Source organism: Candoia aspera, chromosome 1 (assembly GCF_035149785.1).
Source record: "Candoia aspera isolate rCanAsp1 chromosome 1, rCanAsp1.hap2, whole genome shotgun sequence".
Classification (NCBI taxonomy): Eukaryota; Metazoa; Chordata; class Lepidosauria; order Squamata; family Boidae; genus Candoia; species Candoia aspera.
In genome coordinates, this window is record NC_086153.1 from 195,900,552 (window position 1) to 196,164,252 (window position 263,701).

The window sequence follows — 263,701 nt, forward strand, 5'->3', positions numbered from 1 at the left end:
AGCAGGGTTGCCTATTTATGTGGGTTTTAATTGCTTTTAGTTTTTTTTTTAATTTATAAGCTACCCAAAGTCTTGTGGAGTGGGCAGCCATAACAAATCTAATAAATTAAGTGAACTAAGATAATTTTTCACTTGGCTTACTTAAATAGGCCACTTCTTTCTTCTTCCAAAATAGCTATATAGTTACTGTATATGATCAAAGGTTAAATTTGAGCCTAGCTCTCAAAAGATTATTGAATAATAATCATCATCATTTGAAAGAGAATTGTTCAACATTTAGGATTGCAAAGGTTTTGGGTTAACTACTTAATATTTTATAGATTAAAAATGCCCACTCAATAATGTGTGTGTGTGTGCATCTAGAAAAATTGCAGATCTATTTATTTATATTTCAAATTTTGTCACTAACCATCTCACTCAAAGAGCAGCTCTAGGCGGTATCAGATGTCAGGCACTGTCTTAGAAAAGGTATTCCATCTACTTTCTCACATAGGAGTGGATGTCTCTCAGATGCCTTTCCTCCCATGACACATGCAGAAGCTTTCTAAAAATAACCACATGTTTTTTGACTGGAAACTCCTGTTTTACTTCTGTGCAGAACTGGTGAATTATACAATCGTTGAATACTCATTAGTTGATTAAAGTTTTTTTCAATCAGGTGATGGCCTTTCCTATACTCCTTCCACTTTCAGATAAGAGAAGCTTGTCACCTTAGCTCAGGAGAAATCCTAAATTAATGGTTCATGCTATGCTTGGAAATGGGGTTAATGTGTGTGACTTAGTACAGTTCCACAATTTATTCTGGTTAGAGTGGCATGGATTTTACATGCAGGATCTAGATCTGTTGGTGCAGAATACATTTAGCCCTCAGATACATTTGTTTCTTCTGATTCATCTTTTTTGTACTCAGACAGGGGAAGTCATGTGTCTGAAGCTGAAAAAAACTAATTGTAGAGAGATATTCTTCTTTTATATTTGATGCTGCTTATAACCACTGTATAATTTTTACTAACTGATTATTATATGGTATGAAACACTTCTGTACTAACAAGATGTACTATGAACATTGTAATTGGTTTAAAATATAAATTTATAAAACTTTTTACAAAAGCATATTTTCTATTACTTTTAAATCACTTTGATTTATCAGCTTGCAGTTGATATGGATTACTTACTTATTTATTTAAACCGGCATTTTATAAGACAACATTTAAACACACAGGCGGGGTGGGGGTGGGGCGGAGTGGCAGCAATCAGGTTGCTGTTACAAACACGTTTTTGTTTCTGTACCTAGCAGTCTCAGTTAGAAAAGGTGAACAAATCTGAATGGGAAAGAATTGCATACGTATGGAGACAGTGTGTGATTTGCCAGTGAAAGGAGTGAGCTTCGACTCGATTTAATGAATGATTTGCTTTCTTCTCATACTACTTGCACTGACATTTGGGTCGTAAAATCCACTGACTACTACATCTCTTGCAGTATTCGTCTTGATCTGTACTGCATTAGATACGCCGTAACTATAACTTGGTATCCAGACTCTGATTGTGTGTCCTCTTTCTGTAAGAACAAAGTAGCAAAATGAAAACCAACGTATCTGGGCATCTTTGTTTTGTCTGTTTCTTACAGAGGGAAGAAGTAAACCTATTCTTTTACTTTGGCTATTGACTAGTAATACATACTGATGAATTGCATGTAGAAGAATATTTTAACATAAATAATTATAAACTACATTACTAACAAGCCAAAAGAATAAAGCTAATAGTTTTTATCATACAGATTGATTCATTTTGTGCTTCTTTTAGTTTAAAATGTTGTGTACATTTGTTTTTTGGGGGGAGGGTGTGTTAAATAATGAAACACACCAAAATAAGATCCAGTTGGTTACCAGGGCCCAGCTACATCAGTACATTCCAAAGATTCACATTTCTTAAGCAGCAGCAGGATATAAATCTTTTTTTTTTTTGGTTGCCATGAGTGACAGCAATTTGTGCTCTTCTTTGCCAACAGCTGATCTTTTCTCCTTCTGTCTGCCTCTTGCAGACTTCCCAGAGGTACTGGAACACAGGAAGCTGGCTTATAGAGTGTCAGGCCATTCATCACCTAGGCCAGTAATGTTGGCATGCAGAGCAGTCCAGGTTTTCAGTAGGGGTTATTTTCAGATGGCAAGGATTGGGCCTGGACTTCTGAAGGCAGCAGCACTGTGAGAACATAGAATACTGGACTTGATAGAGCATTGGTACGGTCTAACTTAACTTCTTATGATCATCCCAGTTCCATTCCTGCCCCATAGTTATTTCTCTTCTTTCATGTTCTCTTGACTTGAGTCTCCAAAGAAGACTGTGGCCCCTCTAGCCCTATCATTTGTTTCTCAGGCTCCAGAGAATAACAGGAAAAGGCAAGACTCAAGGATACATCCCTTTCTAAAGTGTGTGTTGTACACTTGCCTTAGTTTCCAAGCTCTTAGTTGTTCACTTCAATCTGCCAGTTGCTTTAGTAAACCAGAAATTAGGCTTTTTAGGTCATGGTTTATGGCTTGGCATGCTGTGTAAACACAACTAATTGTGGTTTATTCAGTGCACATATGAAACCCAGCCTTTGGAAAGCTATGCTTGCTGGAGTATCTGAAAGCTACAGCATCAACAAGAGCACCAGTGTGAAGAGAAGTGGTATATGCAGAGATAGTTGCTCATCTATACATCCAACTGTGTTCATGGTTTACTATGCCATTGTGACAATTTTCACCTTGCTAGTACAAACCTTTTCACTTGTAATGTCTGTATCAGTATGGAACAAATAATTCCAACTTCTCAAACTAGCACATAGAAACCATCTTAATCCAGAGACTAAGCTAAATTTTTAAAGGCAAAGTAAGATCAAGGCAAGATAATGTAGCAATACCCCAGATCTAGTATTCTTTCTTTAGGGAGGATTGACCAGCCCCCTCTGTGCTTGGTTTCTGGTAAGCAATAAAGACATCCTGATTTTCTTAAGGGGTTGAAGCTTATTTGCCTCCCCCCCCCCCTTTGGAAGGTTTGATTTGGCACATTCCTAATCTTCTAGTGTTTATTTTTCATGTTTGTGTATGCCGTATTTGTGGTCTTGTAGCTCCAAGGTGAACTTTATAAATGCCCTAATATTCCCAGGAAAAGTCAACTCTCATCTTTTTTCTATGAATAGTGTTTTCCTGAATTCAACTATTATCCTACTTTTCCTGATGTTATCAAGGATTTTTACTCTGATCTGGTGCCTGAGGCTTTTTTCTAGATTTTTAGAAAGTTATGATCTCATGTATCACCTCTAGAATCTTTATGTTCAATTAATGTTCTCAATTACTGACTTCAAACCTTTCAAGTAAATTTGCCACCAAAGAATCCATTTAATTGATTTGCCTGCTTTTCCTTTGGATTTGCTTCTAGATGGAACGTTGCTAGATAAATCATAATCCTAAATTTTCTACTTTCCTGTTCACAAATACTGTATGTCCACCTCCTCACTAACCATCCTGTCTGTTCCAATTGTTCTCTTGCTGAGTCTGGTGATCCATTACCCATGCTCTTGGCTAGAGGAAATAAACTGAATCCATGAGATGGAAGCAAAATAAAACCATATACTGTGGGATAAAATTATGAAGCTCGGCATATTTGGACACTGAACAATTATACAGCTCCCACTAACTAAAATGTATCTCAGAAGACAGGAGTGACAAATGTGTCATTCTATCTTTTAATCCAGAAGTCAAGGTGAACATTCTTATGAATGTCACAAATAATGCTGAATGTGATTTTTGGCAAGGTCTTCACTCCAAGATGAAAAATAGAACGTAGCCTTATAACAATCACACAAGTTAATTGTGAGTCATGGAAGGTAATCAATCTGATAGCTATGCTGCCAGCTCATCAAGCTGAAGATCTATTAAAAGGTTTTGTTTTCCTTACTTTTAAGGACAAAATAGTCCTGTGTCCAAGAATCTCCTTCCTTATATTGCTTACCCTTTTCTCGCCTCCTCATCATATGGAACATCATTTCATTCTTTAGGTGTATTCTTCCTTTTTATCTTGACGGTATGGCACTGTTTCACGTAGATCAACATATATTCCTGCTCTTCCAAGGCCCATCCAGAGGATATGGTCTTTTTGTCAGCAATTCTCCAAATGGATAGCGGTAGCCATCAAGTTCCCCTGTGAGCTGGTCAAAGAACTGTGCCCTCTTCCAACCTACAATGACAGCATCACAGCCTTTCACTCAATATTCCCTGACTGTGGTTATGCTAGGCAACTACATGGGCTCAACCTTCCACTATGGATTGGATCTCCATTCTCAAACATTTGAAAGGATCAACCTTATTTCAGTCACGTTACGGTGCCTGGATGCCGCTCCAGATAAGCAACTTTTTACTCACTCATGTGTAAGTCACAGTGTTCACAATGAAGAACTGGTTACTTATTTGTAACTGCTGTTCCTTGAGTTGTCATCTGTAAATTTATACAATCTGCCTTCCTATCTTGCTTGAAGTCATGTGTTCCTTCAGATCCTTTCTGTCAGTCTTAAGAACTGGAGCTTCTTAATCATCCAGTCACATGGTACATGGGAATGATGGGGCTTCTGCCAAGTAATTCTGTTCTAAAACATTCCAAATGGGTCTCTGCCCATATGTGTTCTTTCAAAGATGACCACTTGAAGAATTATAGTTACAGATACTGTAAGTAATCAGTTGTTTTTTTAAAACAAACTTTGCTGTACAAGCCTTAGTACCTGGTTTATGTATAACATTAAATCATAATGGGTTCAGAATCTCACTAAATAAACCACATTATTGTAAGGTTGAACCATAGTTAAACCCAATTTTTCCATTGGATACCCAGTGTGCACCCTATGATAATTTTTATACTGTCCCATATCATGAATCCCTATGGATAAAGCAACCTCTAGGAATGCCATGCCATTTCAACTCATCTAGTCACAAGAAATTGTCAAATGTCAGAGCCAGAACCACTGGGTGTGATAGCAACCCTTACTTTGCTGGTAAAGAAAAGAAGTGTATTCTTTTCTGGAAAAAGCAAGTGGTTGGGACGTTTGGGAGAAACGTTCAGATGCTGCAACTGCATTTCTTGGTACTGGCAGAAACAAACATTCCTTGCCTTGTCTGGTGTTAGCAGAAACATCAGTACTTTTGTAGGACAGAACTCATTGATTTGGCAAAGCAAATCGGGTGAAGTAGTACCTGTTTTCAAAAAGCCCACAATCCTTGCTGCATCTGCACAATACTCCAGATCCATACACTGTGGATTTCAAATCACAATGGCTGGATTCATGTAATGCCAACACCAAGCAAATTGCATTTGGGTTTAGTGTGATGTGGGAAGTGTTGGAATTATCAGGGGTCAACTCAGCATTGTCTCACAAGCATAGTAAGGGGGGGTTTCTCTAGTAAAACATATGTGCTTGTGGGAAGTCACATGGGTCACCTGATTTCCACTTTCTTCTTCTTTGGCTTGGGGATTAACAGTCTCCATTACCTTGCAAGACATGCAAGCAGGGGGGCTGCAGAATGCAGCTCCTTGCCCTTTCTATTCCACATAGAAAGTGACTACCAAGAACCAGTGATGATTAAGTGCTTTCTACTATGAGTCTACTTGTATCCAGATCTACTGAATAAAAGTAAGCTATCTCTATTTTTTCTTCATCTGTGTGAAGACTGAATTTATTAAGCCTAATGTGCAAGTTCCTTTTTTTGGTTCATGCTTCTACTCTTCAAGATTGCTGTTAGCTGCTTGGAGTTCTTTTATTAACCTTTAAACACTCCATCAGGAAGCAGATCAAAATCACCAATATAGCAAGGTCTCAAACATCACCTAATACATGCAAGTGTTCACAGGAGATGTGCATATACAAAAGTACTTCAAAGATATTCAAAACCTTGCAGGCAGGCAGGAGATATCTCAACTATCATGAGAGCAAACAAATGGAAACGTATTTGATAAAAGAGTGAAGATGCTGTGATTATGCTCCAATACTACCCTTAACTCTATGGATCTTTGCCATTATAAACGAACAAAAAAAAACACCTCTTTCATAGAATGAATTTATGCCTAATACCAGAACTATCTGCTAAGGTTCCTATTGAGGCTTCTCTATCAAACAGGTACGTGATCATATTTATGTCCCATTAATCAATTTATGTCCCACACAACATTGTATTCATTCATTTCAGATCATTTGCATTTTCAGTTATCAGTGTGTCATCAGCACAATGCAGGTTACTGATGTTTCTTCTTCCAGTTCTAAAACCATGCTCATCTTCTTCCAATCCAGCTTCCCTCAATATATATTCAACACATTGGTTGAATAAGGAAATATTGTACAGCCTTGTCTCACTCCTTTGCCAACCTGAAGCCAGACTGCTTTGCTATATTCCGTATGGACAGTGCTTCCTGTCCTGTGTATAGGTTTCACATAAGGACAATGAGATGTTCTGGGATTCCCATTTTCCTAAAGACATTCCATAGCTTTACATGGTCAACAACAATCACAAGCCACTGTATCATTCTACAGATTTTGGTTAGAATTTTTCCTGCTTGTTTTTCTGTTGTATGCCATTTTTCTGCAGATATTCCATGAATTCCTGTAGCTTTCCAAGTTGGAAATGACAGGAATGCTGATCTAACTTTTTCTTCTGTCCTAGAGGTTCTTGTAAATAGGAAACTTCTAAGATAACTTGAATGTTGACATCGCTACTGTACAGTGTCTGTATATTCCTTCCATTTTGTTTTATCATATTTGAATCAGTTACTATCTGCCACTTATATCCTTTGCTACAGCAATCTGCAGTTGGAAACTCCTTCAATTCAGAGACCTTTTGGAAGACTTTCCTTATTGTTCTCTGTTTCCATCTTCAGTGTCTTTACAGATGCTATTGTAAGTCTTGCCTCTTTTAACAGCTCTTGAAATTCTTTGTAAAGTTCCTTCCCGAGTTGTCTTTCTTGGCTTTGGCTCTCTTCTCTTCTCAGCAGTTTCCATTGTTAGTTCTGACATCCAGTTTGCTTTCTTGTTTCTTAATCTTTGGCAGTCTCTTTTCCCTTTCATTCTTTATAATTCCTTTGATTTCATCCCATAGTTCCTCTTGTTCCCTAGCAATGAAGTTTAGGACTTCAAAGAGATTCCTGATACTCTTTAAAAATTGTGCGTATATGCTCAAAAATATTATTGTGGAAACTGTTTGGATTTATTCTTGTGCTTCAGCTCGACTTGGAACTTGCATGTGAGCAGTTCATGATCTGTTCCACAGTCAGTCCCTGAATACGTATTTGCTGTTATAACTGAGCTCTTCCATCTCCATGTACCAATAACATAGTCAATTTGATTTCTGGGTACTCCATCTAGTCATGTCTATATGTATAGCATCATTTTGGTTGTTTGAAAACTGTGTAGGCAAAGAACAGATAGGCAGAAACTGGTAAGTCATTCTCCCACTTCATTTCTGTTTCCTAGGCCATACAGTCCAACTACTTTTCCCATTTTGGCTTTCCAATTTCCAATCACAAGCAGCACATCTTGCTTGCATGTTCTGTTGATTTCAGATTGAATTTGACTATAAAACCTGTTAACCTCTTCTTCTGCACCAATGGTTAGAGCATAAACTTGGATGAATGTCATATTAAATGGTTGTCCACCAAGTCTTATATTATTTATTAATAGGCTGCATTGTACCCAAGTTGTCTTAACTGTATCTTTCCTGTGAAAGCAACACTAGTCCTTCTTTTTTTTTGTCCTGAGTAGTAAGCAGTATGATCTTCTGAATGAAAGTGCCCAACTCTAGTCCCCCAAAAGTTCACTGTTGCCTAAGATGTCAAAGTATAGCTGATTCATCTTTCTCTGTGTTGAGGTTTCCCATGTTCATGCTTCTTATGTTCTATGTTCTCATTGTAATTCTGTCTGTCCAGCTTTGAATTTTCTTTTTCTATATGACATCAGCACCTAGATGTCCCAAAGGTTTTATCTAGCTACATCATAAACAGCATTAGTATTCTGAAATACCTTCTGCTCTTTCTCAGTAGCATGTTGAATGGCATCCAACATGAGGAGCCATCATCCTGCATTATGTCACCAATCACTTTATTTCGTTTATCCATGTGATTTTCTGGTAAAATATTGAAGTGGTTTATCATTGACTTCTCCTGTGCAGTATGAACTGATGCCTTTACCATTGTCCCTAAAGTGATCCTCCTCCTCCAGCATCTTCTTACATTGCTCCTGGTCAATACAGGTGCCTGCTTGCTTTAGCTGGGCAGGTGGAATGACCTTCACACCTTGGGTGACCCTGCTGGGAATATATACCCTTGACATACACTCCCAGCATTCCTCACTCATCCCTTCTAGGTACACACATGACATGATGCGGCAGTATAGCAGGACTTGAAGGGGGCATGAATAACTTATATGGATGTATGTGGATAGATAGATAGATAGATAGATAGATAGTTATATTTCATTATATTATCTATATATACTGTACATTGTTTTGTGCGTAATAAAGGTGTGCAGCACTTCAAAGCTGTGAATGTAACTCCTGCAACTCTTCAAACCAGCCACAATTTTTTGCTGGAACTCTGTAGAGGAAAGCCTGTGTAGGTGTGTGTAGCTGTGTATAAAAAATTGGACTCAACCAGCATTGGAAATCTTTTTTCTGTTCAGACATTAGTTTATACTGTTTATACAATCTTAAAAAAAAGTAAATCTAATTGATTTCAAAACATAAGGACAATTCTATGAATGCAAAATGTTTGTTATTATTATTCTGTGCACTTAGCAAGTTTTCTATTTTTAGCCCAGATGCATCATTTATTTGACAATCTACTCTGCAGCTCTGCTAATACAATAAAATTAGTTTCAATTTGCATCAGTCTCTTTTAGTGGTTCAGATATGTTACTTATCCCAGGGTGTCATTAATTTCACCATGCAAGGGGCAAAACTTGCTGTCATCTATCTCCTACTCAACATCCAAGCCTGATTCTTTCCACAGCACGTGGTCTTGAAGGGAATTGCATATAAGAAGACGAGAGGGATGGCTTGCTTTTTCGAAATCGTTGAAAATTTCTTCTTTTGGGGGTTCATTCAAGAACAAAAGAGCGGATTGCATAAAGAGCTTTGTGTTTTATTAGCTGGCATGAAAAGCACGCGTTTTTTCCATGCGTCGATGCAAAAACCGACCGCAATGTGCTAAAATGGCAGCAGTTTGGGAGATTATATGCCAGTGGAGGGAAATGCCAGATAAAAATAGCCAAATACTTCTAAAAGCCAACCACCAAGGACTCAAGCATCTTGGCTGTTGTGTTCTTTCAGGATGACTCATTTGCTTTCACTGGAGAACGCATCCAAAACGAAGTACCTGGCTCTGAAATACATTAGGAAAAATCTCCCTGCAGGAAAGGCTGCAGGCAGGGCAAGAATGCATAATGGCTGGAGACCTCTGCATTATTAACCTCCCTTTCGGGAGGGAGGCGGTGCTGCCTTTCCTTGCTCCCGCCTCAGGACGTTCCTGCGCTTCCCTTTCCTCACCCCGCCTCCACTTCTCTCTTAGAGCCACCGCTTCGGAGGAGGCGAGGCTCGGTACCGCGGCGCACAGTTTCCCTCCCTGGTGGCTGTGGAGGGCGGGGGGGAGGCGGGATGACACTGCAGTGTTACCAAAACCAAGCAATTTACGGCACTCTCCTGTCCCGGGGGGGAGGGGACGGGGACGGGGTGTGTGTGGGAGGTGTGCCAGTTCTCGCGCGGTTCTTGCTGCATGAGCGGGAATTAACCCCAAGAGGGAAAGTCGCCCCCCCCGCGTCTGTGACGAAATCAGAGTCGCAGAAGAATGGGCCCTTTTAGTCAGTCCTTATCAGTTGGAGGCTGCAAGCTTGCTCTCCAGAAATCAAGGAACGTGTGGAAGCTAGCCTTCATTCACAGCCGCTGCGTTATATTTGTAGTTTTGGATACATAGGTGTTCCCCTTTAATAGCTGCCCTGACCTAAAGGTAGGCCATTGCAGTATAAATGGTATAGTATAAATCCTGGGAAAATACATTTTTTAATGAGAGTGGGTAAGCTTGGTGTAGAAAGTTTTGAGCAGCAACCACAGATATTCAAAGCCTACAAACTCAAATCCTGTATCAGTTTACTTTTATTAATGGCTTTCTTAATGTGCCATGATTATTATTTCCCCTCTTCCTTACTGGTAACTCAGGTATACTATAGCAATAAATATTTTACAAGTGCAGAGGTGTTCTGGCTGATCCATGGCTATTTTTGGATTTTTCCAGCCAAGGATTACCTGGCCCTACAGCTGCTACATCTCTAATACATGCTGACTGAGGGTCAAGCCCCACTGAACACAGCAGAACTTGCTTCCAAGTTTTTTTTTTAATTTAAAATAAGTCTGCCTCCTTCTAGGTAAAACTTGGTCAGATAAGAGAGAAGAGACATAAACTTCAATTCTATATATAGAATTAGGCTCTGAAAATACCAAAACATCTATAAGTGTTTTTTAACCCTTTTTTTAAATAGATATTTTAAATATTTTTTCCTTTTTTTGTGGGGGGGATATGAACATACTGATGAAAGATATGATGAAAAGTTCAAATGTGAGAAATAGCTTTAGTTTTTATAGCATATGTATGTATGTACCTGTATATCCTCACCCTCTCAGTGTGGCCCAGAACCCAGTTTCTGGCAGCAAAAGGGTAGTCTTCCAACTGGTTCAGTGTGCATATTGTACTAAATCATGATTTATTTTAATTATGTTTGTTGAATAATTACAGTGTCTGGGCTCACACAGTTTTAAAATATCTTTCCTTAACAATTACTGCTTTTTTAACCAATACATCAGACTGGAGTTGGAGTCTAGATTCTAATACCAGTGTGTGATATTTGTGCAAACCATGGTTAGGAGGCAATGGTAAACTATAGCTTGCTGTCAGACAGGAACTGGTCTGAACTGGTCCACAGAAAAATGTGCAAAAAATATCCACAAATATCTCTTTGAAATGATTCACATTAAAAAAAAATGCTTTAATAAAAATCTGTTCAAGGAAAATGAGGTAGCACCATTCTAACTCTGAGGGCTGAACATGGCAGTGGGTGAGGGGGGCTTGATGGTTACATAACAGAAGAGACTCATATGAGTGCGTATAACATGAGCACCATGCATAAAACTTCCAGCTAGCTATCTTCATCTAGCTGAGATGGTGAAGAGCAAAGATTAATTTTCTCCTCATCTGTGCTTTCTCCAATTGGCAGTGTCTTATCTACTGTTTTTCATGAAGGGTGTTGCTACAAGACCCACTAGAAGAACCAGAAACTCAAGAGTATCCTCACCATTCTCTGCTGAGCACCAGAGAGGAAGCTGAAATCAGAGGCTGAACTCAGTAAGAGTTGAGTTGGGCTCCTGTTCTGCACTAAGCCCAGTTGTAGCTTGTTTGGTTTGGGTCTTGTTTGTTGCCTGAACCTTTGTAAACTGAAACTCATGTCTTTGCATGTGGTGTGAACCCAGCCATTTGAGTTTTATTCACTTAACCATGGCTAAGCACAATGTGGGAAGCCAGCTGCAGAGCTAGGCCCTCTGGCTTTTGTACCAGGTCCTTGAAGAAAAAGGTCCTCCTAGAAAATTGGTAGGGGCTGCAATATCAGTAAATCAAGAAGAGACAGGCAGTAGAGATGGCCTAGGAAAAGGTTGGTGGGATCCTGAAGAAGGTGACATCATATCTATCCAGTAAAAGATTTTAAACTCCTGTTAAGATAGCTAAGTTGCTGAATTTCTGAAAGCAGACTGCTATATTTGGATTTGTGGATATGTACCACAAATATGTACAAATATGTACCACAACGCGGTGGCACTGCGGGTTAAACCGCTGAGCTGTCGATCGGAAGGTCGGCGGTTCGAAACCGCGCGGCAGGGTGAGCTCCCGTTGTTAATCCCAGCTCCTGCTCACCTAGCAGTTCGAAAACATGCAAATGTGAGTAGATCAATAGGTACCGCTTTGGCGGGAAGGTAACGGCGTTCCGAGTCATGCTGGCCACATGACCCGGAAGTGTCTATGACAACGCTGGCTCCAAGGCTTAGAAACGGAGATGAGCACCGCCCCCTAGAGTCGGATTCGACTGGACTTTACGTCAAGGGAAACCTTTACCTTTACCTTACCAAGCTATCCAAAGATGCAAAGGGCCTTATGTTAAAATTCACATTGATACTTCCTGCTTAGGGCCCCAACTTGGTGCAATGTTGTAACGTACCATGAGAAAACTGGATATTGTAATGAAAAATTAAGGGCCCATCATTTGGACTATAGGACATGGAGGAAGGAGGCTTACTCTTTTCCACCTTACCCTCTCCCTAGGAAAATCAGCCTTCCCAGCGGGCCATACGCTTAAGTGAAAAACAAAGTACTAGTTCCTTTTGCCACCAAAGACCATCTAGGAAGAAAACTTTCCAATAGAATTGTGGCTGGAAAAGAATCACCTGCCTATGATTAAGTACATAAAATATCTGTGTAGTTACACATTTAGCATCACGGGTTGCTTGGTCTAAAAAGAGCTTACCTACAAATGTAGGGGCTTTCACCAGGAATAGGGTGAAATCAATGGTCTTGATGGTTAAGATGTTACCTTATTAATCTATAAAGTGTTTTCTTCCAGTTTAAGGATTAAAACAATCACTACCTACTTGCTAAAGTAGGCAAAGAGATTCTCCATTACCAGTTGGATCTTTGCCCTGTTTCCTGTAAATGCCAGATAAATTGGAGTGCTTATTGTCACCTCCCTTTCCAATAAATGATGGCAAAATTAAAGCAACAATTCAGGGAGATACCAAAAAAAGGAAGCTGATGCAGTTTAGAAATTCCTGTTGGTTCATTTGCTTTTAACATAAACTGAAAGAGAGACTGCCCAACACAGCAGAACAAGTGTCACATTGCACATTAAAGGAGCTCAATTTTTGTGAAGTAGTACAAAATGATATATAATTACCTGTAATCTTCGGGTCAACTAATTCAGTATCAACAGTGGGGAGCATATGTTTTTCCCCTTTATCTTGGTATGCAGTTCTTTGGAGTATTTTCTTTTTCAAAGGGGGGGCATATTAAATGTTCTAGAAGAGAGGAGTTTGGGAACTCATTATTTGGTATTTGCTACTAAAGATCTGATCAGCTTCTATACATTTCAGATGCAACATATTATTAGAGGTTGGGTATTGGATAAAATGACCCCTTGGGATCCTCCCCAAATTGACTCTAACACTGAGTTATAATGCAAAGCCGAACTTTTTAAACATGGTTTACTGAGTAAGACACAATTGGTTCAACTCAAATGACAATACTGTAAATCATAAACAATGGTTTCTTTTTATGACAAACCATAAATAATCCATCATCATAGATGGTTGGCATAATATACAATACAGTGCAGTTTATTCAATGAACCAAGTTTAAACAAAATATGGCTAATGCTGGTGGTTGAGATCTCCCATAATATGAAGCCATAAACTATGATTTATAAGCTATAGCTGATTGGTCCATACAACATGCTAAAATGAAACCAACCAAATTTTGACAAAGGGGCTTCAAATTTTACTTGAAATTCTTTAACATATAACTCCATGATCAATAACTGTATAAATAAACATTTCAGATTTATTGGACTTAAGTGTCTGTAATACCCAGCCTTCAGGGCAAAAGCCATGTTACCTAACATTATGGGAAGCAAAGTCTAACCTACATGGAGGAAGTTGAAGAAGAATAAAATAGGCATTTCTCTAATAATGTCCCTGAAATCTGAGAGTTTTCTTCTGCTACTTGAACAAAGCTTGCAACAACATCACAAAGACACTTGTGGTGACTCATATTTTCATCTGCTGCCTCTTTCTCTGAGACAGAAAATAGATTAGAAGCACTTCTGATGCCAGTATAGAAATTTAAGAGAGAGAAGAGTGATAGGCTTTCCATAGCAATTATGGACAGCTTTACAGTCTGAATTTCTAAAGAAGGTGGAGGCTTCTTGGTAGCAGAATTCTGCAACCTGATTGTAAATCAGAAACAATTGATGCAAATTCTCTATCAGAACCAAGAGGGGATGGAAATAATTATGAACCTACCATACAGCTTGTGTAGGGAGGATAAAGTGCTCCTAGTAATAAGGATAGGCATAATTAAGGATGCTTTAGGTCATTTGCAGCTGAATGATTGCAAGCTTGTACCAGGTTGGCATCCTCCCAATATATAAAGTTAGGATTGTAATGTAATTCTAAAAATATTTGGCCAGATTGATGCCAGCGTAATTCCTTTATTATGCCTCCATAATTTTTTATATTAATTGAAACGCTAACAATAAAGAAACTTTAAAATATCCTGACCAATAATTGTCAATCAAAATGTTTTAATCCCTCAAGGTAGTAATCAATTGAATCAAATTATTTAATTTTGCATAGTAGTTCTATTATAGTCCTTTTCTTTATTCCTTTCTGACTATTTGCCAGGAGGAGGGAATAGTATCTTCTTAAAATAAAGTTCATATTGGAAAGGCAAAGCCATACATTCCCCTATTTCGAAGATTAAACATTATGGGAGTCCCAACAGATGAAAGATGCTGTATATATTAGCTGTAACACAACATCAAATATGAAATACTGTGCCCACCAGCTATCAAATAATCTCAGTATTGAATACTGCCAGTACTTGATAAGCAGTATAAATACTGCCAATACTGTAATAATCAAAAACTAAATTTATAAAACTCTATCAGCATCACTGCAAATCAGGCAGAATTTCTTAGACTCTCCACTTTCAGCAGCCATGTACAGTACAAGAGAGAGAAAATAATTGTTTCACTTATTTGAGTTTTATCTCAGCCACATTTGTTCAAGTACAGATTGTTAGGTGGTGTGTATTAGTGGAATAACTGGCCTGTGCAGCCCTGCAACCCCATTTTGTAGCCTTCAGCCCCCAACCTGATTGTGCAGAAGAAAAGCTGATGGCACAGTTTAGTTAAATAAGGTGCAAGATTGATGAGTTAATGGACCTCCTGTAATGGTATGTGGGAATGATCTTGGGAGGCAGGAGGAAGAGCCACAGACTAGACAATGATCAGACAAGCGGCAGCTGAGTCTGCGGAAGGAATGGGGGTGTGGCAAATGTCTCAGAAGGGACCCTCCCTAGTTTCTTGGACTGTAAAGGTGAGGGGGGAGAGATGCACTTTCAGACTTACAAGATTCTCTTAATGTAACCTTACAATAAAGTTAGAGCTAGTATTTCTGGGTGTACTTCTTCTCTGGACTACCTGATACCAATCTTGCAAGTCTGAAAGTGCATCTCTCCCCCCTCACCTTTACAGTCCAAGAAACGAGGGAGGGTCCCTTCTGAGACGTTTGCCACGCCCCCATTCCTTCTGCAGACTCAGCTGCCGCTTGTCTGATCATTGTCTAGTCTGTGGCTCTTCCTCCTGTCTCCCAAGGTCATTCCCATGTGCTATTACATTTCCAGGTTCAATGCATCTTTTTGATCAAATTCCCCAACCAACAACAAGTCCTGAAACTGTCCTCAGCACTTACACCGCTGCATCATTGCCACTCCTCTCTCCATATGGTCCTTGGAGGCTGAAAAAAAAAAGAGAAAAATGCAACCTCAACTACAGAAAGGTTGCCCTCCCTTGAAAGAGAACCCATTTCTCCTGTTGCCATATAAGTCCTGGAGCACCTCCTCTCCTGGACTGTGCCAGCACTTTAAATTGTTTCTGGCAACCCTTCCCTCCATGCAGAGTCGTTCATGTGCAGAAGCTTGACACATAGTTCAGGATATTTTGAGTGAAAGAGTTCTGGTATCTCATCAACTTGGGCAAATGATTCTGGAGGAGATAAAGCCTAACTGCACTTTTCAAAGTGGAGTCCAGAGTTGTTCATTGTAATGATTTGAGATTATTCAACATCATTAAATATACATGAAGCTAAGTGCTAGGAAGTTGCAAATTACTGCATGACACAATGGCTGAAACATTTCCAGGGACACCTCACATTAAAAAAAAAAAATCAAAGTGCAAGCAGACTGAACTTATCTGCAGTACTATATTTTGATTTTCTGTTTTGCTGACTGTTAAATGACATTGGCTCAGGCTTTGGCTTGTTTTTTATCTGTTAGAACTTCCCACAAATGAATGCTTTCACACCCTCTGTTACTCTGCATCCAATAAAAGATATCTCCTGAAGTCTCACTGTATTTGTAGGACCTTGGTATACAGGATGTTTCTAAGCAGTGTTTAGCACAGGGAACTGTGATCAGTATACAAGCCAAGTTCAGAAGTCCTTTCACACAAAAATGGGCCCCTGATTTCTCCCAGCTTTCTTTTTCAGCAACCCAGTTTATGGGATGAGAAAGCTTTTTAATTGTTGCCATTGCTAGACATGGTTATCAAAAGGTGCAATTTTCTTTTTGTCCCTTTGAGGCAGTCTTGACTCCAGACTACTGCCTGGACAAGTCACTGCAAGATTTCAGAAGTGGTTTGCCCTTGCCTCCTTCCTAGGGCTGAGAGGGAGTGACTGGCCCAAGGTCACCCAGCTGGCTTTGTGCTTCAGGCGGGACTAGAACTCCAGGTCTCCCAGGTTCTAGCCTGGTGCCTTAACCACTACACCAAGCTGGCTCTCTGCATCTTAATTTACCTTCTGTGTATTCCTTGTGTACAAGCCCCAGTACAAGGGGCCACAGCTGAAAAGTCCTTTCCAGCTCCAGAATTTTGCTTCTAAAAAGGAGGGTATGTATTACATATTCATTTGCTCAACCTTGCGCAGCCTTTCTGTTTCTATTACTGCAGCAGGGAAAGAAATCATTATTTTGCTATTTAGCTTCTTTCCATTCTTGCCTGTATGGAAAAGAGAGAATGGGGAAATGCATTATTCCATTTGATTAACAGCACTGAAAGATGTTGTCAGGATGAAAGGCACTTCTCACTGCCTCTGCAACAAGGTGAACAGATGAGCAGGGAAATGAATCTGGCTTCCCCAGCTATTTAGCCCTGCATCTGCCCTGTCTGCCTTGATTATGTTGTTATAATGATACTATTGTTTAATATAAAACCAATTGTAGGCATGTAGTTTTTAGCCACTTCACATCAGATGACCACCAGATCTACTACTGTGGACAAGAGGACCACAGAAGAAATGGAGTAGCCTTCATAATTAATAGTCAAGTGACTAAAGCAGTGCTTTGGATACAATCCAAAAAATGATAGAATAATCTCAATTCGAATTCAGGGTAAGTCATTTAAGATTGTTGTTGTTTATTCGTTTAGTCGCTTCCGACTCTTCATGACTTCATGGACCAGCCCACGCCAGAGCTTCCTGTCGGTAGTCAACACCCCAGCTCCCCCAGGGACAAATCCATCACCTCTAGAATATCATCTATCCATCTTGCCCATGGTTGGCCCCTCTTCCTTTTGCCTTCCACTCTCCCTAGCATCAGCATCTTCTCCAGGGTGTCCTGTCTTCTCATTATGTGGCCAAAGTATTTCAGTTTTGCCTTTAATATCAACCCCTCAAGTGAGCAGTCTGGCTTGATTTCCTGGAGGATGGACTGGTTTGATCTTCTTGCAGTCCAAGGCACTCTCAGAATTTTCCTCCAACACCACAGTTCCAAAGCATCTATCTTCCTTCTCTCAGCCTTCCTTATGGTCCAGCTCTCGCAGCCATATGTTACTACGGGGAACACCATTGCTTTAACTATGCGGACCGTTGTTGTCAGTGTGATGTCTCTGCTCTTAACTATTTTATCGAGATTGGTCATTGCTCTTCTCCCAAGGATTAAGCGTCTTCTGATTTCCTGACTGCAGTCAGCATCTGCAGTAATCTTTGCACCTAGAAATACAAAGTCTTTCACTGCTTCTACATTTTCTCCCTCTATTTGCCAGTTATCAATCAAGCTGGTTGCCATAATCTTGGTTTTTTTGAGGTTTAGCTGCAAGCCAGCTTTTGCACTTTCCTCTTTCACCTTCATCATAAGGCTCCTCAGTTCCTCTTCGCTTTCAGCCATCAAAGTGGTATCATCTGCATATCTGAGATCGTTAATGTTTCTTCCAGCGATTTTAACTCCAGCCTTGGATTCCTCAAGCCCAGCTTGTCGCATGATGTGTTCTGCGTACAAGTTGAATAGGTAGGGTGAGAGTATAGAGCCCTGCCGTACTCCTTTCCCAATCTTACACCAGTCCGTTGTTCCATGGTCTGTTCTTAGTGTTGCTACTTGGTCGTTATACAGATTATATGCCCAAACCACAGATGCTGAAGAAGCTGAAATAGATCAGTTCTTTGAGGATCTGCAGCACCTACTGGACAACACGCCTAAAAGAGATGTTATTTTCATCACAGGAGACTGGAATGCTAAGGTGGGCAGTCAAATGACACCTGGAATTACAGGTAAGCATGGCCTGGGAGAACAAAATGAAGCGAGACATAGGCTGATAGAATTTTGCCAAGACAACTCACTCTGCACAACAAACACTTTCTTCCAACAACCTAAGAGACGGCTTTATACATGGACTTCACCAGATGGACAACACCGAAATCAGATTGACTACATCCTTTGCAGCCAAAGGTGGCGGACATCTGTACAGTTGGCAAAAACAAGACCCGGAGCTGACTGTAGTTCAGATCACAGACTTCTTATTGCACAATTTAGGATCAGACTAAAGAGATTAGGGAAGACCCACAGATCAGCTAGATATGATCTCACTAATATTCCTAAGGAATATGCAGTGGAGGTGAAGAATAGATTTAAGGGACTATATTTAGTAGATAGGGTCCCGGAAGAACTATGGACAGAAGTTTGCAACATTGTTCAGGAGGTGGCAACAAAAGACATCCCAAAGAAAGAGAAAACCAAGAAGGCAAAAGGTTGCCAAGGTTGAGAAGAACTGATATGGAGTGATATCCCTTGGATTTCAGGGAGTCCAAACTCCTTCAAGATCCAAACAAATCAGGTTATTTATTACCAGATCAACTTGGTGTTTTCTGATGCAAGTATCACAATTAAAATCTTTGAACTAGTTAAATTAAACTAAAACCATTTAGTTTCCAGTGTTCACAACAGGTATTAAATATATATATCATAACTCTTATGGAGACATGACAGCAGTCTTCAAGAATAAGAAGGGCTGTCATGTAGAAGATGAGGTAGACTGGTTCAGAGTTGTTCCAGAAGACAGGACAAGAAACAAGAATTTAAATTACAAGAAACTAGATTTTGATTGGATATCAGGAAAGAATTCCTAATGGTAAGAGTTGTTCAACGTAGACTGCCTTGGAAGGTGATGGACTTTCCTTCCCTGATAGTGTAGAAACAGGCTGGATAGGGATGCTGTAGTAATGGATACCTGCACTGGGGAAGAGGTTGTACTAGATGACCCTGCTCTGTGAGTTGAATTAGATGATCTTCAAGTTCCCTTTCAATCCCAACACTCTATGATGCTATGATTCTCCTAATGCAGTCTTCTCCACCTGAGTGCTCTCAGATGTTCTGAGACTAAAACTCCTTGAACTCATGCTCTTTCTACTGAGGCCTTGCCTCAGTTGTGCTACATATTGACTTTGTTTAGTTTCTAAACATACGCAAGTCTAAAGAGAGAGACTTCTGCCACTGAATGCTGGATTTCTTCTGGGGGAAGGTTTCTGAGGGCACTCATCGACTTGCTTCCTCATGTTGACTTTTGATCTAAAAGTTGGTAAAGATGTTCCTGTCCTCTGCTAGGCCTCAAAACACAAGGTAAATATTGGCAGCAGTATCCATTTTCTTATATATGTAAAGGGTACTAACAACAACAACAAAAGCACTGGAGCATATATTGCATTTCTCCCTGTTTTTCTTTTTCCATTGCTTCAGCATTTTCAGCCCTTCTATATTGTAATGGTACAATTTTATTCCCTCTCCATCAAGGAGAACCCCAGATTGGGAACTTCTGACTCAATGAGTGTGCCCTGAGGAACATACTCATTCTCATTGAGAACCTCTGACTTAATGTGTGTGCCCTGAGGAACATACCTAATGTAGCACAACTTGAGATGATCATGTAAGACAGCATACGCTATTCATGTAAAAAAGCCAGTGATACTTCTCTTGTCTCAAGTACTCTGCAGAAAAGCAGAACTGGTTCTATCTGCCAAAATTAGCACGTACACAAAAAATGCACTGGTTTAAAGGCTGATGGAAGAATTAGATCTTTATTGAGATCATGGGGCCTTGGGAGGTGCTAGAAACCCATTGTCTTACATGGGTTGACACTGCCACAGGAGGAAAAGGCCAGAGGCCTGCAGGGGGCCTATGAAATAGATGGCTGCCTTCAGAAAGGCAGGTGGACTATAGATTACCTTCCCCACCACTCATTGGCCTTCTTGGTCCAATGGGAGGCAATGAAGCCCTTGGAGAGCTTCCCTCCTCTTCATCCACAACATGTACAGTGTCTGACAGCTGTTTAGTACAATCAGAGCCCAGGGCAGCATTTCAGAAAAATTCTAATTGAGATTAAATTATTCAAGATTAAATTGAAAGGAGAAGAGGAGGGAGGATCACTGCATATGGCTTTCAATATGGAATGCAATCCTATCTGATTAAGAAATACAACTGCTAAAGTAATTGAAAAGTAAAAAAAAAGGAATCTCCCTCCTCCTCTTTTTGCAGTTTAGTCTTGAATGTGGGACAATATAGCAAAACCAAAAAGCTCTACATAAATGGTAGCTATAGTCATAAGCAGTGCTAACTTAAAATATGCAAAATACACTGTGACACAAACCAGTCATTCCCTTTGTTCAATCAATCAATCAATCAATCAATTTTATTTCGGCCATAGACCAGCATACAACTAGTAACATAACAATTACGCTAAAATAGAAATAAAAAGTCATATTGATAGCATAAAATAAGGTAAAGATGAAATTATTAAGGTAAAATTACAGAGTACAGGTATTAAAAAGCAGAAGAATCCTATAAAATCAATTAATTTTACAATGAATAATCTAAATACTATAAACAACTAGGGCAAATAACAAAGGACATAAGTAATACTAGAATTTAGGTGAGTAATACTAGAATATAATAACACTAATTAAGTAATACTAGGTAATAAGTATAGTACTAGAATGTAAAGCTATGCTAGCTTATATTATCAAATCAAATCCATTTTTATTTGGTCATAGACCAGCAAATAAAACAATATTTGAAGCCATTAGTGGACAGCTAGGACCACTGAATGGAGCAGAGCTTAATACCACAGAAGACGTGCACAGAAAAAGAATATTATTTAAAATAGCATTAATGAGCACATTAGATCAATATAGGTTATTGATCTTACACACCCCACCCAAGCATAAAGAATTACACACTTAGACAAAGTAGGTTTAAAAGTAAGTAGAAAGAGTCTTACTGATTTATTTGGTCCAGTTACATCCATTCAGAAGAAAAATGGTGATTCTCGTTCTTCTTTCTTTTCCCTAAACTGAACTGACCCTCAGCCCTCATTGCTGCTGAAGGCTGCATGGAGAAAGGGAGAACCTCCTGAATCAAGGCCCATTGCATGGCCCAAAATGGAAGGAGCAGCAAAGCATGCTTGAAGGAGGAAGGTAGTGAGATAAGGAATGTGGGAGGGGCAACAAACAGCTACCTCCAGAAGCACATAGAGAATTTGCATCCTAGAATGAACTCATCCACATGCTAACGAGGCATGCTGATTTGCTGGGACCTCCAACAATATTCACATCTGACTAGAATAAAAGGAAAAAAAATTCTAAAAAAACCTAAGAAAAATTAGAAGAGATATTGTGGTGTGCTGTATAAATTATACAGCAATATTTAGCTGTGGTCAGTGAAGTAAAATCAGATTGGTCTGATAGAAACAGCTTAAGATAATAAGAATCTGAACGACCTGGATGTTTAGTAAAAAACAGAGATAATAATTCCTGGTGAGCATCTGCATAGAGAGGACAATATAAAATGGCATGTTCCATCATTTCAATTACTCCTCTGCCACATGGGCACAGTCTTTGAAAGGAATATTTCAATATCTCCGTTCAATAACAGCTGTTGGAAGGGCATTGAATCTAGCCAAAGATAAGGCCCTTCTAAATTTTGGAATCATTATGCAGCTAAGATATTTGGCTGGTTGGAGAAGATATGCAGAATGGCCCCCCCAAAAATGTTTTTAGGTATAACTGATAAATCTGATTGTAGCTCTAAATCGATGGCCCATTGTTTGAGATCAGCTAGTGCATGTTCATAGCCCAACAAGATGATGGCTGCCCCTGAAAAGCCATATAATTGCAGTTTGACGTGTACTGTATTGCCTCGCACCAAGAAGATTGAAAGCTATGGGTCACAATCAAAGGGGCCAAGCCAACTGGGAAAAAAGAAAGCTTAAGCCAGTAAGAAAAAGTGTAAATCCAAGCAGAAGTTTCTGTTTTTAGTAGGCCAGCTTCACAGTGAAGCACCACGTTGGGAACTCGGCGAGGTACTTGAAAGATAGATCTTAGAAACTTGAATTGGACTCTTTCAAGAGAAAGGAATGACCTGTAGGGGCCCAACTGAGCTCCAAAAAGGAGCTGAGCTCAGTTCTTAGCTGAAAAAACTTTAATCGCTGCTGGTATATATCAAGCTCCTTTGGAGAAATAAAAAGATTGTAGTGCTGACTCTGTTTTCCGTGCATTCAGGCTGGCATAGTTGGCGTGGAATTTGCGGTTACCCGTGGCATGAAGAACAATCCCCAAATATTTAAAGGTCTTAACTTGCTCTATTAAGTGATTGTTTAGCTGCCACACATGTGCCTTAGGGCGCTTGGCAAAAGCCATAACCTTGGTTTTTGAGTAGTTTATTTCCAACCATTCTTCTCGGCAGTGCTCAGCAAGCATATAGAGCACCCGCTTCAGGCCAATCTGTGTCTGAGAAAGCAACACAGCATCATCTGCATATAAAAGAACAGAGATGTGTCTGTTTGCCAGTTTTGGGGGATGAAGAGATGGGCTACTCAGTTTGTCTATGAGAGAGTTAATATATAGATTTAAAAGAAGGGGAGCTAGAATACACTGTTGTCTCACTCCTCTTGACTGGGATTTCCTTGGTGCAATGTCCATATATATTACATCACACCTTCATCCAGGAATTTTCATAAAGCTTATATGTAAGAACAAGTAATCTTCTATCAATTGAGGAAGAGTTCAATTTCTCCCATAGTTTGGCTCTAGCGATGAAATAAAAAGCACATCTAAGATCAATAAACACTGCATAGAGTGTTGAGCGAGCTCCGGAGGAATATTTCTCAACTCAATGTTGAAGAGTTACCCTTTGTTTGTTTTTCTATCTGCCAATCAAAGGATGTGTGGCTTGTTATGTAGTACTAAACTGATCTATTTTATTATTTACAACAGCTGCTTGACATCTTGATATCTTAGATTGCTCTTGCTATTTCCTTACCTTGTTTTTCAATCAAGAGCAAAGTTCACAAATTGCACTAAGCCCCCATGTGGTTTGTCTGATTGTGATTCACTGTATTGTGTGAATCCAGGCATTATGGGTTACAAACCATGTTTTATTTCTTAAGGCAATGCACAGATTCATCCTCTTACAGTTTATTGAGTAAACAAAGGCTCAAGTAAGTATGACTTAGTGCAACGTATGAGTAAGTCAGCTATCTATACAAGAAGTCTTGATGTGGATGATACAAGGGAGGAAGGCCGAGTTACTTCCTACTCCCACTATTGAACACTTTCTAAACAGAGTCCTGGCAGTTACTATCTGCAGCCTCCTCCTGGTGGTGCATATCTTTGGCTTTGAGATTTAGAACCATTTATGTAGGAAAAGAAAGAATAATCACTTAGCAATGCCTGCAAAGAAAAGATGCTGCACTGATTTTTTGGCTGCTACAGCATGTACCTTTTAAAGGTGGCACAGGATCAATAAGTCTAGGAACAACCTTTTAAAGTAAAGAGTGTGTGTGTGTGTGTGTGCATGTGTACAGTTACTTTAGATCTTGCCAGATAGCCAAGCAGCCAGTGATTTCCAAAGACATTTTTATTATATTCAGTGAAAGAGTGATGGTGTATTTTCCTTATACCAGCATAAAAGAAATACCATACATGAATACAATTAACAATATGGATCTTAACCACCACAAGAGAATTTCCATTCATGGAATGGAAACTAATGCTTTTATCTATAGGCATTGGTTCTTGTGTTTATTTTATTTTAATGATTGACTTCGCTGCTATTTTATTATTATTATTATTATTATTATTCCAGTGAGTACTATTGAGAACTCAGAGAGATAGATATCGCTCATCCCTAGTTTGGGGGCATTAATCACAAATGTTTATCGATGCTTTAAAAAATATACTGAAAAAGGACAAAAACATTTCCTTTGTTAACAGCTGTATAGAGTTTCAAACAAAAAGCAGAAAATTGTTACAGATTTTTTTGGATTGGGTTACAGCCATTAACATTAATGTTTTAGCATTGTGTTCATATGTTCCTGGAGGGCATAGGCACTCTCAGGCTTGCCTCTGCTAGATGCATTACTTCTCAGGTTTTGTCATTCAGTCTCTCTGATAAAGCAGAAATGGCAATACAGAAGCAGTTTGGGAAGGAATCCTGCCTTTACAGCTGAAATTGCACTGCTTACCCTGATCTTAAATCTGTAGAATCTGATTGCAGAACCCACTTCCTTAAATGTTTATGGCTTAGCCCCGACCCAAAGGCCATGGGGGTCATATGCCAGGAATCCTCTGTATAGGACCGTTGCTTAAAGTGAGCAGCACTAATCTAACTGCAGGCATGCCCCCTTCCTCCAGTACTTACTGCACAGACCTCCCCCCACCCATATGATTCATACATTTCAGCCATACAGCCCATTCGCACATACATATAATCCCAATTCACTCATTTTATCTGTGTTACACAATAAACCAGTTTTACCTGCCTTTGGGTTCCTAGCAAGGGGAAATTGCTCCAAGGATTGGTTGACAAGGAGAGGAAAGGAGATCGCCCACATGTGCTCCGGATGGCTGCTCCTTGCAAGAAGACTGCAGGACCGTAGTCCCCTGCAGGTTTGAGTGCCAGGAGACAAAGGGATTTTCAGAGGTAAAAGGAAGGAATATGAAGTTGGTTTATTTGATCAAGGTTAAAATAAGACATGTTTTTACGAAATTCTGGCAATCCTTTACAGACTTTTTGCTGGCACCAGGATTGAAAAGTTGATGTCCTGTGGATTTTGCTTATAAGGGATGGGTTATGGGAAGAAGAGATATCTGCTTGTAACCTTATAGAGGGTGAATGGTTATCAAACTTGTTTATACTTGTGATGAAGATTGGAAGTCACTTCTTTATATATTTCTTTTATTTTTCTTTATTTCACTCTTTTTTCTTCCTTCTACTTTTTCTTTCTTTACACTTTTTACTTTCTCTTTTTATTTCCTTTCTCTCTCTGAGTATAGTTTATATTGTATTAGTTTTTATTACTGTAATTAAAATCTTTAATAAAAACTATATTAAAAGGTATCAAAGTGGCTGGAATTGAACACAGATTGTCACTGTGTGCAGATAATAATTTGGGCCTTATAAATGATTATGAAAGTACTTAATGTCATGATGTTGTACAACAATATTATAAACATTAATATACAGGTAATCCTCAAGTTACGATCATTCGTTCAGCGATTGTTCAAAGTTACAACAGCGCTGAATAAAGGGACTTAAGGTACTTGAAGTTCCGGCTGTTGCAGCACCCCCGTGGTCACATGAACAAAATTCAGAAGCCTGACAACCAACTCGCACTTACGACCAGTTGCAGCATCCCACAGTCAGGTGATCACCATTGCGACTTTCCCTGCTAGCTTCCCACAAGCAAAGTTAATGGGGAAGCTGGCAAGGAAGGTCGCAAGTCGCTTGGATAAGTCTCCCCACCCCCAGCCTTTCTTTGTGCACATATATACTACCCTCCTTCCCCACTTCACTCGCACACACCCCATGCCCTCTTTCCCTGGCCTCCCTGCACTTGCACACAAGCACCAAGCACCCCATCCCCAACTCATGTGCAACCGGTGCTGGGCCTCCCAGGGCCTCTCCACACTCCCACGGCACTCCCACGCTCCTTACCTGGGACTCCCTCCACTTCCTACTTAATGACCCATGCATGTTCGGTTACAACAACAACCAGGACTACCTGGATTGCCATTGCTAAGCGATACAGTCATGTGACATTGCACTTTACAACTGCATTGCGTAGCAATGGCACTCCTGGTCCCAATTGCAGTCATAACTCAAGGACTACCTGTACTATGAATTGGAGCAAATTTAATATTTTCCCAATTTACAATAACATTTCTATGAAAATAATGGGGTTTGAATTTTCTTAAATATCTGTTGATAATTATTCCTAAAAATGTTTTGTTAATAGAATTAATATAGATTAATAATGATACTAATAGATATTTGAAAATACCCATGAATCCTAGGGGTGTAATAAATGTTATGAAAATGAAAATAACTCCACAATTGTGGAATCTTTGGTGCTCTCTGAGCCTGGTACCAACACAAGCAGGGCAAGCCACGGTATGTAAACTGAGAGCAAGGCCCACTCCCTCTTCGCACTGAAGATGTTGCCTAGCCTGGCAATGAAACGTCTGCAAGAAAACAACAAGGCTCAGAGAGCACCAAGGACTCCACAGTTCAACCCTGAGCTACAAATATTTGCTTCGATTGGAACTCCACAATTGTTATATACTTAACAGAGATCTTTATGTTAATTCCTCCTAGATACTGTATAGAAAAATTGATATAAGGTAATGATAATTTTTTTGTGTGGAATGATGAGATGCCAAAGTTCTATCTCTTCAATCTATGAACCTAATATTATCATGGGGGCTTTAATTTTCCAGATTTTCAGTTGTATGATTGGATTTGCATATTACAGACTTACTAAATCTTATGCCATAATAAATGTGTTAGTTTCAATATATCACAAGTTTCTTTGCTATTTTCAACATCTTACATTTGTAACTGACAATAATATTGTGTTATAATAAAGATGAGTAGTTGGTTTCCAGGGCTGTGCATGTACATTTATAAACCTTTTAACATTTGCACAGTCTTCTTCACTCGTTTGCTCAGACTGGGATATACTGAAGCTAAAGGGACAGTTCAGTGGTTTAAGGACTGCCGCCAAAGCTTTGTTCTCTTCTTATAAATGATGTAGCAAGCAAGTATGATTTGGAAAAGACAGCAATATTGTGTGACTCCATCCCCATCCCCTTTCATCAAATAACACTTTGTTCTCTGGAGCACAAGACAGTAAATCTGCCTGTAATAAATCAGTAATATTCCAACCATCCATTCCCAAATGGATTGGGAGGGAAGCCTCCTTCACAAAAGAAGAGTTCAGTTCAGGGACACCTGGGTCCCTATTGCCATCGTGCCTAACCAGTCCTCAAATAGGCTGGCATAGAAGCCGTGTATCAAGGACAAAGACTTCCAAGAAGAACCTGGATATTTATGGTCCTGTCTATTTTGTCTGAAAGTGGTTCTCTGAAGAGACGATTTGCCTGGAGACACCATGAGCTTTATCATACCAAGCACGTGCTGTATAATGCAGCTGCTCCGCAAAACATTCTAATTTTTTGCCCATCTACAGTAGATCAACAGTATCTACTCTGATGGAAAGGTGACTTGCTCGCCACTTGCAACCTGGATTCCTTTTAATTTGGGGGAGCGGTAACTGGACTGTTTTTCCATTCCTGGAGTAACTGTAGGGTGTTTCCCATTGGAGCTTCCCCACTCCATTTTGCTAATCATGAGAAATGAGATGCAGATTCTTAGCTAAGGTGAATGTATCAGTGGTCTGAACTGAACCACCTTTCATTATATGTATGCCACGCTTGAGATAGTTCATTTGTTTGCAAGCATAAATGGATACTTATTGTATTAGAAGATGTCTAGACTTTACTGAATCTTTCTGTAGAGTATCTTTGGGGTCATCATTTTTGTTGTTGCTGCTCCATCAGAACCTTGTATCTAAGAAACTTGCATGACAGATAAAGATAGAAGCTCAGAAAACATTATTGGGTGGACTATAGAATGGTTCTAATATGTTGTGATTTATGGAATAAGTAAGTAAATAAACAGAAGAGAAAAAAATACATCCCATCATTTCATCCCTGTACTAAATTCTGCAGCAAGTTTTGCAAAATTACCTGCCTCGGCTTCTGAAACACAAGCTCTGCTAGAACAAGAATAGACTGTCCTACAAACAAAGAAGTTGGCTTTTCCCCCAACATGGTTTGTCCTTGTTGATTGCAAATGATTAGGCAGTCGTTGGCAAATAACTTGTTGAAAGTGATTGAGGATTCAGTCACAGAAGGTCAGAGCAGAAGTTTGTCTTCAGCAGAAGTAGAACTAAATTAGAAGCAGCAGCAATGGGTAAAGAAAACTTGTCTCCAAGATTCTGAAATACTTTAAAGCTCTTCATTCATTTAGTACCAAATCTGCAAAAGGAGTCATGGGGTATTTGACTGAATGGGTTTACAAGGCTCAGTCAGTCAAAATTTGGGTTTCAAAGGTGGAGTGCTTCATAGGCATGTTCAGCTCTATATGCTTATAAAACTTTCCCAAAGTTTTTCACTGAATTTGCAAAAATTTTTAAAGTTCTTGGCTACCTGGAGACATTTGGAGTGAGATTAATTTGCACACTCATGTTCCCCTTCCTTGTACTGTATAGTGTTTTCCATTTCATAAAACCTCAGCCAAGTCCCCAGCTCACCAACAGGCAATCCTCCTGTCTCTATACTTGGAGATTCACCTGTCGGTGAAAGCACTAAATGAAGTCTGCAGTTTCTATTTGTCCTGCTTTGTGCCCTTTGGTCCTTCTCCTGAAAGAACAACAAAAATTACCCATCAGAAATAGTATGTACAGGAGAAATTGAGTTTTACTAAGAGAGGTGCTTTGCAGGTGTAGGCTGTGAGGTTGCATATACAGATGGATCTGTACTGGGATTTCTCCACTGACATACTTCCATTTTCACCTCTCACCCTGGATCTGTGTTACTGGCTCTTCACAAATGCTACCCTGTAAGCCCACTAAACAGTTTTGTCAGAGAGAGGGACAGAAAACATGGTGCCAGATATGGAAAGCATATCTATTCAGTGCAGTTACAGCTATTGAAGCTTCATTTCAGCAGGACAAAAGAACTTTGTCAAAGTTTTTCAGAAAAACACAAGCCTTAAGGAGGTTTTGAAGGAATGGATGCATCTTGGTACGTATGATTATGAAGGAAATGAATGTGCAGGTGGGATCTAATTGACCCAACTACACAGAGCTTTGGGCCATAATAGGAATACAACTTTAACTGAAATTGTCTGTATGGTATGCTGCAACAGGCAAAGGGGAAATGTGGCACTTGGAGGAAACATTAGGAATAGGACTTGAAGGACACCACCCCACCTGCGCCCCCAGCATTTATGAGGGCTATATAATACTGCACATGGTGCACTCAAAATCAGAATATCATATAATTCTGATTTCTCCATATCAAAATGAATATCCTTAATCCTGCAGAGCATATGTAAAACTCATATATATGAAAGCACTGCAAAAAAAAAAAAGTTAGGAGATGGATGGATAGATGGATAAAACAAAGTCTGAGAATCTTTTTTGGATGTATAGAGAGTGTGAATTCTCTCGGTTTTTCTGCACAAAGTACTATCATGCAAGATCAAACTATCAAAAGAATCAAGTCCTAGGCACCAACTCAAAAAGTGTTTTCTTCTGCAGTGCCTAAATTATATTATGAGATTCCTATTTTCTAGATATTGTGGTAGTTAATACAATAAATGACTTCTGAATGGGTTAAATTCATGATAGAAACATCCATGCATTACAGACACTCGTGGTTAATTGATGGATCCTCCCTCTTAAGAAGTTTACCTATAGTGATAGAATACAAGAAGAACAGGGGAAGCTCTGTTTTAAATTTTCCAGGATAATTCATCTGAATTGTAGATGACTGTTTTCGCTGTCCTATAGTTTGATAGTCTTACCTATGTCACTTGATATACTATAAAGTCATAATCAAGCTATATATTATTTCAATGAAGAATTTTAAAATCTTTTCTCTTTTTCTTTGAGGGTTATTCTTTATTCACCATCATTTCCCAGACAACTGAAAAGTACTTTGGGGGAGGAGAAAGAAATTAAACAATTACACAGTAATCCATAAAAGACTTAGGATTATCTAATAACGGAATAGATCTCAATTCACAATATCCAAAACAAGCATTAGTGTTCGCTTTTGCTCGCATGCGGTATGTTTCTCAGCATAATAACTAACCACCTAAGGAATTCTGAGATCATAATCTATAGAAAATAATTAAGAACAGAAATTCTAGCTAGCCAAAATGATCAGATACTCTAGCAAGTCCAATCTGCGCATATAGTCTGCATTGACATCCAGATCTGTCAAATGCCTTTACCTGAAAATGTGATACATTCTTTGAATAACACAAGCTGACCCAAAGGATTTTCTCTAAGCAGTAACACATTTACCTATGTTCACTGAGCCATTTGCTGAGTTAAGCATCCCTGAGTTAGGAAATTCATTTTTAAAAAATCTGACCTTCAATTCCTCTTCCTCCGCCTTCCACTCACCAGCATGAGACACCCAGGCAAAGCATGCCTCCTTCCTTATTTTGCCTCGCTGTTGCTCACACTAGCTGCTGCTATGCAGTCCTCTAGGCAAGATAGCAGGAACTGTGTTAGGTTCGCTTTTGCTGACTGTTACACTTCCCTAACACTTGTGTCTAGTCTGGCTATTCCGTCCAGGGGAAGAAGGACATCAGCTTTTCAGAGCTAAGCTTGCCTCTTTCCCCAGAGCAGTCCAGGAGGAGAAGAATGAGAGAGGCTCGGTGATCTTCCTACAAACGAGCCCACCTGCTTGCCAGCATTTGCTCTTCCTGCCAGGGATGACATTCCAGATCCAGCTCTGACTCCTCATTATGTAAGGCAGTCTAGGTCAAGTGCAGGAGAGAGACTCTACTGGCCTGAACAAGCTCTGGCTTCAGCCTAAAGCTTCATGGGGGCCTGGAAGTTGGATTATGACCTTTTGCTGCATCTACTTGGGTAATATTTTTAATTGCATGCTTTAATGGTATGCCGAGAGATTCCCCCCTCCCTGTAGCCATGCGGTAGGATGCAGAGAGAGGAAAAAAATTATCAGGAGAGGAAAATCTGTTCTGTTTTCTTGCTTGGATAAACCTAGCATATTTTTGCTAGGTTTTTGATTTTGAAACAGTCTGCAAATGAATCAATAATATATCAGGTATTTGCTTAGCAAACATCTTCCCTGCCTGTGGAAGAATTGCTGTTGATTTGATGGATTAAGCAGTTAAACAAGTCCATTTCCTTCATGGTGTGCTGTGAGCATGGAGCTATATTCTTGAAAAGGGCTATTCACTGTGACGTTTTGCATTGCTTGAGATTTAAACATATAGAAGTAGAGGTGTTCCTTCTTTCACAAGAGTCCTGTTTATCTGTGCATCTGTGTGTGCTTCTGTGTTATTTTAAAAACCACTGAAGAAAAACCTTCGGCTAATAATTGTTGTGATATATATATATATATATATATATATATATATGAATGATACTGCGGACAAAATTCTAGAGTGGCTGCTCTGCAGAGTCCAGACAAAGCGTCTTTGGCGATGGTTGCAGTAAATGATTTGTGCAGGTACAGTGGTTTAAGAAATGTGCTGAACTCTGTTCAAACAGCCTGTGGAGGGGAAAATACTGGTTCCATAATAGGATCTTATTGTTTGAGTTTATTGCAGCATTAACAGGAAGAGAAGGGATTGAGAACTCAGATATGGTCTGCAGCAGAAGAGGCCTCCAGCGGTAGAGAGAATAGATGTGATGCAGCAGACTTGTGAATGGAATTTCAAGCACATGAGCTGGCTTTGTCAGAGAACTGGTGCTTAATGAGGCAGCATGATCCCTTTGAATGTGCCCTGGAGCAGGAGGATTTGTGCAGGACCATGGACAGCAGTGCGGGGCTAGTCTTCAGTGCCACAAAAAGCCCGACTTTTTAAAAGTGTGCACATACATGTGTGTTGGTGTGTGTGTGTGTGAGAGAGAGAGAGAGAGAGAGAGAGAGAGAATTTAAATTAAAAGCTAGCAGGGTGGGGGTGGGGAATGTATTCATTCAGTCAGCTCACTAACTCATTAAATTGCCAGCTGGTTGTTGCATTCTGGAAAGCAGGATTCACACATGCTGCTTTTTTTCCTTAAGCAGTGAAGTATCTCCAGCATATCAGAGACAGGAAGGGCTGTCCTTATTTAACTGCAGGATGTTGCTTGTGCCTGTCATTTCTCTCACTTTGGTCCAAACAAACGGTGAATATTTTCAGCTCTGTTATTCATTCATATCCAAGGGGTAAGTAGTCTGATTCCCATTTTTTTAATTATTATTTGGAGGAACTTTATTTATTGTGGCCTTAAACAGATACTGTATTTGGTGAAAGGTGATAGCTTTTTAACAGCTGCTATTTATATACAGGTTTAATGCATCGGAGATGGGCAATACAGTGAATTCCAGTCTTAGAGTCTTCCCATTTTTGCTTTGAGGAAATTATGTGATATGTGAAGTTTAAAAGATAAATTTCCTGTAATTAGAAATAACACTGAAAAGTTTTTCTTTTAAAAAATGCCATATCTGGAGAGACTAGAGATTTCTGGATAAAAGAGAAGAAGACATTTTGTACTATTATACAGCTATATGTTTTAGTCCTCAGGGTAATAAATTTTACAGTTTAATCCTATGTATATTTAATAGAAATAAGTCCCATTTGTTTCAGGGAACTTTGTATCTGAATATAAGACTGTAGCCTTAAGGATTGTTTAGATCTGCAGCTTCCCCCCCCCCCCCCCCCCATTAAAGGAGGTAGTATATTCTTCTGCATTGGTAACTGAAAGAAATGTGTCTGTATTACAGAAAGTTGTGGGTATTGATTCAGTTCCATTAGCCAGTTAAGCTGACATGTTTCTATTCATCATTATGATGTAAATTCCCAGATCTGTACAGAATGTTCTCCTAAACAAGTAAGCATAGGATAGCAGGTATAAGGCAGAATGACAATGCAATTCTATATATGTGTAGTTGAAACCAGGTCTCATAGAGTTTAGTAGGATAAGTGAGCTAAAACTGCCATCATCCCTGGACAACATGGGGAAGGGAATGATGGGTGTTATAGTATAGAAACCTCTAGAGGGCACCAGGTTGGGTAGACTAGGTTCAGATAATTAATACAACTCCCATTGGACCTTTTTGTTAACACTCCATAAATATCATTAATCCAATGTAATTATGAAATAGGCTTACTGGTTGAGTTCACTCATCATGCTAAGCCAGAATGTCATTTCTTTGGCTTTGACTTGGCATGTTGAATGAGTTTAACCCCTACAGTTAGTTAATTATAGTTTATGGCTTAAGATGATGTCTAAACCAGCCATTCCATATTATTCAGTAAGACACAGTTAAAATAAAGCACAGCTTAGTGTGATATATATTAACCCATGCTATAGCTCAGTGAAGCTTGAATGGTATAAAGAGGTGCTTGAAAAATTTGTGATACTCATTGCAAAATTTAAACAAGGAATTAAAGCCATTTTGGAGCATTATCCATAATTTGATCTGGTCCATACAACATACCACATCACATTTGAAATATGCTTTGTTTTTATTTAGTGCAGAGCGTGACCCAGCTGTTGTGACTTGTGAACTATGTTTGGTGACTTAGCAGATTCTGTGGTCCCAGATAATTGTGTTTTATATAAAAAGTAGGGCTTAGAAGGTCTGAATAAGACTTTCTTATGGAATGGGGTTAGGCTTCTCTCTTGCCATTGCCATTGCTTGTGTTTCATTCATGACCCTCGTATCCTCCTAAGCAAACCAAGTTAAAGAATATAATCTTGGTCATGTGTAGGGTCTGCAAATGGAGTAGGAGGGCAGATGCTTACCAAATGCCCCACAGGAAGTTACAGAAAACCCAGTATTACTAAGGCCTGTATGGATAAGCTTTGTGAAAAGCCTCTGCAGTTTTGAAAAAACAACACTTGACATAACTGTGAGCAAAAGACATTTAATGTCATTGAAGTTATTGTTATAATGTGTAGAAACATATAATGTCCCACGTAACGGGGAAACATAACAAAATACAATATAATCAGATAAACTTCACACTGAGCTCTCAACTGCCATCTCCCTGGTCCCCTTTTTCGTTCCCAGTTCACACTCCTACCACTCTTACATTTGTTTTCTCTTGTGGATCAGTTCCCGACTAAATTAGTTAGGTACTATCCAAATAAGTGGGACCTAAACCAGTCATGGCTAACCTTTCATATTGAATTTAGTGGGATCTAAAGACAGCTAATTGGGGGTTCAAACCTTAATAGCTTTATAAAATCTCATTAAGGGTTCAATAACGGAATTATTCCTAGTGAAATATTGATACTATACCAACTGCAATTACCAGTGTGTCCAAAAACCATGGAGTTATTTCCATTTATTTTTGTACCTTTTAAATGGCTTGCTGGGGCAGTGCACCATAGCATCATCTTGGTCTAGATGCGAAGAAGTTTCCCTGTTACAATACTGCAGCATGAACAAAAATTTACTTGCACAAGAGGCCAAATGTGGAATATGGAATCCATTATCTGGGAAAAGTTGCATTTGACAGTCAAGTTTTCTCTCCCCCCACCCTCAAATGACATACTTAGGATGCAAATGTTAGGGGATGCCAGTCTGTCACTAGCTGTTTGACAACATTTCTAAGGGAAGGCGAAAGTTAGTTGACTCACCAAGTATTTTTTGAGAGGCCCTGAGAGTTTGCTGTCTTTAATTCCGTACTTTATGAAGATACACCCTTCCCCCAGATTCCAAGCTATCCCCACTTGGAAAGGAGTTATGATATTAGCTCATGGGTGAAGAAACCATATTTCCTATAACCCTAGGCAGATTTTCACTTCCATCTGCCATGCTATTTGTTGATTCTTAAATGCTAGTAAAGCTTATAATCAATACAGTTGCTGGTAATCAGAATCCCTACAGCTGGCTAAAAATGGACTGTGTCTATTAGGATAAAGCAGGTTGTTGTAACAATATTTTAATTTTGAATTATTCCACCTCCCAAGGTATTTTATCATAAATGGACCCCTTATATAATATTCCATAGGTGAACTCTATCTAAGCCTACCTAAGTTTGCATTGGGATTTTGAAGCAGTTCTAGGGTATTCATGAGTATTCATGATTTGAGCATTTAATGGCAGTGATCTTATAATAATCATTGAGTTATTGCAAGTTATTCAGTCTGGACATTATGCTGTGCCATAAATGGTTGGTTGGTTTGGGGCTTAACATGCTGCCTGTATCCAGCCACAATGGTTTGTAAACCATAGTTATAACTTGTTATGACATTCCTAGCCAGCCAATGTAAAAGAATTGCTCTTCTTATAACTTTTTCAGAGTATTTGGGGCCCCTTATACAGATGAATGTGTGTTTTTCTTTCCCTTCAGAAATGCTTTGGAGTGGCAACAGCTTGCAGAGGGTGACTGGGGTAGCAGTAAGTTAAAGTTTGGCATCTGTGAAAGGCATACCCCTGGGAGAGGACAAACTTGGTCCTCCTTTTCTATTGCTCCATGTTCACTTGCCCTCTCCATCATACAGGAGAGGAGCAGCCTCCAATTGCTGTGCTCTCTTCTTCTGTACTGTGGGGCAGATCCACCCAAGACAGAGAGCACAAGCAAACAGGCTGGAGTAAGTGGACCTGAAGGAGATGGCACTGAGCTAACCTCCTCTTGAGCTTGTGAGGCTGACTTCTTCACATAGCACCAAACCAATCCATGGAATTCAATTCAAACAGCCATAATTGGAAGCAGGATCCCCATCCTGTGGGGTTCTGATGTAGCCAATTCTGAGGGCTTGCTAGAACTGTGGTTTTTTCCCCCCCAGTTTAGATGTACAGCTTTGACAACTGAAGTGTCCTAAAGACACCAGACTAGAAACCAAGGGTCTGTGAGTTTTAGCCCTGCTGTAGGCATGAACGTAACTTTGGGCCTCCATTGCAGGAGGAGAGCCGTGCTAGTCTATGGTGGCAAAAAATCAGAAGATGTCTGGTAGCCTCTTTTCCAACTAACACATTCTATTAAAAGGCCTCAGCTTTTGTGGGCTGAAGCTCACTTCATCAGAAGCAAGAGTGGCTTGACTGGTGTAGGATTTAAATTGGGGTGAGGTGGGGGGGGAAGGTGATAGGAAAGGAGGGGAAGGCAGGGTGATTATTCAGATGCAGGATATATGTGAGACAGATTACAATGCCTTATCAACTAACATAGCATGTTAGAAACAAATTCTGTTTGTTGAGATCTTATGAGATGGCCTGAAACCTTTTGATGTACATGAGCTACAGCTCATAAAACCTTATGCCATTTAATAGGTTTGGTAGTTGGAAAAGATGCTACCAGAGTCCTTCTGGTTTTTTGGGGCCTCCAGTCACTCTCTCTTAACCTTAGGAAGAAGGCAAGGGCAAACCACTTCTGAAAATGTTGCCAAGAAAACTGCAGGGACTAGTCCAAGCAATTGCTGGGAGTGAAGTCTGACTAGAACACACAGACACACAGACACAGACACAGATGACACAGACACACACACACACAGAGAGAGAGAGAGAGAGAGAGAGAGAGAGAGAGAGAGAGAGAGAGAAGGCTTAGAGGACCCAGGCAACAATTTTATTGTACAAACTGTTAACAAGTGTGGAAGGATAAACTATCCTGAAACAGAAAATGTTACCCACGACTATCAAGGCCATAGTTTTTTTCTCTGCAGTGGTCTGACTGTCAGCTGCCCAGCATAGGCACATAAAATTTTATTGTAAAAACTGTTAACAAGAAGGCAGCCACAGGAAATGCCTGACTTTGACTAGGCATAACCAAGTCCAGTGCCACTTAGTGGCAAAATAATGTAATGATACTATCCAAGCTGTGTGGGACAATCAAGTTCCCACACAAATTATTCTCAGGAGTTAGTGGAGTTCAGTCTGAGTCACAATTCCTGTGTTAAACTTCACAGTTTGATGGGGTGGAGGTCATCTTTAAACTATACATGAAGAATCACAAGTGAACTGTAGTTAAAATAACAGAATTTTCTTCATGAGAACCAACCTCAGTACTAGGCTTCTCTCTGCCTCAGTACACAGGTTATTAAGTAAAATAAATGCCTAAGGAAGAGGTTCCATGTGCTACTTCACAGTGTTCCTCATTTCTTACTGGGGCCAGAGCTGCTCACACTCATTGCCCTACCCACAAAAGGCTTTAGGGGTGCCAAGCCCAGGATTTTTTAGGGAGACTAAACTTTCAGCCGATGGGGATGAAATAATGTGAAAAGGAAGCTGAAAGCATGCAGTGAAACTTAATTTCCTGCCAACAAGGTAGTCTGCAGTGGAACAAAGTATGAATTCCCATTCTGTTGAACATCTTTTTCAGGGAAGCAAGGCATAAAGTATATTAACAGTCTTCAGCAGCAATGAGTATTCTTAATGGGAAGCAAAATTAGTCCCAAGAGGGCAAATGATTTGGCCAAACAGGGCCCTGTGTTCAGATTGTCATCCTATATTGGTTCTGTTTTGTTCACCAAAGAAAGCCTACTACATACATACCTCTAAAACATTAGCTACTTCTTATTCCATCCTTATTCCATCCTCAAAAAGGAAATTTTTGATTTCCAGATTTCCCTAATCAGTCCATTGGCTTTACTCCTTGGTATATATTTAAGTATTTCATTAACAATATTTAATTTCTTTTAAGGCCATGTCACCAGCTATCCCAATTATTATTCTTTTTCATCCATACTTGTGGTCATTAATCTTGTTTTGCAATTACATGTTTGCAATTTCTTATCCTGATCCAGTAACTCATTCGTGGTAAGGTAAGATAGGATTGCTTCCTTGAATTTTCTGGCCAGGCGTCAATGGAAAGTACATTTCTAAATACAGGGCAACTCCTTCCCCTTGAGATCTGGCAGGCCCCCACCCTCTTAACCTTCCAGAAAGTTGTAAAGAGCGGGCTCTTCCCCTGTTGCAAGCCACCCAGAGTTGTGATTCTAAGATACAAGTCTTTTAAATAAAAATAAATAAATATATAAATAAAGGTTGTCAGTACTTCCAGGGTACTGATGAAGCAAGAGTAAGATATAGGTGCTACATGGAACAACATCATCCCATGTCCCTTTAGATACTGCAGTAAAATAGCACAGGTTGGACTATTTAGTATATCTCTGGTTCTACACCATTGCTTAGACTCATTTTTATTTTGATGGTTTCTTTATTTATAAATGGGTAATAAGATAAATGGGCAACTGATAGGCCTTACTCCATAGCAGCTCACATACTTGCCCACTCCATCTCTCCAAATTAAGTCTGTTTCTCAAAGTGCAAATTTTGCCTTCAAATTTCCACCTTATCCAACTGTTGTGATAGTTGTGCTTGGGGAGGGCCACATGCAAGGATGATTTTTCACAGCATATTTGTGCTCCTGCGAGAACCATCAGCCAATCTTCATCAGTATTTCTGAAGTAGAAAATGGAAGTTATGCCTCCCAGTTCTCAGTGATCCTTTTCAATATTTACAAAAATGCAAAACTGTTCAACAGTATTTTCATCATTCACAGAAGGTGTTTTCAGATGTAGACTTCCCCCAGCTATCCAGAAAAAGTGGCATTCTGTAGTCCTGTGCAAATCATTCCATGAACAGCTCTTCTGGATCAGCATTTTGAAGTCCCAAAATAGTCATTGCCTGAAGGCTAAGCCCTTCTAAGGCTTTCTAAGCACATGTGTGCATGGCCAGAAGACATTTCAACCAGTCATTCCAGCTGCTTCATGGCTTCAAAGGCAAGAATCAGGGAGATGTTTTCTCATAAGCCAAGTGCCTCATTGAATGACTTGCACAGACTTGGTTCTTGTAATTCTGCTGCATGCATAAATTTCCTTCAGTACCAAGCCAGGGGCACTGTAGGAAATGATGGAAAGAAAACTATTTTGTGTCTTAATGTGGACGGTGGCGCTGCGGGTTAAACCGCTGAGCTGCCGATCGGAAGGTTGGCGGTTCGAAACCGCGCAGCGGGGTGAGTTCCCGTTGCTTGTCCCAGCTCCTGCTCACCTAGCAGTTTGAAAACATGCAAATGTGAGTAGATCAATAGGTACCGCTTCGGCGGGAAGGTAACGGCGTTCCGTGTCGTCATGCTGGCCACATGACCCGGAAGTGTCCTATGGACAACGCCGGCTCTAAGGCTTAGAAACGGAGATGAGCACCGCCCCCTAGAGTCGGACACGACTGGACTTTACGTCAAGGGAAACCTTTACCTTTACTATTTAGTAGTTTCTAACATCACCAAAAGAATAAATATGAAAATGATCCAGGACAGTGAAAAATTCCTCTTGAAAATGAAGAGGAAAACAGCTGGAAAAGAGAAATGTAAAGGTTCTAAAAATGCTAGTTTGTTACAATCAGAGTTTGGTCACTTCTTCTATGTATCTGAATTCTGGCTTGTTGGCTATTATTTTACTTTTTTTTCCCCTTGCTGAATAGGCTCTCACAAATACATCACTAAATAAATACCTAGCACTTACTGTACAGATGTATTTCTTTTGCCAGTAGATGGAGTTATCCTGATAAAGATGATGCACTCTTTTTTTCCTCCTTTTTAAATTGCCTCCCCCCCCCTTTTTTTTTTCCTTCCTTCCCAAGCTATTGGCTGATTTGTCTTAGGTACCACAGAGTGAGCCTTAGAACAGGAAATTGAAGCTGAAGCAGAAAAGATACTGCAGAGGTCTCTCCGTCTCTCCCTTCCCCCTACCCTACATTGAAAATGCAGCGCTTTTACACACTTCGAAATCTTTCTTTGGAATGGATAATCAGAAGAATTAGGTTAGATATAATTGCATCATAACTATCATTCCTGGATCCCTTTTCCCCTTCTTCTTTTTTCTGGAATAAAATATAAAAATGTTGTTAATGATCTAAGGCAGCCACATCATCTTATGCTGGAGCCTTTTCTGTTTTCCTTTCAAATGTAACCTTGGATGCATACCCTGGACATAGGATAAAAATAGAATGCATGTGGCGATTTGCTAAAATCTGATAGAGATGGAAATGATGCCATTTTTGCATGTTGTGCAAGTGGAGTTCACTTTCCTTACATTGTCTGGGTACAGGACACTTCCACTGGCTATTTGCCTATTGTTTGTTGTTGCTGCTGCTGTTTATTTATTTGAATTTATTAGCCACCCAACTCCAATGGACTCTGGGTTGTCAGAGTCTGCAGGCTTCTAGCTGTCATATAAGGATGCCTTCCTTTTCATATGGTAGTCAGGTGGTTACCTTACTGTGAAAGATACGCTGGAGACTTAAGTTGAAGTTGAGTATCAAGGCAATGCAGGGATGAAGGGCTTTTCCCATTCTATGCCAAAAGAAGCTATGCTTTGTGGACCCAAGTTTTTTTTCAAGGACTATTTACTACTGCCCCCCACTCATTTCTATTTTTTAGTGGGAATAGCCATTCAAGTGGAGTGCACAGTTGATCCTTCGATAATGTAAAGAGTGGAGCATTGTTGGGTCTAAGTATTGCAAACACCAAGGTCCCAAGCTTCAGTATCTGACATTTTCTAAAACTGCAGGGCATGTGGTCAAGTTACCCTTTCAACCTCTTTGCTCAAATGGATTTGTCCACTGTTTCCTACCAGAGGTATGTGCATACAACTCAATCCTATTCATTTGCTTTGCTTGTGCTCCCCCTTCTCCAATGATTTCTATCTTGACAAGAGACTTTTTGCTTTGCATTCTTAGCCTGGATGTTTGATTGGCTAAAGAGCTGGGGGTGGGAAGCCCTTGGGATTCCAGACTTGTCACCAAAGAATCACATTGATGCCATACTTTGGAAGCCTCAGATGTGCTTAATCTCTTCCCTCTGAAAGACAGTGGCTTTCATCTTGTAATCTCAAGCTCCAGATACACCCACTGTGGACACATGCAGAAAACCTAAGCAGAATACTTGTAAAGATTATGGTTATATTTTCAAATCTTGCAGGCTTTTAGGAAAAAAGTGAAGGGCCTTTGTTATAACTGGAGCAAAGATCTTGCACAGGCTGCACTTGTGTCTTTTTACCTAGCCTAAGCACTGTAGTTATCTTTTTGGCTCTCTAACCTATCCAGCCACTGTGTTGCCTGTAGAATTTTTTACAATTCCCAATAAAGAACAGGATACATGACACTTCGTACTCATGGCAGCTGATATCCATGTGATGGAACTTCTTTTCTCACTTAGCATTTGGTCTTGCTTGCCTTGTGAATATGCTAGCTGTACAGCGAATTCAGCCCCCTGTGCTAAATGCTCCTAGGAACACTGATGGCAAAGAAACTCTTTGGATGCTTTCACATCGTATTGTTTCCACTCCCCAATACCTGCAAAATATTTGAAGTCCACTGTGCGGTGGCCTTTGGTCTTGGAAGACCAGTCTTGGAATGCTGAGAATAGGCAAGGACTACTGTGAGCTTAATAGAAAAGTGCAAAAACAGTCATTTAGTCAAGGCCCTGACCTTTAAGGTAGCATAGATCATCTTTATTACAGAAACTGATCAGTGAATTAAACAATCAACTTCATAAAAAGAGTACAAGGACAAAGGAACAAAGCACAGGAAACTATGACATAGGATAGAATGCATAAATATTATCTAAAAAGAACAATAATGATGCCTTAAAATCTAAAACATTTCTAAGACATCAACAGGAATGTATGACACTGACTACAGCAATATGGATAGCAGTATATAAAAAGTAGAACCTAAGTGATAAAAACAAAACGACTAAATTAATTAATACAAATGTTTTTAAGAGTAAAATACTAAAATTCTACCTATTGTATATCAGACTATTAAATGGACACATAGAGACATGATTTTGGGTATAAGTAAATGGGTATAAGTAAAATTGTATATTGTGACAAATAGGAGATGACAGGAGATAAAACCTAGATGCAATATAAGAAACTTAGAAGAACAAAATAAATATGTACGTTAATAAAATCAGAAAATTAAAAAAAAGTTTCCTGCATGGGGCATTGGCAGCTGAGATAAATTTTGCGACTTTCCTGGTGGTGTTAGGTTCTGGTCTGACAGCAAGGAACAAATAAAATTGTTCTCAAGGCAGAAGGGACTTCTGTTGGCAGATGAAAGCATAAGGATGGAGCATAAGTTACTGTAAAAAGGGCATTGAAGAAGTGAATTTGTCCCTGTGCTCTGGAGGAACTTGAGATCCTGGCCGACGTGTTCCTTCCATACCTCTTAAAGTACAGTAGTTTCTGGCATAACAGAAATACCTTGATGTGCACTCCACTCAGAAGGAGAAAAAATAAATTGGTCAACCCCCAACCTGATAGTCAGTACAAGTGGTATGCATTTATACAACTATTTTCCAAAAAACCTGAGCTGTTGGCATGAGTAAAAGCTGTCCGGCCGCTGTGACATCATTCTTGCTGCATATAAATTCCAAGAAAACCTTTTTCCTATCAGCAGCAAAGATTGTAGACCAGCCTTTCTCAACTTTTTGACCCTGGAGGAACCCTTGAAATATTTTTCAGGCCTCGGGGAACCCCTGCCCGTTCAGGCTCAAAGCTGGGCCAGAAGTTACAAAATTATTATATCCATTTCACGTGTAGGCCTGTATTACAGGCATTAACAGTGTTCTTAAACTAAAAATAAAGAATGAAACTTACCTCTTTAATGTGAAATTGCCTGAATTTGAAATAATTTTTAAAATAAATTGTGATCTCCTAGTGACCTCTTGCAGAACCCGTGTGGTAGACTATAGCATTGAACATCTAAGTTTGGGGGAAAGAGAGAGAAGAAGAATTTGCTTGAGCCAAGAGCCAGGGAAGCAGGAAGAGGCAAGTATTTGGTGTACTTAGTTTATATAAGTAAGTAAAATCAAGTCAAGGCAGTGGGAAGTACGGTGTGGCAAGAATTCCTCCAACCTGGAAAATGGCTGACTCCAAAGCTCTACACAGTTCTAACACTGCAATAATGCAGTAAGTTTTGGATTTGAGATGCACTGCATCTTAGCCAAATGAAAATCAACTTGGCTAGCCAAGCAGAACAGTGCTGTGGGAACAGAGTAGTGTGGCCTCATGCCGCTGGATCAGCACCTACACAACAGGAGAACGCCTCTTTCTCTAAACCTGCAATTCAGCTTCATAGCTCACACTAGGCTGTTTGAGCCCAAAGTATGATTTGATAGGTCATATCTAACTTTGAAACAAGATGAAGTTCCCGTATGGAAGTGTTTTGCCCTAGGGTTAAGGTCTCAGGGAGAGAAAATGCAATATTCTTAATCAGAAATTTCATCCCTTGATCCATGAGTGGTAGATACCTTTCTTATTTGAGTTCTTAAGCTAGAGATAGAGCTGTTATCTTGTGTCATACTAGAGGTTCTATAATTTTACCACCCTTTGGGGGGAGTGGGGACAATTTCAGTATATATTTTATGGTTATATACTTTACTGACCACCAGGAGGTAGTGTACTTATTGGCTGTCTGTACCAGGCTGTCTACACTTGATGAGTACCAATAAGAACAAAACAGGTCATGTACTGCCTTCTAGTGTTCAATAATGTGTAACAACTCTCAATCCAGTTTTCTTAAATGGTATCACAAATATCCATTTATCTGGACTTTCTGGGTTATTTCTCACATAAAAATTAGTATATTGTGACTTTTAAAAATCATTTCAAAATAGACTTGGAAAAAGGCAAGCTGTCCATTCTACACTTTAACCAACCTTAAAATGTGTTTTGTGGGAGAAAGAGCCTCTTCAGTCCTGTGGAAATTAAGGTACTTATTCTATAGTTCCATTTTTTGAAGCCTCTAGTATCCATAGCTGGAAATTCTGGTTGATAATAATCTGGTGGTTGGCCAGCTGGATTTCACCCCATTCCTCCTTTTCAGGAGAGTGCCATCTCTCCAGGCTGTCTCCAGGCATTTCATTAAGCATTTGTATAATTACTTACAGTTTTTTCCTTGGTCTTTGAAACTTTCCTCAGTTTCAGAAAGTTTGGTTGTTATCAATTTCCTTACCTCTTGTATCAGCACCATCATAAAGTTAACCAGAGAAAATACTGAAATTTACTTTCAAATCTCTACTAATGTCAGTATCTTTCTTCCCAAAAATAAATCAGACTTTCTTATCCTCACTTCTCTTGCCCAGAAGTTCTATCTCTTCTCATCCTACTAGCTCTGAATGCACCTTGTTCCCAATTACTGTGATGAGGGGGGAAGAGTGTTCAAGTGATGAGCTTCTGAGCAAACTTGAAGTTCTTCTTGGAATGCTCATTTAAGACTGACAGAATGGCACTGCAATTTTATTCGTGATAATTTCCAACTTTTGAAGACATAGGGTTATATCAAAATACTTGCAGCTTTATGGAACTCTCTTGTTACACAGGTAAACTAATGTACTGAAATAATTATTTTCATATAGAAAAGTAATATAGATCAATGTGATGGAAATCAATTTTATTAGAAATACTGCCTTGATGCATTAAGCCAAAGCATTGCTTCTCACCTCCTGTTTCTTCTGCATAATAGTTCGACCCTTTCCTTTAGAGAATGTTGGCTTTTATCCATTTTCAGTCTATGCTAGAAGCTTCTTGGCAAGGCAGATTTGTGTGAGTGAAATTGTCATGAGCACTGATGGTGAGCAGGAGGGGGCCCCTATCCAGGGGGGAAAACGCATGCGTAATAGCGAGGAATTGAGCAGCCATTCAAAGAAGAGACACAGAACAGACCTGCCTTGACTTTTGGGGTTTATCTGTATGGGTTTTCTCACACTTCTTCAGTTTGGTAGGATTTTCTGTCTAATGTAGCAGTAATAAAACACTAGAGACTTATTCCTCGTCTCAGCGTGGTTCCTGCTTGTTAGGACAGAAATGTATCAAACGTAGATGAACCTACTCTGACTTTTTGTATCTCACAAGGCAACAGAATCATGTCATTTAGTTAATATAAAGCTTCCTCTAGTTATTCTTTGCTATTACGTTGAATGAATAGAAGAAGTTATGGTCATGAAAACCTCAAAAAAACGTGTATTTCCCAAAATTCAATATCCATGTATTTGCTCAAAATGTCTTCTCTAGACTTCTACAATAGCTTTTCATTAAAATGAAGCTAGGAAAGAATTTGTTGGATTACCAAAATTTAGTTTCTTCTCCTATTTGTAGTAATTTATAGATACCTATCTTGGGCTAGTCTTTTAAGCAAATAGTTTCAAGGTGAGAAAACAACCAAGGTGCTCCTACTGTGTCCATTTTCCAAGATTAAAGATGCTACAGGGCCTGAGTGTTGCTCATTTTAACAAAACAAGCCTGTGTTTGGTCTGAATTGATTTACTGTACATCCACATAAATGGTTTTCGGATTGCAGCCTTAGTGATCCGATTTACACTTATCTGGAAGTAAGTGACACTAAACTCTGTAAGGTTTCTGAATAAATATATATGATTAAGAGCCAGTTTGGTGCAGTGGTTAAGGCACCAGGCTACAAAGCAGGAGACTGTGAGTTCTAGTCCTGCCTTACCCTGGGCCAGCCTCTCTCTCTCAGCCCTGGGAAAAAGAAGGCAGTGGCAAACCACTTCTGAAAAACCTTGCCAAGAAAACTGCAGGGACTAGTCCAAGCTGTCACCAGGAGTCAACACTGACTCGAAGGCACAAAAAAAAAACCCCTGCCATTAAGCTCAGTGAGGTCTCTGAATGAATATACATAGATTTTGCAGTGTAAAAGGACAATTTAATACCTCTCGTGCCACCAAACCAGAAAGGGGCAATTCTCCTTTCCCCTTGAAGTCCTTGCGTGCTTTTTTCTAAATCTGCCGCAGAGGGACAAACAGGAGGAGAAAAATAAAGGATCCCTTAACATGAGCAGGCTTCCATTTATGTAATATTTCATCAGACCTTCCCTATATATGCATGCACATACAAACACACACACCATTTCCACATTAATTGCAGCAGTAAGAAGAAATGCCCATTGTGATTGAGAAAAAAAAGAGAAAAGGCATTGGCACATTCAAATTGCAAGTGGTAACTCAGAGTCTCACATAAATAATGCAATATCTCCTTGAAGGTATTTAAAAATGTATGGTATCAGTGAATTCCAAGTCTCCCATATGCATCCTTGCATATTTTTAACACTTGATAATAGTCAGCCCACTGTTTAATGGCATTTGCCTCTTTGAATTTTCATTTACTTCTTGCGCAGTCCAGTTTGGCATCATAAACCTACATATGGAGACTTTATTTTGAAGGCAATACTAAAAAACTATGCAAAGATGCTGTGCATATTGTTCTCCTTCTCTACTAATCCTAGAACAGCAAATAGATGTGAATTAATAAATGATACCAATGTCATGGATCCAGAGTGGCTTGATTCAGTAAACAGCAGAAAAGCTGCAGTGTCTCTTATACATTTAAATAAAAACAAAGCTGTAAGACCACTCATATAATTGTCACTGAAATTATATTTGTAAAGTTGTCTAATGTTCAGAACTTTGCTTTTCCTTTTAGCTCTCAACCTACTTTACTATCCTACTCCTATTCTCTTTTTTCCTTTCTCAGATTAAAAATTTCTTACCTCAAGTACCAAGAAGAGATGGTGGCTGGTCTACAGGCATGGCATTTTAGATTACAACTCCCAAAGTCCCATGCCACTGGTCATTCTGATTAGGGCTGATAAAAAATTAAGTTGAAAATATGTGAAAGCTTAATATAATTAACTACACTTAATGGAAGTTTCAGTAAAAATAACAGAAAGTGGCAAACTAACTGAATATTAAGACACAATCATTCTATTTCAAACTGGACATAAATATTTATTGGCTTATTCATGTATTCATTCCAGCAATTTAAAGGCCACTCAGTTCCAAAAAGGTCAGAGGAGCATACAAATAATACAAAAGTAAAATAGAAAGAATAAAATAAAAGTATTATAAAGACGTGATCTCTTAATCCAGTGGCACAATTAATTTTGAAATACATTAGGATGTTTCCTTAAAGAAAGTTTCTGCATTGCATCTCACTGGGTCCATCCACTGATGGAATGGTATTTGCCAGTGTAATGATAGAAAATGTGATTTTCTCTTCTCATATGATGGATATGATATTTTCTCCCTGAATGTGTCAAGACAAAAAACATAAACATTTTGGAAATGGAATACCAGAATTCTGATACAATAATGATTTAAATCATATTGAATAACTTTGCAGAGGGTAGTTTTTAAAACATTGTTATCCCAACCAAATTCTTGAATTTGAATTTTGAAAAGTAATTGGTATTTTCCCAACCTTTTCTGGCCTAGCAAAGCAAGGGACTATAGTTACGATGTTTGTTCCTGTTGTTTGTTCCCCACCGCACCTCGGCAATGACTTTCCTTGCAATAACACTCTGAATGTACAAATTGCACTTTAATCTTCCTTGAGTTTCAAAAGTTGTTTAGAACTGAGCACCAGTGGCTAAAAGGGAATTCAGTTTTTGAGTCCTCACCTTCTGCTTATGTTTTAACATACGCCAGCATATTCACTTTGCAACGGCAGCTCAGAATCTAGAGCTCAAATTATGTGTAGAGAGTGCTACACATGGGACTGACACAGATGCACACTAGCTCAGCTTGAATTTGTACCTGTTTGCTTCTTTGGGGTAGTTGACCCCAGGCAAATGCTGTAAAGGCCTTTTAATGTAGGACACTTCATTTGGGGAGAGATTAAAATATGCTGTACTTTAAATATGGATATGTATGCCAAAAATTATTCAAAAGGTTTAATTTTGAGATAGATGTTTGGTTGTTTTGCTAGTATTTGCTAGTATAAATATTCAGTACAAAACCATATTAAAGTAATTCAGGATCTATATGTATAGAACTTAGCTGTTACAAAGCTGCATCATAAAAGCTAACAAGTTGGTCATGAAACTGTGCAGTGTGTTGGATTATGTACAGTACAACTATTTTAAGTTCTTTTAATCATAATACTCTTATATGCTTAGTTAGTTTCTGCCCTTTCTCCCTCCTCTGGACAAAAGTGTAGCCCCATATTTGCATGAGCTCTAGAAATCTCTAGGCCTTTTAGTGTTATTAGAGTCCAATTTATTTTTTGGGTTTGAGGACTTAGAGCCTTTGTCTCATTTCAGGCTTTTTTGTAACTATTAATCCATCCCTGTTACACCATTTTGTTTTCTTAAGTAAGTGTTCTCACACAGAGGGAAAACATTCTTAAAGGACATGCTGTGTTAACACCAATAGTGACTATTTCCTGCTAGCTTAAGGACCTACTTCAGAGTAAGCCCCTTCATTCATTCATTCATTCATTCATTCATTCATTCCTAGGGAAGCAGACTCTCCAATTTGGTCCTTTTATCTCATCTGCCCAACAGATGCAGGCCATATTTTTAGTTCAGTTCTTTTAACAGACTGACTTATTGGACAATTGAAGCTGCTTTAATAAGGCAAATACAGCATTTCAGTGTACAGATGCTTCCACAGTTCCATCTGAGGCAACAGCTGCTTTGCTTAGCAGCCAAGAGCTGGTTTTATTGCTCCTGAAGAAACAAGGAACGTGGTGGTTTCATCCGTTAACCAGAATTTATGACGGGTGTATCATCTGTTCATTGCTTGGATTACAGTATGTTGATTATTCATTGAAAAAGGTGTGACTTCAACAAGCATCAAAATTCTACCCTGTCCATTGTCAACAGTGAATCCAACAGAAGAAGGGAAAACCTCTTTGGCTTTTGGCTAGGGTGGTTGAAGCTGTGTGTATGTTTTTGTTGTTGCCCAGTTTTGCCATTTTTTGTTCCTTTGTCTTTATTTGTTTGTTTGTTTGTTTGTTTTGTTGTTATTTTTTTCTGTGTTTTTACTTTGTAAACTGCCCAAATTCTCTGGGAGTTGGGCGGTATACAAATTTGATTAATAATAATAAATAATAATAATAAGATTTAGAAGTTGGACTTTTTAAATAATTGCCACATACTATAGTATAGAAAGCTTTACTTAGTACTAAAGTATAATACTACATAGAAAATTTTACTGCCTTACAAACATTGTTTTGGGGGACTTCCAAACTTTTCTTCCCTTTTTATTTTAAATTCAACTTTCCTAAATATTGCATGCTGCTTAATCAATTAAAAAATTAACTCCAGCTATATCAAACAATCTTTATTATAGTCATAAGGCCAGAAGTCAAATTTAAATAAAACGTATGTGTGTACAGTATATGCATACAGTATATCTGTTGTTACTGTATACCATTGTTGGTCTTGAGTATTTTGTTCCCGAGATCTAAGTGGCAATTTCTTGGGGTGAGGAAGAAGTCCATATGCAGTTCATGATTTAGAATTTTTTCAAAATATACATTCTACAGTACTATGTCATTACTACATGTTCATTTAAAATAGAGCTTCTAAAGACCTTCCTGAATGGGATACATGACATGCAGATTTCTAACACAAAACATTTAGTTGACAATAAGCTCACTAGAACTTCAAGAAAATAAATACAATGTATTTGCCTTGCTTATAAAAGCCACCACTAATAGATTCCACCATTATTCAACTGATATCAACCGGATGCTTTTGTTTAAGCCAATGCAGAGCCAGGTCTGTTCCTTCCTCTAGAAACCTGATACTTTTTTAAAAAGGCAGCAACCATAGGATCTGGCAGAAAGAGTCCTTTTCCCTAGTTCCTGAGGTTAACCATTGGATGTTAGAAACCAATTCAGTACTATTTGTTTGCAGAAAGATGTTAAAAAGTTCTGAATCAGCCTTTGGGTATGTAACAAACAGCATTCTGCATATCATTCTATCATGAATTCATCAGCTATAATTAAGCTCCAAACCAATGCAGAAATTATACCAGTAAAGTTTGCTCTATAACTTATTTCTGTGCTGGGAAAATTGAGCTGTTATGTATCTATATAAACTGTATTTGTGGGCTTGTGTGTGTGTGTGTGCGCACAAGCATGCACACCTTCGAGTCAGACATGACTCCTGGCGACTGCCTGGACTAGTCGCTGCAGTTTTCTTGGCAAGGTTTTTCAAAAGCAGTTTGCCCTTGCCTCCTTCCTAGGGCTGGTATCTTCTCTTTTATTTGAGATTTAGCATCAAGGTTAACGTTTAACACCTTTCTCTGAACCTGTGGTATGATGGAAATCCTTCCTCAAACTAAGCCTTGAAATAATAACATTATTTTCTGGAATTCTTTCTCACAAATAGCTACAATCCCTTTAAGTCTGTTAAATGAATAGTAGAGTTGAATCAGAGTTTGTCCTTTGACAATTAGAAACAGGGATAATTAAAGCAAAGCCTGTCAAAACAAGTGCATTATTTCCACCTCTGTTTAACAATTGTGATGAATCACAAACTGCCCTGTCATTGTTACATTCGAAGTGCTGATCCATCCCAGATTCTTAACTCCACTCTTGGATCTTAATCTTTGCTTTCTCTCTTTCTGAGAGACCATGCACACAAGCACACACCCCTCTGCACTAGATAGAATATATATAATATTACAAGTTAGGGATCCTGTTCTTCAAACCTCAGTATCTTTATATGGCTTTCCCTGAATGCAGATGTACTCCTTTAATGGTAGGGGTTGGTATGCATCATCTTCATAATCTGTCCATTATTTAGCCACTGTTGGTTGAGAGTATTCCAATAGCTATGGTTTTCCAAAGGCAAGGAGATAGTACCTCCTGGTGGTGTATATAAGCAAAACACTACACAGAATATGCACTGTGTAAAAATAAATACCCTCCCCCAACACACATCAAAGAGGGGTGGTGGAAGTCTTGTACACAAGGGCATGACAAAATGCAACATCTCTCTTTCTCTCTCTGTCTCTTTCTCTCTCTCTCTTTGAGAGTTGAATGGAAGGTGGATTGTACATACTATTCTGATAGATCCAAAGACAATGAAGTCCCTGATTTGCTTCTTTGAATGTATAAAAAAGCAAGTGTTGCTACCTTAAAAAGCTCCCAAGCACAGCCTCTTTCCACTGCAGTCATTTATTGTAGGAGGAGTATTGCAGAAAAACACAGCAGCATCCATCAGACCTTCCCTGGTAAATTCAACAATTTTGTTGGCATTACAAGATCTTATCCACTGATCATATAATATTCAAAACACCTTTAAATGACAGTACAATGTGTTTCTTCAATAAAACGTGTTGGTCTATTTCTATTTTCTACAGCACTGTGATTAGAAAATGTACGAATGCAACTAATGTTGGAGGGGGAGGCAACGTCTAGCTGTAGATTTTGTATTAATGAAAATTTAGCTACAGAATAATGGTAATGATAATGATAATAAATCTTATGCATCTAATTCATTCTCCTGATATGTGTTGGCAAAGCAAGTGGCAGCACCAATTCCAGCCCCAGAGCAGCAATCTCAATCAGCATGCTTGTACCAACAGATGCCCTCTTCATTTGACTCAGTTCAGCATTTTACATTCCTTTTCTGATAATTTATCAAGAACAGTCCCTAGATTGTTCCTGAAAAATCAATGTTCCTTTTTTTGCCTTTTGCCTAGTGTTATCATTGATAGAGTTATTAGTAGATAGTTGAATAGAAAACAACAATATTTTATCTCCAGCACAAATACATATGATACATATACATAAAGACTAAAACTCCATCTAGCCAGTCATGCACTATTTTAGGAAATGGAGTATATTCTGAACTGTGGTTGCATACAGATAAAGAATTAGGATTTTCTAACATATTTTGAATTTAAATAGCAAATATAGTCTTGGCTTTGAAAACAGTGCCAGCACAGTGCACATCAGGCAAAATATAACTGTTAACTTGGAATAAGAACTGCGTATCACAAGCCTGTCCCTATTTTCATCTATGCAACCTTTGCCTGTAAGTAGTATGCCCTGAATTTGACTGAGATGGGAAAGGCCAGTTTAATTTAATCTCATCCAGCATCCTATTAATGGAAAGATTTTTCCTCTGGTAATAAGATGCAGCTATTTTTGTGCCTTCTTTCCAATATATTTGGAAATTAACTTGGAAGACCTGTATGGTTTATTTGTACATTAAACCATAAGTTATTTAGGCTATTACGGAACTGACAGTGCAGCCCTTCTATCTCAGGTGACTGGGAAAATACGGAAAGAGTGCCAACTCTGTTTTTTTTTAAATCCTACAGTGAAAGGTAGGAAGCTCAGAGAAGTAATTAAGTACTGTAATTTAAATTTTTTTCCTGAGTTTTGAACCAGCAACCTACTATCCACAAGGCAAGAATTACAGCTATTGTGCTATTAGAGACTTATGAAAAAGATACATCTAAAAGACATTAGAAGGAAACAAGTCAGAAGAAAGATTTTTTTTCTTAAAGCTGCTTGTTCTTATGTGAATGTTTAGGCTTTACCTTTGTGTCTATAAATTCTATTTATACAAACTGTGGTGGTGAAGGGTAACCTTCCATACACTTATGAGATGTATTCACTACCAAACCAATGAGATGCTCCCCACATACATGTGGACTGCTCCAAGTGCCCTTGTAGGAAAACACTCACAGCAAGCTGAACTGATCTGGAGTGGTGACAGGGGGAGGAATCAGACAGGGTCCAGTGGCCCAGTAAACCCAATTGTTGATATTTGCTGCCCATACCTCAAAGATAGTATAGCTAGCATGCTGACCTAGGAGGAAAGGAGAAGTAATAAGAAGGTCATCCAGACGGGTTTATCAAAAACATTCCAACCTCAAATTGTAATTTACACTGTGTCTGCCTTACGACTACATACTCGCACATATAGAATTACGTCTTTCCATGATGTCGTACCCCCAGGAAGAAAAGCAATTGGCCACGGCTTTCCTGGAACAGAAAGGTGGGAGGGCCCAGGAGCGGGAAATTCACCAATGGGAGGACAACGTAGCCTGCAGTCCAGACTGAATGCCTTGCAGTCTTTGGCCAGGGTGTCTCTACCCAGATAGTGTTTTCACACCAGTGTGGGGTCAAGCTGGTGTGACCACAGGAGAGGAGCAACTTAAACAGTAAGTGCAGATACATGCCATAGAAACTCCCCCAGTTACCCATAGGAAAAATTCTCCCACGCAGAGGCAGTGCTGGAGGGCCCAAATAGTGATCTGAAAGTTTGTGTGTCAGAGAGAGGGAAGTGAGTCTGAAGACTCAGTCTGGGTAGGGCCTGAAGCTTAGTTTATTTCTGCTTAATGAACAGAAATACCTATCCTTGCCTAACTGAACAATTTGGAGAGGCCTAAAGGCTGCATAATAAAGCTATGCGTAAGTCCAAACTCAGCTGGGAAGTAGAACTAAGCAAATAATTGTTTCCCCCAGTTTAGAAACCAATTCTTTGTTTCTTCTTTCCACTAAGTTCTGGATCAAAAGTCAGGCCTCTAGATTAGTGTATCTCAACCTCGACAACTTTAAGATGTGTAGACTTCAACTCCCAGAATTCCCCAGCCAGTATTCATGCTGCCTGGGGAATTCTGGAAGTTGAAGTCCACATATCTTAAAGTTGCCAAGGTTGAGAAACCCTGATTTAGATTCTCCAAACAATGGAAGATGCAGCTTTGGACAGGCAGTGCTTCCCTTCAGACCACCTTCCTTCCATCATCCTTTCTTTCCCCTTGAATATTGGAAACATGAAAGCCTGCTGCCATTTTGTAAATGCTTATATTAACCAAAAAGGTGTTTTGCCTTAAGAGATATTCTGTGTACTGATTCAGATATTGTTCGTATTGTATTACAGTTGGTTTATGTGCTTTATTGCTTTTTTTTATTACATCTTCATTTTATTTGCATTCAGATTTGTGTGTGTGTGTGTGTGTAATTGTATAAACAAAGTCCATGTCCATGGAGACAAATTTCTTCCTAAGTTTGTTTAGGATGGCAACTTGTATAAAAATAGGATTGCAGTTTGTACAATTTGAAAAAAATGAAACATTATTTATTTATTTTCTATCCCGCCTTTTTTATTTTTATAAATAACTCAAGGCAGCGAACATATCTAATAGTCCTTCCTCCTCCTATTTTCCCCACAACAACAACCCTGTGAGGTGGGTTGGGCTGAGAGAGGGACTGGCCCAAGGTCACCCAGCCGGCATTCAGGTCTCAGGCGGGACTAGAACATTAAACGTATCTGAGCTCATTTAGGCTTCAGAGCAATTTATGTTAGGATTACCATAGACTCTGTAAACATACCATTTCTGCCTATCCACTTCCTACCTAGCCATGGCTGAACTGAAGTAAAAAACTTGGCCATTTCATTGAGTCTGTAGTATATACTAGTGTAAGCCTCATTAAGTGCATGGGGATTTAATTGTGAGTGAACATGCTGATGTGACAAGAAAGTGAGATGAAAAGAGGTAAAGAGCCATGCTCAGTTCCTGAACACATCCATGCAGCATCCATGGCAGTGGAGTGGGAAGGGTTGACCGTTTCATATCAGTGGCATAAATTAAACATTTCTGTAGAAATGTTAATAAATCAACTCTTTCTGTAGTTGATTGTGTTGCAGCCAGAGACCCTAAGTATTCCAAACCCAGCAAGACCCAGAACGCAGGGGACACCTGGGCTAAGACACGTAGTTCTGAGGAACTTATTTCCTTTAATAGTGGGTAATTGTGTGCTGCTTTCTAGTCCCTTATTTTTTTATTTAGTATTGGCCAGAATGTTAAATTAGTGTCAGGGAGCTCTGAGTTCAGGTCAGCCCCAGAAGTTCACTGGGTAACTGTGGTCCAGCTAGTCCTGTCAGCTCAACCTACTTCACAGGGTTGTGGTTGTGTGAAAAAAATAGGAAGATACAGTAGATTGATATGTACATCACCTTAAGCTCTTGTAGGAAAGGCAGGATACTAATCTAACACATAAGTAAATACTATTATTATTATTATTATTATTATATTTTTATCCCACTTTTTAATATATAACTACAGTGACTGTACGTCCTTCATTATAAAGGACAGTCCTTTATTTCAGAAAGCCGTCGTTTGGATTTATTTATTTTTCAAAAACTCAGTTTTGTCCTTTATTTTGGTCCCTTAACTTTTACCATACAACTTAATGCACACTTTCACATTCATGGGAAAATTATGGAAACTGAATTGTCTTTTTAAAAATAAATTTACATATACTGTTTGATTTTAGATATTTTTATTAGAATATGTGTTATTGTAAAGTTTTTCTTGGTTTTGCTCTTGAATTTTCCTTTATAAAGCAAAATTATAAACAATTTTTTTTATCCTTATGAACTTCTTTCAGATTTGCCTGTTCTTCAGGTTTATCCTTTATTTTTTGCAAGAAAATATGATTACTGTATATATAACTCAAGGTGGTGAACATACTCTTGCCTCCTATTTTCCCCACAGCCACCACCCTTGGAGTGAGAGAGAGGGACTGGCCCAAAGTCACCTAGCCGGCTTTCATGCCTAAGGGAGGCCTAGGACTCACCATCTCCTGGTTTCTAGGCCAGCACCTTAACCACTACACCAAACAGATTTTCAGAGTTTGGAGAGGAGAAAGCTTATGAGAAGACGTTGTATGAGAGATTCTTTTAACTCTCTCCATTCTCTGCCCTTGCTACCTTCTTGTGTGAACTTTTCCGCTCTAATGATGCTTCTGCATAGTGTTTCAAGGAGGAGTTTTCCCTAACCTATTAGGACATACCTCTGAATTACAATTCTGTCCAAATTACGTCTTCCCCTGATACTGATGGCTTCATGCAAGAGATCAAGAAAGTTAAAGAACTTGTTTTTCTGAACATTTCTCCTGCTCCAGACTGTCTACCATGTGATGGGCTACAAGGAAGCACAAAAGGAACATGCCCTTTCAGAGACCATTGACTTCTATAAAATGCAATTCTCATTATTGGCAAAATGGGCATCTATATAGTTTTGTACAATTAGTTAAACAAAATGGCAAAACAAAAATCCAAAAAACTAATAAAATTAATTAAGCCAATATAAAAAGGCAAAAGACAAAAAGCTATCATGCTAAAAATGCAGTACAAGCCAACTGATAAAATAATTTTTAAAAGAGAAGCTAAATTAGCCAAGAATTATGACAGACAGACAGACAAAAACTCAAGGCGGTCAACATACCTAATACTCCTGCCACCTATTTTCCCCAAGAGAGCAACCAAACATTGAAGAGCAATTTCAGAGCCTCATTTTTATCTGACTTCGAGCTTTCTTTGCACTTAGAGAAGCCCCATTCAGATATTTGCCTAAGCCGACAGCATCATCATGGCCTTACCGTGCCTATATTTTTCCTTTTAGTTAAGCAGCAGCAGCTTGAGGTCACAACAGCTAGTCCAGTGTAGTGCCTATGCACAGCAGTGTGGCTGTGGCCATCTCCCCAGATGTCTGCTTGGTTCCCTGCCCCACCTCATATTTTAACATTTTAAACTGGGGGGAGGGGGAGGGAGAGGGAAAGAGACTGCTCTTTGTTTCATAGCATGCCAATTTCCCATTTAATGTTTTTAAAAAGAAAACATTATTGCTGTAGAGTAAAGCCTTCAGCACCATCCTTATTTCCAGGAATATCTCAGGTCCACATATAGGACTCAGAGGCATTTTGAGAAAATCAAAATAACAGATGGCACCAGTCCATTGCTCTGGTTGGAAGTTTTTACTACTTAATTTAAACTTACCTAATTACACAGAGAAAACAAATAGGTCTCTTCTGCAAAGGAGTTTCCAGTCTAAAACAGAGGACCAGTTTAAAAATGATGTTCAGTAGCCTTTAATACGACAAGTTTTACAAGCTTTAAAAAAAAATCTTTTATACACTTTTATAGTTTGTTCTTTTTTCTTTAGTTCTGTTCTCTATCTATTCTATATTCTCTTTTTTGTATCTTAACTATATTTTGAAAACAATAAAGTTCTATAAAAAAAGAATTCAAAATAAAATAAAATCCTGGGTGTTGGTTTCATTTTTGAAACCTCCTCTGCCCCTCAGATTTTCTCTGAAGAAAAAAAAATCTAGATGTAATAAAACACCATCAAAAATTGAACTTCAAGACTCATTTGGTGTAAGTCAAGGGGGAAAGCAAAGACTGATAATGAGCCCCACTACTGGAAATGATTCTTATCTCTCTCAGCCCAGCCTATCTCACAGGGGTGTTATTGAGGAGCAAATAAGGAGGGAGCACTAGATATGCCACCTAGAGCTCCTGTCAGAAAAGGGGGATAAATAAATGAACAAAATAAACTTGTAAGCATATACTCCAGGAAAACAAAGGCAAGTTTACTACGTTAACCCTGGGATCATTTATAGGAATGTATAAATATGTATAAGTACAACTAAATACATGTGGATGAAGGACATGCTGGGACCAACCTTTTTTCCTTCAGGTTCAAATTCCCAATCGTTCATGAGACTAAATTCTGTGCAATTTCCTTACCTGGTTCTGCCATGGAAGAAGTGCCAGCTGAGCAACAGCTCCTGCATAGTTTGTTACAATAAGCAGCAAGGCAGAATTGGTGGAGCTGTTTAAGGGGCTTGAATAATCAGTAGCACCTATTAACTTTGGGTATTTAAGAGGATGGAAAAATAATTTCAATCATCCTGTCTTTTTTTGAGAGTTTGGGAGTCCCATAATCCCTAGCCAGAGCTAAGGGTCAATGGGAATTGAAGTCCAACAGATTGGGTGTGTGCCAAGATGGAAGTGGCTGGTTTACAGTAAGCAGGCAAGAATAGGCCCTCTTTCGGTCCTTCAACCTCCAGGGGTTTGAAGGGTGATGGACTCTGTGCTGCTTTGGCCCTTATCCCACAACTTGACAAGGTTACTGTTCTAAGATTTTCAACATCACCATTTCGGTTAGAGCCCACTGCCTTCTGGATATGGGATTGTGGGCAGGTTAGGAAAGGAAAGGAAGGAATAGTGGGTGAGTCTGAAGATAGCTTATCTTGCGGGCGACAGTTTAGCCTCAATGGGGAAAAATCTGGAACAAAGCATCTCAAAGTATTCCAAGAGACTTCACCTTAATTAACTCACTAAAAATGTGGCTGGGGAATTCCTGTTACTGTTTCCAAGATTCTACGTTGACCTCAGACAAGCATTCAAGAGATCTTCTAGACATCTTAGTCTTGCACAGCTGAACATTTCTAAAGGCACTTCCTCACTGCCATGTTAAAAGGACCATTAACCAGGTCCTGAACTGGCAGAAAACTGTATCGCCACAAAATTTGCTGTCCCCATTGCCAGTCCCTATCCTGCAAGTATTGTCTATCATTTGGTTTGCTGCTGAATGTTGACATCTTGATTTTGCTTCATACAGTACATGTTAAGCAAAGCAATTGATAAAATCCTCTGGGTGCTGCCTTCCTGCTCTCTGGATGCTATCAACTGGCAAGAAATTGTCTGGCGATCAGTGCAGTGATGTTGGGATGGGGCTTGGGGTATCTGTGTGTGACAAGTCTTAACAGGTGGCTGGACCACCTCTCCTGCTTTGTTGTATAGGTCAAAGCAGGTCAAACCCAGAATACATAAGGATTGCTTAAACCTGTCTCTCTCATAAGCTGAAAGCACATCATTCAGACACAGCAAAAAAAAAAAAAAAACCGGTTGGCAAGGCATGTTCATACTGTGATTAAAGGCCCTGCTGAGTTTATTTTGGGGCTGTGGTCAGAATCAAGTACTGTATAATATTGCTTTGTAGCAGCTGCCTGCTGCTACAAACTGAATACTTGGAACAAATATCACATTTGTCCAATGAAAGTTCCAAACCAGACTTTCGTAAAACAGCAAGAATTAGGATTTTCAATTACCTGATAATGAACTGGACTCCGATATTATTTAAAATGATAGCAAAAATAATATATTTTAATAATTTAATTTACACTAAGAAATCTGGGTCGACCATTTTAGTGCCATTACCAGTGACTGCTTGCAAAATTAAGAATTAGAGAATTCTTCTACAGAATGCTCCTGCTTAGTTTCTCTGATTTTTAAAACAATATCATAGTTCATAATTCACCCTTTGATGCATCCATAATAGTATGTTCCGTTTTATGCCCTCAGCTGAAACAAATGCAGGCACTATGTATGGATGCTGAAAAAGGATATTAATTAATAACTGTAACTGCATCTACTATGCCACTTACACAGTACCATCAACTGCTATGGTTTCTGTGAGAAAATCGAGGTGATCTTCCAGACCACTCTGATCATATTTCATGCTTATTGATTCTACCTGGTTCATAGTCTTAACATCTGAAAACGTTGAAATTGTGTTTTGAGTGGAATATTCCTCATACACTTTTAAATGTTTATTCAGATGTTAAACCTGAACTATACTGAAATGGATCCACTTAACAGATGCGGTTGAGGGAGACCTTCGAAATCCAGCCTTTATTTATTCTGCCAGTGCATTAAGGATCCATTAGCTGTTTTTGCAGCGTAGGGCTTTTCCCGCTTCCATTAAGGTTTTTTTTTTTGCTTTGTCTCCAAACACTTGCAACTGAGAGATCAAGATCGATAAAATTATCTTACATAATTCTGCAAGTTTTTTACTTTATTTTCCCTTTTCTTTCCTCCTCCTCCTTCTCCACCCCCACCCCTTTCTTCCCTCTCTTGTCACTCTGCTTTGCCTTCTATTTTGCTTTCAGTATCATTTCTCAGCTCTAGTGATTGGTCTCCCTTCTGACCAGGGTTTGATTTTGTGCTTCTCTGCTATTCTTTCCCTTTGTCCAGCTCTGCCCCTAATAATCACATTCCTACTTCAAGGCAGGCTGCCAATGGTGAGACTGCAGACACAGAATTTTAGCCTCTAGAGGTGGGGAGATCTTTGTTTTTCTCCTGCTAGGCCTCTGAAACCTGGGCCTGCAAAACTAAGAAAACCATTCACCAGCATAATGGGTGCAGGGCAAGCAGTCCTTCCCACCACTTGCTGGCTTCCCCATGTTCCTCACTGCTTTGCTGACCTTTGGCCACATGCTGTATGTATGTATGTATGTATGTATTTATTTAATTTTTATCCTGCTTGTATTATTTTTATAAATCACTCAAGGCAGCGAACATAACTAACACTCCTTCCGCCTCCTCTTTTCCCCACAACGACAGCTGTGAGGTGAGTTGGGCTGAGAGAGAGTGACTGAATTATGACAGTATGTTTTATGATAGTATGATAGTATGTTGTGACTGAATTATGATAGTATGTTGTATTCTTCTTAGGCACATTTCCAAAATAGTATATTAGTCCCATTAAAAGAAGTAAAGCCATCTTCTCGCACACTGCTTTTTACAACTGCAATAACCTTGAATACTCAGGAGTACTGGCCTGTAGGAGCCGCATTAAATAGGGTTGTATTGTTGTTAATGAAAATATGTTTTCCCCCACGTATCAACTTGATAATGCTTTTTTATGGCTGTAACAAATAGACAATATAACATCCAATGGGTACTCTGCCCCCTGACCTAATTCTGAAAATCACCGACAAATCCTGCTGAAAGCAAATACAGGGAGAAATTGCTGAATGAAACCCTTTTGTAATTAACAATTGTTGTTTAATTAACTATTCCTTTCCTTTGGGCTTCTATAGTGGAACAACTTTCTCATGTTTTATAATTAATAAAATACTGTTTGCAGTTGAAGTGTGTTTGAATATTGTCAGATAGCACAATCCTTCAGGTTACTTGCAGCTTAAAAATGATCAGCTTTTAGAATGGGCCTTTGATAGAAGTACAGCCAGGAAGCAACGAAGTTCATAACTGCTATTTACTGCTGTTGGGAGATCCACTGGGCTTCTAAAAGAGCCTCATGGTAGAGTTCTGGTATATTTTGACAGCTCCATATGAAACAGATTCAGCAGATGATGTCTTCCCATCCCTGAATCTTCATGCCAGCCAAAAATTTCTCTGATCAATTTTGACTGGTTAGGTCACCATTAAAGCTACAAAAGTTTGCCAGGAAGGGGGGAAAAAAAAACAGCTAACAATCCTATCAGCCCATAAGAATTACTGTCAAAACTAGACAGTCTGAATATTTAAAGTCTTCATTTTGTCAGTCTAAAATATAATTATTTTCTTCCATATTGTATTGTGTTAGATTAATGAAGATGTGATGATTTTTTTGTTGATAAACTCCTTGGTCACCTCTGATTTTTAATCTTCTTTCTTGTTTTTCTCTTTCCTTCAGTACTTCCTTATGCAAGAGAATAACTAGTAATTAAAATGTGCAGGATGACAAGATGGCGCAGCCAGTGCTTGTACCACCAGGTCCGGACAGCTTTCACTATTTCACCAGAGAGTCTCTTGCAGCTATTGAACAACGCATTGCTGCAGAAAAGGCCAAGCAGTCCAAACAAGACCATAAAGAGGATGATGAAAATGGCCCCAAACCAAGTAGTGACTTGGAGGCTGGCAAATCACTGCCATTTATTTATGGTGACATCCCTCCTGGAATGGTCGCTACTCCCTTGGAAGACCTGGATCCATTTTATGTTAATACAAAAGTGAGTGTTTCACATTGTCCTTTGCATCACCACTTTCTCTCCTATTGAGTGTCTGCTGTGATAGTCTCTCTTTTCCTCGGGTCAATTTTTCTGCAGTCAGTATATAATCTGCAGGTTGTACAAGGTTCCTTTTGAGATCTCTACAACTGGTGATATACATCTATATGTTTGGATATGAAGAATTGTTATACTGCATAACTTTATTTATGCTGTATGGGAAAGTGATCCTAGCAAATCACTGAAAATGTGTATTTCAAAGATGTCTAAGAAAGCTACCCAACAAAATAAAAAGAGAGATCACAATGAGTGAGTAATGTTAGAAGACATCCATAAATGAGTCTAAAAACTATAACCTTATATTAGATTATTTGTAAGTGAAGTTGGACCTTTCTTCAAGATGGAGATTGTGCTGTTCTGAGATTGGCACAGAGGCCCAGGCCTCTGAAGGCCACCAGAGTAACAACTTGGCATTCAGTAGCAGCTTGTAATAAGTCCTCCTTCATCTGTGATTTAATCATGGATGAGAGGACTGATTTGGTGTGTATACTGAGAACTGGCTGGGCATGTGGGGAGGGGGGTTCCTCTCTCTGAAATGTGCTCCACCCTCAGGGCAGAGGTGGTGGAGAAGCTACGGTCATCTGGTGGCTTTCAAAGGTGCTGCCCTGCAGATAAGTAGATACAAGATCCTGTTTGTTAAGTTGGACTACAGGGATCAGTTGGGATTGTTGCTCTTGTACCAGCCTCCCTGCTGTGTTGCAACCTCCCTGCCTGAACTCTTTGACTCTGTGGCTGGGCTGGTGATGGTGTTCCCCAGGCTTATGATCTAGGGGAACTTCAACTTGCCTTCTCTGGGGGCAGAGTCTGAGGTAGCTGGGGAGTTCATAGTCATTATGACAGCCATGGACCTGACCTAGGTCACTGAGGGCCCAATGATGGTCACTTGCCAGATCTGGTTTTGTGTCGGAACAGTGGTAGTGTGATATGGAATTGGAGGAGATCACCATCGCTCCCGTTATGGTCAGATCACTTTCTGATTGCCCTGGAGCACCTTGGTGTGCTCCCCTATTTGATTGGTCCACCCCAGGCAACTAATGGAACCTACTGGGTTTCAGAGAAGCTTGGGTTTGTTCCTGAAGGTCTGGGGCACAGTCCGGCTGTGCCTTATTGCTGCTTGGAATGAGAGGGCTGCTGGGCTTTGGATGAGATCTCCCTCCTCTCATGGACCCTTGGTTTACTGAGAGATGAAGTGTGAGAAGAGATGCCTAGAGCACTGGAGGACAAGGAGTGAACCCAACCAAGCATGAATTAGATCCACTATTCAGGCCAACCTCATGGCACCAAGGGTGGCAAAACATCAATATTTTTCCACCCTTATTGTGTCCACAGCTGCCCATCATCCCTGTTTATAGTGACTGAAGATGCAAGGCATCTGTCAGATAAAGTCAGATTCGCTCCAGGTTGGACTTCAGCCTTGAGGGGGATCCTGTGGAGCTGACTGAGGCCCAGTCTTACTGGTTATTGGGGATGAATTTGATCCTATTAGTCTGATGGTCAGGGTCAGGGTTCTTGGAACTGTTAGTGTGGCCACTTATGTGCTGAACCCATGTCCCTCCTGGTTAGTTAAGGCTTCCAAGGAGACAACTTGCAGTTGGATACTAGTCATGGTGAATTCTTCCTTGGGAGAGGGGGTGGTCCTGCTGTTACTTAAAGAGGGAGTGGTTTATCCCCTCCTCAAGTTACTATTACTAGATCCAACCATTTTGGATAACTTTTGTTCTATCTGGATTATCTGGACCCTTTCCAGTCTGGTTTCAGACCTGGGTAGGGACTGAAATGGCATCACTCACGCTTGGGATGACCTCTGGCAGGAGTGGGATGGGAGCAGTGCATCCATCCTTACTCTCCTTGAACTCTCAGCCCCTTTTGATACCATCAATCATGGTATATGTCTGGACTGACTTCAGGGTTTAAGAATGGGAGGCACAGTTATATGCTGGTTCTCTTCGTTCCTCCAGGACCAGTTCCAGTTGGTTTATGGGGAGTGGGGGAGAGATCTATCCCACAGCCCCTTCTCTGTGGGGTAACATAGGACTTGGTGTGCTCCCCACTCCTGTTTAACCTCTACATGAAGCCACTGGGTGAGGTCATCCGACAACATCTACATCTCTGCTGCAGGCCAACCAAATGATGCTGTGGAGGTTCTGTCTCAGTGTCTGGAGGATGTGCGGGTCTGGTTGGAGAAGAACAGGCTTCAGCTCACCCCTGGCAAGGCTGAGGGGCATTAGGGTCCCCTGGATCTAGTATTTTTTCATATTTTGTTCTGGATGGGGTTGCATTACCCCAAGCAGAACTGGTGCTCAGTCTGGAGGTTCTCCTGGATTCACAGCTCCTGTTTGCTCTTCTTGAAGACCAGGTGGCAGCCATGGCCAGGGGTGGGGGTGCTTTTGCACAACTTCATTTTGTGGACCAATTGTGGTCCAGGGAGCTCACAGCCACTCACATCTTAGTCACCTCCTGACTGGATTACTGCAATGCACTCTAACTGGGGCTGTCCTTGAAGACTAACTGGAAGCTGCAACTCGTCCAGAATGTAGTGTCAGTTATGGGTGCACTTTAGTAGACTCATGTTACACCTCTGTAACTGCACTGACTCCCAGTGTAGTTGGGATTAGAATTCAAGGTGCTTGTTATCATTATAAAGCCCTCCATAGCATGGGGCTGATTATTTGTGGGACCACCTCACCCTGGTTGTTTCTATCCATCCCACCAAGTCTGACGGAAGGAACACACTCCAGGTTCCCTCAGTTAAAAAATCCATCTAACAGGGAGCCTTTTCGGTCTCAGCATCTAGACTCTGGCACACTATACAACCTGAACTTAGAATGGCCCCAACTCTGCTGTTTTTTTGCAAAGTGTTGAAGATCTGGATGTGCTCCAGAGCACAGTGGTTGAAAGGTTAGATGGCCTGTGAGATGTTATTGTTGAGTGTTTATTGGCTTTGTTTCCAGTGACGCACTTTGTAGTCATCCTCTTTCCCCCTCCTAGGCCTTAGTAATGACAGTGAGGAGCAGCACTGCCACTTCCTCCATTTCGTGACTGATCAGGGGGTTCTTTTTTTTTTTTACCCAATGCCCCATAATGAAACAAGAAGAGAAAAAGGAAGTAGGAACTAAGTGGTTGATTGTTTTTGGGCTCCCAGTCAGAAGGAGAGTTCATTGGCTCAAGGACAGCAAGGAGAGGACACTTGCTGAGCAGCACAAAAATGGTTGTAGGGGCAGTCAGTGGCTATATGGAAAAGGATAGACTGACTGGAAGCTCATCTGACCTAGAATTTTCTAATATTAACGTATTAGATCCCATGGTGGCCTTTGTATAAGTGCTAATTATTTGGAGCTGAGTTTGTCATAAATCTGGACTGTTGAGCTGGGATGTAATGTGCAGCAGTATCACATACATTGCATTGCCCCTTAACTTCCCCCATACTCTTACAGTACATGTGGGTTGGGGCCCTCTCTTGATGGGACTTTCACTTGACCCATCTGCTATTGGATTTTATATGTTGCTCCTAACACAGATCTATATTATTTTGCTCTTTTAACTTCCCAGAATAACAGAAGATACACGAATCACTGCCTGGGAGTTGAGAATTTGATTCTATATATATGGTAATTGACAGTGATGTACTTTTAGCCTGTGTAACTTTTCATACACCTGTAGAGGGGCAAAGCTCTTTTCCATAGACCAAATAATGCCATCAACTTTTCTTTCAATTTCTCTATCAAAATGTCCATATTTTTCTAATTCTTTTGATCACTTAGCTGAATTATTTATTGATAATAGTTATTCTGTGTAAAGAACAAGCCTTTCATATGGTTTGGTTCTTGACTCTGGAAGTTCACATTGAGTTTATTGTTTAGACACAAACTTTTAGCTCCAGAGATGCATGGCTTAGTTTACAGAAAACCAACTTCCTGTATAGACAGAGCAACATTTTTTCCTTCAGCTACCATTGTCGCTTCTGTGTAGTTCTCTGCTCCATCAGATAGTCATTCTTCTCCTCCACCCCTGACTTCATGCATCAGGAGTACAAATCTGGAATTATGATAGTTAATTCTTGAGTTGGGTGTGCCCCATGGATTAATCCACTATTTTAAAATCATTCCCTATGAGACAACATTAGCACACTGCTTTTTTACATTTTGAGTAATACAGCCGGCAAAGCTTTGGAAAGTAAAATCTTCACACTAAATCAATACCTAAGATGATGAAGCTATTTATATAAAGGTGAAGTTTATGTAGTTGTTTACATTTATACCTCACTAAAAGGGTCTAATAGCTGTTAAACATAAATTTAAAATATACAAAAACATTTTATCCAGATATGACTTACTTTCCACAAAGACCAAATAAAAACAAGAGCCTGCTAAAATTAAACAAAGAACAATTGATAATCAATGCAAGAGGCCTAAATGTCTGTCTGAAAAAAGTGGGTTTTGCCTGCTGACCGAAGGCCATCAAAGAAGGAACTAGAGAAGCTCACTCAAAAGTGAGTTTGGAACTTTGTGTAGGAGTCAATAAAAAAGCAACATAACTACAAACCAGTTAGTTTAATGTCTGCATCAGGCAAGATAATAGATTGTCATGCCATAGTCTGCAGACACTCAGAAACAAATACTACTATTACCAAGTGCCAGTATGGATCTGTCAAAAGTTGTCAGGTCAGTATCTCTACTCAGATAGAGTGACTAGTTTGGTAAACGAAAGGAAAACTATACATTTTACATTACTTAAAGTGATATTCATGATGTTCTTGTGGATAAGATGAATAAACATGATCTAGAGGTTATTGCAGTCCAGTGAATTTTCAATTAGCTGAACAACCATACTGAAATGGTTGTTGTAAAAGTTCTGCATTGACCTGAAAAGAAGGATTACGTGGGATCTTCCAGACTTCCATTTTGGCTTTGTGCTATTCAACAATTTTATAAATGATTTTGAGGATGAGATGGAAGGGAATGCTGATGACAAATATAGGGGGAATACTAAACACCAAGAGGAGAACATCATAATTCAAAATAAACTTGGCAAGCTTGAGCATTGGATTAGATCCAACTCTATGATATTCAACTGTGACAAATAAGGTCCTATATCTGGGTAGGAAAACTCAAATGCATAGGTATAGGATTGGGAAGACTGTGTTTTGTGGCAGTACACTAAGAAGGATTTTAGAATGCTAGTGAACCACTCCATAGTGAATATGAACAAGCAGCATGAGCTAAACATGCCAATGGGCTGCGTTGGCAGAAGTATTACATCAAAATCATGAGAGGTCATAGTTCCATTGACCTCTGCATTGTAGAGGGCAATTGAGTACTGTGTTCAGTTCTGGGCACCAGACTTGTAAAAATAACCATATATTCTACGGTTATTCTATATTGAAAGTTAGGCCACGACAACGGGTTGGAATTAAGTGAATGAAGACTGGGGCTGAGTATTAGAACTTTTTGACAGTAATGACTGTTAAGCAATAGTCTACCTAAAACTTTGCAAATAGAGGCAGCAGGGTTAGACTAGATAACGGATAAGTTTCTTTCCAGCTGATAACACTCTTTGATGTTGTTTCCATGCCATGGCAAATGCTATATTGCTTATATGGTAAATAATAACAAGTCTCTTTACTAGAAAGGTCGGTTAAAGGATGTCTAGATTTTCCTCATTGGAAAAAGCAAACACAGAAAAATTAATATAACATTGCATATGTTTATATTGCTTTCACTTTTTCTTTTTTTCTTCCAGACTTTTATAGTATTGAATAAAGGGAAGGCAATTTTCCGATTCAGTGCCACCCCTGCCCTATACATTTTAACTCCTTTCAACCCTCTTAGAAAAATAGCTATTAAGATTTTGGTACATTCATATCCTTTTCAAGTGGTTGTTTTCAAATAGTTTTCTAGTTTTCTCAAGGTAGCAATTTATAACTATATCTTGTTATTTCATTCCTTATTTCTATATTGTTAGGCTGAAGAGGAAGTTGTTCCAAACTATTCAACTGTATAATTAAGATCTAAAATTCATGGAAATGCAGAGGCCAAATGTCCATAGAATACTCAAATAAGCAAATGGTCTCAAGAGCCAGGTGCATTCTGGGAATGAGGACTGGTGGCCCCACAATGGAAAGATGTACCTGTTTTCAGTTCTCTTTGTGCAATATCCTCCTATGAAGTACTGGCCTGCAGTGTGAAAACATTTTCAAAATTGGGTGTACTCTTATGCCAGGATACTTCAAGGACACTGATTTTGCTATTCTCTTTAAGCTCCCAATTCTCTAGTGGACTGCAAGCACAGTCAAGACTGTTTGAAAAGTTCTCAGCATTTTGTGTTACTACAGTAGTTTAAAAGAGTTGTCTTGTACAGGTATACTTTGTAGTAAGTTTAATGGATTCCAAAGATATCCTAGGTAAATGATTACAGAATCACAATCTAAATTATCTAAATATATTCAGGTCTTAGATCCTAAAGTTTATCTACTATAATTTATCTATGGTAAACTGGAAAAGTTTGCATTAAACAATTGTCCTATATATGTGTTTTTTACCTTTTCACTAAGCATTGGTTGGATGGTACTATAAAGCAATTTCTGGGGATTTTTCCTAGAAATTGGATGTTAGACAATTTCTAAAGACTTCTTTACAGGATGGCAGTTTGGAAAGGAAATTACTGAACATGATACTTAAATATTCTAGTTCTTTGCAGATGATATATAATAAGGAATTCCAGCATTTTCTGTACTATACATTTAAATTTCAGTTTTCAATGTCTGAATGGTATTAGCCAGAAACAGATACTTTGCAGGTTTGTTGGACAGATTTGTCATACGTTCTGTATGTATGTATGACAAGTATCAGTGTTTCTCTGCTATTTGATAAAGTAATGGAATATCATTAGGCAAAACATATTTTATAGAACTGAGTGCAAAGAGTATTTTTTGCATAATAAAATGCACTAAAGGCTCATCTACATGTCCTGCTTAACTCTAGGGCCAAAACATCCTACAACCATTTACTGAGGACATGCAAAACCAACCTGGCTCACCACAAGGGCAACCTCTGCCCATCTTTCCTGTTGAGTCAAAAGTGATGTTTTCCACCTTCTGCTGGCACACACAGTGCAATGAGATCTCTCTCTGGCACTTAACTTTCGCTGTAGGCAATGGAACTAGGGTACATGGGCATTCAGAAGACTGGTAGACTTATCCTCAGAAATAGCTTAGTTATAGATTACCAGTGCAGAGCAGCTCTACATCTCCAACCTGTCATTCATTCAACTTGGAAGCCGGCTAAATCTTTTATCCTAGACCCCCACTCACGCTCTCCCAAGCTCTCACCTCCATACACACCCAAGCCTGCCCCAACAAGGAGGTCTTCTACTGCCAGTAACTGGCATCAAGGGAGGCATTCTCTATCTATCCTCTCCCCCTTTGTTGCTTCTTATGTGGGCAGAATCCCTATTCTGCTTTTTTGCTAAGACAAAATAGGGATTGGAAATGCAATTAGGACTTCTTCCATACTGGATATCAGCACTTCAGTGCAAATCCAAAGGTTTTGATGCTACGATTTAACCAGGATAATGCAGTATAAATGCATTATGTTTTAATATTAATTACATTGGAATATTTTGGCTTAAACCAGAAATAACTAAATATCAGCACTTCTTTTTTTTCTGAAGGACATATACGTTCCTCCCTAGTTGTAAACGTAAGTATCCAGATGCTAAGGCTGCAAATAATGCATAGCATAGTAGATATGTGTGTACCATAGCTCTTCCTTCAAAATGCAGTGCTATTAAGATATTTTGTTGAAAATTAATTATTAATTATCAGTGTGATGTCCACTTTTAGCAGCCACATAGAACTTCTCCAGGATGATCTCTCCCCAACCTGATCCTCCAGAGTTCCCAGCAATGCACCCATCACTGATGTAATTGAGTCCATCTACCTTGCTGCTGATCATCTTCTTCCTTTCTTTTCTTCCACCTTTTGCAGTATTATGGACTTCTGAAGGGATCTGAATCTTCCCCTAATGTGTCCAAAAAATGATAATTTGAACCTGGCCATTTGTGTCTTGAGTGAGAACTCTAGGTGATTTGTTCAATGGTCATTTGTTTGTTTTCTTGGCTATCCATGTATTCTCAGGAGTCTTTTCCATCATCAAACTTCAAAAGCATCAGTAGTCTTTCTATCCTGCTTCTTCAGAGTCCAACCTTCACTTCCATAAAGTGTCACAGGGAAAAATACTGCCTGCACAATACTGATCTTTGTAGGTATAGACATGGCACAGCATCAGGGTATTTTTCCAAAGCCTTCATTGCTTTCCTATAAAATGCTAATCTGTAGCATATTTCTTGACTGTTGGTTCTTTTATTGTTGATAGATAAATTGTTCTAGGATTCCCATTTTCCTAAGCATATTCCACAGTTTGACACAGTCAACATGACTGAAGGCCTCTCTATAATCAATGAAACACACAGTGACTTCTTTCTGGTATTCTTTGGCTTTCTCAATTATCCAGCATGCATCAGCAATAATGTCTCTTGTTCCTCAGCCTTTTCTAAAACCAGCTTGAACATCTGACATCTCCTTTCCATATAGGGCTCTAATATATGATGATCTTAAGCATTATTTTCTTAGTATGTGAAGTTAAGGATATTATGCAATGGTTTGCACTGTTTCTTTGGTATTGGTATGTAGGCTGACATTGACCTCTTCCATTCTGTTGGCCATTGTGTTGTTTTCCAGATTTACTTGCAAAACTATCTTGAATATTACCTTGCATTTATTTCAGAAAGCATGATTAGATACCCTTTATATATTATGGTGTGTTTCTGTATCCAGTCTAGCTACTGATTTTTATTCCATCTGCAACAGTTTTTTAATTATACCTTTTGCCTGTTTCCAAAAATGATATCAAAACAAATATTCAGAGGTTTGTTGTGGAACGAAATGGAACTTTCATTCATCTGAATTGTTTTTATTTTACTTATATATAATATAGTCCTGGATCTTTAGAAATTTATATACATTGTCCCATAACTGTATTTACATATATATGTAATAAAAGCAGAACACTCTATTAACATTTATTTATTTATTTATAATTGTAAAAAACATGACTATATTTCCTTAATAATATAACCCACATTATTCAGCATGCTCATTATGTGCACTATTTTGACCAACTGCGTATTTATGACCCTAAGTAAGCCCCCTGATTGGACAAAGAATGTAGAGTAAGTTCAACCTTATTCTTAATTGCATGTTTGAATGTGTTTTTGTGGGATGTAGAAGAGGTAATAGAATTAGCTCATATGCATGCTCATGTACAATGTACATACAGCATGGCTGTGATCTAGTGAACTTCCATGAGCAAAGATCTGCATGCATCCAATTGATTTATCTCTTTCCATTCCAAAAATCAACCTTCCCATTCCACTTCACAAACTCTTCCCACAATGTACTCTTACCTTTGGCCCCACAAGATGGTGTAGGGTAGACAGCTCAGAAAATAGGATAGGCTGATTGATAGAGGATTAGCCCGCCAGCAGTATTTTCATGTTCAAAAACAGTATGCTTCTGAGCCTCAATGAAGAAAATGTTATCACCTTTATACCATGGTTGTGATAACTCTGGTGACTTCTAGCTTTTCACTTAAAATTTGAGCAGAGCCAAGCCTCTTCTTAGAAGTCTCTGCATGCAGGAGGATACAGCAAGGCCTCTTGTGTTCTTGCGATTGCATGCAGTGTATAGGACCATCTCCTGGTAGCATATAATATGGTTCCTTCCCATAAATGTGTTGCCTTAATGTCTGAGAAACAGAGAGTAAAGCATGGGCTTTTTTTCTATTGGTGCTTTCCATTTCTTCAATAACATGGGAAGGAGTCCCCATACCATCCCTAAAGGGGGGCTTGGTAAAACCCAGGATGGCAGTTCTGACATATTTGAGTTTTTAAAAATCGTTTGCATTAATTAATATATTGTTTGTTTTTACCAGATATACGTTCACAGGAATATATACCTTTGAATCCCTTATAAAAATAATTGCAAGGGGCTTTTGTATAGATGGTTTCACCTTCCTCCGAGATCCCTGGAACTGGCTTGATTTCACTGTCATTACATTTGCGTAAGTTTTCCATTCTTTTCTCTCCCATCCTCTTTTTATTGACATACATTAATGTATATCAATGTGAGTACTCTAATATAAAATACAGGAACATGGAGCCTATTGTTATTAAAATCTGCTTTAATCAATCAAAGATAGAGATGATTTTATGACCTATACATTTTCAACAGTATATACCTCATCATGTATTAGAAAATCCAACTCTTGAACTAATTTATTTCTGCTGGAGAAAATAAAGCAGAGCAAACAAGATATTCTTTTGTCATCACTGGTATTTGTAATAATATACCCAATAGATTAAGATTGTCAGTTTTTATGAAGAAATAGCCTCATTTGCTATGTTTTCCTTGCTTGCCTAATTTGATGACAATAATCGTATTCTTCTTTTCTTTGCGAATCCATATGAGTGCACTCATATAGTAAAGTATCTGGTACAGTAACTAGTAGTGTAGAATGTCCAAGGAGTTCTTTCAGACACTGTATACTTCCCCTTTCTAACAGGAAAGAAACCATTTTTTCAAACACCCAAAATTTCAAATTAAGTTTCTTGATGTAAGAATGGTTAGATCATTTTTTCTCCTCTTCTCTGCCAAGGGGCACAAGCCTTTGAGCTTCAATGGTAGTAAAAAAACAGATTGAAGACTGATGTCTTTGTGTTTTCAGAGCTGTGGGGAGCAACAATTCACTTCGTCTTAAAATGTTAGTTAAAACCTGATAGGTTCACTTAACTCTGATATATTCATGCAGTCCGCAGATGTCATTTTAAGACTAAATCTAAGCACTAGAATATATGGCTGTAATGTCTGACCTAATATTGGATGATGATGATGATGATGATGATGATGATGATGACGACGACGACAACGACAACCACCACCACCATTGTCATCATCCTTCCCCATTCATTTTTTTTAATACCTGATATGATGAAGAACGTTGGAGAATATGATAGCTTGTGCATTTGTTGTGTCATTTGGGTTGATCTTAATTAAGTCATTGGCCCATTGTGGCTTCTGGATTTTTTTTTCTGATGGATCAAAATAGCCTCTGTTGCTTTGTATTTCTCTATATAAGTTACCTTGGTTAGACCCATAAAAGTTCACACTAAGGTCCCTGGGTACATGTTGTCCTACTGTATAAACTGATCACTGTTAAAAGTTTTAAGAAGATGTTGCTATTTATTTTTCCACTAAAGTTACCCAAGGGGTCTTGATGAAGTCCCCAAGTAAGTACCCTGAAGTCTGCCTCAACTCTGAATAACTGTGGTTTAATTCTACAGGTATGTAACAGAATTTGTAAACCTAGGCAATGTTTCAGCTCTTCGAACTTTCAGAGTACTGAGAGCTTTGAAAACTATTTCTGTAATCCCAGGTAAGACGTAAGTGGTGTAAGGTGTTAGGTCCCTTGTACCTCTCCAACTGTTCCTTTTTATCCTGTCATTGTGTTTGTGTGTGAACTCCCCTATTACAGATATGTGACAGAGTTTGTGGACCTGGGCAATGTCTCAGCGTTGAGAACATTCAGAGTTCTCCGGGCATTGAAAACAATATCAGTCATCCCAGGTGAGAGCTAGGTTAAACCCAGAGGCTGACTCTTGGATTCCATGGGAATTGAAACCACATTTTTTTCACCATAAGCCTCGTTGCTTGCTCATTCATTTAAAAGGACAAATAAGAAAAAAGCAGGAATCATATGTTGAAAGAAATTAATCTTGTGATCCTTTGCTTTTTGCCATTTGCTTGTTCATTTTTGAAATCAGCCTTTGCGTTTAACACATTGTTGCATGACATGCTGCAGAACACGGCCTGTGTGATTTGCATCACAGAATGTCAAGCTTTGAGGTCAAGCTGTGACAAAAGCATAACCATGTGATCTTGGTGTAGCCATGTGTTTTTTACCTGCAAAATGGAAAATGAAGTTTGTCCTTAGTACTTTAATGGAGATGAATGTCTGAATTGCTATTGGGCTTCTTGAAATATCTGAAATTTGTCAAATACAAAAGAGTAAGATATGTAAGAGAGGAGAAAGAGAGAGAGTGTGTGTGCATAGGAGACTATTATTGTTCCAATTTCAGTTTCTTCTAGTATCTTAATTAAATCAAGGGAAGAATAAGGTGTTGTAAACCTGATGGTTTGGGTCAAGAGAAGTTGGCAGTTAAAAAAAAAAGTCATTAATCCACTCCAATCCATACGCCTAAACGTGTTTATGCTGGAGTAAGCTGCATTGATAGCCGCAGTCCTTCCTTTGGTGCAACATGCTTAGGCTTAGTGTGATTGGAAGATTTCCTCTGTGGGGGAAAAGCATGGTAGCATAATCACTTGTTTTATCATTAAAACAAGTTATCCTTTGTTTAATGAAGCACAATACATTTTCATCCACAATTTCAAGGAGCATAAACTTCTGGGCCTCATCCTCACAAAATACATTGTCACAAGTGACAGAACCATTCAAAATGTTAGTTCACAAACCAACAGTGCCATTGATTTGAGCTTCTGCATGAGGCTTTCTTTAACATTATTGGGGTCACCATTTTGTTCTGTTTTTTCATCTGTCTTTGCAATTGTTCTGATGGTGTTCTTCTGCTTCCAGGTCTGAAGACAATTGTGGGGGCCCTCATTCAGTCCGTGAAGAAGCTGTCCGATGTGATGATTCTGACAGTGTTTTGTCTGAGTGTCTTTGCTCTCATAGGACTCCAGCTATTCATGGGCAACTTGAGGCATAAATGTTTGTTTTGGAATCCACCAAATTCTACAGATTCCAATGATACTGATCTATTTAATATTACATTTGGAGAAAACAGTACATTAAATATTACCCCATTTGACTGGGATGCATACATACAAGATGAAAGTAAGAATATAATTTTATCCCTTTTTTCCCTAATGGCATTCCTTGATATTGTACAGTTATGGTTCAGATTTATTGGCAGTGTTATGAAACGATGAGATGGAAGCTGCTATACCCTGCCAAATTATGGAATTCCTCCCACCCCCATCCTCCCAGGCTACTTGGTTTGATTTAGCTAAGCCATGTTCTCTACTGTCTAAAATTTGCCATTATGAAAATCAGTAGGGGATGTCTCTTTGAACATTATATATTTTATTTTTGAAAGACATGTCAGTGCTCCTGTCATAAACATTTATGCTAGGGTAGTTTGCAATGCCATTTAAAATCAGAATAAAAATAAATATGCAATAAAGTAAATTTAAATACAGGTAGTCCTTCCTTAACTATCATAATTGGGACCGGAATTTAGGTCATTAAACAATGTGGTTGTTAAGTGAATGTGGACCCGAATTTATGACCATTTTTGCAGCAGTTGTTAAGTGAATCACATAGTTATTAAGCAAACCACCTTATGCCAAGATTCCATAATTCTGTACCTTCTCACCCAGGTTAATTTGAATTGACCTTAGCAAGGATTACATTAGAAATAAGAGAAGGAAGAAATTTTAGGAAACCTACATATGTTTGCATGTCAGCTACCCTAACTGATCCCACTGCTTCTGGAGATAAGATGCCTATGCATACCTCCCCATAGTTCACAGGTTCTCTCTTTCCATTTCTGCTTACTTCACTGAAGTTTCCCCAGTGGATGGCCCATTAACTCCTTGTTCAATGGGTACTATTTAAGGAAAACAGTAGTACTGTGGAGGGAAGAAGAGCTTTAATTGACTGCCAAATATAAACAACAGTGACTTTCTTAGAGTTCTTGGCATTAGTGATTTCTCTCTGGACTCAGCTAATCTGAGTGGTGCCTGTCTTGATTGTCCCACTTAAGCCCCCATGGTCTATTCCCTCATGTTTTTGACAGCTGGCACTTCCTGTCTTTAAATCTAGCCCAAACCTAGCTGCTGCCTGCATGAATGGGTTAGGAAGAAAAGTTCTTTAAAGAATTATTAGCTCTTTGATTCTTGGGGCTTTTCACCTGGTTTTGTTTTGCCTCACTATATTTGGATGAAAAATGTCTAACAAAGTTGGAAATAAAAATGAAGAATGGTGGGAGGAGATCGGCCTAATTGTTTATAATTAAATTGTTCTTCGGTGTTTTTCACAACTGTGGAGTTAAGCATTTGGAGGATGCTACTGGGATTGAGAGGTTGGGAAAAATTGACCTTTCAGTCAAAAATCAAGCTCATTTGCCACTCAAGAGCAGTTGCAGCTCCTACATGGGTTTATATTACATTATATTACTAAGAGGATCAAATCTACGAAGTTTGAAAAGTTTTCTTCTACCTCTTAAATGTCACTGCATTTAATTCTTAGGCAATAATGAGTTGAAAATATTTGCCTTGTCTGATCTCTGCATGCTTTTGCCTGGGTTGGAGAACAGTTAGACTAAAAGTAAGCTTGACCTCTTGTTGCTGTGAAATTAGGCTTGCAAGGCCTCTATTGAACAGAACATATGCAGGTGGAGTCCCTTGTAGGCAATAATATTTCTAATGGTTCCTGTGAGTTAATTTTACATCATACCCTCATTTTAACCATTCAGTCATGCCTGATCTTTATCTGAGTTCCTTGTTCAGTACAGTCCTTCTGCACAGGCAACTATCACAATTAGGTATTGTTACTTCACTGCTTTTTACATAGGAATTGCTAGTAGAATTATTGCAGGAGCAAAGGAGATATAGATTGGGTTTAGATTGCTAACTCTTTTTTAATTTTTTTTTTCACACAGGAAATTTTTATTTTTTGGAAGGACAAAATGATGCTTTGCTTTGTGGTAATAGTACTGATGCAGGGTAAGACCTATCATTAAGCTTCTAAAATAGCTGCAACAGCTTTTGATATTGGCCTGTACATTATAACTGATTTATTTAACATATGTTCTGCTTTACACATTGGGACCTATTTGCTCAGATATAAGTTTAATTTTTACTAGTATAAGCTCTGTCATTATTTAAATATGTTGAGTTGGAAATAAATGATTGATTGGTTGGTTGGTTGATTGATTGAGTGCCATCAAGTCATTTTCGACTCCTAGCAACCACATAGATAGATTTTCTCCATGAACAAACAAACAAACAAATAGTAAAGAGATGAAAAAGAATGTAGTGGTGTCATCATAAATTCAAAATTCCAGTCTATTTCTGAAGAAGCTATTTCCCACCCAAAATTGCCTCAGCAATGATAAACAAGCCACAAACATGGAAGGGGAGAAAGTTGCTTAGCATTTGAATATGAACTTATCTAATTTTACATTTTTAATTAATTTATGAACAGAAAGTCAGTTATTTTTTTCTGAATTTTAGAATGCAGTTGGCCAGAAAAAATAATGTTTATTGATTAAAACTCTGCACAAATAAGCAATTCATGAAAATAATAAGGCAATGCATTATTTGAATTACTTGTAAAAAATGTGTGCGTTAAAATTGAAAACCAAAATGAATAGATTTATTTATTTATATTTCAAATTTAATCACTGCCCACCTCCCTCAAAGAGGGACTCTGGGCAGTTTACAATAAAACTAAAAATAAATACAGATTAAAATACAATAAAAACTACCTCTTAAATAAAAATATAAAATCCAAGATGGAGATATTAAAAGTTCTTAATTTAAATTCATGAATACATGGGGCCTCTTTAGGGCACTAACCACCCCCAGGGTTGATTACCCCGCTCCCGCCCCAAGCGAGATGGCAGAGCCAGGTCTTTACCCCTTTCTGGAAAGCAAGGAGGGTGGGGGCCTCCCTCACCTCTGGGGGAAGAGTGTTCCATATGTCGGGGGCCATGGCACCGAAGGCAGGGTCTGTAAATAAAATTAAATAAATAAAATAAAATACAGATTTATACTTGAAAAATAAATATATAAGGCAAACTTTAAAAAAAAATCTCAGACTAATATGGGGATGAAATTAGGAATGGAAAGTTGAGAAACTGGGGGAAACTGAAATGGATAGATTCACCTATCCAGAGGAACATAGAATTAAAGTTTCCAGCTTGTTAAGGGAAAGAGCAGAGAGTGAATAGGAAGATGGGATACAGCCCTCTGGGAAATAAAATTGGGTCTAGCTCTTCCCTTTGCACTCAGTTATAGGCAAGCATGAATTTAATATGTGGTAGGTATTTCACTAGCATTAATGAGTGCACTCCTATTTATTTGTTTATTTCAGTCAATGTCCAGAAGGCTATTTTTGCATAAAAGCTGGAAGGAATCCAAACTATGGTTATACAAGTTTTGATACATTCAGCTGGGCCTTCTTGTCTCTCTTTCGATTGATGACTCAGGACTTCTGGGAAAATCTGTATCAGCTGGTGAGAGAGAATTATTTAGGTAGCAAAATCTTAAGTATGCTAGTTTCAAAAGAAAAGTTATATGAGTGATCCAAGCATAAGTGGCATGATACTGAGTATCACATTTCTATAATCATTTTAAAACATAAACTATTATTTTTCCCAGACTCTGCGTGCTGCAGGCAAAACATACATGATCTTCTTCGTCCTGGTGATTTTCTTGGGCTCTTTCTACCTGATCAACTTGATCCTGGCTGTTGTTGCCATGGCCTATGAAGAGCAGAATCAAGCCACCATGGAAGAAGCTGAGCAGAAAGAGGCCGAGTTCCAGCAGTTGCTGGAACAGCTGAAAAAACAGCAAGAAGCGGCTCAGGTATATTTTTGGTAGGAAATAACTGGCCTTAAAAGTACAATAAATAAGCTTATAGAGGAATATGGCAAATTGATAGAAGCCTAACAGAGAACTGCTACTCTTTAAAGCAGGAATGAAAAACATGACTTTCAAGATGTTGTTGACCGTCAACCACATTCCTCAGCCCAGCCAGCATGACCAGTGCTGATAGTCTATGGCAATTACATTCTAACAACATCTGTAAAGTCAAGCAGCAAAACTGTACAGTTCTCATACTTATCTATAGGGTTAGGGTTATCTGACAATATTTATCCGATGTTATAACTCCAGTTTACTCAGAGAAAAAAAACCCTATGCAAGATAATAATCCACAGGCTAGAATGAAAAGGTCAAATTATGGTGTTGCTTGGCTACAATTATCTCATACTGCCTGGAGTCTCCATAAAAAGAAAGAAATGGGGCATTTCAAATGAGTTCCAAGTTAATATTATAGCCCACAAGAGAGTTAAAAGAAAGGAATATCCTCATGTACAACCTGATACATTCATACAAGACTGAAGTACAGATAGTCCTCTTTTAGCAACCGCAATTAGTTCTGGCAAAATGGTCACTAAGCGAACCATGTGACTGAGAGAGAGATGCTGCAGATTGCTGGTTGCTGCTGTCTCATTTAGATAAAGTTCTCTTGTGCAGCAATGCCAGCTTTACTCTCACTCAGGTGTGCATTGTTGTCAGGCGCTGTGAGGGTGACCTTGAAAGAAGTGGGGAAGAGATGCTGCCTAGGGGACGATCAGATAAAAGAGAAAGGAGCCCGTAACAGAATAACTGCAATAGAAAGAAACTTAGGAAGGGCCCGCCCTAATTATTCAGGTGGTAAATAGGGAGGGTGGGAGATTTGTACTTTCAGACTTGCAAGATTCTAGCCTTACAATAAAGTAGAATTAGTTCATCTTGTTGTGTTTCCTGACTGGTTTACCTGGAAGGGCTGACAGGTGTAGACATTTGAGGCTAAGTGTGTGCATTGGTCAGACAATGATTTTTCAATTACTGTTTACTACCATTTATTACCACTGTATTTGCGAATGGTCCCTATCCGAGGCAGTTGCTAATTGAGGACTGCTCATAAATACTCATAAAGAATATTTGACTTAGGGAGAATCCAGCTATGTAACGGAGGCTGTCTGGGAGATGATACTCTCCACCTATTTTCCAGCCTCAGTCCAGCAATTTCTGCTTGGTTTTAAAAGGATCAAGACTTTTTCTACACCCAGGAAAGAGAGGAGCTGGGGTAAAATGAAACTCTGCATGATCCAAAACATACCTCTCCCTCTCTGGATTTGTGGATTGAGAATGTCTGAAGTCTGCCTAAGATGAGATGTGTATTCTTTCTCTGTTTGCAGCTTGTGCAAGTTGCAGACACAACAATATTTTTTCCTTAAAAGCAAGTCCCCTTTGCTTGGGATGGGATGGGATGGGATGGGAAGAATGGAATGAAGGTAATTGGAGCTTGCTGCAGAGCATCCTAAGGGGATGATTAAGGCACAGGGTTTTTGTTTTTGTTTGATTGTTTTATGGTTATGTTTTATAGTTACTGGTTTTATTGCTGTTGTGAGCCACCCAGAGTAGTTTAAGATGGGTGACCATACAAATCTTTTAAATAAATAAATAAATACTGCTGCTTGTTTACTGTGCCAGGGAGTGGGTGAGTAGGGGATTCCTTAAGATGTCTTTTTAACCTTTTTGCTATGTGTTGCCAATGCCCCTTAGCTGGAATTAGAGAGTAAATTATCATTTTAATTCCTAATTGCCCCATCCAGGCATTTCTGGCTGGAGGTTAAGGAGGCCCTGCGGATTGGTTGGCTTTACTATTGTTTTTTTTCCACTGTAAACTGGAATTGATCTTTGTGACCTCAGGCATTTGTGAAGTGGTTTGTGGTTCTAATTATTGTTGGTTTTAATTCTTGTACTGAGCCATTGTTTTGAGACAGGTGGCCATATAAAGTGATTAAACAAACAGACCTATCAGTGTGGGGGAAGCATGAATGCTGTCATGCTTCCTAGCAGAAACTGTATGATGCTCCTTTTAGTACTGAGCATCTTAAAGGACCTTAGTAGACCTGGTGCAGGCAGCTGCTAAAAATAGGGACCCTCTTTGTCTCTTGGCCTTGAGAAAAGCACCACAAACCTACAGTAGCAAGTAAGGATGCAGCTGCTGTTTGGATCCCAGAGCCATTAATTTAGTATTGCTTCAGAATGGCACAGTATGAGGAATGCTGGTAGGGAGCCTAAAATGAGGATTGTCTTGATTGCTGCATGTAAGGCCATCCATCCTGTGCCAGCTGCTGAGATGGTTCCAGTTGCCTCTTCATGCTGCTGCCATTGGGACAACGGGACACCAGTACGAGTAGGGCCCCAGAACCACCTTGCCCAGGGCCTCACAAATACGGAACCAGCCCTTCTATTACTCCTTTTAAGTGAAAGAAACCTGGTTCTTAGGATGTATCAAAAGGAGATCATCTGAATATGGATCCAGGATGGATATCTGGCTTAGCTAACTAGGTAGAGAAATACACTTGGAACTCTTTGTATCATAAATGTTGTTTACGCTTCCTGTGTTTTGATCAGGTTTAAAAAAGATCCCTTAGCATGCATTTCTTAAATTAGACAAATAAATATAATGGGTAGAGTGATATTTATAAGCATAAGTGCAAGACCACAATAAATATTCGTACTGCTTTTAAAAAATCTAAATGTTATGTTTATTACTCAAGTATTTTTTCCTTGTGGATTTTTCATGTTTAAATTAAGAATGCTGCTCTTTTCACAAGACCAGTAAAATGTAGCTACTAATGCTTCATGACAGGCAGCGGCAATTGCTGCGGCAACCGCATCGGCTGAATCCAAAGATCCCAGCGCAGGAGGGGGAACGGGGGAGCTTTCAGAAAGTTCTTCTGAAACATCAAAATTGAGTTCCAAGAGTGCCAAAGAGAGGAGAAATAGAAGGAAGAAGAGAAAACAGAAAGAACAATCTGGCGGAGAGGAAAAGGAGGAAGATGAGTTTCACAGATCTGAATCTGAAGATAGTATCAGGAGAAAAGGTTGCCGATTCTCCATTGAAGGGAATAGATTAACACTAGAGCGGAAACATTCTTCTCCCCACCAGGTAAACTGCTATCATCATGGAACTCAGTCGTTATTGTCTCTGGCAAAAGTGCAATCATGTTATGCTGTGAGCACGCTGGAGGGGACTGACCTTACACAAAACAAACACTTTTGCCGGTTCGTATCTGCCACTGGGAGGTTGAAATCTTCTGTTTTTAAATCTAGGAAAAATGTTCCAGAGAACTGATTTTTCATGAAATACAAACTATCCCATAGAGTTGTTGAATACATTATTTGAAATGCTAAGAGTTTACACTAACTCCTAATACTTTTGTCGTGTTTCTTATGGTCCAGTCATGAGATATATCAAGCATACTACTGTGATAAATGCAGTGGCAACACGTCGTAATCCTTACTATTGGTATCAGAGAGGTATATTGTATTGCAGGCAAATAACTTTAGATATTGAGAATCAAGATAAGCAAAGGCATGTGTAGAGATATTGGAAGACAATCTTTTAATTATAGCAATGAGCTGGAAATTTCCTCTCCAAAAACTTCGTTTACATTTTGTTTTTAATCCAACAGTCTGTAGTACCTGAGCCTTTTCTACAGACATGTTTGCAAAGTAGATATTCAGCTGCAGTTAGAAGGAAACCACACTGAATTAAATGGGCTTATTCCCAAGTAGGCATGGATAGAATCTGAAGCCCTAGCATAGGTAGTAAACCAGTTTTGTCCTCAGGGATTTGGGGAGGAGAGTTTTAATAAATACTGAATTCTTAGATATTTGAAGATCTCTGTCTCAGGTTTCTCCCTGTTAGTAGCTACAACTCAGTGAAATGCAGAGATAGGAGCTCTAAGAGATAAATCTGCTGTACAAAAGGACTTTCTGAGACTATATTTACATTCTGTATGGGTGTGGAAGAATCCTTTCTTTTTATCGGTGAAGGCAGGACTGAAATGGTGTGCTAACTGTTCTGTCCATTTGACTTTTCTTACAGTCTTTGCTGAGCATGCGTGGCTCACTGTTTTCCCCACGGCGCAACAGCAGAACAAGCCTTTTCAGCTTCAGAGGTAGAGCAAAGGATATAGGATCAGAGAATGACTTTGCTGATGATGAACACAGCACTTTTGAAGATAATGATAGCAGAAGAGATTCTCTTTTTGTGCCGCGCAGACATGGTGAACGGCGCAACAGTAACATTAGTCAGGCCAGTAGGTCATCCAGGATGCTGGCAGTGTTTCCAGTGAATGGGAAGATGCACAGCACTGTGGATTGCAATGGGGTGGTTTCCTTGGTTGGTGGACCATCTGTTCCTACATCGCCTGTTGGACAGCTTCTGCCAGAGGTGATAATAGATAAACCAGCTACTGATGACAATGTAAGGAAGTTTTAAATAGTTCAGGCATGGTGGCCTTTTCTTAATGCACCAGCCAGTGTTTCTACAGAATGGAATCCCTGGGAATGATCCTTGGCTGGTCAAGCTGTGAATGCTCCTGCATCTTGTAATACTTTTTATCTACTAATGAAATCAGTCTTAAACATTAATATTTGCAAAACAAACAATGAAAAAATATCTGGAAAATGTGCAAAATATTTTGCTTTGTGTGTTTTATATTCAGAAAAACCTTGCCAGATCTTATTTATCTGGCTCTGAATTAATTGTGTCTGGCCAGGAACATCCGTAACCAAAAGGAAGTTAAAACTTTTGATGCCATATGGATTCTGACACTCCCTTGGTTGTACATACATTTGATTACATTCTGTCTCATGAACATCATTACAACATACAAACAGTGTGGCTAGAAGTCCTGGTTCCCCAAACATTGGTAAAATCACTCCAAAATTTCACTTTATATGTTGAGCATTTTCATGCATCTTTTAATCTGATGCTTAATCTTTGGCTGACAAAACAAATATATCTAATTGAGATATCGTATTGGTGTACATACATTTCAAGTTACAGTGTGTCAAATAAGTGCTTTCCTATACACTTTTTTATCTCTCTATATACAAATAATAGGACCTTTTGTACCAATTTGGAGAAGCATGACAATGCTGGATTTTTTTTTCATTTCCTTTGATTAAGCTTGAATGAAGAGCTTGCTGTCCATCTTTAATACAGAAAATAAGCAAGTGACATGTCATTATTTTCCCACATCATCCAATGTTTATTGATAACCTGGAATTTATGCTGTAATCCTACGTATGGGAAATACTTACAAGTAAATGATTATAGATTTTTAGCTGATGACTGATCAATTGCAATTCATTTCTTCTCCCACGAACTGTCATCTTTTAAAAAAAGAGTATTAGGATTTCTACAGAAGACAGCATAAATCTCAAATGTAGTATATGTAGCGGGAAACCTATATTTGGCAAAGTTTAATATGTTTTCCAAGGCTACAGTCCTACGCATCTTTACTTGGATGCAAATCTCAATGAAATACAGGTTGAAATGGATAGGTAAGTGGGATTTTACAAAACTAAATAGGATAAATAAGACAGGTTAAGAAACAAAACAAATTTGAAACAATCATGGGAAGTTTCTTGAGGATCATGTGAGAAGTATAACAATGAAGTTGCTGAAATGAGGACTCATTTCTTACACCTATCGAAGAATATACTGAAATACCAGGTTAATAATTAAATAAGTAGCAAAGGTTTGGCATGAAAAACTAAGCATAATTCAAAAGCATGATGCATGTATGTCTTCAAAAAGAGATTCTTCATATGAGTTGTTACGCTGAACTGCCATTTTCAGGATGATCTTACATTACACCCTCTTCTTTTCAGGCCACAACAACAGAAACAGAACTGAAAAAAAGAAGATCAAGTTCTTTTCATATTTCTATGGACTTTTTGGAAGACCCCACTCTAAGAGAAAGAGCCATGAGTGTAGCTAGCATAATCACAAACACCATGGAAGGTACAGACATACTGATGGCAAGGATTTCAACTAGCAAGGGGTTCACTTATTTTTATCTAGGATCAGGATAATCAAACAAATCAGGCAAAAAACTGAATACACATGCAAAAATTATAAGAAATAGCTATTGTTTTTTATAAAGTGAGCTTATGGGGGGTAAGGGGGAATACCACATTCTGTAATAACAATAGTGAGTTTCAATAATATGAGAACAATTCATATGTCTGGTTCCAAGCAGTACCAACCTTTATACAAACCTCCATAGGGACCCACAAAGGAGCTTGCTCTTCATATTTGAATTTCCGTAGTATATGAAATGTTTCATAGGAAGACCTCTTCTGGGCCATACCAAAGATCTGCCTAGTCCAGTATCCTGTGTTCCATAATGTTCATCAGATATCTCTGGAAAGCCCATCACCAAGATTTGATTGCAATAGTTCTTCCCACCATTGTTCCCTGGCAGGCAAATGTGTTGCTTTTGATGTGAATAGCCATCATGGCTAGTACCCATGAATGAGTTTATCTTTTACAAATTTAATTCCCTTTTAAAGCCATCAGAGCTAGTGACCATTGCCATATTTTAGTGGTACCAAATTCTGTAGTTGCTTATCCTGAAGTTCTTTCTAATCAGTTTTCTCTGGTGATCTTGAGCTCTAATATTGAATTATCAGAGAGGAAGAATGTTTATCTACTTCTGCTCCATGATGTATTTAGATAAGTTTGCCTCCTTGCATTTATTCTCCTTATCACTTTTCTAAACTAATCCCTTCCAAAAATTGTAGTGTTTCTCCAAGAAGAAATTACCTTGATCTTCACTTGATCACTTTGGTTCTTCTTTATTGTCCTCTTTCCACTTTTTCAGTTCCCTTTTTAAAATATAGTGATTTGAATTGAAGATATGGCAATGAGACACTGGGCCTGCATCTTTAGCAGAACTTCCTTCAGAGTAGATGTAGAGTAGTAAAACTGTTTATATTTCTCACATACCCAAATTGCTTTTCCAATATCATATATAATTCAATCTTCCATTTTTTTCTTTATTTCTACTTAGAACTTGAGGAAACAAAACCAATAGAAAGATGTCTTTGTTTTGTGTTAGAATGATAAAGTTTTGTTTTGTTTTTAAACAGAGCTTGAAGAGTCACGACAGAAGTGCCCACCTTGCTGGTACAGATTTGCAAACATTTTCTTAATCTGGGACTGTTGCCCATGTTGGCTGAAATTAAAGCATTATGTTAACATCATAGTGATGGATCCATTTGTTGACCTTGCCATTACAATTTGCATTGTTTTAAATACATTGTTCATGGCTATGGAACATTACCCAATGACAAAAAGATTTGCTGAAGTCCTTAATGTTGGAAACTTGGTAAGCTTGGATATTGTACCTTTAAATATTGTTTCTTCCAATGATGTGGTTAATAACAGCACTAAGTGAAAAGTTACATTTTCCTTTAAAAAAGAAATGAGTGGCCTTGAATCTGGATATTGTTAGCAATATATGCTGAAAGTGCTATTTAAAAAAAAAACTATACAGTAATTTTGTGTTCATATGCCTCAAAATAAGATTTTATTTTCTTATTTGATTTCAGCATAATAACAAAGTAAGGTGAACAATATTTTTTTAAAGAATGTGTGAAAATGTAATAAAATATTGGGATTATCAAAAGCAACTCTATTTGATATTTAATATGTTGCTGTATTAAAAGTGTATTTCAGGCACTTTTAAAATAAATAGAAATACATTGATAATGCAACTATCAGAGTGTTATCGTTTGATAACTTTTGAATAAGTAATTTTCTGAATTGACACAATCCTACTAAATTCATTGTCAATCAAGCCTTCTTCCTACCTAATTTGTAGCTAACGAATTATTTCTGGTCCTTACTGCAAACTAAATGTCAAGGTACCGCAGCAAATTCACAGGTGCTAAGCTCCCTTTATGACATTTCAGTTTCTCATTCTTCATAAAGTAACCTGCTCATCATTACTGCAGTCTACCTGAAATTCACTGACCTACTGACTACTACAGCTATTTATATTATCATTATATATTCCAGTATATATAAAATATTTATGTTGAAGTGTTAATGAAAACCCTTGAAATAAGCCTTTGGAACTGCCTACTTTTTTTTCCAGTTTAAGATAAATAATTAAACTTAGAAGTGGAAGTAGCTAACATACGGTGACGTTTGACAAAGCTAGCTTACTTAGCTAGTTTGGTGTAGTGGCTAAGGTGCTGGGCTAGAAACCAGGAGACTGGGAGTTCTAGTCCTGCCTTAGACCTGAAAGCCAACTTGCATGATTCTCAGCCCAAGCCACCTCACACGGCTGTCGCTGTAGGGAAAATAGGCAGGAACACTAGGTAGGTACACTGCCTTGAGTTGACCAGAAATAAAGGTGGGGTAAAAATCAAATAAATAATAAGATTAAAAACTGTTCTCATCTGTTCACTTAAAGCAATTGCATTGAAAAAGTAATGGCTCAGAGCATTACAACTACTCAGGAAATAAAGTATGCACCAAAAAGTTTACAGTATAGATCAGCCTTCCCCAACCCTGATGTCTTCCTAAAGGAGGAAGAGTTAACAATTTGTCTGAGATTGAACTTTGTAGATTCCTATAAATGAAAGAGCTGCAGTGGGCAGGCTAACGATGGGGTTTCCTCCTCCCAGTGTTTTACTGCTGATGATTTTAAATCACAGTTCTTTATTGCATTTAAACTGAGACTGTGCAGTTTAATTTTGCTTTACCAACTGGGATCAGTTCCAAGTTGGTAAGTAAGAAATAAATTCTCATTTGAATGACACAAAGAAGGGCAACTTAAAACGGCCAGAATAAAAATCTTACAGCCAAGTAAGTGGGGGAAGAAGCTAAAAGGCAAAAAGAATGCTGATGCAACTTTTTCTAATGATTATCATTTCCACGTTGTTACAAAGTGTAGAACTGTGTGTTTGTGCACACACATTTAGGGCTGGTCTTTGTCTTGCTGCCCATTATAAGTATCAGAATTACCAGTATGAGCAATGTGTTGCTCTAAGGCAGTCTTTCTCAACCTTTGACCCTGGAGGAACCCGTGAAATATTTTTCAGGCCTTGGGGAACCCCTGCACATTCAGGCTCAAATATAGGCCAGAAGTTACAAAAACATTACATTCGTTTCATGTGTGGGCCTGTCTATATGCATTAACAGTGTTCTTAAACTAAAAATAAAGAATGGAACTTGCCTCTTCAATGTGAATTTGCCTGAATTTGACATATTTTTTTACAGAAATTGTGATCTCCCAGGGAACCCCTAGTGACCTTTCACAGAACCCTGGTTGAGGAACTCTGCTCTAAGGGAAATAAAAGACAGTCCAATCCTAACATTTGTAACTATCTGGAGTTGCTGTGGATAGCTGGATAAATCTTTCTCCTGCTCAAAGTCTCAACAAATTCTTAGTGGAGAAAATGTCATGCAAGTTTCCAGTATGGTGCCTCCAGTTCCAGTGTGCTGTTTTAAAACAGACCAGTAAATGATATTAAAGAATGCAATACATTTGAAGATATAATCAGTAAGAAAATCTGAATAAATCTATCAAATGCAATTTTAAGCTTTTGTAAATTGATAAATGTGCATGTCATATTTTAGGTTTTCACTGGAATCTTCACAGGAGAAATGGTTCTTAAACTCGTAGCCATGGATCCGTATTATTATTTCCAAGAAGGCTGGAATATATTTGATGGTTTTATTGTCACCCTTAGTTTGGTTGAACTTGGCCTAGCAAATGTGGAAGGACTCTCAGTTCTCCGATCATTCAGACTGGTAAATTGCTTCACTTAACAAACACAAGTGTATGTTCATCACCTTTACCCATTTCGGATGCTTAAAATTAATTGATTTTGATGCTGAACCACAATCTCAGAACTGAATACTCTTCTTTCTTGATGCTCAAAGTTCTAAGGCTTGTATCTGATGACAGTCTCTTGGAGTGGAGGCGTTAGTCTGGAAGGCAGCCACTGCAGATTCTTCAGATCTGTTCCAGAAGGGTGGGGATTGTATGGCAAAGGGGGAAATGATACAAGAAACTGCTGAAAAGTGGGAAGGTAGCTAAAGTCAAGTCCTACCATATCCCATTAACAGAAGTCTCTGTTGGAACAAGGATCATTTAGTAAGATCCGTTTATTAATTTTAGTCTTCTAACTTTCTGTTGTTTCCCTCAATGGTGGGACATCACTGGATACATATAATCCTAAGATTTTTAGCTTTTTTTATAGAAGTAACTTGAATGGAGTATATAAGTTATATGGAGCCCTGTTCAATAAAAGTTGGTTGCACTTTGAAACCAATTATTTGGCTGATATCAATAAGACCAACTCATAAAGTTAGTCTTAAACATAAATAGGATTTCAGTTTTATACTATAAATTATGATGAAGTCTGGAAGAAAATGAATTAAATAGCTTTATTTTTAAATAATGGTGGTTGTATTTCAGTGTTGTAATATGTGGACACCAAATTATTTCAGTGTAATTTGGCTCCACCTGTTTTTTTTTACCTAATTTGTCTTGTCACTTACCAAACTCTTTTGGTCACTTGTTTTTCAGCTTCGTGTTTTCAAATTAGCAAAATCCTGGCCAACACTAAATATGCTGATCAAAATTATTGGCAACTCTGTTGGTGCTCTGGGAAATCTGACTTTGGTCCTGGCCATCATTGTCTTCATTTTTGCTGTGGTTGGTATGCAGCTCTTTGGTAAAAGCTACAAGGAATGTGTGTGCAAGATTGCAAAAGATTGTGAACTCCCTCGCTGGCACATGAATGATTTTTTCCACTCTTTCTTGATCGTGTTCCGAGTACTATGTGGAGAATGGATAGAAACCATGTGGGACTGTATGGAGGTTGCAGGTCAAGCCATGTGCCTTACAGTCTTCATGATGGTTATGGTGATTGGAAATTTAGTGGTATGTAATTTTTAAAAAAATATTTATTCTAGACCTTATTAAGAAGTAACATCTCTTTAAATCTCTTAAGACACCCTCTTTTCAAGCAGAATGACTTTTCATGCAATTGTCAAATTTTCAATGAAATGTTAATGTTTTCTACTACAGATTAAGGTTACTATGGTAACTAATCATTCTGGCCGGGTGAAGAGGTTGAATTTAACTGTCCCCTTTTCAGTTGTTAATTTTTGCACCTGGGGGGAAGAACTTGCCTGGACTTGTTTTAGTATCAGTTTCCCTTCTGTATAGGCATGTAGAGAGTTAAGCAGCTCTCACTGAGAGCCTGTAAGAATGCAGAAGCTTTTAAATATGTTTTGCTTTCTGTAAATAAAATTATTTTTATAGAAATGCCTGGTGTGTGACTTTTCTGATCTCTCCTGGGCCAAAGACTTTCCTAGCAATCTGCCAAAAGGTTATGGGCCCAGTAAACAGCCCAGTAAAACCCAGAGAGAATAGAGAGATCAGCTCCACACCTCATGCACAATTTAAAGGCAGGTAGCAAAGACCTGTGAAGATTTTCTCTGGAGCCACCTGGAGATTTTCCAGCAACTGCCGGTCTACAGGACAAAGAAGCCAGCTGAGGTGACTTGCAAAAGAAGGAAGAAGGCTACCTCCCAGCCCTCAGCAATGCCTCTGGAGTGCCTATCAGAGACCAACTATTTGAATTGGGCCCTGAAGATGGAGATGTATCTTCGCAGAGACAATCTTTGGCTGCCAATTGGTGAGCAAACCCCCCAAAATCCCAGTGCTGAATGGCTGAGACAGGATGAGCGGGCTAGAGCCACCATTATCCTGGGAGTTGAGGACAATCAGCTAGTCCACGTGCGAGGTATGCAGTCTGCAAAGCAACTTTGGGACGCTTTAAGAGACTTGTATGTAAAGGCAACAGCAGGGAGTAAAGTTACCCTGACAAAAAAGCTGTACAAAGCCTACCTTGCAGAAGGAGATAGCCTTCCTGAGCACCTGCATTATATTCAGCAGCTGTTTGTTGAGTTGCAGGAGAAAGGAATGGAATTTATACCTCTCACAAAATCCTATATCCTCCTGTCCTCACTGAATGAAATGTGGGACACGCTGATTTGTACCCTGGAAGCTATGCCTGAAGCAGAACTCCCCCCATCGTATGTTATACAGCGCTTACTCGCTGAATGGGAGAAGAGAGAGGAAAGATCCCCCCCATCTCTTCTGGAAAGCTGCAATACCAGAAAACAAGGGAAAAGAAGGAAAAGGAAGCTGAGGCCACAGCGCTAGCCAGCCAGTGATGCTTCACCTGTGGTTCAGCTGGACATTTGCAGAAAGACTGTGCCTTGAGACCCAAGAGTAGAAAGACAGAGAAGAAGAACACAAGGGCAACACAGAAGAAGGCTCTTCAGACAAGCCAAATTGCACAGGTTGCTGAGAAGGGTAATTCTGATGTATGGGTGTTAGATTCTGGGGCCAATTGTCATTTATGTAATTGTAAAAGCTCTTTTGTGTCACTGTCTAAAACTGAAAGACAAAGTGTATTTTTGGCTGATGGGTCTGTGACCAAAATTATGGGACAAGGTGACTTGTATTTATCCTGCTTGGGAGAAACTGTAAAAGGTGTGTTGTATGTGCCAAATTTACAATCAAACCTTTTATCTGTGGCACAATTGGCTGCATTAGGGTATGTCATAACATTTAAGAAAAATGGTTGTGAGATACGTAAACATGGAAAATTGTGTGCTACTGGTATATTAAAAGACTCCTTGTACATTGTGCAAAATGCAAGGAAGCCAAGCTGCAAGGCTGCAGTTGGCAACACTCCATATCATGACCAATGTGTACACCTGATGCACAGGAGATTTGGTCATGCTAATTTCAAGTATATAGCACAAATGCCACAGCTGTGTGCTGACCTAAAGATAAAACCCTGTGATAAATACTTAGACTGTGTAGTTTGCAAAGAATGCAAAACACTAAAAGCTCCTGTGAGTAAGCACAGTGACAGAGTTACAACTAGACCTTTGGAAATTGTACACTCTGACATTATTGGTCCTTTTGCTCCAAGTGTTGGACAAGCAAGGTATGCAATGACCATCATTGATGATTTCTCAAGATACACATTTATCTACATCTTAAAACATAAAGATGAGGCATTTGAGAAATTTAAAAGTTTTGTGACATGGGCAAATGGAAAATTCCCTAGGCCTGTATCTGCACTCCAATGTGATAGAGGAGGAGAATACCTTTCTCACAAATTCAGAAGGTTCCTAGTGGAAAAGGGGATAGAACAAATTCTTTCTAACCCTTACACCCCTCAGCAAAATGGTGTTGCTGAAAGAAAGGGCAGAACCTTGCAAAATGCGATGGAATGCATGATTAAAGATTCACAATTATCTTTTAAGTACTGGGGAGAGGCAATATCAACTGCCTGTTATGTACAAAACAGATTGTATAACTGTGATTCAGGATACTCCATTCCATTTGTTTTATGGTGTGAAACCAAAGGTAAACCATCTTAGAGTGTTTGGTAGCACTGCATCAGTTCATATTCCAAAACAACAGAGAAGGAAAGGAGGCCCCACAACAAAGAAAGCCATCTTTGTTGGCTATGAACAAAGCCAAAGGAGCTACAGGTTCGTAATGGGAGAGAAAATAATTAGCAAAAGCGCTTCTTTTGCTGAACAAAACTGGGGGAGATTAAACTCTAGCTGTCCAGTTGATCTGACCACCACAAGAGAACAGCAAGGACTTGCTGATGGTGATCTTTTGCCTGATGAGGACATTAAACCAGAAAAGCAAACTGAAGATCTGTCTGATGAGACAGATGCTTCTCAGGACAGTGATAGGAGTCAGAATTTAAGCCCTGTATTACCTCGCAGATCTCAGAGAAGTAATAAAGGCATTCCTCCATCACGTTTTCAGGCTGAAACAGTAAAGGCATTTCATGTATTAACAGAACCTGAGTCTTTAGAACAAGTGAATGCTTTACCACCTGAGATTGCACAAAATTGGCATTCTGCCATGCAGCAGTAGTTAGCATCCTTGAAAGAAAATAAAACATGGAAACTGGTAAATCTACCTCCCAATGAACACTGCCTACGTTGCAGGTGGGTTTTCAAACTGAAAAGGGATGCTGATGGCAAAATCCAAAAATATAAAGCAAGGTTAGTTGCAAAAGGGTTCACTCAAAGGAAAGATTTAGACTTTGACAAGACTTTTGCACCAGTTACTAAAGGTGAATCAATTAGATTACTGTTAAAAATTGCTGCACTCAAAGGAATGTCAGTTCACCACTATGACATTCAAACTGCATTTCTCTATGGTGATTTAGACCACAAATTATACATGCAGCAACCCCCTGGCTATGAAAAAGGGGAGAATCTAGTCTGTGAACTGCAGAAGTCAATCTTTGGATTAAAACAAGCTGCTAGATCCTGAAACCAAAAATTAGACGAAAAACTGCAGAATTTTGGTTTTGAAAAAGAAAAAGCAGATCCATGTGTATATATGAAGAAAGACAAACAAGGCTGTATGTATCTGTGCGTTTATGTTGATGATTTGCTGCTGTTCACACCAACAGAAAAACAAAGGCTTGATTTTGAAGCCTGCATGAAAAGCCATTTCACATTAAAAAGCCTTGGAACTATAACAAATAACCTAGGTTTGGAAATACACAGGAAGAAGGATGATAGCTTTCTGTTAAACCAAAGGGGAGATAATGTTAAAGTAATGTGAATGGAAAGACAGAGTTGTCAAAGAAAATTGGTTTGCATCTTATTCTGTAGTATAAAAAGGGGAGTGTTAATGTTTTCTACTACAGATTAAGGTTACTATGTAACTAATCATTTTGGCCGGGTGAAGAGGTTGAATTTAACTGTCCCCTTTTCAGTCGTTAATTTTTGCACCTGGGGGGAAGAACTTGCCTGGACTTGTTTTAGTTTCAGTTTCCCTTCTGTGTAGGCATGTAGAGAGTTAAGCAGCTCTCACTGAGAGCCTGTAAGAATGCAGAAGCTTTTAAATATGTTTTGCTTTCTGTAAATAAAATTATTTTTATAGAAATGCCTGGTGTGTGACTTTTCTGATCTCTCCTGACTTTTCTGATCTCTCCTGGGCCAAAGGCAATCTGCCAAAATGAAATACTAAAAATATTTGCTAAAAGAAACTTATTTGCCAACCTACAAAAATACAGTGGTGCTTCAAAGTTTGTGAACCCTTTTGAATTCATGAAGATTCATGTTCATGAAGTCAATCTTTCCTTCAAGATTCATAAATTAGGAGGAAACCTATAGACTATGCAATGAGAATCCATAAACACTCATCTTCCAAGGCAGGGTTACAGAACTTCCATTGGCTCAAGGGCAGCCCTGAGCTTTCTGTGACTTGGCCAAAGCCAGGTGCCATTTTGGGAGGGGGTTTCAGAGGTGATATAGGTTCTGTAAACATCTGTACCCATTATACCCTAAGGAATGCTTTAGCTGGATGTGTGAGCTCAGGCTGTGTGGCTATGTGTGTGCATGTGTCCTGTTGGCCTTTATCTTTGTTAGCACAGCCTAAAACTCATACATTCCTTGTGTACTTACAATGCTTGATACATGGACTAGGTTGTGAGTCGTTAATATATTTCAAATGAATTATTCCAATGCATAGCATCTTCTGAACAAAACCAAGGATGAATTTTCCTTCTCTCCTTTAGGTGCTGAATCTCTTTTTGGCCTTGCTCCTGAGCTCATTTAGTGCAGATAACCTTGCTGCCTCGGATGATGATAATGAAATGAACAATCTCCAGATTGCGGTGGCGAGAATTGATAAAGGAATGGATTTTATGAAAAGAAAAATCCATGAATTCATCCAGAAATCCTTTGTCAAAAAGCAAAAAGCTCTAGATGAAATCAAGCCGCTTGAGGAGCTCCACAATAAGAACAGCTGCATCTCTAACCACACCATGGAAATTACCAAAGATCTTGATTATTTTAGAGAAGGAAATGGAACCACCACCAGTGGCATAGGCACCGGCAGCAGTGTGGAAAAATACGTGGTAGATGAAAGTGATTACATGTCATTCATTAACAACCCAAGTCTGACTGTGACTGTACCAATTGCTGTTGGGGAATCTGATTTTGAAAATTTAAATACCGAGGAGTTCAGTAGTGAGTCTGATTTGGAAGAAAGCAAAGAAGTAAGCTTTTAAATGCTATTAATGTACATGATTTAGGGCATAAGAAATATTTCTGAAATGGGTGGGGGTATTTTTCAGAGATTAGACAGTGTGAAATACTTTCATGCAAATGGATTAGAATATAAAATCTCCCTCCAATGAATCCTTGGACAATACAGCCTTTCGTCATCAAGCAGCTACCTCATTTTAGCGACCATTTGCAAATACAGGTAGCCTGGAATTTCCATCGCTAAGCCATGCAGTTGTAAAGCGAGATGGCATCGCTTAGCAATGGCAATCCTAACAATTCCCCTTGCCATCATTAAGTGAATTTTACCTGCCGTTAGCCTGAGCACCCACCTCAATCCAAGTTATTCCCAGTTTGGTTCCTCCCAGCCCTGAACACCGCCTTCAACTTCCCCCCGCCTATCTCCCCCCAACCTATCTCCCCACCATCTCTGCCCTTTTGGAAGCCCTGCACCCTGCCTTGTGGGGCGGGAAGCGCCCTGCATGGGTGCACGGCCACCAATAGCAAGTTCCACCTTCCCCAGCCTGCATTCCTTCACCCAGCTGCCTCCTCTCCCAGTTCCCCGCACCTACCTTTTGCCTTTTTCACTTAGCCCTCTCAGGAGAAGCCAAAGCATCTTTTACGCTGAGGCACTGGGAAGGTAGCGTAAGCTGAGAAGATAGCGTTCTGAAGGGAACCATGTGGAAGAAACAATCACCAGAGAAGCTGGGTCCAAAAAGGACTCACAAAGGCAGGCAGATGCTTTGGCTTCAAGCAAGCCATTCTGATTCAAGATAGTTGAAATAGCCCAGATATCTTCTCAGTTTACGTTATCTTCTCAGTTTACGCTATCTTCTCAGAGCCTGAGGCACTGACAGATAGCATAAGCTGAGAAGATATCTGGGCTAATTCAACTATCTTGAATCAGAATGGCTTGCTTGAGTCCAGGAGCTTGGAAGTAGGAACACACATGAGTTTCCCACAAAGGGAGAACAGACAGTCCATAAAACTCCAATACAGTAAACTAGCTAGGCAGACCAACAATGCAGGCTCCACTCTGGAAATCATCTGGTCTGACAGGCCCAGAGCCAATTGTGCCCTGGCACCATGTTGTGTGGATGGTCGTCTGAGTGATATAGGCAACCTATTAAAATCTATGCCAAAGTATTCCATGATTTGTAATGATGGTAGAGATCCATAATAACATGACTACTAAAAAAAAAGGCTACTAAAAAAATGAGTACTGCAATGTGACAGATCAGAGTATTATTATTTTTTAAGTATGGTATACTTCCTAGTAGAAAGCCAAGCAACCAACAGTCCTGTCTTTATAGGGCTTTATAAAAAGTTGTGTGCTTAGATGTTGATTATTTCACAGATCTGATTGCAGCTGTATTTTCCATCTTCTGCTTCCCATTTGATTTGATTCTCTTTTTTTTTGTATCTAATTCCTCATCTTTATAAGAAAGGGGAAAAAAAGAAGCTCTGGATGATTGGACAGAGACAGAAAATGGTTATCTAATCAGCTATCCTTTCTTTTCATTTTCTCTTCTCTCCCACAGGCATTTTTCTTCAGTTCTTTTGGGGTTACCATGACAGTTTTCACCTGTGATCTTCCTCTCTGCTTTTATTTAAACTCCTTAGTTTTTGTTTCCCTCTCACATTCCATCTTTTACTTCTCTAGTCCTTAGTCCTTTCAGTGGAATTAATGCAGTAACCATTCAGTCTACCACCATGCTTTCCAGAAGATCTCTAGTTTGATATGTTTCCTTCTTTCTGTGCTTCCAAATGTTCTATGTGACATTCAGTCATCATCAAATTCAGAATGCATTTAGCCACGTTGTTCTCTTGTTACTACTTCTTTACTAGCTATTGTGTAAAATGCTGTTATTCTCCCCAAGGCACAATGCTATTGTTGTTTGATCATACCTTAGCATCAGGCTTCGATTAACTTTGCCTCAGAAATGAAACTTACAGAAACCATTAAGAGAGCACTAAACATCCACACTGTAGTGCAGACCTACATGTTACTGAGCAGTAAATCCTTCTTTGTCCATTCATGTGCTAATTTGCAATATCTATTTCAGAGTAATGTTCCTATTTCTGGTTAATGTTTATTGTTTTTCCAAAGAGACCATATAGCATTTTAAAAGGACATCTAATGATGGCTGGAGTTTTTTGTGTCTGTATTATTTTAGAATGTATTAACTACATTTCTTTCCTTTAACAGAAACTAAATTCTTCTAGCTCATCTGAAGGAAGCACAGTTGATATTGGGCTCCCTGCTGAAGAACAACCAGAGGCAGAACCTGAGGAAGCTCTTGAACCTGAAGCTTGTTTTACAGAAGGTCAGGGAAGATTAAGTATCCAAGCTTTTTGTTTAGTTTATTGTATTACTGGAAGACATACAATTGAAAGGAATGCAAATCAAATTTTGTGTGATTTTGGTGGTTAAACTGTTGGATTAGGAGTGGGGAGACCCAGGTTCTACTCTACCTGTCCACAGAAGTTCACTAGATGACTCTAGGCCAGTCACTCTTTCTCAGCTCAGCCTACTTCACAGGCTTATTGTGAGTTAAAGTTGAAGAAGAAAGCACTACATAGATCTCCTTAATGAAGGATAGAATATAAATCTACTTAATAAAAAAGAAAAATCATTGTGAAAAGGCTACAGTTCTGTCATTGCCAGACAGTCTTAGATCAAGAAATGTAAAACATTTTTGTTGTTGTTGTTGTTTCTCTTTCATCTTCTTAACACTTAATGCATTTTAGGTTGTGTACAAAGATTCAAGTGTTGTCAAGTCAATGTAGAAGAGGGAAGAGGAAAACAATGGTGGAATCTCAGAAAAACTTGTTTCCGAATAGTTGAACACAATTGGTTTGAAACCTTCATTGTCTTTATGATTCTTCTTAGCAGTGGTGCTTTGGTAAGTGAAAATAATAAATCTTTTTTTAAAAAATGTTGGGGGAGAGGGTTACATTGTAAATGTAAAAATATTTGCACTTTTCAAAACCAAAACCAAATGAAATATATTTCAGAACTGGAAAAGCCTTTGAATGGATAACATCCTTTTTATACTTGGAGGAGGGGAAGGTAAAATTTTGTGGCTAGATTAAAAGAAATATTTTTGCCATTGAGGAGTACACTAATGGGTAGTGCCATGGAGGGGCAATATCAGACAGACCTGCAATTATAGTAGCAGATCTGCTAAGATATTGTGAAAGTTATTTTTTTATAACTTGGACCCAGGTTATTAGGGGCTATTAGTCTTGAAGACTAAATATTACCTCCCCAACTGAGGTTAGCATACCTCCAAATCCAGTTGCATGGGGACATGGTAGGGGAAGAGTGTGTCTCCTTTTTGTGAGCAGGCCAGTCAAATCTGGTTGGTTATTAGAAACAAAACGATGGTGTAAGATGGGCCTTGGCCTGATTCAGCAGGGCTATTCTTGTACTCTTGGGTTATACTAGATACTACTTTGGTGTCTATGATCCTCCTATCCCAGCTTGTTGTGGTCATCTGAGGAGGTTTACCTATTGTTTCTGTGGGCTTAGATCATAGAGACTCATGGTTAAGCCTTCTCTGTAGTCACCCCAAGTCTTTGATTATACTCTCTGCTGATTTCAGAAACTTAGCATTTTTGTTTTCTGAAAAGGCCTTAAAAAAACCCTGTTTGCTTGCTTGCTTGTTTACATAGCTTATATAAATCAAATATGTGTATGTACGTGTGTGTGTGTGTGTGTTTGTGTGTGTGTATTTGATTTATATAGCCCATCTCAAAATAATGACTCTGGGCAGCTTACAATATTTAAAAGGCAATGCAAACAATAAAAAAAGTCGAAGCTTAGACTTCTACTTAATAATAATCTTAATTCATTGTAATATTCTTGATTTTAATTTGGTGTTTTAGTTTTAACTTTTTATTGGTGGTAAATGTAGCAAAGAATCCAGGAAAACTTGGTGGTAAATATAACAAATCATCATAAACATTCATTATAACGATAGATTTGGATTGCCAGAAATAATGCATCCTACTTCTTTGTGGAAGGAAACAGTTTAAGTGATTTAAAGATAATAGCCTGGAATGTACACTCTTTGCCTGTATAGTTTAACTAATTGATCTAAACTCTTTGTACAAAAGTGGAAGAAATATATGGCTTTGTATTATTTTTTTAACTGAATAGAAACTAAAACTTGGGTACCATTTACAGGCATTTGAAGACGTATACATAGAACAGAGGAAAACGATCAAGACCATATTGGAATATGCTGACAAGGTCTTCACTTACATCTTCATTCTTGAAATGCTTCTGAAGTGGGTGGCTTATGGATATCAAACATACTTTACTAATGCCTGGTGTTGGCTGGACTTCCTGATTGTTGATGTAGGTACTCATTGTCTAAGTATTATCTATGTCTCAAGTAGAAACTGCAGTAAAACTTCACAGTATAAAATATTCTCATTTAGGATTTCAGCCAGCTAGCCAGCTATCGCACCATGCCTTTTTCCAAGATAGTCTGCTAAAGTTCTTCTTTCATTTCATCCACTGCCCAGGTTTTCTACTTTCTCTTCCTGAGCTGCTCTTTATTTTATGGTTCCTACCCCAGTCTTGCTATTTGGGATGGTATTGTTTGGACTACATAATGATCCACACTCAGACAGAATATATTTTCTATTACTATGTAGGATATTTTTATTAAGCTCTTTTAAAAAATTGCCACAACTTCTTCCCTTTTAACATTTTACGTTGTTGTTTGCTTTGATCAATACTCCTTTGGAAAACTTGATTTCCATATAGTGCTTGGCACTCTCAGGATAGCAGAGTCAATGATCAGAAAAATGGAAGCCAGTTCATAGACCTCTCTCCAAACAAGTTGTGAGAATAGTCTAAGCCTATGTAACATTTCCCTGGAAGCCCCACTCAAGCATTCTGAATTCACAAGTCCTGCACAGAATCCAGGGTCATTTGGGTGATATTAGCAGGGCCAAGGCTTAACCACATTAGCATTCTAGTTTATATAATACCCAAATTGGGGTATTGAAAGGCTAAGAAATGATTCTGTGATGCTATTTCCTTTTATGTCAGTAAAATAGCATCTGAGTGTTTTAAATACACGATGTCCTAGCATAGTGTTAAGAGTCCCCTCAGATTTGAAGAATTCAGATCAAAGCATTCCACATGACCTTTTCAATTTATGAAGAATAAGTATGGCTTTGTTGACAATAGGGTCTATAACAAGTTAAAAATAATTTAACACCAGGGGTAGAATTCAGTGCTCTTTTTGTGAAAGTTGAAGGAATTGGTTCCCCCTCTCCCATCGTTCCCCTCTTCCTATGATGCCTGCTTTTAAGAGAGATCCTTCAGATCAGACATTGGAAGGGTAAGGTGCTTGAAGGAGGAAATTAAATTAATCATTTCCACTTCATCATCAAGGCCTGTGCTATCAGTAGAAGTAGAATATTGGAATTCTGTTGAATGCCTACTAGTGGTACATATTTTATTGCAAATAAAGGTTTGCCAGATTTTAAATGTACTTACTTACTTGTTAAAAAAGAGTACTTAGCCTGCTTTTCATTAAAGTATTCCCAAATAAAATGTCATTGCCATGCCTGTAGTGTAGCATAAGTATGTTTTTTACTGAGCTTCTGCTAATTGGAGTACACATACTAAACCATAATGTTTGAACTCAACTGCTGTGGATGGCAAACAATGATTAATGACATAATAGCTTATATGAACCCAGTCATGACTTATTTAATAAATCTTAATTTTAAAAATATATAGTTTAGCAGACTGTGCTAGCAACCTGTTCCTCACAGTCCCACATACCCAAGTACAAAGCTGATGCTGAAGGATCTCAAGTTCATGCAAGAACCTGTTTATCTTTGGGATGTCCCCAGTTCTATAGTTCCTCCAGACTGCACATTACTAAAGTTCTATAGTTCCTCCAGACTGCACATTACTAAAAATGCTACAGCTTTAAATACAAAAGGATGATTTTATTTATCATTTTTTCACCCCCACAGGTATCTTTGGTTAGTTTAACAGCAAATGCACTGGGTTATTCAGAACTTGGTGCCATTAAATCCCTTAGGACACTGAGAGCATTGAGGCCTTTAAGAGCCTTGTCAAGATTTGAAGGGATGAGGGTAAGACAAAATGAGAAGAAGCTTGATCATAAATAAAGTGCATGCCTAAGTCTAATGAATGTTCTGTGCATGTCCAGTGGAGAATGATCAATCCATGCAAAAGTGCCGCCCTTTCATACAATTGCATATTTATAGGTAGTAGATAGATTTCATTAGCTAAATATGAGCCTTTTTTAATGCTACCTATTAGCCGGGTGATTTATATTACTTTACTTTCTAGCCAATTTGAGGAGTTTGATCTTAAATATATTTAAGCAGATTTGCTAATAGGAACTTCAAAAGTTAGTCAATTTGGTTTGATTTCTCCTGAATATCTCTTTCATGAACATGGTTTATGCCACGCAACTGTTTAAAACAGTATGCTGTTCTCAAAAAATCTGACCTAAGTATTGAAATTAATAGGAAAAGAACTGTCCTTGTCAAAATTAATGGAAATATACACAGGCTACATTTAGGCTTTCATTTAGCTGGTCACATTTGACTAGCATCAGTTCTCCAAATACGATCATGTCTCAGTCTCTTTACACTGAACTATTTAAATATTAGTAGCATTCAAAAGTATTGATTAATTGTGCTATACAGAGATATTTTTATAATCTTTAAACATAGTGTGATCTCATTAATTGGACTAAACCTGTTAAATGGCTAATTAACCAAACAATTCAATTGATTCTTTTTTTCCCACACTAGCTAATAATTCTCAGTAGAGTTAAAATAATTCCAGCATTATCTACACAAATCATGCATTATTATTCGGTTGCTTTCTGGGTAAGTCAGGATCCTGTCTTAATTCCTATCTCAGAAAATATTCTTATGCTTTATCCCTGTTTTCTTGTCTTTCTTAAAGTTAGTGGTTGTGACTGTACTGAAATCAGTAGTGAAGCTCAAAATATTTCTGTTGAAAATATGAATTTGCCCTCTGCATACAACCTGATTCAAACTGCATGTTGTTCAAACGTTATTTTTAGAGAATGTTTTTGCCACTTCATGGAAACATAAGAGGAAACAGCTTTTGATTAATGATAAAAGAACCTGTCTAGTGAGATGAACAGCTAATAATATGCTGTCTAAATAGTACTTAGATTTAAAAAAAAAACACCAATACATGAAATGAGATTCAGATGATTGGAGCTCATTTCCTCAAATTGTATCCATCAGGTTGCATATCTTTTCTACAAAATTTCTAAAAAGAAATATTGTAAATTGAAACTGACTCGATACATGAATTTCAGGTGCATCTAACCACCCCTTAATTTCAACAAATCCCTTTAAACAAGAAATTCATGAATTGAGAAGTCAGCAGTGGAATAGGGTAAGAGCTGGTCAATTACTGTAGTGTTCACGAACATTCATTCAGTTTTCAACTGACTGTTTGGTTTATCCATGTTCATACTTCTTTTTCTTTACTATTCATGAACATTCTTGCAAATACGTTTTTGTTGACACAATTGTTTGGGAAACTGTTGTGCTTTGTACTCCTTCCTAAATAATCTTCAGGAATGGCAATGATGCTTAATGTTCATGTAATATGTGTACAAGAATATGGCAATATGAAACATTACTTAAATACATATCTGGTTCATAAGATAGGACATAAGAATGCATTTGGTTTCATCTTTACATTCAGAAACAATTTTGCTAGTTAATGCTTTCTAGAAGGAAAGGAGGTGTCACGTGTACACAATGGTATCAGTTATTCACCGTTTTCTATGGGTCTTCCTCACTTAAAAGGTTCCTGTTATTGAGTCAAGGAACAAAAGAAATAAAATTCGATTCTAATGATATCATTGCAGCCAAAACTAAAGAGACATAAATCAAGGATGAAATCTGCAAAGAATTTACGAAGTCCAGAACTCTTGGCCAAAATTTAGAAAGAATGCACATTCACAGAAATCACTGTATCTGTTAATGAATGATTCGTGAACAGGAAAAGAATTCACGTAAACTACTGAAACACTTAACTGACCAGCTCTCTGCGGAGGCACTGATAGCTACTACATACCTTTCCCCAGCAGCTTTATTCTGAAGGGAACAAGGGAAGAACGGGCTGGTGGCGGAGAAATAATTCATGCAAATCATTAATGCCTCTTTGCTCTCTTTAAGGGGAGCAGTGGTTCAGTGACACACATCACAGAATTGGGGTTCGACTATTATCTATGCGGCAGCAGATTGTGGAGTGAGAACATCTTTAGATATTAGGTACTAGCAGTTTTCTGTTTTGGGGGGAACAGGGACTCACAAGTTCTGTTGGTCTTTTTGGCCCTTTATTCCTAGAATGCAACAAAATACAGTATTTTTCTACAATGCAGCATATAGTCTGGTGCTGAATGTGGGCTTGGGGAGCTCTGATGCCATGATAATTCAAGAGCCCCATCAGACTTGAGTTGCACTTACATACTAAGCAAATTAACAGCTTCGATTTCAGATGATGTCTTGTTATTTGGAAGATAAAACACAGCAATGACAATGTTCAGTAACCAAGAAATGTAAGATTCCGAAGGAGCCCTCATAAAGAAGGCTATAAGGAAAAGGCTTGTAGATAGATTTTGAGATAAGCAGCATTCAAATGAAAGTGAGATCTAGCGTCAATATTATTCTATAAATTGTGTTTTTAAAAGTATTTGGTTTCATTTAATTAATTGGCAGGATAGGTCATAAAGAACTTTAAACAGTCTTTTCCATACAAATTAAATTTTTATTTTGAGTTGTTCCCAAGTATCAGGTTCTAGTTTTCACATATTTGCATACTTACATTTAAATGTGGGACTTTAAAATTAACATTATATGATTTCTCTGTTCAAAAACTGGTAAAAATTATTTCTACGCAGAAGACAACCCCAAGGCCTAAGGACAATGTAAGTCTGTGACATATGGCTAAGTTCTTTTAATATTTATAAAATACCTGTTCATAGACAAAAGAAAAAAAACACCAAAATACAATATTTTAAAAATTCATACCTGTTTTGTTATTTTATAATTATTCTAATATATTTAAAAGTAAATTTAAACCACTGTAACTCCACATAGGTGCTGGAAGGCAAAGTAAATAGCTACTTCTATTTGTATTAAATCTGCTATAGATTTAGAGTATTCTAATCTCAGTGCAAAATGAGATTTGAATATGCATATTGCTTTCTATTTATCATTCTTAATATTTACTGTAATATAAAGTTCTTGCTGTAGTTCAAGTATGTTATTGTTCACATAGAAAAATCAATATCAATATCCATTGCTTTGCTAAATTTAGAGGATTGATTTTTTATAGCAATAAAGCATGTGTTTATGTGTAAACTCACTGGAAGAGAGCATGTTATGCCGTGCTTGATACCTTTCTCTTAGACCAGTAAAGCAGAAAAGGTTTTTTAAAAAATTAATCCACCTTGCAGTTTTAGCTTTGCATGTCTTACGCACATTTCTGGCTGATTGCTTTAAAGTTTATCATATTTCAAATTTCCAGTCCAGTTTCTGAGACAGTAATATTAAAAAGAAATTTGTACCCCAAATATTATCTATACAATATTATGTAATTCAGCAGATATATTAAAACACACTTTACATTGATGAAACAATGACTAATTGGCAATTGACAATATCACAAATGTTCAATGTTTACAGGCCCAATTATTAAGTATTTGTTTTTTATGAATGAGGCATACTATTAATTTTTCCCAACAGTTGTTTTTCCATGACTTCTTTCATACTGTATAAAGACAGAAAGAGGAGAAACACAATTAGAATGTTAAACATGAAAGACTGAGGTGCCTTCCACATACAAAAGACATCTTCTGCTCTGATAGGGTTGTTTCATACCTGACATTAGAGTTGTGTAAGAAAAGCAAAAACAGACCTGGTTCACATATCTGACTGAGTTGATGTTTGGTTGTTTGGTTTCAGCTTTATGTAATGTGATCTCAGCCACTGTGGCTTCAAGGTCATGGCCTTGGTGAACCCAGTTCAGTAAACCATAGTAAAGCTATATTATTTATTATTATTTATTGAAATGTATTGGCTGCCCAACTCCAGTGGACTCTGGGCAGCATATAAAACTAAAAAAAAAAAAAGCATTAAAACAGTGAGAAATATTAAATCAACATTAAATCCACAGGTTATAGTTTTGTGTGAAGTGTGGACCTATTTACCATGGTAATGTGTTAGTAGAGATGTGCAGATACATACAGACATAAATCCTTCTGTATTTAGTAGACACAGCAAATGTACACAAAATTGCAGCTCAGTCCAATGTGCCATTTCCTTTGTGTAAAGATTAATCCAAGCAGAAATACAGGAAATGCTGCATATAGGTACCGCTTCGGCGGGAAGGTAACGGCGTTCCATGAGTCATGCTGGCCACATGACCCGGAAGTGTCTATGACAACGCCGGCTCCAAGGCTTAGAAACGGAGATGAGCACCGCCCCCTAGAGTCGGACACGACTGGACTTTACGTCAAGGGAAACCTTTACCTTTACCTAATTTAGTGATAGTACAAAGCACTTTTGCTCTATATCCCTTCTATTTAAAGGCTAGTCTGGGAAATCTTGATAACCTTTATACCTTTTTTATATTTGATTTTCTAGAGACAAATTCCCTCAAAAATTTCATGCAAATAAAAAGTGTTTTTAAAACATGAATGTCTTGCCCTGAAATTGCAGACAGATTATAATTACGGCAACATTAAAAATGATGGGATGTAAGTAATAATTCACAAGCCCCACTGAAATTAATGGAATATAAATATCAGTGGATCTTATTAATCATTACTCAATCAAGTCCCATAAGTTTCAATGGTCTACTGTAAGTGGAGATTCAAACAATGCACTTCTTCAGATGATGAAGTTGCAGTCTTAAACACAGCTTACTAGGAGAAAACCTTGTTGAATTCAGCAGTGCTTACTTTTGAGTAAACATACTTAGAGTATACACTTCATTATATTCTACGTGAATATATACACAATATATAAAACATTAACAACTATTTTTTTCTCTTTTTAGTCATGTTTTGTTAGTTACTTACAAAACAAGCATTTAAACATATGCGAAGGCCAAAGAAATCTCAGATGCAAAAATTAAGATTTAACTAGTTTGATTACAGTATCTCATTTTGAAAATATTGGCTCCTTGTGAGGAAAAGGTGCAGCATCATCAACAAATCACAGTCTTAAAATTCCCGATTACCAAAGATGTTTACATGAAAGTAATTCCCTTAATGTTCCACGGCAATTTACTCAAATCATCGACTGGTTCCATCCTTTTGCAGTAGTCCAACTGTCATACCATTAACTTGCCCCATCTGATTTCTACAGCCATGCAACCTCCAATAATAGTGATTTAATCTTAGTTCTTAGTTCGTTTCTTTGTTTACTAAACTTGTATTTGCCACAATCTAACAACACTCAGTAGTTTATGTTGCTGCCACAGAAAAGCAGCCTTGGCTGTCTCCACTCTCTGAATATGGGGCTGCAAGCAACTGCTCCCTGAAAAAGCTAGTTGGTTGAGCCAATTCTGGTTGGAGGAGGCGGCCTTGCAATTATAAGTATCATGGGATTAATAGGTCAACACCGGCACCTTAAATTGTACCTGGAAACCAATTGGCAGCCAATGCAGGACCCACAAAATAAGTTTATGTGTTCTGAACACCAGGTGCCAGTTAGTGCATGTGGGCTGCTGCATTTTCTCCAGTTTCTGAGTTGTCTTTGAGGGTACCCCAGGTAAAGATCATTGCAGTAGTTGAATCAGGTGGTCATGAGTTATGAGTTACTGTAACTTCCTACATGAGATAGGGTTACAATTGGTGTACCAACTGAAGCTGGGCATAAGCCCCTCTAGCCACAGCCTCCAGAGGGACCCCAAATTGTGAACCTGCTCTTGTGTGTTGTTGTTTATTCATTCAGTCGCTTCTGACTTCGTGACTTCATGGACCAGCCCACGCCAGAGCTTCCTGTCGGTCGTCAACACTCCCAGTTCCCCAAGGGACGAGTCCGTCACCTCTAGAATATCATCCATCCATCTTGCCCTTGGTCGGCCCCTCTTCCTTTTGCCTTCCACTCTCCCTAGCATCAGCATCTTCTCCAGGGTGTCCTGTCTTCTCATTATGTGGCCAAAGTATTTCAGTTTTGCCTTTAATACCATTCCCTCAAGTGAGCAGTCTGGCTTTATTTCCTGGAGGATGGACTGGTTGGATCTTCTTGCAGTCCAAGGCACTCTCAGGATTTTCCTCCAACACCACAGTTCAAAAGCATCGATCTTCCTTCGCTCAGCCTTCCTTATGGTCCAGCTCTCGCAGCCATATGTTACTATAGGAATACCATTGCTTTGACTATGCGGACCTTTGTTGTCAATGTGATGTCTCTGCTCTTGACTATTTTATTGAGATTTGTCATTGCTCTTCTCCCAAGGATTAAGCGTCTTCTGATTTCCTGACTGCAGTCAGCATCTGCAGTAATCTTCGCACCTAGAAATACAAAGTCTTTCACTGCTTCTACATTTTCTCCCTCTATTTGCCAGTTATCAATCAAGCTGGTTGCCATAATCTTGGTTTTTTTGAGGTTTAGCTGCAAGCCAGCTTCAGCAAAGGATCGTTACCTTGTCATGGTGCTGGAGCTTGAGCACCTCAATGATGCCCTGAGCTAAACTGTGAAGGGCCACCCAAGACGGGAAGGTCATGACAGAGAGGTCAGACTAAATGCTCTTGTGTAAATAGCATCTATTATCTAGAGATACTATTGGTGTTGACAGAGAACCCTGATGTACAAACAGTAACTCTGACTTGGGTGCACCTTCAGTATGTTCTCTCCCATCCAGGTCTTTAGAACCTCCGGGCACCAGGAAAGGGCATTATTAGCATCTCCCTTACAGCCTGGATGGTGATGTGAGCATCCTGAATCATCAGATGACTTCACCAGCACCTTCACAGAGCGGTTAAAGAGCAAAAGAAAGAGGAGCAATTCCACCCGCTCATCCACCCATTGAGGAAGGACAGGAACAACTGCAAAACAATGCTTCAAATCCCCAACCTCTGTGGGCAGTCCTGTAAGATATCATGACTGGTGGTATCAAAACCTACCAAGAGGTCCAAAAAGATGAAGAGAGCTGCATTATTCCCACCCAAGTTCTAACACAGGTCATTCAAGAGAGTGACCAGTGCTGTCTCTGTCCCATACCTGGACCTGAATCCTGACTAAAAAGGTCCAAATAATCTGCTGCTTCTAGGAACAACCTTCCCTAAAAAGCGGAGCTGGTCATTCTAAATAAGATCACTGATGACAGCCACCAGTGCAATAAGAGAGTAGAAGTAGGCACCTTTGGCCTCACTTATTGCCCAAATATAAGTGTGTAACTGTGCTCTGTCAGATTCACTTCTTGTCTTCAGACATTGTTTCTGGTGCTTCACTTCCCAGAAGGTCTCAGAAAATGAAGGCAACAATTGAAATTGACCACCAGGAAGAGGTTGTTCAGGGATTATACTTTCCAGCACTCAGTGCACCTCCTGCCACCATTGGGCAACAGTTATTGGGTAAATTTGCCTACCAGGGAAATAGGAAGCTCCCCAAGGCCATTTAGAAACCAGTTGGTCACATTAGGCAGTGGACCATCTGAATGGGTCCCACTGACCTACAGAGGTACCTGGAATTCTCAATCATATCTGGATCAGGGTGTGATCTGACCATGGCAATGGGGTGATAGAAATTGTCTCCCTCTCCAGATCACCAACCATTTGCTCAGAGACAAAAATAAAGTTCAAAGAGGGACTACCCACATGAGTCTATGTAATGGTATGTGGGAATAATCTTGAGGGATGTGGGTAAGAGAAGCTGCCTAGGGAACAATCAGATGAAAAAGGGAGGAGCCTGCAGCAACGTAATGGTCAGAGAAAGAAACTTAGAAAGGATCTGCCCTAATTGATCAGGCTTTAAAAAGAGATGGTGGGAGATTTGTTCTTTCAGACTTGCAAGATTCTGTTAATGTAGCCTTACAATAAAGCAGAATTATTGTAAGACTACAATAAAGTCATGTTTCCTGTTTGGTTACCTAGGAAGGCTGACAGTCTGGCCTGAGAATACTTGAGACAAGCTCACCATGGAGGAGATGAACTCCTAAGCTTTACTGGAGCTGGTCCCCGAGGTAGGTAGGTTCAAGTCCCCCAATACCAAGAGGTGGGGGTTCTCTACCAATACCCCAGAGGCCAGTTTCAGCAGCTCAGAAAGTGATTGGTTGGTACACCAACAGGACTGTAAGCTTGTCTCTAAGCCCAACCTGATACATGGGCACTCACACCGCACTATCTCAAGAACAGTGTCCCTGACCACTGGTAAGGTGTCCTTAAAAGAGGCAGCTTCCCCACACCCCCAGCCCTGATGTCAGGTTTGCTGAAGGACCCATCTCTGACAAGGAAACATTATCCCCTTCACTCAGCCAGGTTTTGGTAATACATGCTGGTTCTGTAATTATTAACTGGGATGTATGCAAGTTAGTTTTAGATAATTGCTACTTCATCTCAACCTGTACTCCCTAATCTTTTGGAGGTGATGGGCATGAAATGGGCATTTTCCCACAATGGCAATCACAGTGGGCCTATTGCACCAGCCCCACCCACACACACACCCCTGTTTATCAGGTAGCAACTTGTTGAGGCTGCTCTTTCCCATCTCCGCCAGCTAGGATGCTCTCTACCACCTCAGCCCACCACAGTTTGGGATGATGCCAGTGAATATTACTGTATACATAAGAGCATTCTTATATTCCCGTTGTTTTCTGTCTGACAGTAATAACTTTTCCTTAGAATTTCTTCAGATGTGAGGACTGTCCTCATATCAATGTTAAAAGGCATTTGCATTACAGAATGGCTTAGGAATTTTGCTAACGTGCACATTTCCAGTCAACTATGAAACCCATTGGGATGCTAGAGTCGAAAATTACCCAGTTTAAAGGCTAGTTGAACATGAGCCTTTCTTTTCCTCTCAAGGGAAAGTGGGCCAGCCTTGAAGGCTAAAAATAGAAGCTCTTTCTGTATTTGTACTAATAGGATCCTGTTAGCCCTGCCCCTTAGGTAATGCAGTCCAGATGGCAATCATTGCTGCTACCTTCACAGTCTCTTAAGATCTGCAAATAGTATCCGTGGACAGAACATGCTGCCTTTTCTATTTTTCAAGGCAGAAAAACAAAAAATATGGTTCATCTGAGAAGGGTTTGGAGTAAGGAAAGACTGTGTGTATCTCTGACTATGTCAAAAAGAATTAGGAAATACTTCCACAGCTCCTTCACGAAATGCTTAGAAATCTAATCTCTCACAATCCGTACCAATGAACTGCATGAGATGGAGGGGCTGCAGGGTTTCCAAACAGTGATACGTCCAATATGATGGTGGCTAAATGAGACCTGCCTGAAGCATTTTGCTTGCTGTAGCCCAATTCCATGAAAAACACCAATTATGCTTGCAGCTGAATTTTGTTTCAACTTTGGGAATAGTTGAAATAGCAAATTATCTCTTTTTAATATTCCTGGAGCACAGTCTAGTTTAGATACCAAATTTCACAACGTTCCAATTTTTTTGTGTTCGGTTGTAATCTTCAAACGGAGTGTTAAAGCCCACACAGTTGATATGACCTTCAAGTACACTGATACAGTACTGTAAATAGGTTTATTTGCAGGGGTTTCAGATAAGGCTTTCTATTTCTTTTACTCTGTCCTCCCTCTGAGCAACCCAAGATAAAGTTTCATAAATAATTTGCTTTAGAGATAATTTGCTTTAGAGATTATACTCCAAAAGGGGGTAAATATGAATTTAAGACTTGAAAGCTCACGTAGACTCTGGCTGTCTCATCCTCACATCCCCCCAGTGGGAATAGGGTAGCATCCTTCACTGCAGCTGAAGGACACAGGGAAGCTTCAGTGTTGCAAAGCAGGTCACTTGGCAAATATGGTCCTATCTCTTCTTCATCCTTTAACATCTGCTGACTGAGGTGGCCAGCAAATCGGTGCTCATGGAGGAATCCAGTTCTTCTAAATCCAGTTCTTCTAAAATTTCTCATATTGTGAGATACTATTTTATTACTGTTTTTAACATGATTCTTCACAAATCATGAATAGAACAGATCAAATGCTTAAAAAACATTATGGATGAATCTATTTTGAAAGATACATTACATAGAAGTCTGCAGTTCTGTTGGTGTTCTAGTGTGCTAATAAGAACAATTTTACAAACAGATCAACTTCTCTGTTAGGAGGAGTTTTAGTTGTAGTACTCTTTATTATGATCACTGACCAGAATTCCTCAAGTTAATAAAATAATTTACACAACTAAACAGTTTTGATATCAAATAAAATAAAAACAATAGAAAATTATAACTAGGTACTGTAGTTGAGGTGATCAGGACATGTCTGGTTTTACAGATGGTATAACAAAATTTAGCCACATTCAAAGAAATGAAATCATAGTAGTCTGATAAAAGTTACTGTACTGTACATAAATACATCAAAATTGTCTGGTTATTTCACCAAATAGGGGGTTATAAATTGGGTCCTTGCATCCTTATAGAAGACCTAGTAAACAGGACATGAATTATGGATTTAATGGTTCCTTCTGAATAAGGTCACAATCTTAGATTGTAAGAATTTTCTTATATTTGCCCTCAGGAGCTACTCTTGAAAGGACACTGAACTGTGCTAATGTTAGTGCTTTTCTGAGTTTAGGGACAGTTATTTGGTTTAAGAAACTTGCCAGCCTCTCCCCTTAACAGCAGCTTGTCTACTCAGCAACATATTCCTATGTAGGGTAAATAGATCCAGTTGGAACCTCAAACTTCTAGCATGTTGCTTGAATGCAGTAAGTGCTCAATCCTAGCCTAGCATCAGAATGGCTTCTCTTGAGAAGCCATAGTGTTGTAGTTTTTTCAGGGATGACCTTTTCCATGTTGTTTCACATTTATCCACAATGAGGAAAGAGCCCAAGTCTTCTGGAGAAAACAATAACTTTAACCAGTGGACAATAGTGCAAATCCACACACCAATTTCTATTTTAGTCAGACCTCCTTCCCTCCTCAGTTCCATATTAGTGTTTCATTTTGCTTGTTTTCAACATAGTTAAAAAGATTGTGTAGTGTAAGGTATGGTTCCCATTAGTTGATTTCTCTCAGTCTAATCCAGGGTATCCCAACCTTGGTGACTTCCAGATGTATGGACTTCAACTCCCAGAATTCCCCAGCCAGCATAGCCAACTATTATGAACTCTGGGAGTTGGCATCCACATATCTGGAAGTTGCTCATGGTGAGAAACACTGGTCTATTCTATATCACAGGGCTGATACATACCAAGTGGGTATACATCAAAGGTACTCCAAATCAAAAACAGAAAAATGTAACATTTAAAAAACATGATTTATTGTATACAAAACTGTACTTTGCTGATTCACCTGCTAGCTTTGCATATGTTAGACCTCATACTGGATATGAAGCACACTTGGGTCTTGCATACACAGTTCTGTTTCTTAGTTCAAAAGCTTGAGTTGTAATAAGTAATAAGTCGTAATAAGTAATAAGTAGTAAGCTGAGTGATTCAGACTCTTTCCCCTTCTCTTCCCCAGGAGTAAGACTTATGGAAAGGGATTCCACAATTAAAGCATTCCTTGTATAGGATGTTTAATATACTATTTAATATAGAAAACTGTTGCATGCTTCAACATTTATGTAATCCTACCCCACCCCACCCCGAATACATCCCTGCAGCAACTTTGGTTGGGGCATAAACTTTAGATTGGATCTCCAAAGGTGCCATGTTTTTCATGAAAGGAGCTTTGATCCACCAGAGGCTCCCACAACAACAAAAGGTCCACTGATTCCCCCTACTCAGGAGAGCTCTTCCATGGGAATAGATTTTCAGGGGATTTGAGAACAAAGAGGCAATCAGCAAAAGTCATTCCCTTTTCCTTAGGGGCCAAATGTACCATAAACCCATATTTCTACTATGATTCTGCTCATGGGGTCTTAATATTCACTTCCTTATGTTTCTTGATAGCATTCCACCCCAATCTTTTTGAATAAACTTGCATAGGTATTATAATTAAGGAATTAGGCTATATCTTTTGCTGTACTTTAGTGTTTCTGGATTCTTTAATCACACCCCTCTATTGATTTATGAATTTTTCATCCCTTTATTTTTTCACAAAATGTTTAATTAAAATAGAATTATTTGCTTAATAAAGACTGGAGCTTGAAATAAACTATGTGATTACTTAAATAAGCACATGTTGCAAACGTGTCTGGCTTTCTTATGCAAAGAAATTAACCTTTGTAATAAAAATGCATGGTTGAGTTCACTCCTTGAAATATATGCTAATTTTGATTTGATTTACTCAATATTCTTGATATTTCTGTTTTTAATTTTGGAGAAAGAACATTCATTTTTCTTTATAATGACTAATTTATTTTCTTGTAGTTTAGTTTTTTGTACTGTTTTATATGAAATTTTAACATCTATTTGTCTTTTATAGATATCAACATTCTTCATATTACTATTAGCATTATTAGTATTTTGTTTTAATCTAGGTGGTTTGGTTTTCTCATCTTTTGTCTTGCTGAAAGTATATGAAAGTTATTTTAAAACATTGTTCTGTTAAACTCAAAATAGTGCTTAGCCTTTTAGAACTTGCTTTAATTTTAAAAGGTAGTAAATTATGCATTCATGCAACAGAATAATTGTATTAATTTTGCACCCGTTCTTACACTGTTTTCTTTTCCTCCCGTATTTCTGTACTAGGTGGTTGTGAATGCCCTTCTTGGAGCAATTCCATCCATCATGAACGTACTTCTTGTTTGTCTTATATTCTGGCTGATTTTCAGCATCATGGGAGTAAACTTGTTTGCTGGCAAGTTCTACCACTGTGTTAATACCACAACTGGCGACATGTTCAGCATTGATGAAGTTGCCAATAAGACTGAGTGTGAGAATCTCATACATGCAAATGAAACTGCCAGATGGAAAAATGTGAAAGTTAACTTTGATAATGTAGGATTTGGGTACCTTTCTTTACTGCAAGTAGTAAGTGAAAATTCTTTAAAGGCTTCTTATTTATTTAATGCATAGTGAAAAGTTAGTTTGATCAAATAAGGCACTTACATTTTGGTCAGATACAATGGTTCTGGGAATATAATGTCCCCTTTGATTATGTTGAAACTTACTTTATGTTCCATGGGAAATCAAGTCATTTTAGTTCATTTGATGGGGCCACGGTGGCTCAGTGGTTAGGGCACTGAGTCAGGACCGTTAAGATCGGCAGCTTGGCAGTTCGAAACCCAAGAGCGCAAGCCACATGACAGAGTGATCTCCCATCAGTTTGTCCCAGCTCCTGCTAACCTAGCAGTTCAAAAGCATGCAAATGCAAATAGATGAATAGGTACCACTTCAATGGGAAAATAACAGGGACATGAAAGGACCCCCCTCGGGCATCCCCCGGGCAACAGTGATGTCACCGGCAAATCCTTGGTAGGTGCTTCTGACACGAAAAAAAAGTTCATTTGATGATCTTCTGCCTCCCCTCTTTAGACGGCCACGTACTTTCCATCCCTGCTTCAAAATGTGATAAGCCAGCACAGCTAAAGTTGGAGGGACTTCTTGCTCATTCAGCTGGGTTGGCTGTGGACTTTTGTCTGCAAAACTAATCCTGTTAATACAGCTGACTGGTATAATATAGCAAGCTTTAATCAATATGCTGGGTTATGTCTACCTGTTAGAGAGGTTGAAAATATATATATTTTGTTGCCCCAACATGGCCGAAATTGATAAATAAGGGCACTTATTTATTAAGATACCTACAAAATCTAACTTTCCCCAAGCTGAGAATAGCATTTTTTAAAGCCAGGCATAACATCTTCCCATCTGCACCACTGCAAGGAAGAGACTCCAAAACCCCATTAGCTGAGCGTACCTGCCCGTGTGGCAACAAGGAGATCAAAGCCATTTCACACTCTAAAAGTTCACACTACGCTGTAAAGGGATATCAGGTCTGCTTATATTCTGCTCCTGATATGTAAATTTCCAGGAAGACCAGACAATTTCTATGTGAATCATCTTCTAGAAGATTTGAAACTGTTTATCACCTGTGCAGTAGCCAAATTCTTTGTAGCGGCAATGAAAATAAGGCATAACTGGTTACAGAAATAATCACTTGCATTTTATTTATCACTCTAGATATAACACATACTAGCTATCTTGTTTTTAGATAATATACTGTATATTTTACTTCATAGTCTGTAATATTTTTAGATTTACACTTGCACAAGTAATTAATGCACCATTATAGTATTATATGCCAAATTTTTATGTGTTATTTTATTTTTGTTATGCGAGTATTTTATCTCATCTATTTGATTTTACTTTGGTGTATTTTTTTTATTTTTGCTGGTCATTGACCGAATAAACTATTATCTATTATTATTATTATTATTATTATTATTTTGTTCAGTTTTATATCTCCTTTTCAGTGTGAGCAATTCTAGGGTCTTAATAAGGGTTCTCTGCTGTGATGATGAAATTAGCAAAAGTAATGGTAAGGGGAGATACTAGTCCATCATAGCATCTTATGATGATCTGGAAAAACAATCATATTATTTATTTGACTAATAGTAGCTGAAGTTTCTCAATTCCGTTATTTTATTTGAACATTTTTCCCAAGCAACTATCATGCCAATGCTAGGTAACTTAGAACACCAGCAGTCTGGCTGTGTCCACAGGAACTTGTCACTTTTATCATTCTAACAAAAGCAACCTTCTACATTACATCACACTGCACACCGAAAAAGGGTGGAATTTGCACTGCAAAGTCACAACATGACTGGCATCATTCTCATCTCCCTTGCTGCCACCCCGCCCCTCCAGAGCCTGCTGAGACAGCCTGCAACTTATTTAGATTCAAACTTTTTATCTGCAACAGAGAGGGTAGTAAGGTCCAGATGTAGGTCACAATTACTGGAATTCTTCAATAATTTGAGCAGATCAGCAAGGATTTCCAGTTTACAGTGTTTGAAAGTGTACTAATTAAGGCTTGCTTTTCTTTTAACTTGTTTACGCTGCAAGATAAGATCTTCAAAGAATCTACTTTAAATTCCTTTGCCTAATAAAATGAGGTTCTCTCCTAGTAATGTCTTTATAATTTTTTCAGTATCAAGAGAAGATTTGAGACAGTTTTGTTCATCCAGATCTTTTAAATAAGGTCTGAAGTCCAAACCTCTTTGTTTAAAAACCTTCATTGCTAATGAGTGTGGTTTCCTTTGCTATATTGTGCTGTGCTTTTAATCCTTGTGGATTGTGAATTGTTCAGAGAACTTAATCTTAGGGGGCTGCATACAAATGTTGTCAGTTAACAAACAGATAAATAATGATTTGGTAAGGTGTCTTATTTCCCCATTTTCAAATATACCATACTTTGTACCTAAGCTTTGTATAATTAGTATACATAAACATTGGGTTTTAAATTTTATTTGATTCTGACTTATTTAAAAGTCCTAAGTCCCTAGCAAGGGGAAGACAATGCAATCATTCTTTTTTTAAAAAAATTGGGACCAAATTCAGTTGAAATGAAGTTCAATGTAATAAACCTAGTTGTAGGCCAGGGAATTCCAGCCATAACCCTGACCTGTGATGATTTCCTTGAAAACTGCAGAGACCAGGGCAGAAATGAGGACATGTTCCTTTCCTCTTCTAGGGGTACAAAAGAAAAAGAAAATTTGTTTTATTTTCTCTGAATTTCTTCATGGGTCAGGAATATGGTTGGAGACTGGGGAATGGGTCTTAGATATGTCCCACTTGGGACTATGTATGGTTAAAATTCTTAGAGCTTAGGGTGGAAGAGGCTAATCCTGCATAACCTGTGACCCCTTGAATCCTATGCGTACTCAACTTTATTGAACCCAGTGAAATTTCCATGAACCTGAATCCAGTCCACAGAAAGCAAAATTTTAAACTCATCTCATTTGATGTGTTAGTATATATAAAATATTTCTATTGGAATATTCTGTTGTTGATACAGATTAAGATGGATACCATTGATTGCCATCACTTATATGTTTAAATATTTTTGGATACAGGCCACATTTAAAGGATGGATGGATATTATGTATGCAGCAGTTGATTCAAGAAAAGTAAGTACTTTGGATTTTTCGGATGTTGTAAAATCACTAGAATTTTGCTTATTTGTTAGCAAACACATGAACAGAAAATCTGGTAATATTAAATAATGCCTTTATGTATATAAATAATGCCCTGATATTATAATATGAGGAATTCCATGACAATTGCAATAAAGATATAGCCCTTGTAAATGTATTTGAAATTAATGCTAACTTGTATGTTTTGAGCAAATAATTTTCTTCTGATTTTGCTCTCATGTTACTTATTTTGTAGGTACTTGAACAGCCTAAGTATGAAGATAACCTTTATATGTATATTTACTTTGTTATCTTTATCATCTTTGGATCATTTTTTACCCTGAATCTATTTATTGGTGTCATTATAGATAACTTCAATCAACAAAAAAAGAAGATAAGTATTTATATCTATCATTCTTAAAGCCAGAGTCATGACCTCTGTGAATTGATAAATCAGGCTTATAAACAACTGGAAAGACCTACAAATATTTACAGTCATTGGAGAGAACACATGCTTTGCAAAACCCTGAGGAGTATGAATAGCAATGTTTGAATTCATCTGTTGAATATTCAGTTTTATCTCCTCCTTTTCTCTCACACTGGAGGCTTTAATATTTACTGTAGTATCTATCAATACTATTCATACTTGAACCTTATCCACACATCTCCCTCCCACCCCATCCCATTTTTAAATCATAGGAATAATTTACACTAAATATTAATTTATTAAATTAAAAATAATTCAACCATGCTCTTTGAATCTGCTTTTTATCAGTGTTAAAATGAGAAGAAACTTTATGATTGGTCTGAGACATAATTTGTTTACAGAAATGGTGCACCAATATCAGAACATCTGTTCTTCTCTTCCTTGGCTTGGATTAGTCAAAGCAGAAACCTGTCACTTGCAAACACAGCAGGGTATCCTTTACTTCCAAAACCATTCCTGCAACCTCTACATATTAAATTAAGATAATGTTTAATGGTTTGAAAACCTTTCACATTTGTGCAGAATGCAGAATTCTTACAAGACATTATTCAAGAATGTAAAATGCTCTCCAAGAATCAGTGTGAGGTTGTCAATTCTGTTGCAAAATTTGGAGCAATGGTTGGTCTATCATGCAATGATGCAACAGGTCTGGAATGGTTGACAATCATGAGCTTAAGAACCCATAATCAAAGTAGTCATCTTGATTGCTGTCTTTGTATATAAGAATCATGTGCTAATGAGATCTGTTGGAATGTATGACAGAAATTCACATACTGGCAAAGTGAGTTCTTCAACCTAATCAACCAAATTGTAACATTTCATCAGTTTGTTCTGGCTGTAGAAATAATAGCTTTTATTTTGGGCTCAAATTTGCAGCTGCTTCTAGCTTAACTGTGTTGTTCATAACTTAAGTATTTAGGAAGAGAAATTCCTCAGCTGCTCAAATTTTGAATAAGACTTTTGTTCAGAAGTCTTGAGGAAACACAACAATCAAGGTTTGCATTAGCGCAGATGTGTAATACTGGATATTTAAGGAACTGCACATTTTTTTCAAATACTAACCTCAGAATACATTTTGTTAGAATTTAGAGTGGCACAAGATCCATGCTGGAACTCATGGCTGAGACAGACTGATGTGATTTGTTTCTCCTAAGGCTGGTAGAAAAGCCACCTTGGAGGGAAAAATCATTTGATACAGCAGTGAGTCTTTGGAAGGTGAAGAGTTGCTGTCTAAAGTGCTGATAAGTTACATAGTAAATAGCAGAGCTGACTTTCCCTCCATTCTGGGTAGGCACTTTCTTTCTCTATCATGTGATAAGGAAAGAGAGGCCATACTCAGAGGAATCTGTGAAAGCTAGAGATTTAAGATTTTTCTGGAGTTTGTATGCAAGATCTAATAACAGATTCTTGAGGTACATCTTCACCTCAGTATGTTTCATGCAGTAACAGAGGCCAGAATTAAACACACCAAGAAGTACAGGATAATCAAAAGCAAAAAAAAGAAAAGACACCCATCTTTCCCCAATCACTCTTATCTAAATGCTAGTACTTTAGCATAGCTAAAACCTGGGCATAGAACCAGCTGATCTTTCAGGCTGCTCAGTCCTGAACAATTACTAAAGTTCTTTCCTCCTGGGCTTCCTCGCTGATCTATACTTGTCCATCTAGAACATGTGCAACTCTTTTTTTTCCCTGTTTGGGACTCTTGTGGGGATTCTCAGAATTGTTATGACTGTGTTTGACCTGGGAGCTTTTCAAAAGTTGTTTGCAACACCCAGCATCATCTTAATAATAATAATAGCAACAACAACAATAACAATATGAATGATAGGAACCCACATGTGCAATTTCACACTGGACTGATAAATTTTCTGATGCTTTAATTCTGTGTAACAATGAGAATGTCAACTTCCTAGAAGACCTGCATTTGGTCTTACATGAGGTCAGTGTTTCTGGTCGTTTATCTCTGTTCCCCCAAAAGAAAAAAATAGCCGTGTAAGAGCAGTAACCACAGCACAAATGGCCATGGAGGCACAGAGCTCAATGGCCAGATGGGAGATGATGGCCCACACCAAACCTACTGAGCTGATTATCACCAACTTCTGAAGGTTCCTTCTGTATGAGCTATAGAAAGTCCTCACGGGTGGTCTTATGTTGTGGTACTACTTCCATGTGACTTAAAGCTGGCCTTGGGCTGCTTCTGGAGACAAGATAAAAGTTGTCTTTAAACATTGAAAGAAAATACTGCCATAAGTTGTGGCTTTTTTCCCCCTTTTCACCTATGAACACTGATTCTCCTTTCCCTTAAATATTTCTTACACGTTAGCCTCTAAATAAAATCTTTAATAATAGCTATTGAAATGAGCCGGCTATTTAAGTAAAATTATTATTCAACAAGTTGTGAAAATAAACTGAAGTTTTAAGATGTGTCACTTTTTTTTAACATGGTTAGAACCATGTAGCATTTTCATTATAAAAATAAATTAGGCCCAATGTTTATTTTTAGCTTGTAATATGCTATGTTGTTGTTGTTAGTTGCTGTCGAATTGTTTATGACTCATGGCGACCCTATGTATAACAGAACGAAATGTTATAAATGAATATGAGAATATGATTATAACCAATTTTCATCTCATGCCATTACTTTGGAGGCCAAGACATCTTTATGACAGAAGAACAGAAAAAGTACTACAATGCAATGAAAAAATTGGGATCTAAAAAGCCTCAAAAACCTATACCTAGGCCAGGGGTAAGTAATATTTAGGAGGGGGGACAGCCATTCATGGGGGTGGTTGGCTCTGTGAGGGTGCCAAGATTAAGAGCTTCCCATCTTGAATTGTATATTTTATATGCTATATTTTATATTTTAGACTTTGTATTTGTATTTTTTACATATTTATATCAAATTGTTTTAGTGACTCTCTATTTTTAGTATTTGTAAGCCACCCAGAGTCGTTGTGTGTGAGATGGATGGCAGAGAAATTTAATAAATAAATAAATCCCAATCAACTCACACCCAAAAAATAATTTTAAATTAAGCTACTGGGTAGAGAAGAGAGGGGAGAGTGGGATATTTAAAGTTTGTTTTCTGAATTTTCATACTTGTATATTTATTAGCTACCTGGTTTAATCAAATTCTAATTAAACAAATGTGCCCACCATAGTCTCCATTAAATCCTGTTTCTTCTTTTATACTTCAGAACAAATATCAAGGCATGGTGTTTGATTTTGTGACCAGACAAGTATTTGACATCAGTATTATGATTCTTATCTGCCTTAATATGATCACCATGATGGTCGAAACAGATGATCAGAGTAAACAAACAGAAGACATTCTCTACCGCATTAATTTGATATTCATTGTTCTTTTCACTGGAGAATGCGTCCTCAAACTAATTTCCCTGCGCTATTATTATTTCACAATTGGATGGAACATTTTTGACTTTGTGGTTGTCATCCTTTCCATTGTAGGTAAGAACTATTATAAACAAATTTAAATCATCTCACATTTAGCTTTTATTCTCATTCAATTTCCAATCAATATATTTTCTACATAATTTATTCTGGTGGAACATAGATGCCTGTTGTTTGAGTGTATTTCATATAATTTGTAGAAAAAGGTTGATCAAGATGCCTAAGGCATTTTCTAGAAGATTAATAGAGGTTAATAAACTAGTTCAGACTACTGAATAAAATAAAATATTAGCAAATCTGAATACTACTTAAAGCTAATTTACTAAATTATAAAACTACCTTGTAAATAAAATATTAACATCTTAACATATTAATTTACTAAACTACTAAATATATATATATATATATATATATATATATCCCCACACACACATACTCAGTAGTTTAATAAATCAATATGTTAGGATATTAGCATTTTATTCCCAATAAAATTATTATATAGATCAATTCATAATGAATATGAATTCATTAACTATCGATGTCATTTAGTATTGTAAAATCATGATTTTACAAAATTAAATAACATAGATAATGAATTCATATTCATTTATTTATGTCTATCTTCCTAGTGCTAACAGAGTTTAACATTTTAGCCACTAATGAAACATTTTAGCTGTACTTAAATTAAGTATGTTATTGCTTTTGTTTTTAGTAATAGGTAATTTATTTAACAGTTTGATTTATTTAATAAATTAATTCTGTGTATCATTGAATTTTAATGCCCTATTTTATTTTTATAAGGCTCCGTTTTTCAAGGTCAAATTCTCTTAAAATTATACTCAGTTTTGGTCACTGAGCAAAATAATAAAATTAACCAACTAAAGGGGGTGTGGTGGCTCAGTGGTTAAGATGCCAGGCTTGTTGACCAGAAGGTTGCAAGTTTGGCGGTTAGAGACCTGAGCACCCCGTGATGGAGAGAGCTCCCGCACTCGCCCCTGCTCCTGCCACCCTAGCAATTTGAAAGCATGCAAATGCGAGTAGATAAATAGGTACCACTTCAGTGGGAAGGTAACAGCCTTCTGTAACTGTCATGCTGGCCACATGACCACGGAAGTGTGTTCAGACAGCACTGGCTTTTCGGCCATGAAACAGAGATGAGCACCACCCCCTAGTGTCGGACACGACTAAACAGGAACCTTTACCTTTACCTTTTAACCAACTGTTTTATGAAAGCCAGATCTAGATTTAGCTTCCTAACCCTGATCCATTCTAAAGCTGAATCTAAGTACCTATTCCGTATGCGGTAGCCTACTTAAGCTTAATATGTATTGAATTTATATAGCTGCCCATCTCAGTTGCATGTGTCTCTGGGCAGCATACCAAATTAAAACAAAAACTAAACAATCGGCATAATTTACATTGATGACTCGATATCCAGGTCTCTAGATGCAATTTCTAGCAATTTCACATATGCATAGATTTTTATTATCTATCTTATTATTTATCTCGATCAAACAAATAAAGATACAAACACACATCAGAAGACAAGCAAATAACAGTAGCACTGTACGTATACATGCATGTCATAGCATACAATGGAATCAGACTAACTGGCAAGGAAGAATGTTCTCTGATCCCCTATATCGAATGTAACATTTATGTAAATAATATCAATGAACAATTATCAAACCGATCCTTGGGTTAACATTTAGGTAGCAGTATAAAACTTAGATATGTTCCAATCTGTCAAGAGTAAACAGGTATAAAATTCATCAGGGGGGCAATGAGTCGGTGTCTTGATAGCAAAAACAAAGCAAGAGAACATGATTTACCATCTGGACATCTCCAATTCCACAAGGACAGAGTTGTTCCTTTGGCAGAATGTAATGAAACCTTCCCTGTTGCATTGCTGAGTGGGGAGACTGTTGAAATGAACCAGTGGGAATGTTCGGTATCAGGGTTTTTCGAACTGTGTAAGGGGGAAAAAAATTCACTCAAACACAGCCTTGCAGTAATTGGGGCAAAGCCTTATTCCTTGATAGCTGTAGATCCAAAATATATTCCTCCAGGGTGGGGAAAAAATGAGGTTAGCCATAAAATGTTTTTGGGAATTAGCTGCAGCAAACTCAGCATGAGCCTTCCAGAAGCCTGTAGCCCAAAAAACAACCTTCTAGATATTTATAGGTTTTTATTTGCTCAAGATTATTTCAACAAGTTTGACATTTGTGAGAGTCAAGCCTTTTGACAAATATAATTTTGGATGTCCTAAAATCAATATTCAGATGCTCTTGGCTGCAATAGGAAGCATAAAACTGAAGATTCTCCTCATGCCTGTGAATGTCTGAATCTACAACAATGCCATCAACAACCACTAGCACTTCTTTTGGTTTCTGGTCGATGGAGAAGGTGGCATTCATTGTGCAACTGACTGTGGTTTTTCTGTTTTATGCATCAGCTCCTGTTTTATCTGTTTGTTTTGTTAGTTTTATTTGTTCTAATATACATTCATATGTACACTGGCAGTACTGAAGAGGAAAAGAAGAAATGTTGGTGTACAGGCCTACACTCTTGATGTTTGCAAAGCAATAAAAACTGATTCTCTCTTTGTGGGCAAAGCAACTGATAAAACAGCAGGCAAAGTGGATGAATTACACTTTTTCCAGTTTATAAATAAATATGATGTCCTAGCATTTTCATGACCTGTAGATGTTAATACTGTAGCATAAAAGACAAGATACAACTTGGTAGTACCCCCACAGGCCAAATCCCATTGGGAGAGCAGAAGTCTGTCAGCATTACTTTTGAGACTGGATTTAGGCTACCCTAGGACAAAGCCTGCCAAACCCCAACCCCAAACTCAAACTAGATAATCCAGAAGAATGCCATGGTCAATTGTCTCAAATATCCTGGAGATGATCCAGGACTAAGGGGCACAATCACTTGTCCATTCTTCCACCAGGGCATTTGTTTGTTTGTTTGTTTGTTTGTCACCATCCATCTCCTCCCACTGGAGGGATTCTGGGCGGTTCGTTATCAAGGAGACCAGGTTTGTTTCTGTCCCCAAACCAAACTAGAATCCAATTTTTTTATAAATTTAAAATCAATTTCTGCAAGGACTCTCTGGTAAGAGGAGGTGCTGACAAACAATTTCCCTGACCCTTTTATTTAACTTTTAACAGGTATGTTTTTGGCAGAGATCATTGAGAAATACTTTGTGTCCCCCACCCTGTTCCGAGTGATCCGACTTGCCAGGATAGGTCGAATCCTGCGTCTAATCAAGGGTGCAAAAGGGATCCGCACCCTGCTTTTTGCCTTGATGATGTCTCTTCCGGCCTTGTTTAACATTGGTCTCCTCCTTTTCCTGGTCATGTTCATCTATGCTATATTTGGAATGTCCAACTTTGCCTACGTGAAGAGAGAAGTTGGCATTGATGACATGTTCAACTTTGAAACTTTTGGCAACAGCATGATCTGCCTTTTTCAAATTACCACCTCTGCTGGCTGGGATGGCTTGCTGGCACCCATCCTGAACAGTGGGCCTCCAGACTGTGACCCTAAAAAAGACCATCCAGGAAGTTCAGTCAAAGGAGACTGCGGCAATCCTTCCGTTGGGATTTTCTTCTTTGTCAGCTACATTATCATCTCATTTTTGGTTGTAGTAAACATGTATATTGCTGTCATTTTGGAGAACTTTGGTGTGGCAACTGAAGAAAGTGCTGAGCCTTTGAGCGAGGATGATTTTGAGATGTTTTATGAGGTCTGGGAAAAGTTTGACCCAGATGCTACTCAGTTTATGGAATTTGAAAAACTTTCAGAGTTTGCAGCTGCTCTGGAGCCTCCTCTTCACTTACCCAAACCAAACAAGGTTCAGCTTATTGCAATGGACCTGCCCATGGTAAGTGGTGACAGAATTCACTGCCTCGATATATTGTTTGCTTTCACCAAACGTGTTCTGGGGGAGAGCGGAGAGATGGACGCTCTCCGCATTCAGATGGAAGACCGCTTTATGCAGTCAAATCCATCCAAAGCCTCCTATGAGCCCATCACAACTACCTTAAAAAGGAAACAAGAGGAGCTATCAGCTATCATTATCCAACGGGCTTTCAGACGTTATCGCCTGAGACAAACAGTAAAGCAAGCTTCATTTTTATATAATAAAAATAAAATCGAAGGAGGGGCTAGCCAACGTATTAAAGATGAATTTCTCGTTGACAAGATGAATGAAAACTCTTACACCGAAAAAACAGACATGACCATGTCGACAGCTATCTGTCCACCATCCTATGATCGTGTAACCAAGCCAGTTGAAGAAAAACATGAAAAAGAAGGCAAAGATGTACAAAAGAAAAAATAAGGATCTATGTGATTGGGTGACCAATTGTTTACAGCCTTTGTGAGTAATGTAGTTGTGTCAACAGAACTCCTCCAGGTGGTCTATGCCAAACAAGACAGTTTTTACAAATATACTGTATTCCTAAGGTCAGTGCCTCTAACCAGACAGCAACCCCTTATCATCAAAATATGACTAAAATGTGGAAAGAATGACAGGAGGTTACTGTTTCCATTACCAGCTGACACTGCTGAAGAGGAGAGAAAAATGGCTAATTAGACTGTGGGGACCAGTAAAAGGAGTTGAGGGGGAAAAACTAACTTTTTTTTTGGTGTGTGTGTGTGTGTTAAGCATACAACTCTTAGTACAGCCAGTGTATCTACTGTTTGCATTTCAACTGCCATATTTGTCATCTTTTTACAAAATCTGGGTTGGCGGATTCACCTTTTTGTTTCTATTCACACATTGTGACTATTTTTGTAAATGGGGTTTATGTTAGGGAAGGGGGTAAGTAGTAAATTACCAGTATGAGGACCAGGTGTTCTATGCTACGACTCTCTTATATGCACACCAAAATGATTTGCATGGAGGCATGCTGCCCTTCTCGATCATGCATGGGGGAAAAGCATTCGGTTAGGAAGAGCAACAAGTTTTCAACAACTCTGTTAACACTGAAGGGACGTTCCATGTTGAGGTGCTTAACCAATGTATTCCTGTTCCATTACATCCAGACAAGGCTTTACATGTCTCTAAACCCCTCTCTAGTCCCAGACAGATGGATTATTTTTGCACATACAATTAAATCTCACCAGAACTGGAGTCAGAAATTACTGGTTTTATGTCTTGGTCATTTGTCTTGCCTTGTGTGGTGTCACTTACATCAGTGTGACCTCCAACCATCCTCTCCCCCACACCGGTCCCAAATGGACCCCAACCCCATTACACGTCTGTTTTGTTTTCTCCCGCAATATTGTTTAGCCATTTTCAGCTCTCAGCAGAGTTGCCAATACGTGTGTCTAATGAAGAGCCCTCTGTTGTGTAAATAGTCCTTTATTTGTGGTGCATGTTTGAGCAAATGAATAATGACCTGAGCACATTATGTATGTACCACAATAAGTTTAGTGTGCAAGCTTTCAGCAGGTAAAATGACGTATTCTGTACCATTATAGGTAGTTTGGATTCTATCAATGCATGTTTATACTGCCTACGCTTCTCTTCTTTAGACTGGCCAGAATCTTAAATACAGGGAGCCGTATGTCAGAGGAAAAGCGAAAAAAAGTGTTCAACAAGACCTCATTCCCTCCTATCATTCAGCAATATTGGAGAGATGTTTTTCTTCTGTTTGACATTTTTACATTTTAAGTAAACAAATCTGATGTATAGCCAAACTGTACAGAGTATACTGCAAATGCCTAAACCTGTTGAAAATAGTGTGGCTAGAATTTTATAAGGAAATATAAATATTGTAAAGATCAAGTTGTGTTATTTTTCAGCATTATGTACATAAAATAAGAAAGAATTTTATCTTCAGGTTGATGCTGCAGCCTTTTAAGTTAGATTCTTTCCATAGCACTTTTTCATGGAAGAACATCAGAAAACAAGAAACAAAGAAGAGACAGGTAATTGTAGCTTTCTGCTTTTTAAATTGTACTTGCAAATATTTTCAAGATGCAATAATTCAGTGATTTGTGAAAGAAATATTCCAATTTTGCTAGCTTCCAAACAGCTATTCTTTGCCATAAGAAAAGGATATAATATTTGGTTTAAATTTTTAGCTGTGCCTGCATCAGAAAATGTAGCACTTTTTTCTCAGAAACACAGTGTTTTTCCTGGAATTATTTAATGCTAACTGTATATTTATTTGACTCCATACTTTAATAGAATCACTGCAAATATATTGGTATTTTTTTCACAGAAAAGAATAGCAAAATTATATAACCAAATACATCCAGAAATTTTATGTTTCTTATATGAGATATGTTAAATATAGATGCTTTCTTTTAATAAATTACAGTATCAACTTACAGTATATTGTATTGTTGAATTGCATGCAGGAAATGCTACTAATATCCTCAGTAATGTTATACATAATTACCAATGCGCAAAAATAATAAAGATTACTTTTTTATTGTAATTTCCTTGGTTATTTTTCATCTCTAAAATATTATGAAATTAATCTGTCATAAATAAGAATGTAACTAAAATGTTGTCAATAAACATACTTAAGTGGAACAAAGTTCCACCGATACTAGAAAGTTGCTGTGAAAGAATCACCTCAGTTCAACAAGCAGAACACAGAAATTGCATGGCAGTATTAGGTATCAGGTATGTGGTTCCCTGAATCCTGCACTAGAGATGATGTATTCGATTTTCACAGATCATGATCCTCATTTCAAGCATGAATCAATCACCGGCCATCACTTACTTGTTCCAAGATGGAAAGCTGTATCATCACCGACCATCCCTATGGTCCTCCACTTGTGCCTGTGGATACCAGCCTATCCAAGAGACCTCTTGGCATCCACCAAACTCTCTGCCCCACCTAACATTTACATTTTAAAAGCTCTTTTAAATGAGAAGCTGATATTGAAAAGATGGCCTTTGAAAATAAAAATGGAAGGTGCTTGCAATTGTGCATGGTTTAGAAGTGATCCTACTTTCTCCCCCAGGACGAGTAAATTTGAGATAAGAATTAAAGCATATGGTGTGGTGAGAAGGGTCACTACTTTATCTTCTGAAAATGTGTGCTCGCGAACATCATGAGCAGTGATTTTGGGCCACCAGCCCCACAAATGGGAAGACCATATCAACTTGACTGTGGATCCTGTGTTGTACTGTTTGGGAATTGGGACTAATGTATCGCAATGTATTAGAACAAATCTATCAGTGCATTACAGCTAAAACTAATGTGTTAGATTAGTAAATGTCTTTCTTCCTAATCATGTATCTTCTACCTATTCCACTGAATTTTTTCTGTTACTGTGCTTGGCCAGGTTTACGTATTATTAGTTAAATACATAACAGGAATTAATGTATCATGCATGTGCAATATAGGGAACTGATTTGCAGAAACATGGTAACTGTGTTCTCTGGTTCCAAAAAACAAGGACTCTTCCTCCTAGCCACAGACTGCTTGAGAGTCTATGTACGCGTTGAAAGCTATTTCACTTCATTTTGCCACAGTATCAACAGCTACTTTAATCGTGGCATGAAGGAAGTGATTCCGTATATTGCTATTACTCAGCATATTAGAACTGTGGAAATCACAAGTAAATGGTTGGGAACTTTAAAAACAATACTCTAAAGAATGGGAAAAAAATTGCAAATTAAATATAATGTAATTTTTGTTTGACCAGATACATCTGAGGAATTGTCCCTTTTTTAAAGTGTTCTTTTTGGCAGTGTTACAAGAACCAAAAATATTTCCATGATTGGGGTGGGTGGGAGAAAGAAAGTACTGCGCTAAGTATGAACTAAAAGAGTTTCATTCCTTGGTGAGGGTTTCTTTTCAGGGTGGAAAATCTGGTTCTGGACTTCAGTAAGCAGAAGTTCGGCTCTGCCCAAAGAAATAAACAAATCCCCCTCAATTGAAGATAAGGTTTTATGAAAAAAAAGTCATTTGGTTTTCTACATGTAGAGTTCTTGTTGTTTTTCTCTGCTAAGGAACATTCATTCGTTCTCATGAGCCAGAATTATGTCTGTCAGTGGAATTAGGCAGGGCTAGTTACAGCATCTATGTTCATATCAAATTGTAATGAGGGTCCATCAACCCTGTTAGGCAAATTTGGAGGATATGTTATGTGCTGCAGAGGGGGGAGGAGGAAGAGGTATCCATTGCAGGAGGAGACATCTGCTCATAACCTGGGCCCTTCCCAGTTCACACCAGCCTCCTCCAACTTGATGCCATCCAGCTGTCTTGGACTGCTGTAATCCCCAGCCAGTGTAGCTGGGAGATAGAGAGAGATAATCTTAAAGTCACTGACCAGCAAATTGAACAGTCAACATCATAAAAAGAATAAAAGAACAAAGTGTGGGAAGCCATGACATAGGAAAGAAAGCATAGACATTTTATGGAAAGAGCAATAAAAATGCCTTAAAAAGTCTTAAATATTTCAAGACATCAACAGATGTGCGTATGACATTTACTACAGTACAGTAAGTATGGAAAGCTGGATAATAAAAGTACAACTTAAGTGATAAGCAATTTCCCACCCTGAAGCCCTCAACTTCCATAAACACTTTTGCTTTCCCATTGTTTGGGGTTCCCCTCTCTTGTAAAGTGGGAACCCAACAATTGTTGAATAAACAGTTGGGCTCTGTTCTTCTGAATTTTATCTGTGCAATTATTGTAGCACATTAATGATGTTTTAATAGAGTTATTACCTTTTTTCCCTCTAAGGAAGTGAAAGTTGGACTTTGCTTTGAAGAAGCAAGATAGAAAGTATTGATACGTATGAACTTTGGTGTTGAAGACTCCTGTGAATACTGTGGACTGCCAAGAGAACACCAATGAATCATCAAACAAATCAACTTAGGCACAAATGGCCAGGGTCAAATTATCCAGTTTTGACACACATTATATGAAGACCTAACTCTCTGGAGAAGGCTCTGATGCTGGGAAAGGCAGAAGGAAAGAGAAGAAGAGGACAACCAGCAGCAAGATGGATGAACTCAGTTACAGTGACAATGAGTGCACCGTTGGAAGACCTGAAAGGTCAGGTTAGGGACAGATCATCATGGAGAAAACCTATCTAGGAATTGACAATGACTTGATGGCACATAATCAATCAACCCCTCCCCCTTTTATTTATTTACTTATTTTTGCAGAAAGGTAGGTTTTAAATCCACTAAAAAATGCAAAACAAAACATCAGTACCACCAGAGAGGACAAATAATGGAAAAAACATTTCTAGGCTGAAGCTTTCCAGAGTGGTCTCTGTTACATAGACATAGAGAAGGCACATTTTCCTTCTTTGCTTTCAGAACCAAATATTGAGAGCTGCTTTGTTTTACTACATGTATTAAACAACAACCATCCAGCTCTACAACCAAACTGATACAGAGGCAAGAATAATTTTACACCACAAATAACTCAAGAAATTATCCTTACCCACCCCCCACTGCCCTAAGAGTCTTGCTTGGAGAATGCAGGATTACTCTCACTCAACAGCCAGGCATGTTCTTTTTAAACCCAATATTATTTAAACCCATAAACATATGAAAGGCAGTGGTTAAAGCTTCAGTCTAGAAACCGGGAGACCATGAGTTCTAGTCCCGCCTTAGTACAAAGCCAGCAGGTGACCTTGGGCCAATCACTCTCTCTCAGCCCTAGGAAGGAGGCAAGGGCAAACCACTTCTGAAATCTTGCCATGAAAACTGCAGGGACTAGTCCAGGCAATCGCCAGGAGTCAAAATCTGACTTAAAGGCACGCACACACATAAACATGCACGTCCAATGCAACAACCTTAGTTTTCTTGAAAAAGCCTCATGGAGAAATTTCCTCTCCCCTCTCCTTGGCTCTTGGCTCCATTCTACTCACAGCTCTTCCTCTCTGGCCTCAATCCAACTCCAGGTTAGCTGCTCATCGGTTCTTCTAGTCACGTCCTGCTCCCCTACAGCTGTTCTACATCAGGTGTGCTCCTTACTCTCTTGACCTCTCTAAATGGATTCCCTTCTTGGGTGGATCTCACCTGCAGATTTACCTCCTTTAAACCCAACAGGCACATCACCAGGCAAAAGAAAGAAAAAGAAAGATTTGTTTGCCCGTTGTCCATTTACTCTTGCTTATCTTTCTGTCATTAGCTCTCCTGGGATGCTTTTCATATCCTTTAGTCTTTTCAAGCCAGAAACCTTTTTCTTACTTTAAAGCTTCACTCCCTTCCTGCCTTAATCTCAAATTGTCAGGGATGCTGCTTGAGAGCTGTACTGACATCTGGCCCTCAGTATTCATTTCTATACCAGGTTATTAGATCTCGGTGGCCCTGGGCTTTGGCTGCTCCTTCTGAATGCCAGGTCAATTGGTAATCAATCTGGCCTCATTCATAATCTGATTGTGGATGCAGTGGCCAATCTGGCATGTGTGTCTGAGACTTGGGTGGGCCCTCTCAGAAGTATGCTCACCTGGGCTTTGGGTTTTGCATCAGCCAAGAGCCCAGGGGAAGGGGCTGGGGGTGAGGTAGCTCTGGTCAGCTGGAAGGTGTTGAAAGCTCTCAGAGGCTCTGCTCTGCAGATAACCAGATATGAGACTCTGTGGATGAGGTTGGGAAAACAGTCGGGATTGCTGCTGTTGCACTGCCCTTCCTGCTACAAAGCATCATTCCTGCCTGAACTGCTGGATTTTGATGCCAGGAGGCTATAGAGGCTTGTAGTCCTTGGGCATTTAATTTGCCAGTGTTGAGTCTGGGGCAGCACAGGAATTCATGGCCTCCTTGGCAACCATGGACCTGTTCTAGGTGATCCAAAACTTAGTGCATACATTCAGACTTGGTCTCTCTTTTGGTCAAGACTTGTTTGGGTCAAGCAGAGTCCCTGAGTCTGCATATGTGTGTTTCTGCATCCACACCTTTCCAAATGGAATGGAATGGAATGAACTTTTATCGTCATTCCACTATACACCAAGGTGCACATTAAAATGAAATTCCTTTGCAATTGGCTCACAAAAAATAATTACTATAATATATAATATATATATTTACCATTCCACTCCCCTAATCATTATCCCTAATAAATATCACGGTCCTACATACAAGGTGTACCACAATGAAATGAGAGGGGATTATTAAGAGTTCAGGAGTCTAACAGCCCAGGGGACAAAGCTATTGCCTAATCTAGCTCTTCTGCATCGAATGCAGTGGAACCTCTTCCCAGAGGGTAACAAGGAGAACAAGCCACAATGCGGGTGGGAGGGGTCACTGACAGTATTTCAGGCTATAGACAAATCTCGTGTATACGCTATATCCTGAATAGGAGGAAGTGAAATCCCGATTATCCTCTCTACTACCCTCACCACCCTCTGTACAGACTTCCTATCCAAGGCACTGCAGCCTCCAAGCCAGATGGAAATACAGTTGGTCAATACACTCCCTATAGTGCCTCTATAGAAAGTAAGGAGGATGGGAGATGGAAGATGTGCTTTCCCCATCTGGCGCAGAAAATGCAAACGCTGCTGTGCCCGTTTTACCAATGATGCACTATTAAGAGACCAAGTCAGACTATTCATTATCTGCACCCCCAGGAACCTAATGCTACTGACTGACTCCACAACCTATCCTTTCCAGACTCTTAGTTTTGCTTCTTCCTCTCCAATCTGTGGGTGGCTGTCCCCTCTCATCAGAAGGTCCCAGCACAGATTTCCTGCCAGATCCCCATGATAAGAACCTCTTTATCTCATCCCATGATGAGGTTACCTATTTCCCCTTGTTTACCTACACAACCCTTCCTCTGTTCTTTCTCCAGCTGGGCACCTGGATTCTAAGCACCTAAGCTGGATTCTAAGCACCTAAGCTGGATTCTAAGCACCTAAGCTGGATTCTAGGCATCTAAGCTGGATTCTAAGCATCTAAGCTGGATTCTAGGCACCTAAGCTGGATTCTAAGCACCTAAGCTGGATTCTAGGCACCTAAGCTGGATTCTAGGCACCTAAACTGGATGCTAAGCACCTAAGCTGGATTCTAAGCACCTAAGCTGGATTCTAGGCACCTAAGCTGGATTCTAGGCACCTAAACTGGATTCTAAGCACCTAAACTGGATTCTAAGCACCTAACTGCTCAGAGTCCCTCTGTGTGGGGAGATGGGTGGTAGTATAAATTTGAGAAAGAAAGAAAGAAAGGAAGGAAGGAAGGAAGGAAGGAAGGAAGGAAGGAAGGAAGAAGAAAGAAAGAAAGAAAGAAAGAAAGAAAGAAAGAAAGAAAGAAAGAAAGAAAGAAAGAAAGAAAGAAAGAAAGAAAGAAAGAAAGAAAGATGTCCTTGCTCCTTATGGCAAACTCCCCACCCGGTTCACTCATTTCCCCAACTTTACAGCACCCCCTGGATCACTACCCTCCTAATGAATGAATGTAACAATGGCAAAGTTCTATCATTTATTTATTACATTTAGAGGCTGCCCAACTCCATAAGACTCCACGCAGCTTACAAACATTAAAATGTAATGCAATAATAAAATAATAGTAAGGGCACAAACATCCTGAAAAGACCAATCATCCGACACAGAATCCTAAATGAGATTAATACCTATCCTCACACAAGACCCAGGGAAACAACTAGGTTTTCAAAGATTTCCTGAATATCAAGGTAGGAGCCATGCAAAGCTCTGCAGGGATGCTATAATAATAATGAACGGGGAAATTATAATTATACATAACAGTGATATGTGGCTATAATTTGCAATTAATCAGAGTAAAACATCATTCAGGAATATAACAACAGCCCCCCCAAAAAAGTTAGGCAGAGAACTGAACTAGGGGTGTGACAAGGGAGAAGTCCATTGGGCGTATGGATGGTCAAAGAGACCATGTTTGGGGCCCCAGCTTCATTCACTTGATTGTCTGAATTTGAACAATTACTTCTGGAAAAGAGATTATAGTGCATGCAAATTTTTTTTTTTTTTTTGGTTTTGCCGCCTCGCCTGGGATGGGAAGGGCAATAGCTCTTCCTGGGGGTGGCTGGTGTAGAGTTCTCCAGACGGAATGGAAATCTCCCACTTGGATTTTATATTTATATTTTTATTATTTTATTATTGGTGATTTTATGATGTCAGGTTTTAAGGTGAATTTTATTGTAAACCGCCCAGAGTCCCCCTTTTAGGGGGAGATGGGCGGTGATAGAAATGTGAATAATAAATAAATAAATAAATAAATGATTAGGCTCAAATTATCCTACTTTGGACAGATTATGGGAAGACTCATCTCTCTGGGAAAGGCTCTAATGCTGGGAAAGGTAGAAAGAAAGAGAAGAAAATGACCAGCAGCAAAGTGGATGAACTCAGTTTTAGTCGCGATGAGTGCACCGTTGAAGAATTGAAGGACCAGGTTACGGAGAGATCGTCATGGAGAAAATCTATCTGTGTAGTCGCTAAGAGTCGATAATGGCACATAATCAATCGACTTGGATGCAGCGCCCCCTCCTAGGCGAGAGAAGGACAGGAAATCCTGTAATTCTTACATCTTTTGGCTTTAAAAACAATACCCTTTAAAATGCCCAAGAAATCAGTCAAGGGCACTAGGCTAGCTCTTTTTTAAAAAAGGTCCTTGTCATCTTTGCGCACAAACACCGAACACCTCGACTGAATAAGCGGACAATAGCAAGCCGCGTTTCGCCCTGCAGAGGAGGCTCCACCAGCCGATCCGAAGGCATCTTGACAGCAGCCCACCGGGCGCATCATTCGAGGGTTAGGATTCGGCGCAGGAGTTCGAGAACCCTGGGAAGGGCTGTTGGGAAGACTCCGCTTCGTTTTGCTTCCCTTCGCATTATCGGGGACGGGGTGGGGGCTGAGCGGATCAGGTTCCTATGGGCTCGGCGGGCTTCTCACAGCTTCGTCCAGAACGAGGCAGCCGATCTCCGTGGAGGAACAGCGCCATCACCCTAAACTTCTGTAGAGCGAGCTCCCCTTTCCTTTCCCTGTCTCACGACCTTTTGCTGCAGGCTGCAAAAAATCTGGGAGGCACAGAACTCTATTCCGCTGGAAGGCATTGTAGCATAGTGGGGGGTTGGGGGGGGGAGTTGCCGCAACTCGCTCGGGCAAAAAACAACAACAACAACCTCTCCTGTGATTGAAAGGCAAAGCGTCACTCCCTGCTTTAAGCTCCACCCTCCACTGACGCTTTGGGCCATCCTGTTGCATTGGCAACGAGTGTTGCTACCGCTTGGTTTCGGCAGCCATGGATTCTTCCTTCCTGCAGGTTTGTCGGAAGCGCTGCGACTTCCTTCCTTCCTTCCTTCCTTCCTTCCCATGCATCGATCACTGGTCCTCACTTTCCCGCCGCTTTGCATCGCCCCGCGCCTCCCTTCTCGGCTCTGGAAATGGCAGCCCCGTTTTCTGCTGCTTCTCCCTCCCCGCGATGGGTTCCTCCTTCTTATGGAAGGACGCTCAGCTCCAGGAAAACAACGCCGGCGGGAGCTGGGCGAGGAAGGCCAGACTCCCCTTCCCCCATCGTTCTGCAAAGCCCTTGTGGATTGGCTTGGAGGAGCGGATCCGCTTCCTGCAGACTTGGCCTCGGGACCCACATCAGACGGCAAACAGAGAACAGCTTTGCTCTTTTTCTCCAGCGCCCTTGAAAGTGCTCCCCACCCCCTTTCGTTTTTCTGCCTTAAAATCCAGAGCAGACGCTTCTTCCTCCTGATCAGCTGTGATTTTTTTAAGAACCTGAGCTTATGTGTAAGTCTAGCCCTCTCGATATGAACACACACATCTTTGAACGCTAGAGCTCTCCGTTCCAGGCTAGTGCCTCTCGGCTACCTTGGGACTACGACTCCCAGAATTCCTGGCCATTCTGTCTGAGAATCTGAAAGTTGTCAGCCCAGTATATCCGAGAAGCGAATCAGTGAGAAAATCTGCCGGGTTCAAGAAGTAGTGGCTGCAATTGTGGTGGATTTGGAGGCAGCTGAGCATGGGAAAAGAAAAAAAAAAACATTGCTTCTGCTTGCGTCTGAACTGTTTTTGAAAACTGATGCTGACATACTTATTGGCCACTTAGTGTGTTCAGCTGTGGGAAAAGTCGTCTTTCCTAGAGCAGTCATAAGGAATAGAATTGTTCGAATGCTCCACTTTTGCGACGTATGTATGTTCAGAACATAAACCGTGATGGGTCAGTATTTGTGGTGGAGATACTGTGAAATGCCAGAGAAACAAATAGCAACCAGTCAAGACTCCCTTCTCCCTTACAGCATCCTTTTGTAAGATACCTTTCAAAGGTATCGAGACTACAACTATCATTCATATGCTGTAGTGGTTAGAGCAGTGTTTCTCAACTTTGGCAATTTTAAGATGTGTGGACTTCAACTCCCAGAATTCCCCAGCCAGCCATCTATGGGGTTGAAATCCACACATCTTAAAATTGCTACTGTTGAGAAACACTAGGTTAGAGGTATTGAACTGGGACTGGAGAGATGCAGGTTCAAATCCCTACCCAAGTTCAATGGTGACATGGGGCTAGTCACTCTTTCTCAGCCAAATTTACTTCATTGGAGGGTTGTGCAAAAAATATGAAAGCCGATTGTGAGAGAAGAAATGTCCCTTACTAGGGTTTGTTTAAACTTCAGACCAAGATGCCATTGACTCTGAAACAAAATTGATTTATTGACAGTTTCAATGCCAGAAGCCCAGACAAAGCCAGAAGTGGGGTGGGGTTACAAGCCTTCTTTATTAACCCATGCACATTGATTCTTCCATTTGATTGGCTATAATTACAGCTACTCATCAACAATATTATTGGTTATTGTCACGATACACTGATTAATTTACCTTTATTAATTGGTTTAGTTAATACAAATTTTAATATTAAAGGGGCAGGATAAAATGTTATTTATTTTGTTATTTATTCATTTAATATCCCGCCTTTATTATTTTTATAAATAACTCAAGGCGACAAACATACCTAATACTCCTCCCTCCTCCTATTTTCCCCACAACAACAACCCTGTGAGGTGAGCTGGGCTGAGAGAGAGGGACTGGCCCAAGGTCACTCAGCCGGCTTTCATGCCTAAGGCGGGACTAGAACTCTCAGTCTCCCAGTTTCTAGCCCGTTGCCTTAACCACTAGGCTGGCTGGGGAATTCTGGGAGTTGAAGTCCACACATCTTAAAGTGGCCAAGGTTGAGAAACACCGCTTTAATACATGGCCGGGGCTAGTTTGCGTTCTTGGGGTTTACACTTTTACTTATCTTGTTAGTGCCTTGTTACTGTATTTTAAGCACAGCTATAGATTCCAGCCTTCTGCTAGAGCTACAAAATGAATCTACAAAATGGCTTGCTAGCTTGCTTTTTACTTTAAAAATGGTTTATTATATATTGATTGGGATTCTCTCTAAAATTGTCCAAAATTGCTGCTTTATGACCCATCTATGCCTCCTTGACTCCTTAGAAGAAAGTCAGAGTGAAAATATAAGAAGTAATATAATTATACTGCTTCTCAGCCAGCAAGCCCAAGATTGTGGTCCCGACACATTGGGAGAAAAGCAGGTTGGAGAACATTGTTTCACTTCAGGCAGTGGTGTCCAGGGGGGAGGATGTGTCAAAAAAGTAAAGATTGCCATTGCAGCAGTGTGATTGACACATTTAATTACACAATTGCTGTAATCTCCAGGCTAGTAAAGTTTGATGTCAGAAGGACCCGGGGACCCAGAGGGCAGTCTTTTGGAAAATAAGTGATATACCAAATCAACAAGCCACACAGAGATATTTCACAAGAATCATTATATAAATGCTTGGATACTGAAGGAGGCCAAAAGACAACCAGGCACCATCTGGATATATTCTTTCTTTGCTTGAGAATTCTGCAGTTGCAGCATTGGTGATCAGCAGTGCACCAGCTTGGGGAAAACTACCTTTGCAAAAGAGAGCTTTTGGTTGTCAGATTTCAGAAGTACAGGTAGTGCTTGACTTACAACAACAGTTGGGACTGGAACTTACATCACTAAGTGAGAAGGCTGTTAAGTGAGTCGTGCCCAATTTTATGACCTTTTTTGCTGTGGCCGTTAAGTGAATTACCATGGCTGTTAAGTTGAATCATGTGGTTTTTAAACGAATCTGGCTTTCTTCATTTACTTTGCTTCTCAGAAGCCGGTTGGGAAGGTTGCAAATGGCGATCATGTGACCCCAGGATGCTACAACCATTGTAAATACATGCCAGTTGCCAAGTGTCTGAATTTTGATCACATAACTGTGGGGACACGGCGACAGTCGTAAGTGTGAGGACTGGTTGTAAATCACTTTTTTCAGCGCCATCGTAACTTTGAACAGCCGTTAAACAAATGTTTGTAAGTCGAGGACTACCTGTAACTCTCCTAAATCCTTTCTCTGTTTTATGAGTGTGCTCCCCTGCTTGCTTGTGTAAATCCAAGTCTTCATTTCCTTTCAGGCTTTAATTAATTACTACTGCCAGGAAGGCTACTTTCATCATGTTCAGACTGTTGCCAGCGAAGGCCTGAAGACATTTGGCAATGACCCGGTGTTTACTTTCTACCGTTCTTATGGCATATTGATGGAAGGTAATTATTTACTTAATATACTTTCAAACCTTCAGATGCTGTTTATTCATCTGGAATCATAACTGCTGGACAGTCTAAAAATAAGCTCCTTTCCATGAAAACTATCATATTCATACTTACTAAGAAGTAAATTCTATTGTATTTAATGGGCCTTGCTTCCGGGAAGGTACACATAGGCTTGCAATCATAAATTGTCTTATTTCCTTCCATGCATTAAAAGCTTCTGTAAGTAAATGTTCCACAGTCAAACAACCATGTCACCATTCTGCCTGGTAAATAGTTTCAGGGACTGGTTCTGGATGCTGGAGAACTTCAGCCCTTGGTAATGCTGGGTGGAGCAAATGTAGGGCTAGCACATTTGGGCAGGAAAATTGGGACCACCAGTAGATGGCAGGAAAGAGACACAGAAAGCTGGAGCAAGCTGTAATCTCTTGTGATTGTTCCAATTTTTGCAGCTCAAGTCTGGTAGCCCTAGGCAGATGAAAGTTGGAATTTAACATCTGAAGTCCCATATGGTCCACCCTGTAATTTTTGTTGCAAGGGAAAATAATTGACTACCCTTGTAGTTTGCTTTTCTTCAGATAAATTCAGAGCATCTTTTAGGGCAGTGTTTTTCGACCTTGTCAAGTTTAAGATGCCTGGACTTCAACTCCCAGAATTCCCCAGCCAGCATGGGTCAAAGTCCAGACATCTTAAAGTTGCCAAGGTTGAGAAACACTGTTTTACGGTAATTTGGGCATCCATAATTTTCTAGGCAACCAAGAGAGTTGTCTAAGGTGTTTGGAGGGCTGAATGTGAGGTGTTTTTTTATCTCCAAACCCAATATTCCAGCCAATTAATTAATTAATTAATTAGTTTGTGTGTGTGTGTATCAGTGATGTAGGGTGGGAAACACTGAGGAAATTTTCCAGTGTTTAATTTTTCCTGTCAAAATAGTACAATGGATGCCAATTGCAAATGCAGTATTAGATAATGTTAATGTTATTCAAGAAATTATCTGACGTTATCTGTAGGATGAGAAAGATGTGTGATCAGATTTTTTTGTTTGTTTTGGCCATCTCCTCTTGACAGAATTATTTTTTATATACGGAAAGCACTGCACGTTTTTCTGTGACTATATTGTCCTTTTGTATCTCCTGACTTTGTACTGTTTTGATACTAAGGGATCATGTTTGTAAATTTTTAAATTGCTTATATAATCAATAATGTAAGCTTAAAAAGGCATTTTGCACACAGAGCCCAACGTGCTCGTGCATTTTCATTGCAGCATGATATTGAAGAAGGCAACAAATGAGTGTACCAAGGAAGTAAAAGTGCTGTTACACAAACAAATGCAACATACCGTACTGATTTTGTTCTCCTAGGGCACATTCAAGAAGCTCTTCTCAGCCTTGAATCCATTAAAAGCAAACAAGAAGTATCCCTTTGCACAATGATGGCAATGATCTATGCCCATAAAAAAAGTCCAAATCCAGGTAGGGTTTCACTTATTTTTACTCTGAAAAGTTGTATACTCGCACATGGTGAATTGTAATAATATTATTTCTCCATTTTAATATGCAGGTACAAATGGGACTTCGCTACCAAATAGTATCAGATGTTCCCACCTCACCATCCAGATAGGAATGTTCCAGCCACCAGCCATGTGTTCTTCTAGCAGGGCATTCCAAGCCTGACCTCTCTCCCACTCCATTAGTTATTTTATAAATAAATAACTTTATTGCAGTCATTCACCAGCACAAGGAAATTGGTATTCAAATATCCAAAATATCCAAAACTAAATTGACAATATCAGGATAATTAGGAAAAGTAAGGTCAAGTGTAGTGTGTTATTTTATCTTTCTCAATTGTCATAAAGTTCCACGGGTGCTGAGCATGCACATTTTGGTTGCATCACCTCTTTCCACTATGATTTTTCACCATTCTTTTATGATCTGTTACAAACAATATTTTCCAATCAACATCTTTGCAACATTGCATCTAGGAACCTGGTGTCTCTTTCTGGCACTGACCTCCAGCAGCTTCCAGATAACTTTGCAGGCTAAGGCAGGACCCTAAAGAAGAATTGATCTTTTCTTTATGAGGCCCAAACTCGCACAGAACAGGAGCAAAGCTTATATTTCAAGCATGGTTCTATTAGAAATCAGCTTTCTATAATCAGCTAATTAGAAATTAGCTTTCTATAAAATTATCAATTATTAGCAGGAACAAAATTCCAAATCCTCCTGGAAGGTGACTTCATTCCAGGTGGTCATAGCATTGATGTTTTGGATGATGATGAATTTCCAATGTCTCAGCCATTGCTTGGCCAGTTTCATGGTGTGTTTAATTAAATTAGCCATCTCTAGATGATGCCTTCTAGATTACATCTCTCATAAATTCCAGGAAATAAACCTTACGTCCATTGATACAAAGCATAGGAGTTGTAGTTTGGGATGTCTGTAGGACACCAAGATAGGTGAAGGCTCAGATTTAATTTCTGTCATGCTTTTCCAAACCCAGTTGTGGTATGTTTCACAGTGGCAGGTCAAAAGTCTTCTTTAGTCTATAGAGGCCCAGTTTTCTCCATGAGTAAACAAGAATTAGTAGCATGATGTGACAGCTAAAAAGGTTACTGGAAGTATGAGCTTTATCAATAGATCTAGCATCATAATCAAAATAGTATCTTGTCATTATGCCTTGGTCAAACCTCCTCTAGAGTTCTGTGTTCAATGCTGGGTAATGTCATTTAAGAATATTGCAAATTGGAATGGTCCAGAGAAGGACAAAAAAGATGGAGTGGGGCCTGATTATTCTTGGGAAAAAAATTATGGAAAGGAACTGTAATAGCCATCTTCAAAAATGGCTAAAATACATTTTTAGCTGTTCAACAGATTATGGTGGACAAATGGCAGGCTTGTCTTCTCTGCTTGTGTTTTCTAAGCAGAGCGTAGATGTTTGTCTGTCAGGGCACCATGGTGGTAAATTTCCTGCACTGGCCAGTGCTGGGTTAGATATCATTTGCCGCTCTTCTGCTATACGGCATATTGATACTTCGTTATTTTTAATGGTAGAGTTTTGTTGCTGTTACATAATATCTTGAATAAATCTCTAATCTGCTGAAATAATCATTTAACGATGGGCTATTTCAGCCTTCAAACTATATGATTATAATACTTTTCTCCCTTGTTTTTAGATCGAGAAGTTATCTTGGAACTCGATGCCAAGTTGAAGGAGCATCGTAAGATGGCAGGACAGGAGGCTTTATATTTTGCAGGGCTGTTCTTGTGGCATCTTGGCCGCTACGAGAAAGCCCGTGAATACATTGACAGGATGATCAAGATCTCAAATGGCAGTAAAGAGGTAACCTATTTCCCATAGTTATATGTTGTATTTGCAAGTCTGCTTGCTATGAAACAAGATTTGATGACTCTCAGGTTTGCCTTCATGAAGCCCTCCATCATCTTGCATATCGCAGCAGATTTTCATTGGCTTCTTTAACACTTGAGAAGTATTTTGGTAGTATCGGTACTGTTACAAAATAGCCTGATAGTTTCTCTTTAATTAAATGTTAGGGAGGTCTGGTTCCTTAAGTGGCATCTCTCACTGGCCAATGCTACAAGACGTTACAGATGCTGCCACTACTTATTTCATACTTAGCTGCAAGTGCCATGTTCCTGAAGATATAGTGGTACATATATGGGTGGTAACTAGTGGTAGCTTTATCTCAGTGGAAAGTCTTCTATTCACACTAGTTGCAGCACCCTGTATATTTGCTGATTTCCTCTCTTTTTTAGAAAACTTTATTAAAGCATTTTCAAAATATACATAAAAACTAAAAAGATTGAAACGAAGCCTACAAAGAAGAAGAAAATAACTAAAAAGGAGTGAAAAAACACAAAACAAACTGCTACAAAGTGACTTCTGACTTTCTATAACAAAGATATACCTAAATCAATGTCAATCTCTTACTCCAATTCATATTATAGTAAACGTTATTTCTATAAAGCATTTATAGAATGCTTTATAGATAGAATACATTCCCTTCTAAAACAAAATTACTCTCCCAGTTAAAGGAAAACATATAGAACCCTTCGAACATAATTTGGAACCTAATAGAGTAACGAACACTACCCTTCTTCACTATAATTTGCTCCGATCTGCCAACTAAACTAACATTAACCAAAAATATAAAAATTATCCAAACGGCATAAGCTTTTATCTAAACCCTTAAAAAACCCTCCTGATAACCACATTTAAACAATAACCTAGGGGTTTACCAACAAGGTAAGAATTTTCAAAACGGCATAACCATTTATCCAAACCTTTAAGAATCCATCCTGATAAACACATTTAGACAGTTGTCCCACTTCAAAGTAAACCAAGGCATTTACATGTCTCAGTATTACCTACAGAGCTTTCTTCTTGTCAATTTCAGATTCTGCAACCTGCTTTAAAAAAACCAAATATTTGTCCAAAATCTTCCAACCTCTAGAGTTTAATTCTCTTTCTTGATCATGGTGTGGTGGCAACACTGTCTTGTTATCTTCAACTTTTGACAACTCAATTTTCTTTTGACTATTTAAATGTAAGTCACCAATTCTCATCTTTTTCTTTGGAGAAACCACTTTACTTTTAAGGTAGTTTTCAGCCTCATCAGTTTCTCTCGATTCTTGTGACAGTTTGGACTCCATAAATTCTGAGAAATGCTCCAAGACTTGAATAACAGCATTGTAGAGATCTTTAAATATCAAATTAATTTCCTCCATATTTCTTAACAGTAAGATAGATTATGGCACCCTCTAGTGCCTCAGGAAGGTAAAGTCATTAATGCTGTAACTGAACACTCTCTCCAGCCTTTTTATCTCTGGTGTGGCCAATCAGGAAAATAAAAAGTAATAACAAACAGCATTCCCATGGGAAAGTGAAAGCAAATAGATCAGAACTCCAATCCGCAGATTCAACAAAGAAGAGAAAGTTTTATATTCCACAAAAATCACTTTAATAAAAAAACAATAAAAAACAAAATTCTTTAAATCTCAATTTAACAAATTATATATGAAAAGCCAAATTCCCAAGTTAATAATTTTCAAAAATAATGAGAGTCACCAAGAGATTCCGCATTTCTTTGTTGTAGAAAGCCTCTTTTTGGTAAAATTCAAACAAAAAAACCCTAGTGGTGTAGAAATGGGGTGGGCAGCTTTAAAGTCCATTTTGGCTTCAGAGCAGCTTGGAAAGAAGATGATGGCCCCGCCTCCCAGCTGATTGCTTACCAGTCAATAGCGAAATGCCATTTTGCAGTCTTCTGGCTGTGACCAGCCATCTGGAGAACACATGGGGTGATTCCTGGGGTTCTCCTTAATCCGGAGAACGCTTCTGGGCTCCAAGGAAGCCTGCCTGAGCCCAAGAAAAAAAGCCCCTCTGACAGGTCAGTCTGCAGATGGTGGAAAAAACCAGCTCAAGCTGCCATTGTCCCCACTGGAAGTCATATTTGCTGATTTTCCCAAGTTTCTTTGTCTCTCTCCGTCATAACTTACTCCATTCTTTAGGATCTTCAAATCCGCAGAAATAGATCTGGGATCACTTGGGGGCTGCAGTGATTACATAGAATTGAGGAAAAACAGGTCCCATGTTTGTGTAAATGGATTTTTTCTTTATTACCTGTCATGCGCTGCCTACCTCTGAATAACACTCAGACACTGGTTCGCGGATCAGGCTCTGGTTTATTTGCAGGGCAGGTACAGCGTTGGTAGAAAAAAGCTGAGAGTGACAGGAGCGCGCCGGTGCGGGGTTTAAATACCCCGCGCCGGTCAGCGCCCCCTCGCTCACGGTCACGTCACCCCCCTTTGTCCAATACGTTGCCCTGCCGGTGGGTGAGGGTTTCCGGGATCGCCCATCATCAGGTTTCCCATTCCTCTGCTGATTGCTTTCAGCTGGGCGATCCCCGTTGTATTGCCGCTGATGGCTTGGGTGTGCTCCGTGATCCGTTTAGCTATTGTTTGTTGGCCGTTAGTCGTTGTGGGTTGATGGCTACTTATCTTGTACCCCTTCACCTATTTCCTTGCCATTGTCATGTGTGCCATTGCGCTGATGACTTTAGCTCAACGGCACTCATGACATACTGCCCCCTTTTCGAATAGTGTTCCCCCCCGGTTTCCTGGGTTTTCCCCGTGGAGCTGTCAAAACGCCACATTTTTTTTTTTTTTCCAAAGTTCCCGCCGGAGTAGTTGTCGCCCCTCCCTTTGCTCCTCCCTCACCCACGTGCCTTCCCAGGGTGTGTCCATGGTGCGCATGCTCGGGTCCTGACCTGGCGTGCGCATGCTCCAACCACACCCTGTTTGTTTGGCTCAGTTCGGCGAGGAGAGAGGCGTGGCTGGTCGGGTGCTTCTCCGCTCCAGGTAGGGCCCTTCTTTTTTCTTATTTAAAGTGCGTCGCCTTTGTTGAGTCTCCTGGGCGTTGCCCCCAGGTTGCCCTGTTGACTTGCTTGCCACTCCCCCGCGGCCGGGGGGCGGGGGGAGGGTGCTGGCGAACGTTTGTCACCACCCCGTGGGCCCGGGGCGGGGGGAGTGAGTCCCGGGGGGGGGAGGTCCACCCAAGTCGCGGGCTTGGGGGGGCCCTTTCCCTTGGGGCACGGGAGGCGGGGGGGGCCTGCGGGGGGGGGTTTGGTTTTGCTGACCTTGGTTGCGGTTTGTCGGGGTATGCCCGGTGAAATGCTCTGGTCAGGTCAGGCGCGTTAACGTTGTGCGCCGCCACCCATTCCGGGTGGGGGAAGTGTTTCCACCTGACCAGATAGTGTAGAGTTCCTCGTTGCTTGCGGGAGTCGAGAATGTCCCTTATCTCGAAGTGGTGTTGCCCGTCGATCATCACCGGTGCGGGCTGTGGCGTGCTTGGGTGCCATCGGGAGGTGGTTGCCGGTTTCAGGAGGCTGGTGTGGAACACCGGGTGGAGTCTCCGGAGGTTGTGTGGCAGGTCCAAGCGTATTGCTACCGGGTTCACTATTTGCGTGACTCGGAACGGCCCGATGTACTTAGGCCCCAGTTTTTTCGAGGGTTGGGTTGACTTTAGGAACTTGGTGGATAGATAGGCCATATCCCCCGCCTGGAACGTCGGTTGTTGGCGCCGGTGCTTGTCGGCCTGCTCTTTGTAGGCAGCCTGTGCATCCTTCAGCGCCGCCGTGATTACTGGCCATGCTTCCGCGATCTTCCGTCCCCAGTCGCTAGCGTCCACCTGGGGTTCCGGGGGTTGAGGTAGCTTCGGTATGGGGACGAAGTCACGCCCCGAGACTACTTCGAACGGAGTTTTCCCCGTGCTCGTGTGGACTGCGTTGTTGTATGCGACTTCGGCGAACGGGAGCAGTTCAGCCCAGTCGTCTTGGTGGTAGTTAGTATATGATCGTATGAATTGCTCTAAGGTGGCATTAAGAACCTCTGTGGCTCCGTCCGTCTGAGGGTGCCAAGCCGTAGATAGGGCCTGTTGGGTCCCCGTCAGCTTCAGGAAGGCCCGCCAGAATTTGGAGGTGAACTGTGTGCCCCTGTCGGTCACCACACGTGCGGGACATCCGTGTAGCCTGTACACGTGGATGAGGAAGAGTTTGGCTAGCTGTTGTGAGGATGGGACCGACGTGCAGGGGATGAAGTGGGCCTGCTTTGAGAAGTAGTCCTTCACCACCCAAATGGCCGTTTTCTTCTGGCTGGGTGGGAGGTCCACTATAAAATCCATAGAGATTTCCTCCCATGGGCGGGAGGGTTCTGCCACCCGTTGCAATAGCCCCGCGGGTTTGCCTGGTGCCCGTTTGGCCCTAGCGCACGTTGGGCAGGACGCCACGTAGGTTTTTACGTCTCGCCTGAGCGCGGGCCACCAGAATTGACGCCGTGTTAGGTGTAGGGTCTTGAGGAACCCAAAGTGTCCCGCTTGCTTGGCGTCGTGTGACCTATGCAAGATCGCCTGGCGTTGCGAGTCCGGGACGTAGATTCTGCCTTCCCCCCATGCCAGGTCTTGTGCCATCGTTACCTTGTCGGGGTTTGCCAGGAACCAGGGGTCGGTTTTGAGGGCGGCGGCGAGGTCCGTGCGCATTCCCCCTGGTAGTTGCGGTTGGCTTCTTTCAGTCGCCGGTTGTCCCGCCGTCGGCTGCGCCGTAGAGTCGAGCTGCCTCCGTGCGCCGCTTCGGGTGGTCACGGCCATCCCCAGTTGCGAGGCGGATAGGACCGTCCCAATGGTGTCTGGGGCGGGCTCTTCGTCTTGGGGCAGTCGGGAGAGGGCGTCGGCCAGGAAGTTCTTCTTGCCCGGCATGAACTTCAGCTGGAAATCAAAGCGGCTGAAGAATTGGGCCCATCGGACCTGTTTTGGGCTAAGGCGTCTAGGCGTTCGTAGGGCCTCGAGGTTCCGGTGGTCAGTCCAGACCTCGAATGGTTGGGTGGCTCCCTCGAGTAGGTGTCGCCATGTCTCTAGTGCCGATTTCACCGCGAAGGCTTCTTTCTCCCAGACGTGCCATCGCCTCTCTGTCTCGGAGAACTTCCTTGACAGGTAGGCGCATGGTTTCAGGAGTCCCGTGGGGTCTTTCTGTAGCAGGATGGCTCCCAGGGAGAAGTCTGAGGCGTCGGCTTGGACCACGAACGGCCGTTCTGGGTCCGGGTGCGCGAGGATTGGCTCCGTAGTGAACAGCGCTTTCAGCTTGTTGAATGCGGTCTGGCACGCGGGAGTCCAATTCAGCACTGTGCCTGGGTTCTTGGCGCGTCGGGTGTCCCCCACCCCTTTGGTTTTGAGGAGGTCCGTTAAGGGGAGGGCTATCTCAGCGAACCCCCGGGCGAATGACCTGTAGAAATTCGCGAATCCGAGGAAGCTCTGTAGTTGCCGTCTGTTGCGGGGCCGCTCCCAGTTTAGCACCGCTTCGACTTTTGCGGGGTCCATTTCGATGCCGTCCCCGGAGATTCGGTACCCCAGATAGTCTAGGCGCTCTTTGTGAAACTCGCACTTCGTAGGCTTTGCATAGAGCTGCGCCCTTCTGAGCTTGTCGAGGACTTGCCTGACTAGGGTTACATGTTCCTCGTGCGTTTTTGTGTAAATAAGGACGTCGTCGATGTAGACCAGGACCCCTTTGAACAGATGTTCATGCAGTACCTCATTGATGAGCTGCATGAACACCCCAGGGGCCCCCGCGAGTCCGAAGGGCAGTACCTTGTACTGGAAAGCGCCTAGGGGGCAGTTAAACGCCGTCTTCCATTCATCCCCCTCCCTGATTCGGATGCGATAGTACGCCTCGCGAAGGTCCAATTTGGAAAAGACTTTGCCCGTGGACAGGTGGGCGAGCATGTCCTTCACCAGGGGTAAGGGGTATTTGTTGGACAGGGAAGCCGCGTTTAGGCCCCGGTAGTCGGTGCAGAGCCGTAGGGTCCCGTCTTTCTTCTCCCAGAATAAGACGGGGGCTCCGACCGGTGAGCATGCTGGCTCTATGAATCCCCTGTCTAGGTTTTTATCGATGAACTCCCGGAGGGTTGCCATCTCCTTCGGGGTCATCGAATAGATCTTTGGTCTAGGTAAGGGGACGTCGGGCAGTAGGTCGATCCGGCAATCCGTCTTGCGGTGGGGGGGTAGTTGGTCAGCTTCTGCCTCTCCGAAGACCTCGGAGAAGTCGGCGTATTGTTCTGGTAGGTCTGCTGTGGTAGCGGCGTTGTCCTGTGTGGTCGCCTCCGCTCGTCCTACCGTGGGGTTGGTTCTGCCCGCTGGAACTGGTGCTCGATACTCGCCGTCGCCGAATGTGAAGGTGCGGGTCTCCCAATTGATCCGCGGGTTGTTTGTCGCGAGCCATGGCATCCCCAGGACTGCAATGGGCCGTCCGATGTGCGTGACTACGAACGATGTGCGCTCGGTGTGAGTGCCCATTTGCAGGGTGACCGGCTCGGTTTGTAGCGTGGCTGGTTTCCCTCCCGCTGTAGAGCCGTCCAGCTGGTGGAATGCCAGCGGCGTGGGGAGGGGGAAGCAGCAGAGGTCGAGTTTGGCGACTAGGTCGGGGTGGATGAGGTTTTTTGAGCACCCAGAGTCCACTAGTGCCGCGGCCGTGGTGGCTCCGTTGCCGGCAGAAAGTTTAATTGCTGCCAATATTACGGGGCTTTCGTCGTTTCGTTGAGGTGGTCCGCGTTGCTGTCCCACCGCCTGCCTCGCCACGCGTTTCAGGGCAAGCGGGGAGCATTTCCCGCCGGCTGGTCGGGGTCTGCATTGTCCTCTTCCCCCCAGTAAGCGTCCCAGCCCTCTTCTGGTGTCGCTGTGGCCACAGTCATTCGGCGGTGAGGGGGCGGCCCCGGGTTGGGTGGTTTGGGGCTAATTTTCGGAGTGGGTTTGGGCGCGCTGGTCGGCGGTCGGTTGGCGAAGCAATCCACCGTCTTGTGCCCTAATTTGCCACACCTCCCGCAGGGCTCCCGGTTGAACCTCTTTTTTGGGTATATGGGGCCGGCCATCCCCCCGTGTGGTGCGGGTACCTTTTTCCCGGCATAGTTTGTGTCTTCCGTGGTTGTCATGAGGAAGGTGCGGTGCGCATGTTCGGCTTTCCCCGCGAGGTGGATCCACCCGTGTAACGTTTCTGGGTCGTCGCGGTAGAGGGCCCATTGGAGAACGTCGCGGTTGAGCCCCCTTTTGAACATTTCCAGCAGGGTGGTCTCGGACCAGTCGCTGACCTTCCCCGCGAGGGCTTTGAACTCCAGGGCGTAGTCAGGGACCGTGCGTGTGCCCTGTTTAAGTCTTTGGAGTGCGCTTTTCGCCCTTACTTTGGCTAGGGGGTCTTCGAAGTAGTTTTTCATCTCATTGATGAAAGCAGGGAAGGTGGCGAGGGCGGGGGAGCTGGACTCGTACAGTTGGACGTACCAGTCCGCCGCCCTGTCTTGGAGTTTGATCGCCACGGCGGCGATCTTGTCGGCCTCGGAGTCATAGGAGTGTCCGTGCCTCCCCATGAACTCCCTAGCGTTGGTCACGAAAAACGAGAGTTTTGTGGGGGTCCCATCGAAGAAGATGGGGAAGTCCTTTGGGGCCCGGGCGTTTTGTGCGGCCCCGCCTCTCGCTTCCCGGGGTGTGGTGTCGGCCGCCTGTGCCGTCTGCTGACCCTCCGCTGGCCCGTGTGGGTTCGGTGCTTCGCTCGGGGTGTGGGCCTGTGCGGGGACGTCGTTGGGTGGCGCGGGGGGCATAAGCGACTGGAGCATGGTCCGGAGTTCCGTCAGTTGAGCCCGCATGGCCGCGAGTTCAGCTCGTGCCTCCTCGTCCACAGCCCGCGCCGCCGCTGGGGCCGGTTCCGTTGGCGCGTCCTCGGGGGTGGGTTGCCGGCGGGGTTCATCGTCCCTCTGCCGCGGGTCCGCTTCCTCCGCCGTCTGATGGGTGTCTCCGTCGTCCTCCTCCGTGTTGACCGCCGTGGGGCTGTCGCTCCACGCCCGTTGCTGGGGTGCGATGTGGGGCGCGGGGTCCTCCGCTGGTTTCGGAAGTCGTGCTGCTCCCTCCCGCGGTCGGGTTGCCTCCGTCGCCATCTCCCCTTGGGGTTGGAGCTGAGGCTCGGGTCGGGTGGGGTGGGCGTCCATGGCTCCGGGAGTCCGCGGTGCCTCTGGCCTTGGTCGGTCCTCCTCTGTCTCTTGCCGCGCGGCTCGCCCTCCTTGCCCGCGCCGCTCCGGCCTCATCTTGCTGGTCTTCTCGCCGTCTACTCCTCCCGCGGCTCGTTGTCGTCCGGTGGGGCTCGGCGAGGCTGAGTTTATGACTCTCAGCTTTATGTCATGCGCTGCCTACCTCTGAATAACACTCAGACACTGGTTCGCGGATCAGGCTCTGGTTTATTTGCAGGGCAGGTACAGCGTTGGTAGAAAAAAGCTGAGAGTGACAGGAGCGCGCCGGTGCGGGGTTTAAATACCCCGCGCCGGTCAGCGCCCCCTCGCTCACGGTCACGTCACCCCCCTTTGTCCAATACGTTGCCCTGCCGGTGGGTGAGGGTTTCCGGGATCGCCCATCATCAGGTTTCCCATTCCTCTGCTGATTGCTTTCAGCTGGGCGATCCCCGTTGTATTGCCGCTGATGGCTTGGGTGTGCTCCGTGATCCGTTTAGCTATTGTTTGTTGGCCGTTAGTCGTTGTGGGTTGATGGCTACTTATCTTGTACCCCTTCACCTATTTCCTTGCCATTGTCATGTGTGCCATTGCGCTGATGACTTTAGCTCAACAGCACTCATGACATTACCCATCCATTTTAAATGGAAGAATCCTGATTTCCTGAAACCCTAAATGCTTTCTCACCAACTAGATTTCTAGGTTCCTAACTTCAGTTATGCTAATATAGTCTAATATTCCATATGCATTTGAAAAGATGCCAGGCTTCACGCAGACTGTGACTTGAACCCCAAGGCTGAGATTCAAGGATTCAGCTGTTTGATAAGCTAGTTGTTTTTTTTTACAGATACTAAGAAAGCCATAATTAGAATAGAAAATTCGCCAGTGCCAATTATAAGACTTCAAGCCTTACATTTATTTATATCCATCTTGAGGCTCAAACCTTACATCTCTTCTTCCTGCCTGTGAGTCCGAATGGGCTGAGGGTGGGTTGTTTCTTAGTAGAAGGAGCAGTTAACATCTGTGGGTTGTCATTGTAACAGATCTGTCTGGTCTGAGGCTCTTATTTTGATCCTTCTAGCTTTCACAGTAGCTTCTAGAGCAGTTCATCCAGAGTGCCAGTGCTGTGGAATGCTATGAGTTGTGTTTCCACCTATCAGGTGTGGGTCTATTAGTGGGGGTGGGTAAATAGGGAGCATCATAATGTTTTAAATAATAAATCCATCCCATAACAGCAAGTATGAACAACACGGAACATATACCAGACTTCTGCATTAAATAAATACTGCATTTATGTTAAAGACAGGGTATCAGAATTGGTGGAAACTCATTAACAACCTGCGATATGCAGATGATACAACTTTGCTTGCTGGAAGTGAAGAAATCTTGAAGTACTTACTGATGAAGATCAAAGATTGTAGTCAGCAATACGGACTACACCTGAATGTGAAGAAGACAAAGATTCTCACAAATGGACCAATAAACAATGTCACAATAAATGGAGAAGAAATTGAAGTCGTCAACAATTTCATTCTACTCGGATCAACGATCAATGCCAAGGGAAGTAGTACTCAAGAAATCAAATGGCGTATTGCGCTGGGAAAATCTGCCATCAAAGTCCTATCTAAAGGAGGACTTTACTTTTCAGAAGTAAAGACATCAGTTTAAAAACAAAGGTGCGTCTGACTCACGCCATGGTCTTCTCAATTGCCACATATGCCTGTGAAAGTTGGACATTAAAAAAGGAAGATAGAAGGATTGATGCATTCAAATTGTGATGTTGGCGAAGATTGTTGAAAATACCACGGACTGCCAGAAGAACAAACAAATCAGTTTTAGAAGAAATACAACCAGAATGTATTCTAGAGGCGAAGATAACTAGGCTTAGACTTTCATACATTCCTGACATTGTCAGGAAAGACCGATGGCTTGAAAAGGACATCATGTTTGGTAAAGTCAAGGGCCAGGGGAAAAGAGGAAGACCTTCAATGCAAAGGATTGATACAGTTACCGCAACAACGGATGCAAACATTGGAACAGCCAGGCATATGGCGCAAGACTGAACAGCATTTCGTTCTGTTATACACAGGGTCGCCATGAGTCATAAACCACTCAATGGCAACTAACAACAACAACAAGTGTCAAGTAGTATTTTATATGAATTTTTTTTTCTCTGTATCCAGTTAACAACAACATACTGTTGCATCATTTGATGTTTTGCTTTGTTCTTACAGGGATGGATTCTAAAAGGATGGCTTGATGTGACCAGTGGGAAAGAAACAAGTATCAAAAAAGCTGGAAAATATTTTGACGAAGGGCTTCAAAGTGGGGCTGATATTTTTGGCCTGATGGGTAAAGTAAGTCTGTAAAAAACTTTTAAACACATCTAATTAGTAACAAACATTGCAGCTCATGGAGACTGATCCAGCACAAATTAATGCAATTGCTATCCAGGGTAAGACTGGGGGAATGAATGGGAAAGCAGATCAAAGCAATCTTATTTTATATTCAGAATACTACAGTATCTATTCTCTCTCTCCTCTCATTTTTGTATTTTGTGTGACGTGAATATGGGCTCTAAGAATCTGACTGAAGTCAATATTTGTTCTTTGATTAACAGGATTAAGTCCTTTAGCTATCATATCACCAATTATTTTTATTTGCTTTGGAGTCAATTCTACGCTTATTGGAATGACTGAGGCAATTGAAGAGCAATGCAGATAAAGTGCTGGGGTCATACTGACTTTATAAATGGTTTTACCCTTTGCAACTGTAGAGAAAAACATACTTCTTTTCATTTCTTCTGAAAAAGAAGCTTTGTAGCTCTTTTTAAATATTTATGTTTGCAAAAATGCATTCTGTTTTCAAAATCTTGCTGTAAATTGCATTTTGAATCAGTAGGTTTACAATCACTTTGCTGCGATTTTTTAAAAATGTCCACTTAGAAACTTGCATGTCGCTATGTTTACTGCTTTGAATGATTCTGCTTTCCAAGTCCTTTTAATTCTGGTTGTGAAACTCACTGGTTCAGGCACTGTACGAAGGCATGAGTTGGTTAACCATAGTTTATTGAATAAACAGCAATTGGCCAGATTCACATAAGACACTAAATGCAGATCAGAGAAACCACATTATACTTAGCATGTTGTAGGAATACTGCTACTCTGTCACAAAGCTTTTGTTTTATACAAAAGCATTAAAATTGGTGATCTTCAGTGGAAGATGTCCTGTAAGTACATATATGCCCTCCAAATCCATATATAAGGGGAAAGAAGGATGTGTTCATGCTGATCATAGTTGAAGACAGATGTTGTACAGGTTCTGGATAAACAATCACAACAGACTGCTTTTCCACCAGTGTGCACTAGCCAGGAAATTGGCTAAGAAAAACTTCTTTCTGGTTGGAAAGTTTTTAAAAAGGCAAGACACAAATGACCAAGTGATTGTTTCATTTTTCATTAGGCCCTGTATTTTGAAATGCGTCAGAATTATTCAGGAGCTTTGGAAACTGTGAATCAAATCATTGCCAATTTCCCACACTTCCTTCCGGCATTTACAAAAAAGATGAAGCTACAGCTGGCTTTGCAGGATTGGGAGCAGGCAGCTGAGACTGCCCAGAGGTGGAGTAAACTTCATTATTCTTGTTTGAATCAATTAAAAATGCTGTAACATCTCAGCTGCAGTGCTTTTGCAGAAGGCAAATGATCAAAAGTGATTTCTCCACCGGTGACTTAGAGCATCTTCTGGAGTCCCCCACCCATTGCTGTGCCAAAATGACAGTAAGATAAACTTTATACCCCATCAGCAATGACTAGGTGATGCTATGACAGCATCCTAAGGTCCAGTGGGGAAATGTCTAAGAAAGTGTAATACAGTTTTTCACTTACATATTTCCCAATCTTGGTCTAGCTAGTCAGTAGCTATGATGCTTTATGAAACTCATTTTTTTCAGTCATTGGTTCAGAATTGTTGGAAAGTACTTGATCTATGGTGGGTAACCAAAGGTGTGAAGGCCCATAACCTTTTCTGTTCTGGCTGAAGTATCTTCTGTGCACACACACACAGTGGAGGTAAATGATGCCTGCATCAACTCTTCCCACTGATCTTGTTCTTTGAAATTTCATATAATGAGGGTAGAGAGTGATAGTATGAGAACCAAAGAGGGATGGACAGTTTACTGCTCTAGTCAAGTATGGTAGCTTTGCGTGCCCATCCTTATGCTGGGGCCACGCCAGTCTTCTCTGTATTGTTCCAGTTTTAGTCAATGTGCTGCCAAAGTGAGAACGGTAGCTTTGCATCCATTTCTCTAAGTTGTTTTGAAAGTTGGAGATGAGTGAGACATAGAGATGCCCAGCAATGCATTACATTTTCAAGAGGGTTTACAAAGCTCATAAAATTCCAAATTAATTTGAAGTTGGTCCACAGAAGCAATTAAACATCAGTATCATCACAAAGACACAACTTCCCTAAAGTAAATAATTGTTTGCCCTAAAACAGAATGGGATGCGGTGGCGCTGCGGGTTAAACCGCTGAGCTGCCGATCAGAAGGTCGGCAGTTCGAAACCGCGCGGCGGGGTGAGCTCCCGTTGCTAGTCCCAGCTCCTGCTCACCTAGCAGTTCGAAAACATGCAAATGTGAGTAGATCAATAGGTACCGCTTTGGCGGGAAGGTAACGGCGTTCCGAGTTGTCATGCTGGCCACATGACCCGGAAGTGTCTATGACAACGCCGGCTCTAAGGCTTAGAAACGGAGATGAGCACCGCCCCCTAGAGTTGGACACGACTGGACTTTACGTCGAGGGAAACCTTTACCTTTACCTTTAAAACAGAAACTGAAAGTCCTCCAAATGATGCTCAGCTATTACCCAGTCTGTATGTAGCTGCCGTGTCTTGTAGTTCATCAAGTTTCCTTGAAAACACCCAACAAAATAAAGTGTTTCGGTGCTGTTTTATTTTGCTTTAGGTTGTTGCAGAAAGATGCTCTCAACCTAGATGCTTTAAAAATGGAGGCTGTTCACCAGTTATGCAGGGAAGGGAATATACCAGAGGTGAGTTTTCAGTTTTTAATTCCACATTGTTGGATGCATTTTATATAGAGATATTGGAAACAATTATTCAGGCTTTTCCTCCATGTAAAATAATGTCTTTGTCTTCTAATGACCCTCTAGATGGTGATGATGATGATGATGGTGGTGGTAGTTTTAGTAACATTGCAATCTTGTTCATGAGAGCCAGTTTGGTCTTGTGGTTAAGGCAACGGGCTAGAAACCAGGAGGCTGTGAGTTCTAGTTCTGCCTTAGGCCTGAAAGCTGGCTGGGTGTCCCTCTCTCTCAGCCCAACTCACCTCACAGGGTGGTTGTTGTGGGGAAAAGAGGAGGAGGAAGGAATATTAGGTTTGTTCGCAGCCTTGAGTTATTTATAAAAATAATAAAGGCAGGATAGACAAGGCAGACAGACAGACAGACAGAATTAAGTTCCATTGGATTTATTTCCAAGGTCAGAGGATGGAAAATTTCAGGTGTAAATTTCTTTTGAGAATTACAGTCCTGACACTAGAACTCACAGTCTCCTGGTTTCTAGCCTGGAACCTTAACCACAAGGCCAAACTGGCTCTCTTTTGAGTGTTTTGAGTGAATCAGCTTTGTTTATGATATGAAACTTGAGCAATTCATACTTATGCATGTTACAAAGCATTTCTATAATTTCCATAAGTTTTCAACCAAAATATGGATGGTTAGGAATGGGGAAGCTGTAATATTGGAAATGGGATTCTTAATTATAAATCTAGTATTTTTCAATGAGTTTTTTATTGCATTATAAAAATGTAGGGAAGAATAAACTCGAGGAAAAATAGTTTGTAGTAATAAATGCATTGCAATGTTTGAATGGTCAGAATCTACCAAATAAAATGAATTATTGCAAGAGTTAACTACAAAAATTAGTCATAAACACTGATTGGTCCCTTAAGCTGTTGTTACTGTTTGAATAACTGTTTGAATAACACCTATTTAGACAAGTACAAAAGATAATGAGATAATTTAAGAAATGAAATACAGTTGTGCTTAAAAGTTTGTGAACCCTATTTCTGCATTAATATGACCTAAAATGTGATTTGTTCTCCATACAAGTCCTAGGGCTTCACCAGTTACTGAACGCAAAGGTTCCCAGACTTTTGCCATACACAAATATGTAGCTTTGGAACATTTTCTTGACTCATTTGTTTAATTGGCTACTCTTCATCTGGTTTTATCTAGACTTGTGTGGAGAACCACCCTGTGTGTGTGTGTGTGTGTGTGTGTGCGCACGCGCATGTATAACCATTATACAGCAGCACTGTATATTTAATTTTCACTTGAGGAAAATCATTTTAAAACTGTTAATCGACTATGACTTCTTTCAGTACATTATATTCTTGAGGGTATAACAATGTCTGACAATATGGTTGCATCAGAAAAGGATTGCTTTGATTCTGGTAGTTGATACGTTGATAGTGTTAAGCAGAAATCTGGTTTCTTTTATTGCCTGAACTAGTTAGGCATGATTTCTGTCTGTGGGTAATTTTACTTTTGTTGTTGTTTGTTAAGAAAAAGCAAAAATAATTCTATAGCCTACATCTACGTCTTTTAAATATAAAGTTTTTGTATTTAGCTTGTTGTAGGGTACTTAGGGCTTAATGTGTGTTTCCCAGAAAACCTTTCTCATAATAGAAAATTTGCCGATTTCCCTAGATGCAGGATTTTTAACCTTTCTTAGCTGACCTCTTTTCTGACTGCCTGAAGGAGTGATGGGTGATGTTCCCTGCAAGCTACTTGACTTCACCCACCCATTACCTTTCCCAAAGGGCAGAAGCATGTAGCATGCAGCGGTAGTTGTAGGAGCCTTGCAGACTTAAACTGATGTTTAAAGAGCCTGTGACATTTCTGTTAAGATTATTTTGTCCCCAAGAATTTACATGAAGAGCTATGGACAAACATCTGGTGTTCTTGCATGGACTTTGGATTGGAGAAAAGAGGACTTGAACAGGACTGCTCATGATTACCTTCAGTGCCATGATGGGATTTGGTTTAAAGAGATCTTGTAAATCTCACACAGACATCCATGCTTTCAGCGTATAGCCATTCCTTGTTTAGCCTGCATGCAAAGTCTGTAGATGAATAGTTGTGGGCATTTTATTTAAAACATATATAAGTTTTCTAGTACTGATCTCTCAGAAATCATTAAGTACTTGTATACTAAGACATTACTAAAATTATTTCAGAATAGGTTCATGTAAATATTGGCTGCTGGCACAGGTTCTACATTCTAGATGCCTCTATAAGCAGACTTCCTAAATGCCACCGTTTGCTCCCTCCCCTTTACTCCAGAATAATGAGGCCAGTATATTTTGTTTGTCCTAGGCCTCATCCAAGCTGAAAGATCTGATTAGTGCTCTGGATCAGTTGGAACCACATAACCCTCAGCTTTTCTGTAAGACAGCCTGGGTTTTTAGCAGAACGGTAAGTAGAAAAGTTGTTTTTTAAATTGCAGGTAAGGACTGATTCAGTGACCCTCATACATAAGCAGGTAAGCAAAATATATGTTGAGCTTACGCCTTTTGGGCATAATGTAAAAACAGTTGTTATTATTTAGACTTCGATCCCACCAAAGGACTTGCAGACTTTAACTGGGGAGACATCATTACTGGGCTTTATTCTGGATTTTGGTTGCCCAGTGTTGTCAGCAGAACTGGGAAACCAGATTTTCAGCCACGTTTATTAATGCAAGGAATGTTTTCCAGATGACTTTATAAATTAGGCAGTCTTGTTCTATTAAGGAACATTCCAGTGAGGTTGGCTGGCTGAGAGACCGAGGCCCAAAGTCACCCAGTGAGTCTCCATGACTAAAGAAAGACCAGGTCTCTCCAGAGCTAGCCTAGCACTTTCAACTGTAGACCATGTTGGCTGTCTAACAGAGGACACTTAGGGCCATCCAGATACAACTCCCAACATTGGTTACTGCTGGCAATGTCAGCTAGGGCTGCTGGGAGTTTAGTTCAGCAGTCTTGGGAGAACCAGAAATTCTCCGGTTCTGCTGTGTACTGGTAAGTGGTCATTAGTCTCCCTAACAGAGCCCAGGCATGTTGCAGGAAATGCTAAATTACAGTCATTGGAAAAGCATTGTTTGGCATGTAAAGTTAAGTGGTAGCTGAAACATTTGTCCAGCGTTTCTGTCATTACTGTGAACATGAAGAACAGTGAACAGTTTTCTTCCTCTGAAGGTTTCCTATGGACACCTTCCCTTCACTTCTTTATTTGTGTTGGTTAGATGCCTGTGGCAAGAGATTCACTTATTACTGACTCTGAGCAAAGTGTGAGATGTGTAGTGGTGTAAAAGTGAAAGCTGTGCTCAGAGCGTTTGCCAGAAGCAGACAGCAGTCAAGAGATGGAGATGGTTGGGGCAGAGTGGCTTGTGGACTTTTACTGGGGAGACACCATTACTGGGCTTTATTCTGGATTTTGGTTGCCCAGTGTTGTCAGCAGAACTGGGAAACCAGATTTTCAGCCACATTTATTAATGCAAGGAATGTTTTCCAGATGACTTTATAAATTAGGCAGTCTTGTTCTATCAAGGAACACATTTTCTTAGGAATAATTTGTTGGGGGCTGCTTGCTAGCAAAGGGCATGGCTGAAATAAGCATGTCTGGAACTAGAACACATTCATTTCTTCCTTGAGATACTTCCATTTTCTGATATGTTACTGTCAGAGTAGGGGATAGCAGGATTTAATAAAATTGTGGACAGCTTGCTTGCGGAAAGTTTCTTCCATCAGGCCAAAGATGTATGCAATAACGGACATGGTTAAGTTATGGTAATACCAGTGTTTGATGCTTCAGACTGTAATTTTTAAATTAATATTGTGATTACTTCTGATACAGTTTTTCAGATCTAAAAGCATTCATAATGGAAATGTTGGGTGTGTGTGTGTGTTTTTTAACTAGTGTGGCCGCAATCCACACATCCTGCAGCTGACCCAGATGTTGGTAGAAAGAGCTTTCAGCTTAGCTCCTCAGAATGCAGATATTGCTACGGAGCTTGGCTACCAGATGCTTTTTCAAGGAAAAATAAAGGAGGCTGTAAAGTGCTACAAAACTGCTATGGGTCTTGATGAGACAAGTGTTCCTGCACTAATAGGTATGGCTTTTTACAAGAAATTGATATGGTGGAATATACACACATAGACAGAGACAGAGACAGACAGACAGATAGAGATAGAGATAGCGATAGAGATAGATCTTTTCCAGTTTGTTTTTGAGACACTATTATATTTTTGTAGTTTCACGTAACCTTTGGCTGAATTTGCCGACTGCAAATTCAGATTCAAGACTTTGGCAAGAATGACCCTCTCTCCTCCAAAGCCCAAGGAGTATGGCAAGGGAGTAGTGCCCTTTTCATTGCTGGCAAGAGAGGTGGTGCCCTTTTCACTGCTGGCTTCAGCCCTAGGTCCTGCCAGATGCAGCTCTTGATAGAAAGGATTCATTGCCTCCTTCTGTAATCTATGAAATCTGACCTGAACCCTGAAGACTTTTTGTGGAATAAAGCTGATATGAAACCCCTTTGCATTACAGGGATTATCCGAAGCCAGTTAATGGAAGGGAAGTTAGATGATGTAGAGCAGCAGTTGGAGTTCCTGAACGAAGTCCAGCAGTCTATCGGAAAATCAGCAGTAAGATAAGAATGATGTTTTCCAAAAATGATTTGATACTAATCCATGTTGCTAATGAGAATTAGAATACTTACATGGGCCAAGCTTAACTCAAGAATCTAGTTCTATTTTCATGTTCTTACAATGTCCGGCTCTTGGATTTCATCACAGAGGATGAAGATGGTGGTAGTGGTGAGCGTGATGGTGGTGGTGAGCATGTATATAGCATTGAGAATGAAGACAATCTTGTTAATGTGATTCACAGTTGAGTGACTTTTGCCATGTCTCAGACTGTATTTGGTTTTTGGACAGCATGCAAGGAAAGGACATTATAAAAAGTTGGTAGAGCCAGGACCAAAAATGGGAAGAACCAGGGCAAAACAAACATATGTAAATCCACCCCCCAAAAAAGTTTCAAAACCTTAAATAAAAATCTTTTGTAAATGTTTGTAAATTTTGTAAGATAAAAGTTTGCCACAAGTGGTAGTAGCAAAACACAGAGCTGAAATTTGGTAATAAGAGAGTAGAAGATTCTAACATCCATATCAGAGCTTTGTAGAGGGAAGTCAGTGTGTTTAATTGATTCAAATATATTTTTATGATAGTGGAATAGAGTTGGAATAGAGTTGAATCTTATGAAAGAGAAATGTAAAACATAACATGTTTCCTAATTCAGTTTATTATTAAAAGGTACTCTTATATGTTAAAGAAGTAGATACAAGGAGAGGACTTGCTGTGGTTCTATAATTGGAAAATCATGGCTTCAGAATAAATTTAGTGGTTGTGGTCAAATGACAACTCTCTGGCAGTTGCTCTGCCATATCCACAGCCCTGTTGATTTTCTGTGGCCAGGGAGAAAACCAAGCTTTACTTCTGTCTCTTTCATTTAATCTCACCTCAGGTGAGAGCCAGTTTTCAGAGAGTTACCCCAGTAGCCTGATACCAGACAAAAGACAGCTGGAAACCATCCTCCCACCCAGAAGAAGTTGGCTTCCAGCCTGTTACATTGCATGGGTGGGAGAAAGAGGTGCAAGAATTTGAATCTGGATGAATAGGTCTTGCATCTGATACACTGCAGTCAGTGGAATTGTTTCATAATGGCTTCTTTAGCTTTTCTACAGTAAACCTACTTATCAGAAGTTCTTACATCCCTGAGTGGCTGTGTAAGTGTTTCTAATCTGGCTTGTTGGGAGAAGCCTGTCACTCCCTACTGACTGCAATAGGAGGAAACTTCTTTTAAATGAGCTCTAGATTTCCAGTAGCGTGGGACACATTACAAACTTCTTGGGAAAATGAGATAGCTTAACATTTTGCAGATTTCTAACTTCAACATTTCTGATCCTGCCATTGCTAGAGCTCTCAGCCTGTGGGGTTTCCCCTCCTCCCACGATGTCCAATGAAGCTTAATCTTCTGGACTGCTACTGAAAGCAGCTTCTGGAACAAACACATTAAACTGTTAATTACAGGAATTCAGTATGTAGTTAATTGGAATGGAACTCTCAGTCAATTTTTATCTGTTGAATTGAAGAGTTAGACAGATATGGAGGAATGTGCTACAAATCTGAGTTAGAGGTTGGATTCCTGAGAGGGATTTTTAGTTACTAGTGGTGACCCTGCAACAGACAGTATCAGTGCCCAGCACCTGATGGAATAGAAAATATTTTTATACATTTTTAAAAAATTGTTTTATAGGAGCTGTCTTATTTACGGGCAGTATTGGCTATGAAGAAAAATAAAAGACAAGAAGAAGTTATTACTTTATTGAATGATGTACTCGATGCCCATTTTTCATCTCTCCAAGGTTTACCTCTTGGTGTAGAATATTTTGAAAAATTAAATCCTGATTTTTTGATAGAAATTATTAAGGAGTATCTTAATTTTTGCCCAGGTCAGGTAAGATACTAAAGTTCTTATCTTTCTAAAAATAAGAAAACATATATAATGTTTTGCTTTTCAGTCCTGCTTTAAAAAGTTCCATGATGATGGAGAGAACAGTTAAGATTTTTACCCTTGCCATGTGTAGGAAGTGAACACTATTTTATAGTGGACTAACCGCTGAAAGGGAAGAAGATAGTGCTAATACTTCTATATTCTTATCAAGGAAATGACAAGATACAAGCTCAGTTGTCAGGAGACTTGACCCTTAACTACTGAAAACATTTTTCTCCCCCTTTTTATTTATTTTTATTCATTTATATATCAAATTTATTCCCTCCCCATCTCACTCAGAAAGCGACTCTGGGCGGGTTACATAAAACAGGAGTAAAACATTAATTAAAATGCAATAAAACAATAAAACAGTAAAACGGTACAGTAAAAACAGTCTACTTAATAAATAATGAATTCCAAAGAGATGGCTACTAAAAGGTTCTTGCTTTAAATTCCAAATTTGTTAAAAGAATGTAAATAAGAAAATCGTTACGACCCAAATTAGATATAATACACAATGGATTGGCAGACTTTTTTCTGTTTGGGACCAAAACTAAAAGTAAGATAGATCACTCATTTTCTGTTTTTGTGAAGCTCTTTTTTTGACATTCCTTTCCTCTAATAGTTCTTACCAGAAGTTTAGATTAGTTGTTTCCAAAATTACTCTGCCTAGTAATTCTGGGAGCTATAATCCCAACATATTTAGAGGTGAGGGGAAGCTGGTGTAGCCTAAATTAAGCCAATCAAATAAGTCTGTTAGGTGAAAAATCAAACCCCATTCAAAATGTTGTAGAAAATGTAATCCTAGCCTGGCTTCTCAAGATGTATTTACTAGAGCTCCTTTTGATTAGCCTGTCCTTGGAATGTTTTCTGCTTTTAATGGTATCTGTGGAGTCTGGACTGCTTCCAGACAATCTTGAGACAATCAGGAACACAAAAGCTGATCTGTCCATGTATCACCCTCTTGCCTTAGTGCCCAACGTGCGGTTGGACATCAGCTACGGATGGACTCAAAAATGCCAACGTTATGTGTTGAGAGATCCGGAGAACAGGCAGGGCAAAATGCACGTTGGATTTTACTTTTCAGCTCAAATGAATGTGTTCATCATGTTGAACTACCTCTGTTGTGTGGTTGGAATAGAGTAATGTTTCATCACGAAGACCATTTGTGTTAACTTTTAGCCTGCAGGCTCAGGACAGCCTCCATCACCACTTCTCAGACCTTGTGCATCAGTCCTTGAAACTGTGATGAAAACAGTGCCTGGTCTTTTACAAGCTGCCTACTTGGTTGCAAAAGTGAAATATTTATCAGGTAATAATTTCTTCCATTATTTGTACTTTTTGTCCTTTCAAATTATACTCGCAGTTTCAGAAAGCATTTCTGTATGTGAGAAGTGGGTGCAAAATGCAGGTTATATTCTCCCCCAGACAGACTTTCTGAGGAATATATTGCTAAAATTCAGTGGTTTCTACTGTAAATCACACTATAGTCTGAAAATGGTCATTTTAGTTTGGAAATAGACTAAAAATGGCTTTGGCCTTGCTGTAGGCTTATGGTATTTAATCACCTGGAGAGGAAACAAGGTAAGGAAAGAATGAAGAACATGGCTTCTGGGATTCTGTCCATCCCTGTTATCAGAAATGGCCATAGGAATGGTTGACTTTTTCTTGTGCAACAAAGTAATGCTTGCATTTGTGTGTGTATTGCTTGCATTTTCTCCTCACAGACTACTTAGGGCAGTGGACAGGGCTAGGATTTTTCCTGCAAAGAAGCTTCTTTTTCATTCTTTCCTACTCAACAGAACATTGGAAAGAAATTATCTAAGGGAGGTCAAGCCTCTGCCAGCAGAGGGACTTTCTGAAAATGGGAGAGACTCCCAATTCTGGGAGTTGAAGTCCACACGTTTTAAAGTTGAGAAACACTGACTTAGGGTGTGCACCTATGTGTTGGTTCTGAGAGTGTGTGCGAAGCTCTAACTAGTATTCCACACTACTGCCCAACTGGAGAATATTTTTCCAGATTTTCTTTCTCAACAGGATCTAACCACTTTCAAGCTTGATCTTTCTTTTCCAGGCTTCTTTCCCCACCCCCCTCACCAAATTTGGTCCTGCGCTCTCCCATTTTCAGAAAGTCCCTCTGCTGGCAGAGGCTTGCCCTCCTTTGTGTAATTTCTTTCCAATGTTCTGTTGGGTGCGAAAGAATGAAAAAGAAGCTTCTTTGCAGGAAAAATCCTAGCCCTATCCATTAACGTAACCCAGTCCCATCCAGTTCGCCCCATGCCTCTGCCTACTGCAGCCCTTAACATTTTAAATATAAAATTAAAAAATGGAGATGCCAAACCATGAATGTACAAGCCAAGAAACAACATAGTGCAGGTGGCTTCTATCGAGCTCTTTTCCATATTTTATTAGTTCATTACTTCTGTAATTTTGAAAATAATAAAGGTAATATTGTTAAAATAAATTGAATAATAAATTCATTTACTGGCTGGTAGGGGATGAGAGGTATGAAGAAGCATATAGAGTCGAGGGGAAAATTAGTTTACAGATGATCCCCTAAAACAACTTTTGGAGACGGAGGGTTTTAGTTTCCTACCCACCATGTTTCACTTGTTTAATCTGCTCAGGCAACTGTGAAGCATCTGAGAGGATCCTGCGACACTGTCTGGAGCAGGATCCTTCCTACGCAGAGGCTCATCTCCTGATGGCTCAAGTTCACCTTTTGCAAAACGACTTCCAGCTCTGTTCTCAGTCCCTAGAGCTCTGTCTAAGTTACAACTTCGAGGCAAGTTGGAGTAGGTTGTATTGAAACTCTACTTTCATTGCATACTTGATTGTTACCTAAATTGGGTGCCTGAATTTTTAATATTTATGTTTATTATTTGGGAGTGATTGCAGATTGTCAGAATATCAAAAAATTGTCATAGAATTGTTAATTAGCCTTTATTGCCCCAAATTGGCTCCTTCTTTGCCCTATGACACCAGGGTTGATGACTATATCTTCTAAGGTCTAATTCAATTCCTTTCTTCTTTGCTGATTCACATCTATCCAATAGTGTCAAGGAGGTGAACTATTCCTAATTAAAGATCAGTTCAGACCAGAATCTGGCAAAGCTTCATGCTGGCCACAAGGGGAGCTAGCCCAGATTCTAGATACGGAAAAAAACACCAGATACACGTGAGGAACTTATAGTATAGATCTAACAAGTTTGGATCAGACAACTTCAGGAGATCTGAAGTCTTGATAAATACAGGCCTGCAACCCATAAAGCAGGAGGGTCATGAGAAGTTTATGGCAGAATTGTGTTGGTTGTTACTTATTGCCTCCTAGAAGCAAAGGCTTGGAAGATAATTCCTATATATTTGAAGACCATAGTTTGTTCCATAGATTTTTATTTTCCAGCAATGGGTATAACTGGCCTGCCTTTTAGTAAAGATCCTGAGTTTTGTTTTACATTGATTAATAGTATATTTTTCCTCTCCAATGTACTCTGCACTCTGATTTTCAAAATAATCAAAGTTCCGCTACCACCATCCCTTGTATGATTTGAAGGCAGAGCTTCTGGTAATCTTTTATAAAGCTTAGCAATTATATAGTACTATTTCTAATTGCTCAAAGAATGTTCTTAAATATCTGAATAATACATAGTTGATTTTTTTTTTTTATGGAGGACAGTAGAGAATACAGATACCAATTATTTACTCAAGTTACTTTTCATCAGATTAGAGAACATCCTGTGTACCACTTAGTAAAAGCTCAAGCCCAGATAAAGATGGGTGAAGTAGCAGAAGCCATTAAAACCTTGCAGATGGCAATGAATTTGCCAGGGATGAGAACAAGTGCACCTGCCTCTAAATCAAAACCAAAAAGGATTGAAATTGATGGGCGCGATCGTTTGTCTCTCTACCTGGAACTGGTAGAGGCTCATCGCTTGAATGGTGAACAGGTATGGCAATGTTATGAGTCCATTTAATACCTTAGCATAGTTTATGAGCTTCAGAGAGATGTTACCACATTTACAGTTTAAAACCTTTAAAGGATTTGTCAAAGTCCTGACAGCAGCGATCAACAGGATGCACACGGACACTGCCCTAACTGGTGGTTTAATGAAATGTGAATGAGCCTAGCTTCCCTAGTGGCTCATGCTGTTCTGTTCTCACATAGAGGAGGGAACTTATGCTTAAGCAGAGTTAAATCTGGCCAAATGTGGTTAGTTTCAGAGAAGTCAACTTCATAAAGCCTGGTTTGAAATTAGCTCTTTATTAGTTTCTTTAAAACCCAACGCAAGGAACAGAAATCAGGATCTGCAGAATTTGGGCAGAGAATGTTCAAACCCATCCAAAGAAAGGTTGGGAGTGATAGTTCCTTATTCTTCTCTGAACTAAGAAAGTCTGATTTTTCTTCATGTAGTTGGAAGCTTTGTAGGTAATAAGAAAGCAAGGAAGTTAGCAATCAAAAGGTGCTTTTCCAAATGTTGTGGTGAGAAAGAGTTTTAAACTGAAAGGGCATGAGCAGAAAGAAAAGTATCTTGGCCACCCAGCTAAGAAACCTCTATAGACTATATTTACCGTTTGGATTCCCCATGACTGCATCCATTTAAACGAGATGGAAGTATCCCCCATCTCTTCAGTATAGATAAGGAAGTTTATTTGGAAGCTTTTCAAGCTGCCTCCCACACAATGGCAAACTTTTTGTCAGCAGATGCTATGGAATGGTCTGAAAGCCTAACCAAGGTTATGATCCACCCTAGAACGAAAGGTGGATCTGAAATAAAATATGGCAACACATTGACTCTGATCCTCTCCTTGCATGCTAGAGATATTGCCAAGAAATATACCACAATGCTCTTCAGACTGTGTTCAGAAGAGTCCTAATGGGTTCTTTGCAAGTTTTGATTGGATGTTCCTGAAATACGCAAAGGAACTTGACAAAACATTTGTTTGTTTGTTTGTTTGTTTGTAGCATGAAGCTGTTAAAATCCTCCAAGATGCTATCAATGAATTTTCTGGTACATCTGAGGAACTGAGGGTCATGATCACTAATGCAGACTTAGCTCTTGTGCAAGGAGATGTTGAAGCAGCTTTAACTATGTTCAGAAATATAACACCAGAACAGACTTATTTTGTTCAAGCCAAAGAAAAGATGGCAGAGATCTATCTGAAGCACAGGAGAGACAAGAAGCTGTATGCAAGCTGTTATAGGTAAGAGCTTATATTGCCCACATCCTCTTTTTCCCAAAATAAATGGCATTGTAAATCTATATCCAAGAAACCACTTTGACATATTTGTTCTCTGCTCTTTGTTGATACAATAATCATAGTCATGGGCACTGTTTTGCACTTCTACCTGAGTGGGCAGTTCCAATCAGTCATGGGAGATGAGGGCTTCAGCTTTTGGTTCCTGCAGGATGGGGTGCTGCAGGATTCAGTCTTCTTCCCTATCTTATCAAAGATCCATGCAAAACTGCTGGGTGTGGCTATCTGTTACTTCGCAGTGATGTATTATCAATCTGCTTCTGACACACAGTTCTACAGTATATCACCACCCTGGCCCACACTTGCTGTGGAAATCTTGAGCTGGTGTTTTGAGGCTCTTAGGGACTAGATGGGGAGAAACAAGCTTAGACTAAATCCTACTAAGATGAAGTTGCTGTTTGTGCAGAACCATCTGGCCTATTCAGAAACATCAGTCTAGATTGGGTCACAGTCCCCTTGAAGAAGATGGTCCATTACCTGGGGTTCCTCCTAGAGTTAAGGTACCCGCTGAAACAGCAGGTGGAAGCCATGGTCAGGCGGCCTTTGCCTAGCTAAGATTCATGCACTAGTTACAGCTGTACCTGATCCAGGAAGCTTTTGTAAGAGTAACTCATGTCCTGATCACCATGCAATTGGATTACTGCAGCATATTCTACAAAGAGTTGCCTTTAAAGACAACTTAGAAACTCCTGTTGGTTCAGAGGCCAAATTGTTAGCTGGGAAAACCCACTACAGCAGAAATCAGTCCCATCCTGAAGTTGCTGGTTGCCAGTATGCTTCCAGCCTAATTTAAAGTGCTGGTCATTACCTAGAAAGCCCTCTGTGATGTACCTCCAGGATATATCATGAATTGCCTTCCCAAATATGTTTATGTTTATGCATATCCATTCCAAACATTCACACAAGGCTTTTTGAGAGTCTCACTCCGAGATGAGGTCCAGGATTGTGGGCTAGTTGCCAGATCTTATAGCCTGCACCCTTGGAATACTCATCCCCACAGAGGTGCACCTCCCATGAAGATGATCTTCTGAACCATCTGATTCCTTTTGAAAGGCCCCAAAGATTCCAACAGGCCTTTTGCCTTTAATAGGATTGTGGGCAGCCACTGATTTATTTTTCAGTGATTGTTACATAATCTGATTTTTCCTATGCATCATCCAAAGTTTATTAAGGTGGCGCAGTCTACAAAAATTGTAAATAAATAAATATTGCCAATAATATTGTAAAAATAAATAAATGACTATATTAGATGAGTGTAGTCCTGGATCCTCAACAATTACATCCATTATAAAGCTACTTTGCATTAATACAGTATGTAGTCTCCGCAAAGGGGCCAAAAGGTATCTCAGGATGAATCGAAGATGTCCACAATTAGATATTTTCAAAAGGTATATATGTAAGTGAGGCATCACGGATATCTCTTCCTTCCAACTCAGATGTCTTCCCTTCTTTATTTTCCTCTCTAAACTAATGCTCTTTATTTTGACATCAAGTCAAATCAATATTTATTATGGTTATAGACCAGCAAAATGGGGTGGGATACAGTCATTAAAACGAAGCACAACAATATAAACAACCAAAAAATATACAGCATATGTAAAGGATATAAAAAGTGAAAATCTAAAAGGGGTTATAAAAAGCTAGAAGGTATAAAAGATATATAAATTAAATGGCATAGAAGATATAAAAAGTGAAACTGTAAAAAGGAGGAGTGGGAACCTTAGATGAGTGTAGGAGAACAAAGAAAGTTAGTATGTAGAAGTTACTAAACACCCTAATACCACAAACGATGTGCACAATGAATCTAATTTATAATGTTGAGCTCCAGGCATAAGCCAGAAGTCTGACAAATCTTGAGTGCTGCTGCACCAAAACTAGCAATGTTGTAGCAGGGTTAGAATCTGAAAGCAACAGAGTGGTATAAAATTGTCCTGTGCGCTCTAGGTATTTATGTGGTCGTTGTAAGACAAAACTAATGTGAATGTCTCTGTAGTACAAGTTGTCATGAGTACTGATGGTGAGCGGGAGGGGGCCCCTATCCAGGGGGGAAAACGCATGCGTAGCACTGAGGAGTTAAGCGGCCATTCAAAGAGACACAGATCAGAACCGCCTTGACTTTTGGGGTTTATCTGTCTGGGTTTTTCCCACACTTCTTCAGTTTGTTAGGATTTTCTGTCTAATGTAGCAGTAATAAAACACTAGAGACCTATTCCTTGTCTCTGCGTGGTTCCTGACTGTTAGGACACAAGTACTGGAAAAGCACAGGCTCTGTTATATTTTGCCATCAATTCTAATAGCTACATAGTTGGTACTCAACCATATGTAGGGGGAAAATGTCACATAAGGCTATCGTGTCTTATGAGAGATTGTCACTAGCAGTGGCATAACTGCCTATTCTTAGCTTCTCTGATCCCAGAGGTTGAATGATTATAGAGTGTAAATGTTTAGAGGGGGGAAAAGAGAAATAAAAGGGAGGAGGAGGAGGAAGCAAAAGTTTGGAGTTGGATTCGACATATTTTAGATTCCTTAGGGCCTTAGATTCCTTTCTATTGTCTTTAATTTTTGCTAATCCTGACCCTAATTATACAATAATTTATATAATTATAAACTATTTTATACTTAAAATAACTACATTCAAATCTGACACTAAACCATGATTTCATGCAGGGATGAGGAGTTTGTGCTCTTTCATATTGCTGAATCACAACTGCCAGGTTGGCCAGTGGTGCAGGATGCTGGGAATTGTAGTTCAGCAACATCTGAAGGCCTATATATTGCTTCCACAGCTAGTAGCATTATGAAAATTATGCTTTCAAGTTCAGCCCCGCCCCGCCTTCTTCTAGTTCAGTTTAGATTAATTGCAGTTTACCATAAACTAACTGTATGTTTTGTGAAAAGAGACCAGCTTCACAGATGAGTCTAAAACTTGAGCTTGGCTTGATTTTGCTTAATTCAGTAAAGAATAATCACATGGTTAACCAAAACTGGAGATGAACACTTCCAAAGTGCTCTTCATTTTCACCTGCTGAATTATGACTTAGGGTTCTTTTTGTCCCATTTCAGTGTGTTCCACTGAATTATTGTAATCTAAGAAAAATAGCTGTCTGCAGACTTACGTATGTTAATAAAAACTAAGATCTCCAGGATATCAACTAATTTCAGTTTTCTTTCTCTGGAACACAAGCATTCTTTATTCCTACTAAACTGAAGTTTCCAAGGAAGAAATAAATATTTGCCAACCAGCCATTAAAGACCAACCCCTGAAATTGGTGATTGCAGAAAACTTAGTCTATTGCACCACTAGTAAGAGATTCTGTTTCTGACAGTGTTTACCATAATATTTCTTAATGTTCTTTGTAGAGACCTGGTGGAAAAAATGCCAAGTCCCCACACCTTTCTTCTCCTTGGTGATGCATACATGAATATCCAGGAGGTAAGCTTCTCCAATGTTAGGTTAAGAGTATGAGAATGAAGCTAGATACTGGGAATTTAGAGAAGGAAGGAAAGGATAAAATTGTAATCTGAAAGTGAAGAGACCTTCTTCATCACAATGTCATTGCACAAAAGATCTGCAGGAAGCTGAAGAGATTCTTGCTCTCCCTGTCAGCATGGACACATGAGTTGATCTTAGTCCTTCCACTATTCCCACTCAGACTTCCTGTTCCCAGATCAGAGTCACTCCTTTGGGAGGTAAATTGAAGAATAGAGGCGATACATACATTTCTGAACCCTGTGGTAGCACAGTACTGGCGGGGGAGTCTCTTGGGTTGAGACATCTGCTTCAAGCCCCAGATTGGCTATTTTGATAATTTTTAGAGATATGTAAGATCAAAATAGAATGGTAAAATGGTAAAAAAAAATGCTAATTTTTGCAAGTGGGACAAGTATATCATTCATAATGGCTAGCAAGGAAAGTTGGCTTAGATGAGTCCTGTAATTGTCTCTTCATATAGAGATGCTGCGCACACACTAGAATGGCTTGTGCTTTAAGCTTTGAGTTGTCTGTTTTTTAATCAAAATAATGCAGGATCCTTTAGCTATATTAATGGGCATCGTTCTGAGGTGGAGTTGTTTTATTTATTTATTATTCAAATTTAATTACTGCCCATCTCCCCCAAAAGAGGGACTCTGGGCAGTTTATCATATCTGGCTTTCTGAGCTGCACTGTCTCTGAAAAATGTTCTCAAGGTATCTGTGTGCATTTGTTCTTCTTTTTGCCAGAACCTCAGTGTGGTCTTTGGGGGCTTTTTTCATAGTTAAGTTTTTTGCTTATTGTCTTAGAGTTTTCCAGACATGAGGAGGGCAAACCTATGACCCCCCTGATGTTTCTTCAGCCCCCAGCAACCCAGCCAGCATACCCAAAGGTGAAAGATGCTCAGGGTGCAGTTCATCAGTATTTGGAGAGCCTTAGATTTTCCATATCTGCCTTATATTAGCGTATCATTTAATTATATGTTGATCATGAGCTTGTGATTCTCTTGAAAAATTATTTCAGGAGTGAGTGGTCTGCTGAATTGGATAGCAGTTTTGTGAAACTGCTCCTGTTTTCCCATTTATTTACTTACTTGCTTACTTACTTGTGCATCCCGATAAATCGCAGAGTGAAAATCAAGACTTCTACCTATAGTCCATATATAATCTTAACTTTATCTATTGCAATTCTAGCCTGAAGAAGCCATAGAGGCTTATGAGCAGTCTTTAAAGAAAAATCCTAGAGATGGAGCCTTGGCTCGTAAAATTGGGAATGCTCTAGTCAAGACTCACAATTATTCAAAGGTATAGTATGAAGAACATATAGAAATAATAACTTCTATTCTCTCCATGAGCACTAAGGACTTTTAAAGTTGCAAAGTAAGCAGATTCCCTAACAATTTAAAAGGGGGGAAAACTGGGATGCTCTCAAGCATGTATCCTGTTGCCCAGCTGCATTGTTCAGGGTTGGCCGACAGTATACCAAAACCTTAATCCTTCGTTGGAGAGTTTAAGATTGCAACTGTGGTGAGGTTCATAATGCCACTTGCTTTTCTGATCCAGAGCAACTCTCGAGCCCAGCCAGCCAGCTTGGCCAATGGTGACAAATGCTGGGAGTTGTACTTTGGCAATCCTGAGAGTGCCTTACATTCCCCAGCTCCGATCTAATTCACCAAAACAAAACAAACAAACAGACAAACAAAAAACAGTTATATCTTGTGGCGGGTCCTCATTTTCTGTATGCATATGAATTTTATGTCATAATTATTGTGTGAATATTACCTTGAACTGTAATTGGAACAAAATAAGGATACAGTGAAAAATAGAATGTAATTGGGTCGTTGGATAAAGTCCTTAAGTATCTAAGAGATTTTAAAAGGGCTTTAGCACTCATCTGCAAAAAATGCACTAGAAATTTCACAGGCACACTTTCAGAGAATGTCTGTCCTAAGAGAAAATCCTAACAAACTGAAGAAGCGTGGGAAAAACCCAGACATATAAACCCCAAAGGCTAAGGCGGGCCCGATCTGTGTCTCTTTGAATGGCTACCTAATTCCTCAGTACTACGCATGCGCTTTACAGCCTGGATGGGAGCCCCCTGCTCGCCATCCTTACTCATGACAACGTCTTTGGCTTTTAGGCAATCAATTACTATGAAGCTGCTCTGAAAACTGGACAGCAGAATTTCCTCTGTTATGACTTGGCTGAGCTGTTGCTAAAACTGAGCCAGCATGACAAAGCAGAAAAAGTTCTTCGGCAAGCCTTAGATCATGAGCCTGGTAAGACTGTCTCCTGTTTGCTTCCGACTCAGTCAGTCAGTCAAAGTCTGTATATATGGGGTAGGACAAATACTTCCAGAACTTATTTAAGAATTTTAAATTTGACTAGTTAGCCTGCTTCAGCTACATGTTTTATGTAAGTACTTTAGAGTTATAAGCTAAGTAAATTAAAAAAAAAACTTCAGTAGGTGTTGGAGAAAAAAGAGAAGCATTGTGGTTTGATATATGGCTAGATTGTCTTCCCCGACCTGGGTAGTCTCCAGAAGGACCTTTGATGGAACAGAAGCTTCTATTTTGCAGAAATAGAATATAGATTCTATATAATATTTCTGAATATAGAAAATAGAATAAGGGGATATTTATTCATTTATTTATCAAATTTCTCTGCCGCCTGTTTCGTACACAACGACTCTTTTTGCCATTTTGCCCATTTCCTCTGCCATGCCATCTCAGTTACCTCATTTTCAATCAAAGCAAATTAAATGAGCCATTGAGGGCTATATTTCTTCCCTAACTCTTGTTTAAATTTCTTAGTGCCCTTATTTTCTTTATAAGCCCCTCTCTGTGATAACTCATGTCTCTCAATTCCATCTCCTTCTGTTCCAACAGTCAACGATTTGTCTTCTCTGATGGAAGATACCCGTTATCAGGTTCTTCTTGCAAAGGTTTACAGCAAAATGGAGAGAACTGAGGATGCTGTTGTTTCATTGCAACAAGTAAAGAAATCCTAAATCAGCTAAAGCATGTATAATTGAAATAACCTTGGTTGTTTTCTAATGCTTATCTGAGTTTCTGTTTTTCTTTCTTTCTGTTTCAAACTGTAATGTATTGTGTGCTTTGAGGATGGCCATAATGATGTCCCTATAGAGGATGAATTTTCAATCTCTTTCTCCTCTGCTTTTACAGAGCAGGCTTATAGAGGATTTTTACTTTTATAAATACATTATAAAAACCCTGTATAAATATGTGAAGACTCTCAGAGGTTTAGTGTAGCTGTTTAATGCTCCACCAAAATTGGATGAAAATTGGACCACTCATTTTTCAATATATTGTAGTTCAATTTAAGTCATACAATTCTGGAAGACTTGTGAGGCTGTTGCTGAAAATGGCGGGTTATACATAGAAGGTGTCAATTAATATAATTTTGTCTCTTTAGGTTTTTGGAGTGGTGGGGGTGTCAGAAGAGAGATGTTTGGCAGACTGGGCTGAGGGTGGGCTAGCATCTGGGTCTCCCAAGTGCCAATTCAGTGCTCAACCGCCACAGCCTTCTTGTTGACTGTTCTATTACGTGTCTCCACCAGTTAAGAGCAAAAGTCAGTCTGGTCACTTTGCACTCATGTGAGGGGCAGAGACGAGACTCAGCAGCAAATGTCCTTTGCATGCCTGAATTCCCAAAATCCATCCTTGGCATCTCTAGGAATTTCTTAGGAAGACGCCTTCTTGGAACCTTTGAGAGCTACTTTGGCTCTGCAGGGAATATAGAGCCAGAGACAGAGCTCTGGCCTAACTTGGTTTAACACAACTGCCAGTGTGAAATGTATCAGAACAAGAATGAGCACAATCTTGAGTTACAGAAACTATCAATCTTCTCCAAAATTCTCTCCCAGCATCCTTGCCCATGATTTCCTACTGAAAAGCCATCTTCTTGGCTTTCCCATCAGGCTCGGGAGCTGCAGGCCAAAGTACTGAAGCGGATTCAGATTGAGCAGCCGGACACCGTTCCTTTGCAGAAGCAACTGGCAGCGGAAATTTGTGCAGAGATAGCAAAGCATTCAGCAACCCAGCGGAACTATGAGAAAGCCATTACATTTTACAAAGAAGCACTTGTGCACTGTGAGACAGACAACAAGGTCAGCTGAGCTCCAAGATGAATCAGTTTTTCCTCAGGTTTGGTTGAAACGGTTTGGAGGTGGTCATATCTGGAAAAATAGTGAGGACCTGTCTGTCTTTAATTCCCAGGTGATGCTGGAACTTGCCCGTTTATATCTTGCACTGGATGATGGGGAGGCGTGCCAGCACCAGTGTGCTGCCTTGCTAAAGAATGATCGAGATAACGCAGCAGCCACTATGGTGAGTTAGGATGATTTCTTGCCGTTTCTTTTTAATTAAGGTGTAAACCTCTGTTGCGTTATTACAAACACAGCAGCTAACCTGCATTCAGACATACTCAAAGTGACAGGCCGCTGATATAAACAGCAGTCAAAATGGAATCTAAAATAAAGAGTTTGAAAATCATTTTAAAATGTAATGTCACTGTCTTTTCCCTCCATCTCCCCTCAAAAACCATGTAGCAATAAAGTGAAAGATAAATACTAGGAAACCTTTTAGGGGCATTAGTAAACTTATGAGTATCTGCAATCTAGCTCTTATTTCTTTTACAATTACAGATCAAGAATATAACACTGATCACAAGTTAGTCCTTTATACTCTGTCTGAGAGATGGAAGGGAGGCCACAGTAGGCCTGTTCTGTCCAGAAGAATTCCCACAACAATGTTACCATAGTCCACACCAGTTACTAAATTATCTTCTGGGCTGGAGAACAATGCAATTATCTGGGGCAAGAGGACGGACCTATCGTGGCCCCAGTTTCACTTCAGTTAGGAATGCAGGTGTCAAGGGGCATGACGTTTTTAATTTACCAGCATTTCTGGCCAAGAGTAAGGTGGTGTTGTCTTTTGGTTAATGGGAATAAGAACATGGATCATGAGGTATGTAGGCTTGCAGGAGGTTTGGAGAAGGCACGTGAGAGTATTTTGGAAGGAAAAGGGTTTTAAGGCAGTGAGAAGCTGAGATGCTTAAGCAAAAGAGGAGAGCTAGCAATTCAGAGCTGGTGCTGAAAACACTGAAAATATTTTGACAGGCATATAAAATAAGATATATAAAAGATATATAAAAGCTTAATATACTGTACAGTACAATTAGCTGGCAGATAGTCCTCTTAGTAACTAATCACTAGACTTATTAGCACCCCTTCTTCCATCAAAACAAGTGATCTCCCTAGCATGCCCATATAACCTTCCCATCAGTCCAATCGTCAAGTAATTGTGTTTTTTTCAAGTCAGAAGCACCTACCAAGGTGCTTCTGTATTGAAAGGATTTGTCGGTGACATCACTGTTGCCTGGGGGACGCCCGAGGAGGCTCCTTTCATGTCCCTGTTATTTTCCCACCAAAGTGGTACCTATTCATTTACTTGGATTTGCATGCTTTCAAACTGCTAGGCTAGCAGGAGCCAGGACAAGTTGACAGGAGCTCACTCCATCACGCGGCTCGCGCTCTCGGGTTTCGAGCTGCTGACCTTAATGGTCCTCTGACTCAGTGTCTTAACCACTGAGCCACTGCAGCTCAGTAATTGGTAGTCTGCAGGAACATGATGGGAAAGTTGTGTGTGTGTACAATGCATGTGTAATTCCTATTCCATATTATTAACTACTGTAGAAGGTTGCCTCTGTTCTCTACAGCAGCTGCTGGAAACTTCTGGCCTCTAGAGATCCTCAATCTGCAAGAAATCTAAGGAGGAGCAGATTCCCTCCTCCAGATCCCTCCACGCAGTTCCCTAGGAAAAGGGACTTCCAATTGGAAGTTCAAACGATCCTCTCTCTCCACAAGTCGTTAAAATAGTTTGCATTTTGATAAATGGAAGCTATTGTAAAGCCTGGTTACTGCTAGGGAGGGAAGAGGTAATGTTTTATTCTGTAGTGCTTTTCAAAAGAAGAATCTTCCCTCCATTGCTAAGAGACTTTCAAATAGCTTTCGTTTATATCATTCCGGGGCTCATTTTTAATGGGACTCCTTGATGGGAAAGCAAAGCTAATCTTCTGCCCCCTGGTGTGCCTTGAAATACAGGAAATGCAGCATTGGCCTCATTCAAATTCCATCCTCCATCAAAGTGAATGATTTTCTTTCTCTTAAACATTTACAATATGGTTCCAATATTTGCTAGGTGGAGTGTTTGGCTCAGTTTGACTTCTACCCACTCTTGGTAAAAAGCAATGTTTGCAAGATTAGTTCAGTGCAGAGCAGGCTGTGCACTACCGTCTGATCAGTTAGCCCGGCTGCTTTATGCTTGCAGATGATGGCTGACCTGATGTTCAAGAAACAAGACTATGAGCAGGCTGTGTTTCATATCCAGCAGCTTTTGGATCGCCATCCTGGTAAGCACTGAAGCTTTTTGTTGTTCCTTTCTTACAAGCATCTTTCAAAATCAAACAAATCTTGGGACCAATTCTTTTGGTTAAAGGGACCAATTCTTTTCATAAATGATTATAAGCGAAGTATTCCATAGAAGAGTTAGAGGACAATCTACGTATTTGTTCAAGATCAGATGAGAAAGTTTTCTAAACCACTAAGGACTTTTATTTAAAAAACAGATGAATGAAAAACATATTTACATAATTTTCAGAGCCAACTGTACGGTAGTTCTGTTTTTCTTGCGTCCATGATCACTCACACTATTGTTTAAAGCACCTGTATTTGGCTAGGGAAACAAGAATTCCAGTCAGAATAGGAAGTAGGCTATTGACTACTCAAATGTTAGGGCCAGTTTAACCAAGAACATTCAGGCCCTTTACAAGCTAACACAGTTATTGTAGCAGTAGCTCTCACAGTCTGGGTGAGAAACATCAGGTGTTTGGCTGAATCAGTCAAGGGTGCTCCCAGTAAGAGTTTCCAGGGGCAGGGGACAGGAAGATGGTAGAAAAGAGAATATATTACATGGTTACTTTAGGAAGTAAAATACCTCTTTGCCATTGGTAGCAGGCAGTCTCAGTGAGATCACTTAAATGTGACTGGACTTCAGTGAATTATTAAACACACACACACACACTGTGTGTATACTCTCTCTCTCTCTCTCTCTCTGTGTGTGTGTGTATATATTTAAAATAAGAATGTTCAGATTCTGTAAAAAAAAAAAAAAGATACACTGAGGACTTGTACATTGGAGGTGATGATGAGGGCAGAGCTCAATACAAGATCAGCATTCTGCAAACATTCTGAGCTTTATTCAGGTGTTCCTGTTGTACAAAGGACCAGAATAAGGATGAATAACTTGGTGCCTGTAATTCTGTTGTTTCCAGTGATCAGGGTTCTTAGATACAGAGGGCAGGCTTATCTGTTGTCTCTCTTCCTCCCCCTACATGCCCCTCCCCTGCAAAAGTAGAGAAGTGTGGGTGTGATGGAGGAGGCAAGGACTGTGATTGTAGGCTTGCTCTCTTTACAGAGTGAAGAATGTGTGACTTGAAAGCCTGCCTCATCAGGGTTACTCTGTTGGTTTTCTTATTTAACTGTCTTTGGTATTTTATGTTTGCTGCTTGTCTATATATACCTATCTGTCTTTAAAAAGGACAGTTGCTTTGTGTAATCTGAACACATATTTAATGGTGTACTACTCTTCACTGTCATACGTATAGACAATTATACTACGTTGTCTCGTTTAATTGACCTCTTAAGAAGAGCTGGAAAATTAGAAGAAGTCCCAAGATTCCTTGCAATGGCTGAGAAACATTCTGCAAGGACAAAACTTGATCCAGGTTTTCATTATTGCAAAGGATTGTATTTGTGGTAAGTGTGGCTAGAAAATGACTAAAAATAAATCAGGAAAAAAGGTCTTTTTTACTTGCTTTTATGAAATATTAGCCAAGCAAGTTCAGATAGTGTATTAACTGGATACATGTACCAGTGATTGATTCTGGATGCCTGGCATGTGGAAAAGTATGTTTTTTCTGCATCTTTCCTCTCCCCACCTCCAACATGCTTGGGCAACAAACCCCTATTCCTCCATAACTCATATTCACACATTCCACTAAGCCATTATGTGGCTTTTTTAGTTTAGGCATAATGTGTTGTATAAACTCAGCCACTGTCATGAGTGCCGTTGAGCTGAAGTCATCAGCGCAATGGCACACATGACAATAGCAAGGAAATAGGTGAAGGGGCTCAAGATAAGTAGCCATCAACCCACAACGACTAACGGCCAACAAACAATAACTAAACAGATCACGGAGCACACCCAAGCCATCAGCGCCAATACATCGGAGATCGCCCAGCTGACAGCAATCACCAGAGGAATAGAAAACCTGATGATGGGCGACCCCGGAACCCCTCACCCACCGGCAGGGCAACGTATTGGACAAAGGGGGGTGACGTGACCGCGAGTGAGGGGGCGCTGACCGGCGCGGGGTATTTAAACCCCGCACCGGCGCGCTCCTGTCACTCTCAGCTTTTTTCTTCCGACGCTGTAACTGCGCTGTGAATAAATCAGAGCCTGATCCACGAACCAGTGTCTGAGTCTTATTCAGAGGCAGGCAGCGCATGACATAAAGCTGAGAGTCATAAACTCAGCCTCGCCGAGCCCCACCGGACGACAACGAGCCGCGGGAGGAGTAGACGGCGAGAAGACCAGCAAGATGAGGCCGGAGCGGCGCGGGCAAGGAGGGCGAGCCGCGCGGCAAGAGACAGAGGAGGACCGACCAAGGCCAGAGGCACCGCGGACTCCCGGAGCCATGGACGCCCACCCCACCCGACCCGAGCCTCAGCTCCAACCCCAAGGGGAGATGGCGACGGAGGCAACCCGACCGCGGGAGGGAGCAGCACGACTTCCGAAACCAGCGGAGGACCCCGCGCCCATCGCACCCCAGCAACGGGCGTGGAGCGACAGCCCAACGGCGGTCAACACGGAGGAGGACGATGGAGACACCCAGCAGACGGTGGAGGAAGCGGACCCGCGGCAGAGGGAGGAGGAACCCCGCCGGCAACCCACCCCCGAGGACGCGCCAGCGGAACCGGCCCCAGCGGCGGCGCGGGCTGTGGACGAGGAGGCACGAGCTGAACTCGCGGCCATGCGGGCTCAACTGACGGAACTCCGGACCATGCTCCAGTCGCTTATGCCCCCCGCGCCACCCAACGACGTCCCCGCACAGGCCCACACCCCGAGCGAAGCACCGAACCCCCACGGGCCAGCGGAGGGTCAGCAGACGGCACAGGCGGACGACACCACAGACCGGGAAGCGAGAGGCAGGGCCGCGCAAAACGCCCGGGCCCCAAAGGACTTCCCCATCTTCTTCGATGGGACCCCCACGAAACTCTCGTTCTTTGTCACGAACGCTAGGGAGTTCATGGGGAGGCACGGACACTCCTACGACTCCGAGGCCGACAAGATCGCCGCCGTGGCGATCAAACTCCAAGACAGGGCGGCGGACTGGTACGTCCAACTGTATGAGTCCAGCTCCCCCGCCCTCACCACCTTCCCTGCTTTCATCAATGAGATGAAAAACTACTTCGAAGACCCCCTAGCCAAAGTAAGGGCGAAAAGCGCACTCCAAAGACTTAAACAGGGCACACGCACGGTCCCTGACTACGCCCTGGAGTTCAAAGCCCTCGCGGGGAAGGTCAGCGACTGGTCCGAGACCACCCTGCTGGAAATGTTCAAAAGGGGGCTCAACCGCGACGTTCTCCAATGGGCCCTCTACCGCGACGACCCAGAAACGCTACACGGGTGGATCCACCTCGCGGGGAAAGCCGAACACGCGCACCGCACCTTCCTCATGACAACCACGGAAGACACAAACTATGCCGGAAAAAAGGTACCCGCACCACACGTGGGGATGGCCGGCCCCATATACCCAAAAAAGAAATTCAACCGGGAGCCCTGCGGGAGGTGTGGCAAATTAGGGCACAAGACGGTGGATTGCTTCGCCAACCGACCGCCGACCAGCGCGCCCAAACCCACCCCGAAAATTAGCCCCAAACCACTCAACCTGGGGCCGCCCCCTCACCGCCGAATGACCGTGGCCACAGCGACACCAGAGGAAGGCTGGGACGCTTACTGGGGGGAAGAGGATAACGCAGACCCCGAACAGCCGGCGGGAAAAGCTCCCCGCTTGCCCTGAAACGCGTGGCGAGGCAGGCGGTGGGACAGCAGCGCGGACCACCTCGACGGAACGACGAAAGCCCCGTAATAATGGCAGCAATCAAACTTTCTGCCGGCAACGGAGCCACCACGGCCGCGGCACTAGTGGACTCGGGGTGCTCAAAAAACCTCATCCACCCCGACCTAGTCGCCAAACTCGACCTCCGCTGCTTCCCCCTCCCCACGCCGCTGGCATTCCACCAGCTGGACGGCTCCACAGCGGGAGGGAAACCAGCCACGCTACAAACCGAGCCGGTCACCCTGCAAATGGGCACTCACACCGAGCGCACATCGTTCGTCGTCACGCACATCGGACGGCCCATTGCAGTCCTGGGGATGCCATGGCTCGCGACAAACAACCCGCGGATCAACTGGGAGACCCGCACCTTCACATTCGGCGATGGCGAGTATCGAGCACCAGTTCCAGCGGGCAGAACCAACCCCACTGTAGGACGAGCGGAGGCGACCACACAAGACAACGCCGCTACCACCGCAGACCTACCGGAACAATACGCCGACTTCTCCGAGGTCTTCGGAGAGGCAGAAGCTGACCAACTACCCCCCCACCGCAAGACGGATTGCCGGATCGACCTACTGCCCGACGTCCCCTTACCTAGACCAAAGATCTACTCGATGACCCCGAAGGAGATGGCAACCCTCCGGGAGTTCATCGATAAAAACCTTGACAGGGGATTCATAGAGCCAGCATGCTCACCGGTCGGAGCCCCCGTCTTATTCCGGGAGAAGAAAGACGGCACCCTACGGCTCTGCACCGACTACCGGGGCCTAAACGCGGCTTCCCTGTCCAACAAATACCCCTTACCCCTGGTGAAGGACATGCTCGCCCACCTGTCCACGGGCAAAGTCTTTTCCAAACTGGACCTTCGCGAGGCGTACTATCGCATCCGAATCAGGGAGGGGGACGAATGGAAGACGGCGTTCAACTGCCCCCTAGGCGCCTTCCAGTACAAAGTACTGCCCTTCGGACTCGCGGGGGCCCCTGGGGTGTTCATGCAGCTCATCAATGAGGTACTGCATGAACATCTGTTCAAAGGGGTCCTGGTCTACATCGACGACGTCCTCATTTACACAAAAACGCACGAGGAACATGTGACCCTAGTCAGGCAAGTCCTCGACAAGCTCAGAAGGGCGCAGCTCTATGCCAAGCCTACAAAGTGTGAGTTTCACAAAGAGCGCCTAGACTACCTGGGGTACCGAATCTCCGGGGACGGCATCGAAATGGACCCCGCAAAAGTCGAAGCGGTGCTAAACTGGGAGCGCCCCCGCAACAGACGCCAACTACAGAGCTTCCTCGGATTCGCGAATTTTTACAGGTCATTCGCCCGGGGGTTCGCAGAGATAGCCCTCCCCCTAACGGACCTCCTCAAAACCAAAGGGGTGGGGGACACCCGACGCGCCAAGAACCCAGGCACAGTGCTGAATTGGACTCCCGCGTGCCAGATCGCATTCAACAAGCTGAAAGCGCTGTTCACTACGGAGCCAATCCTCGCGCACCCGGACCCAGAACGGCCGTTCGTGGTCCAAGCCGACGCCTCAGACTTCTCCCTGGGAGCCATCCTGCTACAGAAAGACCCCACGGGACTCCTGAAACCATGCGCCTACCTGTCAAGGAAGTTCTCCGAGACAGAAAGGCGATGGCACGTCTGGGAGAAAGAAGCCTTCGCGGTGAAATCAGCGCTAGAGACATGGCGACACCTACTCGAGGGAGCCACCCAGCCATTCGAAGTCTGGACTGACCACCGGAACCTCGAGGCCCTACGAACGCCTAGACGCCTTAGCCCAAAACAGGTCCGATGGGCCCAATTCTTCAGCCGCTTTAATTTCCAGCTGAAGTTCATGCCGGGCAAAAAGAACTTCCTGGCCAACGCCCTCTCCCGACTGCCCCAAGACGAAGAGCCCGCCCCAGACACCATTGGGACGGTCCTATCCGCCTCGCAACTGGGGATGGCCGTGACCACCTGAAGCGGCGCGCGGAGGCAGCTCGACTCTACGGCGCAGCCGACGGCGGGACAACCGGCGACCGGAAGAAGCCAACCGCAACTACCAGGGGGAATGCGCACGGACCTCGCCGCCGCCCTCAAAACCGACCCCTGGTTCCTGGCAAACCCCGACAAGGTAACAATGGCACAGGACCTGGCATGGGGGGAAGGCAGAATCTACGTCCCGGACTCGCAACGCCAGGCGATCTTGCATAGGTCACACGACGCCAAACAAGCGGGACACTTTGGGTTCCTCAAGACCCTACACCTAACACGGCGTCAATTCTGGTGGCCCGCGCTCAGGCGAGACGTAAAAGCCTACGTGGCGTCCTGCCCAACGTGCGCTAGGGCCAAACGGGCACCAGGCAAACCCGCGGGGCTATTACAACGGGTGGCAGAACCCTCCCGCCCATGGGAGGAAATCTCTATGGATTTTATAGTGGACCTCCCACCCAGCCAGAAGAAAACGGCCATTTGGGTGGTGAAGGACTACTTCTCAAAGCAGGCCCACTTCATCCCCTGCACGTCGGTCCCATCCTCACAACAGCTAGCCAAACTCTTCCTCATCCACGTGTACAGGCTACACGGATGTCCCGCACGTGTGGTGACCGACAGGGGCACACAGTTCACCTCCAAATTCTGGCGGGCCTTCCTAAAGCTGACGGGGACCCAACAGGCCCTATCTACGGCTTGGCACCCCCAGACGGACGGAGCCACAGAGGTTCTTAATGCCACCTTAGAGCAATTCATACGATCATATACTAACTACCACCAAGACGACTGGGCTGAACTGCTCCCGTTCGCCGAAGTCGCATACAACAACGCCGTCCACACGAGCACGGGGAAAACTCCGTTTGAAGTAGTCTCGGGGCGCGACTTCGTCCCCATACCGGAGCTACCTTAACCCCCGGAACCCCAGGTGGACGCTAGCGACTGGGGACGGAAGATCGCGGAAGCATGGCCAGTAATCACGGTGGCGCTGAAGGATGCACAGGCAGCCTACAAAGAGCAGGCCGACAAGCACCGGCGCCAACAACCGACGTTCCAAGCGGGGGATATGGCCTACCTATCCACCAAGTTCCTAAAGTCAACCCAACCCTCGAAAAAACTGGGGCCTAAGTACATTGGGCCGTTCCGAGTCACGCAAATAGTGAACCCGGTAGCAATACGCTTGGACCTGCCACACAACCTACGGAGACTCCACCCGGTGTTCCACACCAGCCTCCTGAAACCGGCAACCACCTCCCGATGGCACCCAAGCACGCCACAGCCCGCACCGCTGATGATCGACGGGCAACACCACTTCGAGATAAGGGACATTCTCGACTCCCGCAAGCAACGAGGAACTCTACACTATCTGGTCAGGTGGAAACACTTCCCCCACCTGGAATGGGTGGCGGCGCACAACGTTAACGCGCCTGACCTAACCAGAGCATTTCACCGGGCATACCCCGACAAGCCACAACCAAGGTCAGCAAGCCAACCCCCCCCCCCGCAGGCCCCCCCGCCTCCCGTGCCCCAAGGGAAAGGGCCCCCCCAAGCCCGCGACTTGGGTGGACCTCCCCCCCCCGGGACTCACTCCCCCCGCCCCGGGCCCACGAGGTGATGACAAGCGTTCGCCAGCACCCTCCCCCCGCCCCCCCGGCCGCGGGGGAGTGGCAAGCAAGTCAACAGGGCAACCTGGGGGCAACGCCCAGGAGATACAACAAAGGCGACGCACTTTAAATTGGAAAAAAAGAAGGGCCCTACCTGGAGCTGATAAGCACCCGACCAGCCACGCCTCTCTCCTCGCCGAACTGAGCCAAACAAACAGGGTGTGGCTGGAGCATGCGCACGCCAGGACGGGACCCGGGCATGCGCACCATGGACACACCCTGGGAAGGCACGTGGTAGAGGGAGGAGCAAAGGGAGGGGCGACAACTACTCCGGCGGGAATTTCAAAAAAAAAAAAAAAAAACCAGAAAACCGGGGGGGAGCACTATTCGGAAAGGGGGCAGTATGTCATGAGTGCCGTTGAGCTGAAGTCATCAGCGCAATGGCACACATGACAATAGCAAGGAAATAGGTGAAGGGGCTCAAGATAAGTAGCCATCAACCCACAACGACTAACGGCCAACAAACAATAACTAAACGGATCACGGAGCACACCCAAGCCATCAGCGCCAATACATCGGAGATCGCCCAGCTGACAGCAATCACCAGAGGAATAGAAAACCTGATGATGGGCGACCCCGGAACCCCTCACCCACCGGCAGGGCAACGTATTGGACAAAGGGGGGTGACGTGACCGCGAGTGAGGGGGTGCTGACCGGCGCGGGGTATTTAAACCCCGCACCGGCGCGCTCCTGTCACTCTCAGCTTTTTTCTTCCGACGCTGTAACTGCGCTGTGAATAAATCAGAGCCTGATCCACGAACCAGTGTCTGAGTCTTATTCAGAGGCAGGCAGCGCATGACAGCCACTATGGTTTATTAAGCAGGGTTTATAGCTTAGCACAGTCTGGGATCCCAGCCTCTGATTTATTCAGCAAACACAGTCTGTTGGTGTTTAGTGTGACGTGTAAACCCAACCTTATGGGTTGCTTTTTTTTTCCTGACAACTGCTTGTCCTGTCCTTGCCTGAGAATATTTTCCGCATCTTGAGATTCCCTTTTTCCTTGGACTTTTTCTTTCCATATTGATCTGCCTGCATATCACAATTCATCCATTTTTACATGCTGCTGCTTGTTTATTCTTTTTTTCCTGCCTGTTATACACTTTTTTTTTTTTTGGTGGTGGTAGGGGTACATATCCCACTGTTAGCCTAGACAAAAGGTTGAAAATAATGCATGCCTTTGCAGATCAAGGTAACAGTGAATGGTGATGTCCTGTAATCAAATGCTAATTGGATATATACATTAACAGAAGACAAATGTCTAATTGTATGTGAGTGGTTGACCCATATACTGAACTTTTCTTTCTGTTTGATGATTCTTGGTTGTAATGACATGATTACATTTCTCCTCTAAAGGACTACTTGTTGGTCTCTGTTTTCATACTTGAACAGTAGATTAGATGCCACATGCTTTACTTTACATAGAAAAGCTAGTTAATTTGCTAAATGTGATTTAAAAAATGAAAACAGTCTAAAGCTGGCTTGAATCTGTGTGTCAAGATATTTCCCTTAGCAGCAACTCTAATCTTACTACATTACACTTTGTTAGTCTCGTGCCCTAGATTACTCTCCATTTAGCTACAAAGCTGTTCTTGTCTTCTCTTATGTTTGAACATGCTATTTTTTTTATTTCTGGGAATCAAATGAGACATTTTTTTTGTCTAACCAAAATGGCATTTCATTTTCTCTCAGTAGCTGTATTAGTATTTACCATTATCCTATACCTAAACTTTCCATCTGTGAAATCACAATGAATTGAGAACTCCCAGTGTCAGTTTCTAAAGTCTGAAGCTGTAATATGTATACACAACACCTACAATAAATCTGAAGGGTTTTTAAATTTTGTTTTAAATGCTTTCCACACAAGCTGTTAAATTTAATTTTTTTGCTAGGTACACTGGTGAACCAAATGATGCACTTCGACATTTTAACAAAGCAAGGAAGGATAACGATTGGGGACAAAATGCAGTGTACAATATGATCGAAATTTGCTTAAACCCTGACAATGAAACAATTGGAGGTGAGGTGTTTGAACATCTGGATGGTGACACAGAGTAAGTGATGATGGGACCTTTATGACTCCTACTACTTTAAGACAGTATCTTGTTCAGTGAATTATGAATGGTGTTTGGAAGAATCCCTCCAATTAGTTTTTGTGTGCAAGCGGTGTAGGGTGAGGCAGTAAGTTTGTGTCAGTGCATCTTGCAGACTGTTAGGTAACAGAGTTAAGAAGCACCTGGTGCAAAAAAACCTTGTTTGGTGGCTTACATTTTCACATGGTGGTTTCAATTTCAGCTTGATCTTAGTCTGAAGTCATCCAAAAGGCTTTGAAGCTTATCTAGCTAATTCAATAAAGTAGGTAAATAACTTCTCTAACTATACAATTGTTGACTTCTTTTGTCAACATTCTTTCCTTTTCCAACTTGAACAAGAAAGACTGAAGTCCATCTTCAGGCATTCAAAGAACAAAAAGAAAGAATATATTACAGAAATAGAGATGCATGCTGTAGCCTTGCCCTTTTTGACAGAGTGGATTTGCTTTAGGGGTGCAATCGTATCTGATGGAGCACTGATATCAACTCTCCATAAAATCTCCATTCTACCTCCAAGACAAATTTTCACAATTTTCACTCTGCGGGTCTCTCCCATGCCTCGCGTGCGTAACAAATCCGTGAGTGGCAGTGCAATTTCAGAAAACCCCGGTATGAAATTTCTGTAATGGTTGGCGAATCCTAAGAAGGATTGTAATTGTCTGCGCTTTCGGGGCCTTTCCCATTCGAGGACGGCCCGGACCTTGCCCGGGTCCATCTCCACCCCCTGTACCGAGATCCTGTAGCCCAAGTAATCTATGCTAGACTTGTGGAACTCGCATTTCAAGAGCTTAACGTACAGTTTAGCGTCCCTGAGTTTAGCAAGTACTCGTCGCACTAGCTCTATATGATCCCTTTCGTTCTCTGAATAGATTAGAATATCGTCAAAATACACAAGCACACTTTTGAACAGAAAGTCGTGTAACACTTTGTTAATAAGTTGCATTAACACTCCCGTATTGAAAAGAGCCCAAGGGGCAGTTAAAAGCCATCTTCCATTCGTCGCCCGCTCTAATCCGCACCCGGTAGTATGCCTCCCTCACATCCAATTTGGAGAAAACCTTCCCCGTGCATAGGTGTGCCAACAATTGCTTCGCCAGGGGCGTTGCCTACTTATTACAGATAGATACAGCATTCAAATTTCGATAGTCCATGCAAAGTCGTAGAGTCCCATCCTTCTTATCGCGGAAAAGTACAGGCGCACCGACCGGGGAGTTTGCCGGTTCGATGAAGCCCCGCGCGAGATTTTTGTCAATAAATTCCCACAAAGCCGTCATTTCGCGCTGCGACATTGCATACGTTTTTGGCCTTGGGAGGTGGACATCAGGGAGGAATTCAATACGACAGTTAGTTTTCCTGTGGGGGGGTAATTCGTTAGCTTCTTCCACCCCAAATACGTCTGCCAGGTCAGCATACTGTGCCGGCAATTCCTCCAGTGGGGAGTCCTCTTCTGGAGGTTGAATGATTTCCCCTCTCCCCACCAATACAGCTGAGTCCTTGATCTCAGTCGGCGCTTGGTATGTCCCGTCGGTAAACTCAATCGATCGGGCCTTCCAATCGATGCGGGGGTTGTTACGGGCTAGCCATGTGATGCCCAGTACGACCATGGGCCGGCTTACCGGGGCGACCACAAATTGTATGGCTTCTCGGTGTGTGCCGAGTCGAAGGGTGACTACCCCCGTCCCCAGAGTTGCCAGTCCCCCCCCCCCCGCTGTGGAACCGTCTAGTTGCTGGAAGTCCAGTGGTTCCGGGAGGGGAAAGTGAGGTAACTTCAATGCCGTGACTATGGAGGGGTGGATTAGATTTCTGGAACAACCAGAGTCTACAATGGCCCCTACTGCGACGGTCTGGCCCCCAAAAGTCAGTTCGACGATGATTTTGAGGATCGGAACGTATTTACTCACGTTGCTGGCCCTGCGCATCTTCTCTTCCACCTGCCCCTCCGCGCCGTTCAGAACAGGTGGAAATCGTTTCCCGCCAGCTGCATTGGCGAATTGGAGGCGTCCTCCTCAAAGTAAGAGTACTCAGTCATGGTTGTGGCGGCGACTTTCCCGGCAAGTATTCGCGGCCGGGGTTGAGGTTTGGAGACTGGTTTCAGCGACGCCTTGGGCGGTTGGTTCCTCGTCCGAGGTTTGCTGCAGTCCGCCGCTCTGTGGCCCTCTCTGCCGCATTTAAGGCATAGCCCTCGGGTCAGCCGCCGGTGCCGTTCGTCGTCCCAGATCGTTCTCGGTGGTGGTGTTGGTCTTCTTTCATGGGTGGCCATCTCGTCGCTCCGGGTTGCCATACGGAAGACGTCCTTGGCATTCTCAGTCTTCCCGGCTAGTCGTATCCATTCGTTTAGCGAGTCCGGGTTGTCCCTATACACTGCCCACTGCAGGATATCGCAGTTCAGGCCCCATTTAAATAAGTCAGTCAGTGTAGCCTCCCCCCATTCCGGGACTTTTCCGGCTAGCACCTTGAATTGCAGCGCGTATTCCGCTACGGACTTCTGTCCCTGTTTGAGTCCCATAAGAGCGATTTTGGCCTTGTCCTTAGCTAGCGGGTCTTCAAAGTATTCTCTCAGTGTCATTAGAAAGGCCTCGCAACTAGCCAGGGCTGGGTCCCTAGAGTCTAGCGTCTGTACATACCAGTCTGCGGCCCTGCCCCTCAGTTTGGTGGCCATGGCCGAGACTATCGCTCTCTCAGAGGTAAAGTGATGGCCCTGTTGTAGCACATAGTCTCTCGCGTTAGCTAGAAAGAAGGAGAGGTTTGCCGGCTCACCATCAAACTTCACGCCAAAGTCTTTTGCGACTTCGCCTCTTGGATTGTTTCTCGGGCGCGCTTGAGCCGGGGTAGACGCGGTCGGAAGGTTTGCGCGCTGGTCGGCTACGAAGTCTTGCGCCCGGTCTCCATCCCTCGGAGCCGGCAGTTGGTGAGATGAGTTGCCGTTGGGCCCCCTTGGTCTTGCTGCCGCTACGTTCGTCGCGATGTCACGGAGTGCCTGCGCCATGGATTGTATCGTGGTTTCGATCGACCGTATTCGGGTCTCAATCCCTTGGCACCAGTCTCTCTGTGCTTCTGCTGCCTGCTGCTCCGTCTGTCGTTTGGTGAGCACTTTCGCTGATGTTCCGACGGAGTGGGGTTGTTCCGCTTCACGGGGTGACTCTGGTTGGGGTTCGGAGGCGTCGTCCCATTCTGGGGTGTCCGGCTCGCCAATCACCACGTCTAGGTCTCCCATCTGTATGGAGTCTTCTTCGTGGTGGCATTGTGCCGTTGCTGTTAGGGGCCACACTGGTGTAGCCATCGCTAGCTTAATCTCTCGCAAAAAAAATTTTTCTTGGTAGAGGCTAGCGGATTTGGAAGTGACTCTCGGCTTTATGTAAGGATCGTCTTATCATAAACAGCACGCAGACACTGAACTTGGAAAGCAGGTTCTGAGTTTATTTAGATAGCTACCATCCAGGAAATAGCCGAGAGTAGCGTAGCGTTGTCACAGATTCAAATATATTACCTTGTTCCCGCCAATGTTCCTCCCCCCCACCATTGCTCTGCCCTCTTTCCCAGATTTCCTTATTTGGGTATGGTCGAGCCGTGACTGCGCATGTCTCGACCTCACCCTACTTGTTCCTGCGTTGCTCGTTGTCGGGACAATGGTGTTGATGGTCGAGTGCCGGCTCAGCCCAGCTAAGGTAATTCCAGGCTATTGCTTTCTTTTGTCCTGCTAACTACTTCTCCCTTTTATCTTTGTCACTGAGGCTTCCTTTTGTCATGTGGGCGCTGCCATGCTTTGCCCCATGGCAGTGCACTTGTGACACTCCAAGACAAATTTTCACCGAATCCTCAAAAGAGGGCTTAAGCCAAGAGGTTGATACTATACCATCATTATGGTGCCCTGTTATATGCAGTGTTGCATAAAAAGGCACCACTTCTCTCTGTGCATTAAACTGAAAAGTGCTCTTAAATACGTTTTGCATTTATATCTTGAATACATGCAAGAATGTCTGTAGCCCTCTTTTTCTCCTAGTGCTACTGCATTCTAAAATATGACCTTGATGTTTTTTCATGTATAGTAGTTCTACAGAAAAGCAAGAATCGGTGCAGCTGGCTGTGAGGACAGCAGAAAAACTCCTAAAAGAATTGAAGCCTCAGACTGCTCAAGGTCATGTTCAGCTTTGCATCATGGAAAATTACTGTTTGGTGGCAACTAAACAAAAATCAAATGTTGAGCGAGCACTAAATGCCTTTACAGAAATTGTTACTAATGAGGTAAGTTGCTGAAAATAGTTGTTCAGTTGAACCTCTAGAGTTTAATATACTTATAGAAAAGTTCCAAACAAAATGTCCATTGCTCTAATGTAAGAACAGACTCAAAATAAATTTCTCCATGTTTCTATGTAATAGTTCTCAGAGTTTTTACTGATAAAATAATACATTACTGGTCAGCACTTACAATGGGGTTCTCACCTGTTTTTTCCCTTCCAAGTTGTCTTCTTTTTTGCTGTTGCTTTAATGTAAAAAGTATGCCTGTTAGCATCTAGGAAATTACAGATTTAGGTAACAGTTGTTTTCATGGTCTGCTAGGTAATGTTGGAGATTTAGTTGTCATGGTTAAACCAATACACTTCCAATTCACACTAAGTAAGCGCTTGTGTGAATTCTAAATAATTTCAAATTGCCAATTTCCATCATGGCAGGATGTCACTGCCTAAGAGCCTACTGCATTTTTGCTCACAGCAGGATTCTCTCCCCATTTTCTTTTGAGTGACCAGCATGATATAATGAGTCCTAGCACCTTCCTGCTACTACTGTCCATAGTCCAAGACAGAGAATATAGGAGTCAGATAGGATGAAGAAGATTCAGGTTGAGACAGGTGCCAGAATTCCTTTGTGGAAGGAACTTGAGTAGACAGTTGCAAGGGTGGAAGTAGGTGGAAATAGTGAAGAAGAAAAAGAATGTATGGAAAGGAATGGAGTGTGGAAAGAACTCAGGTTCGGGCCTACACTATGGTTGTAGCCATGGAGAAGTGAGTTTACTTCTTTGCTCTTATTGATCTGTGGATAGTAGCCCCATGGCACTGTTTAAAGTTACTTGGTCTGTATTAGGAAACATCAAGCCAGACGGGCTATTGTGATGAATTTGTTAAGCATCTAGACGAAAAAATTACATTCAGGTGAAGTTGGACATTGGCTGAGCAAATAAAGCTGAGTTGACAGAAGTCTTGTGGAATTAGCTTGGGCTGGTTTGAATCTGTGGATCATGAGGAAGTACACAGGGCTCTTAGCTGTGCCACCTCTGGATTAGATAGCTGTTCTACCTGGTTGAGGTGGTAGGAGGCCAGATGCACAGCAGTAAATACATCCCTGAGTGAAGTGGTGGTGTCTTCCACCTTGAAAGAGACAAGGTATGTCTGCTCCTCCTCCTCAAAAAAGAAAAAGTTTATTCAACTCAACTATTAAAAAAAAAAACCTGTCAACTGATATCCCAACTCTCCCTGTTTAGGGAAAGCTGTTGAAAAGCTGGTTGGAGTCCAGTTACAGAAAACCCTGGATGAAATGGATTATGTGGATTCTTTTAATCAGTTTGGTCTAGTGGTTAAGGCACCAGGCTAGAAACCAGAGGCTGTGAGTTCTAGTCCCACCTTAGGCATGAAAGCAGCCTAAGTGACCTTGGGCCAGTCCCTCTCTCAGCCTAACTCAGCTCACAGGGTTGTTGTTGTGGGGGAAATAGGAGGAGGAAGGAGTATTAGGGATGTTCCCCGCCTTGAGTGATTTATAAAAATAATAAAGGCAGGATAAAAAAAACTAACCCCCCCCCCACATTGTTGCTCTTGTTAATGAGCTGTGATTGGACCAGGATAGAGGGAATGTAAGAAAATAGGGTACGAATCATCCTTGGGTGATGTGGCTACAAGTGTCTGGCTTCTAGTGAAATAAGGTTATTGATAACCATGTTGCTGTCTTTTACTAGCCTTAAGAGCGTAAGTGGAACCACTGGAAAAAATAGATTGACTGTGCCAAGCTCAGCAATGAGACTGAGAAGAACCAGTGATTTTCTAAAATGATTTGCTTGCTGAGACACTGGTCTGTTAGTTTGGAGTCATATCCAAAATGATGTTTTGGTCATGTTTCTTATGTGAACCAACAGATGCTACTATTGCACTCAAGAGAGCTACCTTCTGAGGAAAGACAGCATGGAATTCATTATAGGAATCTGTTTTCCTGCATCTATTTAGCAGGAAGATGTTTATGGCTCTTGAGAACATTTCACATTGATCTTTAGACTGGGGCTGAACATGCATGACAGGTGTAATATATACTGTTGGGAAAAGTTTATATTTGTGTAGCATTCTCCGTTTGCCTTCTCTGTTCCACCTATTATTTGTTGCAGAAGGATCACGTCCCAGCACTTTTGGGAATGGCTATAGCGTACATGATCTTAAAACAAACTCCAAGAGCCAGAAACCAGTTGAAGCGAATTTCCAAGATGAACTGGAATCCCATTGATGCAGAAGAGTTTGAAAAAAGTTGGCTTTTGCTTGCTGATATTTACATTCAGTCTTCAAAATATGACATGGCGAGTGAATTACTAAAGCGATGCCTTCGTCATAATAGGGTAATCAACAGACCAGAAATCATTTTAAAACTATTAGTTGGTTAATCTACCTCTTGAGATTTTTAAGTAATGAGACCCTTAAGAGGAAAAGGGCTGACACTCAGGCTTATGGCTACAACTATGGGTCATAATTAGTTTCCTTGAAGCCCTTGGCTGTCCAAGAAATTCTTCTACTTTATTTCCTTCATTAACTAACAAAGGCAAAGTTCTGGTTTAGTTTTATATCCACGCAACACCTTTTTAGAAGAAGCCCCAAAACTAGCTTATTATTTTAGTAACAGGATTCTAACTTTAGAATTCAATTATATAGGGTAACATTCCTTCTTGTTTTTTTAGTCTTGTTGCAAAGCTTACGAATATATGGGGTACATTATGGAAAAGGAGCAAGCATACAAAGATGCAGCTGGAAACTATGAGATGGCCTGGAAATATGGGAACCAAACTAATCCAGCCATTGGTAGGTCCATTCTTGGCATCTGCTTTTTTGTGGTGTAGACTGCCATAATTACCACCAGCCAAGGCAAATTATTTACGAGATTTGCAAAGTCTGGAAGTAGGAAACATGCACCTGCTGTCAGGTCAGATTGTATGTTCTCCTATTCTTTACTAGATCATTTTTTACCTGCTCTGATACCTACCCTTAGAATATTATGGAACTGGTATTAGAATGTAGGACTTCAAAGTAGAATGCCCACTGTTGAACTGTGGTCTCAGCCCACTGGAAGCAGAGTATTAAGAAAAGAGGTAGATTCTGCCAGTGGTTCAATAAAATTGCTTGATTTGTTCTTTAAACTCTTTTCCGTTTTAGCCTTGATGTCAAAATTTGTGTTCAGTTTAGTTCCATTTTTAACTGGAAAATATTACAATAGTAGAAATCTATCTGAATATGGTCTAAAATTAGTCAAATGTATTAACAACCACATTAGAAGATGATAGTGCTGTCATCCAAGTAGATGCTACATACAGTATATTTACTTGGAAATCTACTTTTGAGCAGATATGTATAGCATTGTGCAAATGGTGTTTGGTTTTATCAAGAGGCACTCCTGTGGTTAAATTAGCATAATGTGAACATAAAACAGTAGTTCAGAAAACAAAAAAGGACATTCCTCCTTTTTGTAAATATGATGCAGGCGTAAATCATATTGAAATGACATTCTATGTGAGATAGAAAATCACTAGCTTTTCTAAAATTGGTACCTGTCTGTTTTAAAGATATTTGGAAAGCCAGTAATCCAATTAATGGACGCTACATGTTTTCATTCTGGAACAGCATACATTTCAGTAAAAGGGTTTTTTGCACATGTGCACGCACAAATCCATTCTTATACTGGGCATCCATACACAGGCATCATGAGTGCCCAAATGGAAATAGTACATACTTGAAAGTATGTGACACATCACCTCTTGAATTTTTGGAGAAGACCCTTGCATCCTTTCAACTGATGGGGCTAAGTGCTATTTATGAAACCTAATTTTATGCTATTGGAGAAGGTTGGCAGCAGAGAGCAGTGTGGGTCTGAGAGCTCTCAAGCTGACCAAGGCAAAGTTCAGCTGAAGGGAAGCTTCTGAATTTCTTAGGATAGAAGCAAACATGATAGCAAGCCATCCTCTCATTTCCCCCTTCCAAAGTTCTTAAACTGTGAGACGAATAAATGCCACTAGTTTTAACATTTGTAGAATTAGCCTCAGATATGCATTTTGGGGGTTCAGCTTCCTCCCCTTTTGTTTACTCTAGTCCTCTGTGATACCTATAGGACCTCAAAAGGAGCAAATTCACTTGCTTTTGGGAGATGAGTGTAGCAGCTTTGTGTATTCAACTCTTAAATCCACAAGCTCTCTTCCTCTGCTTGGCTTTGGAGCTCAAAAGCATGTTGTTACAACACATTCTTCATCCCATGAAGCCACTGAGGAATGTTGCATACCTACTACTGAGATGTAATTGACTCCCGAGTGAACTCCATAAAAAGAATGTATTGAGTCAATCCAAGCCAAAGCTCCATAGAGCTGGCTTGTAGTCCCTTATGATACAGCTCAGCGCTTTCTAGCTTGAGCAAACCTAACTTAAGAGAGACGAATTGTGCTAAATCCAAGAGCTTCCTTAGTTCCATAGGACTAGAGAAGGATTTCATGCAGTTGAGCCTGGGAAATTGATTGGGATGCTTTGTTCAAATCATGTACTTAGAGCTTAAATGAAGGTGTTGTAGTAAACAACTATGAAACTAACTTTGCCCAGTCAGAAAGTGTAGATGATAGAAGATGGGTGGGGGGAAGTTAAAGAGTAAAGACTTCTCTATGCTTTGTCCCTTCTTTTCCTGTTTGTTGTAGTTGTTGTTGTTGAGGGTTTTGAACTTGGGGGATGAGGGTAACTTGGTTGAGATGAACATTATAAACAACAGACCAACAGGTTATCTTCTCATTTTAACATGTCTTCCACCGGTACCATAATTTAAACTGGAGAGAGAAACATGCATATGCTATCCTAGTTCTTTATTTTTATTCCTTTAAAAAATTCCTTTGCAAAATTTGTATCATTCTGCTTTTACAGGTTTCAAGCTAGCTTTTAATTACTTGAAAGCCAAGAGATACATTGATGCAATCAGTATTTGTCATAAGGTAAACTACACTGACTATATGATAATGAATGAATAGTTTTTGTTTTACATGTTAAGAATCATAATGAAGCAAATGTATAAACTCCTGGTAGAACAAATAGAGACAATTTGGTTATATATAATGTATTTATGTATTCTCTGGAATATGACTGAGAAATAGCAGTGGCTGTTGGTATCTGTTTTAAATTTAACATGTAGTTGGAAAAGCAGTCTCACTGTGGGTATTTTTTTCTTTCGACAGGTTTTAGAAGCACATCCAAATTACCCCAAGATCAGAAAAGAAATACTTGATAAAGCACGTGCCTCTTTAAGGACTTGAGCATTGATGTATGCATTTATGTTAATTCGAAAGATAAAACGAGCTATAAAGTCATCTGTATAATTGAAGATGCTGTACACCCAACTAGTTCCCAATGAAAAACAGCAGAGACTACTTGTAGATTTATTTTAAAAACAGGCTGCTTTAGTATTTAGGGTTCAGTAAATACAAAAGATCATTGGTGTCTCACTTTCCACCTGTAGATACTGGCTGCAATCCAGATAAACCGTGTAAAAGAAACAACAGGCACAGCTGGAACTTTCTTTGAAGTTCTCTCTGTGCCAGAGAAATCTTCAGAGAGAACTTCCAGCTGTGCCCATTGCTCTTTCTACATTGTAGAGGTGATTTATTTGGAGTGTAACCAATGTTTTGAAACAGTGTCTAATTTTAATTCTCAGGAGTACCAAGAAAGGGGAAAATAAAGAACAATACTACAATGCTCTTCAGCAAAGGATCGTTACCTTGTCGTGGTGCTGAAGCTTGAGCACCTCAATGATGCCATGAGCTAAACTGTGAAGGGCCACCCAAGACGGGAAGGTCATGACAGAGAGGTCAGACTAAATGCAATCCCTGGGGAAGGTAATGGCAACCCACCCCAGTATTCTTGCCGTGAAAACTAAATGGATCAGTACAACCAGAGATATGTTGGTATACCATCGGAAGATGAGATTCCCAGGTTGGAAGATGGTCAAAATGCTACTGGGGAGGAACAGAGGATGAGTTCAACTAGCCCCAGACGTGATGATGCAGCTAGCTCAAAGCCGAAAGGACGGCTAGCGGCCGATGGTGCTGGTGGTGAACGGCGAATCCGATGTTCTAAGGATCAACACACCATTGGAACCTGGAATGTAAGATCTATGAGCCAGGGCAAATTGGATGTGGTTATTGGTGAGATGTCAAGATTAAAGATAGACATTTTGGGCGTCAGTGAACTGAAATGGACTGGAATGGGCCACTTCACATCAAATGACCACCAGATCTACTACAGTGGAAAGAGGACCACAGAAGAAATGGAGTAGCCTTCATAATTAATAGTAAAGTGGCTAAAGCAGTGCTTGGATACAATCCAAAAAATGATAGAATGATCTCAATTCGAATTCAGGGCAAGCCATCTAACATCACAGTGATCCAAATATATGCCCCAACCACAGATGCTGAAGAAGCTGAAGTAGATCAGTTCTATGAGGATCTGCAGCACCTACTGGTCAACATGCCTAAAAGAGATGTTATTTTCATCACAGGAGACTGAAATGCTAAGGTGGACAGTCAAATGACACCTGGAATTACAGGTAAGCATGGCCTGGGAGAACATAATGAAGCAGGACATAGGCTGATAGAATTTTGCCAAGACAACTCACTCTGCATAACAAACATTCTCTTCCAACAACCTAAGAGACGGCTTTATACATGGACTTTACCAGATGGACAACACCGAAATCAGATTGACTACATCCTTTGCAGCCAAAGGTGGCGGACATCTATACAGTCGGTAAAAACAAGACCCGGAGCTGACTGTAGTTCAGATCACGAAGTTCTTATTGCTCAATTTAGGATCACACTAAAGAGATTAGGGAAGGCCCACAGATCAGCTAGATATGAACCAAGAAGGCAAAATGGCTGTCTGCTGAGACACTAGAAGTAGCCCAAGAAAGAAAGAAAGCAAAAGGCAACAGTGATAGGGGGAGATACGCCCAATTAAATGCAAAATTCCAGAGGTTAGCCAGAAGAGATGAGGAATTATTTTTAAACAAGCAATGCACAGAAGTGGAAGAAGATAATAGAATAGGAAGGACAAGAGACTTCTTCCAGAAAATTAGAAACGTCGGAGGTAAATTCCAGGCAAAAATGGGTATGATCAAAAACAAAGATGGCAAGGACCTAACAGAAGAAGAAGAGATCAAGAAAAGGTGGCAAGAATATACAGAAGACCTGTATAGGAAGGATAACAATATCGGGGATAGCTTTGACAGTGTGGTCAGTGAGCTAGAGCCAGACATCCTCAAGAGTGAGGTTGAATGGGCCTTAAGAAGCATTGCTAACAACAAGGCAGCAGGAGACGATGGTATCCCAGCTGAATTGTTCAAAGTCTTGCGAGATGATGCTGTAAAGGTAATGCATGCTATATGCCAGCACATTTGGAAAACACAAGAATGGCCATCCGATTGGAAAAAATCAACTTATATCCCCATACCAAAAAAGGGAAACACTACAGAATGTTCAAACTATCGAACAGTCGCACTCATCTCACATGCCAGTAAGGTAATGCTCAAGATCCTGCAAGGTAGACTTCAGCAATTCATGGAGCCAGAATTGCCAGATGTACAAGCTGGGTTTAGAAAAGGCAGAGGAACTAGGGACCAAATTGCCAATATCCGCTGGATAATGGAAAAACATCTATTTGTTTTATTGACTATTCTAAAGGCCCTGACTGTGTGGACCATAACAAATTGTGGCAAGTTCTTAGCGGTATGGGGATACCAAGTCATCTTGTCTGCCTCCTGAGGAATCTGTATAAAGACCAAGTAGCAGTGGTAAGAACAGACCACGGAACAACGGACTGGTTTAAGATTGGGAAAGGAGTACGGCAGGGCTGTATACTCTCACCCTACCTACTCAACTTGTATGCAGAACACACCATGCGCCATGCTGGGCTTGAGGAATCCAAGGCTGGAGTTGAAATCGCTGGAAGAAACATTAACTATCTCAGATATGCAGATGATACCACTTTGATGGCTGAAAGTAAAGAGGAACTGAGGAGCCTTATGATGAAGGTGAAAGAAGAAAGTGCAAAAGCTGGCCTGCAGCTAAACCTCAAAAAAACAAAGATTATGGCAACCAGCTTGATTGATAACTAGCAAATAGAGGGAGAAAATGTAGAGGCAGTGAAAGACTTTGTATTTCGAGGTGCAAAGATTACTGCAGATGCTGATTGCAGTCAGGAAATCAGAAGACATTTAATCCTTGGGAGAAGAGCAATGACAAATCTCGATAAAATAGTTAAGAGCAGAGACATCACGCTGACAACAAAGGTCCGCATAGTTAAAGCAATGGTATTCCCAGTAGAAACATATGGCTGTGAGAGCTGGACCATAAGGAAGGCTGAGAGAAGGAAGATAGATGCTTTGGAACTGTGGTGTTGGAGGAAAATTCTGAGAGTGCCTTGGACTGCAAGAAGATCCAACCAGTCCATCCTCCAGGAAATAAAGCCAGACTGCTCACTTGAGGGAATATTAAAGGCAAAACTGAAGTACTTTGGCCACATAATGAGAAGACAGGACACCCTGGAGAAGATGCTGATGCCAGGGAAAGTGGAAGGCAAAAGGAAGAGGGGCCGACCAAGGGCAAGATGGATGGATGATATTCTAGAGGTGATGGACTTGTCCCTGGGGGAGCTGGGGGTGTTGACGACCAACAGGAAGCTCTGGCGTGGGCTGGTCCATTAAGTCACGAAGAGTCGGAAGTGACTGAATGAATAAACAACAACAACAACTACAATGCTATATTTATATCCCTCCAGTTTTAACTATTTTGTTTTGTAAGGTATCATTCTTCTTTGCTGGAAACCTTAAGCAGTTAACAGCCTTACTTACTTACTTAATTTAATTTCTCTGCTGCCTGTCTCACACACGACTCTGGGTGGCTTACAGAGAATGAAGATAATATAAAAGCATATAAATACTGTATAAATATTGAATATAAAATATCAATTTTATATTTATAAAATGTAAAATTCAAAATGGGAAATAAGATCTTTTCCTGGCACCCTCACAGTGCCAACCACCCCCATGAATAGCTGTCACCCCTCCCATCCCAAGCCAGGTGGCATGGTAAAAACCATGTTTTTATTCCCTTCCAAAAGGCTGGGGGAGTGGGGGCCTGTCTCACCCCAGGGGTTAGCTTGTTCCAGAGGGTGGGTGCCACGGCAGAGAAGGCCCTCCTCCTGCACCCTGCCAATCAGCAATCCCTCAGGGACAGTATCCGTCACATACTCTCTCTGCCTGACCGGGTGGGATCAGTAGTGGGGGTGAGGTGGTCCCTCAGGTAACCTGGACCCATGCCATGTAGGACTTTATAGGTAATAACCAACACCTTGAACTGGACCCGGAAGCAAACCGGCACCCAGTGCAGCTCACGCAGCAATGGTGTTATACGTGCCCTTCTAGGGGCTCCTAAAACTGCTCACACAGCTGCATTTTGCACCAGCTGTAGCTTCTGGATACTCTTCAAAGGTAGCCCCATGTAGAGCGCATTGCAGTAGTTTATGTGGGAGAGGACCAGGGCATGAGTGACTGTTCAGAGGGACTCCCAATCCAAGAAGGGGCAAAGCTGGCACACAACACAAAGTTGTGCAAAGGCTCCCCTGGTCATGACTGCCACCTGCTCTTTGAGCAGGAGTCATGAGTCCAGGAGAACCCCCAGGTTCCACACCAGATCTGTCTGGGGCAGTGCGACCCCATCCAGAGCCAAAGATGGCAAATTCCTGGATACTTGTGAGCCCCCAACCCAGAGCCAGTCCGTCTTACCAGGGTTCAGCTGAAGCCTGTTGTTCCCCATCCAGGCCCCTATAGCCTCCCGGCACTGAGAAAGGGTGGTCACAGCCTCACTTATGACACCCAGGATGGAGATGTATAATTGAGTATCATCAGCATATTGATGATACCTCACCCTGTGGCGACAGATGATCTCACCCAGTGGTTTCATGTAGATGTTAAAAAGGAGCGGAGAGAGCACTGAATGAGAAGACAGGACACCCTGGAGAAGATGCTGATGCTAGGGAGAGTGGAAGGCAAAAGGAAGAGGGACCGACCAAGGGCAAGATGGATAGATGATATTCTAGAGGTGACGGACTTGTCCCTGGGGGAGCTGGGGGTGTTGACAACCGACAGGAAGATCTGGCATGGGCTGGTCCATGAGTCACGAAGAGTCGGAAGCGACTAAACGAATAAACAACAAGTGAATGTTTACTGTATATTCCTATATAAAAAACAGATTCTCAAATCTATTTTTGTTTAGATTCCATAATGTTGCAGCTATCCTTAAGGTTATGGTGTGGGTTCTGTGATTAGATCCTGCAACTTCCTGCCATCCTTAAATCTTTCAATTTTCAGAGACTGATGTTAAGATTTCATCATTATAGCCTTGTGGCTGAGTGTAAGCTCTTATTTCTGTGTCATATCCACATCCTGTTACTGTACCAATTGTCGCTATACCAACAGTCTTTATTTAGTTTTGCTGGTTTTGCTTTTTTTTTTTCTTTACTCTTCTTTTTATGCAAACTAAACATAGAAATGGATTTTAGCAGGAAAGGAATTGACTTTTTACTTTAACTTTGAACTGCCCCTTCTATTTTTTTTAGAATGTTATCTGTAACCACTACAGGATTTGTGCCCACGGTCATCTATACATGCTTACTTTAGGCACAGAATTTTGCTTCAGTTGCCACTGAACTGAAATCCAGTTTTTATGGTACAGCCAGTGCTGCACAATATTTTGTTTATTACTGTTACAACTGGCATTTTTAATTGTTTCATGGCTTGGAATCTGTAATTGCCAGAAGCTACCTATAGAATAGTTTAAGGGGACAGTCCATAATAAAGATAGTAAAGAACAACCTGCTGAAAATAGTTCTAGTAATTAGGTGGGATCCTTCTTATTCCTACAGCAAATAATCCAAATACCACTAAAAAGAGGTGGGCTGTTTTTAGAAAGCAAAGTGTATCTTTCCTACAAGGGACAATATTCCAGATCTGCACATTGATACTGCCAATAAAACTGTGGTCTTCTGATACTGCACTGGATAACATTGCTTTATAATTCATAAAAGGTAGATAGAATGGCCAGATGTCCCTGGGGACACCAACACCTCCTGCATCTTTCACATTGGGCTAAATTTCAGCATGGCTGGCTTGTCAGTTCCTCCTTTTACAAAGCGATGAATGAGGCTCCTATCCTTTTCTTCTGCATTCAGCTACCCTAAATGTAAACAGGAACGAAGAACAGTTTAACAGCTGATAAAGCCAGGTTTATCCCATTCATCAGTGTGCTAATTTGCATGAAAATTTATGGAAGATACTGTAGTGCAACGAACTCTGATTCCAATCGGGCTTTGAATATCCTGCCTCTCAGCCACATTTCCACCTGGTTGGTTGGATTCAGATACACCATTTTAAGCCGTTCTGCCTCCACGAGGGAACAGTGGGTCTCTTTCTCTCTCCCTTGATTTTACTCTCTGCCCAGTGAAGTAGAAAGACTCTATTAGAGCTTTTATCAATATTTTAATAGTATTTCATATCCTAAGCCTTCTTTCTAATACATGGCCTTTGAATTAACTCCCACGAGGGAGCAGAGAGGTAAGTGTAGTTATCTTCATGAAAAAGGCCAGTGTTCCATATGAGGTTGCCTAGCAACTCACCTTCTACTCTGTTTTTGGAGTAGGGAACGGAGTCAGTTTTCCATTTCCTATTGCCTCACTCAGTTTTCATAGAATATTTAAGTTCTTCATTCCTCTAATAGCATAAAATAAGTGTTACCCTTTTCCATTTCTTAATATTTAGGATACTGTGAATATTTTTTGGAAAGCTTTGGTGTCCTCACTGCTTTGTATTTCCAAGAAAAATTCTTTAAAGAGTTCCATTTCATCTTCAGAAAAGAAAATCTGATCAGATTGTTTGCACTAATCAAGGACCACAATATGGATGCCTACTAAATATTATTCTATTCAAATCAGAAGCTGGATTTCAGAACATTTCACTTATAAGTTGTGGTCTGGATGCAAATGAATGGAAATTAAAGAAAGGAAATAGTGAAAACTAATTCACAACAATACTGTTCATTCTCTATCCATCCTTTCCTGTTCTTGCAAACATCCTTTCTTCCACCACATTCATAACCTGCTTTATTGGTCAGTTGCTTTTCCTTCAATTTGTCATTTCCCTCATTTTGAGAATTTCATCAACTCCATCTAACCAATTTTCTTGGTTTTTCCCTTCACACTTCAACATACTACTTCTTTATTGGTTGTTCATTTTTGTATTCAATAAACATTCAGTTCTCATTCAATCTCAGTTCTATCACTTGCATTACCATATGCACTTCATTACCCCATTCCCACTGCATTCAACTGTTAGGTTTCACCTAACATACATGTTTCTGTATAACAAAAATTGGGCAGAAAAATGCTCTTATACGTAGCCATTTGGTTTCTTTCAACATGATTCCTTGCAACAGACTATATGGTGCCTACTAAGTTTCCATCAGAATGTTCACATTTTAAAATTTCTTTATCCATTTTCCTATCTGTAGTAAACATTGCATCAAGGTACACAAATTCAACTACTTACTCAGGTTTTTGCTAATTGCATACAATCTAGCTAGCATTCACTGCAAATCATTTGGTTCTTACCCAATAATACCTCACTGTCTGTGTACAAAAGTACATATACATTCACATCCTAAACCAACTCACCTCTAATGTCATCACAAACATCCCTTATGCAAATACATTTCATTCCTTTTAATAGTACTCACTCTGTTGGACGCTCCTTGTTCAGCCCTTTTTACCTACTTCTAAAATAGATACTTTTTATTTTCATCAACATCACTCTACATTTTCTTTGCTGTGTCTAACCTTAAATCCCTTGCTCTCTTTGACATTCTTTGCAACTTATCTTTTTCTTTATATCCCCATAATAAAATATCTGTGTCTTGTTGTTTGCAGCAATCATTCTCTTAGATGACTTTTTCACCTTTGAATCTCTTTCATTCCAAAAATCCTTTTTCATAATTAATGTGACTCCACTTGTATCTATGGAACTCTGAAACATTCTTTTCATTCTATTCCAAGAAGCTTCCAAAGCCTCTTTATGTCCACTTCCCATTCATTATTTTGTGAGATTCATCTGCCTCCCTAATACTTTTTCATACAGGATTTCTACCTTCTCTTCCTGCAGCTTTACTTTCATTCTCATTTCTTTCACTTTCCTTTCTTCATGTGTCCATTTTTTCTCAAGTTCCTCTCCTGACATTACCAAAAAAAGGATCTAGCCTACATTCAGAGTCTCTCATCAGCACTGTATTCATTAATTTTCCCAGTTTTTCATTTCAAGCAAATACTGAGTGTGTTAGTATACTGTGTATACCTCCCAGTTGGTGTCATGCAGGAAATTGTATGTTGGCTTGCATTAGAGATCCTAGCTTGCATAGAAAGTGTGACAATGCTTGGAATAAAACTGGGCGTTGGTTGTGCTTGTAGCATATTAGTTAAAACAGTATTATCCTTACTATTAGTAGGGCATACTGCATGTGACATATATGATGAAATCTGGTTATATATACCTTCTTACTAAATATGCTATGTGAAAAGTTGTAAGTAATTTATTTTCTCTTGCATGGAGTGGAGGTGAAAAGATTTCTGTTATTGAAGGACCTGTAAAAGCCTGAAGTAAAGCAGTGATTTTTCTTCTTTGTTCTCAGCATTTTGAGATCAGCAGGTTTTAAGGGACTGGGGAATGGAAGTGCCCTAAGAATTCCCAGAATACTAGAAACACAGACACTAACATTAAGTAGCAGGACGGTACAATCTCTTCTGAGTCAGGCTCAGCTCCTGATGACTTCATATAGATCCTTGGCAACAGCTCAGAAGTGGTCTGCCACTGCCTTTTTGTTTTTGTTTTGTTTTTGTAATTTTAATTTTACATCAGATTACTTTTAAGTATTACATTTACATATGTTCTATCTCTTATTTCAAAACATACGATCATTGTTGCTTATTCGTTCAGTTGCTTCTGACTCTTCATGACTTCATGGACCAGCCCATGCCAGAGCTTCCTGTCGGTAGTTGTACTGATCCATTTGGTTTTCATGGCAAGAATACTGGGGTGGGTTGCCTTTACCTTCCCCAGGGATCACACTTAGTCTGACCTCTCTGTCATGACCTTCCTGTCTTGGGTGGCCCTTCACGGTTTAGCTCATGGCGTCATTGAGGTGCTCAAGCTCCAGCACCACGACAAGGTAACGATCCTTTGCTGAAGCATACAATCATTACTGGCAATCAATAAAAAAAAACAATTTGCATTTTAGCTTGTGTCACACTATGGTAAAAGTCACCAAATATAAAAGACAAGGTTCCTGAATATGTAGGAGAGAAGATGTGAATAGGTAACTCATCAGCAATATACCAGCTGATACACTTTTTTACATTATGTGGGCAAAAGGAAGTTCAAGATCTATTGTTACATTGGAACTTTTTGCCATAGACTGATAAAAATTTCTGACTGAAGTGGTTTATTGCCAGACTTCCCTCCTTACAGTCTAGGAAGTAGTTAACCCAAGGAAATAGAATCCTAAGAGCTCTGATTAATATTATTAATTAGAAGGAAATGTAAGCTTATAGCACAAGAAGTACTTTACTTTTAAATGAGAAACCAATATATAGGCAATCTAAAGTGGCAAAATCTGTCCATTTCAGTTCACTTTTTTGAGCATACAGGCTTGTGGGCTTTTGTTTTTGTGAAAGCTGGACAATCTGCATCTGTTCGTTGTTTTGATAACTGCTACAGTATTACTTTTATCAGTATGAGAAATAATGCTCACATTTACAACTAATGCCACCCCAATTAAACTGATGAAATGAATTACTGTATGTAATTCCAGTGAATGCCTTTTACCCTGAGTCTCATATATGGATATCAGAGTTCTTAAGAAACGAAGACATTTTAGAATGATAAATCTGTACATATGTATTGTGCACCAAGGAAACGTGCCTTATTAGAAGAACATCAGACACTGTGCAATACAATAATTTTTTCAAGAAGCCAGGGAATGGAACATTAGTACAATGGAAATTTATATTGCTATTATTGTCGTCACTTTTCAGTGATTTGGATTTTCAATATTTACAATACAGTAAGGAATTCACAGACTATATTCCCAGTCAAGCTAGTGATGTCTAAGGTTTCAAACCTGTGCACATCAGTGGAAGTAAGAATTGTGCAACTAGTAAGAATTTATTCTGAGTAAATAGGTTTGATCTGGGAGCATGACAACAGCGCTGTGTTTTACATCCCTTTGAAAGCAATTAAATGACTCATTCATCTGTCAATTTCACCAGAAAAATCGTAACTAGACAAATGGACTAGGTTTAGGAAAAGTCCTAAAGAATTGGGAATAATAAAAAATCATGGTAAGTTTTTACTAAACTTGGTATTTGGTTATTGGAAATAATCAGGATACAAAATGGAGAACAAGAAAATCTTGTCCAATCTACTCAAATGAGGAAAAATAAGAGTAAGAACTCCAGCAAATCAAAATCTTCAATAACCAAATCCAAGAAATGATTAGAAAGGTAAATTAATTTTTCTGTGACTCCTTTATTAATAGGAGACCTGAAAGAGGAACGCCAGCCAGTGATGCTTAAGATTATTATCATTATATATTAAATTTATATGCCACCCAACTCCCAACCACTCTGGGAGCTGTTTCATTATAAAGATGTATAAATTAGGTAAACGAAAGAAATCAGGCATATATCAACTTCTGGTGAGGATTCATGGTGAACTAGATGTCCCTGAAGGAGCGGGGACAGCACTGCGGTGGAGATCGACAGCCAGATAGTTTGGTCTAGTGGTTAAGGCTCCAGGCTAGAAACCAGGAGTCTGTGAGTTCTAGTCCCACCTTAGGCATGAAAGCCTGCTGGGTGACCTTGGGCCAGTCACTCTCTCTCAGCCCAACTCCCCTCACAGGGCTGCTGTTGTGGGGAAAAGAGGAGGAAGAAGGAGTGTTAGGGATGTTTGCCGCCTTGAGTTATTTATAAAAATAATAAAGGCTGGATAGAAAATAAATTTGAAAAAAAATCAATCAATCCAGGAAAAGGAGAGATCATGAGATCACCAAATGTACTCTGGACAGTTGCTCCTCGTTGAGTAGACAGCAGGAACTCAGATTTTTGTGGTCATCTCGTGAGTTGAGCAGCTGGGAGTCAAGGGATTTGAACCAAGCTCACAGCTGTAACGTAGCCCATATGGACACAAAGTTCAGCCAAACCTTATTTCTTAATCACTTTTGAAAATTGCTTATTAACTGCTTTTTAACTATTAGGAACCTTCACAGTGGCAAGTTTTAGAGCACCAGGTTAGTCTCCTTCAATCCTTAGAGAAAGAAGTTTTAAATACAGGTTTAAGGATTTTTAAAATATATATTTTCTTTTGGAATAAACAGAAAAAGCGTGGTTAGAACGTTGATTTTGAAAAATTACAAAAGGACTAAAGGTCCAGAGGGATTTGAAATAAGATTTTGAAATTAATTATAAGAACCCTTCCCATAGGAAAATGTTGTTGTTTTGAATTCTTAAAAAAAAACATGGTAGGATGAGACTTTGAAGGTTGGACACTAGAGAGAACCAGAAGAAACAGGATTGCAATTAAAGAAGAATATTTAAATTTGACTTACTAATACAGATTGGAGCAAAACATTTTACTAACAGATGTACTGAAGGGTATTTGTGAACAATGGACCCAGAAGTTAATTTTAAAAATGTCTGCTATTATAGATAAACTGTGTTTAACAGATGTTATGGAAGAGGAACAAGACAAGACTGAGACCGATTTGAAAGTGGATTTAAAAATGACAGGCTACAAGAATGATATGGAAAAAGATGCTATACATACAAAAGAAACCAGCTGATGTCTTAATAATTAAAAGGAATATATAAATAACAAACCAAAAGAGTGACCTGGATAACTTTCTTATATTGGATTTACAAACGAGTCTTAAGTTTTGAAAGGTTTTGTGAGAAGCAACAAAGAAAAAATGAAAAGAAATCAAGTTTTAGGACAGTATTTGAAGGGATTAAAGATCAAGATTGTTAAAACGAATATGAAGTTGGTTTATTTGATCAAGATTAAAATAGATATGCTGTTATCTATGGTAACCCTTAATGGACTTTTGCTGACCAGGACTGAAGAAGAGGCTTAAAGATTAGTTTATAGATAAGGGATGAGATATAGAAAGATCATTTGCTGTATTTCAAGAGAAGGTGATAAGTTACTAAAATTGTTTATACAGTACTTGTTATGAAGGGGGAAGTCATTTATTTATGTATTTTCTTTTTCTTTATTCTTATTTTTTCTTTCTTTTCTATTTTTCTTTTCTGCACTATACTTATACTGTAGATATAGAAATATATTATTTTTTAGTTTCCTATGTTTTTTATTGTAAACTTTAATTATTATTAAAAAAAAATCAGGCATATGTATACAACATGTACATCTCATGGACTTTGATCCACAAAAGTTTATACAGTATGTCTTTGTTGCCTTTGTGACAACAGGCTTGACTTTTTAGACCAGTGGTTCTTAAATTGGGGATAACTTGGGTATATCTTGGGATAATGGAGCAATTTGTAATTGCTTGCTTGTGAATCAAGAATCCAGTTTGGGACTGTCACTGCTGAGAGGCTTGGGTTTGTGGGGGAGAGGTGTATGACAGTACAGTATTTGAGACTGGGAAAGAGGGTAACTGAATTAAGCAATTTAAGAACCACTGCTTTAGACAGGGTTTTCACCATTAAGTTATTCTAACCTGCAAAATCTTAGGTAAAGCAGCGCCATTTTTATTAGACGATAAAAGTACAATACAAGAAAATTAAGTCTTAACTGAGCTGCAGGTGGACAGCAAGTAAGCAGATGGCTTTAGAAAGTATGACCCATCTCATCAGCATGGTTGGTTGCTTTCTACAAGATTGAATTTTCCAACATCTATGAAAATGCATGCAGCATTAATCCTGTTTTTTGCTTGGCAATAGCAATCAGTAGGACACTTAAGGCTGATTTTTCAGCTGTGCAATTTGCTCCAAATCTCAACATCCATTTAAATATGTTTATGTTTAATTTTTGAATATGTGCCTTCAAGTCGTTTTCGACTCCTAGCGTTTAGCAAGCACTTCTTTTTTTACTAAAGCAACCAGTCCCCCATTAAGCATTGCTGACACCTCCAATATTTTATGCCTGACTTTTCAAGCCACCAGGCTATTTTGAAGGCATCTTTGTTACCCCATGTCACGTGGCAGTCGGCACTTTTCTTTTGAATTGGAGGAACTCTGGATGAGAACAGCACAAACCACTAGCTTCCAAGATCAAAACCCTAGAGCAGGGTTTCCCAACCAGGGTTCTATGGACCGCTAGGGTTCTGTGAGAGGCTACTAGGGGTTCCCTGGAAATCACAATTTATTTTAAAAAATATTTCAAATTCGGGCAACTTCACATTAAACAGATAAGTTTCATTCCTTATTTTTGGTTAAATAACACTGTTAATGCATATATTCAGGCCGACACATGAAACGAATGTAATTCTGTAACTTATGGTCCAGCTTTGAGCCTGAATGTGCAGGAGTTCCCCGAGGCCTGAAAAATATTTCAAGGGTTCCTCCAGGGTCAAAAAATTGAGAAAGGTTGCCCTAGAGGGCTCTCGTCCTCGGCTTGAGCGAAAAACACCAAACTAGCTAGGCCCCTTTCTGCAAGGGGGCGCGAGTTTGCAGCCCCCTCAGGAGGGGAGACTGGAGGAAACTTAATGCGGAGTTAAAGGGCGCACTGTCGGGGAGTACTAAAAACGCGCACACTTCTCAGAAGCAGGAACAAGCTACTCCTAGGAGTACCAAGTTACCTCGCTCGTCGCCAGCTGCAACAAGCCTCGACTACTTCAGAAGCGGAGCGGTGCAAGAGGCAGCAATTCTCGCCTGCGCGCGCTCCCCGACTTTCTCTCAATTTCCTCCCCCTCCCCCGCGGCACGTGGCCTTGTTGCCTTCCGTTAAAGGAACGGAAGGAGGAGCTCTTGCCTCACCTGAGCTTCCAGGTAAGCCGAGGCGAGCGCAGTCGCGTTCCGGCTGGGCGCTCACCTGGGCGCTGCGGGTGTCAGATTATTGGCCAATCGCGTCTGTCCGTGGCCGCCGATCACGCGGGGGGGGCGGGGGCAGGAAAAGCGGTGGCATCAGCAGCAGCAAGCGCCCAAGGCTGCTTTCCTCTCTCGCAGGCTGGTTGAAGCCACAGGTAGGCGAGGGGTTTGGGGCGGGCAAAGGAGATAGGGCTCTGCAACATGCTTTTTCTCTCGCCCGCTTCCCGCGCTCTCCCGAAGGCGCGCCGTGTGACTTTAGCTGCAACTTAGGGCGGCTGCAGAGCCTTCCGTTGTTTGTGTCGGCTGTGCCCCTGATGAGGAGATCTGGAGGGAGAGCAAGCGGCGCCCCATCTTCTCTGTCCTGTCAGAATGATCTCTTCATGCCACGCAAACTATTAAAAGTGCAGAAACCCCTGCCTTCTGTAATTCGGGCTACTTCTAACAGCAGTCGGTTGTGCGGTAAAATGTGCGTATAGGTGCCTCTTAACTGACAGTTCAGACACTACCTCTCAAAACTTACCATGTAACTGTTTGGATTTTAGAATGCTGAAAGAAACGGTGGGAATCCTATAAATGAAAAACTATGCGGTTTGGAGCTGCCATAACACTTGATGTTTGAGTTAAGGCAAATAAAAGCTTCAAGGAGCAGATCTAATCTGCTTTTTATTTCCGGGAACTGCTACCAGTAGTGATGTGAAAGGTTGTAATTTTCAAACAGAAGATGTTGACATAAAGAGAGGAGCAGTGTTAAATTGTACTTTGGATTCCTATGACTTAGCAGGACTCTAAGTCCTAGAAGCAATTGCTACATTTAGTTTACAAGAACATTTTGATTTTAGAATATGTGGGATGTAATCTGAAGCAGCCTAGTAGTAGTATAGTGATGGGATGTGGTAAAGAAAACTTTTGATGCTGGCACTACGCTACTATAAATATTTCCTTTTGTTGCCTGACTAAAACTGTCTTCCTGACATACATGATAATGCTTACTCAGAAGAAAGTATTATTTTGTAAATCATAGAAAAGTAAGTCTCCTTTGTACAATCAATAGTAAATATATTTAGGAGTAAAATCTTAAGAAAAAATAATTTTTCAGTGGGTAAAATAAGTCACAATATAGAAAACAATTCTCTGCTGAAATGTGAGGTTTTGAGAGTTATTAGGAGTTATCAGATGTGGAGGGGGTATTCTTTATGCTTCATTCTATAGTTCTATTCCCCTGGAAAGCAGGAAGTATTACATAATATGTCACATGGCTTTTCTGTACAATGGCATAGTGTTTAAATGCATTTTTGCTATTAAAGAGAAATTAATTCAGATACATACTGCTACAGATCTAGTAGCACTGGAAAACCATTTCTAATATACTTGTCAGTCCATAATTAACCGGAACAGATCCAGATCCAAAACCATATAATTTGAAGTATTTGGTCATGCATATGGATCCTAATCTGACAAATCCTAAACAACATGTAAGTAGTGATTAAAAGCATTCTAATTGGGTTATTATTGCTTTGATTAAATTGGCTGTCAGAGAACTTCAAGGGTGTAAATTAGTGGCTCTCTTTAAATGTTCGTTGCTAGAGAGTGTGTGTATTTCAGCATGTTTAAAAGCTTGAGAGTATCTTTGGGGCAGCACCTGGCTGACCTTGAAAACTTAGGAAATGGATGAAAAACTGTTAAGAAATCCTGAGGCTGTAGTCTAGACCAGGAAATCAAAAACCAGAAGGCAGTGGAACACTCCTTCTGTATAGCTGCCAAAACCCTCCATATGGATGTGTCTATGATGTCACCAGAAGTTGAGCAAAACTTGAGGAAGTCTTTATTCTTTTTATAAACGGTATATAATTTTTTCATGTAAATCCTGATAACAAACAGCGTATCTTCAGTTATGGATATAAAATCAAAATGTTGAATAAGACCTATGGAATCTACTACTTGTTAGGGCAATGCTCAGTATTCTTTTCATAGAGACAATCTATGTGGCCCCTAAGTTGACAATGACTTGGTGGCATGTAATCAATCATCAGTATTCTGTGACCTATAATATCATAGATACGTTTGATAGTCCACTGTGCTTTCCTTCTGGTTTTTTTTTTTTTTTGGCTAACGAGAATGCTGTACCAGGCTTAGGAAGATAACACACCCATTCACTGGCCATCTGTTGAACTCAACCAATAAATGATGTGTTTGTTTCCCTGTGTAAATAAAAGCTTTCTTTTAGAAAGGCAGCCTGAAACTATACTTTATGTAATTCACGTAGCTGAAAATTCTCAACCCTCTCTCCCCAAATTAAACTGGAAGTGTAATTGGAGCAAGATTTCTCTAAATTTTTAGAACAAGGGTACCAATTGGAAGATACAAACAATGTCATTGTGGGGTAATACAAAAGCTTTGGGTTGAGGGAACTGTGAACTTTTCATAGCCAACACATAGGATCTCTACATGTATACCAATATTATGTTTGCCAAAGCTGCTTGCTCAACCACTCAGATGGGTTTCCCTGCCATCTGCCTTGACATTGACTATTTATACATATGGGACTATTTATCAGAATTCATAAAAGGTTGTTCCCCTTTTTTTGGTCTATCTACAAAGGATGAAAGGATGCACCTCGTGTGGCGCATAGTGGTAGGTAGCAGTATTGCAACCGAAACTCTCCCCATGACTCGAGTTCGTTCCCAGCGGAAGCTGGATTCTTGGGTAGCTGTCTCAGGTCGACTCAGCCTTCTATCCTTCCGAGGTCGGTAAAATTAGTACCCAGCTTGCTGGGGAAGGTGACAACTGGGGAAGGCAATGGCAAACTACCCCGCTATAGTCTGCCAAGAAAACATCACGAAAGTGGCATCCCCCAAAAGGGGTCAGACATGACTCGGTGCTTGCACAGGGGACCTTCAACTTCAACACAAAGGATAGGGCATCTATAGCATACATTGAAATAAATACAGTACAAAAATGCTCTCTTCCAAAACATGCAGAGTTTTATTTCATATTTCTGCTCATTATGTTAAGAATCTTTGCTATTTTGTAACTTGGGGGTTGGCAATGCAATACTGTACCTGCAGGCCATAGCATCCATCATACCACTAGATGGCATCCATTTACATCAAATTAATTTTAAAAAATCAAACATAGCTCATTCTTGAAAGATTTCTGTTCTCTCACAAGATCTGGGCCATTTTTAATGTAAAGCATTTAATAGATTGTTCTTGGAATTGTAAAAATAATGGTAGTAGTGTGGGGTATCGTAAGAAATCATACAGGAGACCAGTCATCACTCCTCAACTGTTCTGTTGGACTGGCATTAAAAAAATATGCAAGTAGTAGACATCTTCATTCATACAGGACAGATCCTCCCTGTTTTCTAAAAACCTCAAATGATGCAACAAAAGATCACAGTCTTCTGTCCATAGCTCCAGCCAGTCAGTCATGCTTTCTTCTAGGGTGCTGTTACATTCCTCCTCCCATCTGATTTTTCTACCTAGAAGTCTTTCAATATTGTGTGTGTATTAAGTTTTGTTTTTAAGAATGTTTATAACTTCGGCTTCCTTTAAGCACCTTATGTCCTCTTGTGTGTGGATGGTAAGGTGCTGACTGAAAGAAAACCAGCACCTTAAGAGTTGTGGTTATTAATATGGTAACATAAAAGTGGAACCTGCAACAAAACATTTGCAAAATGGAGTGCTGTGCTCAGAATTACGGCTAATCCATGCTTTGTTCCAGCCACACAGAGTTTTTCTCCCCTTTTCAACATCCAGTATTCTGGGATCATGAAGCAGCTCAGTTCTCATTGCATAACAGATCTGGTTACTGCATTTATCTTATTTTCTGGGTTCACACAATACATTGAATAGCATGCTAACCAAATTGCCTAATGTTTACATAAAACACTAGGCTATTTAACAGCTACAATTGAAATTAACCAAGCTTAGTGCATTGAGAATGTAACCACAAGGGTTTGTTGTTTAATTGAATTGATTAGCTTAAAAACGTTCATGTCTCAAGATCTGTGAAAAATGTTGCTATCTCTACTCGGCCACTATGAATTGCACGCTTGGCAGGAATATGAGAATGGCCTTCTTAGTGTCTGCCCTAAGTTTTAGAAGCCCCTGTGAGGAAGGTCAGGCTGGTTCCCTATATGTTGTCTTTCCACCTGCAAGCTAATATATTTTAATTAGACAAGCCTTGGCATCTAAACTCACTTTTGGTGAAGCAGATTTTAATCATGCAAGTACTATTTTTCTTTCTGAGGTTGTGTAATTTATTTCAGTCCTAAGCACATATTTTAAGCGGAAAAACAAGATAATAAGATACCACTGCATGTCAGGAGTCACTGACATGCAGTGGTAAATAAATATAATAAATAATTTTTCATGAATATACTTAAATGTCCTTAGATTTTTTTTTCAGGTTTTGTGTCTGTATGTGCCTGTTGTGATGTTTGGGGTGGGGTAACACCTCTAATAAGTAAAATAGCAACCATACATTTTTCCAACTTCAAATGTTTCTTTTTTTAGAAATTAATAGCTTAAAAAGCAATGCAAAACCTGCTGTATGCCATTAAAACAACTGTATACATATTTGAAAGACATTTTAATTCTATTAATGAGAAGAATGAATTATCAAAAATCATACTTTGTTCATGTAAATCATGTTTATGGTAGTTTTCTTTCTGATGCAAGAGCAGCTATGTGAAAACTACCAAGTTGGTGGCTGGCTCTCCAGCTGTATTTAATCCTCCATGAATTGGGGGGAGGGTTTGTCATGAATTCATAGCATGCATGACAACCATGGGCTCGTCCCAAGTTACTATGGCATGAACTACTGGGGGGGGGGCATGAAATTGGTATTCACCTTGGAGGAATTCATGATCTGAGGGTCAAGGACATCAATATCATTCTGTTGTCATGGTCAAGTTGCTGGAATTCACAGCCAACACCAACCTCTGTAGGGGAATTGGTCTGCCCCAAGCACCTCCTGGATCCATTTTATTTCCAATGGGCACTTAGGGAATTTCCCAGCAATCATGCGAGCAACTCTGGTGTAGCCTGGTTGAACACTGGAAGACCAAGATAGGCAGGGCTTTTGATGGGGTTGCTCCAAAGTGGCCTGACCCTCTGAGTGCTGATCCAAGAAGGTCCTTGGTTTACCAGGGAGCTCTAGGAGAGAAGGTGCCTAAGAATATGATCAGATATAAGCATGAGCCCAAGTCTGAGCCTATTCTGTGGCAATAAGAGCATCACTACTTTTCCATCCTTATTGCATTCTCAGAGGGCCATCCAGCAGCATTGTTTAGATGACTGGGGCCTTTGGGGGCTCTAGGAACTTCTGCTTGAGCAATTTGCCAAGCACTTTGAGACCAATGTCTCTCTGTTGAAGTAGACCAGGCTGGGATCACACAATAAAATCAGAACTCTATTGATATTGAATCTTGAAAGCCTGATAGAATTTCTTTCCCTTCCTCTTATACCCAGGAGAGTCAAGGTAGGCCAGTATTGAGTTTCTTCCTTGACATTGTCTTTCCAGGCTGATGTTTTTATAATACAGTTGCTGCTGCATATTTTCTTCTGTGTACTTCTCTATACTGTTATACTGGATCTGATGTCTGTTGTCAGTGGTTGGATGGTAGATGGGCAGAAGCTAATGAGATGACAAAATAATGTCTTGCCAGGTAATTTAGGACTCTTTCAAGCCTGTGACACCTGAGGAAGTTGACAGGGTCCTCTGTGGCATGAGCTCAGCCACCTGCAAATTAGATCCTTGCTCTTCTTGGATAATACAGGCAGCCATAGAGGGCACAATGGCAAGGATCAAGGAGGTAGTAAATGTCTATTTGGAGGAGAGACATAGTCTTGAAGGAGGCAGTTGTGTGTTGTTCCTTAAAAAGTTATCCTTGGATTCAGCCATCTTGGAAAACTCTTAGCTAGTCTCCAACCTGCTATTTCTGAATAAGTGTTAAGATGATGGTTGGGTTCCAGCTACAGAGTATCCTGGATGAGATGGATTATCTCAATCCCTCTGCACTGGTAACTCTTGTGGATGACCTGTGTTGAATGAGGAGGGAGAAGGTGCATCTCTCCTCATTCCAATAGATCTCTCAGCAGCATTCTGTACCATTGACTATGGTATCCTTTTGGATGTCCTGCAAGGGCTGAGGATTGAAAACACTGCTGTGCAGTATTTGTGCTCATTCCTGAGCAGGCAGTTTCAATCAGTTTTATTTGGGGAAGGAGACATGGAGCCTTTGGACACTTCAATATGGGCTGTCCTAGGTATTGGCTATCTGCCCTTTATCCCCTATTTTTTATGCAGCCTCTGCATGAAACTACTGGAAGATGTCATCTGCTGGTCTGGAGTCTGATATCATCGAAATACTGGTGTAGCTTGGGTCCTTATTACCTTCATGACCGTCTTCTCCATATAGAATCTACTTGCTCTACCTAGTTGTTCAAGAGGCAGTGTTGCACCCCTGGAGAGATCAGAGTTGTAGGAACTCAATTTTTTTTTTCTTGTTCTTAGCTGCAATTGCAAAAATGGAGCCGTCTTCAATCTATGATGTTCCATTGTTTAAGAAATGCCTTTACTCTTGTGATAGTGGATGAAATTTATAGCAGTGATGATGCATATTTGTCTTTATCAGTCTTAAGTTTTAAGTTAAAGGATGATCTGGGTTGCATGTTTCTATAGCAGCTGTTATTCAGTGGCAGACTTTGTAAGCATACACAATTAGGTAAACATTGAAATAGGATTTTTGCAGAAATTTCTGCAAAACATTGTAAGTATTATGGCTAGGAAGTCTGGAACTTTGTTTTGTCTTAAGAGACTTAATATGGATTGTGATACTGAAGGGTGGTTCAGATTTTCTTTTATTTATGTATATGCCTATTGGGCAACTCTCAGAATAATTTGGTTATAGTAAATGGTATACACATTTTTGATGGATTTTGTTGCTGTACAAAAACTAATATGTGAAACAGTTTTAAGACACAGGATTGCCAATCTTGCATGAGGCAATATGGCTGAAAGGCTAGCACACATCTGTTGTAGAGCAAGCAGCGCTGTATGAGATCATCTCTAATACCTGGCTGGGCAAGATTTTATCAAATAATAAGTGCCACTTACTACTCCGATTTAGGCATAGTTCTTGTTCTCCAAAAACAAAGTGCCTAGGAGGTAGCAAACACATTCAGAAATAATGTGAGAGACATACTGGTAAGTATCCATCCATCTGGAAAATTAGAATTGCTACCATGTCAAATAAATGCATAATGTTGCAGTGCAGCTTATCCTCTCTGTCCTTTCAAATGGCATACAACTGGATATAAATAATCTGTTGCTTAATACTGCTTTTTCTTTTCTTAGCTGTCAATCAAAAGCAGAACTTACATTTGAAAAAGAAAAAAAATGGTTCTAATTAAAATACAACTTTTGCCATTTGAGTGGCACTCTCTTAATGTGTTTTACTGCTATTTCAATATGGATTTCTTCAAATAGAAATGATTCGCTGCCAATAGGGAGATTGTGAAAATGGTTTTGTTAATCTTATTTGCAAAGGTCTTCAAACCATTCAACGGTGTAAAAATGGTTCTGAAACATAAGTGATAATGCATATAAGGTAATTGAAAGGGAAAATGGAGATTTAACTAGGGATATGCAAAACATTTTGTTATTTCAGTCTCAAAATGGGCCATCTGAATGTTCCAGAAGTGGTCCAACTTAGAAACAGGCATTGATAGAAAAGGACCATTTTAAAGTTGGATCACATCCAAAGCACTCAGAATGGAAGTACCTGTTTCAGAGTTGGAAACCTTCCAAAACAGAATGGCTCATTTCGAAGTTTGAACTGCCTGTTTCAGGGACACAATTTGCCATAACAGAATGTTGTTTACTTCCTTGAGATTCATAGCCCCAAAAAGTTATCTATGGCTAATAATTAGAACGTTTAGAGTATCTGATCTAAAAGATGTAAAAGAAAGTAGCCCAAGGGGCAAGAATAAGTTGGCTGGTGTAGCTAATGAGGGTTCTTAGGGGATTCAAATGCTCTAATAAGTTTAGAAAAGGAACATGATTTCAGCAACCCTGAAATGTAGTGCCTTACTTTGTGGATTTTGTATTCTTACTCATTTAAACAGTTACAATTATTTTTATGGGTAAACATACATTAGTAAGTATTATTAACATTTTTAAAAATCTTGCAGGTTTTATCATTTTGTGAACTTCTCTGTTTAAAAGAAAGAACATTATTTGAAGCACTTCTGTATGTGGAGTCTCCATGATGACTTACATAAGAATGCTAAGGCGCTTCATAATGAAACAATTTTCCCAGAAGAAGCTTTGGAAGTTTACCTTCGTTATTTTTGTCTTCCTAATATTTTTGGTTTTGCTACAACGAGAAGTAGGTGTTCAAGAATTTAATGAGGACCCAGGAATGCCATCTCATGATGAAAAGAAAACTGTATTAGATCTAGTGTTAAATGCTGTGAACAACATTAAAGCTGCAAAACCAAAAATGCAAATTAAAGCACCCATTAGGCAGACTCAAAATGCTGGACAGAAGCACTGTTTACCAGGATATTATACAGCTGCTGAACTGACTCCTTACCTTGACCGTCCCCCTCAGGATCCTAATACTCCAGGGGCTTCTGGTAAAGCATTCAAAATGATCAATTTAAGCCCAGATGAACAGAAGGAGAAAGAGCGTGGTGAAGAAAAGCATTGTTTTAATGCATTTGCAAGTGACAGGATTTCTTTGCATCGAGATCTAGGACCAGACACACGGCCTCCTGAGTACGTTGAAATGTATTTGGATTTGAGAGCAAATATTCTGGTCTTTATTTAAAATAGATAAAATACTGAAAAAGGGTATTTTGAGCCTTCATTTCTGTATTAAGATGTGATCTTTGACTCCTGTTATTAGAGTAAGTGCTACCTACTAATTTTTACGTCTGTAAGTATAGCACATATGGCTTTTCTGAAGTAGTTGTTTGGTGATAGCAAATAATGCATCTAAAAATGTTAAGAAATCTTGAAATAAATCTATATGGGATTAGAGCACTTCCATATCTTTAGAATGCACTGATGAAGCAAGAAAGTAGCCATAGCTCTTACTAACATGATTTTCCAGCGCTAGGTATCTTCTGTTTATTGTGAATGTGAATAAGTTGTTAATCATGATATAGTTTTGTAGGCAATTATTCTAAATCTTTAGATTCCTCTCACAATGTGATACATAGATTATCACTTTACTGTTAAAATGATATTGCTAGGAAATACCTGTGCCATGCTGGCTCCTTTGCATGGCTTTTTTGAAAGCAAGGGTTAAATAGTTCAGCCATACATGCCAAGCTTGTTAACAGTGTTTCATCTGTGCCATGCCAGAGTATCAAGGCCTGACATTTGTGATTCATATTTTGTTCTATAAACTATGGTTTTATCCTCTAGATGTATTGAACAGAAGTTTAAGCGCTGTCCTCCACTGCCTACTACAAGTGTTATCATAGTGTTTCACAATGAAGCATGGTCAACTCTTCTGAGAACAGTTTATAGTGTGATGCATACTTCCCCTGCAATATTATTGAAGGAAATAATTTTGGTGGATGATGCCAGTGTAGACGGTAAGATGTCATCTATGGGCTATAGATTTTTCATATTTAGTTTTTTTCTAATTAATGTATCCTGGAAATATACGCATTTTACTTTCTTCAATAAAGAAGGGACAACCCTTTCAAGGGATGAAATCCCCACTTCTCACATGCTGTACCTAAATTCATATACAGTATAGTGTAGATACATCCACATACTATATACTTTGAAGCTGAATTAGTTTTTTGTGTGTGCTTTCTTTTTGGCTCAGTTCAATCCAAGTCAAATTATGGCTAAGGAAGTTTACATCTAGGTCTAAATTGATCAAATTAAAATTGGAAATCATGTGCTGAATAGTTTTAAGAGTTTTGTTGGACTTGTTGGTTCCATGCAATGCTTGATGTGATACCAGACCTGATAAATTACTGTTCTAGCTACGATATTGCTCTGTCTTGAAGGGTTGCTATGCTATAAAGGAACACTTTTATTAATGAAGATGTTCCTTGGTGGGTGGAAAATAATGGAGATGGGAATTCTAAATCATAATTAGACATATTTACATTTAGAAGCTTAAAGATGGTTGTATCTGAATTAAGTCACAGACTGCCTTTGCATGTTACACTTGCCTAGGCTTATGTTGAAGAACAGAGTGCATCAACTCACCCTGGTGGTTCTTCCCCCACAGTAGCCGTTGCTGGCTTAATTAGGGCTTAACATATTGTCAGAATATAGGATGCACATTCTTTCTACCCTCACCTAATCAGTAATTGAAGCCATTCAAACAATTGTGAGGAAGCCCAGTACTGCAGACAAAGGGATGGGTGGGCATATGTGGGCAACAAGTTATCGCTCTTGGTTCTAAGCTAACCAGCAGTATCTTTTTTTGGTTATCAAAGGGAAAACTAGCTGATGTTACATGTTTAATCATATACTTAGTAGAATATGGCATAAGATGTGACCCTTTGTCTTGTTATTCAGTAGCTGTTTACCTAGTATATCTGGTGTCCTTTTTCTGACTTTTTCTTCTGTCTTCTAAAAGTATTCTGTTCTGATTAGAGTAGCTCATCTTGTTGCTGATTCAGTGATCCTATCACATGACGCTGCCACAACCATTCATGCAATTGCATAATATTCCAACAGTGCCTGTATGCAGTCCATTGTGACCTAAGATTATCATTACTGGATTGTGTATTTGTAGGACCTGGTGGAAAGTTATTGCCCTGAATGAATGGTAAATGTGAAACACATTTTATGGGTAGATCTTAAGATAAGGCTGATTCCTGCTGCTGTCAGAGGTACTGGAGCATTGTGAGAAAGTATGTAGGAGTAATCCATATTGAGAACAGATTTCTTAAAACAATGTTCTTCATCAACAACTTACTCTCTTTCAAGGGTTTTAAAGCAATGGCCATATTCTCTATGTCCAGATGAGCTGCCCTTTTTAATTTTCCTTTTAAAATGTAACATTTATCTATAACTATATTTATTCAGTTATAAAGTAATTGATTGTAAAGCCAAATTGCTTTAAAATAATAGAAAATAACGTTCATTTGACTCCAACTGAATATATGGGTCACTTTTTCCGAAAGAATAATAATTTTCCAAAGCTTAACTTTACTAGGAAGTGTTAGCAATTACAGTTTCGCTGAATTAAGGTGGTATTTGTTTGGTCACGTATTCATTTTTTAGTAATCAGATGGTATTTTAGAACTGTAACCATGGTTGTTTAAAAATTATATTATTTCTAGTTTTCTTTACTGAAGAGCTGATCCTGAAGGTACAGATACTGACTTGTTCTCTTTTCAGACTACTTGCAGGATAAACTAGATGATTACGTGAAACAATTCCAAATAGTTAAAGTTGTCCGACAAAAGGAAAGAAAGGGGCTTATCACGGCTCGGTTGTTAGGTGCTTCAGTAGCTACTGGGGAAACGCTCACTTTTTTGGATGCCCACTGTAAGTATGTCTAGATAGCTGACTGAACACTAGAGGAGCACAAAGTAATTTGAGACCAGATTATCCTGTTTTGTCTTTGGATTTCCATTCTAATCTAAAATTGGGCTGCACTGACCATGGGAAGCTAGTACAGCTTGTTTCAGGACTGAGTTACTTCTGTGAATTCAGAATGGCCCATTTCCAGGTTGGAATGAATATTCTGAGGTCAGAGTATTTCAGCCTCAAAACATGCTGCCTGTCCCTTTCTTTTTTATCTGTTCAATCATGTCCAATTCTCAGAGACTGCCTGGAGAAATCCCTGCAGTTTTCTTGGCAAGGTTTTTCAGCAGTGGGTTGCCATTGCCTGCTCCTTCCTAGGGCTGAGAGAAAGTGACTGGCCCAAGGTCACCCAGCTGGCTTTGTGCCTAAGACGGGACTAGAATTCATGGTCTCCCGGTTTCTAGCCTGATGCCTTAACCACTATGCCAAACTGGCTCTTTCATGTCTCTCTACTTAAAAAATACTAAGGAATAATAATGTTGTGAAAAACATGATAAAATACAGTAAATAAATAGTATTTATGTGACTTCCTTCTGGATTATGTTTTCTTAATTTAAAGAAGCATTCACAGATGACATTTTTCATCCTGTTGGGGTGGAGAGTAGCTTTTTATTCCTTAAATGCCAAAGATAGCTTCTCAGTAGGTATTTAGATATGTGAGGTTACATCCTAAAATCTGGCATGCAAATGCATAATCTGGTTCGGATTTATAGTGCTACACAGGAACTGAGAAGATAGAGAAGCTTTGCAATTCCATTCCTCTTCTGCATCATCTAACAAGCCATTTCTCAAACTTAAGAGCATTTAGAAGTTGCCATCATAACACATTGTTTAGCATTCCAGAACTCAGGCTGTACACGTCTGAAGGTTAGTAAAGAGAGCTGAAGGCAGCATCCCAGCAGGATAAGACGAATGTACAATAGTATACTATTGTATACAGTATAATTCAGAATTAGTTGCAGCACAAACGAAACTGGGAACCAAATGTAAAGGCAAACAATTACCTCTAGATAACCCCAAAACCCAAGTCAGTTCACATACATTGGTCCTATCTTACAGTTGAAGAATTGCAATAAGTGACCAATTCCAAATCAATAAGTGAGTTTATGGCAGAGAATTGTTAGATGGAAATAGCCGTTTGATAAGAATACTTATGAGCATATGTATTTTTTATTCTTTCACCTTGTCTCTGCCCATCAGAATAAAACCAAAACCGGTGCCAAATAAGTGGTATTGTGATCTCCATGACTAGAAAACACAAGTATTCCCTACCCTTCTGCAGAACCATTCATGCCTTTCTAGCAACACCTAAAGACACCAGGTTCTGCTGACTGCTCACTTGTTAGAAGTGATTTCTCCATCAGGTCTTGTAAAACTTTTATGTACTCTGACCAGGAATACGTTTCCCGTCGCAAGACCAAATCTTGGAATATGGAAAGAAAAACATCTCTGAACGTGCACAGAGTACTCTTCTTTCCTTGAATAACGGCAGGCTCCCACTTCCTTGCACATTTAAAATTCAAGAACAGCTTGCTTCCAAGTACCTGCAGAGCTTCGTCTTTTCGGAATAAAGGTTAAACCAATATCACTTTTTAGTACCAAAAGCAACTAGTGAATATTGCCAGAATTTAACCAAAGCAGTTTTGTTAAGAAACAAGTGGAAGGGATCAGCACACTTGGAAGAATACTGAGATTTAAGTTGATTTTAAAAAATGGGATATCCTGCCTAGAGTGAATACCAGTTCCTAATTGGCCTTTTTGTTCCCCAAGCACCTAAAAAGGAATATTAAATCCTGTTTTTCTTTATTATTTCCGCTTTCCTAGCTATGATCACTAAATTTTAAATAACAATATATTTGAAAAGGCACTTTTCAATATTTAATGCTCCTCTCAGTTAATTCGAAATCCCTCCCAGTGATCAAGAGAAATAAGAAAAAAACAACAACCTGTAATAGGAGTATCCAATTTTCTTTTGAGTACTTAGATTTTTTACAAGAAATTTGAGAGTGAGGAAACAAAATTAGTAATTGAATCTTCCCACTTTGTTTGTTTACCTTTATGTAGTAGGCAAAGGCTTTGTATTTCCAGTTTTCTGGACTTAGACTTGGCTACTTGTAAAATGTATAGGGCAAGAAAGATGAAAAGAAAATGCAGCTGCTTCTTTAAAATTAATTTGTGAAGTTTCCCTAGGACAACTTTTGAAACTCTGGATAATTCTCTGCAGTTGATGGATGCATATGCTGTTGAAAGAACTGCAGTTGAACAAGAAATTAGACTCTGCTGATTTCAGGGAAGCACCTGAGTTTATTCACAGGTTTAGTTTTCCATTTTCTTACTTAAAACTAAATTAAAGCAATATTGTTAACACTGAAGAATCTAGAATTTGTTTACATCTGTGTAAATCTTTTTTCTTGCATTTGTTCGTGCCTTCATTTACACTTTGGCTGTTATTTACCAAAATGTGCAATAATTAATGCAAGAATGGCATTATATTTGGCTTATTCACAGAGTTAATTAAAAAGTTCAAGATTCTTTACAATGTTTATTTCTCTGTCTGGCTTCAGACATACTTAGTTTAATTCTTTTTTTTTAAAATAACTTTCAGGCTAGGAAGACTATTTAAAACCCCTTATATTTTGCCTTGACCATACATATTTTAGTGGTACTTAATGATCCTTATTTATAAACTGTCAAAAATACTTAAGAAATTGATTTGAAAAATGCCCTGTGGAACTGTACTTAAAAATAATTTCCAGGGAGTAAAATTGTATTTATAGCTGAAGCGTGTTTGAAGTGTTCTTGTGCAGATGAAAAAACTGTATGCTAATTTCTGTCTTTTAGGTGAATGCTTTTATGGATGGCTAGAGCCTTTACTAGCCAGAATAGCTGAAAATTATACTTGTGTTGTAAGCCCTGATATTTCATCTATTGATCTCAATACTTTTGAGTTTAATAAACCTTCTCCTTATGGTCAAAACCACAACAGAGGGAATTTTGACTGGAGTTTATCCTTTGGCTGGGAATCTCTTCCTGAACATGAAAACAAAAGAAGGAAAGATGAAACCTATCCTATTAAGTAAGTAATGAAATTTGAGTTATTTACATTTATGGATAGTTTTGTTATGCTTATTTTTTGTGAATAAAATATAGAAGAACAGAAACTTCTATGTTTTTATGTTATGCATCTGGCTATCCAGGTTTTGTATATCTTGTTCACTTAAATATATTTATTTGCACTCAAAGAAAGCTTGGCCCATTTAACGTTTGAAAATTTTAATAGAAAAATAAGCTCTACCAATGGAAACATGGTACACACAAACTGCCAGGTTGTGATTTTCTGAATAACTGCAGTGCAACGTTTGAAAGAACTCCATATTGGCATGCCTACATGTGGAGGAATTTAGCTTAAGTTTTGAGAAGGAGGTTGGAGAGTTGTAAGGTTTACTCAGCCCTGGGAAAGTAAGATGTATGAGAAAGGAACTCAGAACAGCCCCACCATGACCTTTTGTCTTTAAAGAGGGGTGGTGAAGTTTTGGACAGACTTTCAAGATTCTGTTAATAGATCCTACAACAGTAAAGTAGATTCCTGGAATCCCTGCGGTACCTGTTTTCTGAAACTGCCTGAAAGGGTTGGCCTATCTCAAAGGGCTGACACCAAGGATCAGTAGTTTGATCAACTCTAAATGGACTGTAGATGGGGGGAGTTGATTTTAGAATTTTTAGAATATTAGAGAATACAGGTTAGATATAATTCACTTGAAATTTACATTAGATTTTATTGTATTTCTTTGTGATGACTGACTTTTGAAAGGTTATGGAACATCATTTGATGAACATGTTCATGAATATTTAATTTTACTGTAGCAGTAAAATACTGTATTTGGAAGAATGCCAAATCAAGTAAGATTGTTCATCCTCAGATACCAAAAGCCCCCATTTTTTATCCCAGAAAAACTCTGGTCTGTTTTCTGATTTTGAAATGGATTATAAGTTCAGACAGCAAAATTATACTTGTGTTGTATAACACAAGTCATTTTCATAAATGCGTGCTCCACTGCTGTTGACATGTTGCTTTTGCTTTTGAGTTATATTTAGTGGTGTCATTTCACTGATATGTTGTTCCAATAGAATAGAGTAAATCCCATTGCTCTTTCATACTCACTCAAAAAGTTCTTCAAAATGCTGGGATAGGATATGCAAAAGAACAGAATTAGTAAGATATTTCATGGGTTATCCACTTACATCATATTGGATGTATCCCCTTGGTGCTGTTAATTCGGTTGATCAGATTTACTTGAAGAAGGATAAGGTTTAGGGTTTTATATAAAAATGAATAATATGTTTCAGTCAAATGGAGAAGTTCCTGCTTCATAAAGCTTTATCTTGCTCTCTCTCTTTCTCTCTCTTTCCCCCCACTCCCGCCTTCCCTCTGGCAGAACACCAACTTTTGCAGGAGGTCTTTTTTCAATATCAAAGGACTATTTTTATAGAATTGGAAGTTATGATGAAGAAATGGAAATATGGGGAGGAGAAAATATAGAAATGTCTTTCCGAGTAAGTTAATAGAATATTCACATGTCTTTTACTGGCAAAGTGACTGACTATATTGGGATAAACTTCTTAAACCCTGCAGAAAGAGCAGATAAATTAACTTGGCCATGTGGTAATGATGGCATAGAAAGATAAAATGCTTCGTAGATTGTAGGAGTGGTATCCGTAGCTTGGTCAGCACGTTATTTATTAATTCGTGCTTTATTCATATTAAATAACTACTTTGTTTTAGTATTATCTGTGTGGCAGTACAACACTTTAAATTAAACCTTTTCTGTACAGACATGTTCCTTTAGCACTCTAACCTGATAGCAGCTACTGAAGGTAGCCTAACACAGTTCTTATTTTTCAGGTGTGGCAATGTGGGGGGCAGTTGGAAATTATACCTTGCTCAGTTGTTGGCCATGTGTTTCGCAGCAAGAGCCCCCATACCTTTCCGAAAGGGACTCAAGTGATTACACGTAATCAAGTTCGCCTTGCAGAAGTTTGGATGGATGAATATAAATATATATTTTACCGGAGAAACACAGAAGCAACAAAAATTGTTAAACAAGTAGGTGGCGATGGTGGTGGTATTAGAAATCAGTTGCTTCATTGAAATTCTTGGTGAGCAAAAATTATTATTATTTAGGCACTATATATGAGTTGCTTTGCTTGGCAAAATATTGAATAGATATAATAGTACACAGTGATATTTTACTTAATATTTTACAACATCTGAACTTGAGTAATTCAGTCAGGTGCATCTTTCCTGTTTGGCTAGAATTGGAGGAATCTTTTGGAAGAATTTCATCAATTAAAATGAAAGAGTTGAGAAAACTTGAATTTGCTTTAAATAAATTAGAGCGAATCAATTTGAGTGAATATTAGAAAGCTAGTTCTAGGAAGATGCATCTTCATATTTATACCTAAGTACTTTGGATAGGGTCAATAAAGGATGTTGTTTGGTAAGAAGGTAAATGTGCTTGAATTTGTCAGAAAACTGTATGGAAGGGGAAGTGTTACCTCTAAATTGGGTAACTGGCAGCTTATGTACTAACAGTGAGTCAAGTGGAAAGGGACAAACCCAGTTTTTAAGGCAAGCCACAGAGGAAGATAGCTTGCCACTGTTCCTTTCCCACTGAAATCAAGCTTCTGAATTCTGTATAAGAGCTTGTACAAACTCAGAATATATTATTAATATTCCATTAGCGCACTGACAGTTCATCACCTCTTTTAGACAAATGGAGTTGGTGGTGGCAATCATTTCTTACTTCCATGGAAGGGACTTCGTTATGGGCCTTTACTAGTATGTACTTATTCAGTTTCTTAAAAGAAGATTCTTCTTATTCAAGTACTTATTTATGAAGGCTTTGTCTTAAGCAGCTTAGGAAATTAGAAGAAATGTAAATATCATAAACTAAATTATTTAAATTTAAAGCTTTTATATTAAAACTATTAAAATACTTAAAATTGGATAACTGCAGGATGTTTGTATATGGCTCTAGCCTTTAGTAATTATCTTCTGAGTTCCTATCAGCCAGGAAAAGGAATCTAGATTTTTTGTGTGTGTTTGTGCGTGTGTGTCTATTTTTTTAAACCTTTCATATATCTGTATTTTTTTAAACCTTTCCCTTCTGGGCTATACATTGCTAAAGCAGGTTCCTACATTTTCATTGCCATAGCAGAAGTGTTTTGATTCTGCCTACTGGAGAATGTGACAGACAGCCCTTTTCACAATTTTAATACTGAAGACATGTGTGACTATTGTCCAACAGAGGTGACTGTGTCCTTTCCAGGACTGGTGTAAGATGTTGAATTGCCTAATATGGAAGAAACTACCACCTCCTCTTCCTTCTATCTTTAGGGGTAACATGGGAAATCTTGGCCACCACTGCCTCAGAGCAGAGTTGCACAACATTCAGGGGACTGGGGACCATAGTCAATGTTCAGATTTGTGCCAGAAGTTCCAGAATTGGCTGGGGCCAGATGAAAACATGTACGGGGCCAAAACTGGAATGGATAAAAATTATCATTTCCATTTTTTTCATTATTATAACTGGAACTGTTATCCCTCAGTATAATTATAATTAGTCACCAGTACTATTATCATCATTAGTTTCATCACAATTGCCAGTATCAGTTGTTGCCATCATCATCATCATCATCATCCATCCTTTCAGTCTGCTGGCTCAGTATATCTCCCTTTTTATCTCCTTCTGGTTAGCTGTATTGGTAGCTTACCAAGTTGTCTTGAAAGGAAGCAGGAACCAAAGACAGCCTCTTATAAATAGAGCATTTCTTTTGGTGGCTGTTCATTTTAAGCTTTTGGGGCTTCAGTTAAATGTTTAATGTTTGTCTCATGCCATGTAGTTGCAGCTTGCCAGCCAAATTCAATTGCTGCAAACGGTGGACCAGACAGATCAAACTGGGATGAAGGAAAAGCAACTTACAAAGGGTTTCTGAGGGCGCAGAGTGAAACATTTGGAGACCATCTACACCCTGGAGTTGCCCCCTGCTGTGCTAGAACATGGTGTTGCAAGTCCCAGCTATGGCCTGAATCAAGGCTGCTTGGCTGTAAGAGGGGCAGATACTTTACATTTTCTTTACATTTTAAAGCTAAGTTCCTCAAGACCCCTGCTATCTAGTTTTCTGCTGCAACAAGTGTCATAGCAGAAACTGATTTCAGAGAAACAGGCAGGGAGAGAAGGCAGGGAAAAGGGGTTGCATTGTGGAAGCAGTGATGTGAGAATGGCAAAAAGCAGCTCAGCACTGATGTAAGCACCCTAACCCTAATCCTAACCCTAACCAGATGGGAAGTTGGTAGGCAGACAAATGGCATAATGCAAGCCAATCTGTTTCTTGTTTGTTTATTCAAAGTATATCCTGCCTTTTCTTCAGGAGCTCAGGGTGGCATTCATAGCACTCCCTCTTCCAGTTTTCCCCGAAACAGTGAGGTAAATTGCCAGAAACAAGAATCTCACCCTGCTTCAGGAACAAAATGGCTCTGCCTTTCAACTATTCTAAAATTGGGAGAAGGACTTGGGGGTAGTTTGTTTAAACGTTTAGATGTCCAGCATTTTATCTTTAAATACCCCAGTGGCGAATACCACAACGATCTTCCTTGCAAATGAGTGAGCTTTGGGATTATAGCTTCATTAGGGTGACCGTCCTACTTGAGCGTTATTATTATTGCTCTAATTCTTTTTTAAATTGCATTATATTTTAAACTATTGTATGCTGCCCAGAGTCTGAATAGATTGGGGCAAACCATAAACCTGTTAATTAAATAAATACCCCAGATTTTGGATCTTTAGCTGAAGGAGTCACAGTTGACTGTCAGCCCAGTTAACTCACTTGGTCAGTTTTAAAATTGCCAGTCATCCTAACAATGACCTTCCAGGTGAACTGCACTTGATTTTTTTTCAAGAAATCTCTTTTTCCTAGAAAAAAAACCAACTTCCCAAATTCAGTGCTAGAGGTTCAACATTCTTGTGCAATATGTTCTTAAAAAACAGGAGCAGTTTATTGCTGCAGTTAACTCAAAATCACTTCTTCATTTACAGTCTGTTAGTTTCTGAAACTCATAGCAGCACCTTGGATCTTTATAACAAAATAATGCAAATACTGCAGTCTGCCTTAATTGCCAGGAAACTACAGAAAACTCAAGATGTTGTCTATTGTTCAAAGACTTGGTTTGATACAGAGTGTATAAATGCCAAAAGAGGTCTTATTAATGTGTATCAAGTATACTGAGACCACCCATATTTTTTTCCTCCACACAACCTTGTGTATCAAAACCAAAACAAAGAACTGCTCAAAAGTAAAATGAGGGAAGTTACAAGGATGGCCTGGCAACAACTGATTACTGCAGCTCAGTCTAAAAATTCAGCACTTTTCTCTGGTGCTATTGCATCTCACTCCAAAAATCATCTCAATTTGATTGCCTTGTCTTGCAACAAAATGGGAGGAATACTATTAGGCACTATGCAAAAGGGCAAAGAAACCATTCTTACATTAAATCTGAATGTGCGCACACACACACACACACCAGTGGCCACCAGTAATCTGAATGGAAACAGATTTGCTGATAAAGCAGGTAAAGCCTGGTAAAGCCCCCAGGTACAATCACATAACAAAAGTAATCAGGAACAACATGGAATGGTGGGCCCCAATTCTATCTTTTTTCTCTTTTATTGGCCACACTGCATGTGTATTCAAAGATTGGGAAATGGCAATAATAATCCCTAAATTTAAGAAGGTTGAGGGAAAGTTACCTCAAAACTATAGACCTATCAGCCTGCTGAGTATAGTCAGCAAGTTGTTTGCCAGACATCTGTATGGTCGATTAGTGGTTTGGATGGAGTCAGAAAATATCCTGGCAGAGCAACAAATTGGCTTTCATCCTGGCTGTTCTGTTTTACACCCAGCCTTTATATTGAACCATCTGGCAGAAAAATACACCTCTAAACCAAATTTATCTTTGTATGTAATATTTGTTGTTTTTAGATCTGCATTTGACCTGATCTCAAGGGAGAAGCTACAGATTGTTGTCAATGACAATTGATCACTGCCTGTTCCTCCTGATGTTGAGACTATATGAAAATTCATATTTTTAAAAAATCATTTATTTATTGTATTTATGTAGCTGCCCGTCTCACATAAAAGTGTCTCTGGACAGCGTCAGCTGTAATACCCAAGGGTACATTACTAAAGAAATTCCTATTTTCAGAGATATTGGGCAAGGCTGCATCCTGACTCCAGTATTTTTAATTTATACATGAGCTGTCGATCGGAAGGTCGGCGGTTCGAAACCGCGCGGCGGGGTGAGCTCCCGTTGCTCGTCCCAGCTTCTGCACACCAAGCAGTTCGAAAACATGCAAATGTGAGTAGATTAATTGGTACCGCTTCGGCGGGAAGGTAACGGCGTTCCGTGAGTCATGCTGGCCACATGACCCGGAAGTGTCCTATGGACAACGCCGGCTCCAAGGCTTTGAAACGGAGATGAGCACCGCCCCCTAGAGTCGGACTCGACTGGACTTTACGTCAAGGGAAACCTTTACCTTTACCTAGACAATTTAGACTGTCATCCATCAAAATTGGCAAATAATTATCTTGGAATATCTCCTATATGCAGATGATGTGGTAATTCTCTCCAAATTTTGGTAGGGCCGAAAAGAGTATTATGTGCTCTTGTTTCTGTTGTAACAAACAATTTTTAGAGATCAGCAATGATAAAATTAAATCAGTAAATACCTAAATAGTAGATCTTTAGTTGAAAGAGTCATAGAATTGGAGTGCTCTGTTGTTATATGAGAGCATAAGGAAAGCAATAGGTCTGTTTGACCCTCTGTTCTTCTTTCCTTTTTTCAATGCTCCATGACTCAGCTACCTTCAGCTGTATAGTTATTTTTGGATTTCATAGTTTTAGCCAGGTTGTATTTCACTACCATCCATCCATTTTTCTGTTTTGACCCGTGTTAGAAGTAAGGACAGTCTAAGTAAGACAATGGGCAAATTTGTGGTTTTAATCCAGATGTGATTTAGGCAACAGCTTGCTTCAAACAAAAGATAGCTCTGAAGGTAGGATTAGCTATCCTTAGTATTCATTATAAATCCAGAATTTCCCTCTCCAAATAATGAAATGAATTATTGTGGATAAATCCATGACTTTAGTATAGCTGTGACTCAGGCAACAGTAATACCACGAACAAAAGATATCAACAAAATTGGGAGCTCCTGGGCTTAGTATTCAGTATCAATCCAAAATGTCCTCCTGCAAATAATGAAATGAGTTCTTCTGAAATCTTAACTCTAAGCCATTAATATTTTGCAATTCCTAGTACTCCCAAACATGTTGTGGAGGAGAGAGAGTTTCTCTTAATTTATAAATCTATGAAGATATGTATACCAAGAAGTCCTGTGTACCAACTATGAAGGAGCTGTTATTTTTCATATAGGAAACCCTGTTTTTTTCCCCCCTCTAATTCAACTATCCACATTTGCCCATGGAGAACATAATATGAAACTTCCAAATTACAAAGCAGTAGCAAGATATAACTTAACATGTGGGAAGTTTCTCTGGGGGAACGCTCAACAAAAAACTATCGGAAAATAATGTTAACTATATTAACTATAAAACTTGGTTAAAATATTTGAAAATAAGTTGATAGAAACTGTGTAATCCACAAGAAAGTGTGTAAAAATTGTAGATTGGACGGAATTTTTTTGCTGGTGTGGAAATGTCATTGGAACAAAATGTGTAGATATCTTCGATAGTGATGAAAATATTCAATCAGATGCATTCTGATATCTTGCAGAGTTACTGTCATAACTAAATACCAAAGGGGATATGGGAACTTCTGGATGAGGAGGAAATTTGCTTAACCTAGTTACCAAAAAATCAATTTATCTTACTGACAGTACATTTTTCTTTTTTTACATTTTATTTGCATTTTTGTAAAAGGAAGAGTTTACATCTATATATCACTCATAGAATATTTGATTAGTCTTACATATATTCCCAAAGACTATGCAGTTAATATTTTTACATTTTAGTCAGTTTAACTAATTTTAAAAGTGGATACATATAGAAAATTAAACATAAGGAATAGTATAGATAGATCAAAGAGTTAAAATTCCTGGCATTCGAATGCTTGTTCAGAGAAAGAAGTACATTCTTCAGACTGTTAGAATATCTACTCTCTGTCAATTATATTTCATCCTTATAGTATCAACCTTTCTGCAGTTGTAAGAGTATGTAATATCCATTCCCTTCATCCTCTTGTATTTGGCTTACCATTGGTATATAGTTCAAAAGAGCTGAGCATCTATGGAAAACAATGTGTCTTCCAAAACAAAATTATTGGATAACTTCTAGACAAAAGGGAGAAATGTTGGCGTATGACCAAATCATATGAATCAGTGTTGTGTTTTTGAGCATCACATTTCCAGCAATTAGTTGAGTCCCTCAGTTTATTCCTGAAAAAAATGTATGGGTGTTTCATACACATGAAATAATACTTTTGTTCTGTTAATAGTTATTATAGATCTATAAAATATGAGTATGAATACCAAAATAGTTTTCTATTACTGTGGATATACTGAACACTTCAAGTCCTTATTCCATGTCTACCTATACTCCTGAATATTATTTGTTTAATTTAAAAACCTTTTAAAAATAATATTTGTGGGGTTAATATTTTGTAGAGTCTGTTAAACCCTCTATAAATGACGTTCTTTAGACACAAAGGACTGCAACTCATATGCAGACATTGGATGTTATTTTAACTGGAGATATTGCCACTCTGTTCTTTTTGACAAATTATTTTTATGTTGCAGCTCAAGTGGGAACAATTATCTAAAATCTATTAATTGCGTTGTAATATGCAGTCTACATTCCACCCATGTTCTCCAACAAAAAGATTTCCTTGCAGTTTTTCAAGTTTGGCTCCCCCGCCACCCCCTTCTTAATTTAGCATGATCATAAGGATCAAACCTCTCTGGAGGCTAATGTACATAGAAGGAAGAGAAATTGCACATTTTTCGAGATAATTGGTTCCTAAGACCATGAACACATATTTCTTTACTATATCATTATTATAGTGAACATGTTAACATCAATTAAACTGTGATTTTTAACCTCATTTGTTCTTTTAAGAAAACCAAATTGTAAGAGTAAGGCTCTCTTTTATGGCCTGCCATGATAAAGAGTCTGTTTTAGAAGTAACAGTGCTTCCCAACCTTACACTCTCTGTATGTGTGGATTTCAGCTCCCAGAATTCCCTAGCTGGCATGGCCAGTCATAAGAATTCAGGGAGTCCACATGGCTGGCTGTTGTCAAGCTTGTTGTGATAGAGCAGGGCTACCTCAGGCCATAGAGATCACCTTAAAGACAAATATATATACATTCCTCAGTTACATCATTCCCTCTCTTTTTGGTCCTAGAAAGTACTTTTACATTGGTGTAACCAAATTAATTTACAAACCTCTCTTTTTTAGAAGGACAGTATTTCTAATGAAAGTCACTTTCAATTTTTTTCTATATACTAATTATTTAGCATTGTTTCAACAGAAAGCATTTGGCAATCTCTCAAAAAGACATGAGCTAAGACAACAATTACAGTGTAAAAATTTTACCTGGTACCTAAGCAATGTTTTCCCTGAGGCATATGTACCAGACTTGAATCCTACGTTACATGGATTTGTGAGTATCTCTCTCTATATACTTGGTTTTTTGTTGTTTTGTGCATGTACAGAATGGCAGACAGGTATCTATGTAACTCTACAGTATATGGAGTTCTTGGTGCTCTCTGAGGTTGGTTGTTTGCTTGCAGACATTTTATTACCCAACTGAGTAACATCAGTGCAAGTGTAACATCATCACTCACTTCCACTTATGAAGTTACCTAGTCGGGTAATGAATAACAGCAAGCAAACAACCATGTTCAGAGAGCACCAAGGACTCCACAGTTCAACTCTGAGGTACAGATATTCTCTTTGGTTGGAAATACATATACACATATATATATATACACTGTATATTCATATACATATTCGTGTGTATGTGTGTATAATTTTTTAAAGTGTTAATAACTTTGCATAAAGTATATTTGCTTCTCCTTGGCTTGTCACCACAGATCTCACTGGATAAGCCTAGTTATGTAGCTTCCTCACAGCAGTTGGCCACCTTCAAAGTGACTTACTCTGGCGATGGAAGGAGTCACCCGCTCATACCACAGAACTCATCCTGGATTCTCCACTCCACACAGCTTCTTCATAATCTTCATTGAGGGGCCTCTCGATTGTGCCACTGGATGCTAGAATTGTCCACAAACTGATCATGGAGCTGGGGAACCACAAGTGGTCTGCAGGTAATACAAGCATCCAGCAGCTTGATCAAGAGGATCCTCCACCAAGATTGAAAACAGCTGTATGGCTCACACTCACTCCAAAGACTGCATGTTGCAGAGCTATGTGTGGGCTATAGGCAGCACTAGTACCTGGCAGCACAATCAAGAGGCCCCTCCACTGAGTATATAAAAGAGTCACGCAGAGCATACAAGCTAGCATGAACCATGTGGTGCAAGTGAGAAGAGTCTCTTAGTCATCAGTTGAGTAAATTGTTCCATTGAGTGATAATAAATTGCTGTGCGGAAGCCACATAGGGCCTTGTGACTGGGCTGAGATCCACCACAATCAAGCAAGGAGAAGAAAGAGCAAGCACAGGTACATTATGCAAATGGATTCTATGGGAGGAAGAAGGAGGAAGTTTTCATGGGAAGAAGAAGATGCCTACAGGTTCTGAAACCCAAAGCCTCCAGTTCTATAAACTCAAGGTTTTGTTATTTGTACTTTTACTCTCAAGTGCACCCCTCACAAATAAACAGCTGTGTATAGTAGTTAACCATGCTATTCTAGACATATGATTCCATTTCTACTTTCCATTTTAGCTAAAAAATGTTGGAAGAAGAGCATGTCTGGATGTAGGAGAAAATAATTTAGGTGGCAAACCATTAATTATGTATACTTGTCATGGGCTTGGAGGAAACCAGGTAAAATTATTTTTTGATATATAAATAAGCATACAACTTTATGCTCTTTCTATACTTTTCTAAACTTGTCACTGTCTCCTTCCTACACAATCTATTAAGACAAATATTTTCCAATACTCTTAAGCTTCTTCTGAAATAGGGAACTACAGACTAGTATTGGTCTTCAGTGCTCTTTCAGGTCAAACAGGGTATCTATTGGGTCCAGGAGATTTTTCAAGCTATCTGTTAACATAATGCCCACTAGAATCTTTTGGAGCACAGTAGAAAATTTGGTGTAGAAAGGATTTCCTAAGTACGAAGAATTATTGTCAAATTAGTTTGCATGTTTAAATGATATGCAATTAAGTATTTACCTGCACAATAGGTGTATTTGCAACCCTTACCAAGTAGCCATCTACATTTTAGTCTAAGATAGCATAATCTCAGGCCATATGGTTGGTTTCTGATTCAGTGTGAACCAGAGAATTGGGTTAATTGAATTAGTTAACCATGGGTAAACCATTGTAAACACATGGTAATTAGATAATGTAATGCTTTTAAATATTTAAATAAGAACAAACACATACCAAGATTCTATTCTGGATTTTTCAATGGATGTTGATGAAGACTTAACACTGAAATGTGGGGGGGACCACCATATCTTTCTTGACTAGCAAGGAAGTCAAGGGAGCTTGCAGCCTGGGGAGCGCTAGACACAGTTAGCTCCCCCCCCCCCGAATACTCTTATGAACTAACATTGCATCATTCTATAATACTATTATGTCATGCCAGGAGTATTGTAAAGAAATTAAAATGATAGGTGGCAGCTACAGTTGCCTTTTGTTGACTAGGAGATTGTCATGAGCACTGATGGTGAGCAGGAAGGGGCCCCTATCCAGGGGGGGAAACGCATGCCTAGTAGCAAGGAATTGAGCAGTCATTCAAAGAGACACAGAACAGACCCGCCTTGACTTTTGGGGTTTATCTGTATGGGTTTTCTCACGCTTCTTCAGTTTGTTAGGATTTTCTATCTAATGTAGCAGTAATATAACACTAGAGACTTATTCTTCGTCTCAGCGTGGTTCCTGCCTGTTAGGACAGAGATTGTATGTTCCACCTGTGCAACAATGGTAGTAAAACATACACATATACACACATACATAAAGTATAGTATACTACTTCACTCAGCTGCCAAAATAAGGGCAGTTCCAGGGCAAGTGCATATTTTCTAATAACCATGGGCTAATAGCTTTGACTTTGATTTCTCGGAAGTTCTTTTTGCCATTAGTTCCTCTTGCTGTTTCTCTCTCTGCTCCAGCTCTCTGGCCTTTGTCTATTCTATCTTTCCTGCCCTGTAAACTTGATAACCTTGACTCTTCCTTTCCACTTCCTCTCCTGCTTTTTTCCTTTCCTCTAGAAGCTTTTGCTGTCAAGGAGAGAGCCAGTGTGTGACTGAGCAACCAGGCCCGAGTCCTCTGTCCTGTCATACTTAAAACCTCGTGCTGGGAGGTCAGAGAGGTCTTCCTTGTTCTAAAAACTACCTACTATTTTGAGTATTTTGCATCTCTGGATGGGTGAATGTCTAATGAGCATCCCTGGACACAAAGCCAATGGGTCAGGGCTTGTTTACAACATATAGCATCTTCTTAACAGTGTAGTGTTAAAAAGTAACAAAGCCTACCTTATCTTTAAAACAAATCCTAGTTTCATGTAATAACTGTTGCTGTGACACCTTGCTAGAATTTGTTCCATGGAACCTGTGGATAATAATTCAGTTCCTTTATTTACCAACAATACTGAGCAATCTGCAAACCTCCTTTTGTTCTCCCATTAAACTGTACCTTTTGTTAAAGGTTGAAGAGCAGTGTAATATTTTAGAATGCATGTGTCAATGTGCTATACCTGTGAAAAAGATGTTCCAGTACTGGATTTCAGCTGAGGATATTTCTTACTACATAAGTAAAGCATTTGTTAAATATCAGAGCAAAAAAGTTCTTCTATCTTTGTCATTGATTGATTCTTTCAGTATGATTTTGCCAAAATTAAGCCCCAACATCTTTCAGAATTCAATAGCCATAAGTAAATCTTATACTTACATCTCCTTCTGAAATTGCTGGAATTTCTTCATCATATAAAAGGTTGTTAATTACAGGATTATTAGATATTCCACTGATTTTCAGGCTAACTCTGCTCTCTACAAATTAGTTTCTTGGGAATATGCCATAGATACATAGAGTATATACTTCTCCACAGCTCTCTGCTTTGCATATCTTGAAGGAAATTGTATTTTCTCAGTAATTCAATCTTTTTAATAGTTGATGTCAAACTTTGTCAACTAGGATTCTACAAGAGATCGTGATTGAAAAAAAATTACACTTTTTTGTTTTTTTAACTTTCCACACCACTCAGTGCTAGTGCTTACACTGGTGGGAATTTTTACGTGCAGCAGCTGAGCTGCCAGCCTGCCACTTTATTGTTGTAAATCTTGAGAAACATGGATTGTATAGGTTAGAAGTGAATTGTATTGTGAAGCTCTCATATTTTTGGTAGTTTTTATGCAGGGGTTCCCTGAGACCTGAAAATTATTTCAAGGGCTCCATTAGGGTAAAATGGTTGAGAAAGTCTGGATTATGTTATAGGCAGTTACCTTTTCCATTTATCATCACTGTTTGGTGGCATAAATACATAATTTGCAAAATGCAATGGAGTCTGATTAACATTTATTTGGAAATTAGATAGAGCAATGAATTTGTATCATTATTCTGAGTGATAACTGACATTTGTTTATATAGTATTTCGAGTATACTGTATACCATGAAATTAGACACAATATCCAGAAGGAGCTATGCCTACATGGTTCTCAAGGAGTAGTAGAACTTCACGAGTGTGGCTTCAAAGGAAAGAAGAGCAGGACTCCTGAAGAAGAGAAATGGGAGATCCGAAAGGTATTTTTCTACAAAATTATGTGTTTAATGTAGAGCTTGCCTTATAAAAAGTGTTCTCCAGGTGGCTGCCCCAAAATGCAGAGATGATTTAAATGAGGATTAACTCATAGTGTAGGCTTACTTTGGCAGGCCCCCTGCCATCAGACAGAAGAGGCTACAGATGTGGGCATCCTTTTTTTCCCCCAAGGTTCACATCTAAAACTCATTCTTGTAAGCACAAACACACAAAACCACATGCATCCCTTCTTCTTGCTCACCTGCTCATCCTTCCCTCTCCAAGCTTGTCCAAGCCAAGAATTCAACCAGTTGGTCTCCTCTTCAGCTGTTTTCAAGAAAGCTAGGTGGTGACCCAAGGAAAGACTGTTCACAAACTGCATGGAAGCTGCTGACACTGTATGTGACTGTAGCTTGCCCAAATATGTCCTGAATACATTTATTATGGCATTTCATTTAAATTTCATAATGGCAGCTGTTTTCATACTATTTTCATTCTGAAATATGTGAAGTCTTCTAATTCCCATTCCCTTCTTGGCAGGTTATTATAAACAACATTTAAATACAAATTTTTAGATATCTTAGGTACAAATCTTTAGGTATTTTAGGTATTTTGGTAGCTTTGTTAAACCACAAGGCCACATTTTATTTCAACTGTACAAGCTGTTACCCACCTTGAATTTCTAGGACTCTAAATCACATCAATAAGTGTTTAAGTTGCTTTCAGTATTAAGGGTATGTGTGTGGGGGTGCCTTTTAGTGAGTGTTGACTCCTGGCGACTGCCTGGACGAGTCCCTGCAGTTTTCTTGGCAGCATTTTTGGAAGGGGTTGCCCATGCCTGCTTCCTGGAGCAGAGAGAGAAGACTGGCTTTGTACCTCAGGAGGGACTGGAGTTCACAGTCTCCTGGTTTCTAGCCTGATATCTTAACCACTACCCCAAACTGGCTGTTCAGTATGTGGTACTGAATCATAATCTTTGTCAGTCTTGGTGGCCCTTTGGCCCACAAACAAGTACCACAAAATCTTGAGCAGAGAGAACCTAGGAAGCACATCACAGGAATGACAGACTAAAGTTCAAATTTCTACTTAACCATTTAATTTTCTGAGAAGTTTACTTGGTATAAGGATGAATTGTGGTGGTAAACCATACATGCCTCTTCAATCTCTTTAGAGGAAACATGAGATTAAAAATATTATTTTTCACATTCTAGGACCAGTTGTTATACAATGCAGCGTTCAATATGTGCCTTACGGGAAATAGAGAACATCCAAGTATGGTATTATGTAATCCCTCAGACTTATTCCAGAAATGGATTTTTGGCCATAACAATTAAGTCCTGCTAGTGATAATTAAACCAACAAGAAAGTAGAATTACAGCAACTGTTCTGAAATTTTACTGATTTTCTGATTTAACTTATGCTGAATCAATTAAATTATAATTTTTATTTTTTATTTTTTGCTGGTATAAATCTGAAGAACACTTTAGTTTCTCAACTGTTTAATATGTTTACAAAATGCTGGAAATTGCATTTTCAGTATACATTTTAATGTAATACCTATCTTCAAGATGTTATTTCTTATGTTTTGATGATCGATGTGCCTGTTGTATATTTTACATGGCAAAAGCCACACACACATACTTTTGTTAGTAACTGAAGAAAATTGTCAATGAAGGTTGAAAGATTGTTTTTTACATAGTAGTAGAAAAGTGCCTTATAGATGCTGTTTATAATTTTAGACTGTGATTATTTCCTTTAACTTTTCTTGTTCACTGCTTGAACTGTTTAGCATGTCTATAATTTGTCTATAATCTTATATTAAACAAATATAAATATGATATATTTGTTTAAAACATCAGTTCTTCTGAAAATATTAAGTTACTTTGGGACATAAGAATGAAACAAACTCTGGGCTTCTCTGTTGCCATTCACTATATTCTTGTTCGGTATGTTTGTAAGGGTTAGGTTCATCTCTTTAAGATTCCAGAGCTGATTATAAAACGCTTATATTGCTGAAGAAAAAGCATCGATCACTTCTTATGAAATTACACATTTCCAGTTTGATAATTATAGTGCCCTTTTGGTATTATGTACAGATTGGGTTTCTGTATTTGCAGTTCCTATTCCTGCCTCTAAAGTTGTCTTGTCACGTATACTGAATCAAAGATGAACCTTATATAATTAAGACCGAATATAGAGCATTGCAAGTCAAAATAGTTGCTTTCATCAGAAATGTGGAACACTTTTCACTTTAATTCAGCATGCACAATGTACAGTTATTTCAACATGCAAGGAATTATAGCTAAATATCTCATGAGGTGACATATATACAGCTTTTCAATTTTTCTGAATTATACATTGTGAGGGGTCAGATTGCTGAGAAAAGCTGTCATTAAAACAAGTTGTAGCAAAATAAGAAATCATTTGCTTATGAATGATATTAAAAGTGTATTGAAAAGAACAAGGATACACTTTAATTTTGCCCGAGTCCCAGTTATAAAAGAGGGGGAGCATCTTAAGGAATGTCTTTCCTGAGCACTGCAACTCTAGGTCTGCTGTTATGGACAGACTCCTGTGCTGCATTCCTTGTGCGCACACTGTCAAGGCCGGCAGTGGAACACGGTTTTGAGAATATGGGTTCACTTCTATGAGCCCCACGTTCTATTCTGAAGTTTATAGAACAGATGTGGGGAGCACAGGTGCTGAAGAGTCAGGAATTCCCATAGTCCTAGTAGTTGTTTAGGGTGAGTCATAGATACACACTATGGAAATGAAATTAGCTGCCACCACATTCACCGTTGGTCATTGCCAGTCCTGTGTTTATGTGAAAGCAGATTATGTATTCATATCCCAGCCAAAACACTGTTATAATATTTGCAGTTTCAGAAGGTAAAAAGATTTTTAACTATATTGTTTAAATACACAGATGCATGTATATTTAAACCAAAAAGTGGCTATTACAGAGACTTCAAGCTCTGCACATACAATAAAGTTTACTGTTGAGATGTAGTTTGCATAAGTAAAGTTTTGCAGTGTGCCAGATGTGTAACTGTTCTTATTTAGAAGTGAGTTTTATGGTTTTCTATTTATATAGCTTTCCTTCTTGTTTGTTGCAGTGTTTAAGTCAGAAAGTTAACTACTATTTTCTCTTCTTCCACATTTGAATTTCCTGAATTTTTCAACCAAAACCATAAACTGAGGCTATCATTATGCCTTCATAGTATTTCATTGTGGCATTTTTATCACAAAAACCAGCACAGGATAGTTCTTCCGCTCTTGCCTTCTGAGTGGTCTTGCATCTGTCTAAATGTGACAAATTTTAGCTCCAGGTTAGGGTGTTAATCTTTTTTTGTACTCCTGAAAGTTTTCATGTATGTGTAATATATTGTGCTTCTTTAATTCTGTTTTATAACAATAATAAAAACAATTTTGATGTCAGCTAACTTTGGAATTGTGATTTGTTGTATTTGTGTCTTTAACCAAAGCATCCCCAGATACTGAAAACAACATAGTGTTCAAGGCACTTGAAAAGAGCGTAACAGAAATTTATTTCTAATGGCAAAAGGTTAACAACTTGTGGCATCATAATGCTGAGACCAATCCTAAGCAAATGTTCTGCAAGCTAACTGCAGTTGTGATGGCTGAATATTTTAATTGCACATTAAGTCATAGAAAGGGAGCTGGGAGTCTTCTGAAAGCTGTAAATAGAATAGGATAGTAGGTGACAGAAACAGTAAGGCCCTGAAAAAGCTATTGTAAGTCAACAGGTATTTTTCCAAAGTCTTGTTAAGATCTGGGTTTTGAGAAAATACAATGAAGCTTGCTTAGAAAGTTTTGTTTGAGCCAGTCCTCTGTAAACATTGTCTATTACAATCTCCTCATCCTGATGCTAGACTATGTTGGGTAGGGCTGAAAAACATTACAGAAAAAAACTCAGGCTATGATGTTGGGGAAGATTAGCTAATGATCACTGAAATGGTAGCCTGATCATAAATGTGCTGAAGGTGAAGACCATGTACCAAAAGGAGAGCTACTAGTATACTATATCCCAAATCCTTTGTGAGGTTTGTATCTCCAGTCATGTTATCCTAGGAAAGAATAATGACAAAAATGGTTTAATGAATGTATCAGCCCTGGTGATCAATGGGGTGACAGATGTTGCAGCCAGATCACTCTCACATCAAGAATTTCCAACATGTTTTGGGGAATGGTGAGAAGAGATGGGAATAGCACTAAGTATTATTGCAGAAGTTGAGGCCACCCATTCATCCGAAAGATTTAGACATCAAGTACTAGGGAATGCCCACACTGGGGGCGGCAGGGGGATGTGCATTTGATCTGGATCATTCAGACTAAATTAAATGTCCAGTTAAGAGGAAAAAAACAGGCAATAGTAAGAGATGGCTATGAGTACCAACTGTGGGCAGGCCTTCTGAACTTAATTCAAAATTAATCTAGAGTGATTAGATCTTCCCTTCCCTTCCCTTCCCTCCTTCCCTCCTTCCTTCCTTCCTTCCTTCCTTCCTTCCTTCCTTCCTTCCTTCTTTCCCCTTTTATCACCTGATGCCCAAACCCAAATGGACTGACAAGGAACTTGCACTTTCCGCTTCCCAGACTGGGCTGGGGGCGGGGTTGCCTGTGCATGGGTCTGGCTCCGGGTGACAGCAGCCAAGCCCAGTTGTGGTTTAGTGAGAACAGTCCCTACTATATCTGACACGTGGTCAGAGTCCTGAGGTAAACGTGACAAGGCATCGGCCAGAAAGTTTTTCTTTCCCGGAATAAATTTCAATTGGAAGTTAAAGCGACTGAAAATTTGAGCCCAGCGAATTTGTTTAGGACTGAGACGCCGGGGTGTGTGGAGGGCTTCCAAATTCCTGTGATCTGTCCAAACTTCGAAAGGGCATTTAGTGCCTTCCAGGAGGTGACGCCAGGCTTCCAAAGCGGCTTTTACAGCAAAAGCCTCCTTTTCCCAAACATGCCACCCGCGTTCAGTTTCAGAAAATTTTCTGGACAGGTAAGCGCAGGGTTTTAGGTGATTGTCGGAGTCTCTTTGTAATAATATAGCCCCAATTGAGAAGTTAGAAGCATCGACCACAAAGGGGCGCTCAGGATCAGGGTGCTGTAAAATAGGTTCAGCAGTGAAGAGGGTTTTTAACCTCTCAAATGCTGTCAGGCATTCAGGTGTTCAATTCAGCACTGCCCCAGGATTTTTAACCTTGCGTGTCTCTCCCAAACCCTTGGTGTGTAGCAAGTCAGTAAGGGGCAGAGCAATCTCAGCAAACCCTTGGATAAAGTGGTGATAATAGTTACTAAACCCTAGAAAACTTTGTAGTTGCCGCCGGGTGCGAGGGCGTTCCCAACTTAAAATTGCCTGAATTTTTTCCGGGTCCATCTCAATGCCCTTGTCAGATATCCTATAGCCTAGATAGTCAAGTTGGGTTTTGTGAAAGTCACATTTGGAAAGCTTGGCATAGAGTTTGGCATCTCTAAGCTTGCTTAACACCTGTTTGAGGAGGCGTTCGTGTTTCTCCTCAGTTTCAGTGTAAATGAGAACATCGTCTAAATAAACCAGGACCCCTTTAAACAAATGATCATGTAACACTTCATTAATCAATTGCATGAAGACCCCGGGCACCCCTGCTAACCCAAAAGGGAGGACTTTGTACTGAAATGAACCCAATGAGCAATTAAAAGCAGTTTTCCATTCGTCTCCAGTTTGTATGCGGATGCAAAAATAGGCTTCACGAAGGTCGAGCTTGGAAAAAATCTTGCCCTTGGACAAACGGGCTAACATGTCTTGCATTAGTGGCAGAGGATATTTGTTGCAGATCGAGACGGAATTTAACCCTTGATAGTCCATACAAAGTCTAAGTGTGCCATCCTTCTTTTCCCGGAAAAGCACAGGGGCCCCAACTGGGGAATTTGCAGGTTCAATAAACCCCCTTGACAGATTTTTGTCGATAAATTCCCGCAATGCCTCTAGCTCTTTCTGGGTCATGGGATAAATTTTCGGCTTGGGCAATTGAGCGTTGGGAACCAACTCTATTGCACAGTCAATTTTTCAATGGGGGGGCAGCTGGTCCGCTTCCACTTCCCCAAAGACGTCTGTAAAGTCTCGGTATCGCTCAGGCAAGCCTTCTAAGGGGGTAAGCTGGGGTGCGGCGTTGCGATCGCAGCTCTTCCCACCCCCACACGTAAAGGTCTCTCCACTGTGGGAGCTTGGTAAAACCCATCCTTAAAAGTAACAGTCCGGTGCTCCCAATTTATATATGGGCTGCGCGAAGTCAACCAGGGAATTCCCAGAATTACCATGGGATGGCCCACAGGCACCACAATGAATTTAAAAACCTCCCTGTGGCTGCCCATTTGCATCACTACATTTCCAGTGAAATGAGTTGCCAGACCCCCACCCGCTGTCGACCCGTCTAACTGGGTGAAGATCAAAGGCTGCTGGAGGGGAAAGCTAGGCAGGTCCAATGCAGCAACCAGATCAGGGTGGATGAGACACCTTGAACACCCAGAGTCAACAAGAGCCCAGACTTCCGTGGTCTTAGTGCAGGAGCCCAACTTCACTTTCACTGCTAGAGTAGGGCAATCAGCACTCACCATAGCGTCTTCACGCCCATCCTCCTCCACCTGCCCGCAGGCGCTGTTCGGGGCAGGTGGCTGGCATTTCCCGCCGGCTCCTTAGAGGCAACATCAGCCTCCCTGGAGAAGTAAATCTCTTCTTCTGTGTCAGTAGCCCCCTTGGCCGCTGTCATCCGTCGCGATGGGGGGGGGGGCGATTTGGCCGGCACTTTTGTCGCTCGATCTCCAGCCCTGGGTTTTGGGCAGTCTGCGGCTCAATGCCCGACCTTTCCACATCGGATACACTGGCCCCGCATGTAGCGCCACTGCCTCTGCTTGTCCCACATTCTGTAGCCTGATGGGGCAGCCGTTGCTCCGGTTCGGGGTCCCTGCATCGCTGTTGGCGGTCGCTCGTGCCGTCTGGCTTGCATGTAGGTGCGCTGGGCATGCTCAGCCTTCCCAGTCAGACAGATCCAGTCGTGCAACGACTCTGGGTTGTCTCTGCATAGCACCCATTTTAGGACGTCCCGATTGAGCCCGTCTTTAAACCTTTCTATGAAGGTTGACTGAGACCAATCGGGGACCTTGCCTGCCAAAGCTTTAAATTCCAGGGCATAGTCGGCTACTGACCTGGGGCCCTGGATGAGATCCTTTAGCACCTCCTTCGCTCTTTCCTTGGCCAGAGGATCCTCAAAATGCAGCTTTAATGCTAACATAAAGTCCTCAAAGGACTTGAGCTCAGGGGCGTCAGCCTCCGTTAATTGGACATACCAGTCCACCGCTCTGCCTTTGAGCTTAGTGGCCACTGCTGTTATCTTAGTCACCTCGGACGGGAAGCATGGCCCGAATTGCATCATGTAGCTCTTCGCATTAGTGAGGAAAAAGGATAGCTTGGTGGGATCCCCATCAAATTTGACAGAAAAGTCCTTCACCGCCCCTCCTGTTGGAGCAGAACTGGTGGCAGGCCGAGTGGTGGGGCCCCAGGTCACGGTAGTGGTCCCTCTTCGGGGCAGAGATACATCCCAGAGCCATCCACAGCCCCGCTCTGCTGGCGGTTCGGGGGGAAAGATGGGGGATGGTTGCGTGAAGCTGGGACTTCCATCGTACCTCGCCTGGCTGCCCACCGCTAAAGACAAGTTTTTCAACAGATGCTCCATCGATCCCATTTTTGCCTCCAGTACTCTCAGCCTCTCAGGGGTTTGAGATTCCTCCCCCTGTCGCACGCCGGGCTGTCTCCCCGTTGCTACCGTGGTAGATTCCACCTCTGGGGTCAGCGGGAACCAGTGCTTCCAGGATGCCTGGGGCGTCCCTGGCTGGGGCTCTCCCATCGTATCCCAGGTGATCAGCTCCGTGGGCGGTCCGCTCGGTGCCGGTTGCTCTGGCTCTCCCCCATCGCTAGATCCCCCCAGCTCAGGGCTGGAACTCGAATCCTTCGGGTAATACAAAAGTTTGCGGGGGGGGGGGGGGCTCAGCTCTCTACTCCGGATTGTTGACTCGGGTAATGGGTTAGTCGGCTCCCCAAGCTCTCCAGATGCTAGTTTCGACTCTGCCATCGCTAACTGCTTCCCTCACAAGAATTGATCTTGGTAGGAGCTAGTGGTGTACTTTGGTGATTCTCAGCTTTATGTAAGGGTTGCCTACTCCAAAACAATCTCAGACTCACAAGCAAGTGCTAAATAAAATCTGGTTTATTTGAGAATAGTATGCAAGTACAAAGAAAGCTGAGAATGGGAAAAGCGCGCCAAATGCAAACTAAAAAACCCTCGGTACAAATGAGATCCCTCCCCCTGTAGAATCTTCCCAGGCTCACAATCCCAGGTGCTCCCAACGGCTCCTGATGGTGTGGTGGAAAAGTCGTTGAGCCAAGCACATAACCCAAACACATTCCATTGAAACGAACATAGATACAGAGCTTGGCACAAGGTCAGCAACATGGCATGTGAAACGTTACGATGTACAGTGCACATTGGAACAGTGAACATGACACTAGGTGGTTTACAGAATTTGCATATAAAACAATACTTAATTAATATATTACAGTAATAAGTAAATCCAAATCAAATTCTCCAATTCAATACTAAGAGTAATAAGATAAAATGTATTGAGTACAGCACCTCTCATTATAACCAACTCAAAGGTTGGTTGCTTTTAAATCTATAGTTTTACCTGCTTCTAGAAGGCCATTAGAGTGGGGGCCATCCTTGTCTCCAGGGGCAAGCTATTCCAGAGGAGAGAAGTTGCTACAGTGAATGCTGTCAGGTTCCTTCTCTTGTACCTCCTGGTAGCAGGGGGCCCTTAACAGGAGCAGTCTAGTTGTTTGAGTAGGATGGGCAGAAATTATGGGGCAGTCACTGAGATACCCACTAAGCTCTGAGCCATACTTAGGGTATCTTGTAGGGCTTTCTAAATAGCAACCAGCACCCTGAACTGTACTCAGGACCCTATTGGTAACCGGTGCAGCTCCTGCATAACTTGGCAGTATCACAACTGATCATTAAGCATGCTGCATTCTATACCAGCTGAATTTTCCAAGTGGTCTTCAAGGCAGTCCCATGTAGACTAAACTACTGTGGTCTAACCAAGTGATAACAAGGTGATGAGCACCATTTTCAGTGCACCCAGTTCCAGCCCTCCTGGTTGCTGTCTCCACCTGCTCTTAAGCAGGAGCTGTGAGTCCAAGAGGATTTCTAGGTTGCAAGCCTGTTCTTTCTGGGGAAGCACAACCACATCAAGAGGCAAAGATAACACAGTCCTGGAATCAGTCAGCCCTTAAATAATCTTGTATAGGTTGAGTCTGAGTCTGATTTTCCTCATCAAGACCCTGATAGCCTCAGAGACTGGGTCACGACTTTCACTACATCGTCCAGTGGGCCTGAGGTGATGTATACCTCAGTATCACACCAAGCCAACAGATGACTTCCCTCAGCCATTTCATGTATATGTTGCACAGGACAGGGAAAATGGCTGAACCCCGATACATCGTACCCTTAGGCCTGCCTTCCCCCCACCCCAACCACCATCTGTACTTCCATCTCGGGTAGGAGCAGAACCACTGTAGTACCATAACCCTAAACACTTGCAGGTGATCCAGATGCATGCTGTGGGTCAACAGTATCAAAAGGCACAGCTCTAGGAAGACAAGGACGGTCCTCCATTCAAGGCCTGTCACAGGTCATTTGTTAAGAGTGAACAGTGCAGTTTCTGGCCCATGCCCAGGCTGAACTGCCAAGGGCCTGAATCAGCTTTTCTCAACTGGGGTTCCACGGAGCCCTAGGATTCCGCAAGAGGTTGCTAGGAGTTCCACAAGAGATAGTGGTTGGGGAGAACATTTTTTTTTTAACTTTGTGTACTGAGCAATGTTATCATTCTGAGTGGTGAGAATTTTTACTCACCCCAACTCAGCTGCTGTCTTGCCATTTTGCTGTTGCTGTAAATGTAGTAAGTGGATTGTATAGGAATGAAGTGGATTATATTGTGAAATTTTTGTATTTATGCAGGGGTCCCTTGAGACCTGAAAATTATTTCAAGGGTTTCTCCAGGGTAAAAGATTGAGAAAGGCTGGTCTAGATAATCTGTATCCTCCAGAATCCTCTGCACTTGCAGCCACACCACTTTCTCCATAACCTTCCCCAGGAAGGGATTGTTAGTTAGGATGGTAGTTGTCCAATTTTATGGATCCAGACCAGGCCTCTTGGTCTGGTGGATGAACCAGTGGTTCGGATTAGCTGCCTGGCCAACCCATACTACTAATTTGCCATGCAGCAATTGCACTGTTGCATCCCAAGCTCTAGGAGATTTTCCCCTACCTATTGAAATTTAGATGGGTTGGGACTACACTTCCTTGATTTTCGAGCCACAATGGTTCCGTGGTGGATGGGGACACCCTTCCTATGATTATCCTGAGCATGGCACAGATATTGTTTGGCATCCAGGAGTAAAGAAGTGGGCTGACTTCCCATATGGTCTCAACAAATGGAGAAGTAAGTTATTCTGTATTCACTAAAGCTATCTCCTTTAATTCAAATATTTGTATGTGGATCAGCATTCACTAAAGGGAAACCTAGAACTCCATTAGCAGATGTATATTCTTTTCCTCTGCATCATTTTGAGAAGAGTGTATCAAACATGCAGTGTTATTGTTAAGTGTTCAAAATAATAGCATTTTTGTTCACTGTAACTTCTCATCCACAAGCTAATTTTTATTTTAGTTAATACTATTTCAGATTCAATTTAATTGCAAGTAAAACAATTGCTACAGGATAATTTATAAAATAGCTCTTGGAAGACAGCATCTAAATCTTCAATTTATCCAATGTTAAACAGCTGCTTAGCTATATTACTGCTCACTTTCTAAAAACAGAATTATTCTAAATGTTTACTCAATTAATTAGCCAGCAGAGGATGCTGTTGCAGAGTTATTTCCAGCAGGGCCTGGACATGGCTTCCTAATCTATGCATGTTGCATAAAAAAATTCTGATTAGGATCTGTTGTTTCTAATATAACATATCAATGCAAAAACAGAGTTTTTACCTTTTGTGAAATGGCCTGAGTGTCTTTCTTAATGGAAATGTAAAACCTCACTTTGAACAAGAAAGGCAAAGTGGAACATATCTGGCCAAAGAGCATATTGCCAGTGAGGCTTAACCGGATAGGAATTTATTTGGGCGTACAGTAAATATGACAGTTTCTAGCCTCAGTTTCCAGGGCATGTTTCTGAGATGCCTGAAAGAAAGCACTTAGGCTCCTTTCTTCTATTATGGCTTCATAATAGAGCTCCCTTAGAGTCATAAAATTGCAGGTGTAAAAAAGGGATAAAAAGAACTGACAAAACACATAGTAACTAGTTCTGCCTCTCTGAAAAAGGAACACACAGGGATAAAACTTCAGTCTTTTATTCAGTTTCAATTATCTCCTTCCAGTTTTTTCTCCTCGGAGAATTTTGTGAGCGTATTGCTGTGAAAGAACAGGCGCAAGGAGCCTTTTTTAGTTTTTCTCAGACTGCTGGGCTATCTGTTAGTTCAAGCAAGGCTAGCAGTTGGCCAAATACCATTTTTTGTCACCATCTTCCTTTCAACTATATGCTACTGAGTGATGGGGAGTCTGTTGGGGGACAACAGCAGATGGAGATGATGGAGGAGGCAACTGCTAAAGTTGTGCAAAGCTTCAAAGGGGTGATCTGATTCAACAGAGCTCTGATCAAACCACCTCCATCAAAGCAGGTTCACAAATCAAAGCAGGAAACTGCTTCAGAACAATGGAATTGGAGGTTCTGAAGCACTGTGATTGCTTCCAAAGCACTTCAGAGGTATAGTAGCTTTTTTTGGTAGGGATGGGCAACTGTTTGGATCCAAAGTAAGAAAGGTGCTTCAGAGCTGTCATGGGCTTCTATGGTGTGAAGGGCTCCCTGCTAATGGCATGAGCAGCTGGCCCATTGATTGATCACCTCTCTGGTTATCAGAGACCTTCTAGGACAACAAGGCTGATCATTACTTTGAGCTACGGTCAGTTTCATAGAAATGGAAGTCCTAGGTTGGCAAAGGAGCATCCTCTATGAACTTGTCAAAGCAAATCAGCAGAAATGAAAAGGGTGTATGAAAAGGCACACTTGTCAGGAGCTCATGGCATAACCTGATGCAAACATCGCAGTTTGGTAAAATAGAAGATAGACATTTTCTGAGTAAGGAAGAAAATACAGTGCTATGGTTGGTCCCTGCAGACTCAGGAGGTTTAGAAGTAATTTCCTTGATTTGATTTCTCTCCTGTCGCAACCCATCGGCAATTAGTTTGCTACCTCTTGTGGCAAAAATAGTCACGGAGTGTGGAACTTATTTATTGGTCTCCACTGATTTCATCTTATTTCCACCATCCATCAGATGGTCCTCAGCTGTCACCTTGGGTATTTTTTTTCTCATTTTGAGGAATGGTTTTTCGAAATAGTACCTTCTATGTTGTGCATTCTAATGTTTCCTTACCATGATCATGTACTTTCTGAAGTTGTCTCTAAGTCACTCTCTCCCTATACAGTATGGAAACCCCTCCCTAACTCTTCTGGAAGTTACCAGTGAATTGTAAGTTTTAATATGACACAAAGAAACGTAGCTGTATTTAGTTTATTGTAAAGAAGGAGTTTTTGCCCTACCCCCAGTAGGGGATTTAATAAGCATAGGCAGAAGGAATCACAGAATCAGAGTTGAAAATGGGCATTTAGACCACTGAGTCCAAACTCCTGCTCAATACAAGAATCCAAGTTAAAGCATCCTAGGCAGATGGCTCTCTAGCCTCTGCCTGAACATATTCAGTGATTGCTAATTGCTTCCACTGTCAAACTGATCACACCGTTAGAAAGGCTCTTCTCCCTTTTAACGGCCTCCTGTAATTTAAATCTATTATTCCATGTCCTGCCCCCTGGAGCGAGAGAGAACAGGTATTTGAGACTGCTATCAAATCTTTCCTTAGTCCAGCAGCATTGGCCGCAAACTGCAACAATGCAAAAGGGACACCTGCGTGATGATGTGATTACATCACCTTGCAGGTGTTGTCCTTTGCCCCTCTTCCATTCCCTGCAGTTGTCAGGCTTCACATGATGTTTCTGAAGGCAAAACATACTCAGTTCCTTCTATTTCTCTTCATAGTTCAGAGTTGTTCTAGGAGGGCAAGAGACGATGGAATTAAATTACAATAAAATTGATTTCAGTTGGACATCAGGAAACATTTCCGAATGGTTAAGAGCTGTTCAACAGTGGAACAGACTGGCTGCTGTGAACTCCTTCACTGGAGCTGCTTCAACAGAGGTTTGGTGGCCAATGTTCAGGGAAGCTGTAGGAGCAGATTTCTGCACTGAGCAGGTTGGGAGGGACTGGATGTGGCAAACTCTAAGGTCCCTTCCAACTCTTATATTATATGATTTGGTGATACACAGCTTGCTAGTTGTGAATTTCTTGCCAACAATATGGCCTACTTGGCCACTGATTTATCCAATAAAGGACATCTTGTATTTTCAAGAGTAGAATACTTACTTACCAGAACCACAGATAAGTTATGTTGTACACATAAGAGATCCTGAATAGGCATACTTGCTTTGCAGATTTAAAATGAATTGATGGACTATGGGTATTCTAATAAAACAAAAACAAAAACACAACATCACACAACACAATGCCCAACTACCCTTTCTGCTTATATTATTACAGCTTTGCAAAGGCGGCTACACCAGTCGGGATAAAAACATTTTCTAAATTTCAAGGCTCTATACCTGGATAAACACTGATTAGTTTTCCACACACTCTAATATATTCATAATTTAAATTCAGAAAGGCTTATAACACCCATCCAGTACAAAAGAGTCACAGCTGATGTAACGTAGAAACCTGATTTACTTTGTTGCAAACAAATGGACAATAAATATATATATTGTACAATATATAGTAAAAATACAGCATAGTACGAGTGCCACTAAGAAAAAAAATAACTTAATTTTAAGACTTATAAATGCTTATTTTTAATATATACAATGCAGAATAAGCCACAATAAATACATCAAATTACAGATCATTCATCATAAATACCAAAAATATAAATACAGAAGGAATACAGCATAAAATAAAGATTGTAGCATAAGATCTAGGTTAGGATTTTTGCCACCTACATTACTGTTTTGGTATCTGTGAAGTTGCAAACTATAATGCAATTAAATCAACATGTGGAAATTGCACTATAATGTCAATTGTAGCTTGTATGTATATTTTGTGTTTGAAGTTCATGTTCTAGGGTCATGCTATAAATGTCTTTGGAAGGGGGAGGAAGGAGAAATTCTCAAGGAACAGAAAGATGCAATGATTTCCAGAATTTGCATCAAAGAAAAGCTTATGCTTGTGACCATCAGTTCAGGATAGGAGAGATAGGGCAACTCTGTGGAGGCAATTTGGGACACTACAACTCTGTAAGAACCTTTGTAAAAACCAGGGGGTGTACCTTTGCCCATGATGGGCAAGCCACCATCTTCATGAAAAGATGACGTAGGAATACCACCAGCATTCTGATCTGCTGTGAATGTTAAATGAAACTATATGAATACTACCTTTATTTTTAATTTTCAAGTAAGTTGCATCTCTGTCTTAAAACTTTAATTCTCTTTCCTGAAGAACAGCTTTATGGGTAGTCCTCGTTTAGTGACCACAATTGGGGCTGGCGACACAGTTGTTAAGCGAAGTGGACACTAAGTGGTACCGCAACTGTGCTTATGATCTTTCTTGAGCTTTCCTTTGCTTTACAGACCTGTGATAAATGCAAGGACTGGTCATAAAGTTACTTTTTCATTACTGTCGTAACTGCGAATGGTTGCTAAATGAGGTAGTTGCTAAATGACGACGTGTATTGGATCTATTGGATTTTATTGGTCCCGCTAGTGCCTTCCTTCATACGAGAACATTCCAAAAGAGATGAATTCTGTGTATGTGCCATGTATCAGAATTAAAAAAGAGCTAAAGCAAATAATCCAAATTATAGGTAGCCAATAATTGATCAATTTATTTTTATTGCCAATAAGACTTTTTAAGATAAAAATTGGTTGACCTTTCTTAGTTAACGCATATACAGTAATGGGAGTCAGCATCAGCTGTCATTCTTGCAAAGAGCCTAGTTAATATATGGGTTAGTAACACCCATCCACCTAAGAATGCCTTCGTTTTTAACAGCCATCAATGCCAAAAAACAAACTATAGAAGAGGAGCAGGTTGACTTCACAACAGTGAACTCAGGTTCTTGAAGGAAACTTTAAAAAACCCTCAATTATTATTATAATTCTTGTAAAGTATATAAAATACATTGCCTGCATTTTTGCAAGCTACATGTCATATACATGGCTGTAGAGGCACATGTAATTTAAGCTACTGAAGATGTAGCTGAAATTACTTTGCAGATGTGGCAGTCCTGGGAAATAAAGAGTCTGAATAAAAGGTTTAAATTTAAGTTCTTATATTACTGTGACTTGTGGCTTTGAACAAGAAAGTTCGTGTTGCTTAGGAATTTGCCTTTAGAGAAAAAGCTGAAAACACTCGATTAAACCTACATGCCGAAAATGCTGATTTTGCGGGGAGGTAACATTTTTTTCAGAAAGAATTGCAAAAAACACGGTATGTTCCATTTTAACCTCTTAAATTAAATCCATTGACCTTCTGTTCCTATCCTATGGTTTTCTTCAACTGCCCAGAGCCAGATAAAGAGCTTTCACTGCACGAAATGAAACATGGAAGGATGAGGACTCCTTTTTCCCATTAGAACTATGCAGGGTCTACCTGCGTGTCTCCGTTAGTGATTATGATAATGACTATAGCAGCTTATAAGAAATGGGGCTGAAATTATATTCTTCTGGAAAGGCTAACACAGAAATGTTAAAAGACAGCTGATATATAGTGCCAGAATAACCTTCAGCAGTAGCATCAGCATACATTCTCGTTGAGGAGACTTACAGGGGAGGCATGGTGAACTAGCCATCTCTGAGCGGATGGAGATGACGACTCTGGCAAAGGCAGAAGAACTGGTGTGTAGACCGGCTCTGTGGAACCTCTCCAGATAAGGAGAGGACAGATCACCTGCACGTGCTCTGGATGGCTGCTCCTCACAAGGAGACCACAGGACAGTGGTCTCCTGTGGGTCTGAGCCCTGGGAGATGAAGGGAACAGCCATCATGCTTACAACTGTGGCAGACCCTTTAAAAGGACACTGGGTTTGCTAACCTCACTTTCTGATCACTTTCAGAAATTGCCTATTTATTACCTTAAGGCTATTAGAGAACTTCAGAATGACAAGTTTGAAAAGCCACTCATTCTTCAACACAAAAAAAGTTAACTATAAGCTTAAGAATTTAAAGAATTGGAAATAAACAGAAAAAAGCTAAATAGGATTTTGATGTAAAAAAAGTTATAAATGAATTAAGGGTCCAGATGAATTTGGAATATTAAGACTTTTACTACAAGTTTTGGAAATAATTATATAAATAGTCTATAGTAGGAACTAAAATGTTTTGTGTACATGCCGGTCCCAAGCCCGGACAAATGGGTAGGGTTAAGGAAAGACCTGGCAACCTACCTTGTAAAAAAATTTGCCAAGAAAATTCCATGAAAACACTCTCAAATGACTTCGATATGGTGCCCAATGGAGAGACTCTCAGGCCAGAAGGTACCCAACAAGCGACTGGGGAAGAGCGAGGACCTATAGCAAGTAGCTCTGGATTTTATGACGTGCCTGGGGCAAATCCAGTAGGAGCCTCAGGTGCTGATGCTACCAATAGTGAAAGCAAGGCTCTGTGCTGCTCGAAAATACAATGAATAGCAACTTGGAATGTCAGAGGAATGAGCCAAGGTAAATTAGATATTGTAAAACGAGAAATGGTGAGGTTAAAAATTGAACTCCTTGGCACTAGTGAATTGCACTGGACAGACAACGGCTATTTTCAGTCCAAAGAATTTACCATCTATTGCTCAGGACATGACAACACACATAGGAATGGAGTGGCATTCATTGCAAGCAAACAAATGACCCAAGCAGTAGAAAGCTTTTCCACAGTAAACGATTGCATGACAATCAGAAGTTGCACTAAGCACATCAACATCACCGTTGTCCAAGTTTATGCTCCAACAACTGATGCAAATGAGCCAGAAATTGCGGATTTTTATGCCACTATTGAAGTTACACTGAGGACAATCCCAAAAAAGGACAATATTTACTTACTTGGCGATTTTAATGGAAAAATAGGCAACCAAACGGAGGCAAGAATCACTGGAAGTTTTGGGCTGGGAGAAAGAAATGACGCAGGCGATCAATTGGTACAATTTTGTCAGGAAAACCAGTTTTGAATCATGAATACATGGTTTGAACAGCATAAGCATCATTTATACACATGGACCTCGCCTGATGGACTACATCGCAATCAGACAGAGTATGTCCTAGGCAATCGTTGGACCAGCTCAGTTCTTGCAGTCAAAAGGTGCAGGTGCAGACTGTGGCTCAGACCATGAACTGCTGGTGGCCAAGATAAAGTCAAACTCTGTAACATCAAGAGGACAATGCCACCAAAAAAGTTTGACATCACCAAAATTCCTTCCATATATGCAGTTGAAGTTAAAAATAGGTTTGAAGTTCTAGACACTGCTGAGAGAATGCCTGATGAACTTTGGCAAGAAGTTAGATCACTTATCATTGGCACAGCAGATGATTACATGCAAGAAGGCAGAGAAAAGGTGTAGATGGCTCTCAGAGAATACCATCCGAATAGCCGAGAAGAGAAAGACAGCTGAAGAAGTGGGCAATCGTGAAGAAGTATGAAGATCGAATGCTGATTTCCAAAGGGCAGCAAGGAAAGATAGTGAAGTTTACTGGAAGAAGCGTTGCAAACAATTAGAGGAAGATTATACAAAAGGACACACTAGGAATGCTTTTGCATTAATCAAAAAGATTCGGGCACCGTTCAAGGCTCACAAAGGTATCATCAAGGATAAGCAAGGGAACGAATTGTCTGACCAACAAGGTGTCAAGAACAGATGGCGAGAATATGTGGAAGAACTGTATGCTACTAGTATAGAGGAGCAACATCAAAGAGAGGAGGATAAGGCAACAGAATTGGAACCAGCCATCCTTGATGAAGAAGTCAAGTGGGCAATGAACCAACTGCCAAACAACAAGGCCCCAGGAGTTGACAAGTTCCCTGCAGAATTGCTAAGACCAGTATCAACTGCAATTATCAGAGCTCTGTGCCAGAAAATTTGGGAAACCAACACATGGCCACATAACTGGAAACAATAAGTGTTTATCCCATTGCCAAAAAAAAGGGGGGATTCAAAGGAGTGTTCCAACTACCACACTGTTGCTCTCATATCTCATGCTAGCAAAATTCTACTGAAAATCATACAACGACGCCTGGCTCCAATCATCAAAAGGGAACTGCCAGATGTCCAAGCTGGTTTCTGACGGGGTCGTGGCACCCGTGATCACGTTGCAAACGTACAATGGATAATGGAAAAATGTCATGAATTTCAAAAGAACATTTATATGTGCTTCATCGACTACAGGAAAGCTTTTGATTGTGTTGACCATGACAAACTATGGAGAGCCCTAGCAGACCTTGGGGTGCCACTACATTTGGTGAAGTTGGTAAAATCACTGTATGTAAATCAGGAAGCCACTGTACGAACTCAATATGGAGACACTGATTGGTTCAAGATCAAGAAAGGTGTGCGACAAGGTTGCATTCTGTCACCTTTCTTATTCAACTTGTATGCCAAAGTGATCTTCAGAAAACTGGAGCTAGACAAATCAAAAATTGAGGTAGAACTTGGCGGAAGAAACATTGATAACCTTCAATATGTGGATGATACAACCCTCCTCTCAGAAACCCAGGAAGGCCTAAAGCACCTAATCATGAGACTCAAAGAAGAAAGCAAGAAGTTTGGCCTCTTTCTGAATATCAAAAAGACCAAACTCATGACAACTGCAAGGAATGGAAACATCAAAATAGTAATTGATGGAGAGGAGGTTGAATGCGTGGAAGAATTCACCTTTTTAGGATCACTGGTCAATCAAAATGGCAAACGCAGCTAAGAAATGAAATGCCGAATCATGCTGGGTCGCACAGCAATGATGAGTATGAATCAAATTTGGAAAAACAAGGATGTCAGCTTGACAACTAAGTGTAGACTAGTCCACACTATTGTGTTCCCCATAACTACATTGGACGATGAAAAAGTTGGATAGAAGGAAAATTGATTTGTTTGAACTACGGTGTTGGAGGAGGCTCTTGCGCATCCCTTGGACTGCAAAGATAACAAATAAAGAAGTGTTGAAGTGCATAAAACCGGTCATGTCACTAGAAGGAAAAATAACAAAACTTAGACTTAGTTTCTTTGGTCGTGTCATGAGATCAACATGGTTGGAGAAAGACGTTATGCTTGGAATGGTCAGTGGCGAAAGACGATGAGGATGCCAAAGAATGCGCTGGTTGGATGTAATCAAAACAGACACAGCCCAAAATATAAAGCAACTGAAAGAAGCTATTCAAGATCGGAAATCATGGAGGTGGCTTATGGAATCGCCAAGGGTCAGGTATGACTGAATAGATAATTCAATTCGAAAATGTTTTGGTTATCCTAAATCATAACAGAGATTTGAGACTTTATGATTTCAGAATTCGCACATCTGAGGGGACTAAAGATCCCAGGCAGAAAAGGAAATGGGGAAAAAAAGTGAAACCTTGCATTTTGTTTTCAGTTAGCATCGGGATTTACAAAAATGACACAAAACGCTTTGAAACACTCCAGGAAACGTTTGAAGAATGGGGTCTAAAATTAGCAGCTACAGCATCAGCAAAGATAGCTCCTTCTATGGATAGACTATGTCCAAAAGATGTTAATGAAGGAATGACAGATGTGGAACAAATTTTGCCTGATGCAGAGATATCAGATCCAGAAATACTGGATAATAGAAAAAGCATGGATTACAAGACAGAGAAGGTAGCTATAGCAGAAACATAAATGACGAGCCAAGAGAATGACCCAGATAAGGATCTTTTATTGGACATACAAAAGAAGGTGGTTAAAATTTTGAAAATTAAAGTGGCACTACAAATGATAAACCAAGAAAACAACTTGGATGACTTTTTATTGGATTTACAAAAGTTCATTAAAATCTCAAAGAAGCCTTTGGGATGGGAAAAAGAAAAATTGAAGAGAGATCAAATCCTATGACATCATCTGAATGGATTAAAGCTCAAGACTGTTAGAAGCAAAAGGAAGGAATATAAAGCTGGTTTGTTTGACCAAGGTTAAAATAAGGCATGGTTTTATAAAGCTCTGGTAACCTTTATGGGTTTTTTGCTGACACCAGAACTGAAAGGTTGATGATTTATGGATTTGCATATAGATGACGGGTTGGGTTATGGGAAGAAGAGATATTTGTAACTTTATAGGGGGTGAAGAGTTATTAAGTTTGCTTATACCTGTGATGAGTATCGAAAGTCACTTCTTTAAATATTACTTTGCTTTATCTTGCTTTCTTCTTTGCACTTTTCCCTTTTTCTTTCTTTCTCTCTCTGAGTTTAATTTGTATTTGCTTTTACTATTGTAATTAAAATTTTTAATAAATTTTATTTTATTCAATTATTATATAAAAAAGGATACATTCTTGTCTTGTGCTGGTGTCAGATAATGATCAAAAGACCTACAGTGTATGTATATAAGATGCATAGAAAGAAAACAAAGAAGACTCTCTCAAGTCAAGCTTGACTCTTGGTGATTACATGGGCACCTCCATATGTTTACTTAACAACAAATCGCAAATCTATTGCCACTTCCTTCTTTATTTGGCCTTATTTTCTCAAGATGGAAATATAACCTTTGGGGCTGCCTGGAAAGATCTTAGAAAAATGTAAATATTTGCTCAGGGGTGGCTGCAGGAACAAAGTCTTTTGTCAAAAGCCTCCTGTGGACACATCTGTACTTTGCTCCTTTCCTCTTGATATCATAACCTCAAGAGCAACCTTCCTCAATCTGGTACTCTCTAGATTGGTGTTTCTCAACCTCAGTAAGATGTCAGGCAGCAAATGGGGAATTCTGGGAATTGAAGTCCACACATCTTAAAGTTGCTGAGGTTGAGAAACACTGTTCTAGATTGACTAGATCACTTATTTCCCCCCCACTAAGTATAGTCAAATCAGGAAAAAAGAGGGAACTTTTTTAGGTTGGAGACACATTTGGAAGTTTAACAGCATAAGGCAAGCAACTCACAAAGATAGCTGCCATGGGTTGGCATGGCCAGACACATGAAACCTGCTCATCAAAAAGCAAAGGAATTTTCCAGGGTACCCTCTATCTTCCAACTGGGACATCCATGGATCACAAAGCCATTTCTGTAAAAAATATGTATCAGGGGCTGATGCTTTGCTTTGCACTACACCATCTTGCTATCTATGTATTTATTTAACTATTTCATCATAAAGCAAAATAAAAGACAAGTCAGAAAGCCTCACAGATACTAAGGAAAGTATCTGGGGGCACGGTGGTTTCTGTACATACTATGTTGCCTGCCTCTGGTCTAATTCTTTGTACAGGTAATGGACATGTACTGATATAACTTTGTGAAGCTGCATTGTTTAGCTTCATGACACATGTATGTTGGCAGTAATCATGAGAAAAATCACTAACAAAGTTTATGTACCACCAGGCTTTGCCTATCACTGTTCAGATTACAATGTTGTAGTTTCTAGCTGTATTATACGATATCCTTTACATCACATTAAGCATCTAATGTTTCTTTTGAAAATTAACAGTAGATAAGAGCACAATGATGAACTACAGCCAAAAATGTGTTTATCATGTGTGAACATACTAGTAATATTGGGACTTTCCAAGCATACAGAGTTTGCTTGTGTGATTCCAGATGAACTGAGTCAGTCTCAGTCAGAAAGAACAATTTGTACATGGCTCCTTTTCATTTTGAGCCCGCTGGCAGATGGATACAATGTGAGGAAAATCGAACCCATCTCCAGTTTTCACACTTACACTTCATCCATTTGTAAATGGGTCTGATGTGGAAGGGTCCTGTATCCTACTGGATCAGGGTTCAGAAAATATTGATCATGTATTATGGTAGTAAAATAATAGTATTATATGCCTAGTTATTAAAAACAAAGCAACAAACAGTATTTATAACTACTGCAACCTATCTCTGATTTTTTTACAGATCTTATACTTGGAGGCAAGCAAAGTTTATCCCAAACTAATCATTTATCCAAGTCACTCTCTTATATTCCAGTGACTTACAAATCTATGCATTTTCACATTTAAACCAATATAAACAATTGGCAGATGATATGGAGCATGAAAGTTATGAGCTGACTCAACTTTGATTCTGGTCCTGCTGAATCAACACAAGACACGTAGTATCCTTCCTGGTTTTCCAATATGTACTACAGTAGGGCTTCTCAGACTGGTTCATGACCTCCTGAGTGGTCATAAGCAAGTCAAGGGGTTGCACATTTTGCTGACTGGCAAAACATGAAGAGTAGGATCACTGCTAGAACTTGGGCCCACTCTGACTTGTCCAGGCAAAGTGGGAGTGTGATCTAGCAGGATTCTGGCACAATTTTGCAGGGATCTTGCCCTGGAGGCCCATCTGATGCAAAACCCGTGGCTGTAACGGAGTGGGAGAGGGCCCAATGCATGGTCTTTTAGGGCTCCCGAACAATCTTGCAGGGATCTGGCATTAGCTGCATGAAGAATGCATGCTTTTGGATGGAACATTTCCAGCTTTTGGTGGTGGCAGTGGGGGAGGCCTGGACTGGGAGAATTGGTTGGAAGATAGCATATTCTAGTCCCCTTTTTCACTGAAGCATAATCATCTGGCTCTGGCTCCATCATGATATCTAGGTGAGATTTAACTAGTTAGGACAGTGCTTTCAGCTGTCATCCTTCTGACTTGCAAGCCTCATTCCATGAAGTGATTTGCAATGAGATGGAATTAGCTGGCTACAAAGAACATTTGCTTCCAACAGCAATGCCATGCTCCAACTAGCATCTAACAACAAAACCAGCCCAGAGTCGCTTGTCTGTGAGATGGGCGGCTGTATACATTTGAAAAGCAAACGAACAAACAAGCAAGCAAGCATCAAGCATCTTATGCAAATTCATCAGGGTTATTTTCAGTACTGGGGCAACTTAGCCACTGCAAAAATTAAAGCACAACATGCAAAACTGGTACAAAACACACTGAACCATTATTCATCGTTTAGTTACATACAAGAGGTAAAGTTCACAGAGGTAAAGCCAAAATCTAGTAATGTAAGACTAACTGCACTTAATGAGCTATAGGGAGTTTATTCCACCTTCCTTGCCCAAAGTCTGCTCTAGATGAGGATGAAGAAGAAGAAGAAGAAGAAGTAGTAGTAGTAGTAGAAGAAGAAGAAGAAAGAAAGAAAGAAAGAAAGAAAGAAAGAAAGAAAGAAAGAAAGAAAGAAATTCAAATAGGAAAGGATTAAAGACAAGAAGTCAGTTAAGACTAGTCCTTTTGGACATCCAAGTGTCATCTGTTGTTGCTATGCAGCCAGTGCTGACCAGGTGTGTTAAAAATCATGAGAAAGAATATGATCAAGGAAGTCTAAGGCCAAATACAGTTCCAGAAAGTAGGAATCAACACTTGAGCCCAAAGACTGCCTTCTGTAAGCACATGTCAGGAATATGGAACAAGTCTAACTTTCATAGTAAGTGAGGAAATAGAAGAGTAAGAACCACCAAGAATTATCTTCCCCCCATCAAAGTATCTTGGATGTAGCATGTTCTCTGTAAGTGAAAAATGAGTCAACTGGCACTCCTGGTGGTGGCGGCTGCTGCAACCAGAATCATTCCTAGAAGTGGGGAACTTCTACACATAAACTTTCTAAATGTGACAGAGAATCCTTGAGGTTCTATTCAGCCCTCCCCCTTTTGAACATTAATGCAAAACCAGTGGGTTTGCTCATTATGGGATTTGGAGCAAGGTACACCTACAATCTTACTGACAATGGGAATGTTTCTTTTCAGTTAAGCTTGACTGCTTGCCTTCTCAGAATACACAGCAAAAAAGCTGTGGATTCTTCTGCTGAGATCAATGGCAAAGACTGATTTAAGACTGCACTGAGATAAACATGTATTTTGATATGGTTGGTATCTTCTTGATCCAAGCATGCAAAGGCACTTCCTCCCCAGTTGTTTTTTAGCAAAATTACCCAAAGAAGAAATGGAATGCTGTACTTGAAACCACCATCTTCAGAGGACAAACCTACATTTAAAACCTCACACTTTGCCACTTTAAAGAGTGGATGGTACAGGAATAACTAGTTCATTCACTTTTGAACAAGTTGAAGTTAGACTTTTGTGATCCAGGTTACATTCATAAATCTTGTTCTTGAAATCTAGGAAGGAATCTACACCTCAAGCCTTTCACTAAAACAGAGCAATATGCTTACCGACTCTAGTCAACTTTAGATCCTTTCCAATTTGGACATTATCATGAGTAAAATCACACTCAAATGAGAGACTTCATCCCTACAGGTTCCTGGGTATCTTTTCCCTTTTTCAGAGCTCAGGGAATTCTTCCGCAAACAGCATAATGCCATCCTTTTCCTAATGACTTTATTTGGCTAGAGAAAACCTGAGAAAAGTGCTTTCTGAGAATTGTTGAAAATTCTTGCATGATTCTTCCATGGAATGTTTTTTTAAATAGAAGCAATGTTTAAGAACCAACTATTGGTGGTGTCTTCAAGATTTTTCATAGCCATTACAAATAAGAAGAACCACTAAAGTGTATTAGTTGCAGAACAACAAAAAGATACTTACGCAAAAGCTGCAGCTCTGCCCTGGGATGTGAGCACAAGCACACAGCCCACTAAACGTTAACAGAAATGAAGTCCCACTTAAAGCGGTGGAACGTAACATTCCACTAGAGGAATTCCTTTTGATATCTCTGGATCGTTTCCATTAGCAGTGTGTCTAATGTTCCCATGTGACTCTTTGCACATTACCCTATTATTGTATGCAGGGGAGTAAGTGGTTCCAGGGCTAACGGAGACCAAGTGTGCCAGTGAGGTATAATGCTTGGGGGAGATGAGCGTACCACAAGGAGAACCCAAATCAAATCCCATATTGGTCACAGAGCTCCAAAGATAACCTTGGGTCAGTCATTCTCTCTGAATTATTTCTTAAGCTATTGTGAAAATCACTCTGAGCATCTTATAAGTAGGGATGATAATTTTAATAAATAAAAGTATAGTATTCCTACTTTACATGAAGAAATAACCATGGAAAGACGATAACTGTGCTCTTAGTTAATAGAGGGCCCAAGCCAGTCCTGCATATTCATCATTTTCTGCTGCCTGACAAGCAAAGTTCTTCATGAATGGGAGAGTTGCATAAGGAAAACAGTGCTGGCAGAAGGAAAAATGGCCAGTGAATGTGGGGAAGAACGAGGGGAAGATCTGAAGAAATCTGGCTGGATATTGTCCATATTTAACATTATGCATTCATTGGGGATAGTTTACGGATTGAAAAGAACGGAGAGATAGAACTGAGTAGCAAAAGATAACCCA

The 263,701-nt window shown here is 40.3% G+C and overlaps 3 protein-coding genes and 1 pseudogene across 4 annotated transcripts; 3 read left to right on the forward strand and 1 right to left on the reverse strand.

The window, feature by feature from the left end:
* The first annotated feature begins 30,685 nt into the window (after nucleotides 1-30,685).
* On the forward strand, nucleotides 30,686-127,116 carry LOC134507533 (sodium channel protein type 1 subunit alpha). The gene is made up of 27 exons (XM_063318235.1): nucleotides 30,686-31,150; nucleotides 61,279-61,594; nucleotides 67,391-67,509; nucleotides 70,790-70,879; nucleotides 71,641-71,769; nucleotides 73,240-73,331; nucleotides 74,359-74,619; nucleotides 76,448-76,511; nucleotides 77,884-78,025; nucleotides 78,171-78,377; nucleotides 81,220-81,519; nucleotides 82,462-82,842; nucleotides 84,258-84,390; nucleotides 85,521-85,759; nucleotides 88,021-88,194; nucleotides 88,976-89,332; nucleotides 94,032-94,514; nucleotides 96,731-96,848; nucleotides 97,273-97,427; nucleotides 98,714-98,887; nucleotides 100,531-100,653; nucleotides 113,403-113,684; nucleotides 116,729-116,782; nucleotides 117,045-117,186; nucleotides 119,927-120,024; nucleotides 120,476-120,746; nucleotides 123,869-127,116. The coding sequence occupies exons 2-27, from the start codon at nucleotides 61,331-61,333 to the stop codon at nucleotides 125,041-125,043; spliced, it is 6,027 nt and encodes a 2,008-aa protein (XP_063174305.1). The 5' UTR covers nucleotides 30,686-31,150; nucleotides 61,279-61,330; the 3' UTR covers nucleotides 125,044-127,116.
* A 7,698-nt stretch (nucleotides 127,117-134,814) lies between these two features.
* TTC21B (tetratricopeptide repeat domain 21B) lies at nucleotides 134,815-195,889 on the forward strand. The gene is made up of 29 exons (XM_063318238.1): nucleotides 134,815-134,916; nucleotides 138,093-138,222; nucleotides 139,587-139,697; nucleotides 141,398-141,564; nucleotides 152,006-152,128; nucleotides 153,234-153,391; nucleotides 154,734-154,818; nucleotides 157,168-157,266; nucleotides 158,749-158,941; nucleotides 159,376-159,473; nucleotides 161,146-161,346; nucleotides 162,565-162,694; nucleotides 164,010-164,167; nucleotides 165,105-165,329; nucleotides 166,346-166,584; nucleotides 169,999-170,071; nucleotides 171,304-171,414; nucleotides 172,250-172,388; nucleotides 172,998-173,104; nucleotides 174,050-174,238; nucleotides 174,348-174,458; nucleotides 176,460-176,541; nucleotides 177,796-177,946; nucleotides 185,838-185,999; nucleotides 190,085-190,280; nucleotides 192,403-192,627; nucleotides 192,964-193,084; nucleotides 195,176-195,243; nucleotides 195,484-195,889. The coding sequence occupies exons 1-29, from the start codon at nucleotides 134,896-134,898 to the stop codon at nucleotides 195,559-195,561; spliced, it is 3,951 nt and encodes a 1,316-aa protein (XP_063174308.1). The 5' UTR covers nucleotides 134,815-134,895; the 3' UTR covers nucleotides 195,562-195,889.
* LOC134488673 (U6 spliceosomal RNA) lies at nucleotides 153,958-154,056 on the reverse strand (annotated as a pseudogene).
* Nucleotides 195,890-209,531: 13,642 nt separating the features above from the next.
* Nucleotides 209,532-239,948, forward strand: GALNT3 (polypeptide N-acetylgalactosaminyltransferase 3). Of its 2 annotated transcripts, none has more exons than XM_063318236.1 (11): nucleotides 209,532-209,600; nucleotides 217,644-218,232; nucleotides 218,887-219,059; nucleotides 220,834-220,983; nucleotides 223,864-224,098; nucleotides 225,459-225,576; nucleotides 225,926-226,126; nucleotides 233,627-233,758; nucleotides 235,005-235,106; nucleotides 237,878-238,030; nucleotides 239,237-239,948. In XM_063318236.1, exons 2-11 carry the CDS (start codon nucleotides 217,718-217,720, stop codon nucleotides 239,357-239,359), a joined length of 1,902 nt encoding a protein of 633 aa, XP_063174306.1. In that variant the 5' UTR covers nucleotides 209,532-209,600; nucleotides 217,644-217,717; the 3' UTR covers nucleotides 239,360-239,948. The 2 variants fall into 2 exon arrangements, with proteins under 2 accessions (XP_063174306.1, XP_063174307.1); XM_063318237.1 differs by having other exon boundaries at nucleotides 209,539-209,600; nucleotides 217,678-218,232.
* Nucleotides 239,949-263,701: the final 23,753 nt, after the last annotated feature.

Excerpts from the sequence above, each read along its gene's own strand:
- GALNT3 (XM_063318236.1), top strand. The coding sequence starts at position 217,718 with ATGATGACTTACATAAGAATGCTAAGGCGCTTCATAATGAAACAATTT. Across the intron at positions 218,233-218,886 it reads CCAGACACACGGCCTCCTGA|ATGTATTGAACAGAAGTTTA; the intron begins GTACGTTGAAAT and ends TTTATCCTCTAG. Across the intron at positions 233,759-235,004 it reads ATCCTACGTTACATGGATTT|CTAAAAAATGTTGGAAGAAG; the intron begins GTGAGTATCTCT and ends TTTCCATTTTAG.
- TTC21B (XM_063318238.1), top strand. The coding sequence starts at position 134,896 with ATGGATTCTTCCTTCCTGCAG. Across the intron at positions 172,389-172,997 it reads AGCCTTAGATCATGAGCCTG|TCAACGATTTGTCTTCTCTG; the intron begins GTAAGACTGTCT and ends CTGTTCCAACAG. Across the intron at positions 174,239-174,347 it reads ACTGTGAGACAGACAACAAG|GTGATGCTGGAACTTGCCCG; the intron begins GTCAGCTGAGCT and ends TTTAATTCCCAG.
- LOC134507533 (XM_063318235.1), top strand. The coding sequence starts at position 61,331 with ATGGCGCAGCCAGTGCTTGTACCACCAGGTCCGGACAGCTTTCACTAT. Across the intron at positions 70,880-71,640 it reads GATTGGACAAAGAATGTAGA|ATATACGTTCACAGGAATAT; the intron begins GTAAGTTCAACC and ends TGTTTTTACCAG. Across the intron at positions 71,770-73,239 it reads TTCACTGTCATTACATTTGC|ATATGTGACAGAGTTTGTGG; the intron begins GTAAGTTTTCCA and ends CCCCTATTACAG.